Source organism: Microtus oregoni, unplaced genomic scaffold (genome assembly GCF_018167655.1).
Source record: "Microtus oregoni isolate MIOR12 unplaced genomic scaffold, Mior012 000047F_ref0000412, whole genome shotgun sequence".
Lineage (NCBI taxonomy): Eukaryota > Metazoa > Chordata > Mammalia > Rodentia > Cricetidae > Microtus > Microtus oregoni.
This window is the reverse complement of record NW_024543221.1, coordinates 2,563-244,041: the sequence shown is the minus strand read 5'-3', so window position 1 is coordinate 244,041 and position 241,479 is coordinate 2,563. Positions and strand designations below refer to the sequence as shown.

At 42.1% G+C, this 241,479-nt stretch overlaps 5 protein-coding genes and 1 non-coding gene across 8 annotated transcripts; 3 read left to right on the top strand and 3 right to left on the bottom strand.

The window, feature by feature from the left end:
- Window positions 1-45,649: 45,649 nt before the first annotated feature.
- On the bottom strand, window positions 45,650-151,847 carry Wdr64 (WD repeat domain 64). Its single transcript, XM_041635477.1, has 28 exons — window positions 151,703-151,847; window positions 142,280-142,410; window positions 132,958-133,060; window positions 131,260-131,363; window positions 127,432-127,461; window positions 125,554-125,664; window positions 122,873-123,087; window positions 120,449-120,583; window positions 111,052-111,131; window positions 100,967-101,106; window positions 93,765-93,891; window positions 90,656-90,804; window positions 90,151-90,274; window positions 86,587-86,762; window positions 83,758-83,937; window positions 81,042-81,172; window positions 77,255-77,356; window positions 76,049-76,118; window positions 75,174-75,210; window positions 68,077-68,213; window positions 65,918-66,023; window positions 63,756-63,814; window positions 62,566-62,675; window positions 56,704-56,892; window positions 52,964-53,069; window positions 51,002-51,082; window positions 49,261-49,374; window positions 45,650-46,077 (listed from the first exon to the last, which is right to left on the bottom strand). Exons 1-28 carry the CDS (start codon window positions 151,845-151,847, stop codon window positions 45,997-45,999), a joined length of 3,273 nt encoding a protein of 1,090 aa, XP_041491411.1. The 3' UTR covers window positions 45,650-45,996.
- Window positions 62,273-62,464, bottom strand: LOC121435961. The gene has a single exon (XR_005972638.1). It is a non-coding gene; the product is annotated as a U2 spliceosomal RNA (small nuclear RNA).
- Window positions 151,848-158,170: 6,323 nt separating the features above from the next.
- On the top strand, window positions 158,171-188,977 carry Opn3 (opsin 3). Of its 2 annotated transcripts, XM_041635280.1 has the most exons (4): window positions 158,171-158,670; window positions 183,977-184,296; window positions 185,848-186,099; window positions 188,266-188,977. In XM_041635280.1, exons 1-4 carry the CDS (start codon window positions 158,304-158,306, stop codon window positions 188,527-188,529), a joined length of 1,203 nt encoding a protein of 400 aa, XP_041491214.1. In that variant the 5' UTR covers window positions 158,171-158,303; the 3' UTR covers window positions 188,530-188,977. The 2 variants fall into 2 exon arrangements, with proteins under 2 accessions (XP_041491214.1, XP_041491215.1); XM_041635281.1 differs by lacking the exons at window positions 183,977-184,296; window positions 185,848-186,099; window positions 188,266-188,977 and adding an exon at window positions 162,123-162,309.
- Window positions 162,440-168,513, top strand: Chml (CHM like Rab escort protein). Its single transcript, XM_041635277.1, has one exon. It carries the CDS (start codon window positions 162,446-162,448, stop codon window positions 164,306-164,308), a length of 1,863 nt encoding a protein of 620 aa, XP_041491211.1. The 5' UTR covers window positions 162,440-162,445; the 3' UTR covers window positions 164,309-168,513.
- On the bottom strand, window positions 188,970-223,394 carry Kmo (kynurenine 3-monooxygenase). Of its 2 annotated transcripts, XM_041635278.1 has the most exons (15): window positions 223,281-223,394; window positions 218,760-218,829; window positions 218,364-218,461; window positions 217,165-217,254; window positions 212,485-212,533; window positions 206,389-206,476; window positions 204,563-204,728; window positions 201,480-201,551; window positions 200,813-200,934; window positions 197,595-197,742; window positions 196,015-196,072; window positions 193,860-193,942; window positions 193,147-193,248; window positions 193,000-193,059; window positions 188,970-191,610 (listed from the first exon to the last, which is right to left on the bottom strand). In XM_041635278.1, exons 1-15 carry the CDS (start codon window positions 223,332-223,334, stop codon window positions 191,431-191,433), a joined length of 1,440 nt encoding a protein of 479 aa, XP_041491212.1. In that variant the 5' UTR covers window positions 223,335-223,394; the 3' UTR covers window positions 188,970-191,430. The 2 variants fall into 2 exon arrangements, with proteins under 2 accessions (XP_041491212.1, XP_041491213.1); XM_041635279.1 differs by lacking the exon at window positions 206,389-206,476 and having other exon boundaries at window positions 204,563-204,684.
- A 1,335-nt stretch (window positions 223,395-224,729) lies between these two features.
- Window positions 224,730-239,646, top strand: Fh (fumarate hydratase; the record flags this gene model as incomplete). The annotated part of the gene is made up of 6 exons (XM_041635239.1): window positions 224,730-224,895; window positions 230,187-230,321; window positions 231,639-231,749; window positions 234,294-234,470; window positions 236,905-237,087; window positions 239,481-239,646. Coding segments are annotated over exons 1-6 (895 nt in total), but the record flags the coding sequence as incomplete, so codon positions are not given.
- Between the last annotated feature and the right edge of the window lie 1,833 nt (window positions 239,647-241,479).

Genomic DNA, 241,479 nt, shown 5'->3' with positions numbered 1-241,479 from the left:
CCTTCCTTTCTTTCTTTTTTGGTTTTTTGAGACAGGATTTCTCTGTAACTTTGAGACTGTGCAGGAACTCACTCTGTAGACCAGGCTGTCCTCAAACTCACAGAGATCCACTTGTCTGTGTCTCCCAAGTGCTGGGATTAAAGGTGTACATCACCACCACCCGGCTGTGAAAGTGTTTTATAGAAGCTATAGTCTCTACCCCAGGGATGATTTCTCGGTAGTTCTGATGATTTTTAGGAATCTCTATACAGCATTTCACTAGTGCGGTTTATAGATACTCCAGAGCAGCCATTGTTTAAGTGGTTGTATCATTGGAAATGCTACTGAAGTTGGGATCACAAAGATGGAATGGCAGAGAAGTCGGTATTTTTTTAAAAAAAAAAAACAACAACTTTATTTTATGTGCATTGCTGTGAAGGTGTCAGATCCCCTGGAACTGGAATCACAGGCTGTTGTGAGCTGTCATGTGGGTTCTGGGTATTGAACCCAGGTTCTCTGGAAGCACAGCCAGTGTTTTTAACTGCTGAGCCACCTCTCCAGCCCAACGGAGGTATTTCTATCTGTATTGTGCAAATCCAGAAATGCTTATATATGTTAGAGATCCTATACTGCCCTATAGTAATCGTGATGTAGAAAATCTAATCTTGTGCCTAACAGACATACCATGTGGACAATAATTTAGTCTCCAAAGGACAGAAATAGTTCAGTGTGCTTGGACTAGCTGTTGATGGTGTGTAAAGCAAAGGAAAACAACTAGCAAAGAACCCAGATAGCTAACAAACTCAGACTCGATTCTGGGCAAGAAATGAAAATGATGAGCCTTGGCAGTGGTCTGAGGTCTTCAAGGACACTGGGCCTCATAAAGACACAAATGAGCAGTACCATGCAGTAGAAGGTAAAGCAAGTGTTAAGGGAGGAGGGGAGAAGAATAAGGATGTGGGGCCGGGCTCCATGGGAGGTGCTTTTACTTGTTAAAACCTGATCATCAAAAGTCAGCAGAATTGAGATGAAAAATATTCATCTCCTTATCAGAGATTTTTGGGAGCCACTTTCATGAAACCATAGTTCTGTGGTTGTTTGTTTTTGTTTTGTTTTTATTCCTGAAAAATACATGGATCTGAGCAACAACAAACTATTATGACTTTGTAAAAATTTTGAAAGCTAAAGGAAACAAATGCTTTGTAAAAGAAACTCTGTTAATATGGGGAGCTGAATAATAATGAAACTGCTTTAAAAAAAAAAAAAGACCAGAAGAATGTTGTCAGATGTTCAGAGTTAAAAACAGCACGCCCTTCGAAAGTTATGGTCCCTTGTTTGCAAGGTTGATGGAGTCAAGTATGATGGTGCACTTGGTTGACATGGTTGCCCTGGAAACAACCAGCATTGTAAGGTAGGACAGCTCTCAGAAACATAGAGATTCTTGGACTAAGATCCACTCTACCCATCAGTCTACTCCCCACCTCATTTCCCAAACTATTTTTTGTTTGTTTTCAAGACAGGGTTTCTCTGTAGCTTTGGAGCCTGTCCTGGAACTAGCTCTTGTAGACCAGGCTGGTCTCGAACTCACAGAGATCCTCCTGCCTCTGCCTCCCAAGTGCTGGGATTAAAGGCATGCACCACCACCACTTGGTTTCTCCAAACTATTAATAAAATATTTTCCATGGACCTAGTTCTATAGGGTTTATCAGTAGCATGGTTTCTCAGAACTCTAATGCCACATTTGCAGAAGTTTAAGAAAGATTTTCTTTTAAGAGGTGTGAGTAGAACCTTTCCTAGTCAATCTCATTCCATCCTGGGTCCCCCTTCCTGCCAAAGCAGGTTCAGTGATTTTCATAGTACTTTGTTCCACTAGAAAGTGGAAACGGAATTTTGGTACCCTTTTTATCTCATAGTAGCTGACTGGTGCTTTGACTCTCTCACCCCTCTGGTCTCAGAGCATCTTAGGAAGGAAGATGATAAGCATTTTTTCGTTAATAATCCTTAGAGAGTATCTTGCTCACTGTTAAGAGCTCTGTGGTTAGCAGAATCTGGTTCTGGTTATAGGTAGGTAACCTTCAGAACTTCAGTTTCCAGATTAGTACAATGAGCACAGCAATGTTTTCTGCTCCACAGAATTGCAATGGGCATCAAGTCAGAGTCACTCTGTAACAATGCAGGTACCATAGATGACTGGGGCCTTCCAAGTATTAAATGCTTCATGCTCTGGTAACTGTCTTTCATTTCCCTTTAGGAAATTGCCCTTTGCCATGGGATCAAGTGGTGCTAGATCTCCCTGCCTCTTTCCCCAATCCTGTTTTCTAGGGTTAGACCCGCCAAGAGCCATATCATTTACAACCAGGAAGCATTTGCTTGGAAGCTCTTTCTAAAATAATTGGTACAGCCTTTATTATTCCTTTGGGGACAAGAAATAACTGAAATATTAAGATCTGAGATGTAGAGGCCAGCGAGATGGCTCAACAGGAAAGACACAAACGGAATTTGATCCCTGGAACCCACATGACAGAAGGAGAGAACTGACTCCTCCCAGTTATCCTCTGATACATATGACCTATGGCACATGTATGCACACACACACACACACTCTGAATGAATATATGCTGTATGGTAAATCTTCTGTACATTGTGAATATATATTGCTCTCATTGGTTGATAATAAAAGCTGCTTTGTCCTGTAGCAAGGCAAAATGTAGCTAGGTGGGAAAGCCAAACTGAATACAGGGAGAAAGAAGGGTGGAGTAGGGAGAAACCTGAGCCAGAAGCCCAAAAAGCAAGATGCTAGCAAACCAGTAATGCTACAGCCATGTGGCAATACATAGATGAATAAATGTAAGAGCTAGTTAGTAATAAGCATAAACTATAGAGCAAACATTCTGCAATTAATATTAAGCCTATGAGTAATTATTTAGAAATGATTGCAGGATGGGGTGGAACAGAGAAGCCTCTGTTTACAAATGCAATTTTTGTTGTGGTTTTGTTGAGACAGGGCCTCGATATGTAGCTCTGACTGTCCTGGAACTCACAAGAGTTAATTTTTAAAATCCTTAAAATAAGATTTAAGACATAGTATTGCTCACCTGTTGAACCTCCCTGCAAAACTAAATCCCCCAAGATTTCCTATGATGTCATCCATGTTCAGACTACCACAACACTTATGCACCTCTAACAAAAGAGAAATTTAACATAGAATGACAAGTTCCCTTTTGCTTTCAGATATGTGGGAAAAAGAGAAGTAAAAATGCATATTTTCGAATAGATAAAATATGATAACACATCATAAAAGAAAAAAGATGAATAAATCTGTATCAAATCTTAATGGCATTAATTGTTCTCATATCAACTTGTATCAATATTCTTGAGATAGTACTGAACTAAGGAAGTATATGAGTGTGTGTTTATTAGAACTGTGGTTGGCTTCAGCCATAGGCCTTCATTGTTTTATAATTCCAGAAGCTGGAAGCCCAACATCGAGATGTCAGGATGGTTGGATTTTCCTTGGGCTGTGATGAAAGGTCTGTCCAGGCCTTGCTCCTGGCTCACACAGGCAGGGGTTGAGGATGTCTCTTAGTTGGTAGAATATTTGCCAAGCTTGCAGAAAACCCTGGGGGGTCCAATACCCAGTATCACATAAAATGAGAACCATGGTGGTACAAACCTGTAATCTTAGCGCACCCACGAGTTGGAGACGTGTGTGTGTGTGTGTGTGTGTGTGTGTGTGTGTGTGTGTGTGTGTAGGGATTAGAAGTTCAAGGTCATTCTGGAGTACTTATTGAGCTTATTGAGTTGAGGCTGTCCTGGGTTGCATGAGTACCTGTCCTAAAATAAAATAAAGAATAATAGATGAAATCTACAGACATATAACTCTAAACATGCATATGTATTCACAAAAGAACAGGGGAAAAACTGGCCACAGCTGTCTTAGTGCAAATACTTATTAGATTTTAAATGGCAGGATTAAGGCATGTGTTTATCCTCTGCTTCTGAAAATAGAACTGCTGGCTGAGTAAGTCCCCTGGAGGCTGAAAGGCCAATAGCTGGACAGAAATTCATTATGGTGTCATTCTGAGAACAGCTGCCGCATACAGAATCTGGCACCCGCCGCCCTGCCTGATGATCAATGCGACTCCTTCGTGCCTAGGAGCCTCTCCATCTTACATTTCCCTTCACTTAGCATTCTGCTACTGGTTGTTTCAGTCACTCTGTTGATGTATTGATGTTTGTTTCGTGGTCCCAGGTTATGTTTCACTGAGTTTTCAATAGAAGTGTCCCTTCTGGTTATTTGGTGAATGAATGTCCTTCATCATCTTACCTCCTTGGAACTACTATTCTCATAGCGTATTGCAACTCACTCTTTTCCATTGCATTCAAAAGGGCTGTATCTATTTATTGCCTAGAATGGAGTCCAAAGCTCACAAGGAAAATGGATAGCATGCCCTCAACTTCGGAATGTGTGTGTAACATTGACGCACGAAGACGGATGAATCCCCCTGCGCTCTGGCAGAGCTGCGGCATCACTGAGTCGTTAGAGATGTGTCTGCTGCTCCGGATGCTGTCTCAGCCTGGACCACTGCATCGTTTTTAAGGATCTCACAAAGAGTGAAGAGTTGGACTGGTGCCGTGGTCTGGGTGAGGTTTGTTCCCCTGTGGACTTGCGTTGGTCTGCAACATAAGAAGAAGTAATAGAGCCTCTAAGAGGTGGAGCTGATTTCTCCTGCCTCTAAGGTCGTTAGGTCACCTGGGGTGCTGCTTAAGGAAGAGACTGATCTAGTTCTTGTAGTACACCCACTAGTTCCGGAAAGCGTTGTCACAAAAGAGAAAGACTGGCCCCTTCATGTTCTCTGGCCTCCTGAGGTCTCACCATGTAACCTGCTCCTTTTGAGTGTGTTTCCCCAGGGCTGCTATTGGCCATGATATAATGTGGCCAGTCCCTCCCTGAAGCTGACCGGATGATGGCATCATATTCTTGGACACCCTTAATAGTACATTAAATAAGGATCTGTTCTTTGCAAGTGGCCCCTCCTTAGATAACATTTTCTTTTCATGGATGGAAAATGGATAATGCATGTGGATGTAATCCCAGAGGGCCCGCTCCACTGATTTATCTTGACTTACTGGAGGGAGAACTTTGAAGGCCAGAGTTGGGAAGCATAGAAGCGTTATTAGTAATATCTCTAGTCTGGAGACAGCTCCTGTCTGTCTGTAGTAGAAATAAATAAATTGTAATGCATTCACCAATGTAATTCTATGTAGGAACATAAAAAATGTTATAGGTTCTCTAAATAATATGCGTATATTTTTAAACACAATTTGAAGTTTAAAAGGTCAATTGCTAAAGTCTAATCCCAGAAAGTTGAAGATGGGATTGTATCTACTGTCTTCCTAATTCTATAGCCATTGTAGCTGCTACCCACTGGACCTGAATATTCCTTCTCCTCTCCGGATACTCCCGTTTCCTAGGTAACCAGCTCCAATTTGTCATGGTAAAGAATACAGGCTTGTAGAGTGAGGCAGGTCCAGCTTGAGTCACATTTCACTCACCTCCAATAATAGCCTTAGCCCATAACAGCACCTATGTTGCTTGGCTTCAGTTTTTCTTCTTTAAAACAGGTAATAATAGTAAGAGCTATCTCTCAGATCTGTTTTGAGAATTCCACCAGGGACCATAAGTAAGTATGTTTCTAATAAAAGTTGATGCTCTCCTTTTCCTTCCCAAATCATATTCAAAAAAGAAACCCAGGGAAGAATCCAGTTAACCAATAACTTTGAAGAAGTTAGAGAGGGGGCCCTTTGTGCTTCTGCCTCTGCAGCGGCTACCCAAACGTGGTGTGAAGGCGTGGCGTGTAGAGCTGAAACACGCTGGCCTCAGTCCTTTGCGCTCCTAATGCGTCACCTGTAAAATGAGTGTTAAAATGCACCAACAGCAGAGGGCGCACACGAACACTGAATAAGTGAACTCTGTCTGACACATTTGAAGCAAAGTGATCCTGTGTGTTATCATTCAGGACGGTCACAGTCAGACTTATTACATGGAAAGTAGGGAGAGGTGGAGGTTGTATTTCAGTCCTTTGAAAGACAGCTTTGCCTTATGCCTATTACAACTTCCCAAAAATATATTTGGTGCCAATCACATTAAGTTTTCAGAACTGCCACTTGGTGTTAAGACATTGTATAGAAAAAAAAAAAAAGAAAGCTTTTAAAATCATGTTTTCACATTAAAAGGCAGGAACCAACTCTTGTTTCTTCTGAACCCTATATCCTACATTGTTTATATAATACTCATATAGATCATGTTTAGATTTATTTCCCTGAAAAACAGCCTTCCAAGTAGCTGCTATCTTAGCCAAATTTCCAGGCTCTGAAAATACCGTGAATGTTATATTTAATTTATTTGGAGACAGTGCAGAGACTAATGCAGACTTTCATCTTGACAGAATCACCCCAGGGACGAGGTTCTGCACATGTCTGTAAGGGATTGTCTAGATGAACTTGACTGGGCTGGGAAGATCCACCTAAATTATGGATGGCACTCCACTGGCTGGGATCGTAACAGAACAGACAGGGAAAAGTGAGCTGAACGCGTCATTCATTCTCTGCTTCGTGTCGTGGACATAACGCGTCAGCACGCTTGGTTTATACAGTGCTGGGGATCAAACCCAAGGTTTTATGCATGCCAGGCAATTATTCTAGCAACTTATCTACACCCCAACCCACTCATGACTATTTTTGAAGCAGGCTATTGACTAATTTAAATGTTCATTCATTCATTCATTCTGTCAACATGGTCAACAGACAGATAAGTAATATATAAAATATGTCAAATTGTTGTATGAATCATGGAGAAACATAACTCAGAGTGAAAGACTGGGCGGCTCTAGGTAGGAATAGGATCTTTCACTTTAAAATGGCATGGTCCAGCTAGAGACTGACTCACTAGGAAGGAACCCATTGACAAGGAAGGGCCGTAGAGAAGTAAAGGACATGGCACATGGACGTTGGATGGAAGAGCATCCTCAGAAGAAGGAACAGAATATGCAAAGGTCAAACAATGAAAGCACACCTGGGAGGTTCCCAGAATGGCAGAGACCAGCGTGGCTACAGTGATCAAGAGCTCCAGTAACACTGCTACCAGAAGTTACCAGAAGTCGGAGTCTGGGCTGCTGTTTCCCAATTCCGTTTATGGCCCCTTCTCCAAAGAACTGAAGACAAGCATTCATACAGAGTTGCAAAACCAAAATGATAGTCTTACTTGGAGCAAAGAGACAGCACAGATTAAAGAGAGATATGCTGTCAAGACTGGCAGCTGCGATGGCTCTCAAGGGCCTGAAGTTCTGGCTCCCTGCAGATTTCTATCTATAAACCACATCATCCTCATTTATTTGTAGTCTGTTTTCATGGTGTATACATTTCCATGCATATATGTATCTATTTGCAAATTCTTTTCTTCATTTGTTCTTTAAAACCCATACTTTCTTACTATTATGAGTTCTGTATTTTGCCTTATGGACAGGACAAGTTTTATCTATCTTTTATTTTTAAAAGCTTGTGCATCTACTTATTTGTGGATGTTGAAGGATGCTTGTGGAAGACCTCTCTCTACTGCCAACATTTGAGTCCCCAGGATCGAGCTCAGGTTGTCACCTTTGGCAGCAAGCACCCTTCCCTGGTTAGTGCCCTCATTAGTCCTTTTGTTGTTTGAGGACGGAAGCAGCTGTGCACATGTATGCCCTCAAAACAGTTTAGAATAGTAACTGTGGCTTCTCTGGAAGAAAACTTAAAAAGTTTAAATGTTATTGTTTTATGTTTGGGTGACTTTAGCTTACTTTGGAGAACTTTGATATCCTTGTAAAATTAAATCAACCTGTTTAGAATCATTTGCATATGTGACCATGGGTGCCTTTTATTGTCACTTAATCTCCCCCCCCCCAGCTGATTGGCTATGCCAGGTTAGACCAAGTTAGATACTTTGTTACTTTGCTTCTGTTGTTATTTTGTCTTTAAAATGTTTCCATTTCATTAATGCTGGTACAGGGGGATGTTATATTTTCAAGTGGACCTTCTACATAGAAACCTGTGGGAAAAGAGCAGTTCCTACAGTTTGCTTATCTGTAAAAGCTCTTTATATATTAAGGATGTTCACTGTTTATATGTCATAATTATGTTTTCCCAGTTTGTCATTTGACTTTTAATTTTGTCTTTTGTAATTTTTTTTTTTTGGTTTTTCGAGACAGGGTTTCTCTGTGGTTTTGGAGCCTGTCCTAGAACTAGCTCTTGTAGACCAGGCTGGTCTTGAACTCACAGAGATCTGCCTGCCTCTGCCTCCCAAGCGCTGGGATTAAAGGTGTGCGCCACCACCGCCCAGCATTCTTTTGTAATTTTTTACGTTTCTAAATTTACCTAAGGAGTCAATTCTGTTGATAATAATTTGTGCTTTCCTTCCTTTCATAAGTGATATTTTGCAAAATGTATTGTATTCTGTTTTGTTCTCTTCTGCCCTTGCAATTTGCTTTCCCAAAATACAGAATGGCAAACCTGTCAAAAAGAAATTGTGTTTCACTTTTGATCCACTAGGGGCCAATGCTCTTTTGTCAGACACTGCTATGGCATTCTAAAACTTCTATTTTTCTCTCCGAGGAGAGAGAAGGGTGGCTAAGGAAACCTGATTGAAAGCAGCAAATTTCCATTTAAGCTAGATTGTTAGGACTGACATGGAAGAGTCTGGACAAAACAGAAAAAAGCTACTTTTGAAGGCAAGGAGTGACATTAAAAAAAGAGTCAAAAGTGTTTTAAAATGAACAAAAATAAAGATACAAAATACAAATGAGATAGTTTGAAATTTTGTTAAAAATTACCTTCTAAGGAGAAACAACTAGAGAATAACAAAGTCCACACTAGGCTCTCGTGAATAAAAAGGACAGAAAAGCGGCAGCAGTAGCTTTTCTTCCTTTCCCCTTTTTCTCTGTCGGGACAGGGTTGGAGCTAGCCTGCTCCCACATCCTGTAGGATTCCTGCACAGGTCACCAAGTAGAAAACAATTCTCAAACCCAAAACAAGAGGGTGGCTTCAATTCAGTGAGCACCTGTAGCTAAGGATGCTCCCAAGGGACCAGGCTAGCCCCAAGCAGGCGATGAAAGGTGATTTCTCTCCGAATCCTATTAACATCCTCACATTCATATTTATAGCATGAAAGTAGACAAATCTGTGAGAGAAAGGAAAGCAAAAGGGAGGGAGAGAGGGAGACGGAGGGGAGTGAAGATGCTTGATCAGATCATTTAACTGACAAGGCTACAATTCTTTTATTCACGAAAACCAAAATATCACTTTTTTTAAAAAAAGTTCCTTACATATAGATAGCTTCTTATATTTAGGCCTGGTGTGGAGGGATCAAGTAGCCCACATGCAAACTGCTATAAAAAGCCAGTGCTGTGACTTCAAAGGTGCACATACCAGCTCGGGACTTTCCTGAATGTCCTTCTTAAGTAGGGCAAGTACGTCATATCAAATACGAAAGCTCATTCCATAAAAGGAATTTATTTTTACATCAATTAAAAGAAGTGTATGGGCTGGGGGGATGTAGCTCAGTTAAGCAGAGTTCCTTTTCCAGCATGCACGAGGTCCCAGGTTTAATCTCCAGCCTACCATAGAACAGAAGAGAAGCGTGTACCTATAAGCCTAGAACTCAGGAGAGGAGGCAGGGGGGCCAGGGGTTCAAGGTCATCAGGTGTTTTGGGAAGTCTCGGCTAGAGATCCTGTTTCCAAACAAACACATAAAGGATAAAATTTGTTGGCACATAAGCTAAAGTCTAGTTTAAAAATAGAATTTTTTTATTTAACATCTTATGACTTCACACATACAAATAACACATCTTGATCTTTCCCACTCCCCCAAGCACCCCCACTTTCTTCTCCTACCTCCCCATAAGGAATCATTTTGAAAACTAAAGTGCGTCTTGAACATGGTCAATTGTATGTCAATCAACTGCATAATCTCTACTGCGGTTTTGGTGTCGTACCACATGTCACTCAGCATGCGCAGAAGAAAGAATGCATGGAAAACACTAAGCCACATCATACATGATGTCACAAGACTCATTTGCTTCACTCTCAGATAAACTTATCTTTGTGAGTAATACGTGCACAAGGGAAAGATACAAGAAAATGATTTCCTTCCTTCTATAAAGCAGGCTGAGGCAGGGGGAATCACTGGGAACTTGAAGCAAGTCTGGGCTACTGAGCAAGTTCCAGCTGGCTTCAGTCTGGGTTGCTGAGACTCTCAGAAGGAGGGGAAGGTAGCACGAAGTCTTCCAGAGATGACGTATCTCCTCTCCTACTGGAAGGCAGTTGTCTTATTTTCAGTCACTGATGATTAAAAAAAAACCCAAACAATCAAACAAAACCAGCAATCAATTCTGTAAATGGATGTGTCTTATCTGGAATGTCATTTAGGGACAGATACCTAAAGAGGAATTGACAGACCAAGATGCTTTCTTAGTTAGGGTTTCTATTTCTGTAACGCAACATCATGACTGAAAGCAATTTGGGGAGGAAAGTGTTTACTTCACTTACGCTTCCAGTAAAATGCCCTACATGCTCGCCTACAGTCTGGTCTCATGGAGGCATTTTCTCAGTGGAGGTTCCCTGCTTTCAAGTGACTCTAACTTGTGTCAGACTGACACCAAGCAAGATGGCACAGGTATGGACATTTTAATATGCAGAGCATACTGCCCTTGTGTGGATGGTGACGATCTGTATTTCACTAAGGGAGTTCTTACTGTATTTCCTCCAGCAATGCCTTTGTTTAAAAGCAAATATTTGTTTTTTTCCAATCTGTTGGGTTAAAAATTTCTTATTGTGATTGTATTAATGGTAAAAGTTCAGCATCCTTTAGTCGTAAAGTCATTTGGAGACAGGTGAACAGGAAGAGACCCAGCTCTCCCTGTGAGTGCTTGGCTAGGTGTGAAGTATGGTTGGATAAAGTTGAGGTCTTTGCTGTACACACTCTTTATTGTATTCTTTTCCACTGTCCAGGCCAGCTGCTTTGATTATGCAATTGATTGACATTTGTCAGATTTGTCCCTTGGGTGCTGGTCTGTCCTTGGGCTGGAGCTGCTGACTGAGCAGTCTCTCCGTTAGCTACCAGCTAGACTGTCGTTATGACAGCAGGGCCACTTTGATACTGTGGATGCCTTGAAGATACTGTACACCAGCTGCAAGGAATACTGGCTCTCTTCCTCTTCCCAAATATTTTCCCTTCTGTTTTTATGAACTATTTAAAATTCACAGTATAGATAGAGAAGCAGGGGTGGGAAAGGAGGAGGGGGAAAGAGGTTGAGAATTTATTAGAAAAAAAGAAGTAAGATTTTGACAGCCAGCCAGGTTGTGGTGGTGCAAGCCTTTCTTTAATCCCAACACTCGGGAGGCAGAGGCAGGTGGATCTCTGTGAGTTTGAGGCCAGCCTGGTCTACAAGAGCTAGTTCAGGACAGGCTCCAAAGCTACAGAGATATCTGACTCGAAAAAACAAAACAAAACAAAAATTTAAGAGCTGGGTAGTGGTGGTACATGCCTTTAATCCCAGCACTTGGGAAGCAGGGGCAGGTGGATCTCTGAGAGTTCGAGCCTAGCCTCCTCTAGCCTGATCTACAGAGCGAGTTCCAGGACAGGCTCCAAAACTACACAGAGAAACCAAATAAATAAATAAATATTTATTTATTTTTTATTTATTATGTATACAATATTCTGTCTGTGTGTATGTCTGCAGGCCAGAAGAGGGCACCAGACCTCATTACAGATGGTTGTGAGCCACCATGTGGTTGCTGGGAATTGAACTCAGAACCTTTGGAAAAGCAGGCAATGCTCTTAACCACTGAGCCATCTCTCCAGCCCCATAAATAAATAAATAAATAAATAAATAATAAAAATAAAGATCTTGACAGCTAAATGCATAAAATAATACTCATATGATCATTAACGTTTAATCAACCTCTTGCATTTTGACATCTCTATTGACCTCTCAAACAAAAACCTTAAAATTGTGGCAAATGCAGTCAAGGCCTGCATGCACTCCCTAAGAATTTTGTAGCAGTGACTAACGTAGAGCCCCTCTCTGCCCTTTCCTGGGGCAGGGGGCTGCTGCTCATAGGCATGGTCACTCAGGCCTGTTTCTTATTTCTCACTAGTCAAAGATGAAAGAACTCTCGTGGACTCTTAGACAAGGGACGTGGGAGGTAGGAGGTCACTTCCGGACTCAGCTGAATCTAAGTTGGGGATGGGTTGGCTGCTGACATTATCAGGATGACCAGGGCTGCAGGTCTTTGTGTCTGATTCCCACTGAGAAGAGTCACCTTTTTTTACAGGCTCTGTGGGCTCTTTCTCTCCTCTCAGATGCCTACCCTCCTCAGCTGGCTTACTTGAAGCTGGCATTGTGCGCTGGCAGGCAGCCTGCTCCTCTCCTGACAAAAAGCATTTTGCATTCAATTCATAGCTTGCTTCTGAGTTTATTTTTATACTTAAAAAAGAAATTGGGTACCAAATACGTCCAAATACATTTCATGTGCATTCAAGCGTTTCTGTTAGTTAAGCCAATGACCTCTCCAGACCTTTAAATTCATTTTCACATAGGTATAGAGATGAAGAACAGGCAGGAAAAAAAATAGAATAACGATTCTTCGTTTCACAAATGGGCTCTCCTGGTAATGGCTCAGACTTGCCCTTGTCATTTTAACGAGCCGTGAAGACAATTCATGTAAAGGATTTCTCACTTTAGAGTGGTATGGATGCTATGGTGTATTTCATCCATCCTCACTGATGGAAGGTGGGCTTCTTTGCTAAAATTTATTGTACTGGGGCTGATGGTGGAGGAGTAGAGCACCATTTAGGTTCTGAGTTTAGTCTTTACCCTGCTTCCAGACACTACCTACTAAGCTCTCTGTAGTCCAGAGTTGGGAGTGAGAGCAGTAACATCGGTATCCAAGCTCCATCTAGAGTAAGGGTGTTTTCTAGCTAGAGTGGAAGCCATTGTGTGGCAGCTGGGGTCTGAGCAGAAGCCGGTGCGCGGCACCTGCTGTGATGAGGGTCATCGATTTGATGACCTTGGTGAGTGATGGCATTAAAGGCCACAGGAACAGCCAGGATTATAACTTCCAGTCGTCAACACTGGAGGATGCGACAGAATATGAACTGTATCCATTGTCATACTCCTACAACACTGGCACCCACAGAATCATTAGCAGCACTTTATAGACTTTGCCATTATCATGATGCCAGAACCTTCTACACTTGGTCCTGCGAAAATAGATTTGAGAGTGAGCTAGCTAAGAGCTACTCCTCTTTTACCTTTCTAGCCAATTCCTTCTGGAGTAAAGCGGGGAATAGGTTGAAGTAATTTCTGGTATGGAAAACCAGCCTAGTTCTGAGAAATTAATTTTGTACCTCTCAGGGAAGAAAAGGAACATAAAGAGCCACAGATTTATGAGCCTCTTCAAATCTTCTTATCCTTTTCTCTCCAACTCTTCTTTGTTAAAAGATTGCTTTATCATCATTACCATCATTGTTACTTTTTATCGTCATTACTGTGTTGTGTGTGTGAGTTTTTTTCCCCACATGTTTGTCTGTGTACCATGTGTGTTTGCCTGGTGTACCCTAAAGTCTGAAGAAAACATCTGATCCCTTGTGAATGGAGTTACAGATGGTGGTGAGTCACCATGTGAGTGCTGGGAATTGAACCCAGGTCCTCTATAAGAGCAGTCAGTGCTCTTAACCACTGAGCCAACTCCCCAGCCTACTTTCCCTAGGGTCACTTCCGAAACTACTATACCCATTTCATTCAAATTCATATTAAGGATTTCTAGAAACTGCTTAGACTAAGGCAAACTGTGGGGAAAATAAAAATTCATTAAGGAAACAAAACTTAACAGACTTAGCTTTATAATTCATTAGGAAATTGGGAATAATACGACCGAACAGAATTCTGAATACTTTTTTTTACAGGAAGTTATGCACTCCCAAGTGGTTTTTACTTTCTCATTCATATTTAATATGAAATTAATGCAATGAATAGTTTTCTGAGTATTGCATAATGCATATAATCTAGATTTTTGTTTTTTGTTTTTTTTAAATATTTATTTATTATGTATACAATATTCTGTCTGTGTGTATGCAGGCCAGAAGAGGGCACCAGACCCCATTACAGAAGGTTGTGAGCCACCATGTGGTTGCTGGGAATTGAACTCAGGACCTTTGGAAGAGCAGGCAATGCTCTTAACCTCTGAGCCATCTCTCCAGCCCTAATCTAGATTTTTGAAATACCAAAATATAGTATTTATTTTGTAATAGTATTTATTACAAAGGAAAACACCAGAAAATACTTAGTGTGATGGGTTTGAATGTACAATGTTCTAAGGAATAGGTACTTAAGATTTTGCTTCCAGAGTGGAAGTGTTAACAGGTAGAGCCTCAAGGGAGTTCTTTTGGTCACTGGAGAATAACCTTAAAGATGAATGTGAGAACCCAGTGTCTTTCTCTTTTCCTGCACAGCTATGCTGTGAGTGGTTGTCTTTCCAATCACCCCCCCCTCCCTGCCACCATGCTGTTCTACCTCAATCCATCTGTGGACTACAACCTTTCAAACTGTGGCTTGAGACAAGTTGACTACTTCAGGTCTTCAATATGGGGATCAATGATGAACACACCTGGTTATTATTTTATTTATTCTCTCATACATTACATTCTGTCTGCAGTTTCCTCTCCCTCCCCCACTCCACTTACCCTCTCCCCCTGATCCACTGTTCCTTCATTTCCCTTCAGAGAAGAGCAGGCCTCCCAGGGATATCATCCAAACACAGCATAATAAGACTAGGCACAAAGCCTCATATCAAGGCCTGACAAGGCAACCCGGAAGGAGGAAAAGGGTTCCAAAGGCAGGCAAAAGAGTCAGAGACACCCACACTTCCACTGTTAGGAGTCCCACAAGAGCACCAAGCTATACAACTATAATATACTGTAGAGGACCTAGCTCAGACCCATACAGGGTGCTTGATTGCTGCATCAGTCTCTGTGAGCCCCTTTGAACCCTTTGAACCAGGTTCTCCTGGTGTCCTTGCGTCCCCTGGCTCCTACAATCCTTCTTCCCCCTCTTCTGCACACACCAGATACTCTGAGAATAACAAGATATTCTGGAATGCCAGTACTGTAAAGTGTCTTTCAATCATCTGTTAGGTCAAGACAGGAAAGACTGGATAGACAAAACACCAGAGTGGGATTTAAACAGGCAGGTAGAATCAGCCTCAGGAAATGGGGCTGATAGGCTACACAGTGAGGATTTGGATTTGGAGCCTGAAGGCATCGGTTCCAGAAAATGAATCCTTCGTGGGTTTTAGGTGATCCCTTCTCTTCATCATTACAGCAGACAGATTAGCATTCCTCTGCCTCTACCACAGGCTTACAAGGAACACTGAATAAATCACTCTAATCAGAAGCTGTAACAGTCGGAGCTCAGGCTCCGAGGATAGCATTATCTTTCCCCAAAAACTATTAACACTGAAAAAATGAGCATGTAACGGCGTAAACGAATGCAGACAGATTGTAAAAATATATATACAGCTTTAATGGCGAAATAGACTTACAGAACCACCATTCCTGTGGAGACCAGGAAAGCAGAAGCAACGGCTGGGAGCATGCTCGCCAAATTTATAGGCAAACATTAGCCCGAGGCGAACACGCCCCCTTAGGGGCGGGACTTATCCCTACATCTCCCCTTTTTGTCTATATAAGACAGAACTAAACCAAATACAACTATATACAATAATAACAAATAATAAATATAACAAACAATATTGAGAACAAAAGTTTTGCTAAACATTCTATCTCAAGGAGTCTAAATAATGTAGAGAGTAACTACAATTATATAATCTTCAACTCCGTCAAAGATCTGAGAAGGAAATAAATATTACTTAACAAACAAGATATATCCAAAATGTGCAACAACTGACAGAGACAACTGACTACCTGGGCAATCACCCAAAGTCTCGTTTGCAATGTTGAGTCAACCAATTTTGGCTAAGGCCTAACATAACTGACATACCATTATTAAAGGCAAGGAACTTTTCAAAACTATCTTACCCTGTCTTGGTAGGATATGCCAGTCCTGTTTTATCTATTGATGCATGCTCTGTATCTCTGTCAGTGGTTGAGGTATGGGCATTTCTTTGCCCAAAGGCCAGTTCTGCCAAATAGAAAGGCTCCAGGTGGAGTGCCTTTGGTGCTCAACATTCTCTCGGGAATAGAGTGGTGTTGCCAGGAGCAATTGTGTCTCACTATCACGAAACTCTGAGTTAGATTACAGGCCATTTTCTACAGCTCTTTGAAGAGGTCGAAGATTATCTATCTATACTGAGTATAATCTCTATATATCTAGAGAACCTGATTAGTCTAATTATAAATGACAAACTTAGATGACTACTTATCTATATAATTCTCAGTATCTATCTAACTTAAAGACTAAGACAATAAACAACTGTGTAACAAATGAGGATAATGACCTCCAAATATAAACACTGTACAAATATACATTGCAATATGGTAAATATATATCAATACACAAACATTATATAAGTATCTTAATCAGAGGTAGCAATGTACACTGCAATATGGTAAATATATACAATATATATTTATCAATACAATATATGTCAATACATAAAAATGTTTTAAACAGAGATAGAAACATGCATGCATACAATAGTCAATATAATTTAACTTTGTATCAATATACAAGAATGGATACCAATATATTTGTCTAAAAGCAGTAACTCACAATTATAAATCTATTATCCCATCATTCCCTCTTTTTTTTTTCAAAATGATCCCTGAGCTTATAAAATTCCTCCCCCAACCTCCCAACCCCTAAATGATGTCCCTAAACCCAGGGGTAAACTTTACTGGGAGAGGGGACGTCGTCCTCTAGAATTACTTCCAGCTGTCATGGGGGCGACGTTCTTTCTGGGGGATCCTGTGAAAGTAAAATAATGGTTAAATTTCAAGATCAATGTCTTTTAAAATTGCAAATAGTCTCTGAGTATTTTGTGGAGGTCTGGCCAGAATGTTGTACAAGATGTGCACCATTTCAGCTAACCAAGTTGGGATCGTCTTGTGCAGCTGGTATCCAAAACAGGTCTTGTAGTAGCGCTATCAGTATCATGACGTCATATCAACCAGGTAGAGTTGTTGTTGTGGGGCCCCATCTTCTTCCTGGAAACTTCAAATGTCACTTCAGGAAAAACTCATTGTTCATTGAGAATAACTTAAACATTAATCATATAGACATATAGAGACATACATATATATCTATATTCAATGAAAGGCATGATAGATATATTCAATGAAAAGTATGATAGATATGAAGAAAAGCAAAGATGTTTTCTAAACTCATATTTCTTTCTGTCCCATGTCATGGCTCTTGATATGAGACAGAAACTCCAGAAACTCTGGGTTTTTCTCTTACTAACAGGCTTGGAATTGGAGAGGGACTGAGCCAGAGTCCAACTTCAAAACCAGCTCTACATATTTATAAAGAAATGTTTAATAAGACATATATATATATATATAAGTTAATACTTACAAAATGTGTCCATCCATCATTAATTAAATATTCAGGGTCCCTTAATTTCTTTGAAGATGAGTATTTTCCTGTGGAGATAAGAGCAAAACCCCTTCCCCAACGTAGCACATCTCCTGGCTTCCATTGTGAGGTCAGCACATCCTTGAAATAAACTGGTTGATTTAGTTCAGTAGACTTTTCCATTATCCAATGTCTTTCTGCAGCTGTTGTTCCCTTCTCATTAGCGTTGAGAAAATTCAAGGTTAACAAAGCATTATGTAACCTATTTCTGGGGGTGTTTTCACCCCTTTCTGTTTGTTCAACATATCTTTTATAGTTCGATTTGATCTTTCTATGACTGCTTGACCTGTAGGATTGTATGGTATACCTGTAACATACTTGATATTGTAATAATCAAAAAACCGTTTCATTTTCCTAGAAACATAAGCAGGACCATTATCGTCTTTGTGTGTGTAGGTATACCCATGATAGCCATGACTTCTAATAAATGAGTGATTACTGAATCAGCTTTTTCTGAACTTAAAGCATGGCTCCCTAGGGCTTCTCTGGAAAACAAATTGAGGAACACAGGATGTGTGTTATTAAAAATTTTTCCTCACAGACTTCTTAGGCCTTTTAAACTTTAAATGTCTTGGACCCTCTCTCATATGTAGAACATTCCAATGCAGGTCTCAATGCTGTATCCAAAGGACTTTATTTCCCATTAGTCTTAACAGGAGCTGTCTTAGCTTTAGAAGGAGAAATGAACTCCAAACTCCAAGTCCATTATTCATCCTTGAATATAGGTCCACAAGCAGACCAAATGGCCACTAAGGCATTGGAGGACCCACTGTTCTAAGGGTCTTCTACTCTTCAAAGCCTTTGAGGAGAGAGTGGCTTGGTTACTATAGAGACCAAGTGAACTGAATACAGATGAGGAAACCAGAACATCAATTGTCTTTTAACTTTTATTTTTTCAGATGTGTGTGTAAACCATCTGTGGTGGTTTAAATGAAAGTGGCCCCTATAGGCTCATAGGAGTGGCATTATTGGGAGGTGTGTTCTTGTTGGAGTAGGTATGGCTTTGATGGAGGAAGTGTGTCACTAAGGGCTGGGCTTTGAGGATTCAAGTGATCAAGCCAGGTCCATTGTTTCTCTTCCTGCTGATCTGGATGTGTAACTTTCAGCTACCTATCTAGCATCATGTCTGCCTGTGTGCCACCATGCACCCCACCATGATGATAATTGACTAAATCTCTGAACTGTAAGGCAGTCCCAATTAAATGTTTTCCTTTATAAGAGTTGCCATGGTCATGGTGTCTCTTTACAGCAATAGAAACCCTAACTAAGATACCATCTCACTAGGGCCCAAGTCACCTAATGTTTCTATGCAGCACAGGCTGGCCTGGAACCAGTGAGCCTCCTGCAATCTCAGCCTCAAATGCAGGACTAGCAGGCATGCACCATCCTAGCTGGCTTCATTTCAACTTTTCCCATTCACCTTAGTGACTGGTTTTGCATTTCTTCTGCTTAGATAAAGAAGTCATGATTTTTTTTCTTGGGATGATAGAGAAATGTAAATGAGAGTAAGAGTTTTTTTGGGAATATTCCTCTCTCCTGCTGAGTCCTGTTGACGGAGACTGCACTGTTTCCTAACCACTCAGACCCGAGTAATCACACAGAAACTATATTAATTGCAACACCATTTGACCTATGACTCAGGCATATTTCTAGCTAGCTCTGACATTTTACGTTTGTTGTAATAGGAAGTGGTCTGCATTCCCGGCACCCAGCTAGCTTATACCCCGAAATAACCACACAGAAATTGTATTAATTTTAACACTGCCTGACCCATTATATTTAGCCTCTTCTTGGCTAATTCTTACATATTCGTTTAACCCATCTCCATTAATGTGTATCGCCACTTGATTGTGGCTTACTGGCAGGAGTCTAACCAGTGTCTGTCTCAGAGAGGAGAGCCATGGCATCTGCCTGACTCTACTTCTTTCTCCCAGCATTCTGTTCTGTCTACTCCACCAATCTAAGCTGCTGTCCTATCAAAGGCCAAGACAGTCTCTTTATTTGACCAATGAAAGTAACACATAGACAGAAGACCCAGACTCTCTGTATATTTTTCATTTTTACATGGCTTTATTTTAAACTCTATTTCTCTTATTTTTTATTTTTAATTTTTGGCTTTTAAAGACAGGGGTTTTCTGTGTATCTTTGGCTGTCCTGGAATTCACTCTGTAGACCAGACTGCCCTTGAACTCACAGAGATCTGTTTGCCTCTGACTCTCCAGTGTTGGAACTAAAGGTGTGTGCCACCACACCCAACTACTCTCTTTTTTATTTTAGGACTTTATCCTTTTTCTTTTTCTCTCTCAAGTCTACATATATTTTTAAACACACTGTAAATTATTTGAAGGTTTTCTTCATATTTGAATCTATCTTTACTTTATATCTCTTTTTTTCTGACCACATGAGTCTTTAATTTGCTAACCAATATGACTAGGATTTAAGCCTGGCTTTGACATCTGGATCCATCCCATTCTTTAGCTTTCTGAGAGTCTAGCTTCATGGCAGAGATACTGGTCGGAGCCATGTTTATTGCCACAACTCTGTGGCATTTCAAGGTCCCTGACACCACTAAGAAGCATGATGCTGGCAATTCATAAACACCACTTAAATGTTTGATGGCAGGGCCTCTTAAAAGAGATGCAAAGTTTCACAGCTAAAACTGAATCAGGAAGCCTCTCTTAAATGAGATGTACTTGGCTTCCTGATTCAGCAGTAGCAGAAAAAAAACCTGCGGTTTTGATAAGCCAGCTTTCTGGGTCATGCTACCAGTGAAAACTCTCTTTATGGAGGTCTGGCTATAGAACATTTAAATGGGGTTTGTGAACAGAGTGCTACAACTTGCTTAATGGCAACATAGGACTGCTGTGTGCCTAAAAATGGGGCTGTGAGCATTGCTCTCAGAGGCAACAAACAGCTCTGACATGCTGGACTAGGTAGGGCAAGCAGGCAGTGCCATATTTCCCCTAGCAATGGTGCCACTTAAGTGCATAAGAAAGGCTTAGCATTTTAAGAAGCACTTCTGGTCAGAAAAGAATTACAGATATGCAATTAAGACAAATTCAGATGAAAAAGACCTCTAAATGAGACACAATGTGTTTTAAAAATGCTCATAGGCTTGGGAGAAAAATAAAAGGAGTATAGAGAATTATAAAAAGAAGTAAATGGTTTATAAAAAACAAAGTCTTTAAAGAAACAGAGTACAGACAGTCATAGATTAAAGGAATAAAGATAATAAAATAAAATAAATATTAAAAAGTAATAGAGTAAGAAAAGCCATGTAAAGATGGGATATACAAAGAGTCTGGATTATAAATACTATTACATTTTCTTTTAATTTTTTGACTGTTAAGGAGCTAAGTAACCAACATATATACTTTAAAGGTATCTTGTTTTCAAAATTTGGGCCCAAGGATATGTTGCTTTGGAAGAGACGTTCTTTTGTTTCCACAGAGGATGAGAACCTGTGGAATCCTTCCAGACTAATGTGGTTTGATGGACCAAGATCCCCTGAAAGGTTGCCTTGAACACCCCTCAAAAAATTACTTCACCCAATAAACAGCAGGAAGCAGTTTGGAGAGAACTATGTCCATATTCCCAAGTATTGTTTATAAATGTTTGTTTGCATTTAAAGGAGGATATGCTCTAAAGATTTGCATTGGTATGGATCTTGGTTTATTGATGCAAATTCAAGGTCAATTTTGTTATATATATATATATATATATATATATATATATATATATACATATTTGCTCTTGATTAAGGTATTGTATTTGTGCAGCTCATTTAAAATGTAATGTATAATTAAGAAATATAGGTGAATAAATAATCCTCCATAATAGTCAAACTTCTAGTAATGTTAGTTAGGTTTTCTAGATATATAGAGATATATTTCCGTTAGATAGGTATTCTTCAAATCTTTCAGAGACCTTCAGAATATGGCATTTAAAGTGTTTTAAGAATTTAGGACTTTTTATGACAGTGAAACACATCTCCCGGCAGCATCAATATACTTCAAGAGAAAGATGGGCATCGAAAAGGCTCCTCATGGAGTTTGTTAGCCATTTTGGCAAGAAACTTCTTTTGCCTGGACTGTTTGATGGTTATGTTGGGTGAACTGGACCTGCAGGATCCACAGAGAAATGACTGCTGAATTCGCCTAAAGGTGAGATGATCCTTCAGGTTCCTGCGTCATGAAAGAGTCAGCTAGACATTCTCCAGGACACAGAAGCAAATGACTGACAAACTGCCAATATAGGTGGAACTGTCTCTGAAATTTTCTGCTTCATGGAAAAGTTTGCTGGATACTATGAGCCTGTAGGCTGAAGATGGATCCCAATGGTACACAGAACAACTTCGGGTGACTGTCCAGGTAGTGAGATGTCTCTGTCAATTCTAGAGTTTTGGAAGTTGCTTACAATGCACTTCCTGTTGACTTAGGTAATATTATATCCTTCTGGAGTCTCTGATGGAGTTGAAAAATTTATAGTTATAGTTTTCCTTAGTTATGATAAAAGATAAAGCAGACATAAATACTGTAACTGTAATTCTTCCTTGATAACTGTTTTGTTATATGTAATTTTACTATGTTAAAGTTAAAACCTTTATTTTCATATAAACAGAAAAGGGGAGGTGATGTGGGATTCCACTCTGTATGTTGTGATTACCATTAATGAATAAAGAAATTGCTTTGGACCTATAGCAAGACAGAATTATCTAGGCAGGGAAAACTAAACTGAATGTTGGGAGGAAGAAGAAGTTAGAGAGAAGCCATGGAGTTGTCACCCTAGACAGACACGCCCAACCTTGCTGGTAGGCCATGAGCCTCATGGTAAAATATGAAATAATGGAAATGGCTTAAATTAAGATGTAAAAGCTGGCCAATAAGAAGTTAGAACTAATAGGCCAATCAGTGATTTAAATGATATGGTTTCTGTGTGATTATTTCAGGTCTGAATTGCCAGGCAGCCAGGAAACAAACTAACAGCCACTTTACAACAATTCTCATAAAACAAGAACATGGTGAAGAGAAGTTGGACAATATGAAAGAACATTTATATGCAAGTTTACATTGTCTGAATGTTTGTATTTTTCCTAAGATGCTCCATATGAACTATATAATTGTCACAGACCTCTGTGATGTAGGTGTTACTGTAATTGTTATGTTGTAAATGAATTCACTTGAGCACAAGACATAACCAACTTTCTCCAAACAAAGATTTGAACCTAGTGAGACAACTGCAGAGCCTGTAACCTTTGGCATGAAGTCCAGATTTAGTTAACGATGAAGTATGGGAGGGGAGTTTAAACAATTTCTTTAATGATTCAGTGCCACTTTGGGACAGAGGTGCATGGTGGCATCTTGTGTGATCTAGAGCCTGCCAGTCAGTCCCCTCCAGGAGAGTCTATGGAAGAATGAAGGCGGTTCTGGAACCTCAGATCTAAAACATATTTTGGACTAAATTTAACTGGGACAGAAGATGGCTCTGTCACGTGAATTATCTTGTAGACAGCATTGGATTGCCACAAGACACAGGTGAATTTGAGTTTTTTCTGTGATTTTAACTTTTGGCCCAGTTTTCCAAACAATGGTGTTTAGTAGTATTCCATATCATGGTGCTGCTACCTTCAGTGGGGGAATAAACATCCAAACAATGAAGCTCCAAGCATCCACCTCAGCATCCCTACCCTCATACATGTCAGCCATTTATAACTGTCCTCATTAGAAACGTCTTTTGTTCAAAAGATGGTCAAAATCTCTTAGATCTGTCCTTTTCCAAATCTCTGGTGTCTTTTATTCATCGGTGATTGAGTAAGTATTGTTTGTTCAAAGTAAGGAACAAAAATGCAGAAATTGAATTTCCTAGGTGAGCAATGTGTCCGAGTCATTCTCTGTGTGTATGAGCAATGCATAAACTCATCCAATGTGCCCTGACATCACAAGACTTTTTGAGGACCATTATGGACTTCCAGCTTAATTTTATTCATTGAGATATTTATTTAACACATGTGCCTCTGAGCTCTCTTCTTCTCTGATTTTTTTTATTTTTTTTTGGTAGGAAACATCTAAAAGCAGATATTCTTTTTTAAAATCAAATACATTCTTCAAAGATGCTGCCATAATAAAAATAGTAATACAGATGGCATACAGCTATAAAGTCTGTTTTAACTGAGACATAATCATCTACTATTTAATAATATAAAAATGGGGACTGGTAATAGAATCATGAACCCTCTTAGCTAGACTCTTTTGTCTCTACTTATCTGGGCATCTAAATCCTGCCGACTCTTATACATCTATTTTCTTTCTGCTTTGAATAGGGTGTGTATTTCCTGTAAAAATGGAGGATAGCTTTCACTCAGATTACCAAACACAATTTCCTTCTCTTTGAGGCCTGTGATGCCTGTCACTGACAAGAAGAGGTGTGCACGTGCCGGAATGGGAGCATCTCGGTGCAGTGTTACCTGCGCTAGCCTCCATTGCTGCTCTTCCAAAACTGCCACTCCTATCTGCTCCTGGCTCCTAGGTGATACATACCTAAAAAAGGAGCTTTTAGTTCCATGGAATCTCTATTTCTATGCAATATTGATTTGACTAAATTACTATCTCATTTCGTCATTTATCCAGTTCTTTATATGTCTATTAAAAGTTGTTCTCTCTAATAAACCCATAAATATGGACCATCCATGGATAGGTAAATAGCATTTTGGGATACACATAGTCTAAAAATATCTGAAGTATATAGTTAGAGAGATAGGAAGAAATTGCCAGATGTCCTCTACCGCAACCCAAAAGAACCAGTTTCTGGGCAGCTAGCAGGGCTCAGAGAAAAACTCTACAGTGTCGCAAAGCTAAGACTTTTACTACCTAAGAGATTTAGGAAAAATTTACTCTCACACTTATTTTGGTGGGTTTCTTCTTTATTCCGTTAATGTTGCTCTCATGGCGTGTCTTTGTTATGCGCTCAGCTTTATCTCTCATTCTATCTGTACCTTTACTCTTGATGTTTCCCTTCTAATTCCCTCATACATGATGCTATCCTTCTCTCGTGATGTTCCTCAAGTTTCTGCCAGCTCTCTTTGTTCTCCCAGCTTACAAAGACTCACACAATATTTCAGGCATTACATCTGAAAGTCACACACCATTTCCTGAGTAAAGGATAAGAAGCAATCATTCCAACAGCTCACAAAGCAGTAAATCCAGATAGCCTGTCACATAGCAAGAAGAAAGCACTTTCTGCCAGTTAACTCCCTAATTAGTGGACTAAAGCCTCAGCCGCAAAAGGAGAAGTCTTTGTTACCTGTAGAGGTAGCCTTATAAAGCTAACCTACTAAGGAGACTAAAAGAAATAAGGAAATTACGTGCTATATTCTATACTTCTAAGTGTATAGACATCTTAAACATTTTGTGGTTAGTGGATGTAGAGGCTAGACTTTCTCGGACTTGAGATTGTTTACAAAGAATGACATGTCCTCAGGGAGTGTAGCATCTAGTTAAGAGGCCCTTACACAGCACAACCTGCAAGGCAGGGTCTGGGACACAAGTGCAGATAACCTTACTTGACACTCTCCAAGGCAAATTGACATTAAAAACATTTTAAATCTTAAAATATTTTTGTCTTGCATGTAACCCTTGACCATAAGAAAATGAAGAATTGTAACTATTTATTAGAGCTATGAAGTTAGATTATATTTTGTAGCCCAAGCCAGTTAGAAAAATTTTCCCTGTGGAATCTGAATAAATCTCAATAAAACTGAGGCAAGACTTTGTACAGAAAGGTAATCACTGTCCTCTGGCATTGCAATTAACTTGCTTCATACTATTTACCTTGGCTCAACAAATCAGACAACTGGCTACATGTCCTTGTAAATACAATTGTATTTTTCTGTGAATAGTTTATCTTAAAACCCATTAGCATAGCACCTGGTCTGATCTAAAGCTACTTTGAAGTTTAATATCAGTTGATAGTGTATGGCTACCTTGGCAGCTGGGGAAAATACAGCTGTTTTCTTATGTTTTGTTCCAAGATAGTTCTTAATGGAAACTTATAACCTCTGACTTGATAGCATCTTTCTGTATTTATTTTATTCATCAAAACTCTATATAAGCTAACATTATTAATATCAATAGTCAATACATCTAAGAAGAAACCACTTTCTTGACAATCCACAGATAAAGATGCCCTGTAGATCAGGATAGTATTCATGAGATATATACACATTAGAATACAGACTGTGGAAATTCCCCATAGCCACCAGGTAAAGAATGGGATTTAGCACATGTGAAATTACAGACAGAAGCAAAAGATATTCTGGAATCTCTATTTCCTGCAGGCCTTGCAATAAATGAGCTTCCTCCATCAGAAATTATTTTCTGGTGGGTTGACACCTGGAATATTAATTGCCACTTTCTGTAATAATGGCCCCCAGCAATCCCTTCCCTTCCTTCCTTCCTTCCTTCCTTCCTTCCTTCCTTCCTTCCTTCCCTTATTCCTTTTCAGTGGAGATTAAACTCTGGACCTTGCATATTCTAGAAAGGTGTTCCACCACTGATTTATTCTTCAGCCTCTTTTATTTGAAATTCTTTTAGGTTAAAAGAGAGTTCGACTGTCTACAATATGCAAAATGAATGGAACCACATTGTACACATACAGAGTTTAGCCACATAAATAGGGATTCTTTGATTGATACCCAAGTGAGATTTGGCAGGAGTTACTTCCCCTTACTCAACTCCGAGCTACGAGTTATAAAACCTTCGCCTTGATTATGGTAACTGCATAGTGAAACCCAAAGGTGCTTGGAAGAACATTCTAGACCTGACATATTAGTTCAGCCCCAAGGCACCAAGTGTACTGAGCACACCTGCTGTGCCCTCCTCACCTGCCTTCATTCTTTTCCCAGCCTTGAACTGTATGATCATCCTCCCCAGCTGTTTGACTTGCTCGCCACTGACTGACTCTGGTAAGTGAAGGAGCTCCTAAAACTTTGGTAATTTCATTGCTAGATGGTATGTCTTTTAAAACTATTTCTTCATTATGCTTAGCAAGCAGGCATGTTTGTGGACATGTATGTGACGTGTGTATGCGGAGGTGAGAGGACCACTATGTGAAGCTAGTTCTTTCCTTCCACGTTCACAGGGCTTCCAGGGACTGACTCAGATCGTCAGGTTTGTGTCACAGGTGGCAAACGTTTTTATCTGTTAAACTGGTCTGCTAGCCCGAAAAATTAAACCTCCTGATGCCCTATTTCTTCAGACTATTACAGAGTTGTTTTCCTCAGTCATAAACAGAATTGAGTAAGATAGAGTCGAGTATACTTCTCACTATACTCAATTCGTCAGCAAACACTGCTGAACTCTTATCATGAGCAGGCATTGTATTCAACACAATGGGTGATCAAATAGGGAGAAAAATGTGATTTTCTCTTTTAAGGACATCTGTATGCTGACTCATTCAGAAACAGATCCTGTTGTGTGTGATGACCGGAGTCAATCCTAACTTAAATTTATCTACACCCCACGATCACCTCAGTATCTTTACAATAACAAGGATGCTCAGACTTCTTTCCATGAGCAGTAAAACCAGCCTTTAGGGGATTGAGCTTGGGAATCTACAGTGCAGTCTGAAAAACAGGCAACAAAACAAATGAACAAAATACCCCAATAAGACAGGGGACCTAATTATATGTGTCCTTCACTGAGTCAGAGGAATCCTGGTACAGCTTGCACCTCACATCGCTGCTCCCTGTGCTCATGGTCTGACTTTGATTCACGGCTCATTTCCTTTCCTTTTACAGCCCCTACACAATGCGTAGCACACAAGTAGATACTATATGATATTTGGTTTTGTGATTTCAGTTTCATGACTAGCATAACCAGCTTTTTTTTCTTTCAAATATGCCCCGGTCTCTTCCTCTTGGCGTCCATTCACAAATCCGATCATGAATCATTGCAGTGTGGCGAGCAGATAAAATGCACAAGGAAAGAGACAGATTCTCACTGGGGAAAAAGAACTGCGTCTGCATTTTCCCCTTTTCTCTGAGTTTTAACTTTACCAATTTATAAACTACAAATTCCTGGAAATTGTCTCACTGAAAATGGAGAAATGGACCTGAATTCTTTAAGTTTTCCAAAACCAGAGACTTATTACCAGGCAGAGGGTTATCACGGAAGCAGGCGAGAGAGACGCGGGAACTAAGAGGGCGCTCTGAGAGCAAAGTGTATGCCTTTGTAGTCTTTCAAGATGGAGCCACTGCTGGTGCATACACAGACCTTTCGGGAAGGTGAAACCGCTCTGTATGATACTGTAATGCTGGATCTAGAGAACATACAGTGTAAAGAGTTAACTGTACCGTCAACCATCGGGAGGTTAATCTCCCCAATCTTTTTGGTGAGATTTAGAATCACCATGGAAACAAAACTCCAGGCATGTCTGTGAGGGACTTTCTGGATTGGCTTAATGAGGTGGGAAAAACAAGCCAAAATGTTGCTGGCCCGCGTCGTATGAAGGGCTGAGGTCCTGGGCCTGAGTGAAAAGGCGGAAGAGGGCTGAGCAACAGTGTTCGTGCTCTCTGCTTCCTGTCTCACATTCAGCATGGCCAGCGGCTTACATCCTGCACTCACCCTTCCCCCTCCATGATGGGCTGTAGCCCCAGCCGTGAGCCTGAATAAACCCTCCCTTCCTTAAGCTCTTCCATCAGGGATTTTGTTACAGCAAGGAGTAATGGCTGTAATCACGGACAGCAATGGATGTAACAAGTAATAGTAGGTCACATATGTTCACCAGCTCTAACAAGTCCTCTCTAGTGATGGTGTGGATAGCAGGGAGACTGGTAATGTGGCAGAGCAGGGGGAATTCTGGGAAAAAAACCCTCTGCAGCTCTTCTGCTTAGTTTTACTGTGAATATAAAAGTACTAAAAATTCACACACTCACACATACCCACACACTCACACAACTCAATACACACACACACATATATATGTCTTGCATACATTTTTACACATATATACCCATGTATGCACACACATATATCACAAGAGGACTGTATTAACCTTACAAAAATACATGTAATATGAAATCCTGAAAAGCTGAACATTTGTGGGAGAATATAAAATAGGCTCATTTTTCTGAAATAGCTGTGAGCCATTTACAGGTTATATGTCTGAAATCCTAGACTCAGGGGGCTGAGAACTCATTAGGAGATCACGAGTTCCAGGCCAGCTTGGGCAACTTAACAAGAACCTGTCTTAAAAAAAAATAATAAAATTAAAACAGTTGCTGGGGGAAGAAAACAGAATTTAATCCAAATATTCTAGGTGTCAGAGGGACGGAGGAGCACGTTCTAGTTAAGTCTTATGGTATAACAAGATCAAAGTGGATTGGTTTCATGGAGAAAACACAGCCTTCAGACTCAAGGGAGCATGCTCTCTTTGTAAGAGATCCACGTGATGGGGAATCAGCCATCACTGTGTCTCTTCAGTAAGTGCATCACTAGGTCCTCCTTGCCCATTTGTTAGCATCCTTTAGTTTGAGCCCAAGAAAGCCAAAGACAATGAGTTACCCAAATATGGAAGTCCAAGTGTGTTATGTAAATTGCCAACTGTTCTGCTAAAGAATGAAATGAGACAATTCAAGTTATAATAGCAGCATTGTAGCCAGATGGAAGTTAGACAACAGCTTAGCTCTTAGTGAGTAGCCACACCATGCCGAGCTCAGCAACATGGGTAGCATCAGCAGAACATTTCATCACTTTTGAGGCATGGTAGGTAAACAGAGGAAGGACGCCCCGACTGCCCAGATGGGAGAATTCAGGACTGGGGCATTACATAACTTCTCTGATGTCATTACAAATTGAGTCATGACAAGATTTTCATTGTATATGTTCACTGAACATGGTGCTCTGTTATATAAGGACATTGTTATACAAGTATTTATACTTTATATTGTGTATATCTTCCATATTCTCCATTCCTACCCATTTTACCTCTGCCTCTACCCTGGTAGTCACCTTTGTCCCCTAGGTTTGCTTCAACCTTCATGCTACACACACACATACACACACACACACACACACACATGCACGCACACGCGCGCACACACACACACATACATCCTTATGTATCTGTATAGAATCTAAAAACCACACATGAGAGAAACATTTAATATTGATGTGCAAGTGATATATTGATGTGGAATCTTCGGAGTAAACACCCAGGAGTGGTAGGGATGGGCTGTAAAGTACACCCAATTCTAACTTTTTGAGTCCTTTGATTTCCACAGCGCATGCTGCACACTTCCCAGAAATTCAATTCCAATCCCTCTGATTGATTCACACCTTGCTCCATAAGTTTGTAAAGCCGTTACCTAGCAAATTCTTCCGAGGCCACTCTGCCCGTCACAGTGCTAGGTCTGAAAGACACTGCATGCGATCTAAGCAGAGTTTGACCTCTGACCCGGTTTACCTTGTGCAAAAGAAAAGCAGATGAGAAAACAACCACCCTGCAATTAGTATCCACTGGTGCGAGGCACTGTAAGAACAGGAGAGGAAGATGAGAGCCAAGGGCAGAGGTGACAGGCAAAGGGCGTCATTTAAAATGGGGGAGGGGGCACAGGCAGTAGTGATGCACGCCTTTAATCCCAGCACTTGGGAGGCAGAGGCAATTGGATCTCTGTGAGTTCAAGGCCAGCCTGGTCTACAAGAGCTAGTTCCAGGAAAGGCTCCAAAGCTACAGAGAAACCCTGTCTCAAAAAACCCTAAAAGGGGGGGGGGGGCTGAGATCTCCTATAAGCATATATTTGAGCAGATATCTGAAGGAAGTGGGGAAATTCCATGGGGGACATACTTGTCACATGTATTTACTAAAGTATATAGCTCTTTCTTTTGAGACTTTGCTTGTGTTGGAGGGTGTGTCGTGGCCTACATATTTTAGACTTCTTTTTTGTTTCATCTAAAAATTATCATCAGTGATTATTATCACATCAGTAATTATTATGAAGTGTTCTCAACTTGGTGGGAGTAAAACCTGCTAGACTGGAATAAATTTAATTATGTCCTCAAATGTGACAAGATATGGTAAAAAATATCCTGGCCACTGAGAGGAGGGTGGGTGGGTTTGGCTTCAAAACTGGAATGAACAGAATCACAGATGGGGTTTCAGGATGCTACAGAATAAAGATAGCCAGTATCATGGCTGATATTTGCTTCCTCCACTGGGTTTATTCTGATAATTCAATAAGAATGAATAAAGTATAAAATTGCCTTACTCTAAAAAATTTGTAATTTCTCTGTCTCTCTCTCTTTCTCTCATGGGTGTGTGCATGCACAGGTTGATGTTGGATGACTTTTTCTTTTGTTTTCCATTTTTGATGTTGAGACAGTGTCTCTCAGTGAACCCGGAGCTCTCAAATTTAGCAAGACTGGATGGCCACTAAGCCCCAGAGACTGTCCTGCCTTTGTCCCCTTACCTCTGGGGATTCAGGCTAGAAATGCTGCTCCTGACCTCTTATATGGGTACTGGGGCTCAAAAGCAGGCCCTCATGTTTGTGTGGCAGTCACTTTACCCAATGAGCTACTTTTCCAGACCACAGTTTAGTTTAGTTTAAAAATCAATAAAAGGCCCTCATCGTCTTCATTTTTCTCCATCTTCTGGTCTTCCAAAATCCCTTCAGAATGTCCATTAACGTCTGGCTCTAGGGCTTCCTAGCCCTGGGTTTCACATTCTTTCACAACCCTCCCACAAGGTGACTCGCGGATGATGACAGCAGCCACTCCACCTCTGATACTATTGTACACATCAAGGTTCTCCAGTAGAACAGACCGACAGAATCAACAGATGTTGAAAGTGATTTACCAGAGCAGCATGATGTGGGTAATCCAGCAATGGCTCCTTCACATTTAAGAGCTGAGACATGAGTGACTGCTCAGTCCTTGAGGATGGATGCCTCAGTGGCAGCAGAGTCACTGGCCTGTGGTCCATGTTGGGTAGCCCAAGAAGACAGTTTTCATTTGGCCAAAGGATGGCAGTCACAGAGGCAGCGACAGTGACAACAGTAGAAGCAGCAAATGCAGTCTGGAGGTGAAGACAAGCAGGCGCAGAGCCACAGTTCCCCCCACAAGGTCTCCTTAGAGCTGAGATGCCACTGGAAGGGGTAGCTTTCCGTATAGGAGGGTCTTCTCTGCCATCTAACCTTTCCAGGAAATACCCTCAAGACACACCCAGATGAACGCTTTTCAGTAGGTTACAGATCTGATCAAGCTGACGACCAGATCAGCCATCCCAGGTCCACTATAGAAACCTTGCTCTTCTTTACACTCATCATTCAGCACTGCTTAGCCACCGCCTTGGGGAGAGACCCGAGGAGACTGAAATGACCACGGACATCCCAGATGAAAGGGAATTCCATGCAGTTCACCCTTCAACTGCTTTAACAAATGAACAGAATCTTAAGGATTGAAAATACTAAATATCTTGAAAGTTTTAGAGATTGGAAGTCTAAAGTGAGTATTTTGGGACCAAAAGCAGAGTGGCAGCAGAGCCGGCTCTTTGCAGTGGTTTCAGGAAGTGTCTACTTCCAGGCTTTTCAAACTTCAGAGGCACACCACATCTGCACTGGAAGCATCTCCCTGCAGCCTCTGCTTCTGAGATCAGATCTCTTACTATTGACTTCGAAGTTCTTGTCTCTCTCTTATGTGAGCTGTTGTGATTAACTTGGGCTCACTAGATAATCTCCATACCCCAGAATCTTTAATTGCATCCAAGGAGTACCATATCATATAATATATTCATAGACTGTGGATTGGGGTATGGAAATATTTGGGAAAATAATTCTGTATATCCACCATAGTGCTATTTTGAAAGCAGATTGTAAGCTTCTCATCCCTTCAAGAGCTGTAGAGAAGATCCCATGACTGTAGCCAGGAGTCATTTACAAACTCTTGGTCTTTAAAATTCAACAGGACATGTAATGTTATATGGGATTTTGTTATATCTAGACAATGCTATACACAATTCTTTCTTCCACCCTTAATGAATACTCAAGTTTCCTCACTCCTCTTAAACCAACTATCAAAATCCATCACTACTTTCACTTGAGATTCTCATAAGATGATCATTCCGGGTGCTTTGTGACTCAACGGAAGATAAAAATGTCCTCTGGCCATCGGGGATGGAGTAGTATACCACTTTCCTAGCATGTGTGAGATTCTGGGCGCATTTCATGTCTATATTCTATATTCTCTCTATATAGAGATTAAAAGAGGGAGAGAGAAGGAGAAAAGGGAAGAGGAAGAAAAGGAGAAGGAGGAAGAGTAGGAGGAAAAGGAAAAGGAGGAAGATTTATCTCAAGTCTAAGGCAACCCCTACTCTATGAAATCTCACAAGTATCCCCTCCGTCCTCATTCAGTTTCTCACAGGTTCCTTCCTTCAGGTTCTTGCAGGTTCCCTCCTTCAGGTTCTCTTTCTGCCCTTTTCGTGATTTACTTCTCAAAGTCTTTCAACAAGTCCCAGCTCCTCCCATCCCAAAAGAACCCTCTAGCTCTTCTATACCTAATCCTCCTACTTTCACAACCAAAAAATATGCTATTTTTAACAGAGAAATATAGGCTGGGTGACTCAACACCATCAGAATCATGAAAGAGCTGAATGAAAACACATTACAGGTCCAAATGGCTTTTCATCATTTGACTTGATCTCATCACCAAATGGAGTATTATTGATTGTTTCTTCCTTGAAAATCTTTCTTGAAACTCATGGCTTCTGAAATGTGAGATTTTTCTCTAGATTCATGACCCATGTTTACGTTTTTTTTTTTAATTTTGCTACCATTATGAATTGTTTTTGTTTTTTTATTGAGAAAAGAAAAAAAAACAAATTTCCTCCTCCTCCCAGCCTCCCATTTCCCTCCCCCTCCTCCCACCCTTCTCCCCCTCCTCCCACCCTTCTCCCCCTCCCCCCACTCCTCTCCCCCTCCCTCTCCAGCCCAAAGAGCAGTCAGATTTCCCTGCCCTGTGGTAAGTCCTAGGTCCTCCCCCCTCCGTCCATTTCTAGGAAGGTGAACATCCAAAGTGGCTAGGCTCCCACAAAGCCAGCACATTACGTAGGTTCAAAACCCCGTGCCATTGTCCTTGGGTTCTCATCAGCCCTCATTGTTCGCCATGCTCAGAGAGTCCAGTTTTATCCCATGCTTTTTCAGTCACAGTTCAGCTGGCCTTGGTGAGCTCCCAATAGATCAGCTCCACTGTCTCAGTGGGTGGGTGCTCCCCTCCTGGTCCCGACTTCTTTGCTCATGTTCTCCCTCCTTCTGCTCCTCTTTGGGACCTTGGGAGCTCAGTCCAGTGCTCCAGTGTGGGTCTCTGTCTCTGTCTCCATCCATCACCAGATGAAGGTTCTATGATGATATGCAAGATATTCGTCAGTATTGCTATAGGATAGGGTCATTTCAGGTTCCCCATGTTTACGTTTTAATTCTAAGCATCTTTTCTTGTTTTTCTTTTAAAAAGGGTTTATTAGCCAGGCCATGGTGGCACATACCTTTAATCCCATCACACGGGAGGCAGAGGCAGGCGGATCTCTGTGAGTTCGAGGCCGGCCTGGTCTACAGAGTGAGTTCCAGGACAGGCTCCAAAACTACAGAGAATTACCATCTCAAAAGCCTAAATCAATAAATAGGTAGATAAATAAATAAATATTTTTTGTTTTATGTACATTGGTGATGGAGGAAGGTCATTGGTTAAATAAAAAGAAACTGCTTGTCCCTCATTGGTTAGAAGATAGGTGGGAGGAGTAAACAGAACAGAATGCTGGGAGGAAGAGGAAGTGAGCTCAGACTCCACAGCTCTCCTCTCGGGAGCAGACGCCTCAGAGAGACGCCATGCCCCGCTCCCGGGCAGACACACACGATGAAGCTCCGACCTAGAATCTTCCCGGTAAGACTGGTGCTCACAGATTATTAGAGATGGGTTGATCGGTATATCAGAATTAGCCAGTAAGGGCTAAAGCTAAAGGGCCAAGCAGTGTTTAAATGAATACAGTTTGTGTGTTGTTATTTCGGGTAAAGCTAGCCGTGCAGGTGGCCGGGGTGTTGGGGATGCAGCCCCGCCGCCCATATTTACTACACATTGGTGTTCTGCCTGCATGTATGTCTGTGTGAGGGTTTCAGATCCCTTGGAACTTCAGTTACAGAGAAGGAGAAGGAGGAATAGGAGAAGGAAGAGAAGGGAGGGGAGGCAGAGGAAGAGGAGAAGGAGGAGGAGGAGGAGGAATTGTCTTAGGAATAAGGCAAACCCTATGTGAGCTGCCATGTAGATATTGGGAACTGAACTTGGATCCTCTGAAAGAGGATCAACTACTAAGACATCTCTGCATTCCCAGTTCTAAGCATCTTTCTAAGCAAATCTTAGCCTTTAAATGCTGCCATTTTGGGGGCAATCCCGTGTCTCCTGCCATTACCTTCTGCATTGACCCTAACAGGTACTCATTGATATTAGTGTACCCAAGACTAGGCTTCTGACACTTCTCTCTGGCCCAGAACTCCACCAAAACATGGGAATCTGGAAGAGTATATTACCACCTAAAATAACTGGAATTCCATGGAGAACATGTTAAACAACATAAAGAAGGTTCTAGGGAAACAACACATTTCTGTGAAATCAAAGAGATGGACACTCCCACTGCTGGTGGAATCAGTCAGAAGTAAAGGGTTTTGGTTGTGGTTCTTTTTTTAAAAAATATTTATTTATTTATTATGTATAGAATATATGCCTGCAGTCCAGAAAAGGGCACCGGACCTCATTACAGAAGGTTATGAGCCACCATATGGTTGCTGGGAATTGAACTCAGGACCTTTGGAATAGCAGGCAATGCTCTTAACCACTGAGCCATCTCTCCAGCCCTGTGGTTCTTTTTTTAAATATTTACTTTAATTTTATTTGTGTGGGTGTTTGCATGCATGTATGTCTCTGTGTGAGTGCAGTGTCAATGGGGACCAAAAGAGGACTTTGGATCTTCTAGAGTTAGAGTTTAGATGGTTGAGAGCTGCCATGCTAGTGCTGGGAATCAAACCTGGGTCTTCTGGAAAAGCAGTGAATGCTCTTAATCACTGAGCCATCTCTCCATTCCCTTCATCTTTAAAATGAAGATTTTAAAAGGAGGTAGTGTAGTTGCTCAGGCTTTGAAGAAAGTAGAAATGTCTGATGGTCAGAAACATAGGGAAAAGAAAGTAAGGAAAAGGTTAAAGCCTGTCTGGGGTGGTGAATAGCCCAGGCTGCCTAGAATTTAACTTGTGTAAAGAGATAAAAGCGAACAGACTAGCACTAGATTTTCAGGATTGAATTTCTCAATCAGTTGTCAGTGAGTGCACAGCGAAGTATATGTGCTTTGGTGTTCCCGACATGAAAGCAGCGCCAGTGGATGATGGGATTTGGTGGTAACCTCCAGAGAGCTTCTGGGTTCTTGTGCCCCACAACAAAGAACTAAAGATACCTGGATAGAAGGAAGAAAGCAAGAGGCTTTGTTGAAGAAGCATCCATTTCCCTGGAAAGTGGAGTTTAGTAGCTCAAGTGGTAATAATGCTCAAAGGATCAAGACTTTTGTGACGTATATATGTAGGAACTCGGGGGGGGGGGTCATTTACATAGTGAAAACTTTCCCACGTATGTTCAGTCTCTGCTACATGTGGTACTACACACAACTTCATGTGCTGCACATGTTGTTTTAGATTTCCACACAGTTGTGTGGGTTTTAGAGTTATAAGGCACCATAAGTGACCCTCAGCCATCTAGGTCCCTCCACACCTGTACCAGTGTCTAGATTTAGTAGGCTGGTGGTAAGGCAGGAGGTGGGGCAAGAAGGGTTGTTAGCTGCCCAGCATGTAGAACAGGGACTAGTGTGGTGGCGACATTTGATTTAGAGGATTTGCTCAGAGTTCTAGCGAGATGCCCGAGCTGCAGCCATCTGATCAGAATTCCTAAATAGCACACCGATGTGCCTGTAGTGTTTCAAACATAGAGAAGCAAATGCTTGTTATACTTAATTTGTCTTTTTATATCTTAGGAAAAATGATTACACCACTAAATGTGTTATTTTTCAGAGAAGAACCTGTAATTAACAATGTGAACAGTCCTCTCATAGGTTAGCATTCAGAAACAAACATTAGGTTAAAGAAAAGTTTTTCTTTGAGGGTCTGGTTTGCCTTGCAGTCTGACTAGGCAGAGAGCAGGAAGAGCAGGAAGAGCAGGTTCCTGTTCTCAGCTTCCTGGGAGCTTCTGGGAACCATCATGACCCTGCCTCTCTACTGACGATGGGCCACACAGAAACAAGAGGTCCAGACAAAAACCAGCAATAAAGATAAGATGGTGATGGAAGCCATCCAGACCACACAGCCACTCACTACATAGTGTGAGACCCCAGGAAATGCCCAGGCAGGGCCAACTCACATTGCTATCTATAGCCCCACATTTGGGGCTACTTTTTGTTGTTGTTTTTCAGCTGTATTAGATATATGTAGAAAGAAGTATGATTTTTACAACATTGATTCTTCAAAACTACGAGCATTAAGTGTTCATTTACATTTGTATAAGGTTTCTTTTATTTTTCCCTAAAATGTTGATGTGTTTTTCCTCCCAGCTTTTATTATGGGAAAAAAGACTATTAAATGGTGTTGAAAGCAGAATGGCGAAAATCAAAAACACCAATGATAGCCTTTGTTGGAGAGGTTGTGGAGAAAGGGGTACACTCATCCATTGCTGGTGGGAATGCAAACTTGTGCAACCACTTTGGAAAGCAGTGTGGCGGTTTCTCAGGAAATTCGGGATCAACTTACCCCTGGACCCCGCAATACCACTCTTGGGAATATACCCAAGAGAGGCCTTATCATACAACAAAAGTATATGCTCTACTATGTTCATAGCAGCATTGTTTGTCATAGCCAGAACCTGGAAACAACCTAGATGCCCTTCAATGGAAGAATGGATGAAGAAAGTATGGAATATATACATATTAGAGTATTACTCAGCAGTAAGAAACAAGGACTTCTTGAATTTTGCATACAAATGGATGGAAATAGAAAACACTATCCTGAGTGAGGTAAGCCAGACACAAAAAGAGGAACATGGGATGTACTCACTCATATTTGGTTTCTAGCCATAAACCAAGGACATTGAGCCTATAATTAGTTATCCTAGAGAAGCTAAATAAGGAGAACCCAAAGAAAAACATATAGGCATCCTCCTGAATATTAACCTTCAGCAAGCGATGAAAGGAGACAGAGACAGAGACCCACATTGGAGCACAGGACTGAATTCTCAAGGTCCAAATCAGGAGCAGAGGGAGAGAGAGCACGAGCAAGGAACTCAGGACCATGAGGGGTGCACCCACACACTGAGACAATGGGGATGTTCTACTGGGAACTCACCAAGACCAGCTGGCCTGGGTCTGGAAAAGCCTGGGATAAAACCAGACTCTCTGAACATAACGGACAATGAGGACTACTGAGAACTCAAGAACAATGGCACTGGGTTTCTGATCCTACTGCACGTACTGGCTTTGTGGGAGCCTAGGCAGTTTGGATGCTCAACTTACTAGACCTGGATGGAGGTGGGGGGTTCCTTGGACTTCCCACAGGACAGGGAACCCTGATTGCTTTTCGGGCTGAGGGGGGGGACTTAATTAGGGGAGGGGGAGGGAAATGGGAGGCGGTGGCTGGGAAGAGACAGAAATCTTTAATAAATAAATAAATTTAATAAAAAAAAAGAAAAAAAAGAGAAAAAAAATAAAAAAAAATAAATGGTGTTGAAAGTATTTTATAATGAATATCTACATACCTACCACCTAGAGTCTACAATTATGATGCTACCAGACTTGATCTGTCATATATATCATCCATTCTACCCATCTGTTGATCTTAACTTTTTAAATTGAATTTCAAAGTAGGTCTGAAGAAACCAGTAATCATACTGACATGCATAACATTATCTGGAATATTTTAATGGATACAGAAATATCAACTTTGAGATATACACATACTTATATAGTCCAAATTCTTCTACAATAAACAATATCCTAGTCATTCCAGAAAGTTATTTAATATCCCCTTTCAATCAGTCTGTCAGGCAAGGGATATAGAACAGTGCTAGAAATGCTTGCCTCGCTTTCCTGATACCGTGGGTTAAATCCTTACAACTAGAAAAAAAACCCACACAATTAATATGTAATAAATGCCCTCTCTTCCAGAGGTCATTCTATTTATTTTTATATCAATTTGATATATATAAATAAAAATACAATGTATGTTGTAGGTAGAAACATGGAGATTGTACTTTTATGAAAAGATCAATGGGAGAAATTGGTTGTCTACACACTAAACAGGGATCATTCTTTTCCTTTACCCTGAGTGACGAGCATGCTAATAGATGTCTTGTTACATGGCAGAGCGTGCACCCATTTCTATGTTGACCTTGGTGAGTCACATAAGGTTCAGTGACATTAAAAAGAACCTAGAATCTGTATTTCTTTCCTCATTTATGTTTTCTTCCTATCAACTTATTTGACAACTTGGCTGTTGTAAATAATATGATTTTTTAAATCATCTTCCTTAACAAGTGACTCTTTTGGATTATTACTGTACTATATAGAGTACATGCGCAGTAGTCAGCTGAGGGAGGTTGAGGACCTTCTACAAGTGAGTGCATCACTCCAGCCCATGACTGCACATGCTGCCATACCTCACCTTCATCTGTGAGTTCTTGTCTTCCTCTGCATATAGTCTTCTGACTCCACAAAGTCCACTTCAAGTTCTCCACTAAGTTAATCTGAAACTCAATCTTGATCTAACTAGGTGCCTGGATGTTTGTTAAACCTGCATCAAGATCTTGATTTGACCAGGTCTGTTCATATATTCACTGTTGCTGTTTCTGGAGCATATCAACCATCACACAGGAGTAGGGTTTTCATCAGAATAAAGGAGAACACGTTAGATCTGTGCTTAGATCTATCTGTCTGTCTGTCTGTCTGTCTGTCTATCTAATCTATCTTTCATTCTTTCGTTCTTTCTTTCTTCTCTCTCCCTCATCTATCTATATATCTATTTTTCTTTCTTCCTTACTTCCTTTCTTTTCTTTCTTTCTTTTTCTTTCTTTCTCTCTCTCCCTCATCTATCTATCATCTTATTTTGTGACTTTTTAAATTACATGTTCAGAGGTTATAACACAGGTTTAAAGATTAAGCAAAATTTAAAAGTGAAAATGCTTAATATGTGACCCGCTTCACTTGTTTTTCTTATCTTAAAGGACTTCCTTTTGTAAATTGTAAATTTTTTAGAGTGTTGGTTACAAGTTGTTATAGATAATGGTCTTCTCTGTTCTAGTCACCCTGCTTCTACTTCCTGCCTGGCTACTGGCCAATCAGTATTTTATTAAAACAATACAATATAAGTGACAGGGTACAAGACCATTGTCCCACAGCAACCATGGCCAAAACCAACTTAAGTAAGAAAGAGTTTATTTTGGCTTATGGTTCCTGTGGGCTAGAATCCATAATGGCAGGGTGGAGGTAGGGCATGGCAGCACATTTCAGCTTCACACAGGAAGCAGACAGAGAGAACAGGAAGTGGAGCAAGGCTGTAAACCCCCAAAGACTGTCCCCAGTAACTACTTCCTCTAGTAAAGCTCTACCTCCTAAAGACTCCATAGCCTTCCTGAAAACACCACCAAGGGGGGACCAAGAGTTCAAATACACAAGCCTAAGGAGAATACTTTTCATTCAAACCACCACAAGGTGCATTGCTTATTTAGATTTAGGGACCAGAAAAGAATACTAATATACTTAAACTCAAGTGCACAAGACTTGAGTCCCTAAATAAGCACAGCCTGTTTGTATTTGAGGAGTTGCCTTCAAGAAAACAATCCTTTCCAGATGCAGGCAATTTGGATCTAATCAGTTGTTAGTTTTTGTTGTTGTTGTTTCTATTTTGTTTTTGAGACAGGGTGTCACTGCGTAGCCCTAACTGCCCTGGAATTCAATAGATAGATCAGGCTGACCTTAAAACTAACAGAGATCAAGTGCTGGGATTAAAAGCATGTGCGACCATGTTAAAGATTTTCACTGAGGAGTTTGTCTTCCCATGTCCCCTTAATTTTTTTTTATTTTTTTTTAGTCTTTCTATCTGTCATGTTTCGGCACTATGAGCATGTGAAGGAAGCCATTGTTTTAATTAATGGTTAAAGATTTTTTCATGTTTTAAAAAAAATATAACAGGTTCATGCTGAATGTAGCCTTTTTCCCTCAATGCTTCTGTGACATGTGCTCTTGAGAGTGAGTTATTCACGTTAGCACAAACATTGATATATTATTTGCTTCTGTTAGAGCAAATTCTCCCACTGCATAGATTGATTGATCATTCTTTTGGTGATGAAGACTAGGCCACACTCTTGAGTCACCATAAATGAAATTATTGTGAAAATCCATTCTTCCCTTATTTTCTTCATGTGTGCTGTGATATTAACATATAATCTATTAATATACTAGTAAAATTATATTCATATGTGATATATTAACATAATCATCCTTTAGGTTAGTTTATATTTTATCTTGTCCTTTTATATTAAATAATTTGGTGCCATTGTCTAAACTATGTTCATTCCATTCAAATTTAGCCTCTGACAAGTTCTCAGAGCAGGAGCAGAAGCCAGCTAGAGCCTTTGCTGAGTTGTCACAGGCATGGCCTCTCACTCAGTTGCTAGTATTGTTACTCCCTGGAAGCCCTTGAGCTGGGCTTCTGTATTGGTGACTCATCTGTGACTGTGATAAAATATCATGATCAAGGTAACATAAGAAAGCGTTTATTTGGACTTATGGCTCCTGAAGGGTGAGAGTCCATCATGGTGGGAATGCATAGCAGCAAGTTGAAGGCAAGGAAACAGGAGGGGAAGCCAAAAGGTCATATGTCTAACCAGAAACTGAAACAGAGAGCATCCAGGAAGTGAGAGAGTCTATACTCTCAAAGACAGACCCCAGGGACAACTTCCTCCCACAAGACTCCACCCCCAAGAGGTTCTACAACCTCCTTAAATAGCACGAAAATATGGGGATCAATGTTCAAATATCTGAGCCAATGGGGAAATTCTTTCAAACCACCACATACATATCTCTTTTAATATTTTGTAGCTGGGATATGTTTTCTTTATGCATTCTGAAAACCAGTTTGAATATACGGTCTATTAAGAGTTACATAATTCTCAGTATATTTAGGTTTACATCTGTAATGTCACTGTTATAACTGAAAAGGGGGTGGCAGGATTGCAGAAGAAGCTAACTTGAGGTCACTCTTCATAAGCACTTTATTCGACCATGGGGCCCTTAATGGGGAGAATGGGTCTCTCTAGGTTGGAAGAGGAGTTTCATTAATCCATTAGGAGAGAGAACTTCCTTGCATGGTATGGTGGGGGGTACAGTGAAGTGTGCCAGCAGGGGACCAGAGGAAAGGGATTTCAAATGCCCAGAACAAAAAGGACATTCGCTAAGTTCCAGCAGGAGGCAGGCAAGCTTCATACCATGTGGTCTAACCTGGACTACTTGCCAAGAGGCACAGAGTCAAACATTTGATGGGTTTATAAACCCATAGCTTAAAGGAGGAGGGACTGGGCTTCTCTCTGGACCCACATCCCAGTCTGAGTGTTCTGGCTGTTCTTTGTTTTAAAGGATAGGTTGCAGGTGTGTGGCCTGATTTCAGGGTAGGGGTGTGGGGAGAGCCAGCTAAAATAGTCTGAGATCTAGCAGCCAGTGTGCTTTTTCTATTTATCTAATCCTTTCATGCTTCTTTTCATCTCTCAGTTTTTAGAGCAAGTAATTTCTATAGTTCTCAATTCCCTCTTGGGCATGTCCACGGTCATGTGTTGTTGCTGTTCTTCTAGTGGTTTCCACAGAGATTATCCCATACACTACTGACACGCCAGAGTTGAAATGATTATTGGTAATCTTACCTTCTTCCAGGAAATTTAAGAGCCTTAAAAATTATGATCCCTCTACCTTTCTATTTTTAATCTACGCGCGCGCGCGCGTGTGTGTGTGTATGTTTTGAGTTTATTACATATGTCTGTGCTGCCTATGAATGCCAGTAAAGGGTGTCAGATGCCACGGGAACTGGAGTGACAGGTGACCCCACATGTGTCCTGGGAACCAAATGTGGGTCCTCTGCAAGAGCAGTATGTGCTCTTAACCACAAAGCTGCCTCTCTAGCCCCAGACCCTTACTCTATGATTTGTTTTAACTGCTGCTGCTGCTACTACAATCCATTGGTATCCTGTGTGTTAGTGACAGGTTTTGCACTGTGGTACTCTTCACCTTTTCCCTTCTCCGAGTGCCCATCTATCTTCCTCTGCTTAAAGCATTCTCTTCAGTATTCTCTTTAGCTTGTGTCTATTCCTGTTGAGTCTCTCAATTTTTATTTGTCAGAACCTTATTTGACATTTGGCTGTCCTTCCTAAAAGATATTTTCTCGTGATTGGTAATACTAGGTTGGCATTTGTTTTATGTCAGGAGTCTTTTGTTTCCAGCCTTCCCTTCTTTGGCTCTCTGCAGACACTGGCTGATATCTGTCTACCTGCATACTGTACAAGGATGCCGTGTCCTTCAGTCTTACTTGATTGCATCTAAAATTTGTTTAGCATTTTTCTATGAAGTATATAAAATTGCATTGCTTTCCACTAGTATTTATCTCTCAAAACCCTAACAGTTTCCTGAATTCTGGGGCTGTTACATGTGATAATAGAGACATAATAATGAAATAGCAGCACTGTTTGGCTTGGGAACAGGAAGCTGACACATTCCCTTCAGAAAAATGCAGTTTAGTAGGGGAAAGGGCCTTGAAGTCATCACTAGGCCTTCATATGAGTTAGATGTATGGAGATACAAACATGACAGAGCTCTAGAGGGAAGTAGAGGCTTCCTTTCAGTGCCTGGAGAGGAGTCTCATTAAGGGTGAGAAAGGGTTTTACTAGCTTTCTTTCTAATTAAACTGTTCTATTTACTTATTAAGTATATTTTGTTCATATTTTTGTCATTGTTGCTTTATCCCCCACCCCATAATTCTCTACAGAGCGAGAACTCAGAATTTAAAAAGAGACTATTTTTTTTTCTATTATTTGCTTTAACCAAGTGGTGGAGCGATGCTTTGGGAAAAGTAGACTAACAGTTGTTACCATGGCAACACTTTTATTACACAGAGCTCAAAATCATTGCCTGAAGAAGTTCAGGTTAGATAATTCTCACGTTTTAATTCTGATACTTTTTTCGTGCTTTATGTTTAAAATCGGATTCATTATCACTCAGATTTTGATGCTTTCATATTTTTTTAAACATGTACCTCCACTGACTAACATTCTGTTAGCTGCTAAGATAATCTGAAGGGCAGCTGTCTTCAAAAACGCCTCTTTCTTTATGTTGGGTAAAACATTATACCACAAGCTGAGCATGCCCAGAGGCATTTGGCCACCACTTTAATTTAACCCTTCAAGCATGTGGCTCCATGACCTTGAGCCCCAAATTATGTTTGTTATTTTTCCTTGGGTTTTTTTTTTTTTAACCGTAAAGTGAGCACGTTCAGGAATATAATGTTTTTTTTTGCAGTTTGTCCAGGCACGGGACATCCCTAGTAAATATGTATAGGCCACCTAAATAACATACCCATTATCCTTTAGTTTGATGAGGCCCTTGCTTCCCCTTGCCTGGTCCCACTCTAAATCTTTCCCACTCCTTTATGTGTTGGCGGCATTTGTTTTGGTTTCATTATTACCAAGAGGAGAGAGAGAGCCCATGGCACTTGGTCTGCTGACAGAAGACACAGCCCTCACCTCAAAGGGAAAAAGAGTTTATTCCAGAGTCAAATATAAGTGACCATGGCTGAGGAACACAATCAGGCCTCTTCAAATACCATGTTCCAACAAGGCAGCAATTTCATGAACTTTTATAGTAACAAAGCAAAGAAAGCCATAAACTTAACCCTCTTTTCAAATATATTGGTAAGTACACATGCTGAGTGGAAATGGCTCTCATAGGCTCAAATATTTCCACGCTTTGCCCTAGCTGGTGGAATTTCTGGAAGGATTAGGAGGTGTGGTCTCGGAGTATATGTGTCCTTGTTGGAGGAGGTATGTCAACAGGAGTGGGCTTTGAGGTTTCAAAAGCCCCTACCAGCCCCAGTGTCTCTGCCTGCTGCCTGTGGATCAGGATATAAAGCTCTCAGCTACTGCTCCACTGCCATGCCTTCCTGTTTCCGGCCATGATGACAATAGACTGACCCTCTGCAGCTGCAAACTGGACCTCAGTGAAATGCCTCCTTTTGTAAGAGCTGCCTTGGTCATGGTTTCTCTTCACAGCAATAGAACAGTAACTAAGACAGCACATCAGGAAGGCAGGTAACAGTTTTAGGCCTTAGGTGCTATCTGACAGCATTTTTAGCTGTTTGATTGGCACATTTCAAAGGATTTACCAATGGTCACAGCAGACATTGAGTCATACATGGGGGTGGTGGTCAATAAATAGCTACTAAGGGAACTAGAGATGTCCCCAAGATAATTTGGCTCTGGTCTTAACTCTTCAGCCCCTCCATGTCACTGACATTCTCATTAATTAATCAGCTTTTGTGGTCACAGCTTCATTCCGGGAATTCTCAGGTGACATTACCTCGATGAAGCAGACAGCCAAAGGCTGGGTAGGGATATTTTTCTTTTTGAATAATAATTTTCCTAGAAGATCTGAAAGCTGAAGCAGAGTAACCTTAAATTCAAGATCTTCTAGATCAGCCTAGTGAAACCTTATCTTCAAACAGCCTTTGATGTAGCTGACTTGCCTAGCTTGCCAGGCCCCTAGGTGCAACTTCAAATAAACAAAGAAACAACAATAATGATCCTCTTTGTATGCACACAGCAGGACACACATGTAATTTTCCTCTTACTGCACACATTCTAATTCTGGTTATGGATTGGGGTGAACAACAAGCAGAGGTGAAAACTAAGCATCACTAAGCATTTGGGGGCTGCTCATGCTACCAATGTCATTTGTGTCCTTGTGCCATCTTGTTGACAATGACAAGAGATACTGCCCATTCATTAGGTGTTTTTCCATGCGTAAAGAGAAGTTGTCAAACTGGCTGCTGCCTGTTGCTTGCTTGTTGTCAGGGCTAAGGTCAGCGGAAGCCCTTGAGTGATCTCAATTACTAGGATGACCTGAAGTAGAGGGATGTGTAACCATCTTGTGGTGTCTCATCTGGAAGTACAGAGGGAAGATGTTGTCCAGACTCTGTGGCCTCCTGTACAACAGCCAGTTCCGAGGCTCCTCTTTACTTGGGCATGGTTGGGAAGAAGGACGAAGCCAGATTGATTTGTGGAACCAAGTTTCTTTTCAGGCTTTTCCTCCGTGACTGTGGAATAAATGGCACATTCATTAGTAAAAAGAACATGATAGACAAGCTTCTCAACTTCTCCCATTAAAGCGTTTTCATCCTCTTTTCTAAGCAGTGAAGTGATTTCAATAGTCCTGTGCATCTCTGGACAGAAGAGTGTTGATGAAAGGTGAGACCCTCAAACGGTTCTGGATGTAGCACAATTAATAAAAATCCAGAGACAGATATTGGGGCTCAACCTGAAGACTAGACAAGCAAAACTGCCAGCTACGGGCTCTTACTTCGACCTCAGTCTGAAAATGGTGATCCTGCCTCCAAGAATCCTCAGAATGAGACCGAGCCTGAAACCTGTCTTCTTCCAGCTTATATTTCTCCCTAGTGCTTTGGGTACCATCTGGAAGAGCTTTGGAGCTGCCTAATGGGGTGCTTCTCCATTCTAGAAACCAGTACACTAACTGGAAAAGGTTGATAGGAGGATCTACCACAAGTGTGAGTCCAGCCCAGAACAAAATAAGTTCCAGGCTAGCCAGTGCTACATGACCCCAAAAGCACTCCTTGGGACAGAGATGGCTCAGCCGCTGACAGCACTTTCTGTATAGACCTGATAACTTGAGTTCTATCCCTGACCTCACTGTACAAGGTGGGAAATGACTCCTAAAAACTGTCCTCGGACCTCCACACATATGCCGTGACATGGATATGCATGCATGCAAAAATAAAAAATTAAAACCCATAGATAGATACATATAGACAGACATTTTGTCAGCAACATTTGACTGCTGTATAAGAGACACTAGATGAACACCATATGTTTCTGAGATATTTCTGGGATTTGGTTACAAAATTTTGTAACATAAAAAAGGAAGAGGAGACATGTGAGGTAAAGAAAAGAAACAGAAAGCTAAGAGGCCCAGCCTATCTTCAAGGGTCCTTTATGTCTGGGCATCAGTAGGTCGTGTTTCTACTCCTCTCTCTCCCTGAGACAAGATAGGAGGCCTCAGGTCCCTTCGTGACCTGCACACTCCAGCACAGGGAGTGTCCTCATGCTTCAGGTGTCCTCTCTACCAACTTCTTTACTTCCTGAGCCCACTACTCAGCACACTCTCCCCCATTCTCAGTGTCAGTCTGGTGGCACAAATAATAAAATCCGAAAGACAGATATTGGGGGTTGAGCTGAAAGATCAGAGAAGCAACGCAGTCAACCACTAGCAAGCTCTTACCTCTACAAAATCATCAGACTGAAAAGAGAGCCAGTTCCTGTCACATCCTGTCTTATATTCCTCTCTAGTGCTGGTATTATAGGCATGCGCCGCCAGCACCCAGCCTCTAAGGCTAAGCAGTGTGGTTGCTGGGATTAAAGGCCTGTGCCACCGCTGCCCAGCTTCAGACTTGACATTCTTATGCTTTCTCCATATTTGAACTTTCTTGATGACTTTTTTTTTTTTGAGTCAGTCTCCCTACATAGCCCTGACATCCCTATAACCCACCCTCCAGACCAGGCTGGCCTCAAACTCACAGAGATCTGTCTGCCTCTGCCTGAGTGCTGGGATTAAAGTTGAGTGCCACCATAGCTGGCCCCTTGTTGGATTTTTGTAGCACTTAGGGATTGAACTCAGGGCCAGTTAACTACCACTGAGTTACCAACCCATGACCTTCTAGCCACGACTAAGTTTTAATTTCATTATGCTGGTTCTTAAGACCTATGTTCTAGTAAGAAGCGGGCCCTTTGTTCCGTCCTGCCTGGCTAGTTTACACCCGAAATAATCACACAGAAACTCTATTAATTATATTACTGCTTGGCCCATTAATTCTAGCCTCTTATTGGCTAACTCTCACATCTCGATTTAACCCATTTCTAATAATCTGTATGTCACCACGAGGTTGTGGCTTACCCAGGAAGATTTAGCATGTCTGACCTGGCATCTCCAGGGTGGCTCTCCCTCTCTGACTCTCTTTCTTCCTCCCAGAATTCAGTTCTGTCTTCACTGCCTACCTAAGTTCTGCCCTATCAGGCCAAGCAATTTCTTTATTAATCAATCAATGAAAGCAACACACAGACAGAAGGACCTCCTACACCACTATGTGGCCATCTTCTTTTCTAAGCTTTGGATTTGATTAGAAAATAAACTTGTATTTAATATCAGGTTAGATAAAAAATGTGAATAAAAATATGGGGCACTAAATATATGAATTGTAGAACCAAACACAAATATATCTATATATATATATATATATACTATACCTTTTACTTTTGGATTACTTGTAACATGCTGTTTCATCCATTCCTTAAAACTAAAAGCAATTTTTTTTATAGAAAATGCCAATAGCTCTTTCTCGCATAATTGACAGCATGGCTGATTAGTGGGTCACATCCGTAGTCCCATGCAGTGCAAAAGCTAACAAAATTATGAAGACATTTTCCATCTTGATTTAATAAAATAGCTTTTAAAAGTGGTTAGGGTTGTTGTCACAGAGTCCATCATCAGTTAGCAATGGGCAAGAAAAGCCACACACTGGGCTACATCTTTCTCTTACCGCTGGACCCATACTGATGACTACATAGATGAGTGTAGGTTAAGTCAGGTCCATGGAAGCTTCTAGTGCTATTAGACTAAACTCTGATCAAGGAAATCTGAAGGGAAAGATCTTGGGCTTATCATTTAATTAGCAAGTGGTCTTTGGTATCACCTGACCAAATGCAAGATGCAGCTAACATTTTCTTTTAATTTAATTGTCAAAATTAAGAAAATCCTTTATAAGAACACGTCATGCTGTTTTTAAAAATTGCATGTTATTTCCTGTTAACACATGGGGACAACCGCTGCTGATACCAGGGCTCCCACAGCCCGCAAAGGTGCAGTAAGACTCCAAAGTGAGGACAGTTACACTGCACAACCACGTTATATCCAGTCGCTTCCAAAGTCACTCAAAGAACATGTTTGGTGACGCACCGGGGTAGGCTGGTTTGTTCAGGCCCACAGGTTGCATTTGGTTTCCCTCTCACTTCCTACCCAACAAACACATGACTTTAATCTTCACTGAACGGAACACATCCACATCTGGAATCTCCACGAAAATAAGTGCTGAAATACTTTTAGGCTCAGGATGTTTTGGGGGACAGAGAAGCAATTAAAAAGAAAATCTGTACGTGTGCGAGGTGCGTGTGGAATTATAGTGCTCTGTGGGGTGCACGTAACTTACTTTGTCGTGCTGAACATGCGCGCCCTTCTTCTTCCCGTGGACGCCCTCTACCGAGTCTCTCTGTGCTTCAGAGCCAATGAGTGGAAGGTATCTTAGACTCGTGGGGCTCGGCACCTGTAAACCACGGCCCAAGTTAAGTACACTTAGGGTGTTTCCTTCCAAAATGTAAACCTGAGGTAGGGGTGCCACACGAGAGGTCCATAGTTCAAGCACACGCCCCCTTTCAGACACCCATTGTTCTTTCTCCTGCTGTTTGTTTTTTCTAATTTTTTTTTTTTTAATAAAAAATACTTGCTTGTGTTTGGGTCTTCTGCCTGTGTACCACGCATGTTCTGGGTGTCTTCAGTGGATGAGATAGGGTGTTGGATCCCCTGAAACTGGGGCTATAGGAAGTTGTGAGCTGCCATGAGGATGCTTGGAATTGAATCCAGGCCTCTGAGCAGCAAATATTCTTAACCACTGAGCCATTTTTCCAGTCCCTTACTTTTGAATTTTTGAGGCAGATTTATGTATTTCAGGCTGACCTTGAACTCTACATCTTTCTGCCTCTGCCATTCTGGTTCTGGGAATATAGGTGTGCATTAACTTATTGTTATTTCAGTGTGTGTGAGTGTGTGTGTGTGTGCATACACACACCCGCGCCCCCCCCCATACACACACACACACATACACACACTCCTGCTAATGGAGGCCAGCTCTACTTTATTGACTGATGCAGGGTTATTGGAGCGTGCCAGTTTGGGCTGGCCAAGCTAGCCAGTTTGTCTCACAGAATCCCCGCCCCCCCCACCTCAACCTCCTAAGCACTGGGAATGCAGGTGAACTGCCTCGACTTCTCGACTTTTCTGTGAGTTCTGAAGATCTGAACTCTGGTCCTCGTGCTTGTATGACAAGTGTTTTATTTACGGAAAGCTCTCCCCAGCTCCCCACCTTATGTTTTGAGGACCAGTCTCTTACTGAAGCTCGAGCTTACTAATTACACTGGAACAGGTGGTGAAGAACCCCAGGGATTCTTCTGTCTCTGCCTCCCCAGCATGGGCATTACAGATGCACCCTACTGTGTTCAGTTTTGTGTGTGTGGGTGCTGGGGATCCAAACCCAAGTCCTTATACTTGTGTGTCAAGCCCTTTAATGACTGAACTGTCTCCCCAGTCAATTGTTGATCACCGTCAGCATCATTGATTTTGTGATCTACTCCAATGACCATGTCTTTAGAAAGATAGGGAATGCTGAAGCTCTATGTTGACATTATGTTGACACATTTGGTATGTGGTTTATTATTTCTTGGTTTCATTCACTAGTTACTTAACACTGGTTATCTGGGGGTGGAGACTTGGACAAGAGGTTTGACGACTGTTGAGCAGATAGTAGTATAGGCATGGTGATGGAGTACCCAGTGACACTCAAGCATTGCTGGACTAAAGGAACAGTATAGGGAGAATGTGAAGGAAGCAGGGCCCAAAAGTCTAGCATAGACATGTCATAGAAGGTTTGCATGCTACTCTAAGGCATTTGGATTTTAACCTGATGGTATGAACCACTGGGTCAAAACTCAAAGTCACTCTTATGTACAATGGCAGTGGTGAGCAATTCAAGCTACTGACAGACATAACCCAAGACTTGCCTAGGACGGGGTCCAGTGTGTTTACGGAAACATCTGTGGGCTGATTGTATCAGCAATGAGAAATCAGATTTTTGTATTACCCTGTTACCACCCTAGTTTGAGAAATTTCTGACTTACCCTGTATATAGGCAGAGAACCAAAAACAATCCCCGCCTCTCTGTTTTCTGTCATGAAACCTTCCAAAGCATATCGGCGAATCTACAAAAGAACACAATGATTTACTGGAAAGGGCACGTTCTATCCACCAAAAACCGGACTCACTCACTAATGCAAGATCTTAGGCAAGTTCTCTGTTGAAGATAAACTTAGGGAAAGGGGCTACTCCAAAGCAAACTTGCCTATCATGGTATCATTGGTACTGTAGAGCACATATCAAAAGGAAATTATCAGAAAGCTGTCTAGTATCAGAGACTCCAAGTGAATCACATCTCAACTCAATTGGTGTTGAAGCTTTTTCATTCACTGGACAAGTGAGGTGGGAAGATAGGGAGGCAAGAGCAGAAATTTGCCATATTTGAGTGTTTCAAGGACTCCGAAAAGTCTAAGGATTTTAACAGATTTATTTAATGTTTCAGTTATCAGCTTACCTTTGGTGTACTTCCTATGTGTGCGTGTGGATTTTTGAGACAAGTCTCTCTTTGTAGCCTATAGGCCAACACAGAATTCACTATATAGACCAGGCTAGCCTTCTATCCCAGCATTTTTATGCCCATCTTTTGAGTTAAAATGTACATAAGAGGGCTATTTTCAACCATGCCTGATAATACCACGTTGATTTTCAGTGACTTTCTACCAGTTCATATGACTGCCACCAGATTAGTGCTTCTGGTGTCCTCAGATTCTTTATTTAAACCCTGAGAAATCTAAAGTGGAATCCCACAGTGCTATTGATGAGCATTTACTGTGTACTAAAGAGGTTAGGTGTCTTATTGGCATGCACTTTTTCTTTAGTGAAATAGCCAAGCTTTGAAAGCAGTTTTTAGACTCATTTTTTCTTATTTATTTTTCGGAGGTTTTTTTCCCCCTCCCATAGTCCAGATACCCACCTTTGTTCATTTACGAGTTTTCTGAAGACAGGGTGGGTTCGGACAGATGAAGACACATTCTGGCTGTGTCAAAGGCACCCCAGATAAAGTGCATTTCAGGAACAGGAAGCTCAGGAAGATGGTGAATGTATTTGGTAGACAGAGACGCAGTAGTGGACTAGAGATTAATTCGGGCAGGTGTGCTTGCTTTATTTGTGGGCAAGCCAGAGGGAATACATTTTAACTAATGACTGATCAATTCCAGACTTTTGGCCCCACACTAATCCATCCTCTAGCATGGTTAAATAATAACAGCTCACTTTTCTTAGGCTGTAAATAAAATGTGCCCGTGAACACAGAAGGAGCCCCAATGATGATGTCTACCCCCTATTTCCTACCCTCAACCTGGGAGTACTATATACTGACTTTCCACTTGAGGGGAGAGATTCTCCCGACTTACCTGGGTGCCACCAGATGATCACCTGATTCTTCCAAGTACAGAACCTTTCCCACTGAGTGAGGCTTCTACCCCCACCATGTGCTCAGACAGAGCCTGCCTTTCTGACTTTGATGAAAAAGGGAGGGTACACAAACTAAGGAATATGGGTTCCTCACCCACCTCAATCCCTTAAAACAAACAGCTCTGGCTACACTTCGCTTTCAATCCCATGAGAGACTCATTTCAGGATTAAAAAAAATATATACACAAATTCTTATCTAGGCAGATAGGCCTTGAGCTCCACAGGTGTCTGAGGATAGCCTTGAACTTTTGACCCTCCTTCCTCTACCTCCGAAGAGCTGCTGGAATTGTAGGCAAGCAGCCTTGCATCCTGCTCTCATTTTAGTTTTTTTTTTTTATTTTGACCTATAAATCTGTAAAATAATTACTTTGCATTGTTTATGCCAAAAAAAATCCAAATATAAAAACAAAAAACTTGTGGCAGTTTGCAAGAGTAACAACAGAAAGCTAACATGCTATAATAAGGGGAATATTTGAATTCAAAAATTCAAAAATAATTTCAAAAACAAAGGTAAGTTTTGTCATTTTAGCTACCTTCGGAGAAGAAAGAGACTTGAAAAATTTAAAATCGTGTTGCACTTCAAAGGGCTTGGGAGGTGCGCGTTTGAAAAGCAAAGACAATGAGCTCATTTTTTTCCATCTGCATACAAAAATACAAAAACAGAGTCAGGCACAAAGCTGCAACTTGCATCCCCTGCCAAGTGAGCAAATATCCATCGTGTGACTGCATCCTTCCCTTCGGCTCCCCACACTGCTGACTTCCATGGCACCGGTCCCAATAACACTGACACTCCACCTAATTCTTATTCCATTTTGCTTCCTAGATCTCCCTCTAGGGAAACTACAGCAATTTCTACTCTGCCAGAATTGTCCATGGAATGGAAATCATCAGTTGTCACTTGCAGGGAGCCCTACATAGTAGGGATGGGATAAAGTCTTCTAAATTCCAGGCTTGACTTTTGAGTAACCTTGGGAAGCTTCCTCTGCAGTAAAACTTATTTACATATGTATTTAGAAACTCATAGCTAAGCATTAAAAACACTTTTAAGAAAATAGTCACTGATATGACTTGAAATGGGATCATTCTAGGCAGAGGGATGAGTCAGTGGGCAAAGACACCAAGTCTGATGATTTGAGTTCGATTCTCAGGATGCACAGGGTGGAAGGAGAGACCATCTATTGTCTGTTGTCCTCTGACCTTCACAGACTTGCTGTGCCATACACTTTTTGTTCCTCCTCAAACAAAGAACTATAATGTAACTGAGTCATTCTGTAGAGCAAGACAATTTGCTATACAGAGCAAATTTATTTCTTCATAAGACAGTGTAAACACTTATCATACATTTTAATTATCCAAGACATGACAATCCTTTGATGCTTTGGTGTCTATCACTTACATTTGTGCCCTGTGCTTGTAATAGTCACTAGTAGTTCTTCAGAACTATTTTTTGAGTGCCTTTTGGGGGCTGCCACTGAGCTAAGAACAGGGGTTACAAAGATGCGTAAACAAGACCGTAGTCCTTAAAGGATTCATGAGTAAAGAAGCCTCACATTCACAAAGAGGCTCCTGTTGCCATGACTTCCATGCTAAGGCAGACTGTGCCCTGGAAGCTTGAGCCAAAACAAATGCTTCCTTAAGTTACCTTGGCCAGGTATTCGGTCACAGCCGGAAGTGGAGTGACTAACACAAGATACATGGATATTCAAGTCTGGAAAGTTATCCAAAAGGTAGCGCTAATCATCTCTCATTGCTGAACCTGGCCTCATTCTGATGGGCTTGGTTCAACAAGTCTATTTCTTACATGTTAACTAGGCTTCTTTCCATTGCTCTTTACTGGCCAGCCAAGGGAAGCCTCGAACCTTCAGGTGGTGCTTTTCAGTCACCTGGAGACCTTGATTCTTGCCAACTTGGTTGTGTATTTTTGAGTCCTGTAGATTTTGTTCTTAGCTTCAATTCTTATTTCCAACATTTTTGGCATTCCTCGCATTAAACAATGGCATCTAGTCTTCCCAGTTTTGGCTCACTTAGGGTTCTCCAAAAAGACCTTCTTTTTGACGACCCCTCAGAGGCTTCCTGCTTGGGAATCATTCTTGTTGGCTCTCCAATTTCTGAATTACAGGATTATCACTAGCCCTAGGCGGGTCTGTTTTTGCTGATGTTAGTTTTTGTTTTCTTTTTAAACTGGACATTTAGGCATCTATCATATAAGCTTGGCTCAGATGAGCAGCAGCCTCTTCTGCTATGACAAAGCCAGTCAAAAAGCAAGAGGTGACATTTGTGAACCGCTGTCTTCCTCACATTCCGTCCTCCACCGCAGAACCATTTCCCTCCTCCCCACCTTTAAGCATCCCCATCCTCCACACAAAAACACACCCATGGAACGCTTACAATTGTTTGCTTTATTTGAAAAGCAACCTATGTTTATTGTATGTTTGATGACTGTTACCAAGCCTCCTTTTCCTCCTTCCTCAGCTTCTAATAAGCTCTACTACATAGCTTTTTATTTCTGTAGTTCTTCTGAAACAGGGTCTCATTATGTATCTCTGGTTAGTCTGAAACTGTACAAAGCCCAAGCTGGCCTTGAACTTTCACTGAACCTCTCGGGCTCTGCTGGGAATACAGACACAAGCTATCAAGCCCAGTCTCTACTATGTACCCAGGTTGATTAAAGGTTCCAAGCATAAACTAATGTTAACCAAAATGAAAACAATTCCTATCATTGTAAATATATATATATATATATATATATATATATATATATATATATATATGTTTTTTTCGAGACAGGGTTTCTCTGTGGTTTTGGAGCCTGTCCTGGAACTAGCTCTTGTAGACCAGGCTGGTCTCGAACTCACAGAGATCCACCTGCCTCTGCCTCCCGAGTGCTGGGATTAAAGGCGTGCGCCACCACCACCCGGCCATTGTAAATATATATTATATGTGTGGCACAAATACATGTGCCAAAATATTGTATTGTAACATATAAAAAATGTAATTGTTAAATATAGAAGGAAAGGTAACTTTCCCTGGAGATTTCTTAACTTTTGTCTTGTGATCTTTCTCCCATCACTCCACTGAAATTTTCCTTCCAGAGTCAACAAGGACCTTGTCGTGTCAAGTCAATGCTTCCTACTCTGTTGAGTGGCTTTGTTCCCATATACTAGAAAAGATCTGCCATGTTCATGATTTCCCTTTCATTACTTATTTGTGGTTTTTTCTTTTTATATGTTAGTTATTCTCTTTCAAGATTTTCCACATGAATCTCTTCCTTGGCCTTCTCTTTGTTTATTTCTTAGTTTTCTATTTTTCTGATTTAAGATGTGGTACCTGAATGCCTTATCCACAGTGAAATTATTACCCTGATAACTGACTTCAGAACCTTGTCTACAGCTGTGGACTGTTCAGCATAGTTGGGCCAACTAACGTAAGTGCTTCTGAGATGCACTCCCTGGATGCACCACAAGCACTGTAGACTGAACCCCTGTCCCCAGCCAAACCCATCAGGTTTTCCTTTGTGCCATGTTTCCTACTGGGACTCCTGTTCCAGTGAGCTTGAATTTCTCAGTTTGGCTCAGAGACTTGGCAATGTGACCTCTGTAGATTTCTTTTTCTTTTTAAAACAGATTTTAGTTTTATATTTATATCTGTGTGAGTATGTGCACTTGTGTGCCGGTGTCTTTGGAGGTGAGGAGAAGCAGCTGAGTCCCCCAGAGCTGGAGTTACAGATGGTTATAAAGCCACCTGATTGGGTGCTGAGAACTGTCCTGTGACCCTCTGCAAGGACAGTCAGTGCTCTTAGCCACAGAGCCACTTCTTCAGTCCACTTATTGTGTTTTTATCTTGTTTGCTTTTGACCCAGAGTTTTGCTAGGTAGCCCATGATAGCCTCGGCAGTCCTGAGATTGCAGGTCTGAGCAGAAGGGGATCTGGTTCCCTTAGGCTTTTGTAGTTTTATCTTCTGTATCTTTCCCACATCCCCTCTGCCCCCAGGCTCCATGGTTAGGACTATATCATATCACAGTCTTGAGTTATTTGGTACCTCTTCTGACACAAATGCCTTTTTGTTCTTTGGTCTCGCCCACTGGTTACTAAGAATTAGTGTTCTCGGGACTACTGCACTGAATTACAGTTGTTTATTTACTTACTACTCCCTTCCATGGGGCATCAAAATTATTGAAGAGCGGTGACTTTGAATTCCCTATTCTACTGAAGTGTTACCACGTAGTTATAATTTAACTCTCGTCTGTTCATTTAAAGAAAAAAAATGTTCTCACCTCTCACGGTCAAATATCAGAGGATATTCATATTTCTGCTTCTTCTCTGTGAACTTGCTTTCTTCTTTTATCTCTACGGGATATTCATTAACATCACAAGGCAAAATGAAATCACTGCTTTGGGTTAGATCAAACATTCTCCGTTGTCCGAAATAGCCACAGTAATGGCCGCTGGTGGAATGCCAGAGCCTGAAGGAGAGTCAAGGGAGGGAGGGAAGTCATGGGGAGGTCAGAGGAAGTGAGTTTGAGCACAGGTCATAGGTCACGTGGACTGCATTGGTCTACCAAGGATTTTAAAGTTCATTCTGGACACTTCCCCCTCAATGCTGTGGAGCTAATGATTACACAAACCTTTATTTTGAGCTCAATACTTGGAGAACACCAGATAAGCATTCTCTCACTGGACTACACCCCTAGCCCTTAATGTAAACATTTTGATCAGTCAGAACTCTAACCTGTAACTTTTTTGGCATTAGCCAGTTTGAACTTGTGCGAGTACTCTTCATTGATAGAAGCTAAAAAACAAGGAAGACATTTCTCTCTGAACAACCCCACCAACATAAGCTGATCAGAACCCACCCTCAGTGCCTACGAGCTAAAGTAGGTCTTACGGTGGGTTATGTTTCATCTGTCTACTTAGGAATCATCACCAACACAGAACTCGTGCCAAGAGAGATCTGGGGATGCTTCTGGTAATACTGACTTCTTCCCATGTTCCAACTACAATTCCTACTCTCCAATGTCCCCAGCTGAGTATTGAGGAAGGATGATAAAGGAAGTCCTTCGTTACCCGTTTGTGTTAGTTCCTTATCCTAAGATGCCACTCCAATTTGCCCAGTGGACTTAAACTAATATAGAATACCATTAGCAGGAACATGTGCTCTGTATCCTACAGAGAGCTGCTTTGTGCCTATTTATTTTAGTTTCGGTTTTCTTTCTCTCTTTCTTTCTTTTTCTTTGGGGGGGGGGGGGACATTTCTCATCGGGTAGCCTAGTTTAGCCATCCAGAGATTTATAGGAAGTCCTGGCTAGCCGAGTTAAACAGGGCTACACAATGAGGCAATGCTCTTCTTGGGTTAGCCTCTCGGGTTCTGGGATTACAGATGTCTCTTTATGTCTTGGTTTCAACTCTAACCACGGGTTTGTGGCAATGACTGAGAAGGAACATAACCTAAAGGGACTGACAGTAAATTCTACACCATTCAGATAGTAGGCTCACTCAAAGTAGCTAGCGAGGGAAGGCAGACGCAGAGGTAGTCAGCGGCAATGCCTCATACTTGTTACCATCTGAGGATTTAGTATGAGCATCGTCCATACCTCCCATATTTTAATTGAGAGCATTACTGACGTAGCTTGGCCTTCCCAGAGCTGTTACCAATAAGGAAATAGAGCCATCAAGAGCATTTATAACAAGCTGTTTAAGCAAAAAGAAGGCTAGGAGGCTAGATGAATTCTGCTCCAGGCCCATACGAAAGCAATTTGACTTCCTGCTTCACAGTGTTTCCTGTTGCTCATGGCTCTTTCCAAGTGAATAACCCCACCTGACATCCTGGGCCTTAGATATGGACCTGAGTCATCAGGAGGCCTCCAATTTCCTGCCCTATGCCCCAGACTTAAGTCTCAGTCATGTTTTTTTCCTCCATTGAAAAGTCATAATCTTTTCATAAACAAGATTTAAAATGTGAGAGTACCTGCCTCTTGAGAATGTGGCAGCATCTAGTAGCCAAAGGATGTGGCTTAGTTACAAAGGCAGCAGCGCTTTGAGACCGCTATTAATAGAGACGCGCTCTATGAACTGAGTGTCTGGGGAGTGTTCCACTTAAAGGAATCATAAAAATAATTTCTCCAGGCCAAGGACGACTGGCTTGAGCAGTGCATTATTCTAAACGTCCGTGTCCCCACAAAGTCATGTTGATCCCTATTTCCTAACAGGATGGCATGAGATGGAGCCTTTAGGGAATGCTTTGGTCATGAGGAGTCCACCTACATAAATAGAATTAGTGCCTGCCCTATTCTGCCTTTTCTTTCTATAGCTGACTGCATGATGTATTGAGACGGAGAAGTTCAAAACTGTTGGTCACGTAGGGTGATGTCCTCCATGCTAGAAGGGGCCCTCTCCAGAGTTCCAAAGCTCTCCAGAGCATCACAGGACAAGAAACATTATCCTTTCTCATGCCTTTGGTCCTTCACATTTTTTATATTTACTGATTTATTGTATGTGTATACAGGGGCTTGTGTGGAGGTTAGAGAACAAGTCGTGGGAGTTGGTTTCCTCTCTAACATGTAGGTTTCCAAGTTCATCAAGCTTAGCAACAAATGCCTTTCCCCTCTGATCCATTTTTCCAGCCTTTATTTTATTATTTATTTATTTTTTATGAGGCACAGTCTCATAGCATCAGCGCCTTGCCATCAGACTCACTTAACCTTGGTTATGTCTTAGGAATCTTAACCTCTAAATATCACAGTCAAATTAAGTTTCTACCCTCTTAATGCCTCACATCGGCGATTCAATTTTAACAGGGGTTTTAGAGGGAACAGTTAAATTAGAGCAGTGCCCGTAGCAAAAGAAGGCTGGTGGATCTGTTTCAACCCTTTTTGCTGTGTTATAGTTTAGATGTAGAATGTCTCCAAGGGATAATGTGCTGGACGCTTGGTCTCCAGCTGGTGGTGCTGGAGAGTTGACTGCTATCATGTAGGTGCTGACTGCATCAGTGGGGTTTAGTTGGACTGGTCACTACAACATTACATTGAAAGTCATCTCATAGCCCTTGCTGTGTGTGCCTCCCAGCTTCTATGAAGTGAACAGCTTTCCTCCACCAGGCCCCTATATCAGGAGGCTCTGTCTCACTGCAGCCTTAATAGCTATGCCACTCAGGACTGAAGTCCCTGAAGCTCTGAGCCCACATCACACATCCCTTGTGGGCCCCTGATGGGAGTCAGAGGGAAAAGACACTTGTCGCTCAAGTCTGATGACATGAGTCTGATCTTCTGAACCCACAGAAAAGTGGACGGAGAGAACTGATTCCATGAAGTTGTCCTCTACCCTCCCCACATGGGCACCATGGCACATGTGTGTGTGTGCACCCCATCACTCGCACACATGCATGCACACACACTAGCATAAAGCCTTCCGCCTTTAAATTAATTTAATCCAGTGCTTTGCAGTAGTGATGGAAAGCTGGTGGCCATACACCATGGTCAGAGGTAGGCAGGTGACATTTACAAAGCACAGAACAAGCGCTAACTGTTCAATTTGCTGGTATATGATCTTGGACATTCCAGTCTCTAGAACCATGAGTAATAAGTTTCTCTTGTTTGTAAACAACCCATTTTAAGGTGCTGTGTTACAGCAGTCTAAAGAGAATGGGAAAAGAGGGCAATGCTCATAGTAATAGAGGCTTTATATACCTGTGTGGTTGGTATATGTACGTGTGCATTCGCACCCATGTGTACACACAACTACATGTACTACAACCTTCATCAAACATTTCTGTTGATGGGTAAGTGAAACTGAAAACAAGCCCCAGTAATGTAGCACATGTTCTAGCAGGTCTTAATAATAAAAGCCTGGAGATAGATATTGGGGAAAATCAGAGATCAGAGAGACAAAGGAGCAAAACCGCAGCCACCTTTCCTCTCAACTTCCCAGCCAAAAAAAAAAAAAAATGAGTTCCTGTCTCCTCTTGCCTTATCACTTCCTCTTTCCTCCCAGACATATCACTTCCTGTCTGTCTGCACAGACTTCCAGACCTCTATGATTACCTAGAGGCTAGCTCCACCCTCTGATCTTCAGGCAAGCTTTATTTGTACAAACAATATATCACCAGGAGAAAAGACCAGAAAAATCAAGTTATTAATGGCATTTATAATATGCTTTTTACCTATTAATAAAAGTGTTCCTTATTCTAATAAAGAAATAGCTCTATCCATTTGCCTCTCCTACAGAATCATCTTGATCTTGAAATTTCTAAATATGGCATTTTCATATTATAGTTCTTATAGTGACTTCTATCTAGGACGGCATTAGGGTTCCTCTGGTGGAATATGGCAGGTCCCCTTCTTCACATTGATCCCTCATTTTCTCCTTTAGTTGAAGCTCATGTCTTCTTGATTTGACCTGTCACTTGGCTTTCACTCTTAAGCCAGTTGTTTTCGGTCTAAAACCCTCTAGTGGCCACTTTAAAGGTAAATATACAAAATCCCCAGCAATGCCTTGGTACTGCACAGTGTCCCAGCCAACTCTCCCTACCCCCAAGCTTAGAGAGTTAATCAGGATCTGTTCAACTTTAATTCAAGGCTTGATAAGAGTATAAAACATCTGTCTCTTTTCGTTTGTATTTTGACTGGTTTCTGATTCACTCAAAGTCTCCAGATCTTCTAATATTATCTAACTCCATTCTTTCAAGAGCATAATTCATTGCTACAATTTTAAAACACTTCATGTAGGCAGCAGTTTGTTTTCAGAAATGTCATGACATTTCCTTTCTTTTTCTTTATATATGTGTGTTTATTTTTAGTATTTTGTATTTTGGGTACATGTGCTTAGCATTGATTATAATTAATTAGTTAAGTTCAAGTAAGAAGGCTATGTAAAAAATCAATCACACTGAAATAACTAGGCTACGCCCTTCTCTCACTATTGGGTGACCTTTTCTTTGGGTGGGTCTCTCTTCCCCTTCTACTCTTATTTTTTCTGCCTCTTCTCCTTTCTTTCCTTTATTCTTCCCTTCCTCTTCTGCCCTCCTCACCTGTCCTCTCTTTGCCTCCTTTATTTATCCTCTTTTCTTTCCTTCTTCTCTTACCCCTTTCTTTTCTGCTTGTCTTTCCTTCCTTCCCTCCCTCTATCCTTTCTTCCTTCCTTTCTTCCTTCCCTCCACTTCTTCCTCCCTCCCTCCTTCTTTTCCTCCCTCCCTCCTTCCTTTCCTCCTTCCTTTCTTTATATCCTTCATTCCTTTTGTCCTCTCTCCTTTTATTTCCTTTCTCCTTCCTCTCCTGCTCACCTTTCTCCTCTAGTCCTTCATTCCTCTCCTGCCTTCCTCTCCCTCCCTTTCTCTTTCTGACAAAGTTTCCCAGTCTGGCTCAAAATTTCTGAGTCCAAGAGATCCTCCTGCCCCTTTATCCCCAAAAGGGCCAAACTACTGGTGTGCCCCACTCCATCTAGCTACACACTCTTTCCTATGACTGTCTTTTAAACTTTTGATAGCAAACCATCTTCTGTGGCTTTCCCCAGGTATGAGTCTAGTTCTCTGAACTTTCTATCCTGCTTCAGTCTCTGAAAGAACCCTACAAAACCCAATCCACTGCAAATATTTGTCATAACTTTTTAAAAGCAGTATTTCTTAATGAGTTTGTAAAACAACAAACATTGCAAAAAAAATGATTCTGAGACCTATGTCTCTGTCCTTTATTTTCGTAGAGGAGTATAGCAGAGCTCATTTCTCTGGATATAGAAAAAGAATCCAAGTCAGTGATGGTTTTCCCAAAGATTCTCTTTGTAACTTTTTTTGGTTTACTTATAAATTTATTCTAATAAGTGTACCCAAACTGTGCTTTTCCTGAAACCACATGAAGGGGGTGTACCATTTATGTAGATGCTGTGACACTAGGTCCACATACCAAATAGGTGGAGCAAACTCCAATCCCATTTTCCAGATTCCAAATTGATTTAATATATTGTCCTCAGAGGATAGAGAATGTATCAAATATTCAGCTGATAAGAATAGATACACATTTGATCTTAGCCAAAAGGTCAATAAGTGATCCAAAGCACTGCATCGTAACCAAACACACAAGCATTAGCATCAATCTTACTTCCCTCACACTACAACTCCGACTTCCCAGGATGGACCCGTCTGGGCTTACCTCACTGAGCCATCAATGGAGGCAGTAAGCACCAGCTGCTTGTCTTCTACATAGATCACTTGAATAATTTCTAAAGAATGGGCACGCCAGGATAGCAGCTGCTTGAATTTCTAGACAGCAACAAGAAGACACATCTCTTGGAATGAATCAAAACACAATCTTAAGCAAAATCATTTCTCATTGAATAGCTGTATTTATGAGTGGGTGGGATAGACGGTGATTGAGCCTCTGCTCTGATTACCTTTTCTCTTGCTTACGTAGGTACCAAAAGCATCCCAGTTTTGGAGAATTATGACTCTGCTAATACCCCTGCTGGATAAAGCAGCTCATATTTTTATTAATGTCTTTAGTGGATGGTTGAGAGACACAGGGAAGACCATTAGGAGCAAAGGAAAGAGATCCAGAAGGTAAAGGTGAAGACCATTAGGAGCGAGGGAAAGCAGATCCAAAAGGTGAAGCCCAAGGGACTTTTTTAATTTGCAAATTGTACCTGGAGAAAGCATTGACTACATTCTTCTTTGCATGGGGTTTGAGGGTAAGAGGCATTTGCTGTAAGTAACTGGCAGGAAGAATAGGCATAGCTTATTCTCCTTCAAAAGAAGTGAGAGGGTCAACTGATAGACCTGAAGAAGGCCAACCTTCTTTAACATTTGTCCTTAAGTTTGTAGTCTAAGGGGCTTCAGAAGACATTCCTACAGGATGTTCTGCAGTAATATACTCTGTATGCTTCTCTCTATTCATTGAAGGACACACCAAGTCATTTCCCCTGGGCCATCTACTCATGGTTATCTGTGTGACCAAAGTCCTGGAGCATGCACAAAGTCCTGTGCATCTCCTATTCCTTGAGACTTGAGTAGGGCTAAAAATAATTTCTTCTGAGATTCTTGGACTGCTGACTCAGTCTCCCATGTCTGTTCTTTAAAAGGCAGGCTAAAAGTCTGTACTCTCTTACTTTAAATTGTTTCAGAGATGTTCAAGAACATTTGGTCACCCAAGGGTTTTTTTCTCTGTTTTAAGACAGCACTCACCCAAGCAAAGGCTGGGGTCATGTAGCTTCACGTAGCTTAAATTACAGCAGAATATATACCTGGAGTATAGGGGGCACTTGCATTTCCATCATTTGTGTGTGTGCTTGAGGAAAATGTTGAAAAAAAAAACATGACTTGTTTGTGGAAAGCTAAGGTTCATACCTTTTCATCATGAGGTGGATCCAAGAAGGCACTAATACTGCAAAGGATAACATGTCCTTCTGTATAAAATTTAAACATTGTAGTCTTTAGTTAGATACTATATTCTTTAGTCAAACGCTCCCCGGAATGACAAGTCATTTTGATTCAGGGATTTAAATTAGTAGATACAATAGAATCTAAAAAGAAATTTGGGGTCTGGTGATATAGCTTAGTAGAAGACTTGCCTAGTCCGTAGAAATCCTGGGTTTGGTCCCTAGCATGGCATAAAACTGGGTGTGTTGGTATATCCATTGTAACCCTAGTTCTCAAGAGGTAGAGGCACAATGACCAGAAGTAGAAGGTTATCCTTGGTTATATAGAAAGTCTGAGGCTATCCTGGGCTACATGAAATCCTATCTCAAATAAGAAAAGTAAGAAGAATGAACAGCATTTCTAACTCAGATTGTTCCATAAAAGAAAAGGTAGAAATGCTTCCAAGCTCTTTTTAATAAGCCAAGATTACCTTGATACAAAACTAGATAAAAATCCAACACAAAAAAGAATTATAGACCAATTTCCTTGATTAATATAAATGAAAAATTCTTGAAAAAAACTTGTGAACTGAATTCAGGAACACAGCCATCATACCATTAATATGATCAAGTTGGCCTTATTTTAGGGGTGGACTGATGGTTCAATGGAAGTAAGTCAAGGAATAATATTGGACTGCATAAATGGACTCAGGGACAGAAATCATATTATTTTAATTGATACAGAAAAGACCTTTGAGAAAAATACAGCATCCCTTTAAGATAAAATCCCTGGAGAAACTTGGGATGGAGAACGTATCTCAACATAATAAAACCTAATACATATAAAAACCAATAGCCATCATGATATTAAATGAGGAAAAATTCAAAGCATTCCAACAAAGAAGACAAGAGTGACCACTTTAACCATTTCTATCCAATATAGTGCTTGAAGTCCTAGCTAGAGCAATAAGACAAGAGAAGAAAAATCAAAGGACTGTGAATAGCAAAACAAACCAATTCATTTCTATGTATAGATGGTATGATATTATACAAAAGAGATTCCTAAAATTCTATCAGAAACCTTCTAGAATTTCAGAAGAAGAAATTATCTGTAGGCTGGCCATGGTGACACACAATTTTATTCCCAGCACTCAGAAGGCAGAGGCAGGCTGATTTCTATGAATTCAAGGACATTCTAGGTCGACATAGACAGTTCCAAGACAACCAAAGCTACATAGAAAGATCCTGTCTTAAAAAACAAACAAAAATATACATTTACTTGGCCCAAACCCTTTGGGTGAGGGATAAAAACTTAGATCCTGCCCTGAGATAGAAGTATGCAGCCATCTGGCATTCGTTGATACACTGGGACATGCCAGCCATCAGTCTACAGCGGTATCTAATATCAAGATCCTTTCTCAGTCTCCTGGAGGTCCAGCAGTGTTTTAGCATCTAAGCTGAGTCCTGAGGGTATGCAATTCAGTAAGGTGAAGGACAAATTCATGGGCAATTTTACCTGTATTCAAAGGTTATCCATGCATGATGTGGGATTCCCCTCTGTATGCTATGAATACTATTGGTTTATAAAGCTTTCGACCAATGGCTTAACATAATATAGCTAGGCTGGAAAAGATATATAAAGAGAGTAAACAGAATCAGGAAGAAGCCATGTAGATACCTTCAGGAGACAGACACACCTAAACCTTGCCAGTAAGCCAGAGCCACATGATGATACACAGATGAATAGAAATGGGTTAATTTATGATGTAAGAGCTAGCGAATAAGAACCTAGAGCTAATAGGTCAAGCAGTGATTTAATTAATACAGTTTCTGTGTGATTATTTTGGGTCTGGGAAGCCAGCAATGAATGAGCAGCCTTCAACAACACATGCAAGGAAATACCTAGATAAGGACTCCTAATCCAGGCCCTGGAGGAACCGTAAGGAGGACACATGCCACAAACAAAAAAGGTTGGGTCAGAGCTGGCGGATAACCATGGCGCTTTGTGTTCTCAGATCTCAAACTCTCTCACTTTGAATATACCTCAGAGACTTTCATTTATCCTGTAAATGTCACATGTGTTTCTCGGAGCCATTTTTATACCACACAGGTTCTTAAGATGCAGATTAACCTGACAGAAGAAGGACTTACCCACATTCGCAGCCAGCAGTGTCCGGCAGCATGAGTCAGTGTACAGTGATGTCAGGGAAATGGCAGAGTGCTTTGTGAAGGGCAGTACGTCTTTCAGGAGCTTCCCCTGAACAAAGGACAAGGCAAACAATGCTTCTTCTATGATAATGCATTCTATAAGATCGCAATATTAAAGTGGAATTTCACTCTACCTGAGAAGTCTCAATTTTTATCCCTGCTACTTAACAGGATTTTCTATTCTTTACTGAAAATAACATGTTGCTATCAATGAGGACTTATTACTTTGAAATGAATAGTATGGATAACTCAATGTATGGATTAGCTGATTATTGAGTTCCTCTTTCCTTGGTGTTATCCATGGGTCTTTTCACAGGATTCCCCGTGTGGGATTTCAACTATATGGTCTCCCCTTACACAAGCATTCCCATCAGAGTCAAATGTAACTCCATGGTTACAAGGCATCTTTCAATAAGCATATATGTATGCCTACCAGGAAAACATAATTCTGACTATTGGAGCAATAATGGATTGCAAGAGATTCAAACCCAGATATAGTGCTTTTGATTGGTATAAGCTAGCCCTTGGAAGGACTTCCATATATGTTCTCTCACTGGAGACTGGGAACAGAATCTGAATCAGCAGCTGTTTTCTAAGACTTGACTTGGATATCATCTGTTCTGTTTCTCCTTTTTATTCATCGCAGAAAAAACGGCATTTTATTCCAAGATTATCTTGGAGGCAGTTTGTGTTTTCAAACCAGGGGTGCCACCAAAGCCAGAACCCGTTGGCACACTGGGACTGAGCTGGCAGACAGCCTTGCTGCTTTGTGTTCTCAGATCACGTGTGGGTCACACAACACTGTTGCTGTCTCCTGGGTTTTCCAGTAGAAGCCTTATCACTGCATTCATGCCTTCTGTGTCTCCAAGAGTTTCAGGGTCACAATGGGAAATCTATAGGTTCTCCTAGCGCCTCTTACTTTGAAGTCTTTTTTTAAAAATAAAATTATTAGTGTGCGTGAGTATGGGTGGGTATGTGCGTGCGTGTGCTGGGGTGCATGTGTGGAGGCCAGAGGACAACTTTGTGGAGCTGGTTCTCTCCTTCCACCCACACATGGGATTCTGGGATTGAACTTGGGGTTTGGAGCTTATGTGGCAACTTATTTTTTACCCTCTGAGCCATCTTGCTGGTCCCTAGTTTGTACTTTTAATTTGGCATACCCACCCTCCATCAAAATACACTTGAAACCTCCTGGTAAATTAAAACTTCTGTTTTCATAGTACAAAAAATGTAAGAACACTCAGAGTGATGCAATACCATCTTTCAATAATTTATATCATTAGTTTTGTATTAGGATTCAGCCAGTAAAGGGACTTGCTGCCTAGTCTGGCAACCTACATTTGATCCCTGGGACCTACATGGTGGAAAAAATGACTATCACAAGTTTCCTTCTGACTTTTCCATGACTGCTATGGCATGTATGCACCCACATGCACACACAGATATACATAAACACACGTGCGTGCACACACACAAAGATAAATAAAGATAACAAAAAGTATTTCATATACTATGTGTCAGTATTCTTATATTCTGTTTTATGGCATGAAAATATGAATGTGTAGGTGTCGCTCCTCAGGAACACCGTTCACCTTATTTTGGGACAAGCTCTCCCCGTGGCCTGTAGCTGGCCAGCTAGGCTAGGACGACCTGCCAGCAAGCCCCAGGATCTGTTGATCCATCCTCCCCAGCACCGGGATTATAGGAGTGCTCTACCACACTTAGATTTTTTATGTGGATTCCAGGGGTTGAACTCGGGTCTCCAGTACTTTATTGACTAAGCCATCTCCCTAGCCTCTTAGATCATTTCATATTATCATTGAGGACATTCATTTAAATATCCAATAAAATATTATCATGACATTACAGCTCAGCTCGAAAGCTTTGAAACTCTTCTCAGTTTTGATGATCTTATGCCTGAGTAGTAAAACTGGCCTGGTGTATAGCTTGGCAGTAGTCAGTGAGCGAGATGAAAAACCATCTGTTTGGCTAGAATAGAGGAATGTTTGAAGTGGATGCTAGGGGGAAGAGGGCTGCAACGCAAGCTACCCACTTTGTCATCCCATTCCTTCTGAGTGCCAGCCAAGACCAAACTTCATTACCTCCAGCGTCCACAGGCGGAGATGCCCATCCTCATGGGCAGTGACCAGGATGGGAGGCTGTGTCTCCACGGAGCTAGAGGGGGTGGGCTGTTTTCTGCTCCCCGGCTGCTGCTCTCCCACTGTGTCTGCTTGCTCACCTGGTAGAGAAACTTATGAGCTCTGCTGGTATTTCTAATCCTTGGGGTTTCAAGTTTTATGGAAGACCAAAGAAGAGACGGGTGGGAAAAGAGAAATATGGAATTTTCTCAAATTTTTTTTTCTTTAACTTAAGAGAATTCACAGGGAAGAAAATAGAAAGGCAATTGTAGAATGGAATCCTGGATGACTGGAAAAATATAAAAGACTTATTTGGGTGCCTAATGTAAAAAAAAAAAAAAACTCTAGAAAATTCTGCACGTGGTGGCTAAACCTTATAAAAGTTTTGAAACATCTAGAATATCTTATAAAACTAGCATAAATTTTAGCAAAATGCATTGGACACTAAGAAGTTCAGTAATATTTTATATTTTAAAAACCTAGAGTTAGCAGCTGGTCGGTAGTGGTTGCGCGCCTTTAATCCCAGCACTCGGGAGGCAGAGGCCACTCTGTGAGTTCGAGACCAGCCTGGTCTACAAGAGCTAGTTCCAGGACAGGAACCAAAAGCTACGGAGAAACCCTGTCTTGAAAAATCAAAAAAAAAAAAAAACCCACTTAGAATTAGCATAAAAGGCAACATTTGTTTTTGTTCATGTTGAGAATGTTTCTGGACATGCCGTCCTTTTAAAATTAGCATATATTGGATCTTTCGGCGCCAGGAGACCCAGCATTGGGGTGAGTTTCTGGCCCACGGCGCCAGCCTGGGACGGGGAGCTCGGGGGTTTCTTGGCCCCCTGTCCTGCTTGGGCTCTCTGCAGGGCCTCTACTCCCCGGGTGCTGCCTCTTTCTTCCTGGCCCACCCAGCTTCCGTCCAGAGCCCTCCCCACTTCGGCCCCACTGCCCTCTTTTGGCGCGTGGCATCGCCCAGCCCAGCCTATCTGGGCGCTGGGTCCGAGTACTCGGGGCTCCCGGGCGGGCAGCAGTTCCTTTGTTTCTGTGGCCTGCCTGCACCAAGCGGGGTAGGTGCTTTGTTTGCGAGCTGCACAACCAGCACGGAGGCCTGATCTCTCGTTGCCAGAGAGCCAACATTGGGGAGAGACAGCGTTTGGTAGGCAAGGAGACCTGATCCCATAAAAGAAGATCCATAGGGAGCATTTGGAAGAAGAGATGGGCCGACGTCAAGGCAAGAATTCGCCCAACAAGCTGAAAAGCAACATGAAGCCACCAGAAACAAGCGACCTCACAAAGGGAGGACAAGAACCCCTTAATCAAGAGGAAGGAGAAGAGATTGACTTCATGAAAGTGATTGACACCCTTAAACAGCATGTAAAAAATGCCCTTATAGAAATGGATGAGAAATATAACAGAAAGTTTGAAGAATTGAATAAATCAGAGAATGATACCCTAGAAAACCAAGGAAAAACAATCAAACAGATAATGGAAACAGTTCAAGACCTGAAAACTGAAATGGAGGCAAAGAAGAAAACACAAACAGAGGGCCGGCTGGACATGGAAAATCTAGGTAAACGAATAGAGACTACAGAAACAAGCATAACCAGCAGAATACAAGAGATAGAAGAAAGACTCTCGGATTCTGAAGATACCATAGAGAAAATAAACACACTGATCAAAGAAAACAGCAAGTCCAACAAACTCTCATCACAAAACATTCAGGAAATATGGGACACAATAAAAAGACCAAACCTAAGAATAATAGGAGTAGAAGAAGGAGAAGAAGGGCAGCTCAATGGTCCAGAAAATATATTTAATAAAATTATAGAAAAAAACTTTCCCAACCTAAAGAAAGATATTCCTATGAAGGTGCAAGAAGCATACAGAACACCGAATAGGCTGGATCAAAAAAAAACATCCCCTCGCCATATAATTATCAAAACACAAAGCATACAGAATAAGGAAAGAATATTAAGAGCTGCAAAGGAAAAAGGCCAAATTACTTATAAAGGTAAACCTATCAGACTTATACCTGACTTCTCCATGGAAACCATGAAAGCCAGAAGGTCCTGGATAGATGTACTGCAGAAACTGAGAGACCATGGGTGCAAGCCCAGATTACTATACCCAGCCAAGCTTTCCTTCACTATAAATGGAGAAAATAAAATTTTCCAGGATAAAAACAAATTTAAATAATACGCAGCCACAAATCCAGCCTTACAGAAAGTAATTGAAGGAAAATCACTAACCAAGGAGTCCAACAATGACCACAATAACTCAGACATCTAGAGACCCTTCACCAACACAAAACAAAGAAGGGAAACACACAAACTCTACGACTAAAAAAAAATGACCGGAGTTAACAACCACTGGTCATTAATATCACTTAATGTCAATGGACTCAACTCACCTATTAAAAGGCACAGGCTAAGAGATTGGATAAGAAAACAGGATCCAACATTCTGCTGTTTACAAGAAACACACCTCAACCACAAAGACAGGCACCTACTCAGAGTAAAGGGCTGGGAAAAGGCCTATCAAGCAAATGGACCTAAGAAACAGGCAGGTGTGGCCATACTAATCTCTAACAAAGCTGACTTCAAACTTAAATCAATCAGAAGAGATGGAGAGGGGCATTTTATACTCATAACAGGAACAGTTCATCAGGATGAAGTCTCAATCCTGAACATCTATGCCCCTAATATAAAAGCACCCACGTACATAAAAGAAACATTGCTAAAATTCAAGGCAGCCATCAAACCGCACACACTAATAGTAGGAGACTTCAACACTCCTCTCTCACCAATGGACAGGTCAATCAGACAGAAACCTAACAGAGAAATAAGAGAATTAATGGAGGTAATGAATCAAATGGACTTAACAGACATCTATAGAACATTCCATCCAAATAGGAAAGAATATACCTTCTTCTCTGCAGCTCATGGAACCTTCTCGAAAATCGACCACATAGTCGGTAACAAAGCAAACATCCACAGTTACAAAAAAAAATATTAGTAACCACCTGTGTCTTATCAGATCACCATGGATTAAAGTTAGAATTCAACAATAATGCTACCCCCAGAAAGCATACAAAGTCATGGAAACTGAACAGTCAACTATTGAACCATACCTGGATTAAGGAAGAAATAAAGAAAGAAATTAACGTCTTCCTGGAATTCAATGAAAATAAAGAAACAACATACTCAAACTTATGGGACACTATGAAAGCAGTCCTAAGAGGAAAGTTCATAGCACTAAGTGCCCACTTAAAGAAAACAGAGAAAGCTCACATTGGAGACTTAACAGCCCACCTGAAAGCTCTAGAAAAAAAAGAAGCAGACTCACCTAGGAGGAGTAGACGACTGGAAATAATCAAACTGAGGGCTGAAATCAACAAAATAGAAACACAGAAAACAATACAAAAAATCAATGAAACAAAAAGCTGGTTCCTGGAGAAAATCAACAAGATTGACAAACCACTATCCAAGCTAATCAAACGGCAGAGAGAGAATTTGCAAATTAATAAGATCAGAAATGGAAAGGGGGACATAACCACAGACACAGAGGAAATCCAGAGAATCATTAGATCTTACTACAAAAGCCTATATGCCACAAAATTGGAAAATGTAAAGGAAATGGATACTTTTTTAGATAAATATCATATACCAAAGTTAAATCAGGACCTGGTGAACAATCTAAATAGACCTGTTAGTCGCGAAGAATTAGAAGAGGTTATCAAAAACCTCCCTACCAAAAAAAGCCCAGGACCAGATGGTTTCAATGCGGAATTCTACCAGATCTTCCAAGAAGATCTAATACCTATACTCCTTACTGTATTCCACAATATAGAAACAGAAGGGTCATTACCAAACTCCTTTTATGAAGCCACAATTACTCTGATACCAAAACCACTCAAAGACTCAACCAGGAAAGAGAACTACAGGCCAATCTCACTCATGAATATCGACGCAAAAATCCTCAACAAAATACTGGCAAATCGAATCCAAGAACACATCCGAAAAATTATCCATTATGATCAAGTAGGCTTCATTCCTGAGATGCAGGGCTGGTTCAACATACGAAAATCTATCAATGTAATCCAGCATATAAATAAACTGAAAGAAAAAAAACATATGATCATTTCATTAGATGCTGAAACAGCATTTGACAAAATTCAACATCCATTTATGTTAAAAGTCTTGGAGAGATTAGGGATACAAGGGTCATACCTAAATATAATAAAAGCTATATACAGCAAGTCGACAGCTAACATCAAATTAAACGGAGAGAAACTCAAAGCCATCCCACTTAACTCAGGAACACGACAAGGCTGTCCACTCTCGCCATACCTCTTCAATATAGTGCTTGAAGTTCTAGCAATAGCAATAAGACAACATAATGGAATCAAGGGGATTCGAATTGGAAAGGAAGAAGTTAAACTTTCGTTATTTGCAGATGATATGATAGTGTACATAAGCGACCCCAAAAACTCCACCAAAGAACTTTTACAGCTGATAAACACCTTTAGTAATGTGGCAGGATACAAGATCAACTCCAAAAAATCAGTCGCCCTCTTATACACAAAGGATATGGAAGCAGAGAGGGAAATCAGAGAAGCTTCACCATTCACAATAGCCAAAAACAGCATAAAATATCTTGGGGTAAATCTAACCAAGGAAGTGAAAGATCTATTTAACAAGAACTTTAAGGCATTGAAGAAAGAAATTGAAGAGGATACCAAAAAATGGATGGACCTCCCTTGCTCTTGGATTGGGAGGATCAACATAGTAAAAATGGCAATTCTACCAAAGGCAATTTATAGATTCAATGCAATCCCCATCAAGATCCCATCAAAATTCTTCACAGATCTGGAGAGGACAATAATCAACTTTATATGGAAAAACAAAAAACCCAGGATAGCCAAAACAATCCTATACAATAAAGGATCTTCTGGAGGCATTACCATCCCTGACTTCAAACTCTATTACAGAGCTACAGTAATGAAAACAGTGTGGTACTGGCATAAAAACAGAGAAGTCGACCAATGGAATCGTATAGAAGACCCGGATTTTATCCCACAAACCTATGAACACCTCATTTTTGATAAAGGAGCTAAAAGTATACAATGGAAGAAAGAAAGCATCTTCAACAAATGGTGCTGGCCCAACTGGGTGTCATCCTGTAGAAGAATGAAAATAGACCCTTATCTATCACCGTGCACAAAACTCAAGTCCAAATGGATTAAAGACCTCAATATCAGCCCGAACACACTGAACCTGATAGAAGAGAAAGTGGGAAGTATCCTACAGGAGATGGGCACAGGAGATCGCTTCCTATGTATAACCCCAGAAGCACAGACATTAAGGGCAACATTGAATAAATGGGACCTACTTAAACTGAGAAGCTTCTGTAAAGCAAAGGACATAGTCACTAAGACACAAAGGCAACCTACTGACTGGGAGAAGATCTTCACCAACCCCACAACAGACAAAGGTCTGATCTCCAAAATATATAGAGAACTCAAGAAACTAGACTTTAAAATGCTAATTAACCCAATTAAAAAATGGGGCACTGAACTGAACAGAGAATTCTCAGCAGAGGAAGTTCAAATGGCCAAAAGACACTTAAAGTCGTGCTCAACTTCCTTAGCAATCAGGGAAATGCAAATCAAAACAACTTTGAGATATCATCTTACACCTGTCAGAATGGCTAAAGTCAAAAACACCAAGGATAACCTTTGCTGGAGAGGCTGTGGAGGAACGGGTACCCTCATCCATTGCTGGTGGGAATGCAATCTTGTGCAACCACTGTGGAAGTCAGTGTTTCGGTTTCTCAGGAAATTCGGGATCAACTTACCCCTGGACCCAGCAATACCACTCCTGGGAATATACCCAAGAGATGCTATTTCATATGACAAAAGCATTTGTTCAACTATGTTCATAGCAGTATTATTTGTAATAGCCAGAACCTGGAAACAACCTAGATGCCCTTCAATGGAAGAATGGATGAAGAAAGTATGGAATATATACACGCTAGAGTACTACGCTGCGGTAAAAAACAATGACTTCTCGAATTTTGCATGCAAATGGATGGAAATAGAAAACACTATCCTGAGTGAGGTGTCCCAGACCCAAAAAGATGAACATGGGATGGACTCACTCATAATTGGTTTCTAGCCATAAATAAGGGCCACGGAGTCTACAATAGGTGAACCTAAAGAAGCTAAGTAAGAAGGTGAACCCAAGGAAAAACATATAGTTATCCTCTTGGCTAAGGGAAGTAGACCAAATTGCTGGGGAGAAAATTAGGATCTTGGGGGTGGGGTGGGATGGGGGTAAGGGGAGATGGGGAGAGAAAAGGTAGAAGGGAAGGAGGGGGGACTTGGGGAATCAGGAGAATTGGGATAAAGGAAAGGTGGATAGGGGAGCACGTAACCACAATTCTCAGTTAAGGGAGCCACTAAAAAAGAAATAAAATAAGAAAAATTAGCATATATTAAGTATTGATAATAACAGGTCTTATGAAAATCTCACCTATATGTAGCATATGTATTAGTCATATTTACTCTGTATTACTCCTTCTCATCCCCTCTCACTCCCTTTGAGCCCCTTAAAATCCATCATTTTAATATTCTTCCTATTAGACCAACCTTTGGGGGTCACACATCAGATATCCTTCCTGCCTGTCAGATATTTACCTTGCGGTTCATAACAGTAGCAAATTTACAGTCATGAAGTAGCAACAAAATAATTTTATGGTTGGGGTCACCACACCATCAGGAACTGTATTAAAGGGTTACAGTGTTAGGAAGGTTGAGAACCACAGTGTTAAGACTATCTAGACCCCAATACTTCAATACTCTGTAACTTCAATACTCAGTTACAGAGAGGGCACATCAGGAATATTCTATCACACAAAGTTGCTGTTGCAGAGGAGCTAGTCTGAACTGTAACTCCGTGGAAGAGCACTGGCCCAGCTTGTGTGAGGTCCCGGGCATGATCCCCAGTGTCACAAAGCAAAACACAGACAGAATCAGCTGCTTAGTTCTAAAGGACAGAGCTGATACTGACCTTTGACCTCGGCGTCATGGATACTTTGTTTGCTTCCCTGAATGGAGAAGAGAGAGAAAACGTTTCTGTGACATTGTAAGCGGATGGGCCCTACTAGAGGGGCAGCTTCTGCAGAGTTGAGTTGACATTTCTAAGTACTAATGTTAAAAGCCATTTTACAATTATTTCTTTGAAATAAGGTATTGTAGAGGTTTTCATAGTCATAAGTAGAAGAGCTATAAAACAACGGTATTTCCTGATTGGTGGCTTGCACTCATGACTGGTTAAACCCACAGCGCATGCCCAATTCTTGGTGCGTACTGTCTTTAATTCTACTGACAACCACACAGGTGTCTTTATTCCCCCAATCTTACCCATAAGGGAGCAGAAACTCAGCTTTAGTGACAAGGCTAGAAGTCAGGCAGTGTACAGAGGACTCAGTACATTTAGGCATGACTCTGCTTGATTTTTCTATCTATCTATGTTGTTTTCTTTCTACCACACTAGCGCTTTCAAAATAACTTTTGCATGAAAATTTGACTTAATAAATTCTGATTAGAGAAGCACTCTGCAAAAATATGTAAAATTACAACTGAGAGGACAGAAGGCCACTGCATAATATTATGGGCTGTGATCTACTTATACCATATGTGAAATATGATAGCAGAGAAGAGAAGCTCAAAATACTGGGTTATTTTACAAGCTTAAAAACAATAGGTGTAACTTATTGATTCGCTTGTTTATCATTGATCATGAATCAGTTGTTCACATATGTGAAGACCTTGAAAAGTAAAGAGAAAACAAAGATTTTGCCTGTACACACAGATGTACTCCAAGAACCACTAGTTCTGAACCACTGCTTCTAACAGGAAGATGCTTCTCGGCCGTGAGCTTACCTTGCTGCTCTGTGGACCCTTGCTTGAGTCACATTGGGTTGACGAGCAGATGGAATCCTGACTTGATCTCCTGCACAGGGATGGAGGAGACACAGGATAGAACATTCAGAAAACCCACAGAACTTGGAGTGCCCTCTGTTCCACTTTCAGGGGGTTATTTCCTTCTCATACCTGGAAATATCACACTCATGCATGAGGCCAGTCATACCTTACATCCAGTACAAAAAAATGCTCCCTAGTGTGGTGTTACAGGAGAATGCTGGGGACCTCAGCATTGTCTCCCCAGGCCTGGCTTGTCTCTAGATTGAGCCACTGAGGGTCAGAAACTGAAGTGCAGGCATGGGTGGCAGCAGGTGGAGACACACCTGGCTAACTTCTTGCACTATGCTTCTGTTTTTGTTTTGTTTTGTTTCTTCTGGCTTGATCCTGTCTCTTCTACGTTTTGTGGCCATGGACTGAAAAGTAGCTTATGTACAAAGGACAGGCCCTGATAATATTCTCCAAAGACTTTTGATGTAATTTTAAGACAATATATAGGGAAGGTGCTAGACCCCTACTCACCACCAAGTGAACCCTAACGATAGCACAGAAACCTTCAATTTTCCTCTAGAAATTTGTTTAACACTGTTGCTTATAAGGACAGACTCCTAAAGCAAATATAAGTACAAAATAGAAAAGAAGCGTATTAGTAATTTACCAAACAATGCTCTGCCCTTGATGGAGTGGTTGGAGATTACCCAGTTATACTGAATAGCATATGAAATCTGCAATGCTTTTCAGTTTGCTCCCTCCAAGACCTAAATTTTTTGCACACCTGTGGTGACTGTGTTAGGTTTTGCTAAAAGTCAGATCCAATGAGCATTTCCCATGTCTGTTTCTGTTGTAAAGGGACATCAGAGGGCGACATGGTAAGGGTTTACACAGTGCAGTGACATGGTAAGTGTCTACATAGTGAGGCTAACCGGGTAAGGGTCTACATAGTGAGACACATGTACTGAGGGTCCCCACAGTCAGGTTGACATGGTAAGGGTCTACCCCACCAACATGTCAGACCCCTAAATACTGTGACAGTGAGGAAAGTTGAAACAAAAGGGTCATGTTCCTTCAGCTGACCCTTCCTTAATGCTGGGATATGGGCATCTCATGTCACCTACCTGGGTTCCAGATAGCACTACGGGACCACGGGACCATGAGGGTCTGAGTTACCTTACACAGTCAGGAGGTCGGAAGAGGAACATTATGTCATTAATCCGGAATCGTTTGGGATCCAACTCAGGGTCAGTAGAGAAGCAGTCCTCGGGCCGGTATCTGAAAACAAGCATGGCCTTGCCTAGTCAATGGCAGGAACCGTGAAACTCCTCACACTGTCCTAAATCCCATGCAGATCTAGTGACTTAGAATGTTAACATTTTGTGCTGGGTGGTGGTGGCAGCATACACCTTAAATCCCAGCTCTTGAGAGGCAGAGACAGGTGGATCTCTATGAGTTTAAGGCTAACCTGGTCTACAGGACAGCCTGAGTTCCAGGACAGCCTGGGCTACACAGGGAAAACCCATCTCAAAAAACAAACAAAAACTGTTATCATTGCACAGAAAGTAAAAGCCTGGGAGTGGGCTTAGTCCAGAATTGCCTCTTTATTAAGGCTTTGTAGAATCACATGATTATCAGATGAGCTACAAGTCTTTAATCCAATTAACTGGACAGATTTTCTATCTATAGGTCAGAGTGTTGCAGCCTATAGATGGACCATTTGGACATATTGTACAGTTTAAACAGCAGAATTCTACTCTGACCATATAAAAGTCTAGATTTTGGTGCAATGTGGTACCTAACCACAGGATCATAAAACTGAGTGGACAAGAGCAAATAATCCAGAGATTACCCTGCTCCCACCGCTCTTGTTTTTCAGGGACCCAGATCCAATGGGACTTTCCAGGTAGTGTCTTGGGAATAGAACAATAGTCTTTTACTACCCACACTCCACTCTAGGATGTATCTCTTAACTATCACTTTACATCCCTTAGGGCAAACTGATATCTTAGCAACATGCCCCTTTCATTTAAGAAAATTACATCTGCCTATTTGAGGTGATGAATGACTGCTAAAATTTGGATCTGAAACATCCTGCAAAGACCCATATTTTAAAGGCTTGCTCCCCAGATCAGTGCCCTTGGAAGGTGTTGAGCTTTTAAGGGATGGGGTGTAGTGAGAAGTTTTCTAGTCCTTTGGAAAGCAGTTCCTTGAGAGACCAGGCACCCTCTCTTTCTTTTTTACTCTCTCACTATGAGATGCTGTATCACTCATTCCTATTCTGATCTGATCTGATCTGATCTCACAGGCCCAAAGCAATGGGGTCAATTGTTCACTTGAACCTCTGAAACCATGAGTCAAAACAAACCTTTGCCTTTATTGTCTTAGATATTTGTTACAATAGCAGAAAAGGAGATTAACACAATGGTGCAGAAGTCTTGTATGGATCGGACCAAGATCAAAAAGGAAGTTTATGAATTTGATTTCTTTTTTAGCTCAATACTTTTAGGTATATTTGGTCATCAATCAATAATGAAAGACAATTTTAATTAGCAAGAAACATTATTAAGTTTGAACCCCCAAATCATGGTGTTCTTGAAAGGGAAGGGCTTTTTCTCTTTGGTGAAGAAGTCAGACAAAATGAGGTATATATTAATAAATGGCTGGTTGGAGGGATGGCTCAATGGTTAAGAGCACTGACTGTTCTTGTGGTGGATCTGGGTTTAGCTGCTAGCACACACATGGCAACTCACAACTGACTGTACCTCCAGTTCTAGGGGCCCTGACACTTGTCTCCTGGCCTCTGTAGGCACTAGATATACATACAGACAAAACACTGATCCATATAAAATTACTTAATAAATAATATAGTGGAAATGGCCTCTACCATAAATATAAAAATAATGTTCACTTTTGTAACTGGTAAAGCTGGGAATATATTACCTTACACAGTTCTGAAATAAACTGTGTCTTCCTTTTCCAAAAGACTCCAATTTTTTTTTAAAAAAAGGTTCTATGTGTATGTGTGTATGTAGATGTCCAGTGGCCAAAGAACAACCTCTGTGTTGCTTCCCTGGTACAGGACGCACTGTTAGTGCAACAGTATCTTTCATTGGCCTAGAACTTGTCAAGTAGGCTTCGATGGCTGGTAGCTAGCAAGCCCCAGGGATCCTCCTGTCCCTACTTCACCAGTGCTGGAGTTATGAGATGTGTCACGACCATCACCTGGCTTTTACACCCTTAGGTTCAGGAATCAAACTCAGGTCTTTGTGCTAGCAATGCAAGCACTTTCCTCACTGAACTATCTCCCAGGACCCTACTTTTTTTTCAAGACAGGGTTTCTCTATAGCTTTGGAGCCTGTACTAGAACTAGCTCTTGTAGACCAGACTGGCCTCGAACTCACAGAGATCCTCCTGCCTCTGTCTCCTGAATTCTGGGATTAAAGGCGTGAACCACCACTGCCCTGCTGACCCTACTGTTTTAAAATAGTCATCTGCCTATAGAAAAGGGACATGATGTAAAACCTACCACTGTTGTGTTCTTTTATTGAGTACTTGCTTTGCATGTATGCCTTGGGAAAATGCCTGGTTCTTAAGCAAGAAGAACTGCTACTTTGAAACTGGAAATAGTTCAGGACAGCTGGCCCCTTGTTTTATGGTGGCATCAGCACAGATGTTTTTCATCTATCTTCTTCTCAAGAGTGAGTCAGATACAAACTGACACCTTCAATGTGAGCACTGTTCATAAGAATGTGAGGAACTGTACAGTGTGTGTCGACATACGTATCAGATGACAAGTATACAATAATGAAAAAAACCCAAGGACAAGTACTGAATGTTAGGATGGGGCCAACTTTTGGTGAAAAGGGGTACGGTTCAGGTACATCAGTAGTGGATAATGCCCTCTAACTAGTGGTGATTTTTTATGCGTTTTCCTCTTTCCCCTTTTCATTTTCCATTGTTTCCATTCTACACCCCTCTTCTCCAAGCTAAACTTGATCTTATTTTTGTTTATTAAGATTATTGACCATTTTGTTTCTGAAAATAAGTCCCGTGATTAAAGGGTGCCCATACGAGGTCCCAGTACACACCTTTTAAGTACACAAGTGGAGACAGCCTGTTACAGTTCAGCCATACAGATGATACGTTATGCTAGTTCCTTTCAACCAATGTCAGGAACACTCAGAGGTGGTTAATTGGGGAGAGTAAACATGCCAGTCGTGGTCCATAGCATCTCAACAGAACTGGTTGAGAACCAGGATGCACTTGTGACATTGGCCCTTGCTACAATCATCATGTAATAAATTGGATATGCTGATGTGAAGGAGAAGGGAAAGCCCTCTAGCTTGCCTGGCACCATTTGTCTTTCATAGGTGAGTAAACACTGGGGCACTAGGAATAGAGAGGGAGGAGAAGCTTGAGGGAGGGGCAGGTCATGAATTGTGAAGCTTGACATGAATGGCAAATGATCAGATGAGATATGCCAGTAGATGATTGGATATGTGTACTAAAGCTTGTGGCTAATGGTGTGTCAAGTTATTACACATTTTAAATATTTGTTGGGGATAGAGAGAGGGCTCCATGGTTAAGAGTATTGGCTGCTCTTTTGGAAGACCCAGGTTTGATTGCTAGTATCGACAGGATGATTCAACCATTTCAGGGGATTCAATGTCCTCTTCTGGCTCCAGGCATCCATATACATAAAATAAAATTTTCAAAATTAAAAGCATTTATTGAAGTCATAAATTTAAACATGGAAATATCATATATTTATGCAAAGGAGACAGCTTTTGGGTATACAAATGTTTAAGGTGTTTTTTGTGTAATTATGGAACTTAGACACTCAGAACACAGTATATTTATGAACATAACCTCCAGGAAAGTCCTTCCTTGAAGGCATTACTTGCTATTTAGACTCTTATGCAGTAAAACTCCTATTATTTAGGGCAAAGTCAACACTTACATTTCTTTGACAGTAGCTGTTACAAAATTCCATAAGATAATCATGCCATTTAAGGTTCCACAAGCTATCAAATTGTATCCCTCTACTTGAAACAAATCAATGCAGTTCACCTCAACGTCAACGGCAGGATTCTGAAGAAAAAGGACACAGATGCAGACTGGTGGGAATGCGAAGTCAGCCTAATTCCAATGTTATACAGGCACACTATAATTGTAATCAACTGGAAGCAGCGTAGTAGTATGTTCAAAGTCATTGAGCATGAATTTACTACCCCCCCCCATTGCCTTTAGTATTAGAAAAGTTAGCTTAGATAATTCATTGGAACAACAAAAGCATTCTTCCCTTCTCTTCTGGCCCCCTTTCATTTAGCCTTACTCTGCTTTACCAACCATTAAAGTATTTCTAGTTCTTTTTGTATTCCCTTCAGTCTTCTTGGGGGAAAAAGCACAGTTCACATTAGCTGTCTCCACTAACACGCCCGTCTTTCACTCCACAAGCCCATCTTTGCGGAAGTCTTTTCTACGTATTGCCAGTTAGTTATGTTCTTCTTTGCAGGTATCTTACCTCGAATATTTTCTGAGCATCTTAGGTTCTTGGAATAGAGAATCAAATATGATGTCTGTGGTCTGAAATATGTATGAGAATTTAAAGTACCTAGATGAAGTGTAAATTACCAAGCAATCTCAAAATGCCATGGTGAGGACATGAAAGGCTATCCATCTAGTCATGTCTCCAGCCCCACTTCTGCTGTACTTTCCTGATTTATCATCTAAAGTGATCGCTTTTCAATTCTTTGTCACCTGTGCAGTTGCTTGACTGGTGACGTGGTTCCAACTCACTGTGCACTCATCTTTCTGCTATTATTGGCTATGCACAATGTTTCATACAGCATATACATATGCCCAAACCTGTTTCAAATGACAGAGTTGGAAGAGATAGGCTAGACTCCCTCTCCAAAATATGGAGAATTGTGTGTATTAATTTCAAAGCCCTTTAATCTAATAATAAAATCTTTTATTGAAACTACCAATGCAGTCCAAGTTCAGTCAGTGCTATGCTGACATTTGCTTCAATATGAGAGAAACAATATCCAATATCTTTTCTATATTAAAATGATCCAATAGACAGTTTTCAAATTCTTTAAGACAAGCCTTGGAATCTTCTTGTGAGTTACATCACAGTTATTTCACTAGTGATAAGCGAGAGCCTGAAGGCTTCCTTTGATTGGTTCTTCTACAGTCTGCAGTCTTCTTATAGGCTTTGGTATCTGACCATTGGTTCCTGAGAAAGCTGAGATGTTGAGGCACTTCAAGCTCATATTAGAAATAAAGTTAGTGAAGAGACATTTAAAACAATCAAAGGCTTAAATATTTTTAAGAACAAACAAACATATAAATTGACATCTTCCTTATTTCCCTATCCTTGGTCTCAACCAAAGACCCTGGCTATTCATCATGTATGTACATGCAAGCATGTCACAGAACTAACTTTCTGAAGAGACTGTCTATCAAGTTGTGTATTTCAATATCTACAGATACTCATAAGATATTTTGAATGGTCTCTGCGCTCTAGCAGTTATGTATGTTTTAGTGGTTACACACAAACATCCTGAGACAGTTCTGTGTAAGCAAAGGGATATGGGGCTGATATGTATCATGATATAGTCATATCTCAAAAAGTAGCGATATGAGGGCAACAACACACATATAGAATGGGAGCCACTGTTGTAAACGTGGAAAATAGATTTATCCTGGAAAGAATCAGGTAGGTGTTCACATGACAGGTGCCTGGGGTGATGGTGATAATCTACGTATTGACAGAGATTGGGGTTGTGCAAGGTTCCGAGTGGGCAGGGGAGGGGCTCACAAGCCCTCACCCCTAATTAAGGATTAATGGACAAGAAGTCATTGTTTTTTTACTGCTGAGTAGTACTCTAATATGTATATATTCCATACTTTCTTCACCCATTCTTCCATTGAAGGGCATCTCGGTTGTTTCCAGGTTCTGGCTATTACAAACAATGCTGCTATGAACATAGTTGAGCATATACTTTTGTTGTATGATAGGGCATATCTTGGGTATATTCCCAAGAGTGGTATTGCTGGGTCCAGGGGTAGGTTGATCCCGAATTTCCTGAGAAACCGCCACACTGCTTTCCAAAGTGGTTGCACAAGTTTGCATTCCCACCAGCAATGGATGAGTGTTCCCCTTTCTCCACAACCTCTCCAGCAAAGGCTATCATTGGTGTTTTTTATTTTAGCCATTCTGGATGGAGGTGGGTGGTCCTTGGACTTCCCACAGGGCAGGGAACCCTGATTGTTCTTTGGGCTGAAGAGGGAGGGGGACTTGATCTGGGGAGGGGGAGGGAAATGAGAGACGGTGGGGGGAGGGGGCAGAAATCTTTTTTAAATAAAAAAAAGGATTAATGGACAGTTGATGGCTTCTTGGAGAAGGAGGAGAAACAATTTTCTTTAAAGGCATAGCTCTTGGTAGGTAAACCATGCTTCCGCTGATGGCCCCATACCCAGAAGTATATGAACATCACAAATTGGGAGTCTATGGATTATTAAATTTAAAAAAAAGACACAAAGTTAGGGCATATAGAGGTAGCGGTGGATCCCAGAGGAGTTAAGAAGAGGAGCAGGGATGAATATGATCAAAATACATCGTATGGAACTTTCAGCGAAAATATTTTTTAAAAAGAATCAGAACATACATTACTAGTTTGTTGAGAGAAGCTTTTCTGGACGATTAACTCAACATCTGGGAAAGGAATGGCCATCGCCCTTTCTTTAGCTGACACCTTCAGATGTACAATATGACTTCCATACTGTAGGTAAGGCATGGCATCAGGCAGCTCCCATATCACCACGAGGAAGAGGTCATCCTCTTTTCCCTGGAGCCGAAGAAATTTAGTAAGTGAAAAAGAAAATTCACTGTATCATTTCCGTTGAGCTGTTCTTAAATAAAGCAAACGCAGAAGGGTACCCAGTCATCCTGCATCATCAGCTCTCAAGCTCTGGCTTCTCACTCACAATATCATTTTCTTCGCGTCTCAGTCCTTATAGTAACCAGAAATCTGCTATCTGTCATGGAAGTTTTATTATCTCTACATGCACATGCTTTAATCCATCTCGGCACCTGCTGGTTAGCTGGATGTCAGATTGACACAAGCTAGACACCATTTAGAAGAGTGAACTTCATTGAGAAAATGTCCCCACCAGACTGGCCTGGGGACACACTTGCAGGGAATTTTCTTTACTGATGATTGATGTGGGAAAAACCCAAGCAACTGTGAGTGGTGCCACCCCTGGGCTGCTGCTCCCAGAAGAAACTGTGCTGAGCAAGCAGTCAGCAGAGTCTGCCTGTGGCCATTGCAGTTCATGCTTTGTGCTCCTGCCCTGACTTGCTTCAACAACAGACAACAGGCTGTTAAGATACAATGACTCCTTCCATCCACAAGTTCATTTTTTTTTTAAATTTTTTGCTTGTGTTTTAACAAGGCAATAGAAAGCCTTACTAAGGCAATATGATATTGCCTTTCTACCTTTATTCATTCATTTTCTTTCTACTTCATATGTATGTTGTGTTTATATGTGTGCTTGCATGTTTGCTCTGTATATGTGTGTATGAACACATGGAATCTCTCAATCAAATCCGCACATGAATGTGAGATTGAGATAGGAGGGATGTACCTTACAGTTTTATTTGCTTTTGTATTATGATCATTTATTCTGTATGGTTTTTTCATAATCATCATTGTTAGTGATATTGCTAAGTTTTTACTTCAGTATGGGCATAATAACCCAAAATTTTAAGGCTGGTCCTTTTGCTAAAAGAACAGGGACCCTTCTAAAATGAAAAGTGGCTATGGTGGGGCAGAGATGAGTGCTGGGGAGTGAAGCCAGTGATTTGTACCTCTAGTTCTTGTGTGATCTAAGTCTGGGGGATAGATTCGTGTTTTCATTGACTTTTTCTTCAACTGGTGGATGGATAAAAGCTCTTGCATTATTTAAAGCCTTTGGATTCTGGTTCTGAGGCTTCTATTTTTCTTTTCTCTGTTTCTCTGTCTCTCTCTCTCTCTCTCTCTCTCTCTCTCTCTCTCTCTCTCTTTCTCCAAGCTTAGTTTAATGTTCTGCGCCGAAGACCAGAATAACCAATGTGTAAGTGTCTAGGGCAGAAACCAAAACATTTTCGATATGTGATGGTCTCATGTATCCCTGTCTGATCTTGAACTCACTATGCAGCCAAGGATGATCTTGAACTTCACTTCCACTTCCCAAATGTAAGAACTGCATGTGTGTACCAGCATGCCCAGCTTATGTGGTGCTAGATATCAAACCTAGGGCTTCGTGCATGCTTAAGGCGAGGACTCTACCAACCCAGTCGCATCCCAAGTACAGAATCATGACTCATTTTGCAGCCTTTCAAGTATAGTGAGCATAGCTTGATTACAGCAACTTCCAGAAGGCAAGTGACATTGTGTTTTACGTGGACTGCCAAGGCACTCTTCCTCCAGTCACATTTTGGGCTAAGCAGAGAATAAGGGAAGAATCTCTCAACTGGGGAAGATGTCCCCTCCTCACTCTCAGCTAAAAGGATTAGCCATCCCAGTTGATGTTTGTACTTTATCTGCAAGCCTCTTCAAGACTTATTTTCTGATCTTAGCTTCCAGAGGAGAGCAACAAAGGCAATGTTAGTCCTTGAGTTCTAGCTGTGGGTGAGGGCCACACAGCCAAGATAAATGATGTTGGCTTCTTTTTAAATTTGAAGAAGGCATTAGTATTCCTAGGTGGTAATAGATTCACAGAAAAATAAATTATCCTATCTCAAACCTCCCCTGAACAGCCCTGAGCAGATTGCACCATTAACCTTAAAATAATAACTTTGTAAGTCATTTTGGTGAGGAATGGAAAAAGTGACTCGAGCATCTTTGAATGCTTGATGGGCCACAAGGGACAGAATCTGCTGGGGAGCCTTCTTGAGGAGTCAAGAATTATTGCCGAGGTAGGGTGTGAGCAATGTTAGCAGTGGTAGAGAGATGCGTGTCAGCTCAACCTTTCTGACACCCATTTTAGGGGATCCCTAATGATGCCGAAGCAGAAATGTGACGGGTGGGATGCTGGGCCTGGGGAGCTGTGATTTTTCAATTTGCTTGGACTTGAGCAAAGCTGGTTACTAGCATCACTGGAAAGTTAGCTGATAAGCATAACCCTCAACTAACTGGAGAGAGGGGAGTTGAATGGGACTGGAGATGTAGCTCAGTTTGTAGATTACTTGACTAATATGCTTAAAGCCATAGACTCAATTCCCAGGATCACATAGACAGAGCAAGGGGGCACGATGAGTGTGGTGGTGTCTGCACTTGGGAAATGGAGATAGGAGAATCAAGAGTTTAATATCAGGCTGGGCTACATGAAACCATAAAGAGAGAGAGAGAGAGAGAGAGAGAGAGAGAGAGAGAGAGAGAGGTAGAGAAACGATCACCACTGGAGTTCCCCCAAGAAGACTGTCTGCAGAACAAGCATGGAAGTAGGATTCAAACCTGGATCATCTTGATAGTTCCGTTGCGCTCCAAGGCGAGGACAAGGTGCTGGTGCTTCACCTGGGCCTTGAGGAAAAACAGGCGCAGCAGCGCGTGTTCCTCCTCTGCCCAGTCTTTCCCTTCCGGCAGCATTTTCATCTCCTGCCCACTGCCAAAGTCCCAGATCTTAGCTGTTCCTGAGGGCATGGAGGAAAGGCTTTGTGGGTAAGATGGTGTACAGACAACCTGGCTCTTAACTCAGGGGGCACTGATCCTGTTGAAATGCATGCTGTATTTATTTCCTACTAAGACTGACTGCTGAGTCTCCCCAGTCTTTCCTTGCATGGTTTGTCACAGGCTGATTAAAGTGAGCAGAACAGGAATGGATGTCTGCATTGGTTTGGATGAGTGTTCCCCAAAGCTTTGAGTGTTGAAGGTTTGGTTTTCATCTTGGCACTATTAATGGAACCTTCAGAAGGTGGGAATGAGGTCCCAGGCTCATCTATGGAGTCTCTTAATCTTTATGCTTGAAAACTTATGTCCAGAGACCCACACGGGAGCACCGGACAGAAATCTCAAGCTCCAAATCAGGAGCAGAAGGAGACGGAGCACGAGCAAGGAACTCAGGACCACAAGGGGTGCACCCACACACTAAGACAATGGGGATGTTCTATTGGGATCTCACCAAGGCCAGCTGGCCTAGGTCTGAAAAAGCATGGGATAAATCCGGACTAGCTGAACATAACGGACAATGAGGAATACTGAGAATTCAAGAACAATTGCAGTGGGTTTTTGATCCTACTGCACGTACTGGCTTTGTGGGAGCCTAGGCAGTTTGAATGCTCACCTTACGAGACCTGGATAGAGGTGGGCAGTCCTTGGGCTTCCCACAGGTCAGGGAACCCTGATTGCTCTTCAAGCAGATGAGGGAGGGGGACTTGATCGGGGGAGGGGGAGGGAAATGGGAAGCGGTTGTGGGGACGAGGCAGAAATCCTTAATAAATAAATAAATTTAAAAAATAAAAATAAATAAATAAAAAAAAAGAAGTGTGTAGGGCAGGAGGTGAGTTTATTGGTAGAGGGGTTTGTGTCAGCCTCTGACTTCCTGGCTTTATTGAGGAATTGATGCACTTTCCACAAACACCTAAATTCTGAGTCTAAACACTAGATCTAAATAGAAGTGTATAGTTCCTGTGTTCTGCACGCTCTGTGTGTGCTATGGGAACTAGGCAGAAGATTTGAAAACGCAAAGGCACACAGATGGAGGAAGACACAGGGACACGGGTCATCCTTGATACAAGAATGCCAAAAACACAAACTTTATTGTGCTCAGGGGCAGCTTATATAGGGCTCTGGCCCTGCCCCAGCTCTCGGGATCTTTCAGCTGCAGACCCATTAGAATCCACTACCCCACCATCAGGGTCTCGTGCAGCCTGCAGCTGCTCGGAGCAGAGGAAAACAAGTTGTTTACAAGAAATTCAGGGTCTGGTGGACTGCAGTCCCTAACACTGAAGAACTAATTTTGAAAATACCGCCCCCCCTTTGCTTTTCCTTTTATGTGTGAGGGTTCATCTATGTCTATGTTTGTGCGCCATGTTCTTGCCTGGTGCCAGCAGAAGCCAGAAGAGGGCATCAGATGCCCTGGAACTGGAGCCACCCTGTGGTACTGGGAGCCAAACCTGGACCTTCTGTCTGCAAGGGCAGCCATGCTCTTTACTGCCCAACCATCTCTCTAACTCCACAATGAAATGTTTTAAACATGTATATGTGTTTATATATTTATACTTGTAAGCTCATATGCCTTCCTTATAGTCTTTATTTACATTATTACTCTGTCATTTTCTAAGTATATGTACTTATATGCTTTTAAGTTTGCCCCTTTTGCCTACATAGTCTTTATTACTTTATTTATACAAATCTTTAATCTTATATGCATTTATGCTTAAAATAAAAGCATTTAAATTTAAAAAAAAAACTTATGTCCATTCATTCTATCAGCTAGCTTGTGAGGAAGCATTTATTTTACAAATCTACCTGAGAATAAATACATTCTGGACAGTGAATGGTCCCATACACTGTCTAATCTAGAGCAAGTAGATATTTTGTAGGAATCCAGAAGAAGATGAGGTAGGATGGTGGAGGGGCAGAGTTTAGCTTTCTACTCAGTCTCTGCTTCTCCCCTAAGTCCAACATCTCTCCATGACTGTCTTCAGCACTAACACTGTTGGGCATGCAATGATTTGACTGTTTGCCCCTCTGCCAGGCTGCCTCCATCATTTATTTGCTCATTACCAATATCAGACATTAATTATACCCATGATGCCCGGCAGTGACAAGAACTACCTAGTATACCTTGCACAGTGGCAAGAACTACATGAAGGCAGGAGAGTCAGCCCTGCCCCTTTGCTGCTTACTACATACACGGTGAGATAGCCTGGGCAGTGCTGGAGAGCTCGCTCTGGTGTTAAGGATGAAGGAGAGCTGGTGGGCTGACCAACCAAGCAACCACCCAGACCCAGAATCAGGGCTATAAGTTGGCCCATACAATCATCCACCCCATTTATGATCTGTGGGAGCACAGAAGGGGATCGTCCTGCAGACCCAAAGTTACAGGGTCTCCATGACATAGGACAACAGGATACCCCAAAGTAGCCCCAGTGAGGGTCCAGTATTGAAGATGCAGCAAAAAAAAAAAAAAAACCCAAAAAACCAGAGACCTCAAGCCAGACCAGTGACTCAATGCAATGAAGACTTGTAATTAACAATACATGAACTAAAATTATATGGATGTCACGAGTGCCTGTGGCATGGTGAGGTTGCTTTCCTCTGCATCGCTCCATAGGAAAGAACACTGTCCCTCTGCATTGTATGCCAATGCATTCCCTCACCTTGATGCTGCACTTATGATTGCATTCCTGCTGTGTTTTCTGCTGTTCACATTTTCAAATATCCGACTTTCACATCGGGTGCCCACTCGTTCCATCAACTGGTTCATGAGGAAGCATTTACTTATCAAGTGTGCCCCAGAATAGATTCTGCATAGTGCACGCAGCTGGTCACTCTGTCTACTCTAAGGCAAGCGGATCTTTTGTGGATGCTCAGAACAAGGTGCAGTGGAAAGATGAGGCAGTGTGCAGCTCTCTAGTTCCTACAAGTGCTCCACAGAGGAAAAACTATGAAACACAACCACGCCTAAGCCCCAAAGTCCCTCAAGTTCGATGTGCCTTCCTAGAGCCTAGGCATAGAAGTGCATCCAGTAGAGAACTCTATTTTTTTCAGTTAGTTCACAGAGTAGTGGGTTTCATCATGGTGTTTCCATACACGTGGATCATTATGTGAAAGGCTTTGGTACACAGTTGCAGCAGCCACGTGAACAGAATGTAACTTACGAGTTTGTTGATTACGTCCATACCCAGACATTAGTGGCCGTGAAACAGACTTGATTTTCACCCAGGCCGTGCTATCTCTCTGGAATGTCTGTATGTCAGCCTAATTCACACTGAGCCTTAAACCCCCTAAACTTAGGAATTCCTGCACAAATTCTCAGGATACCCGGAGATGTCATATTCTGAACACTAGGCTCACCATTATATGCTCCTGTGGCAAAAATAAATCCACTTTCATCAATAGCCGCACAGGTTAGTTCAATATTGAAGCCATGAGGGTCTAGAATTTGGTATATTTGGAGGCCCGTCTCAAGTTCCCATACCTATAGAAGAATAAAACATCAGTAAAACCCAGGTGTTCCATACATCTGCCCTTCATTTCTGAGCAGAGTTTTTACCACTGTCAAAGTTTTCAAATTAGTTCTCTGCACACCTTCCCCAGCACCCTGCCCACACATATACCCTTTCCAAACACACTAATATATAAATAAAATATGGTTAAATTTTCTGTTTTTAACCAAACATGTGGCTTGAACTGGCTTGAAACACTTCTTTATCATGTATTCCTGATATAGCTTAAAGAACTTCAATATATTGTCCCAGTCTATTATACCGCTACATATAAAACCCTATGTTTTACCTATTGGAAGACAGCATTTCACTTGCTCAGCTTTTTTCTGCCTAGGAGGTCCTTACATACTCACCTTGATTACAGACTCTGAGCAGATAGTGAGCACTTGATGGAAGTATTTGTTGTACAGCATGACATTGATTTCTCGTTCGTGAGTGTGAGGAACCTGCTTTGTGTCCTGTATCATCCTGGTCAACGGATACATGTCTATAACGCTCGATCCTGGAAAGGAAGGAAAGAAGGAGGACATCACAATGCTGGGTGTGTTTGATAGTGCATCCTTGTATTCCACGCTTTGGAGACTGAAACAGGAAGACCATGGGTCCCAGGCCAACCTCATCTGCATAGTGACATAGTGACATTCTTAAAAGTGAAATGAAGTAAAGAATGAAAAATTTTGCAAACGCATCTCATCCCTAAATTGTCATTATCAGAAATCTGGAATTTCACAGAGGATATGACCCAACCAGCTAGGTTTGGAGCCAGCCGGTCAGTGAGATTAGAGTATAAATGATCAGTGCCTTAGCATTTACTAGGTGAGACTATTGTGGCCTTCTCCAGAGCATCTCTGGCAAACACAGCAAATAAGATGCAGCCAGGGGAAAGCATTCATTGGAGATAAATGGAGATTATCTTTCAAACACAGGTCATTCTGAACCCTGTTTTTCTAGTCTGCTCTCTGTTCCTGACTGTGTGCGTCTCCAAAGTGTGCACGTTGGTGATGCTGTCTACCAGCCGTCTGCTGAATAGAGGTTTGTTCTGGTGATTGAAATGAGTCAGAGAGTTCTTCAAGCCAACAGATGATAACACGTGCTGTGAACACGGTCTGATTAAATATAATGAATGAGAATGATTGCAGGCCAGTGATCGCAACATCAATAGTAAAATTAATTTCCAAATCACGTAGTTAGCTTGGCCAGGGCACTGACTGGGAAGCAGGATTCTTGCATTTTCCTATGCGTATGACTTAAATCTCAAAATCAGGATCTTGTGTGCTTTAGTTTGTGCAATGTCTAGAAATACTGATAAAAATTATCAAACCACTCTGTAGTTCATTTTAATTTATTTATTTAGTTTTTTCAAGTCAGGGTTTCTCTGTGTAGCCCTGGTTGTCCTGGAACTTACCCTGTAGGCCAGGCTGGCCTCAAACTCAAAGATCCGCCTGCCTCTGCTTCTTAGAGACATGTGCCACCACTGCACAGCACATTCTGGAGTTCAAACAAAAGCAGACGTTCTGAGAATAGGAAGCTTCTTCTTACTTTATTGATGTGGCTATCAATTTGTCACCAAGGATGCAGCGGTGACTTTCTTACATCATTCCAGAAAAACTCTCCAAGTCTTAGCAGCAGTTACCAAGGTGTTTAGATTTTGTGACGCAGCCTGTTCATATGTACAGGACTGAGATAGCTCATCAGGTAATGTTACTCAATTCAAGCACCCCTGCCAGGAAACGTGAGAGATGGAAGGCCATTGGGCTCTCAAAGGCACACTTGGAGCATCTCCGTAAACCCTAAACACGATACCAACAGTTTACATGGCTGGGTCTGCCTATGAAGAGCTGATGCTTTCCCTCCCTTTTGGCTAGTTATCATACAGCAAAGTAAATAATGCCAGGGAAAGAACGAATGCAGATGCAGGAGTCAGAAGTTCTGAGATCGAGTCTCGGCTATGACCTGTCCGAGGTTTGGCTTGTGCATTTGGGAAACTTCAGTGAAGGATTCCAGCCTCAAAGGGTGACTGCGCAGAGGAAACAGAGTAAAAAGACAACACATAGCTGTGGTCATCATCACCGGCGTATTGATGACGGCACTGACAGTCACAACGTGTTCACCAAGCACTGAGTGCAGAGTTGCTGCCCACATGGCTCAGAAAACTACTCTACTTGATGTCTCAGGAATCTAAGCACAAATTAATACACTTGACACAATCCTGATGTCAGCTGAGAGCTGCGCTTTTTAATTATTGTTTGATTTTATGTGCATTCGCGCTTTGCCTACATGTATGCTTGTGTGAGGACATGATAGCTGCACTTTTAATGATCAGGCAGTACACAGAGCTCAGTAGTTTGTAAACAGGAGCACCACCAAAAAGTATATAAAAGTGGAAACAATTCTTGGCTTTTCTATTCTCCATCTTCTTTGTCTTGGTATTTTAGCCCTTCTTTACGCTGATGATAATTGGGATGAAAATGCTGAGCCCAATAATCGAGCAGGCAAGTTCTGTGTGAAGAGGTGACATCTGTGAATAGCCATTAATGCATTCATTTCAGATGGGGACACACAGAGAAGAAGCATTCACAGCCGAAACTAAGTTCTCTTTTACAGGGTGGAAAAATTATTTATTGAGCATGAAGTGATAGTTCTCTTCTAACCCAGGACAAATAAACAACACCAAATTAAAAATAATTATGTTCCCCAACAGAGACAGCACCAATCACTTCCCTGCCTTAATTAATCCCTCAGGAATTCAGAGCAGGTGGTCAGTGGTAATATGCTTCGGAAAGGCAATTCTGGCTCAGTGCTCCAGAGGGTAGAGCTGCTATTAATATAGCCAGTTTTCTTCTAAAGGCTGAAGGCTGTGCATGTGAACAGTAGCCATGCTAAATGCCTAACAAAGTTCTTGAAAACCCTTAAAACAATGTGGCAACCAATGCGTTGTATTTAGGACCCATCTTCCTGGCGCCTCTCTCTCTCTCTCTCTCTCTCTCTCTCTCTCTCTCTCTCTCTCTCTCCTGTTCTTTATCTGGAAGCAAAGGCAGCTGAGGTCTGTGCCCACCCTACAGAGTGACCAGCTCCTTACCAGAACTGTTTTGTCTCAGAAAACAAGTTCATGCTGGCATGTACCAGGGTCACCACCCTAGGAAAGTACCAATTTATTGCATTCGAGAGGCAGACCGGAGCCCAGACAAAGCAACAGTGGTCCAGCTCTTTTCGCTTCACTTAGGCCATGTCCCCCTAGGCTCATCAACCTAGACAACTGACCTGGTATTTTCATAAAAGGGAGGTTGCATAGTTCATCAACTAACTTAGGATAAGAAACTGAAATAAATATTTATACTATCACTAACCATGGTTAGTCATTTCTTTTTCTCTGTGTGCATTTTCATAGGAAGTGTGGAAAAGCTATCCTTTTTAGAACGTAAAAGATATGAGATGAATTTGCTATACGTCAAATAGACATACCTGTAATGAGCATGCCATGGTTGGCGTCATACACCATGGAGTAAATCTGCATGTCTCCTGGCCCTCCTTGGCTATCGTGGAAGACTTGCAATACTGATAGGGTCTGGATATCCCACACTCGGAAGACCTGGGGAACAAGCAGAATTCACCCGTTTAAACACCATTGTTCTCACATGGGGCAGTTAAGTCTTTAAATGAATTGTGCTTTTATAAACTTGCAATGAAATGCGTTTGGATTGTGAGCTCACAGGTGCTCTGTTTCAGCTTGGCTCTTGGTTCCAACCTTGCTTATCCCCATGGAATACCCAGTTGAAAGCGTTGCTTAGAGCTTTATCTTTCGTCACTGGGTTCCCCTGTACTATTCACAAGGCCCAGGAAACAGAACTAATCTAGGCGTCTGTTAAGAGATAAATGAGTAAAGAAAATCTGCTACATATACATAATAGAATTTTGTACGGCCATCAAGAAAAATGAAGTTATGACAGTCACAAGAAAATAGATGCAACTGGAATTCACGTGACGTGAAATAAGCCAGACTCAGAAAGAAAGAAAAAACGACTTCATATCTTCTCTTCTATGGAAACTGGACTTTAAATTGAGAGTGTGTATCTATATGTGTATATTCAAGTCATCAAATGAGAAAGGAAATCATGGGGGAGCAGGAAGAAATGCTCATGGAATTTGGAGTCAGAGAAAGTAACAGAAGGGAAGGTTGTCTGGAGATAAGGAACCAGCTATGGGGACAGAAAGGAAGAAGTAAATGAGAAGAAAACACAATGGCACTGACGCATAAAGAGGCCATTTCTTAGGTATCTGTAATATGGTGGCGCTGTTGAGAGATAAGAGTGGCAATACCGAATCAGTCCTACGAGTGCTTGTTGTTTTCTGTCAACAGCTCCAAGAAGGGACGGGCAGTGTCTGAGGGAAGGTGTTGGTGTCAAAGCTTGAGAGAGCCCACCTAGAGCCAGTCAGCCCTGGGGAGACTTAGGAAGAAAACAAGGACAATCTGTTTCAGAAAGAGGCTGAGATGGTATAAGGGACAAGCATAGAAGATTCTCACTTTCATTATACCGATCTTGGGGTAACAGAATGGGATATTTACAAGTCGCAATTAAATCTTGCCTACGGACATGTAAACATAAATTACAAAATAAATTCAGAGTCTCATAGCAGTAAGAGTTAAAATGCTCGGTTGTTTTTTTTTTTTTTTCAAACAAATTGGGAGTGTGAGAATTAAATAAAAGGATTATTTTAACCTTGGGAAAAAGACTGAATTATGAGGCTGATTAACTTTGAGAAAAGGGTTGGGGGAGGAGCCCAAAACACCACAGAGAAAGGTAAAGGAAAGGTTTCGTCCAAAGCCCTCTGTAAGGAACAATGAATAAGTAAAGATAAAGGGAAGCATGTTCCGATTCATCAATGACTTTTGGTTTTTCTTCCGGCAAGCCTCATGTCAGTTGCTGTTAGCCAAAGGCTTTAATATCTCCCCCCTTTGCCCTTTGATGAGTGTTTGTCATAGAATTAGCAGAGTAGATTATCTGTGTTTTAGGAGTTGGTATCAGATTCACAGGAAAGAGAACGTCCTAGTCTGAAAAGGTGCGGTGCTAACAAGAGGTGTGAACATACAGTGACAGGAACTGGCAGAGGCGCTTCACTCAAGTGTGACTACCAAGAGAAGCGCTCTCAGTATCACTGCTGCTGGCTACAGAGAGGAGACGGGTCATTCCATTGCACTATAAGTACTCAATGGAAGCACCAGCATCGAGACACAGCGAAAACAGCATCACTAGAGTCTATCTATAGAAACAGAGTCATTCAAATGAAGTGAGCAATTTAGGAACAGATTAGTCTATCATACACTAAGGGAGTCTGGGATTTGACTTGCCTTTCTAAACTTTGCCTAATGGCCACAAGAAGTTAATTATTGAATCAAACTGGGTTGACCCAATAGATGGCATGATTTTACATTGCAAGAAACCTGGACTTGTGTGAGGTGATGAAACCCCTTTGAGAGCCATCACCTTGGAGAGATGGTACATTTGAGGATGGAGCATGCGTGACTGGAGTACAAAGGATTATGTTCAACTGCACAACAAATAGATGGAAGGTGTTTGACCTTGTCTCTATAGGGAATTCAATGCAAAATGTGCTTATTTGGTTGCTGCCAGTCAATTGATATGCAAAAAAGTTAGCAATGTGGAACAAGACTTGATAATTTTATTGTATTGTTCTCACATTTATCCCCTCTGTGTGATAACTGGCAAGTAAAAAAAAATGAGGTAAAGACATCAGCACACACATTATTTAAATATTAAACACTCATGGGAGGGGCTCATGAATCCTCACCCCTAGTCAAGAATCTGACAGTTGATGGCTTCTAGGAGAGGGAGAGATGGGTAGGTCAACCATGCTCCTGTGGATGGTCCTACATCTAGAAGTATATGGTCAGCGCAGACTGGATTCATTAGGTTATTAAGAAAGAGAGAGAGAGACAGACAGACAGACAGACAGAGAAAAACAGAGAGAGATGAGAGAAGGTAAGTTGGTAGGGAGGAGGTGGCAGAGGATCCCAGAGGAGATGGAAGAAATTTGAGATGAATATGATCACAACACATTGTACGTGTCGTACACAATAGTACTTTTGCTTTAATACCTTGAGCTAAGTGAGCCTGTTGTACTTACCCCATTTGGCTCCTTTCAAGCTGCTTCTTTGTGATACCCACCAAGCACCACGTAAACACGCCTGTAAGTTTAAACCTCTGCCCTTCTGCCTCCCTCGAGGTCCCACTTATTTGCCAAAGTTTTATTAGTTTGCTTGCTTAAACTCATTTTCCCGGTTTCCACCATTTTTATTGCATTTCGGCCTTTTGCTTTGTGAGAAGAGGGAAGCTGTCTGAGAGAGAAGCATGACGGAGACTGGCTACATGCCGCCACAAGGCGATAGTGTGACCTCTGCCAGTTATTGCCTAAAACTCATTTTCCCTCTCGTGAACAATTTACAGTCATCATGTGTATGTGTTCTGGGGATTCAAACTCAGTACTGTTTATAATATTCTTAGACCCACTGCTTACACTCACGCACACACACACACACACACACACACACATGATGGAGGAAGGTCATTGGCTAATAAAGGAACTGCCCTGGCCCATTTTATTGGTTAGGACATAGGTAGGTGGAGTAAACAGATCAAAATGCTGGGAGGAAGAGGAAGTGAGGTCAGAGACTCCACATCTCTCCTCTCAGGAGCAGACGCCTGAGAGAGACGCCATGCTCCTGGCTCCTGGGCAGACGTACGCTAAGAAGCTCCGACCCAGGATGGACATAGGCTAGAATCTTCCCGGTAAGCGCACCTAGGGGCACAACACAGATGATTAGAAATGGGCTAAATTAATATGTGAGAATTAGCCTAGAAGAGGTTAGATAGAAATGGGCCAAGCGTTGTTTAAAAGAATACAGTGTCCGTGTAATTATTTCGGGGCATAAGCTAGCCGGGCAGGCGGCTGGGGTGTTGGGGACGCAGCCCCGCCGCCGCCCTTATTACTTTATATGGCGCCCACGTGGACAACTGCTTCCACATAAAGCCTGAGACAGCTTGGGAAGTAATTCTAGAACAAAATGAAAGCATTGTGCCTGGTTTCTTGGTAGCAGGAATTTCTTGGTTCTACTCTGCTTGTTCGAGGCAAGCAAGCGCCTCATCTAAGAGAGGCTTCCTGACTCAGCTTTTGCTGCAAAGCCTGCAGCTCATTAAGAGGTCCTGCCACGAAACACTTAAACGGTGTTGACGAAAAGCTAAACGCATGCTTTTCGGTTTTCAGCCGTAGCAGGAACAAAGCTGCGCCGTTTAAAAATGCCGGCTTTCTGGGCTGTCCTGCCAGGATGAACTCTGACTCATTTAGGCAGGCGGTTTGTGCGGTTTGCAAGCACAGGCTGCTGAAGCTCGCTTGCTGGCTACAGCCAGTACCTCAGCCATGAGGCTGGAAAGCTAAGGAATGGGCTGGATCCAGCCGGCAAAGCCACGCCTTTAATCCTACCGATATTGCTTGGTAAATTAAAGACTCATGTGGTCAGAAAAAGAGAGATATACAGTAAAGAGAGATTCAAAGACAAAGAAAATTTTTAAATGGTTTAAAGTGTGTTAAAAATATATGCAGACTAAAAGTTGAAGTTCTTAAAGTAAAAAACAAATAAAGGAAGAGAGTTGTTGTGTGTGGTAGCACACGCCTTTAATCCCAGTGCCTAGAAGGCAGAGACAAACAGATCTCTGTGAGTTCAAGGTATAGTAGTGTACACCTTTAATCCTGAATGCCTGGGAGGCAGAGACAGGTGGATCTCTGAGAGTTCAAAGACAGCCTGGTCTACAGAGTTACTTCAGGTCAAAGATACAGAGAACCTGTCTCAAAAAGCAAAGAGTTAAAAGTAAAAATAAACAAAATAGAGGTTAAAACAAAGCTGTAGAAAGATGGAAAATACACAGAGAATTTTGATACTGTATGCTATTATGCTCTCTTTGAATTGTTTGAATGCTGAGGAAAAAGCAAAATCTACTAAAAGATATTTGTTTATAAATGCTGCTGAACTAATCCAACATAGATATTTTGAAAATGCCTTGACTTTGAAATTTGGATCTAAGGACATGATACTTTGGAAAGGAGTTTCTTATTTTGTTTTCACAGAGGATGAGACCCTGTTCATTTCTTCTATTCCAATTTGGTATGATGGACCACGCCCTCCTGAAGGGTTGCAGTGAACATCTTCAGAAAATTTACTTCGCTCAACTGCCAACTGAGATGAAACTAGCACACAGGTTATACCATGAAAGACCTAATTAACGACGCCCCCATTCAGCAGGAAGCAGTTTGGAGAGAAAAACTGCGCCCATATTCCCAAATATGGTTTATAAACGTTCTTTTACATTTAAAGGGGGATATGATATAGGTATGGATAATTTGCATTAGTATAGATTTTACTTTATTGATAGAGATTTAAGGTCAATTTTGTTATATGTATATGTATTTCTGATTTTGATTAAGGTATTGTGATTGTGTAGTTCATTATTAAAATGTAATGTATAATTAGGAAATATAGGTTGTTGATGGATAATCATAAATAATAGTAAAGCTTGTAGTCATGTTAGTTAGATTTTCTAGATATATAGAGATATATTTTAGATAGACATTCTTCATGTCTTTCAAAGATTACAGAATAGGACATTTAATGTTTTAATAACTTAGGACTTTTCATGACAATGAGACACTCTGCTCCTGGCAGCACCAATCTACTTCAAGAGGAAGATGGGCATCAAAGAGGCACCTTATGGAGTTTGATAGCCATTTGGGCAAGAAACTGCTCTTGCCTGGACTATTGCATAAACTGGACACAGAGAACCCACAGAGAGAGGACTACTGAACTTGCCTAAGGTGAGATGATCTTTCGGGGTTCCTGATTCATGAAAGAGACTGCGAGACATTCTGCAGGACACAACAGATAGTGACGGAACTGACTTTGAATTTTCCTGCTTTATGGAAATGTCTGCTGGATACCATGGGCCTGAAGGCTGAAGATGGATGCCCCAATGGTACAAAAGAACTTTGGGTGACTGTCCAGGCAGCGAGATGTCTTTGTCATTTCTAGAGTTTGAAGTTTCTTAGTTCTTGTTTACTTAGGTAATATTATATCTTTCTGGAATCTTTGATGGAGTTAAGAATAGTTAGTTACAGTTATAGTTTTCCTTAGTTATGATAAAGATTATTGTAACTTTTACTTGATAACTGTTTTGTTATATATAATTTTGCTATGTTAAAGTTAAAGCCTTTTTTTTTTTGTTTAAACCGAAAAAGGGGAAATGATGGAGGAAGGTCATTGGCTAATAAAGGAACTGCCCTGGCCCATTTTATTGGTTAGGACATAGGTAGGTGGAGTAAACAGATCAAAATGCTGGGAGGAAGAGGAAGTGAGGTCAGAGACTCCACATCTCTCCTCTCAGGAGCAGACGCCTGAGAGAGACGCCATGCTCCTGGCTCCTGGGCAGACGCACGCTAAGAAGCTCCGACCCAGGATGGACATAGGCTAGAATCTTCCCAGTAAGCGCACCTAGGGGCGCAACACAGATGATTAGAAATGGGCTAAATTAATATGTGAGAATTAGCCTAGAAGAGGTTAGATAGAAATGGGCCAAGCGTTGTTTAAAAGAATACAGTGTCCGTGTAATTATTTCGGGGCATAAGCTAGCCGGGCAGGCGGCTGGGGTGTTGGGGACGCAGCCCCGCCGCCGCCCTTATTACTTCACACACACACACACCTCATCAAGGAAGCTGCTTCTTGCAGCAAATGGAAACTACTACAGAAATTCTCAACTGGCCAAAGTACAGACAACAACAGATCATGGGTGTTCATCACCAACCAACACAGCTACAATGCAACTCATACTTGAGACCCAAGGGATATTGTAGAAGAGGGAGGCAGAAAGCTTGTGAGAGCCAGAACACTCAAGCCTCTCCTGCCAGATCGTGTCTTTTTATAAATGACAGGGAGCTGCACTCACGGAATCTCAACAGCATGGTCACTTACACAAGACTTGTACAGAGACGATACCAGGTGACAAGCCGGTTTGGATGGAGAAAATCACCCAAGGTCGCGCCCCTAGATGGAGAGCCAAAGCCTGGTAATGGCTGCTGAGCAAGGGAAACAAACCTCCAGGGATGAGTGCTGGCAGGTCATCCCATCCCACGTGATCACTCCTAACCACGCACACTCACGTGGAAGCAACACTAAATGGACTCAGCAGGTTGTTTACATACATATGTAAATACACATAGCAAAATAAAGGAGAGGGAGTGGGGATCAATGGGAGGAGCTGCGGGGGAGAAGAGGGACTGAAGTCATGGAAATGTGATGCTCATCTGTGGGATCCTCAGAAGAAAATTATAACTGCTATCACAACTAACCACATTAATTGAACTTATTCTTCTTGAAACTTTTTAATAGGCTGTATTTAATCAAACAAATACATTTTTTCAAATATATTGCAAATATTCAAGACTCTCATTTCTAACATTTATAACTTATATTTTTCTTTGGGAATTACTTTAGCTATACATACACACGTGTGTATGTGTGTGTGCATACATGCTAGGCCTCCCTGTAGTTGACTTTAAGAACAAACAGCTTCCTTTTGGTTCTGCGATTTTCTTCTTGTTACCTTTGCGGAGGAAAGGCTGATGACGTGTTGTTCTTTCTCATTGTTTACGATCTCTGTGATGCTGAACATGTGCCCCACCAGCTTCCCAACTGGCTTTGTGCTGATATTGGGGTGCCACAAGCGGAGGACCTTATCATCTCCTAGAAAGAATGACAGTGACAGAGGCCTCGTATTCTCAAGTGCTCAGAAGTTAAAAGGTGTCCTTATTTTATTCCTGTTACTGTGAAAAAAAAAATAACTTAAGGGAGATAGGCTTTAGTTTAGCTCACGATTTTGGGTAACAGTCCATCAGAGCAGGAGCGTAAAGGCAGCAGGAATTTAAAGCAAGTACCCACAGCACACCCACCATCAACCACCAAGAGCAGAGAGAAATGAATGCATGCCTGCTCATTGCTCATCTAGTGGTCTCTACTCCTCTACCTTAGGAATGATGTCGCTCACTTTCAGGTTGGGTTTTCCCACATCAATGAATGCAACCAAAGATAATCCTCATCAGCAAGCCCACAGGTCAATGAAAATTAGGCAGTCTCTGACTGAGTCCTTTTTTCCTGGTGATTCTAGGCTGTGGCAAGTTGACATTTAAAATCCACCATCACCAAAAGCATCTCTCATTCATTCAGTGAGATCCTGGTCTCCTGTCTAAGGAACCAAAGCCCACAGCTCCCCAGAGGCATTCCTTCTGCGGCTGACTTGAAGACATTAGCCTTGTTTTAGATCTGTCTGTGATCAACGTATCTTCACATACAAATGTGAATTCCCATAAATATTTCATGACTACTTTCCTTGATTCAATACTTCCTACTCTGTCACGCATTAATACATTATTTATATTCCATTTACTCCCAAAACATATTTCAGGCAGCTGGTCTTTTGTTTCTACAGTCTAAATTATGCAAACATTATAATAATAAAAGAAATCAAGGGAAGAGGCAAACTGCTCATAATCTCCAGCATGAGCAAATCATCTGCCTTTTATTTTCCCATTTTCCTTTTCCTGCACAACCACAAGCACAAGACATTTAAATGTAATTACTATCATAGCACACATTTTGTCTTTTAATTGTTAAAATCATCCGAGTACACAGGAAAATAAGGAAATAGTATAGAAGAGTGACATAAATAAGTAAAAGCCCTCTCCCAGCCTGCTACCTTATCCCCCAATTTTTACTTTTATGTAATATGGGAAATCATTGTTAACACTTTTTGCAGTTTATTTAGTAGTGTGTGTGTGTGTGTGTCAAAGAGAGAGAGAGAGAGAGAGAGAGAGAGAGAGAGAGAGAGAGAGAGGAAGAACACCTGAGATCAATTGTCAAGTTTAGGTGTCTTCTGCAAGTGTGCTCCATCTTGGTTTTTGAGACTGGGTCTCTGAGCATGGAGAGCACTGACGGACACTGGAACTGCATGCATTTCTAGTGTGTGTTGAGACATTTCCACACTTGTAGGTAATAGTACGATCAGGATAATATCTTTTATCCCAGAAATGTGCTTCTCTATGTTGAAAACTTTTTAAAATCCTGTCTACCAGATATGTTGAAATATTCAATTAATTGCTTCAACCATAGTTATCCCCCTATGCTGCAGAATGTTGGAAGGAATTCCTCCTTCCCAACTGTGTGTCTCTCACCATCCACTATCTCTTCACATCCCGCTCTCCTTGACACCCTGCTCAGGCTCTGGGAACTGCTACTTTACTCTCTTTTTTAAGATCAACTTTGTAGTTTTCACACAGAAAGAGAACCTGTAGTATTTGTCTTTCTGTGTTTGCCTTATCTCGTCAGCATGATGTCCTCAAGTTTGTCCATGTTGCTAGAAATGATGGAATGCCATTCATTTCCATAGTTAAATAACTTTCCATTGATAGTTCATAACTTCTTAACCACCATCCATGACCTTTCGTCTCAGATTCTGGATTTTCTTCTTTCGATCTTATTCAGCAGTGCTGTAAGGAACAATCATCTGAGTGTTCACGTTTGCTTCTTAGATCAGTTGCCAACAGTAAGTTTCCAAAAGTAGAAACATGGCGTTAAATCATGTTTATGACTTTAAGGCACACTGCCCACTTGCTTCCCCAAAGGCTTACATCACACCCCAAGGCCACTTGCTTTATCAGTCTGACCATCACGCGGATGCTGTGATTTAAAGTGTCAACCTCTGTAACGCAAGGGTGCTGAGGGACAAATTCAGGACCCCTTGCTTGTGCAGCAAGCACTCTTACATGGAGCCATCCCCCCAACCTCTTGTTCCCACTTTCTTATATATTATTTCAAACACGTATCTAAGTCCTTAAACTGAATAATTTAATACTTTAAATCATTTAATCCTGAGGAGTTAATTTCTTATAATATAAGGATGGTGGATCATACAATTTCTCAACTATTATCTTGAAATTCTGTAACACTTTTATGATTCGGCTTCCAGGATGATATCTATTGAGTTATTTGTGAAATCGAAAATCCAATATCTTTAAAAAAAATCTATATTTTAAAAATCTTTACACAATTTGCTCTTTTTAAAACATAAGTAAAACAGAGTTATGCAACTTTTCAAATAATAAAGGCTGCCTATAACAAAGAAATTCCAAAATACATATGACACAAACAATGAACATATCTTTCTTTTCAGCCTCGTTAAATCTTGGCTCTTGTAGCTCATTCACTGAAAGTTAGTACCTGACCATTTCTCACTATGAGTAGTCTGGGGAAGATGGTCTAGTTGAGCTGCCCAGGAAGAGAAGATCTGCATGTGAAGCTAGCCATTCCCTGCATGTGTGTACACGTGTGCGTGTGACTTTTAAGTATATGCTTGTATGGTTTTTTTTTTTTTTGGTTTTTCGAGACAGGGTTTCTCTGTGGTTTTGGAGCCTGTCCTGGAACTAGCTCTTATAGACCAGGCTGGTCTCCAACTCACAGAGATCCACCTGCCTCTGCCTCCCAAGTGCTGGGATTAAAGGCGTGCGCCATCACCGCCCAGCTATGCTTGTATGTTTTAACAGCATGGGTGCCCACATGCCTCTTGGTACTTGAGGAAGTCAGAAGGGAACCTTTGGAAACCACGCTCTCCCTTTCTACCTTCTGGTCAGGTTCTCATAGCCAAGGGACAGTTATTTATAAACTCTACCTTTAACTCATCTGTTTTTGCTTAGTCACTAGCATGCATTTGGCCACCCACAAGACTGACTTGCCTTGTATGCTAGAAACTTTTGTGAGTAGACATATATCTATGTTGAAGGAGCCAGTTAGGTAAGGGTATAGTTGGGTGACTTGGAAGCTCGATATTCACAGGTTAGCCAAAGGTGATAGATTTAGATGCTCCAATAATGCTGTTTATTTTGTTGAGCCCCAAGGAAGAGGATTACAGTATTTTCTCTTCCCTTTTCATTGTCTCCCAATCCATTTTTCAAGGATATACTTCCACAATTTAAAAAAAAACCAACAAACTGAGTGCTATGTCAATGTACTATGCCAATCCATAGTCATTATTATTCATTTATAATAAATAACCTACTAGGCTCTTCTTAGAGCAAAATTCCCTTTCAGTTTACAGCAGTTTCCTATCAGGCAACACACAGTAAGAGCTCAGCAAGTAGTTACTGAGCTGTTCCCATTGGCTGCTATGAGTAGCTGCACCTCAGAGGTTTACGTGTTAAATGCCAAGGGATAGGGATGGGGAGAACATGCATCTAACCCAAAATGGAACCTTGGCTGATTGTTTGTGTAGTCCTTTTGTGAAGGTCAATTATATATATATATATATATATATATATATATATATATATATATATCATTTGGGGACTCAGATCTTGCAGTAGCATGAGAAGAAAGCTGAAAAAGTCAAGTGACTCTTATTTGCTGGGGACCAAATTGGGCCCTCTCAAAACCCATAGTGAAGCTATGAGCATCAATGTGGGGTACTTAGAGAGATAATTAGCTTTAAATAAGGTCACAATGATGGGGTCCTTATAAGAAAAGGAACCATGCAGCTTGCTTCTCATCTCCCTGGCACATGAGGAGGCCACCTACACAGCACGAAGAAGACCCTTATTAAGAGGTGACCACATTTGGTTGATGCTTGGATCTTTGACCTGAAGCCTCCAGAATTATAAGATAATAACATTTTGTAGCCTAAGCTATATAATGTATGGTATTTTGTTATGATAGCTCAATCTTATTAAAGCAGCAACACACTATTTGAAGGGAGATAACCAGGAAATTCTTGAATTTAAAATAGTGAGAGCAAGAATCAAACTTTCCTGAGAAATTACTACCCACATGGAAATTTGATAGACATTAAGGATATAAAACTTCTAGATATTATTCCCTGATATCTACTTAAAACTATAAATTTTGTATTTATTTGTTTTGTGTGCACATGTGTGTATGTGGGGTGGAAGTATGTGTGTGTCACAGTACATATATTGAGGTCAGAAGACAACGTTTAAGAATTGATTCTTGCCTTCCATTATGTGGGTCCCAGGGCTTGAACTGAGGTTTGGCAGACTTGGAGCCATCTGACCCAAGGTCTACAAGGAGGAGGAGGAAGAGGAAAAAAAGAAGAAGAAGGAAAAGGAGGAGGAGGAGGAGAGGAAGAGGAAGAGGAAGAGGAAGAGAGGAGAAGGAGGAAGAGGAGGAGGAGGAGGAGGAGGAGGAAGTAGTCATATGTTTTTGAACTCTGGATTCCTCTACACTGCTTCTCCTAATCTCCATTCCTCGTCCCTGATGAAGTTCCCAGTTCTTTTCCCATGTTCTCTAGGCATCAGCCTTCTGCAGCACTAACCCTATAACTATAGTTGACTGTCTGTTGTTTACACAATAAACCTTGGATCAGTCATTTGTGGTGATACTTGACAGATAACAAGTACATGATTATTGCTTGCTAAGTTATTACCGTGTTTTAATTTGAAATCTCGTATGCTTACTAGATGTCACTCGATATGTTTACTAGATATATTATTAGCTCTATAACCGAGTATCTTTCTCTACTCGTGCAATTTACTCATACTATAATTTTCTTGTGAGAATAAATGAGCTCATACATATCTAACTGAACAGATCCTTATTGTTCGCTGGACGTTACCACCACTAGTATGATTATTCTAAGCCCCTGCTTTGCATAATGTATTCTACAAAATGTTTAGGGAGATTGGGAGAAGCGTCTACACACACATGAAGTATGGTCCCTGATTTGAAGTGTTTATAACCTAATACAGCCATAAGGCAAGCATGAAATATTTAGAGTGAAAGGATTTATAGGCAAGTTCAAATATGAATAATCAAATCATTCTGTTCAATATGATGTGTTATTTATACCATTTATATTATAAATTATAGTTCTAAGAAGTTGATTCACCGTTGTGTTTTATATTTAACTCATTCTCTCTCTTTCCCTTTTTCTGGGGCAGGGTTTAAACAAAGCTACTCATCAAAGACGCGCTTTTCTTTCTTTCAGCAGACTCATCACCGCTGTGCGTCACCCAGTCCCAGGGCCACTTTTGATTAAATAAGCTGGCTCAGATCACAGAGGGAAGGGTCGGGGAGCATCCTGATGCTCAGGATCACAGCGGCCCAGAAGAGAGAAAACAAGACTGAGGGCAAGCATAGTTGATTCAACCTCAGCTCCACCGGCTGACTAGCTGCTCAGCTTGTGGCTAATGGCTTTCTTTGTTTCCTCATGTGTAAAATAATGAACTTCAAGATTCAGTTCAGCTCTATTTTATGGTTGTGAGCTCTGAGAAGGCAAGGTTACTTTAGTGAGAGAAGAGAGCAAGCTTACATCTTTATAGCAAGGAGGAAACTTTCAGGGATTCAGTCCCATGTTTCAAAGCAATAATTCCAATAATTCATTCTTGGAATTTCTCCCTCTTTACCTTTCATCAGCAGGAGCCAAGAGGTGTGATATTACTAGACACATTCAGAAATCTGTCCCTCTGGCCCACAAGTACTGATAACATTGGCTGTGGCATCCCCAAAGAGGGTGATACTACTGCCAGGTGAGTTGGGGGCTCTCCATGGAAGAAAGTCTGGGGATTGTGTATTGCATGAAGAAGAGTACATCAGAGGACCATTGCCTGAGTCACCAGCAGCACAGGCTGTACAAGGAGCAAGGCTCTTGGCTGAGTCACCAGTCAATAAGAGTATTGCCGCGGGGCAATGTTTTCAGTGACTGACTTGTCGGTAGTTCCTGAGAATTTGCACTTTTTACCAATAGAGTCTATTAACTACAACAGTTCCAGCAATTATGCATGGTGAAAAGTATTAGTTGCTCTCTGATCACACTGCAACACATTCGATTGTTTTCAGGACAGCCTCTTGACCAGGAGTTTGCCTGTGTGCACTGTGGAGAAAACAGTCTTCCTTGTCTACCTCCAGAGAAGGTTCTACTGCTTCTGTAGACACCATAGAGTCCTTGTACAGTGTGTGATGCCACCAGAATGGGCAGACAGGCCACAGGATACCGAGCTCTTGAGATATACAATGCCTCACTCATAGTCTTGCGCTTCCCTCACCAGCATCATTTGTTGACTCACATACGCGTTGTAGCGGAGCTGTCTAGAATTGTCTCACTCCAGTTATTAAACTTTGAATTCTCAAGGGTTAGGATGACAGCCTGATGGATCGGTCCCTAGCTCCTCATCCTTAACAGTTGCAGAATGGTATTTGCTGAATATAACGTGGCAAAAAATGTATACAGCACTCAGAGACCTGGGCTTTGATGCTTGGATCATTCCAAATGAGGTGCTTAATTCTTGAAATAATAAATGATGATAATATTGGGTTAAGAAAATTGTGGTAGTCAGCAAATGATGCTCAGAAAATTTAAGGGTTTTGTTTTGTTGTTATCATTGTTGTTGTTTGTTTTTGGAAGTTGCAAGTCATAAGTTCTTTTTTGTTATTGTTTGTTTGCTTGCTTTGGCTTTTTAAGACAGGGTTTCTCTGTGTAGCCCTGGCTCTCATGGAATTCACTCTGTAGACCAGGCTCGCCTCTGTCTCTGGAGTGCTGGGATTAAAGGTGTTCACCACCCCCACCTGTAAAAGTACCCAGTCATGCCGGGCGATGGTGGCGCACGCCTTTAATCCCAGCACTCGGGAGGCAGAGGCAGGTGGATCTCTGTGAGTTCGAGACCAGCCTGGTCTACAGAGCTAGTTCCAGGACAGGCTCCAAAGCCACAGAGAAACCCTGTCTTGAAAAACCAAAAAAAAAAAAAAAAAAAAAAAAAAAAAAAAAAAAAAAAAGTACCCAGTCATGGTGGGTATTTGTTTGTTTGTTTCCTGAAGAACTCCTGTTGTGACCAAGCTCATCAAGTGTCCTGGTCCACTCAACCCAGGCAGCTGTGCTGAGCAGAACAGTTCTTGCCCGTCTGTAGTCAGCAGCGGCACACACAGTTTAGAGGCTCATGGATGAGTCACTAATCAACGAGGGTATTGTCCCCACGAGAGGATGTTTGCAGTTATGGAGAATTTCCATTTTCTAGTCTCCACATCTGTAGGAATTCATTAAGTCATGCATGCTGGAAAGCACTAGCTAGCTGCTAGTCAGTCACGCTGCTCTACTTTTGCTAACCTCCATGGCAACTCTTATAAAGGAAAGCATTTAATTGGGGTTGGCTTACAGTTCAGAGGTTTAGTCCATTATCAGCATGGCAGAAAGCATGGCAGTATGTGGGCAGACATGGTGCTGGAGGAGGAACTGAGAGTTCTACATCCTGATTCACAGGCAGCAGGAGAGTGACCCTGGGTCTGGCTTGAGCATCTGACACCTGAAAACCTGCCCCCAGTGGCCACTTCCTGCAACAAGGCTGTACCTACTCCAACAAGGCCACACCTCCTAATTTGCATTCAAACCACCCGCAAAGTGTATAGATGTTTACACTCAGTGGTAGAAGTGCCTCAAGACTTTCATCTCAACAAAGTCACTACCAAAGTGATTTTACTTATGTATTGGAATGGATTGGGCTAACATTTATTTTTAAATATATTTTACTTTATTGGACTTCCCGCAGGGCAGGGAATCTGGACTGCTCTTCATTCTCAAGAGGGAGGGGGAATGGAGTGGGGGGGAAGGAGGAGAGGGGGAGGGGGCAATGTGTGGGAGGAGAGGAAGGGAAATGGGAAATGGGGAGGAGGCGGAAATTTCTTTTTCAACAACTAAAAAAAATAAACAAAAAAAAGTTTTTGAGTGTGTATGTATGTGGGCACATGTATCATAGGACACATGTGGAGGTCAGACGACCACCTGTGGAAGCCTGTTCTCTTCTGCCATCATTTGGGTCTGGGATTGAACTCAGGTGGTCAGGTTTGGCACAGCGTCCCCTTATCCACCGAATCATCTCACTGGCTCCCAGAACTAGCATTTATCAAGAACCTATTAGTTCTAGGTATGCATTCATTGTCTTAATCAATTCTAACCGTTACCATATGAAATGCACACCTTTTCTTATTGGTATTATTAGTAGCAAGAAGCTATTAAGTGCTGTCCCATGGGATACTCTGCTAAGTGCCTTATTTGAATTACTTTTGAGACAGGGTCTATTTTAGCATAGGATATCCTAAAACCCCTGCTTATCCAGTCTATGACCCCTAAATGCTGGGATTATTGGTGTGTATTACCACTCCTAACCCTTGAACTAATGTAAATATTATAATTAATCCTATAAGCAAGTAGTATCACTACTCCACTCAAAGGTGAGATTGAAACTTGGGGAAAGTAACACAGCCTGCTGGTGGATTTACACTCAGCCTGATTCCACAGCTCAGACTCAAAGGTATCACAGTAGAGCCAAGGAGCCTGCATCCCTAACGACAGTGATATCCTCCAACTTTCCATATTGTCATCCTTCCTTTGCTCTTGGCAAAGGGCTGTTCCCATCTTCTACCCTACTACCCACTGAAAGTTTGCATTCTCCAAGGTTCTGATCTTGGCCTTTGCTGTCATTGCTGGTTATGGGTTTCTGATCTTTCTGATCAGAGGCACCTTTTGGGGATTTGAACAATTTTAAGCTATCTCTCCCAGATAATATATAGGTGTCATTCTGCCTACAGAATCCCCAGGACTCCTTTCAAATTGGGGAACTCATAGTTTCACACAGAAAAAAAAAATGCATTCCAGAAGGGTTAAAACTGTAAAGGCAAACTATGAAGCAATATTAAAGCAGAGGAAAGTTAGTTTAATATATTCTTTGGTTAAGTAAGACCTTTTTAAAATTTGGGATTATACTATAATTATATCACTTATATCTTTATTTTCCTTCCCGAGACCTTTTCACATACCTTCTTTTGCTCTCTTTCAAATTCATATTATCTTTTTTGTTAATTGTTGTTATATGCATATATATATATATATATATATATATATATATTCCTAAATATAACCTTCTCAGTCTAAGTAATGTTACTTATATGTATTCGGGGGGGCTGACCATTTGATATTGGGGAACCAGTTGCTATGTTCTTCTCTAGAGAAGACTATTTCTCCCACTCCTAGCATTCCCTAGTTGCCCTGTAGTTCTTTGGGCAGGATGGAGGCCTTGTGGGCTTTCTCCTCTCCACCCCGGCATGTCATTATTGTCCTTCAGTTCATGGTTAGGCAGTCCTATTGGTGAGACTTTATGGGTTAGCTTCTGACATTACACATCTCACAGCACAGGTCCTGGTCCTCTGGCTCTTACAGTCTTTCTACCCCCACTTCCTCAGTGTTCCCTGAGTTTAGGTGTAGGGATGTTTTCTATCTACTGGGACTGGACTCCACGACTCTGCCTTTTGACTTGGTAGGTTTCTGAAATGGTCGCCACCTTTTGCAAAGAGAATTTCCTTGATAAGGGTGAGGACTCCTCTTATCTGTGGGTATGAAGACAAATGTATAGGATGCAGTTTAGAGATGTTGTTTTAGAAAAATGGTGGTTGTAGGTTCTCCTCCAAGATCTGTGACCGCACTAGCCCTGAAGGAAGGCTTGTTAGTGTGCTGTCATGCCCAGAAGCTGCAATATATGGAATAGACAACATTCAAATTGTTCTAGAAAGTTATTGCTGGTCATAAAACACAGAGAGCTCTGTGAGACCCGGAATTACCCGTGACGGAAACAGTCCTCTTACCTCCAGTGACAATCACATTTGCCTTAACGCAGTAGCAGAATGTGTTGGCTCCTCTTGGCATGGCAAATTCTCTGACAGGCCTGGAAAACAAAATTAGATGGGAAATGTTAATTGCAACTTATAAATAAATTATGTTTAATGGGCTCATTCTAAATTGCTTACAAATCTATTTGTCCAGAGTAACTGTGATATGTAATGACAGACTACTCACCGAGCCGCACAATCTCTAGGTTCCCTGTTTTAGCTTGGGTATTTCCCAAAGGCCCATGGGATAAAGACTTAGCCCTAAGTTACAAGGAATTGAAAGGTAATACCTGGAGGTCGGGATGCCTAAATCCTCTTCCTTGCGCTGCTTCTTGACGGCCATTAGGTGAGTGAACAGGTTCCTCCACCGTGTACCTCCCCGCCACAGACTCCTGCCACCATGGTATGGTATAGCAAGTCCAAAAGTAACAGGACCAAACCCTCATGGACTGAAACTTCCAAAAGTGCAAGCCATAATAGCCCATTTTTCTTTTATATTGATCCCAGGTACTTGTAACAGCAATGGAAAACAGACTAAATATTTTAAAATGTAAAAATCATTCTTAGTTTGCTGCTGCTATGAATGCTGCTGGCCCACTAGATTTGGCCCTTGGGCAATTTATTTTCTGATTCATGCTTGAGATCTGGGAACATGAAGCCCGAAGCAGTACAGGACTATGACGGTATTCAATTTTAACTTTTAAAGATGTTTTTTTATTTTAGTACCTTAGTTCTTAGGTTAACAGGAGAAAGGAGGAGAAGTCTATCGAGCACTCAGAGTTCCAAGAATCAAACCAAGTACTTCACAACAGTTAATCAAAATGACTTTACGCCTGTAAATACCTTCATTGCCATTCATGGAGGGGGAAACTGAGGCTAAGTTGTACCAACAGTCATGGGATGAGGACCGGGACAGAAACCGGAACCATCCCATTCAGTAGCGAGCTTATGGAACAATACTGTCATCTTTCCTCTGTAAGACTCTGCCTCTCAAGTGAGCAACTAAGAAAAGGTAATGTTCAGTGGTTGCTTGCTCACCTGTTGAAACTGCCAGGCTGTGCAGGAGTTAGAGGCTCAGCGTATATGCTACACGAGGACAGCATGCTATGTGGCAATTAATTGCAGACTGCCATCAGCTTCCTGGAACATAGCTCAGTTCCTGAAAGCTCTGCACAAAATTTTAAGCACTATGCTAATCATTTCTGAAATTAAAATTTTTTGAGAGTTTCCTTTCCTGCCCTTTTGGGAGATGTGCTGACTCCTATTTTTAACAGCTGACCAATTATGTATTTGTCTGGCTGCAGTGTCATCTGAAGCCTCATCATAGGAAATTGCAGAAATAGGAGCATGTTGCACTCCAACTGTGCGCTTGTTGTGCTCTTGTGATGGCTCCCCCATGGCCATGGCAGCCCAGGAAAACATGCTCACAAGCATCACTTGAGAAACCTCTTCAGCATCTAGATTTAGAAAGACAGAGAGAGAGAGAGAGAGAGAGAGAGAGAGAGAGAGAGAGAGAGAGAGAGGAGCAAGCAGCTCAGAGGTTTCTGGAGCACCTGATGGACCAAGGAGCCTTGTTTGCTGAGATTGTCTGAATATTTTTATCTCCCTGCTTCCTGACTCTAGCTGTAATCAGCAGACAATTAACCATCACCTACAAAATTCCAAGAGAGACAGTAAATGCTAGGAAGTTCAGGATCCATCTGGAAGACAAACTCCTGACTATTGTGAAACAAACGCTCTTTGCAGCCAACACTGCGGTGCACCAGTTGCTTGGAGGGTGTAACTTTGCAGCTGGTCTGTTTAAGACATTTAAAGACCAGGTCTGAGGGATACTATCTGCTGCCGCCAAATAATCTAGTGAAAATGGTAATATATTTCTACTAAGATTAATCTTATATTTCTGAAAAGAGAAATAAGAAAAAGAGAAAAGATTGACTTCTTCCTTTCCTATTTGAATCTTCTTGATCTCCTTTTGTTGTCTTATTGCTGTTGCCAAAGCTTTCAAGAACTATGTTGAAGACATATGGAGAGAGTGGACAGCCTTGTCTTGTTCCTGATTTTAGTGGAATCATTTTGAGTTTCTCTCCATTGAATTTGACGTTGGCTGTTGGCTTGCTGTATATTGCTTTTATTATATTTAGGTAATTTCCTTGTATCCCTGACCTCTCCAGGACCTTTATCAGGAGGGGTGTTGGATTTTGTCAAATGCTTTTTCAGCAACTAATTAAATGATCATATTTTTTCTTCCAGATTATTTATATGATGGATTACATTGATAAATTTTCGTATGTTGAACCAGCCCTGCATCTCTGGGATGAAACCAATTTGATCATGGTGGATGACAGCAACTGATGGAAACAGAGGCAGAGATCCATATCAGAGCACTGGACTGAGCTCCCAAAGTTCAGTTGAAGAGTGGGAGGAGTGAGAATATGAGCAAAGAGGTCAAGACCATGATGGGGACATTCACTGAAACAGTCTACCTGAGCTAATGGGAGCTCACCAACTCCAGTCGGACAGGAAAGGAACCAGCATAGGACCAAACTAGTCCCTCTGAATGTGGGTAACAGTTGTATGGCTGAGGCAGACTGAGGGGCCACTGACAATGAGACCACGATTTATTCCTACTACTTGTACTGACTTTTTGAAACCCATTGTCTTTGGAGAAATACTTTGTTCAGCCTACATATAGGAGGACCTTGGTCCTTCCTCAGAGAAATATGCCTTATACTCTCTGAGGAGTGGATGGGGGGGTTGGGGAGGAAGGTGGAAGGAATGCGAGGAGAGGAGGGGATGGGAACTGGGATTGGTATATAAAATGAAAAAAGACAGTTTTGAAAAAAAGCCAAAAAACAACAATAAAAAAAAAACTCTATCTAAATCTTTGCAAAAGTCAGTCCCCCAATCATAGATATCTGCTTAAACAATTATCTCCTAAGAACAGTCTCTCCTGATCACCCTGTAAAAACATTGCCTCCCATTACCCTCCACCCCAATGCTACTTCATTTCTGTCACTTAGTTAACATTGTTTGGCCGTCTGCCTTTCCCACAAGAGCATGAGCTCCAAGAGTTAGTCTTTTTAAAATATTTCTTTTATTTTTGAGATTGATATTTCTTTTTTGTGAGGCAGGGTTTCTCTGTAGCTTTGGATCTTGTCCTGGAACTCTCTCTGTAGACTAGGCTGGCCTCGAACTCATAGAGAGTTCCTGTTTCTGCCTCCTGAGTGCTAGGATTAAAGGTGTGCACTACCATCGGCTAGCCTGAGATTATAATATAATTAGATTGTTTCTTCTTTTCCTTTTCTTTCTCCAAAGCTTCTGTGTATAGGCCTCCTTTCTTTCAAATTCATGGTCTCTTTTTACACTAATTGTCATTACATATATCTATGTATGTGCATAAATATTTCTCAATACAACTTGTTACAGTCTGTATAATGTTATTTGTCTGCGTGTTTTGGGGGCTCACCATTTGGTATTGGATAACCAATTGGTGTGCTTGTCCCCAGGGATTACTATGTTTCCTACTCTCAGCATCCCTTAGTTGCTTCTAGCTCTTTGTGTAGGGTCGAGGTCTCATGGGCTTTCTCCCATCAGCCTTTAGGTTAAATTAAAGAGCTGTTGGGTACTGCCCACAGTGTGTGAGCTACTATTGCACTCTTAGGGCTATAGTGCCATGCTGGCCATTGCTGTGATTCACCGGTGGGTTAGCTGGGTAAGAATGTTAACTGCCCTCCTTTAGAAGTTTGCATAGCACCATGAAAGCTAGTCCTCAGAGAGGAGGCGTTCAGGTAGGTAGGTTTTAGTTTAGGGACATCTGGGCCCTGTTTCTGAAGTAAAAGCATCGTGTCTTTAGCAGCAGGGACTCACCTTCTGCCTGTGAGGTAACCAAGGGCAACAGCAGGGAATACCCAGCAATGTTTTTTGTATACTACTACATTAGTGCTTGCAATTGGGCTTGGTCTATAATCGACATACAGTAAATGTTAAGGATTTAGAAAATAAAACCGATCTCTCCCATTTATTTCTTTTCTTCTGTAGGTTATCAGTTCTGAAAAATTATGGGAAAAAGCTTTTGTCTCTCTTTATCTCCCTCCACTGGTTAAAATCAAATCCTTATAATTTAAAAAAATTTTTCATACTTTCTCAGTTGATCTTCCATTTCCTACTTACTTTTTTCTAATCCATGCTCTAATTTGAGGAAACAGATGAGTATCTGGAGAGGCTGGAGCGGAGGCTTGGGGCTCTGCTGAGAAAAGGGGCTGGGATTTGGTTGAGAGATACCGTGGGCAGTGAGGGGTGTGTGCCAAGTCCACTGATGAGATGTGCTCTCATGTGTCTAACCTCATAGGCAGTGCAGAAAGGCAGTTAGGGAGATGCTCGGTGAAATGTGATATAACAGAGTAACAGAGTTCAGTGGGGTTGCTTGGTGGTTCTAGTGAGTTTAAAGCCTTCAATAACAAGGAACAGAGGTTTGAGACACTGATGCTGGAGTTTCTGAAGAGCTAAGTCTAAGCGGAGGGTGAGGGCCTGCCAATGTTGTTGCAGCTAAGTGTCCTGGTTAGCTTGACACATCAACTTGCCACAACCTAGAATCAATTGAGTAATTATTATTAATCAGATTTGCCCGAGGGCATGTCTGGCGGAGATTGGTTTGAGTGTTTTGAAGGAGGACTTAAGCCCACTGCAGACAGCACCATCTTGCAGGCTGGGCTCTGAACTCTGTGAGAATACAGAAAGTTTGCCACTGCAGCAGAAACAGAACTAGAACATGAAGTTTTTTATTTCTACTTTATCACGTTATCATTGACAATAGGGAACAACCCTAAATAAGACAACATCTTCCTTAAGAAGGAAGAGCTAGGTTATCTCATCACTCAGAATCCAGATGCAATGTGTTTGTTTTGGCTGCTGTAACTTTTCTTGTTGATAAAAATCTGGGTTCATCTATTCTTCTTTCATTGTAGCGCATGCTGGAAGAGATCTTTACCTCTCTGGGCTTTGCAGAAAGCTAGCACTTATCATTTCCACTTCTGAACTTTTCTGTGTATTCATAAACCATATCATTGTCCTTAACACACTGCTTGACATAGATGGTTATCTACCTATGTGCTGGTGTGCCCATGTGCTGGTAAATGTTTACATCTGGCACCAAAGTTGGGACAGAGCCATTGCTGACTGGTGTCTGCAGTACTCTGCAAAAATATCTTATTCCCATCATAGCTAATTCCACACCAGCAATGATAGCCTTGCACATTAGTTGGTAAAAGATACAGAACTATATTGTATGGTATTTATACTTTCTGGAGATGAAAAAAATCAAGAAGTTAATTGTAGATTATAGTAAACTAAATGGGAGGCAATAAGTTGGGCTTGGGATTTGTCTTACTTTTGTTTTTAATATCATTGGATTGTGAATTTGCATCATTTAACTTTTAGCCATGGCAGTGTTTGACAAAGGCTTGCCAAACTCCTGAACACTCAGTTGATGAGGGCTAGTTCTACAGAATATTCCTGATTTCATGTCCAGAGATGATTTCACTTAGATTTAAAGCACTTAGGTCATGAGTGAAACATGTTGGCTAGATACTTGTTGAATGACAGTTATGTTTTAGATTACAAAGTGCCCTACAGGATCACAGTGTGCCTCTGGGTGCCACCTCACTTGTTGTAATGACCTCAAAGAGGCCTGGGATTATCAGCAGTGGTAATATTGTGGCTCCAAATTTGCTCTCTTTGGAAATGAAAGCTAGATGAGAGAAAGTACGTCTTCCACAGGACCACAAGGGTCTGTTATGATTCCATGTGTGTAGAAAATGGAAGAAACCTCGAATGAGTGAAATTCTGAATAAATGTGTATCTTGACATAGGTGTGGCGTGTCAAGGATTCCAGGACCAATTGGCCCATGGGAAATGAGCAAAATCATTACTCATTGGTCCAGAATTAAAAGAAAATGGCAAAGTTTCTCTTGGGAGTCCATGTATGAGTGTTTATGGACTGATCCATGAGTACAAAGACTAGCAATGGCAGCTTCCTCCTCCTGGCTGTTTATAACCTAAGACTGCTCATCTACAGAGACCTCCTCTACCCAAACTAGCTAACCCCTCTTCATGTGCTGTAAACTGAAAAATGTGCTAGGGATCCAGGTTGTGGTGGTTCTATTAGAGAACCCTACCTGGTCCCCACTTCACATGTGGCTGTATGCTGCTCCTGTCTTCATTCCCTCATCATCCCTAGCCAGGGTTCCAGGACCCAAATCCTGTGGGTGGAAGCACATATGTTTCACAATGCACAGCCATGGTTGTTCTCCATGGCTATGGCCATGTTATGAATTTACAGCATAGGATAAAATCAAATTGGATGCACAGTTGAATCTATTTCTTAATTAGTTTGTGTTTGAGAAATGTACTTCTGCAAAATGCCAGCATGCACTCATTAGCAATTAATTGTGTTACAGAAACTAAATAAAACTCTATAATTAATCACATCATATAAATGACATTTATGGAAATTGATTCAGTGTCAGGGAATAAAATTATTTTTAATATGCAGCGAAGATTTTAAATTAAATCTCTCAGTGTGATAATATTATAGACCAAAATAAGCATTTTTAGCTTCTAAGTAAAAAATACAAAATGTGGGTCTTTCATGAAGCCTACAATTATTTTTCTTTTTTACAGAAAATGTAAGGTCATCAGTCATCTGAGAGATATGATAGACTCTTCTATTAAGTTTCTGTCTATTTTTATTTCTCCACTAAAAATTAGCTTGGAGATTGCTTTTGTTTATGTTTTGATTTCTGACTGGCCTTTTTCACCTATTATATGTTTTTTAATTTTATTTACTTATATTTATTAATATATATATATAAAGTACATATATTAAAATGTGTTTCCTGTAAGCAATATATATTTGATTTTTTTAATCATCAGATAACCTCTATCTCCTAGCTGTGGCATTTACTATTGACATTTGAAGTGACTGTTGATACTAGATTTGCGTCTACTATGTTTATTATTTTCTACTCATTGCCCTTGTAGTTTGTTTCTGTTTTTGTCTTCCACTCTTTTTCTACCTTTCTGCTGGTTTGTTTTCACTGAACATCTCTTTTTATGCTTTCAATCTTTGTTTACTTTAATTTCTATATTTATGAATGTCTGCACGTCTATGTCTGGCTCATTTCTCATCACTAAGGTACATGACTGCTGTTTTGTTTCTTTGAATATCAACAATTTCCTTCTAGTCCCGTCCTTTCTCTTCTTCTTCCTAAGGTTGCCCTGCAGTTTGTGACATACATAGTACACAAATTCACAGTAGTATAAGTAATTTATAATAACAAAACAATACTAATTTTCTCTATAATCCCTTATTGCTTTCTTTTTACTTATGTACAAGAGTATATATGTGTACACATGATCAGCGATGTTGTTGACATTGTAACAGATGCCAATTGATTAGATCACTTAAATTAAGGAAATGAAGTCTTTTTAACCTTTTTTTCTTCATAATTTTCTTCTTATGAATACACCATCTCCCACACAAATCTTCCCTTGCTTTGAAAAGCTTCTCCTTGTATTCCCGGCAAGCAGGCCGACGCACAACAAATTTCTTTTCTTTTGTTTGTCTGAGGAAGTTTTAATTCTTTATTTTTATTAATTTATTTACTTTAGATAGGGTCTCATGTATCCCAGATTGACCTGAAAGAGGCTGGTGGGCAAGCATCACTTTGAGCTCCTGTCAAAAGTGCTGGTGTTCTTTGTACTTCAAGAGTAATTTTAAAAATAACGTGCACAGAATCCCAAGCTTGTTCTTTGTCTTTGGGTGATTTGCTTTTTTCTTCTCAGTACTAAATATCTTATGTTAAGCTCTTGCTTGCATGATTTCTGGGAAAGTGTGAGTGTGCTCTTCTTCCTTATAAGTTATTAGGAAACAGTTAACTCGATAGAATATTAGGTAGATATTTTTATTAGGCACCCCTAACAAAAGCCTTTTCCAACTACAAAATGAAGAAAGGAAGGAGGGAAGGCAGAAAGGGAGGAAGGGAGGAAGGAAAAAGAGAAAGAAACAAAGTGTCCCACAGGCCCCCAGATGGGGGGGCATTTTCTTAATTGAGGTTTCCTCTTCCCACATGATTCTAACTTGTGTCAAGTTTACACGAAACTAGCGAGTATAAAACTTATTCAAAACTTATTAAACAACATATTGTTATACAGGTGTATCATAAATTATATACCTGTGAAAGTTATATGATATGTTCACCTAGTAACAGCCCCTCTCTATCTGGTTACCTGTTGGGGAGTCTGCCTAACTCCCAGTCTGTGGGACTTTTTTTTTTATTCTAGTTATTGATGCAGCAAGTGGTCCTGTGGGTGTATAAGAAAGCAGGTTGAGCGAGCTCTGTGGAACAAACCAGTAAACGGTATTCCTCCATGGCCTCTGCATCAGTATCTGTCCCCAGGTTCCTATCACAACTTCCCTGGATGATGGACTGCAAGCTCTAAGATGCAATAACACCTCCCCACTGCAGCTTGGTTTTGGTCATGATGTTTTATCACAGCAATAGAAGCCTGACTAAGACAAGATACTCCACGTTAGAAATTTCCCACGTGCCCATTTGCGATTCCTGCTCCTGCCATCAACCCTAGGCAAACAGTGAAGCTACATTTTTTTCTCTATAAATCTGTCCTTTGAGGTGTGTCAAATAAATGGAATTGCACAACATACAGAATTTTTTGCTAAGCCTCTGTCCCTTAGAATGTTTTTGAAGTTTATCTGCCATTACAAGTATCTTGAAGTTTTAAAAAATTCAAATGCTATAACTAGTTATTAGAAAATATTTAACCAGATTGAAAATGAGTCAAATATTACTCAAACTCACAGTTCTATGAGAACACCAGTTGGTGTGCTTATGATAGATAAAATATGATTGGCTACATACAGATTATAAGCATAGTTTGCTGGCTACCTAAGACAATTCTGAAGTGTAAACTTTTACCAATAAAATAATATTTAAAGTATAGATACAGGTCTATCGACTTATTACAATACATTAGACCAATAAACGATTCTTTGGAGTGCTGGGAATAGAAGCCAGGGTCTCACTAATGCTAGGCATGTGCTCCAGCTGGGCTGTGTCCCAAGTCCCCACTAAGCAACAGTTGGGTTTGCCTCCTGTGAAGAGCATGTATCATATTTGCATGTATAGGACCGACTTTTGCTTTACCCCAAAGTCTAATAGCCCTGCCACCCCAAGGGGACAGCTAACTTCTGATATTTCTGAAAACTACTCTGAACATTATAAGGTTGCGGTGGGCCTATCATTTTAAGACTGCTGAGGGTCCCGGAATGCTCACGTAGATACACGGTTGTACTTACAAATTGTCCTCAAGTCTCTTCAAGGATTCCAAAACCAATGAATGAACACTGTCTAAGGAGCAGGATCCGAAGCAATTGAGAGCTGGAATGTATCTGATTTTCATAACCCAGTCATTATGCAACTTCCTCTTGACACTGGGAATGAAAGGGGGGTTGTTACGTTAGACACATCTTTTCTTCTGTTTAGCATCTCACTTGGTTTGGCTCAGGCTGTAACTGTGAACTCTTCTAAGTCTACAGGTGCGCTGGAGCCCTCGGCATCACACCATGTTCAGCTGTTCCGCTGGTCTTCTTCTAGCATATTTAAAGTGTAAAAAAAAAATAACTTTACAAGGCTCTTGTTAAATCTTGAGCTATGACTTCAGAATCAAAGGTGTGACTCAATTTGATTAGATTTAGAATCGCTTAGGAAACAAACCTCTAGATGCGATGTGAAAAGAAGTTTAGTTGAGGAAGGAGGAACCACCCTGAATGTGGGTGACATCGTTCCATGGGCTGACATCCAGGCATAAAAGCATGAACATCAGCATCCGTGACCCTGACAGCAGATGTGTGACAAGCTTATGGTCCTGCCACCATGCGTGCCTCATTATCATGGGCTGCACCCCTTCTAAACCCAGGGGCAGAATACATCCACCATGCATGCCTCATCATGACGGGCTGCACCCCTTCTAAACCCAGAAGCAGAATACATCCACCATGCATGCCTCATCATGACGGGCTGTACCCATTCTAAACCCAGGGGCAGAATAAACCCTGCCTTCCCTAACTTAATCTCTCAGATATTTTGTCACAATGACAAAAAAGGAAACTAATCAGAAAAGGACAATTTAGGAGGATCTCAGTGTAATTTTGGCCATCTTATTCTTACTTTAATGAAAAAATTCTGAGCATCCACATGGATTTAGCATAATGGGCATCATGTGGCTTCTATTTGAACAGACACATTTGAGACTCCAGAGCGTTGTGCAGCATGGAAGGGAATACTCTAGAGGAGAGGCATTTCCCCCACCCCCCCGTCCTAGATTTTGTTTAATTGTGAACTCTTGATATTGGTGAGTTCTCTGATTTGTACAGTGTTCCATATGTCAGTGTTTTCTGGCCATGTCCTTACTAACTCAAAATGAACAAATCCTGCGGATGTCAACTTCAGTATAACTTTTATGATGGTTACAAAATTTAACTATCCTTCCTGGCTTATAATTCATCCCACCCCGCCCCATTCTCATTTCTGACATACCCATCTAATGAGTGGAGGAACTGACCATGGACCAAGGACCTTTCGGGCAAGTGGCCCACCTCTTAGTGGGGAAAAGGTTCTATTATCTGTGCCTGTCATGAATGAAATAAGGAACCCATAGTGTTCAGGGCAGCACACCACACAGGGACAGATATAAAACAGATAAACACAGCCCTGATAGAGGGGGCATGAAATGGAGCGGTCTTCCTGACTGTGTTATTAGAGTTCCAGCAATATGGCTAATCTCAATTCAATGCAGCAACAATCATACTGAGGAAAGGTCATGAATAGATGATTCATGAGTGTACATAAGTACTAAAATAATAATAAGTGTGTATGTCTATGTGTCAGTGCATGTGGGTGCAGGTGCCAACTGAGGCCAGAAGGAGTCAGGTCCTCTGGAGCTGAAATTAGAGGCATTTGTGAGCTGCTCAGCACGGGCACCTTGGTCATGGTCCTCTGCAAGAGCAGTACATGCTCCTAACTATTGAGCCATCTCTTCAGCCCAGGAGGATGTTTTTAATTGAATGCTGAGCTCAATGAAGGAATACTAACTCCTTGTCTCTCATATTTGCAACAAATATTTATTGCAGTATATTTCAGTTTTTAAATTTACTCTTTTGAAGTCTTGGAAACTTAATTTGGCAGACAGTCAAAGCTATCAAAATATTTTTTTTAAAAAAAACTGTATCTATTGCTTTTATGTATAGAAAGTTTCTTATTCAGTTGCCAGGAAGTAATCATAAATACACAAAAACATACATTTTGCTGTTTCTTCATAATGTCACTTTTTAGTTTATCTCAGTCTATCAGATACCTATAGATTTTAATAGCCAACAACACTTGAATTTCAGTTACTAATTATGCTTTCCTCATTTTCTTGGAAGTTTCTTGAGATGAGAAGTATGTCTTCTTTCATTTTTAAATGTACTGAAATAGTCTTGCTATGTAGCCCATGCTAACCTGGAGTTCAATATATAGTCTAGGCTAGTCTCAAACTCATGATTCCTCTGCCTCTGCTTCCATACTGGGTCTATAGGTATGACCCTCCAAGCCTAGATTAGGGGGCTTTAACTCTGAAAAGTACTGTGGGTCTTGCATCTCGTTTCACTCAATGCCTATAGAACTGAACGATGTTCACAATTGTTAGAGCAAAGGGAGGATTATTCACGTGATGTCCTTACCTTTTAAAGTTCTTGGAGTCTAGGACCTGGGTCTGTAATTTCTTCTTTGTTTTTGCCTGCTTTAATCCAATGTCATCGCTGTTTACAGTGAACCTGTTCACAAACCCCCCGTCATCTCCCAGGAGGATGTCATCTCTGCAGAGCTGGTCAGGGAGGGGCACCACGCACACGCACAGCAGGCAGTGGTCCATGGGCTTGATGACAAAATAGTGCTCCTGGAAGCACAGGAGTGTTGTTGTGAAGTGAGATACACTCTAACTGCTGCACACGGTTGGGGTTTTAGCTCAGGAGCAAGTAGCAGAGCACCTGTTTAGTGTGCAGGTGGTGCAGAGGTCCAACCCCAGCATCTTACAGACACACAAACAGAGACACACATACAGACACAGACACACACAGAGACACAGATGCACAAACAGAGACACACATACAGACACACAGAGAGACACAGACACACAACCAGAGACACACATACAGAGAGACACAGACACACAAACAGAGACACACATACAGACACAGACACACACAGAGACACAGATGCACAAACAGAGACACACATACAGACACAGACACACAGAGACACACAGACACACATACAGAGACACACATACAGACACATGCACTCATATATGTGTGTGCATCCACGCACACACCCACAGGTTGGCGGAGAAATTTCTGTGTTGTTTCTCATTTTAGATCCTACAGTGATAGAGGAACTTGGAAAATGTAGGCAAAAATTTACCAAATAGAAGTTAAAGCTGTGAACCCAGAAAAGAAGTAGAGCTACTCTCTCGGCCTGGGTGAGTTTGGGATCTCAGGAATTGCAACTATGAATGCCTTCTCTTGACTGTTTGGAAATACTGAGCTGGCCTCAAACTCCCCATGTATTCTAGAGTGATCGTAACACACGCACACACACACACACACACACACACACACACACACACACACACACGCCTGCTTCTTCCTTCAAAGTGCTGGGATCTATGTTGCTGCCTACCATGCCTGGTTTATGGAATGCTGGAGGCTGAAGCCAGGTTCAAGCCCCAACCATGCTTGGTAAGCTCTTGAATTTTGTACAGAATTATCAGGAGAAAAGTACTCTACCATCCACGACTATCTATAACTATCCAACAAGTATTTGCAAGCCGATTCTGTATTATTAAGTGGGTTCACTAAGCTAGGCAGTTATTCTTGCTTTTAGAGAACTTACTGTCCTAAGATAGAAAAATGGTAGATGAAAATTTTTGCTATTTTTTCCATTTTTTTTAGAATGGGTGAGCATTGATATATTTAGAGGCTCCCCGAGCCACCAACTAATGTGTAGTGAGCACTAACTAAGCACAAACATTGTTCCAGGAATGGCTGGACAAGATGAGCACAACAAAGCTTCCCACCCTGTGGAAGCTACCCTGCAAGAAGGGAGGACAGAGGGTGAGATGGAGCCCATATTAGGCCAGTACTGTTTATGTCCCATGGGCAGAGGTGGTAGTGTGTGTGTGTGTGGGGGGGGGGTGACCTTTGATCTGGGACTTAAACTGCTGGAAAGAGAAAGAGGAAATAGAGGGGAAGGAGCTCCAGAGTAGAAGATCAATGTAAAAGAGGGCAGAGAGGGGAACAACTGCAAGGCCTTGTCTCACCAAGACAGGAGATGGAGGTGTCAGATACAAGGGTGTTCAGAGACGGAGAGAAGGAGGGAGAGGAGGGGAAGGAAAGAGAGAAGAGGAAGCAAGACTACAGCAGGAGGGAGGGAGGAAGCCCGAGGAGAATAGGGAAAGGGCTGAATACTGTGAAGAACACAAGGACAAGCTGGCAAGGCCGAGACAAAGGCCAGCAGGAACCACAGATGGCTCAGCGGAGCCTGCAGGTTCTCGTCTGTGATGGTGTCCTGAGTGTTGTGTTCTCCCCAGCAGCGCTGAGCCACTGTGTGCAGCACAAAGAGCTGCAATGCTTTTCCAAGGTTACAGCTGGAAGCCAGCAGGGGGCAAAGATGGCCTTGGTGTCCAGCTGTCCCACGTAGGGTGCAGGCAGGAAGGAGTGAATCAGGAGGGACTAGAGATAAAGAAGAGGCTTCCTTGAGTTAAAAATCAAGTGTGCAAACAGGAGAACCTGAATAAAAAACAACACAAAGTCCAGGACCCGGGGTTAGCCTTCTGAGAAAAGGTTTCTGAGTCAGCTCCAATCCTATAAGACTTTATACAGTATGCTCTTCCTAAGGATGCTGGGCTGGGGGGAAAGGCTTTGCCCTTGATAACAAGCATAATCAGAAAGATAATGCTTGGTTGTGTAGAGGGATATAAAAGAGCAAATGAGTTTGCTGTGGTAGCAGGAGGATGCCTGGAGCCACGAGGACCAGTAAAGAGCAGAGAATAAGGGGTGTGGGGAGACTACCACCCAATGTCAGAAAATAACAAGAAACTAAAATCCAACAGCAACAGCAGAAACTAAAAGAATTACCTTTTCCCTCTCAAAACTGAAACCAAAATGAGAGCCTAATGAAGCTCTAAAAGAAAACTGCATTCCCCTTTCATGACCTGGTGCTGATGCTGAACTCCATCTTAAGTGGTTACTTAGTAACTTCCCTCCGGTTCCAACAGTTACTCATTACACAGTGGCTGGGCTCACATCCTTACAGGGGTTCAACACGCAGCCTCTTGTTTCCATCACTTCTCTCTGCACAGTACCTGGCTGCTCCCTTGAGCTTTATAATCCCAGACGATAATGGTCCTCTCTGTAGTGGCAACGATTCGCTTTAGCTGGCCCAGGTAATCACAGCCCGTGATCCAGGAGGTATCCTGATAGAAGAGCACACAGTTGGAGGAGATAGGGCTAAGGATGATGCCCCAGTGGTAGAGCACTTGCCTAGCATGCACCAGGCCCTAGGTTCAGTCTCCAGTACCGCAAGACAGAGGGGATGGGGAAATCACAGCAGTTTTCCTTCTACTTCAAGGTATTGGAAGGCAGGAAGAAAGTTACTGACATTAGAAATCCCATGTGGTACCAGAGCCTACAGGGCATCTCCTTGGAGTGGCATAAGGAAAGGAAAAAGGTCGCTCCATTCTGCCTTGCTTCTCAGTACCAGTAGCTGGAGACTGCTTCAGCTAATGTGGGAATTGCTCTTTGGAAGAGTGGGATGGCTGGACAAGCAGCTGGCTTTTGCAGCATTCACGTCCATGAGGCCATCTATTTCCATGGGCAGCTAGAAGCAGGGCTCTGATTAAACAAGTGCTCCAGCCTTGCTGCCTGCTAACGCTTTCATCTAGAAAAGCCCTTAGTGATCAGACATCCATCTGATCTAAAGCTGAGGCTCATCGCCTCTCTTGAGTCTCAGCTCAAGTCTGGAAGCTTTAACAGCATCAATGGAAACAGCAGCTTGGGTTTCCTGGAGTATCGGAAACGTGTGTGCACGTGAATCTTCCGTAAATCCACCTGGAACCCAATGGATTTGTTCCATTACAGAAACAGAGGCTGCGAAGTTTAACAAGAACCGGGGCTCCTAGACCAGGTACTGTGTTGTCTCTTGGTAGTTTAGTAAATTCACTGGATGCATGCAAACAGGGATAAAAAAAAAAAACCCAAACCTCCAGCATCCCTGCATCTCTCATAAATCGTCAGGGTAGGGGTGTGGGTGGACCAGAAAACCAGCAACCACAGCTTTCTATCTGCTGCCAAGTAACAAACTGCACATCCTAGTGACATGCAATCGGCTCCCAAGTAACTGCACATCCTAGTGAATGCAGTCTGCTGCCAAGTAACTGCACATCCTAGTGACATGCAGTCTGCTGCCAAGTAACTGCACATCCTAGTGACATGCAATACGAATCACAAAATTGTACTCCAGTTTTTATGGCATTTTTCAAGCTGAAAACATTCTCAAATTATTTCCATGTTGTTCTCATAACTTGAGGCATCAATTTTTCTTAAAAAAACAATATTTAATTAAAACTCAGAAGCTTTTAATTAAAATTCCAAGAAGTAACTAGTTTCCCAGCAATTCTCTGCGGATAACTTAACTCCAGGAAGTAACACCTGGGTCTTAGCTATTGTTCAAGGCTTAGTTTTGATCCTAGTCAGTAAATATAAAATTCACTATCTTTAAGTATCATTTTTAAAAAGTTTTACAAACGTTTGTGTAGGGTGTGTGTTTGCGTGTGAGTTCAGTAAAGCATATGTCAGGATGCTCATGAGGAGGATACAGGACAACCTCAGGTATCAGTCCTTTTCTTCTTTCTTGTTGGAGAGACAGGGTCTGTTGTTCGGTGCTGCATATAGCAGCCTTGCTAACCTGCAAATGTTCTGCATCTCTTCTGTTGCCACCTCCCATCTTATCCTCATGTAAGCACAGGATAACAGATACACACTTTGGTGTCCAGCTTTATTTACATGGGTTCTGGGGCTTCATACTTACAGAGTGATCACTTTACCCCCTGAGCAGTCTCACCAACCCTTCATATGCAAAGACTACTCAAGCATGCATGTTTTGAGGTTTTTGAGTAATCTGTGGAAGAGTCATCACCACAGCACTAACTTTGACTTATTTCAAAATTTTTTAATGTACTTACTGTAACAGTGGTGCTGGTCTGAACTCTCATCTGTGAGTAAAGATGAAACCGAGTTAGCACTTCAGTAAGAAAGCTATAGCAACACACAGTCTCCCTGACTTTCTCCCACTTGACATCTCACCCACTGCGAGAATTTCCTCCCCACTTCATCCTCAGAGTAGCCTAACTGTGAAGTAATACAACTTGGTTTGCAGGGATCAAGATTTCCACCTCTATGACTGGTGCTTAGCCACAGTGTCCCCTTGATATTATTATTATTATTTTCCTTCCACAAGCAAATACCTAATTTTTAGCTAATCAGAACAATATTTGTTATAAAAAGTTAGAAATGCAAAATACAGCAAGGACAAGAGTGGCCCAAAGAGTGCTAAATAGAGCAATAGGGACAAATGGACCATGTAGAAAAATACAGCACATTTTATTTGAGAGACTTCTCTTCAAGTTACTTGACATCTTTGATACATTCTGTCTAGTGGCCCTCCACATAAGCATCTATGAATGGTGCCCTGGGCACTGGGCTATGCTATGCATCATATATATGTCCAGTGCAGAGAACTAGTAGGTAGCCGTGTCTCACACCCTGGATACACGATGACTACCTCCAGGATGAAGGCAAGCAGCTGAGGTATCCCAGGGATGCAGATTCTTTGGCATCATTCAAAAGGTTTGGAAATGGCTTTCCTGAAGGAATGTGTTATATGAACAAAAAAAGTAGGGCAGGGAGAGTTCTGGGATTGTCTTTCATGGAAGCCACAGACCATCTTTCACCAGAAGAGTGCCAAGATGCCTTCCACTCAGGGTCTTATTTCTGGATGGGAAGGCATTTAATTGCAGGCTAGAGTGCTGTGGTTTCATTCTGACTCACGATTGAAGCATGGTGGTTTTATTTTCTGTGGCGGTTAGCATCCTCAACTTGAAGAATCTCCTAGGAGATGGGCAAACTGAGGGGGATGATTTAGATTAAGGTTTGCCTCCTCTGAAAATGTCTATGAGGGATTGTCTCGATTGACTAATTGATGTATGAAGACCCATATCAATCACTCCCTGGACCAGATGGGCGGCACCACTCCCTGGGCGGGGCCACTCCCTGGGCGGGGCCACTTCCTGGGCAGGCATCCTTGATGACAGAAGATTGCAAAAGCAAGTTGCACACAGCAGCATTTATTGTTCTCTTCTGACACCTGACAGTTAGCAGCTGCTTCAAGCTCCTGCTGCCTTGACCTGAGCATGGTGATGAGCCATGCTTCAATCGTGAGTCAGAAGAAACCCTTCCTTTCTTCAGTGGCTTTGGTCAGATATTTAATTTCAGTGGGAACAACTTAATTAAAGTTATCTTCTTTCTTCATCACCTTTTGCAGGAATTCTAGTTATTAATGATATTTCCACTCTGTTATCGCCAAGAAAATCCTTAACATGACTCTTTATTCCTCTAGGTAATGTTTAAATTACATGTTTATCAATTAAAAGATATTTGGAATTATTAATGACTGCTTTTAAAATTTGGTCACTGTGACTTCTACAGGGATTCATAGGATTTCCTCCCATAATGAATCATCTGTGGTTAAGGAACGTAACATGAAAAATAGTATTTGTTTCGAGTGTATCAAATCTTAACCTGATTTTAAAGCAATCTTTTCTATCCAATCCCATTGTGTGTGTGTGGGGGGGGGGGAGATCAAGAATGTGTACGTATGGTACATGCAAGTGTGTACAAGTGTGTGTGGATGCTTGTACATGTGTGTGCACCCACGAGGACAAAGGAAGACAGATGTTCTTCTCTATCACCATAAAACCTTACTGCTTTAAAACAGGGTCTTTCTCTCTCTCTCTGAACCCTGAAGCTCCCACATTCAGTTATGCTGGCTGCCCAGTAAGCTTCCAGGATCCACTTGTCTCTAAGACCCCCACCCAGTATTGTGGCTAGATATGTGAGCATGCTATTTTTTAAATTCTACCTATCTATCTATCTATCTATCTATCTATCTATCTATCTATCTACCTATCTATCTATCTATCTATCTATCTATCTATCTATCTAGTTAGTTTTTCAAGACAGTGTTTCTCTGTGTAGCTTTGTAACCTGTCCTAGCATTTGCTCTATAGACTAGGCTGGCCTCGAACTCACTGAGATCTGCCCGCCTCTGCTTCCCAAATGTTGGAATTAAAGGCATGCGCTACCAACACCCAGCTCATGCATGCTACTTGTATCTGCGTACTTGAAATTCAGTCTCAGGTGATCATGCCTCTCTGATGAGTGCCACACCCTTGCCGTCTCCAGTTACCTCTTTCCTTCCTTTCTTCCTTCTTTTCTTTCCTCCTTTACTCCTTTCCTTCTGTTTTAGGAGCTTGTTACATTATTCTATAAGAAGCCAAGGTAGCTTTCTGTGTGTGTGTGCGTTTCCATGTGCTCAACTATAAACTTCTCTGTAGCATTGCTTGTTTTGTTTGGGTGTCTGTGAAGCATCTCAGAGGAACAAACCTCACTTTCTCATAATCAAGGACTACTTTACAATGCCAATCATTTTCCTCCTCACTGTGTTTTATAGATCCCAACTTAGCCCGATTGTTTGAAGAAATAAAGGTCCATACTGAAGAGGGAACGAATGTTCTTAGGTAGAAAGGAAAAGATGGAGAAGGGTTTTGTATAAAAAGAGGCCAGTTATCTGAGATTTTTGTTGTTGTTGTTTTTGGTTTTGGTTTTTCTTTTTGAGACAGGGTTTCTCTGTAGCTTGGGAGCCTGTCCTGGAACTAGCTCTTGTAGATCAGGCTGGCCTTGAACTCACAGAGATCCACCTGCCTCTGCCTCCCGAGTGCTGGGATTAAAGGTGTGCACCACCACTGCCTGGCAGAACTATTATTATTATTATTATTATTAATCTCCAGAATCTGCTGGGTACTCACAGTGAAGCTAGCACAGTAGATATATTCATGCATTTAACCAGCACAATGATGTGGGGAGGAAAAGTCTGTTGTTCTGGATGAGATCTGGGGCTGGAGACATTAAATACCACACCCAGCACACCCAGCTATGTCTGTAGAAGGCTGGACAGCAGCCGCCATATACACACCCAAAACCACAGACTCTATCCACACACCCAAAGCCACAAACTGACCACACATACGAAGCCCAGTACCCAAATGGCCCTTCCCAAACAATCTCATTGCCCTAGCTATGATCTTCTGGAAAACTGCCCAAGTTGAGTGTTACTGAAGGACTAAAATTGATATTGGAAATGATGATTATTTCAAATACAGTTTTCTTGTATAAAAAACGCTCATCATTGTCTTCAGTTAGAAATAAACTTTGAATCTTTACTCTATATTTAAGAGCAAGAGTGCATCTCTTGTTTTCTCACTGAAGAATATGGGACATGCTGCCATGCATTCTTTAGGAATATTCATGTCTCTGCTTTATAATCAAATTTCATCTTCATATTGTCTGTTCTTCTTGCTGTAAAGACACGAGGCCCATGAAGTCCCTTATTCAACATCACAGAAATCCAGGGACACCTGAGGCATTTCTTCTACTCCAAATCCACAGCCCTCCCAGCATCTTCTATTACCCAGCTGGCATGTGCTCAGGGTTTTATCCGGGAAATTATCCAGATTGACCCTTACACAGTGTACACCATGTGATTCACTACGACCCTTTTGAGAAACAAGACCATACGCAGCTATCAAACCTCAGCAATCACCTCAGGGCTCAGTGATCCCCGTAGTCTATTTTTTAAATAATACTGAAATGCTGTTGTGTTTTCTGAAGCATTTGGATAGTGCATAGATAAGATGCAGGAAGGAAAAAGGGAAGGGGAAAAGCTTTCAAATTACCTGACTGTTAAAGACGGTTATCAATCCTTTCTGAGATGCTGTTATCAACAAGTCCAGCTGTGGGACCTTCACAATGCATTTAATCACATCTCGTCTTCTACTACCTGTCAAAAGCATGTGATTAATGTCAAATTCCAGAGGTCCTTAAATTCATTCGTTATTGGTCTAAAACAAGAAAAAGAAAGTAAAAGAAGGCAGCCAGCATCTTACAAGAAGCCCCGAGTTACTTAAAACATAGAATGAGGCCATAAAAACCCTGCGACTACTGCTTGATTTTCTATTATCCTTAGAGATGTAATATAAATATAGAACATTTCAACTAAATATGGTGCATGAACTTCCAAACTACTTGCAGCTCCACATCCCGACATCCACCCACACCCTTCAGAGCACGCACACACACACACAGACACACACTCTCATCACTATGGGCACATTTCACAGAGAGTGGGTTTTCTAACCACCATGTGCAATCATTCTCCCTTGAGGCTTTCCGCGTGTCTTAGCCATCTCTTCTTTGAAGTGTCACCATCGCGGTCTACACAGACTAAAGTCCTAACACCATCTCAGGCTTTCCATTTGAAAAGAAGCAAACCACTTTGATGCTATTTTAAGACTTCTAAAAACATCTTGTGCGTTCAGGAAAACAACACGAGATACTTTGGTGCTACCCTGCCCACCCACAGTCCGAAGGACAAAGCTGTATGCATAATACTTTTCAGGGTGAGTTAGCTTTTGTTTCTTTGGATTTTAGTTTGGCATGTAGCCCAGGTTGGTGCTGAACTCATGGCTTTCCTCTTGTCCCCGAGAGCTGCAATTACAGGTGTGCGCCACCATGGTCTGTTTGTGGTGATGGAATTTTTATCATTGTAAACACTTAAAGAAGGGACATGAGCAGTCTATACTCCAGTTAGCAGGAGTTCATAAGAGAAAATAACAGATGAGGTTGGGGAAGTGTGTCCCTTTCTTCACTGCAGGATCCCCAGCATTCAGACCCATACCATAGATACCATCCCAACTGAGCTGCATCCCCACATTGCACATTGCGATGCATTTGTTAAAGGAACACCAGATGCAGCCTAGAGCGCTCCCTTCAATCTCAGAAAGTGGAATATAATGCTGCTGAGAGAGAGAAAGTGCCTCTAGGCTTTATCTTGCCTCCTGACACTCTCCCACCCTGGGCAAACAAACAGGGAGGAAAACCCAAAGTGCAGCGGGATGGAAGTGCCCAAGTCCTAGGGTCAAATTTTAAAACAACAACAACAACAAATGACATCTGGAAACTGGAGAGGTCTTAAGATGTCCCTAGCTAGCTCAAACTTGCTTTCAAAGAAACTACAGAACACTCAAGGATAGCAAGTTGGGAGGAACTCTTCAAGAATATTGCAAAGTCACGCGATTCCACCTGGTGAGCCTGGAACACGTGCTAATATAGAGACTTCCTTGGAGACCTGAGCCTCTTTACAGGTTGACTTCTTTCCACCCTCACCTTCGCTAGTGTCTTTCAGAGTGAGGGTGACCTTCCAGTTTCAACAGCAGATAGTGTCTCTGGAAACTGAACCCAAACTGCTACTTCTGAGGAACTGAGTGAGTGCGTGAAATGAAAGGCGATTCTTCGGAAAGGGTATGTTCCTAGAGCTCAGTTGTGAAAAAAATAGTAAAATTCACACTGACTTCGAAAGAGAATGTACAAGTCACCTGCAATCACAATTCGCTGTTTTCTAGACACAAGGAAAACCAAATTTTCTTCATCCAACTGCGAAGTCAGAGAATCTTCCTCAGTGGAGAAATAGCCAAAGATCTAAAATCCCAAACAAAGGAAACATGAGCAGTTGCTCAGAACTGGCTGTCACGTGACAACAGATTCTGCGTCGGCTGAATTCAAAGTCTAACTGAGATAAAAACGCACCCGGTTTTCTGATGTCAGAGACGGCAGTGCCCTGGAAATAAGGGACACTCTGACATTCAACACACTTTTCACTGAGGAGGAGTGATTTCCAGAGAGGCACTGACATCTTTTCTGTGGAGCAACCACGCACCAAATTGGTGCCCTGGTCAGAACAAATGATCAATTACCATCTTGACCTTGTTTGAAAATGAAGGCAGTCTTCACGGGACAGGGCCTCAACTATGCACATTCGCCATGAATGACTGTTCCTAACCATCATCTATCCATCTTCTGGGGTCAGGTTTTTCATCCTGGCAGAGGGAAGCTTCAGAATATAAAATATTTCAGTCTTTTTTTCTTTGATTAGCTGCCCACTTTTCAGGTGTTGAGCGAAAATTGGCTACCTTGCTATGATATTCTCAGTATAAAAATTGATCTTTTTGAACAAATTATCAAATTGTGAAATTTTCAAAATCAGAGGCATTTGGAAAACATCAGCAGCTGTGAGCCAGGCACAGTGACACAAACCTGTAACTTCGGGTATTGAGAGGTTGAGGTGTTTGAGACCAGGTTGAAGCCAGCCTTGCCTGGACAACACAGGAAAAGTCTATCTCAAAACCACCAGCAACAAAATAATACCTACTAATTTAGTAATGAGCAGAAATGAATGTGTTTTTTTTACCTATTAATGAGAGGTTTAAAAGAAACAGGGAATTTTGACCATCCTGTACATGTCATTGTGAGTCTTCCCCTATCACTCTATTTTCTGACACAGGGTCTCTTCCTGGGGCCGGAGAGCTCTGGGGACCCACCTGCTTCTGCCTGGCCAGCACTGGGGTTACAGCATGCTGTGCCGCTGTGCTTACTTTGTGTTCATGCTGGAGACACTGAGGTCAAGCTTTCACGCTTGGGCAGAAAGCACTTTTCCCATTGAGCCATCTCCCCAGCCCAACCTCCTTCCTCCTGTTTTACTTTATTTCTAATGCTACCAAAATGAATGGCCACAAACCTGACTTTAAGGAAAGTCTCTTTAGTAAGCCATGGTTCCACAGATTTGAGTCTGAAATGGGTTTCTGCAGACTCCATGATATAGATAGTAGACGTATGTACTTACTGGAGTCTTTGGGAAGAATCAGCTGTCAATTGTTCAGGTTGTTGGCATTATCTAGGATAATCTCTCCAAATTAGGCATCTTAAACTCATCAGCAAATTCCCTTCACAGTCACCTAGAATGGTGACTGACTGTACAAGTGGGGACCAGGACTATTGGGAAGGAGGGCACTTTTATATGGCCCTCATCTTTTTTTTTTTTTTTTTTTTTTTTTGGTTTTTCGAGACAGGGTTTCTCTGTGGTTTTGGAGCCTGTCCTGGAACTAGCTCTTGTAGACCAGGCTGGTCTCGAACTCACAGAGATCCGCCTGCCTCTGCCTCCCGAGTGCTGGGATTAAAGGCGTGCGCCACCACCGCCGGGCTATATGCCCTCATCTTTTTTTAAAAAAAATATTTATTTATTTATTATATATACAATATTCTGTGTGTGTGTGTCCGCAGGCCAGAAGAGGGCACTAAATCTCATTACAGATGGTTGTGAGCCACCACGTGGTTGCTGGGAATTGAACTCATGACCTTTGGAAGAGCAGGCAATGCTCTTAACCACTGAGCCATCTCTCCAGCCCCTATATGCCCTCATCTTATGAGCACTCATCAGCACAATGAATAAATTTTTGGCAGCCCATGAAACCTAAGATGGTTGTGTGCAGTGATAATGTTCAGGTCGCAAAGTGAAACAACACTGGGGACCATGATTCCTCAGTCCCTGTTAAAACAGCTCCAGTGTTTCTTGGGATAGGGACATTTCACAGGGCACTACTTATTTTAAACCAGGTCCTATGTGTACAGTAACCTCCAATGGTTTACACGCAGCCATTCACCCTGACCCTTTGTTCCTGCAGAATCATTGTGGAGCTGGCGACAGGGTGTCTGATCAATGAGAAGAGGTGCGTGAGGAAGTGTGGGAGCAAGGCACCCCTGCAAGGCAGAATCACACACTTCGGGACTTGGAAATCAGTTTCAGTCTTCATTCTACTGTCAGCTGGTCACATGATCTCAAGCCACTGTTTGTTCTCTGTGCCTGAGGTTTGCCCATCTAGAAAATGATCATCAGGAATAGTTCCCCTTAAACGAGGATGTGGGTGATTCTATTTCTTAGTAATTAGGAAGAGTATAATGTGCTTCCATTATACCAAGTGCCAGACAGGAACTCAGTTGATGTCAGTGTGTGAGGGATGGGATGCTAGGTTTCCAGGAACAGTATAGGAAATAGAACTCAGGTTCCTTTGTGTCCTAGCCAGCTAAAAAGTCATTCACTAAATACCATTGTTGTCTGAGCGTTCAGTCATGCACTTTGTCATAAGTATCCTTTATAGCCATGTGGATGTACACACTACATCGACTCCCCCATAATTACCGATTTTGACAAGATATGAAAATAGAAATGTGACCAGTTGAAAAGCGGGAGGGGCTTAGGGAAAGTGGGAGGAGACAAGAGACAGTAAAGGGAGGTTGAATATGATCCAAATACAAATATGTGCAGTGTCATAATGAAACCCACCATCCTGTTATTAATATGTGTTAATAAAATTTTAAAACAGGAGATTGATTTTGTTACTTTTGCTTATCACAAACACTTTATCACATTGCTTAACAACTTCTCAAGGAAACCAAGTGCATCGAATCATTGAAAATTATTCAGGAAAATTTTTAGATAAAACAGGTAAGCTTCAGAAGAGGTGGCAAATCTCATTTTGAAAGGTTATGTTTCACGGAGAAAATCTTATGATCAAAGAGAAACATCTCTTGTCATCTTATGATAAACAGTAGCCTCAAGAATCTCTAGTTTCTTTTTTGAAAATTGCAAATCTCCAGCTAGAAACTGTAACATGATTTGAGCACATTGCCGGCCTGAGTACTTTATGCCTATCAAGTATATTATCACAAACAGCATTAATGTTCTTTTAACAATGCAACTTCCAGAGATTCCCATGCTTTCAGCAATTCCAAAAAATTTTTGATTACTTAAGGAGCATATGTTCAGTGTAGAACATATGGGGAAAATGAAGAGCAGGTAGAGCAAATAAAAACTTGTGTCAGCTTATTTTTAATCTACTCTAGAACATTCTTTTAACATTTTGAGGTTAACAAATATAATCTTAACTTTATAATAATTCTCTTTAAATTTACTTTGGAGGGCATGATTGGCATCCCATGTGGTGTGTGTATTGTGACTCAGGTCTGAATTCGCTCACAGTGTGCTCCTAAAAATCTCATTATATGCTCCTCTCTTGGTTTCCTTTCCTGTTGCTGTGATAAAACATTCCGACATAGCAATGGAAGAGAGAAGGGGCTTGTTCTGTCTAACGTCTCCAGCAGTGTGGAGTCTATAATGGTGAGGAAGACCTGGCAGGAAGCAGGGTTGGCGTGGCGGTAAGAGCAGGAAGCCAGCTGGTCACCTTGCATCCAAACTTAGAAGGGCAGCGACTAAACAAGAAGCTGGGCTAGGCTAAAAACCACAAGACTCCCCACCCCTTCAGTGACTCCCTTCCTCCCAGAAGTCCACAAGCATCCAAACAGTCCCACCATGTGGGGATCAAGTGTTCAAACACCCGAGCCTACGGAAGGCATTTCATATATAAACTACAAAAGCTGCCTGCTAGCAACACAGCCTTCTCACTGATTGGCTTTGTAAGTGTAAGGCAATCACGGCATTCAAATTTCTTTACACCCAGTTTTTCTCATTTTATATTGCAGGATCAGACCTAGATTATGTTTTCATTAGCTCTAAGATTTCACTAGCCTAATAATGTAAAATTCTCTAAGTACCCTTGCATCGAAACCTCAGAAAAGGAAATTGCAATTTTTTTGTGGCATTGCTGTGATGAAAAGATTTATATTTTGGAATCAGATTTGTGCACTTTTGCCTGATTTTTGAAGAATGAATCCAACTCGTGTGGCCTGATCAATGACTATTAATTCATAAGACACTTTATAAAAACCAGGCAATCGATATTGAAATGAAGTGAGTCTTCATCAGTTAATATTGACTTTCCATTTTACAGACGACAGACCTGAAGCCCAGAAAGATTGGGTTGCAGGACTCGAAATAGCAACACCCTTCTCATACGGTTGGCGAGAAAATGGTCGTGCAATGAAGGCGGAGCAGCCTGCACAGACTCCCTGAGCCTCAGCCGTCTTCCGCATGTGCTGATCACGACCTGGTTTGTAGGAGCCCGAAAGATGGGAAACGATAATGGCATCTGAAATTGGTAGATAGAGACCAATTTCTATGTGGCTTTGGATAAGTCAGTTACCATTCTGGGTTTCTCGGTTCTCAGCCTCACTTTAGCAATAACGTGGTTTTCTACAATAAAAAGAAAAGATTTTATGGATGTAAGAGGATTATGTAAGACTAGAAGGAGCAGATGCCAGAGAACGAGACTCAAATTCCTCCTCTCCACAACTGAAAAAAATGCAGATTTACTTTACAATCATATTCCATTACGTTTAAAGATTTCCAGTTTCTCTGTGGCTCCCTGCACACACCTCTACCACCGAGCACCGTCTCAGCATTCGGCACATACGGAACATCACAGTCCTGGGTCCCTTCACAGTATGTGATTTGAAGCTCGCATTACTAAGACAGCAGTTTAGGCTGGTAAAATTGTAAAACAAATGCTTAATGCTAATATATAAAAAAGGATGCCCTTGAAATTTAATAAATCTGTTGATAGTCTTTAGGTACATAGTTCCAGAGACCTAGGGAGGTGAGAGTGGATATGGGGGGAACTGGGGGAAGGGTAAATATGGTCAAACTACATTGCATACAATTTTCAAAGAATTAATAAAAATATTATAATATATAAAAAAGGCGCTACCCCAAAACACAAATTAAAAACCTGACTTTGATAGCCAGGAATAGTTCATTCTGTTCTTAATTTGAAATTTTCTGTGATGTACAATAGAAATATAATATAAGCCATATATAATGTTAAATCTTATGGTATCTACATAAAACATAGAACAAAAATAAATCAACTTTACTAGTGTATTTTATTTAACTCAGCATGTTGAAAACGTAACTTCAACATATAATCACTACTAAAAGTCATTGTGAAATGCTTTGCATTTTTTCATACAATGCTTTTGAAATCCATATGTATTTTATACATACAGTACAGCTCGACTCAGACAAATCACGCTTCCAACGTTTGACAGCCCTGTGTGGCAAAGGTCTAGAGCATCTAAGGAACCACACCCTGGATGCTATCTTCCCTGTCAGAGCTTTTGTGCAGTTTTATTATACAGTACACTCACTGAGGATGAGCCCAGTGTTTCCCATTCTTCTTCTGGATGTCCTGATGTAGGTGCATGGTTGCATCTGAACCATTCAGGAAGAGATTATATGCACACCTCGGCCCACCTGTGCTCAGTGGACTTGGTCTCCTATCCTTGGTAATATAGAAAAGGTGCTTTGAGATTTCATTCAATGCACCCTGAGTCCAGTTCACTCTAATTTTAGCAAAGTCAACAATAATGCATAGTGGGCTAGAAAAACACAGGGCATCACTGCACAAAATTCAGTTAACCAAGCTGGAAATCTTTACCAAAAAACTATACCTAGAATTCCAAGACATCTTGGAAACTTGGCCCCAAGCACAGGATGAAAATGTCAACAGTGGGCCCCTGCTATGTCATTTAAAAAAAAAGGGGGAGTTAGAGAGGGGAGGAGAGAGAGGAGAAGGAGTGGAGAGGGGAACTTGACAAACAGAATTCTTCACCTTTGATACTTGAGTCTTATGGTGTGCTTATACTCCTTCCCACTTCTATTTTCTGGTAGATAACGTATTCTCTTACACTCGCTAGGCATATCCTTGGCTGTATGCAACCAAGGATAGCTACGAATGCGGCTATACCCCAAATTGTAAACTCACTTCTAATATAAGAATTTTTGTCATTTTTATAACTCCATTGTATGGTAAGATTTACGGATGACAGTGTTGTCTCTAAATGTCAAAAGGTTGGACATGTCTGAACTGTCTCAGTTGGAAGTATGATGTTCAAGTACGTTCTGGAGACAGAAACTCGGTCCTAGTGCTTGCCCAGTGGGCTCTTAACTCACTGAGCCGCCGTCCTGTTACCCCTTATATTTCTATTGGACAGCACAGCATGTCAACATAGAAAAAGAACAAATTGATCCTGACCATCAAGGACAGGTTTTTACCTGCAAACAACAGAAAGAACAAGAGACCTTTTGTTGTTGAGCAACAGTTGAGCAAAGAACTAAGTTAAAATTATGTTTCAGTTCTTAAAAAAGAAAATGAAAATTGAACATACTTTGGGAATTTACCAAGTGGCAGAATCTTTGCTTTAGTATGTAGCTAGCCAAGCTTTGTAGGTATTCATGAGCAGTCTGTGGGAAAGGTTCCCAATTTGCACAAGGTCTTTTGTGAATTTTATTGTCAAAGCTTTTATGAGATTTGTTACTCGGTTATTAAGGATAGATACAAACCTTCTCATTAGTGTTTTGAATGTCTTAATGTAGCTGTCCGGTTTTGCCTAAGCCTTCAATGTAGGGTTGTGTATCTGAACCCGGGCTCAACCTCTATTAGAAAGCCAGGAGTATTTACAAGAATGAAAAAAAAAAAAAGAAGAGACACTGAATCTTAGTTACTGGAGTGTTGGGGTCTTGTTTCTTTTTTTATGCAGAAAGGGTATAAACCCTGTCAACAACGTGGCACTTAGACTCATTCTTTCCCAGAGGGTCTCCAATGAGACCACAGCCTAGCTAACCGCTGACTGTGGCTTTACAAGACTTCGAATGACAATTTCCCAGGACCATTTCCCAGACTCAGTGTCAATGGAAACTATGATATAATGTACGCTTTCTTAAGTTACTAAATGTTCAGTCATTTGTTCTAGGCACACAAGGGGGAAAAAAGAAAGAAAACTAAAAAACAGGCTCCTTTATCAGTTAATTCCCCTTACTTTTTACTGTTTCGTAATTCTTTTAAAAGTAGGGGCAGTTGCTGGATTTTTATCAATTGTCTTCCTTATTTTTATTTTACTTAAGTCTTAAAGATCTGGAGGCAGCAATCTTCTGAAAAGGGCCAGGGAGTAAACAGTGAGCTTCACAGACCACTGGCTGGCTGTCAAGGCTGTTCATCCCTGCTAGTGTGTCTCAGAACACCTGTAGAGTGTGTGCAGATGACTGGACCTTGCTGTGCCCAATGAACTGGTTATAAAATCTGCTTGTGTCCACCTGTGGCCCTGGGTTTTAGTTTGCTGTCCTCTGCTAAGATTATAGCATTGGTTTTCCCCTCAAATCATTAAAAGAAATCTGTGGCTTTTCTAATACTGAACCATCCCCATTTTTAGTGTACTCCTGGAAATCACTTTTAAATGTTATTTAAAACTTTAGCATTTCTGTTCATAAATAATATTTGCCTCTTGTTTTCTTTGTTCAACTCTGTTATTTTAGCTTCATAAAATGGTCTGGATAGCTATTTAATTTTTAGCATATTAGTAAGATATTCATAGGAATAATATTCTCTTAAGGGTTATAGCAGCTTTTTGTTTTTAAGTTTTTTTTCAAAGGTAATTAGTAATTTTTGCTTTGACTGGTTTTGGGATTTGGGCTGTCTTGTATTATGAGTTTCAAATTTTTATTTCAATGGGTTATTAATCTTTTTTAAAACAAAACATATAGTCAATTTTGTGGTGGTCTATATGTAGTTAAACATAAGACGGACCTTCCATAACTCTGGCATGCATCGAAATTCCATCTACACATGTCTGTCTGATTGCTGCAAGCTGCCTGGTCAGGAAAGGAGATAGTCTACAGAGATACTGTGCTCCGCCCTTCAGCTATCAGACTATTGAAACAATTGGGTGTGAAGGAAGAAATTTCCCAGGAATCCTATTCTGGGGAATGGGAAAAGCTGGATCCCTGGTGCCGTCCAGAGATACTTGTCTCCCAGGAGGAGATGTCACAACTGTAACAATTGTTGGACACCACAGGACGGACTGGGCCTTGGACAATGACCAGTCTGTGATCTATTGGACCATACCTTGACCAGAACCGGTTCATCATACGTCCCTCTTACCTTCCATATAGACTTGAACTTCATATCAGTACCCCCAAACTCGGACTTGGGGGGTCACTGGACCCCTTTATTCCTCTTTTCAAAGTGGCCACTGTGAATAAACCTCCTTTCTTTGTTTTTCATGCTCAATTGTCTCTTTAATTGACATGTTGGGGATGGGCTGCCGACCATAGCTTCTTAGGGCTGCTAGAAGCCAGGTTTGGATGCCAACAACTGGCAATATTGTTAATATGGGACAGTCAGATACTTGAAACCATCATATTTTCTCTCATCTATGATTTCTACTCATTTCTGAGAGTGAGCCAGAAGTTTTGGTTCCTTGCGTGTTTGTAATTTTTGTGTCACTATTTTGCAAATCGGAAAACCTTTCAAGAACCGACAGAAAAGATCAACTAAACTAACCTCATCCCTTTGGTCGATGACTTACACACACTGAAAATGCACGCTTCCAACTGACAGTACTGAAAAGAACTGTTTCATTGTCAAGTGCAGCAACAGTACTTAAAGTCTTGATTGATGTCAAATGGCACTGACAGTTCAAGCTCCTAGATTCATGTAAAAGTTGCAGAAGCTACTCGCTGATACCAAGCATGGTAGTGCAAGCCTTTAATCTCAGCACTTGGGAGGCAGAGGCAGGAAACCGTGAGTTCAAGGCCAGCCTAGTCTATATAGTGACCACTAAATCAGCTGGAGCTACATAGTGAGACCCTGTCTAAAACAACGAGAAAAAAAGTAGTCTTGGATACTACAGTTAAATAGCTGCCTGTTTTCCCCACTTTCTTGTGGGTTATAGCTAAGTTTTGTATTTTTGGTTGTGAGCCTAGCCTTTGATGGCTGAGCCATCTCTTCAGCCCATAGCTAAGTCTTAAAATGGCTGTAGATACAGTAATTTTCTGTGTATACGCTGTAGGCTTAGCTTTGGTGGGAGTAACACTGTTTTAATCGCTTGCGGTGTCGAATGATGTGCAAGTACCTCACACCAGTCAAAAGTCGCGTCAGGGTTGTTGCAGATTTTCCTGTAAAAACATTTCACATCTTGATTCTTCACTTCAGGGCCGAAGATCTGCTGCACTGTGGCGTAAAACTTGTCGTAGTCGATTGCTTCTGCAGTGGGGAAGGCAGAGGGGACATTTCCGTCACATTCCGAGGTCAGACTGTCACAATTCATGCACACTTCCACCCTGGGCTCTCAACCTCAGCTTAAAAGCCAACTGTAAGGCTAACTTAAAGAGCTTGTCTTTGGGGGAAATAACTAGACCTTGGCTGGAATGTTATTGAGTCAAAATAGATTTTTTTTTTATTTGGGTGTTCAGGATTCTGTTCCGTTTCAGCTATTTTAAAAGTCCTGTGCATGAATACCAACATAGGAAGATCTCTTTTTCCTGCTGTGAGCGCATTTACCAGTTGGAATTGATTTAGAATTTATCTTAGATTTGTACACAGAGCAATCATTGGTTATCTGACACTATGTAAATACACACAATCAGACAGACACACATGTGTGCATGCACACACACATACACATACACCATTACTTGAATCTTGAATTTTGCCCAGCTTATTTATACATTTGAGTGGGATTACTAAATCTTAAGTCAAGAAAAAGTTAAATAAAAGGTTTCCTCATACTGTATAAACAAAATCCTATTACTTTTTTAACTAACAAAAATATGCTAACAACTAAGTAATATTCTAGTTTAATTATGTGTCAGCACTTAGCTAGACATTGGATATAAAATGGAAAATTATATAGACAACATTTAGTGACATTTCCAGAACAACAACAAAAAAAGAGAGACCTGCTTTGAACACTCTATAAGACTCATTAGAACTTCAGTTATTGTAGAGAGTTGGAATGCTACAAGGCCCAAAGCCAAATTAACTTGGGCTTTAGCCCCCTAAATAGCCATTTATGGCCCAGGTCTGCTTGCAGTCGCTTTGTTCTCATTAGTAAATCCTTTTTCAAAGTATGAACAGAGCCTCTACTGATGCCAAAGTTGAAAACATCAGCAGGTGACCTCTGAAGGCCACAGCAGAGGCTGACCACTTTGTGGTAACCACCTACCTGATGTTCACACCGGTATATCTGAAAGATAGGTTTGCTTATCACACTCTTGCTCCTTAACTATAAACCTTCATGAAACTCTTACGTGGAAACATGGTATTTGGAATAACCCATTTTTTTCTCCACAGGTCATTTGACTTTAGAGTAAACAATTTCTTATTCCCTTTAATATGAGAGATTACCCTAGAGATGCAGGGATGGCTCAGCATATGTAAAATAATAGATGCAGTAAATCATATAAATGTACTTAAAGACAAAAGTGGCGTGATCCTCTCAATAGATGCTTAGAAAGCCTTTGAAAAGCCAGCATGCCTTCACGGTAACAGCCTTGGAGGGAACATACTTCAACATAAAATGCTGTATGTGACAAACCTACAGCCAACATTGTCGTAACTGGAGAAAAAGTTGAATCAATCCCACTAAAATTAGGAATGAGAGAGGGCTGTCTACTGTCCCCACTCTTTTTCAATATAGTGAGCACGAGCTCGAGAAATAAAAGCAAGAGAGAGAAATTAGGGGGATATAAATAGGAACACAGGTGGTTAAATTGTGCTTATTTGCAAGTGATATGATATTATACATAAGAGATCCCAAAGCTTTCACTAGAAAGCACTCTTTAAAGTGGCAGAATACAAAATCAACTTACAAAAATCAGTAAAAAAAATCTTCCTATAAGCCAATAGTGAACACGCTCAGAAAGAGATCACAGAAACGCTCCCAGCTGCAAAAGCCTCCAGAACTCTCTAGGAGTGAATTTATTAGATTTTCAGCCTTCAAAGAAAGTGACTGAAGAAGACACTGGAAGTTGAGAAGACCTCCCAGGCTCATGGTTTGATAGACTTAATGATCATCCTACCAAAATCAGTGTACAGATCCAATACAATCCCAATAAAAATCAGTGTAGTGTACAGATCCAATACAATCCCAATAAAAATCAGTGTAGTGTACAGATCCAATACAATCCCAATAAAAATCACAACAGCATTCTACACCGAAATAGAATCCTTAAATTCATATGGAGGTGCCAAAGACCTGGACAGACAGAGCAATTCTGAAGTGTACGGCATGAATTTTCACACCAGAGTTCAAGCTATATTACAGGGCTATGGTAACACAAAGAGCATAGTACTGGCATCAATATAGGTATGTAGATTAATGGAAGAAAATAAAAAGATCCAAGCATGAGTACATGCAACTGCAACTCTCTGATACTTTACAAAAATGTCAAAAATAGATGTTGGGAGAAGCATCTTCATAGAGCTGGACTGGGGAAAGTGGATGTCCTCAAGTAGAAGAATGTAGGTAGACCCACATGCATCACCTTGCACAAAACTAACTTCAAGTGGATCAAATACCTAGACATGAAGCCAGAAACACTAAAACTGCTAGAAGAAAACATCAGCACTACCCTACGGGGTTCAGGTGCATGAAGGTGTTTTATGAATAAAACTCCATTTGCTCAGGAAGAACGGCCAACAATAACACATGGAACCCTCATAAAATCAAAACTCATCTGTACAGCAAGGGAACAGTGGAGTGAAGAAGAAGTCTACAGAATGGGACAGAATTTTGTCAGTTATACATCTGACAGAGAATTAATATCCAAAATATACAAAGACTTCAAGTAAACAAATGGCCCAATAGAGAAATGGCCTATAGATATGCACAGACAATTTTTAAAAAGAAAATAAAAACTACTAAGAAATTTTTTAGAGCTGTTCAACATCCATAGCAGTCTCAGAAATGAAAATGTAAAACTGCTTTGACATTTCAGCTCACTGCAGTCAGAACAGCTAAGATCAAGAAAACAACTAACAACAAAGGCTGGTGAAGACCTGGGCAAAGGGGAACCTCATTCACTGTTGATGGGACTGCAAACCGGTGAAGCCACTATGGAAATCCATGTGGGGAAGTCCAAATGAATAAATAAAAGGCATCCACTCTAAGACCCAACTATACCACTCCTCAGCATATACACAAAGGATTCAACGTGTATTCCAGAGTTACTTGCTCAGCCATGTTGGCTGCCTCTCTATTACCCATAGCTAGGAAATACAACCAAAATGTCTTACAGCTGACCAGAGGATAAAGTAGGTGTGGTACACATGTGTGCACTTGTGTGCGCAATGGAATTCTATTCAGCTGTAAAAGTCAATGAAATAGTGAAATTTGTAGGTAAATGGATGCTGTTGGAAAATATCCTGAATGAAGTGACTCAATCCGGGAATACAAATGCTTCATGTTCTCTCTTATGTGTGGATTCCAGTTCCAAATTTGAGCATACAACCCAAAGTATCCAAAGAAGCCAGTAGAGTAGGAAGGAACCTCTGTAGACGGGGGAGAAGCAGCTCTTGAAATGGGACAGTAGGAAACTGAAAGACGGCTTTAAAATTGGGAGGGGCAGGGGAATAGAGAAGGAGAGAAAATAACACTAAAGATGTTTGAAAGCTCTACCAGACAACACTATCTTATAAACTTATTTAATCATATATGTGTGTGAACTTTTTATTTATTTAAAGGAGTGATAATACTCATTTAAATACCCTCAACAGCCATGCACTATTTATCAAAACCCTGGTGCCTGGTATGGAAAACCTCCTGCGCTGTTTGTCTGAAGAATACTAGTGTCTCCCAAAACATTAAAAAAAAAAAAAAAACTACTGCTGAAGACACCACACTCTTTGGACACAGGACTTGGGAGAACTGAGCTGAAACTGACCTGGAAGCCTTCTCTGGCTCTCACAGTAGCAGAAGGCGTTACATCAGCTGTCAAGGGAGAGGAGCAACCAGTAGTTCAACTCAGCGGTAGAGCCTGTGCACCACCACGGTGACTGGACCAGCAAGATAGCCTTGATGGGACCTCAACAGTGAAACAACTACCTTGGGGGTGACCAACACATTCAACACACACACACACGCACACACGTCCAGTTGGCAATGTTCAAAATATTATTGTCACAGCCAAGGATGAGTGTGGGACCAGCAACTAGTGGGTGGAGGCCAAGGATGCTAACAAACACATCACAAAGTGCAGGGCTTCCCCATGGGCCTCGTACACAAGAATTATTTAGTCCAGAAGTCAATAACATCATGGTTGAGAAGCCTTGATGTAAAAGTGACATTCGGTTCCTGGGTTCAAAACTCAGCAAGTGTTGATTCATCTACCCAATTTGGAACAACTAGGGAGAAAGTATTAGTCCTGCGGAAAATAAAAACATCCAAATGTTTAAGTAGTTATTTTATCAGTTTTAAGAAATTATTTATATATTTTACATCCCAGCCAGAATTTGCCCTCCCTCCGCTTTTCCAAGGCCCTTCTCCCACCCCCTCTCTGTTTCCACCCCATAATCTCCTCTTCATTTCTGTTTAGGAAAGGGCAGGTTTCCTATGAGTATCGACAAAACATGGCATAGCAAGCTGTATTAAGGCTAGGCAAGGTGACTCAGTGTGAGGAGTAGGGCCCCACAAGCCTAGTAAAAGAGTCACAAGTAAAAGTCAGAGACAGTCCCTGTTCCTGCTGTTAGGAGTCCCACAAGAGGACCAAGCTGCACAACTGTAACATACATGCAGAGTGCCTAGGTCAGTACCAGGCAAGCTTCCTGGTGGTTGATTCAGTCTCTGTGAGCCCCTATGAATCTGGACAGGTTAATTGCCTGAGATTTCGTGTGGTGTCTTTGATCCTTCTGGCTCCTATGATCTTTTCTATCCCTCTTCTGGAAGATTCCCTGAACTCTGCCTAATGTCTGGCTGTGGGTCTGCTTCTGTTTCCATCCGCTGCCGGGTGAAGCCTCTCTGACAACACTTGGGTTAGGCAACAAAAGACTCTTAAATGGCCAAGAAACACTTAAGGGGCTGTTCGGCACCAGGAAAATGCAAATCAAAATGACTCTGAGATTCCATCTTCCACCTCTCAGAATGGCTAAAATCAAAAGTACAAGAAACAGCTGGAGAGGATGTGGGGCAAGGGGAACACTCATTGCTGGTAGGAAAGAAAACTTGCACAGCCACTTGGAAGTCAGTGTGGCAGTTTTTCAGAAAACTGGGAATCAACCTACCACAAGACCCAGCAATACCACTCTTGGGCATATCCCCCAAAGATGCTCAATCATAGACAAGTTCACTTGCTCAACTATGTTCATAGCAGCTTTATCTGTAATAGCCAGAACCTGGAAACAGCCTAGATGTCCCTCAACCAGAGAAGGGGTAAAGATAATGTGGTACATTACACAATGGAGCATTACTCAGCTGTTAAAAACAAGGACACCAGGAAATTTGAAGGCAAGTGGATGAAACTAGAAAAAAAAAGCATCCTAAGTGAAGTAACCCAGACTGAGAAAGACAAACATGGTATGTATTCACTCATAAGTAGATATTAGCTGTAAAATAAAAGGCAACTATGCTACCATCCACAGACCCAGAGAGAATAGGTAACAAGGAAGGTTGATGGGAAGATGCCTGGGTCCTCCTGGAAAGGGGAAACAGAAGAAATTTTGTGAGTGGACTGTGGACTGAGGGCGGGTGGGGATGGGAACATGAGCGATCAGGCTGGGGGGAAAAGGTGGGGAGAGCATTGAAAGAAACTACTGGAAAGTAGGGGCATCTAGGGGTCAGGTAAAAACCTGGCACAAGGGAATCTCCCAGGAATCTACAAGGATAATTCCAACTCAAATCCCAGCAGTAAGTAGATACCTAGACTGAACTGGCCATCTCCTCTTGTAAGCACATTAAAAATACATGTACCATGTTAAATGCACTTGAATGGGGGAGGCACATAGGTGGGACTTGGTCATGGGTGATCTGAGCTCTATTAGGTCATTGGAGAGATCTCAGAGTAATGTAACCAGGGCAAATCTCCCTTGTCTACTTAGCCTCCCTTGGAGGCAGACACCTCTCCACTGCAACCTTCTTAGCTCTGTTCCCACTGTAAGGAATTAACCCTCATCTTCCAGTGTCTATTAATAAATACAAACCTATTTGGATAGTATTAGCATCTTGGTGTAAGTTAAGAGTTCCACCTTTTCAATCTCCTCAACCCTTAGACCTTGTCCCTCAGACACAGAAGACCATTTGTCTAGGAGATTAGTTTCTATCTGATTGTAAGAACTCCACAGGAAGAAACTTTGCACTACAGAGCTGGGGTTGTAAGCTTTTGGATGGAAACAAGGCTAACATGTTTGTTTAAAGCGTGTTTAAGGGGCACCTCCTGACACCAGGCTCTGAGCTGGCCTTACCTTTGCAAAACCTTCCAAACATTTACAGGCCAATGGTCAAGGAGTGAGTACATATCAATGTCAGCAGGCTAAATAAAGCAGGCAGATTCCTAGAGACAGCAATAAATGCAGTCAGAATGCTGAGATAGCTTTGTGTGGGGAACTCTGGGAGTGTGTGCAAAAGAGCTAACATTCCATTTCCTTGAAAAATTGAAGGCAAAAGGGAGTGGAGAGCTGTTCAAATAGGGAGGATGGCATATATAATACTAGTCACTGAAAGCACAGTAAAAGAGACAATTGGATAACTGTTGATGTACATCACAGCTCTTATACCAAAGGGAATCAAAGCTTATTTTGAGCCAGGTACGAGTGACCATAGCTTGGGAACAGATTCAGGTTGACCTGAATAGAGTGTTCCAATGTGGAAGTGGGTAGCTTTCGTAGTCACAGAAATATCAAAGGAGGCATAGCTCTGCTGCAGGCTCAGATGCTATCTGCGGACATTCTTAGCTTTGGGTTTGGTGGCAGTCGGTGCTCTGCTAATATGATCCAAAGGTTTTGTGTCATAGATGAAAGGATGCTAATTCAGAGGTGGGTGGCCATGAACTTCTAATTCGTCAACCAGCCTTGTGGAATTTTTTTTTTTAAATACAGATTTGCCCTTTTTTGAGAAGTTCAGTTCAGAGATGAGAATGTCTCTCACTTGCTACAGTTTCAGTTCACAAAGTAAATAAATGAACAATTTTTTAAAACCATGACACATGCAGAAATGCCGAAAATGATCCAACAGGATTGATGGTGCGGGAAGCTGACACAGGAAAGGTAGGTTGAGGCAAGACTAGTTAATGGCTCTGTACACCAAGGCAACATGTGTGGATTTTACAGAGGGGTTAGTAACCCAGGAATATTACAGGCCCATGTGTTTTTATTTTGAAAGGAAAAGGCTCTCTGTATAAAAATACAGGAAGGGCTAACTCCTTGGCAGGAGGTCTTACAGTAGGTGTACTAACCTGAGAGAGCTATCACAACACAAAGATACTAAGATGCAAGGCTTAGGAGATGAGGCAGCCAGCATTCGTACCACAAGACTTGGGCCAGAAGGCTAGGCTTATTCAGGAAAGAGAAAAGCAGAAGGAGAAATGTACAAAATCAGAAGAGACTGGCAGGGAGACACACAGCAGAAGGACACACAACGCAGAGGCAGAGACTTGGGTCAATGCAGTGGGATGGTCACGTTTGCTGCAAAAAATGGGAAACAAAGCCAGACACGGTAGCGAACACCTGGAATTCCAACACTGAGTTCCTTCCGGGCTAGCCTGGGCTACACTGCAAAAGCCTGTCTTAAAGAAAGAAGAGGAAAAAAAAAAGAAACTCTGAATTTAGCAGCCATATTAGGTACTGGATATATTTTCAGCAAGACTGGAGTAGATGAAAAAAGAGGTAAAGACACTGGGCGAAATTTAGCAGAAAAACAAAGAAGAGTCGCGGAGTGATAGCTTAAGGGAAGAGACAGCCAAGGACACGATGCCAGGCTTTATTTTTAGAATCAAAGGACAAAGTCAGTGGAAAGGGAGATTTTTGAGATTGTTGCAGCAAACTGATAGTGCCGCAGAGGAGGGAGGATGGGTGCTGCTTTGGGAAGGACGAGCTAGAGGGAAAGAGGAGTGAGTGAATTCCAGGCTTTCTACCTGACTTTCTCCTGTGATCGGAAACTTGGCTGAGAGGAGCAGAAATCCCATCAAGGCTTCAGAAACACAGTGAGAGTTTGGAGAATCGATTACAGGAGGAGGAAAAACAAGCTGACTTGGGGGAAACAAAAGCTTTGTTGAGCAGTTTAGAGGGTCCAGCCAAGATCAGAGATCTGGAGAACATCCCGAAACATCTGAGCCCTCCAGATATTTAAAAGACTTGGGCAGGGACTCCTCTCTGCCTCCCAAACAAAGCAGACTCGGCGACTATGTCATCTGTTCATATTGTCATGCACAGCAAATGAACTTGTGCTTATTCAACTGCCCTGCAGATTAGAAAATACTGTTCTAGCAATACCTGTTTGAGTCTGAGCATTTAGTTTGAAAGTTTCACTTATATAGGACTGTACAGCCCAGCACTTACAAGCTGCCTAGGTTGTAGCTGGTATGTGGAATCTTCTCGTTTTATGAAAACATCTAGACTTTATTCTGTTGGATTTATTTCTCTGCTATGTAGCTGTATCTTCATATCTGTCTTAACACTCCTGAACTACACACTCCACTGCTCCCCTTGGCTACGGCACACTTTCAACTTCACTCTTCTTCTCAAACTCCTGAAAGACACTCCATCCTCCATATTCCTTTTCTGTCAGCACATTCCAATCATTCCTGCCTACAGAGTCGCCCAGGTGGGGAGATAGGAAACTTTTTCTATTTCTAGAAGAGTTCTTTTGGTTTCACGATGCTCCCAGGTAAAGAGGTGGGAGGGTGGCTACCTTGGTTTAGACATATATCCCCCAAAGACTCATCTGCACTAAAAGTTTGGCCAGCCTATGTTAACAGTTTTGGGTAGTGAAGGGACCTTTGGAAGGCAGGGCCAGTGGGAGGGGGTTAAGGTTATTGGGCACACGCCTTTGAAGGAGCTATTGTGACCATGGCCTCTTCCTATCTTTTCCAGATGCTGGAAGGTGAACAGCTTGCATCACGTGGGCCCATCATGATGTATTCTTACCATAGGCCCCACAATAGTGGCCACCCGACCATGTATGGGAAGCTCCAAAATACCTTTTTCTTCTTGAGTTGATAATTTAGGGCATTTTATTACAGTGCTAGGAAGCCGGGTAAGACAGACACAGAGGGCATCCTACGTGGTCACTGTGCTATACAGAGTTTCAGGTCAGCCAATGACTGATTGTAGTGTCTGCAGAAGAACTCAATAACGTCATTTAGTCCACTTCTCCATATTACAGATAGATAGAAAAGGCTTCCTCATGTCCAGCTAGGTATGTGACAGACAGAGAAAGAACTCAGGTCCTCTGCCCCCATTCAGTGTCTTAGCTTTTAAACTAGACTGCCTCTCTCTGATGACCTAAAGCACCTCCCAGTTCTAATCAGCGGCTCCAGCTGGACCTCCCTATAGTCACCCATCTCACCTTCCTTTGGGATAAACACGCCTGCTCTTTCTTCCTTTTTTTGGGCTGTTGTCTGTTCAACCAATTTATCGAACTCAACCAAGGATGCTTTGAAGTTGTTAATCTGCAGTGTGAGGTTGAACTCCTTGTCATCTGTGGTATCCATCTGGACAGACGGAATCTCTTCCTTCGGCAAGGAAAGAAGGCTGCGACTTTGCCCACGTGTGAAAGCTTCTAGTTCTTAGAGCGCCTCTCGACTGTCTCAACGTGTGCCCTAGGCCTCATTCCTTTGGTTTTAACTTCCCAGCCCAAGGGAATAAGGAGGAAGAGTTGTCCCTAGGATATCAGCAGAAGGAAAGCTGAGGCCTGATGCATTTCAGAGACAGAGGCAGCATTAGTGAGGGGCTCTGACCTCATAATGTGGGCATTGCCCTTCATGTGGGTCTCATCATATCACAGTGTCTCTGTAAGCCCCACAGCAAACTGAAATCCACCTCCTGCAGGGTGTGCATTTGTTCATTGAGAAGATGCATGGGTAAAGATGAATGACTTTCCTCGGAGTGAATGTCTCCTCTCACTGCCAACCTCCTGTCTCCCCCATGGTACTAGGGACAGTAAAGTTGGCATTTGTTCCCACAACTCTCCTGGATATGGAAAGTCCAGCTTGTGAGAGTGAAAATGTATTTCATCACCTGTCTAATTTGGCACAAATAAAGATACTTTTAGAAGCTGTGGAAAATAAAAGTGTTTCTTTTCTCTTTATTCATTTACCTTGAATTAAAATACTGAAAGGAATCATGGATAAGGAAGGGGTTCTTGTGGGGGAGAGTTTTTCAAGAGGAGTCCACTGAAGGAAAAGAGGCCTTTCTGGTTGTCCTTTCCTTTGAGGCTAACATCTAATCTCACCAAGTCCAACTTACTTCTGACTCAAGTTTTACAGTCTCCAACTTTGTGTGTGTGCACGTGCACACGTTTGCTGCTGAGGATGCATGTGCACAAGGAGGCTTGAGGATGATACTGAAAATTTTCCTTAATCACTCTCCACTGCAGTAGAATATTAAGATGTGTTACATTTGTTTAGGCTATAGGACGTTTGCTTAATGATGCAAAAATGTGTTGGCATTCTTTTATGTTGCATTTGTTTAGCTCTGTGAAGCGTGTCGCTTTGCCTGTCTAAAACACCTGATTGGGTCTAATAAACAGCTGGTAGGCTAATAACATGGTAGGAGAGGGGATAGGATAAGCTGGCAGGCAGAGAGAATAAATAGAGGGAGAAAAAAAAGAAAAGAATTGAGGGAATGAGAAAAGGAATGAGGAAAAAAGGGGTCAGCCACCCAGTCAGACTCAGAATAAGAAAGAAAGAAAGAAAGAAAGAAAGAAAGAAAGAGAAAGAAAGAAAGACAGACAGAAAGAAAGACAGAAATAGAGAAAGGTAAAACCCCAGAGGCAAAAGGGATTCAGGATAATTTAAGAAAAGCTGGCGAGAAACAAGCCAAGCTAAGGCTGGGCATTGATAAGAAAGGATAAGCTTCTGTGTGATTTCTTTGGGAACTGGGTGGTGGGCCCCTCAAAGAACAAAGAGCCGAAGAGTAAAAAACAATACTCCACCGCACTTTTTGCCATAGGTTCTCCCCCGGAACCTGGAGCTGTACTGGCTGTATTAGCCATGAAGCCCTAAGGATTCCTGACTCTGCACGCCCAGCATCAGTATTGCAGGTGTCTACCAGGTCCTGTCTTTCCATGTGGGTGTTGCTGGGGCTCTCCATCCAGGTCTTCATGCGTGTGCATCAAAGACTGCATCAACTGAGATAGCTCTCCAGCTTCTTATAAACGTTCCTTCTGTCTGCTCATCACCACCAGGGAACTTAGGGAAGTTCAGGTGGGACAGAGGAGGTCTCTGTTTCTTGGTAGACTACCTTTTAAATCATCTCATGAAATTCTGAGTTCAGGATTGAGGAAAGTGACATCGGGGGGCCCTTCTGTTTTGAGTACTAGGTGTCTATCCTTGGTATCCATCTCTGACTATGAGCTATTAGGGGAGTAACTCTCTGTAAACATGTTACATAGAGACTTTTCTCACTGTCTTCTGTCTTCTTTTTCTTCTTTAAAGCTCCCAAAATACTATTTGGCAACATGCAAGGATCTATCTTTCCTACATTCTTATTCATGGATTTCTGACATTCATCTGCCCATTGATTTGGTGAGTATTTATAGAACACTTACTTTATGCTAGGGGTGTTTTAGGCAGTAATGATACCGTAGTGAGCAAAATAGTGTCCTGAACTTACAAACAGAGAAAACAAGCCCATATGAAGTATGCCAGAAAGTGGTACATGCTCCGAAGACAGAATAAATGTGTGCGGTGGAGCCCACGGAAGAGAAATTATGCTAACAAAAAGATATTTGGCGGAATCCTGCAGGGGAGGTAGCAAGCCCTGGGGTTAAACGGCAAGAGAGAGTGCCAGCGAACCTTAGGAAGAATGTCCTGACGTTAGTAAGTGCTTGACATCCCCAAGAAACAACACAGACTCCAGCAATAAATTGGTGTGAAGGAAGAGAAAGAGCCACAGGGTGGTGGCCAGATCTAGTAAGATCACAGAGATTTTATAAAGACTTGAACTTTTCCTCTGAGAGACATGGAAAGGTCGTGAGCAGAACACTGACATGTTCTGACTTGTACATGAAAAGTATTCTTCCAGGAACTTTGTGAAAAATAAGCCGAGAAAGGGAAAGTGGGAGAAGTGGACAGACCAGTGAGTGGCAGGTTTTAATAATCCAAGCAAGAGATGGCAGAAGTTCACGAGGTGTGTGGATTATATTTAGGTTTCCTACAATCAAACTAAAATATTACAAATCTTCCAATATTACAAATCTTCCAAAATGGTTGGAAATCAGAATGCTGCCAAGATTACTGGGGATATCAAGAAATTGTTGGCCGGGCGATGGTGGCGCACGCCTTTAATCCCAGCACTCGGGAGGCAGAGGTAGGCGGATCTCTGTGAGTTCGAGACCAGCCTGGTCTACAGAGCTAGTTCCAGGACAGGCTCCAAAGCCACAGAGAAACCCTGTTTCGAAAAACCAAAAAAAAAAAAAAAAAAAAAAGAAATTGTTGGTGGGAGTAATTAAGAGTAGATACCTCTCTTCAACATCAAGCAGCTCACAACTGCCTGTATTCCAGCTCCAGGGGATCCAAAGCCACCTTCTGTCTTCCATTAGTACCTGCACACACATGAACATACACAAACAATGAACATATGTACACATATATGAATTTAAAAAATAAATATTTTAAACTATTGTACATTATATTAGATGCTAAATTTTCTGTTGCATTGGTCTTAGTCTATTCCTGCTGCTACACTAAAATATGTCACACTGAGTAATTTACAAACATCAATGTTTCATTTGTTATTGTTCTGACAGTTGGGAGCAACGTAAGGCTCCAGCAGAGTCAGTAGCTGGTAACTGCCCATTCCTCATATGGGGTCTTTTCTGTGCATTCTTACATAGTGGGAGGATGCTTGTTAAGATAAAACACCATGACCAGGAGCAACTTGGGAAGAAAAGGGTTTAATTCATCTAATTCACCACAGTTCATCACTGAAGGAAGTCAAGGCAGGAACTCAGTACAGGAACCTGGAGGCAGGAACTGACACAGAATCCATGGAGGAACACTGCTTATTGGCTCGTTCTTTGTGTTTTGCTCAGCCTACTCTCTTATATAACCCAGGACTGGCCCCTTCCACATCCATCCCTAATAATAACAATGAAAATGCCCCACAGGCTTTCCTGCAGGCCAGTCTAGTGGAAGTATTTTTCTCAATGGGCGTTCTTTGTTCCCAGAAGCCTCTAGCTTGTGTCAAGTAGAAAACAACAAAACCAAAACCAAAACAACTAACAAGGACAAGGGCAGAGTAGCAGCAGCTTGATTTATATCTCGGTCACCAGGGCCAAATCAGCTCCAGGAATAAGTCAATGAAGAACTCTCCTGAGGAAGAATGAGTGTTGGCATCTGATATGGGAGTTGTGTGCTGTGATTACCATTAATGAATAAAGAAACTGCTTTGGACCTATAGCAAGGCAGAACTTAGGTAGGCAGGGAAAGCAAGGCTGAATGGTGGGAGAAAGAAGGGTGGAGTTAGGGAGAAGCCATGGAGCTGCCACTGGAGACAGCTGCTGAGAACTTTACCTGGTAAGCCACAGCCATGTGCTGATACACAGATTAATAGAAAAGGGTTAAATTAAAATGTAAGAGTTAGTCAATAAGAAGCTAGAGCTAATGGGCCAAGCAGTGTTTTAATTAAGAAAGTTTCAGTGTGGTTGTTGGTTCTGGGCAGCCAGGATGAACAAGTGGCCTCTTCCTATAGGCATCTATGCCTGTGCCAAGGCTTGAATCCTTCACAGTGCACAGCTCTGATTGATCAGGCACTTCTAGGCTTGGTTGGATCACTTTGGAGATGTTCTACTTGGAAATACTGTGTGATTGATTTTGGGACCCATGTCCAAAATTCCATAAGCTCCTATAATAGTGCCACCAGATAGGGACTAGGTATTAAAGCACACAATACTACAGGAAATTTTCATAAGGCAGATAAATTAGGAAAGAGAAAAGATACACACTTGATTTAGACAGCTCTGCATGCACAGGACATATGTGCCAAGGTGGGCTTGAGTGGGGCAAGTAGACTCCCACCTTATACATATGTCATGTTCATATAGTTCAATGTAGAGCTGACTAAATAAGGGCATTTTTCTTCTCTCTTTCCTGATTTCATCTATGGCATCTGACATTTTATATATAAACCAATTTGATTATTATTGTCTTCTCTTCCAACACAACTAGAAAGTGAGCTTTATGAGAAAAAGACTTTTTGTCAATGAATGGATGCTTTAGGGGAAACAAATCAGGAGTCTTTCCTTCCTTCCTTCAACTAGCAATGAAATCTTACTGTAGATGATGAAAACCTCCCCATGATGAAAACACAGCAGATAAAATGAATGCCTTAAACGGTCCTATAAATCTACAATATGACATTAAAAACGTTTTGCAGGGCAGATGAGTTGAAAGGTTTCGTCATAGATGCTGACACCAGGTTAGAAGCCTTAAAGATAAGGTCAAGATTCCGAGGGCAGAGCAAGCTGTCTCTTGGCTAGTGTTTACTGCAGTAGGGTATGGAGCCGTCTATCTGCGTAGCTCATTCTTGGGGATTTGGAGCTGCACTGAAACTAACAGTGGGAGGGGCGAACACTCGTGAACATCAATTTAGCTTTCACGAACCAGTCATTAGTGCCCATGACAGCTCAGAACATCTTCCTCCTGTGGGGAGTTAGACGGGACTGCAGCCCTAAAGAAGTGTATTGCGTTCACAATCTATATTTGACTTGTACTATATTTTCATTGCTGCTGGGGAAAGGTCCAGTGGAAAATGTGTGCTGTTCTAAATATATCCTTTCTATACCTGCTAGATTTAGACTGAAGCCTCGGGGGTGCTGCTCAAGAGGTCACCTCCAGTGAAGTGCTTTAGCTGGCCTGGCTTGTGGATCAGGATAGCCCTACAGCAGAGCAAAACAGGAAGGGCTTGACTAGGGAGGTGCTATTTCCTTCCTTATCCTAGAGCTCTGAGGGTGGCAGGTGTCCCACCTCTTGTGATCTCAGCATATTGCTATAAACCCTGGAACAGATCTTCCAGTTCTAGAGTAGTTAAGTCTCAGCCTGCTGGGTTTTTGTTTTTCGTCTTTTCCTTCCTTCCTTCCTTTTCTATTTTTAATCTCAGCTTCCTTGTTTGTAAGATTATTTGACTAGCGCCCTACCTTGCTCATTTCAACGCTTAGTTCTTTACTTCTCTTTTTATTGGGTGTATGAGGTAGGGTGGTTGTTATTATAGCTTCTCAGGAAAAAGGGAAGCTTAACTGGGAGTATTTTATTCAGCACACTCAACAGAGTTAAGCGCAGGCGTTCATAAATATTTATGAATGAATGTGTGCAAGGGTGAATGACTGAACGGGTGAATGAATATGATGCTTTCGAGCCAACTGAGGGGAAATGGGCTGTGAGGACCCGCTGAGGGTAATTTACCTCCATAAAGGAATTTACTTCCCTTTCTTCTGAATCCTCTCCTCCGGCGCTGGGCGGGGACGCGCGTGGGAGGTGGGAAGGGAAAGGGGCGGACCTCCAGGACATCAGGGCGGGGCCACAACCAAGGGGGCGGAGTCAGAGGGGGCCAAAGGTGGGATCCACTGTGCGGGCTATCAGGGCGTTCGGAAGGGAGGGGCCAGGCGCACGCGGCACAGACGAGCATCAGGAGGCGGGCTCAAGAAGGTCGCCTTGTGGGTGGGGCCCCAAGCAGTGAGGGCGTGGCTTCTAGGGCGGCCCAGTGGGTGGGACCGCAAATGCTCTCTGGTTGGGCTCAGGCCTCACGCGGGAGGGCGGAGCTTCACGCGGTGGGGGCGGGGCGCTATCCCCGGAGGGCGGGGCCTCGGGTGCGCGCGGACTGGGCGGGCCCGGCGCGGCACCGGGGCACGATGGCCCGAGCGGGCGGCTGAGCGCGAGCGCCACATCGTTCGCCGCCGCGGGCCGCCGGCTCACCGAGCCCTCGCCAGCATAGCGCGCCGGCGTCGGGCCATGTACTCGGGGAACCGCAGCGGCGGCCAGGGATATTGGGAGGACGGGGCGGGCGCCGAGGACGCAGCGCCTGCGGGCACACGAAGCCCGGCGCCGCTCTTCAGCCCCACGGCGTACGAGCGCCTGGCGCTGCTGCTTGGCGGCCTCGCGCTGCTGGGCGTCGGCGGCAACCTGCTGGTGCTGCTGCTCTACTCCAAGTTTCCGCGGCTGCGCACGCCCACCCACCTCTTCCTGGTCAACCTCAGCCTGGGCGACCTGCTGGGGTCCCTGTTCGGCGTCACCTTCACCTTCGCGTCGTGCCTGCGGAACGGCTGGGTGTGGGACGCTGTGGGCTGCGCGTGGGACGGGTTTAGCGGCAGCCTCTTCGGTGAGTTGCCCGGGACGCGTCCTCCTCGCCTCCCAACTTTCCCTGGGTACAGCAGCTCTGGGCTTGCGTCCTCCCTTGGATCCTCCCTTCTAGCCAGTCATCACCCCTAACTCCCGGCCTCTCTCATCCCCCGGGATCTTCCCTTTCAGCCGATCTTCTTCTCCCAACTCCCCGTTTCCCTCCTCCTCTGGGTCCTTCCAGCCAGTCGTTATCCCCAACTCCCAATGCAGATGCAGCAGTTCTGAAAGTCTCCCTGCCGCTGGCCAGCTTGTATCTTCTCATCTCTATTCTGTTTTCACTGGTCTGCACAAGGGGGGAGAGAAATGAGGGCCTGTAGAGTCAAGAGACACAAGAAAAAAGTCAACCCCTGAAAAGTGGAGAAGGGACAAGGAGAGCTTTAATCACGTATTTAGTATTCGTTTCTCAGAGTGACACGTAGAAGCCTAAATAACTGTGTATTTCCCCCACCCTTCCATTTGCTAGCAATTATAAATCGTTTAGTGCTTCCTAGGGAGTGAGACTGTATGACATTTTTAATTGTATTTCCTCTACATAAGTTCTGTCACACCCGAGGTTACAAATGGCTCAGAAGTCCAACTCATTGGTGTGACTAATTAATTATCTGGGCAGCCAGTACGTTTAATTAAAGTAGAACTTGTTGATCTCTTGAAGATTTATATTGAAAATTGACAGGTTGGCGCTTGACTAACTCAGTATTTTAAGCTTGGGAAATACTGGTGTGTGTGTGTGTGTGTGTGTGTGTGTGTGTGTGATGTGGGGTGTGGACTGTGTGTATGTGTGTGTTCTAAGAATTTTGTTTGTACAGAGATTTAAAATAGAATTGGGTATTTCTTAAGTCTTAAAATCCCCCTTTTCAAATCTTAAAACACACTGGTAATTGACTACTGTCTTTATCTTGGCAGATCTTAGAGAAAAACATCTATGTAACATCATGGATATTTTTATTTGCCAGCTTATGTGTGACAAACATAATCCTAAGTGTTATTGTCATGATTCCTTTTTTTAAAATTTTAAAGCAAAGAAAATTTGGAAGTTACAGTTTTATTTATTTATTTCACTGATTGATAATTCCGATACTTTCTCTAGTCTCTTCCCCTAATAAACATTAAGGATTTCCATTTTAAAAAATACTAAAACTTGAGGAGGGACTGTGAGAGCACATCAGTGATAATGTAGGTTGACTGTTTGGTTATTCTCTGTGTTAACTAAAAACGTTGGTCAGGAGGGTCTTTCAGGTGGATTAGTCTTTAAGAAGGTGACGTGTGTCAGTCAGGCCTGGCTCTCAGAGGCCCTGGGATAGGCGACAGGTGTTTATTCACGGACATGACAGTTCTTTCTTCTGTGAAATATGTTTCTGTGCTGTGGTGTCCAGCTGGCAGTATGAAAACAAGAATGGGTTCAGTTTTTTAGTGTGGTTTTCAGCATCCACCCTGTTCCCCTGCCATGCTCTGCCAACCTCCTCTTCCTGTATCCTTCCTTCTCCTTTCTCCCTGCTCCACCGGGAGCTGTCACCATCAGAAGAAATTTTTTAAGACTTCTAGAAGCATCCACCCTGGTGCTTTACCCAGGGCATTTATCAGTGCTTTGAATCATGGCTTCTGTTCCCACCCTGAAACCTGAGGTAGATGGTCTAGGGTTAGAGGACTGGGAATCAGTTACCTCCTGGAGAAGAGTGAGGTTACGGCAGAACTCACAGTGTTCTTAGCAAAGATGGTTTCTTCTCCCGGAGCATGCTTCTTGATGGAGACAGGGAAGATGCTTCCCTTTCTATCCCTAAGCCAGGACTAGTCAATCCTGAGTACTAAAGGAGAGGAAGTTTTTCAAGGCTCGAAGTAGCTAGCTGCTTGCTGCAGAGCTTTGGTGAGGCTGCACCGCTGGTCTGTTGGGCCCCTGTGGCTACTTCATCGTCTGTGCTTTCCCAAGTCATTCACTCTCCCAGACTGCCAGTTTCCCCATCTTTGTGATCCACTATTGAGCTGACTGTGGTTAAGGTCATCTATCCTATTTACTTTGTATTTTTTGAAGACCCCTTTGACATCTGTAGTTCAGAAAGTACTTACTTAGTGCCTATAACCCGCTTCACCCCACCCCCGCCAGCCTCAGCTTTGTTCCCTTCTATGCCTAGAGGAAGTAAATGCTTATACTTTGGATGTCCTCATAGGTTCTGTCTCCCTCTTTATACCCTACTAGAAGAAGAGAGAGTAATTCACATGTTCTTGCATATATGCACAAGTAGACCAGGCAGTGGCTTTATCCTGGGCTCTGGTCCTGGCTTCTCAAAGAAGGCTAAATATAAGTAGAATTCCTGATAATCTTGGTCAGAGGTTACTACCAGCTGGGCTTGTTGGGATCGCTGTATCAGTTAAACTAACATGTCAGACCAGCAACCTTGTAAAGTTCGTGTCAATTCCAGTAGAGTGGCTTGTTTTATGAATATCAGAATTACTAGTCTCTTCCGTGTACCTGCATCTAGATGCCAGCAGATGTAACAGTAGTGAAAAGTAGAGAGGCCCAGGAACACTTACTGCTACTGTGCATGATGAGCCAGGAAAAGGCTGGCAATGAGGTGTGAAAGTGTGTTAGCCTGCAGACGTCCAGGTGAGTATATCCAAGGGACAGGCTCCAGCACACCCAGCACCACACGGATATAACCAGCATGTGATGGAAGGGTTTAGGGGAGTCCTTTTCCATTGCTTCTTTAGAAACAAGAACCTGTTTAGAAAGAGATTCATGGTTGCAGAGACAGACTGGCAAAATGTAAATGTTTCCTTATTTAGATGTTATAAATAGATATTATTTATGTTAAAATGTTTTAATATAGGAAACTTTTTAACTTATACATGGACTTTAGTATAGAAAATGTTACAAGGCTATTTCCTCTCATTCTGTTCTTTCATGTACTTGCATATATTAAATGTCAGTTATTGAATTAATTCTCTTGTAATATCTAGATGTCTCAAGTATCTGCTGCAAGATCCTTAGGGTGGTTAAGGTTGTAAAATCTTCTATACAGCTGACTGGGATTACCTACAGACTTTCCTGACACTGGCAATATTCCCCATTATTTTGACATTATCACTCAGCCTAGTATGTTTCCATAAACACTGTAAAGCCACATTTTTTTTTAGTCTAAGCTTTCAATGTTGTCCAAATATTTTATTAACCATAAGGTAATTGTATAATATTATTAATTTTTTATTTTTTCTGGGCTATTGTGTCTGTTTCACTACTTTGGGGGAAGATGTACAAAGTATCTTCTGTTCATTTTCAAGAGCTTAGGAGACCTGTGGGAGGGCATTTAATGACTTCTTTGGGTAGAGGTTTGTATCCACGTTAACAAGTCAGGCTCCAGTGGATTGAAATTGCTGTTGCATGAAATTGCTTTTCTATTATTTACAATTGTGTTCTTTTCTTGAATTTTCTTCTTTCAGAGAAGAGTTCCAGCCACAAATGCATATGTGATGCATGGTAACCTTTACCGCTAAGGGGAAGTGCAGACACGAAAAGGATACATCCATTTGAGTGTTCTCAGATAGGATTTCATGCCTTTCTCGTGTTTTCCATGCTCCTGACTTTCTTTTCTTAAATGTTTAAATTGTAACTGTTAAACAGCTTAGGACTTGCAAGTTCAGTGTTTCTGAATGAAGATCACAAGTAGAGATTTTATTACAGAATAAATACCTCAGAGGAGTCCTCGGCCTAGATCCGTACTGAGTTCCTTCATCAGCTGTGACCTGAAGCTTCAGCTCCTAAGATGGCAGACAAGCTTCCCACAGAGTTTGATGTGATTATAGTAGGGACAGGTTTGCCCGAGTCCATCCTGGCAGCTGCATGTTCGAGAAGCGGACAGAGAGTTCTGCATGTTGACTCAAGAAGTTACTACGGAGGGAACTGGGCGAGTTTCAGCTTTACAGGTTTGCTGTCCTGGCTGGAGGACTGTCAACAGAGCCATGACAGCGAGGAAGACACCACCGCCTCGTGGCGAGACCTGATCCATGACACCGAAGAAGCCGTCGCCCTTTGCAGGAAGGATGGAACCATTCAGCACACAGAAGTCTTCTGTTATGTCAGCCAGGATGTTGGGGACAGCACTCAAAAGACAGATGCTCTGCAGAGAAGTCCTTTTTCAGAGGCATCTGCTACCCTGGCTGATTCTCTGGATTCTGCAGGCTTGTCCAAAGAAAGGCACTCTGCGTACTTTTCAAGCCACGAAGCGCCTTCTGAACATCCAGAGAGAAGTGATAGAGAGCCTTCATCATTTCCAGTTGCTGCAGAGAACTCACTGGAGAAAGAAAAGGACCGTGAAGACGAAAGTGGTACCCAGACAGTTTCAGATGGAGATAAAGATGAAGACATACTTCATGTAGAAGACAACACTGAACAACCAAAGAGAAGCAGGATTACATACCCTCAAATGATTAAGGAGAGCCGGAGATTTAATATTGACTTGGTATCAAAGCTGCTGTATTCTCAAGGATCATTGATTGATCTTCTAATCAAATCAAATGTTAGTCGTTATGCAGAATTTAAGAACGTCACTAGAATCCTTGCATTTCGGGAAGGGAAAGTGGAACAGGTGCCTTGCTCCAGAGCAGATGTCTTCAATAGTAAAGGGCTCACTATGGTTGAAAAGAGGATGCTAATGAAATTCCTCACATTCTGTCTAGACTATGAACAACATTCTGACGAATACCAAGATTTCAAAGAATGTTCATTTTCTGAGTACCTAAAAACTAAACAGTTAACGCCCAGCCTCCAGCATTTCATACTGCACTCAATTGCGATGACATCAGAGTCTTCCTGCACTACATTAGATGGCCTTAAAGCAACCAAAACCTTCCTTCAGTGTCTTGGACGGTTTGGCAACACTCCCTTTATATTCCCTTTATATGGCCAAGGAGAAATTCCCCAGTGTTTCTGCAGGATGTGTGCCGTGTTTGGTGGAATCTATTGTCTTCGCCATAAAGTCCAATGCCTTGTAGTTGATAAAGACTCCGGAAGATGTAACGGAATCATAGACCACTTTGGTCAGAGAATAAGTGCCAGCTATTTCATTGTGGAAGACAGTTACCTTTCTAAGGAAGCGTGTTCAAATGTGCAGTATCAGCAGATCTCGAGGGCCGTGCTCATCACAGACCGGTCCATCCTGGAGACAGATTCAGACCAGCAGGTTTCCATTCTGACAGTGCCTCCGCTGGAGCCAGGAACCAGTTCCGTTAGGGTCATGGAGTTATGCCCGTCAACCATGACGTGCATGAAGGACAGCTATCTGGTCCACCTGACTTGTGTCTCTTCAAAAACAGCCAGGGAAGACTTGGAACCCGTGGTGAAGCAGTTATTCATCCCTTTTACAGAAGCAGAAGACCAGGAAGAACTCAGAAAACCGAGACTCTTGTGGGCTCTTTATTTTAACATGAGAGATTCCTCAGGGGTGAGCCGAAGCTCGTACCGTGGCTTGCCTCCCAATGTGTACATCTGCTCTGGGCCTGACTGTGGACTGGGGAATGAGCATGCCGTCAAGCAGGCGGAAGCACTGTTCCAGGAGATCTTTCCCAGTGAAGAGTTCTGCCCCCCTCCACCAAATCCAGAAGACATTATCTTTGAGGGTGAGAGTTAGCAACCAGACAATCCTGGAGTCAGTATTTCGCTTACTGCCAAGCTCGATACCCCAGAGACAACAAGAACTTGCAAAGCCCATGCCACCTTCGAAATTAAAGCAGACTGGAAGTATTTTCATCCTGACCTCAAAATAGCGTCATTTGAAAGACAGCTGCCATTTGTGATAAGTGCTGTTGACATGTCTTCAATACTAAGACACCGGGTACCTAATAGCTCTGCTAATCTGTCAGTAACTAACTGATTTGTGGTGACTCAGCCTTTTTGGTTCTGAACTGGCTCCAGGAATCCAGAATCTTCGAGTGTAGTTAGCTTTCTTTTATTTTTGGGTTCCGCAGTGGCAACTTTGTTTATCTTACTAGGTAATATCGCGCTTGCTACTGTGTTCAGGTTTTATCATTGTCTACACAAAACTAATGTCCAAGGACTATTGTAGTTACTGCTGCAACTACTAGTGTTGCTACCACCTCAGATGCGTAGAGGAGCATGTAAGTCCTAACCATGTGAGCTCTTTGTGTATCGTGTAAACACATGGAGCTGGTAGTAGGAGTAGCAGCTGGTACAAGTGCTCATTTGATAAAACACAACTGTCTGTTAGAAGCGTGGCCATGGTCCTGTGTCTTGGGATTGATATTTACATGTGATTTTACCTTCTTGACCTTTGTGACTAAGGAGGCAGTGAGCCTGCCGTGCCCTGCTACTTTGCAGAAAGAGTGCCTCTTAGGAGTCAAAGAAGCTCATATATAAGAGCAATCAGGGCTTGGTGGCTTATTCATGCAATGCTGTCATGTAGGAAGTTGAGGCAAGAGGACTCCTGTAAAGTCCAGTCCAGTCTGGGCTATGGTGTTGAGTCTCATTTCAAAACAAAACCAAACCCCCTACCTATCCCAAAAAAGAAGTATATTACAGAAAAATTAAAGGGACCGGATTTATTCAGAAAATTTCTATAGCGCTGACACTAACACTTAAGAGAACGTCTTAACAGTTAACTGAGGCTAGCATCAATTAATAAGTTACGCTAGGAAAAGGTTCTTCAGGATAGGTGTTGAGAATATTCCAGAAAGGATTTCCCAAGAAGGAATAGTGGCGCATCTTAACGTGGGTTTATAGATGCCTATAAAGTTAGAGGTTTCCCCATCCAGGTTTCTCGGGGTGAAGCATGACTCCTGGTTGGCTGTACTGCTTTATAAACTTGGTAACTGACACAACGTCTCTTTTACTACAGTCTGTTACCCTGAGAACAGGAGGGATGCTTTCCCTCCAGAACCAGCTGCTGCACCCCAGCAGGGAAAGCCCTCTGCTGTGAGAAGAGGCAGTACTAGTGAGTAGACTAGTGTGGTCTGGTATACTCTTGCTGCCCGTTAGTGAGGAAAGCGAGCCAAGACGTTTAAGTGAATGACAGGGCACTGAGAGGAGGAAGCCATCCGTTGGTCTTGGTGTTGGTTTTTTAATATAATAAATCCATAATATTGTGTAGATCTTAAGGATTAAATCCAGCAGAACAAATGAAATAACCTGAGCTATCCTAAAAGTAGCAATTAAGAGAAAAACAAGTCTAAGATAGATAAAATGGAGGTGAGAGTAATTCAAACCCACTTCATAAGGTTTGTCAGCACCACAGTCTGTTCAGAAGACATTAAAAGAAGGGGGCAGAGTTGTAAAAGATAAACAGACACTAGAAAAGACAGAGCTGAATGTAATAGAAGTTAGGATTAGAATAGGCCAAAGCGGGGGGTGGGGGGAAGGGGGGACACAAGGTTGTTTTTGTTTTTTGTTTCCTAAACTAAAAAAGTGAATGTATTACTTTAAATGAGCACAGAGCAATAAGTGGAAGTGAGGCAAATGAGCAAAAGGTATTTAAGAAATATAAGGGATATTACTTAACTTTCTAACAAGTTAGAATGGGCTTATTGGAAGTTCTCAGGTGTTTAGGAATCATAAATGCTGCCTTTCATCAATTACATTTTGACTCAATTAGGGCTCCACACTAAAAGTCAGACAAAATCTCCCATTCTAGCTAGGGAAAAGCTGTAGAGTAAAATGTTGCCCGAAGAGGTAACAACCGACAGAAACAATTACTTGCAGTGACTGAGAATGAGCCAGCTGTGTCCAGTATAGTAGCTGTGCATCAGCATGCACAGAGCCCATGATGCTACCTGCACTAACTAGACAATTTCATTTGCTTTAACTATGTTTACTAATGATTTTGTGGGCATTTCATAGCATGATAAGCAACTACTTAAAACTTAACTTGAATTTCTATTGGGAAAACATGTGTGAACCATTTCTTAAGTAGAAATGGACAGCCTTGGTATTACTTTTTATCTGTATGTGGCTGAAAAAAAATGTCAGTGGGATAAAAATACAAAGTAAAGTTATAGAAAGAAACCAGAGCAAACATACTCTTTTTCCATGGCTTTATAATTCTCTAAACCTGTGTGACCATATAAATATCTATGACCAGAAGAGAAGTTCACAAGTTGCAGGGTACATAGTTTTTTGAAATCTCATATCTAGATTCCAACAGTGATGGGATTTTAAAACGTATTGATACTGGTATATACGAGTGTCTTTAAAAAGTTTGTAGCTATATTAGAGTAATTTAAGAAAGATAAAAGCTTTAATGAAGGAGCTAAATTTAATATATGAGTGTGCTTCTATGAGAGATGTCTTGGCTTGAAGGAAATGCTATAAACACAGGGAGACCACAGGTCATTTATTACTCATTTGATCTCAAAACAATTACTTTTGGCTTTCATTTACCATCTATGGAATAGAAATAATATTTAACAAAATTACTGTGAATATTAAGTTGGATAATGCATAAGAACCCTTATCCAAAATAATTCCAGCATGTGGCATTTGTATGTAACTGATAGTTATTACAGTATCATTGGTGATGTCAACCTTATGCTTCATGTAATTTGAGAGAACTGTGATAAATTATGCAAGAAAGTAAGCGAGGAAACACATCTTCAATTTTAGAGGGAAAAAATACAGGGCTTTGCCCTCTAAGTCCTTAAGGCATGATATACCTACCACCCATCTAAATGTTCTGTGGTGCTGAGTTCAAGGAAGTTAAGACTGATCAGCTACCAGGAAAGAAGTATTTACAAGCTGCTCACAGGAAGACTGGGTCAGTATGGAGATAGGTTTCAGGGCCTCTTTTCATCCCACGCTGCCATTTATTTGTTAATCATATATTGACCATAAAAGTAATAAGAATACAATTTTTACCCCAGTAATAATGCCAAGGAATGTTCTGGCAAGTGAACATTGACAAAGTAGATCAACTAAAATTAAAAGGAAAAGCTAGATACAAAATAAGGAGAGAAGGTGGACTTAAAAAGCTGTTTCTATTGCATGGGTGTTTTATTTATTTGTTATTTACCTTATTTTTTGAGACATGGTTCTTTATGTAGCCCTGGCTGTCCTGGAACTTGCCCTGTAGACCAGTCTAGCCTCGAATTCCCAAGTGCTGGGATTAAAGGCATGTACCACCACTGTCCAACTTGTTTTTTATTTTATTTTATTTTTTTTTTAAGTGGGTGCAAATTCTTTAGGCTTTCTGCTCTTCTTGTGTACTCACTTTATACTCTAAAGTGATAGGTTGCAAAGAGTAATAAGAAAGTAAAAATAAATTCTTTGATCCTCAAATTAATGTGCATTAAAATAGATATGAAAGAAACTTTGCCTGCGTCCCTACTAGTAAGTGGATTTTTCATTCTGCATGAGTCTTCATGCAGTAGCACCAAGTATTTGTGGTCATTTGGAAGAACTATTTAAGAGATTAACCAGTCTTCCATAACTGATTTTTGACATAACTTTGAGTAGCACATTCCCAGGAAAATACTCTCAGAATGAACAAATAAATAAATAAAGCTACTTCTAAAAATATGTTTTAGAAATTTCATTTATACTTTTTAAAAAACTTCTAAGAAATGGATAAATTTTGGTGTGTTGTTGATGCCATAGTGACCTTACAGAAAGTTAAATGGTACATGTAAGACTGTATGGAAAGAGTTTGAGACTCAAAAAGATGTTAGTTTGCAACAGAAATTATTGCGTGCTGATTGCATTTGTATAAAAATTTGGATCTCTATACTGGAAGAAATCAGAAGGCATGTAATTGCAGGTTAATACTTAATCTCCTTACAATATTTCTGTAAAATATTGATGTGTACAATAACAATAAAAGATTAATTGGTGAAATGGCTTGCTTGATTGATGAAATGATACTGTTTCTTAAAAACATATAAATTCTCCTTTAAGCTAAATACATTTCTAACTGTTAAAGTTGGTAATCTCCAAAAATGTGTGGCCGAAAGTTTTTGCAATATTTCTTAAGAAGAAACTCCTGATGAAGATGGACTTTAATCTTTCGTGTCTTTTCTCAGTTGTCTGACATTTAAAACTAAGTAGAGAAATAGTAGGTTCATTCCAGTTCGTCAGTGTGAAGATCTTTCATGGCCCAGCGTGATGGTGCATGCCTGTAATCCTAAAACTTGGGAGACTGAGGTAGGAGAATTGCTGTAAGTTTGAGTCCAACCTGAACTATATAACCTGGGCTATGTAGATATCCTGTCTCAAGAGACAGAGAGAATGAGAATTACTAATCCAAACCTAAAGTCATCCATTACCGTGGAGATTAAGTCTGAGAGCCACGGTGATGAGGTCAGTTCACAGGTATCCACTGAGCAGTTGCTGGGCGTCCTTAGCCAAGGACACACTTAGGGACTATGGACTCAGGCCAATACTTTCTTCAGTCACCTTGAGTTATCCGAAGCCATATAACTGGCAAGCATCAGCCAAACACCTAATGTGATTATGAGTTGGCATCAGTCAATTTAGGGGATAAAAATATGTCTACCCAAGAAGCCTGCTGGAATGCTTGCCCTAAGGTAAGGTGTTCTTCCTTCTAACAAGCATTTATGACATTTTCTACTCACCACCCTCACCTCAGTCTTAAAACTAAAACAACCCTCTGACTTGTGATACACGGCATTTTTTTCCAATTTTATTTCGGAAACTTTTTAGAGCAACAGTTTGTAAAAACTGGGTCAGTCAACAGTTGCAGGAATCCTTTCCATCTAACATTCTCAGCGTTGTGTCTTGCCTGGGGAAGAGGAAGTACAAGAAACGGAACCCAAAGCACAAGGCCCTGAGTGTCGAGGGACCAAAGGACAGAAGTGGAGTGTGAAGCATTCTGGGTACCAAAAATAGTGCCCTGTTGAGGCTCAGACCTAGTTGTCTTGGTGGCGGATCTGGTTGAAGTCCTGTTCCATTGGCTTTGTCTTAATTTGCACTTATGTATTTATTTGGGATGGGGGCTGCTGCAGTACACTTGTGGAGGTCAGAGGGCAGCTTGTCTGCCCCTCCTTCCAGTACCAAGTTTCCAGAAATTGAAATGAGGTCATTGGGCTTGTGAAAGGCAGGCCCCTTATCCACGGAACCATCTCAGCGGTCTTTCTTTTAACCTTTATTATTACTGTTTTTGTTTTTGAGACAAGATTTCATAGAACCAGGCCGTCTTTGAACTTGCTGAGTATGATCTTGGATTTCAAAGGACGAACTCTGATCCTCCTGTCTCTGTTGTGATTGCAGGTGTGTGGTGGCACACGCCTGATTTGTGGGTGCTGGAAACTAAACCCAGGGTGTCGTGCATGCCAGGCAAGCTATCAAGGTCTTTACATATATTATTCTTGCTGTTGTCCTGTGATTTTAGCTTTTGCTGTTGCTAGACATATATTTAATCCTTTTTACACTCCTTAAAACTACTTCAGAGGCATACCCACAAGAGGAAGGACGGTGGAGAGTGTGACTGACGAGGTGTCAAGAATGTAGGCACTCATAGTTCAGTCAGTCAGAAGGACATGGCGTCTTCAAGTACTTTATAGTTCACAGGAAATAACTTGGAGACATCCACACAGAAGGCTTCATACTTGGTTTTGGCTTTTCGAGGCAGAGTCTTCTAGCCTGAGCTCACCTTGAACTTACTGTGTAACTAAGAATGATCCTGAACTTGTGACCCTCCACCTTCCAAGTTCTGAGATTATAGGTGTGCACCACCATGTCCCACGTCACTGAATGCCATATAGCTAAAGCCCTCTATCTTTTGAAACGTACTTGTTCTTTTATTCATCTCAAATATACTAATATGTTAACATAGTTAAAGTGTTCTTTGTCAGTTAGCATTTTTGTTTGTAAGCTCATCGTTAAACCTTTTGAATAACTCTCAGACCTTATACATCATAAAGAAAAAGTATCCCAGAATGTCTTGCTGAAGATCCGGGAGGTAACCAGTAATTATGAATTTTCCTATTTTAGGGTTAGCCTAGAGTGAACCAATAAGACCATTTTTAAGACAGTACAAATTTTAATTTTAAGATGTTCCATTAATACTTTTATTAATTTCCTACCATTAGAGCAGTGATTCTCAAACCAAGACATCCACCCTGCAGGAGGCAATGGGGGATGTCAGGAGTCTTTGATGTCAAAATGGGAAAGGGGAAGCTTCCAGCATGTAATGTGTAGTGAGGCCGAGGTAGGGGCACTATCCTCATACAGTGGCAAGGTGGCCCCCTCACAGGTGGTTTGCCCAGCACAGACATCACTGCTGCCAAGACCGAGGAGCCCAGAACAGGTGGATATCTGAAGGGATCTCATTTGTCTGTGTCCCAACATCTGCCTGTTGTCCTCAGGATTTCTAACTAGGTCACTTGTCCTCTGTACCATGTCATTATCAGCAGGAATCCTAGTACTTTTTACTGGACCGCTTCATATATATCCCCTGTACCCACCCATCTCCCTTACATTATGAACCAACAGTGACTTCCTTCTGGAGATTTCGGATCATGCAAAAAACTTCAGAGAATCAGTTAATCCTCCACACCCACCTCTAATCTTCTGATATGAATTTAGAAGTTCCATAGGTTTAAAAAAAATATTTCCAAGAAATAGAATAGTTACAAGACAATTAGAATAAGGATTTTTTTCATATGCTTCAGAAAAATAACTGCCCCCTGACTAATATAAAATAGCATATTTTAAATTGCTCTTGAAAGGGTGTTGTGTGAAAGTTCTTATTACATGCATCTGACAGGATCCTGTGAATTTTAGAGGAGCCATCAGTAAATTAAATACATTGCCCACAATGGGGCTGCAGTTGCTTTGACAGTGGTTACCAGGTTTTGAGACAGTGCTGCAGATTGGCAGTTAATAGAAGGAGTTAACTGCAGGAGACATCTAATTGTGATGGAGTGTGTATTCTTAACACAGAGAAAACCCTTGAGACTGTACCACAGCTGGATGCAGAGGTTCCAAGACAACCAACATGCACTGACTGGTTATCCTGGGTTAAATTTTAAGAGTATGGATGACAACAAACACTTACTGTATCCCAGGTACTCCTGTAAGTTCTTCTTATCTTTTGTTTAATCGTCATTAACATCCCAGGGTAGGTGCTTCGATTGGCCTCCTTTTGCAGAGGAAGACAGACACTTTGAAGGCAGGGAATTTGAGGAACATCACACAGCTGGTAAGTGGTAGGGGGCAGGAGTGTGCTCCAAACTCTGCCCATCTGATACTGTAACTCACGTGCTATGGCTGCGAGATGCTCTACCTCCAGAGAGGGGTCAGATCCAGTTCAGGGACACCAGGAACTGTTCTCATCTCCTCCCCATATTTTTTTTTTTTTAAGAAGCCCTGTGACGGTAAGCACTGATGTTTCCACGTGGTGATAAGACAGACTTAACTCCCAGCATCATGGAAAGGTAAGCAGCGCAGTTCTCGGTCTATTGGGGCTGACACAGTCACACAGTTAGCTACTATATTATATCAGGCTATAACGACGACTGGAAAAATAGGCATAGGTCAGTGAATGCACCATGAAGTTTCTTGTAGGGAGATCTGGGAAGGTCTCACAAATAAGAAGGCATTTGGTCTGGACCTGAAGGATGAAAAGGATTTCCATGGGACGATACAAGGGAAAGCATTCGCTGCCAGAAGCAGGGTAGAAACGAAGTCCTTGTTTGACTTGACATGAGCTCCTATCCTCCCATTAGTTCCTAAGTTAAGATTCCTAAGTAGATTTTTCCCTCCATAGGCTTGTTGAAAGCTCAAGGATTGGCAAGGATGGCCAGTACCTTTATAACTTTCCCAGAGTAGGTTCTTACTGAACGCAGCCTGCAATAGGAAAGGAGACGCACTGTCCTGATGGGACTATTTCAGAGCCAGGGTACAGGGTTCATATTCATTTTCTGTTGGGCACTTACAACTTTCTGATGGAGACTGCATCACTTTGGACTTCCAGTTATGTATCTCAATCCGCTTACTTTTTCCTGATCAGAGGAAGAAACATGGCACACAAATAGTACGGGAGAGAACTATAGAAGCCAAGGGGAATTTCAGTAAGAGCCTGGTCCAGTGTGGCCTCTGCAGAGGTTCAGTAAACAAATGCTTTAGTGTTGGATATGTCTGTTCACAAGACTACACTGATAGACCCAGCCGGAAAGGTAGGTGTGAAACTGACAGGAAGATCTTTAGAAATCACCAGGCACCTCTCTGGCATCGAGAATCAGTAGACATCCAGAGATCATTGAGTGGATAGAGGCAGGTTGCGTACTGTGCCATATAAAGAAGGAATAACATGAATATCTGATATGTTGCCGGGGATTTTTATTTCTGGTGGCTGTTTTGGTAAAGTGTATTGAAACTTTCACATACTGTACAGTTGCTCATGTAACATTACTAGCAGTTTATCTTAAAGCATTGTTGATATATGTAAAACATATAGCTAGATGGATTGTAACATCCCTTCCCAACATATTAGTCTTACATACTATTGGTCAGGTGGTATTATAAGTGCTTTGTGAGTACTAATGAATTCAATTTTCAATCCAGTTCTATGGGATTTCTAGATAGCATTATTTCCTCTGTTTTATTAATAGTTACTGAAATAAAAGTTCCAGACAGCTAACTCATTCAAGATCACACAGAATGTAGAGGATGCAGAACTCAATCGGTGTTAAATTGTCTGTCCCTGCTCCACTGTCAGGTGAGGGATAAACTGCAGGAGATCCAACGGTCCACAACATGAACTCAAAGAGAAAACAATATAGAAACATACCACTGACAAACCACTCAGGATCCACACTCGGCAAACCCTCCGTTCCAGAAGCGCATCTCACCTTAGCTTATATCTCTGCCAAAGTTGCCGCAAGAAGGGTGGTTAGTCCCCACAGCTCACTTCTTTATGGGCTTTGTATTTCCAGATCTTGTCCAATACTGACCTCCTCCTCACTGTGCCCTCTGCAGCCTCCCCTCATAAACAGTATCCAACACCTTTGGGCCTTGCCAACCCCTACCACGCTTTAACCCATGCTTCCCAAGGACCCTGACTCCCGCCTCCCTCCACTGTTTTTCCTGCTGTCCCACATACCCAAAGACTGGGTGCTAGAGGCCGTGACACTGAGCATCAGTGCCGCTTTCCAAGACATTGCTCGTGCTAAAACTCTGTTACACTCCCCGCTGTGAGGCTACGAAACTGAACCCACTAGCACACAGATGGGCAAGAAGCACAGAGAATGACTGTGTCCCTCATTCATAGACGTTCGCTTTCTTTCTGGATCGTTCCCCGCAACTGGCAATCACCATCCTCAACAGTCTTTTAAATTATACCCACTTGAGCCCATCTTCCAGATAGATGGGCAGGCAGATAAATGATAGGGGTGTGTGTGTGTGTGTGTGTGTGTGTGTGTGTGTGTTCTCTCTACTGAAAATACACTTAAGATTTTCAAGGTTCAGAATAATTCTTAGGATGAAAAACCTCTCCAACACCATCAAAATCTGGAGGCAACCAAAATAATATGACTCAGTGGGAAAAGAAAACGGTTGATGACCTGCCATGCATGTGAAAGGCCCTTGCACAGCCATCCCATAGAAGGCTAGACTCCTAAGATATGTCTCCAGCGAGGGTGCTGCTCAGACAGGAGGACGGAGTGGTACCATTGACCTGCCAGAGCAGGTGAGAACCGTGATGGAAACAGTTGAGTGTGGAGACGGTTGGGGACAGATGGCACAGTCAAAGGTGGTCTGCAGTTGTGACACAGGGTGATACAGAAAGACTCTGTATCGTTGTCTGTCTGCCTAATGAGTGGGCCTTTGGTAGAACTCCCATGAGATCACACTAAGGGAGATTAGAAATTTATCCAAACCAACCTGCATCCTTTGGTCTGAGAGTCAGAATGAGGAACCTTTTAGACTAAATTCGTGTTTTCATGGGCTGAGTGTTGGAGTCAGCATTTGAGACCGCCTCCTGGGAGACACACACTAGCTCTACGAAGGGCTGGGGGTGGAAACGCTGTTCTGGTGAAGGAAAGCCCACTGCTCCAAGGACGTAAAAGGAAAGATAAATCGTCCCTTGGCGGGGAGCAAGAGGAGCTTATAAGCAAGAGTGGTTCTGGAGCCAGCCTTGCTCTGACCCCTGCTAGCTTTGCTTTGTGCCCTTGGACAAAACAATTATAAAGTTCCCTCCTTAGCTGCCAGTTTTTCTGTTTGTCTTCTTTCCTTTGCTGTTGAAGATTCACTATGACCAAAACGTTGGAGGAAATGATCTTCTTGCCTACCCCAAATCCCCACCGAGTCACCAAGATGGATTTCACATTAAACTTCCTACACAGTCACCTGACCAATGAATGCTGTAAGCACAGACGCTTTGTCCCTGTGTCTTATTTCCCGGTCTATATATCAATATCCCATAGGGTTTTTATCTTCTCTCTCCATTCGCATTTATGATCCTGGGTAGCTTACATTTTCTAGTCAATTAATTACAAACAGACACACACATCTTCATCTCTTCATTCTTAGAAAAATGGCCTGGTCCCTCGGGCTAGCTGGGTAGTCTCTAGTTGAGTCACAGCAAGATAATAGAAAGTCACTTTAAATAGTGTTGCTACCATCTGCTGTACAACCTGGCTCTCTTGAGAGTTTTGTAAACTATAAAGTGATTGAATGGAAATATAATTAGGTATTCTCAATTCCCTTATGCTTTCTACTTCTTTCTGTGGTGCTAGGCAAGCACCCCACCACTGAGCCATAGGCCTGAAGGTCTCCCTAATATTTTTAATTTGCTTGTTTGATCATCTCAGATTTTGCTCCCTTGGTACCAAATTAGTAATCTAGCATGCTTGAATATATTTGGAAACTAGATGTGTTGCACCCAGAAGGTTCCACAATTCATTCATAAGGTTTGTTTTCATGGATTTCAAGAGACCTTCAGCTTGCCTCTTGAGCACAGCAACTTTCTGTGGACAAATCTTTCTAGGAAAACAATCTAAAAAAGGCCCCGGGTCAGCAGCTAAATGACCTGGGTTTTCAATCAAGCAAGATCCTGTGACTTCAGACTCTACATGCATTCTGCATATTCTTCACTTAGAGTCGGGCACCCTCTGGGAAGCAGGAACAAAGCAGAGCGGCTTCTAATAGGGATCTTTCCCTCAGCTCCAGTTGCCCAGACTAGCAATTACCTGGAAAGAAGGAGGAAGGAACTAAAGGACTGTCAACTCAGGGTCTAGGTAAATCGTCTAAAGTTCGGGCTTCTGTCCAAGTGGAGCTACAGAAGGACAAAGAGCTAAGTGGCAACCAGAAGGGTCAGAGAGCAGTGAGAGCTGCTATCAGAAGACCTAAATAGTGGGATGAGGTCGTGGAAAGAGAAACTGGTGTGTCTTCCAAGCTACCACCACAGGGAGCCCGGGGTATCCACACCCCTTGTTTCACCAGCTGTATCAACAACCACTTACCCTTCCTTCCTTTAAAAGATTACCATACTTAGTGGACAAAACCACAGGCAGCACTAGTGAGGGGCAGCGAGACCAAGAACAGAAACAGCAGCAGATGTCTGAACTGTGGGAAGGGAACCATGGACCCTGAGCCCCCGATGGGCATGAGCACTGCCTGGCTGAGCGGCTGTCTTCTAGGGAGATGGCTTCCACTGGCAGCTGCCACGTTTTAAGTCACCACAGGCACGGAGTGGCTCTATTTCTACTGGGCAGTGAACAGTAGATCTGTTTAAGTTGCTTATTTGAAATAGGTTTTTTTAAATAAAATTTTTTATTTGGATGCATTTTTATGTGCATATGTGCATGCACACCGTGATGGTTGTGCCTGATGCTCTCAGAGGTCAGAAGACAATGTCTGAGCCCCCGGAACAGGAGTTATAGATTGCTACCCAGAATGATTTGTGATTTAGAAGAAATGGTTGACAGTGGGATTTGAGAAAGGGTGGAAAATGGACATGAAAGAGGAACTCATACACTAGGACTTTTCTTTTTATTTATTTATTTTTTTAATATTTATTTATTTATTTATTTATTATGTATACAATGTTCTGTCTGTGTGTATGTCTGCAGGCCAGAAGAGGGCACCAGACCTCATTACAGATGGTTGTGAGCCACCATGTGGTTGCTGGGAATCGAACTCAGGACCTTTGGAAGAGCAGGCAATGCTCTTAACCACTGAGCCATCTCTCCAGCCCCCCAGGACTTTTCTTTTTTAACCTAAAAGGTAGACCAAAAGCAGCCGTCATTTGGGTGTTTGGGGAACTGCCTTTCCTGCTTCAATGGAAACTGATTGTTTCAGCAGCTTAGAAAATGCTGAGCTTACAAAAGGACCTTCTGATATCAAAGGTAAACACGGTGATGGAACATAGGTAGTCAGCAGTGAGCAGATGAAATCTCCTTCCTGAACAGTGTGCTTCACTTGCAGACAAATGACGATTCCCAACTTGCACTGTGGAAACAAGTGCTCTGTGGGGTTTGAAAACAGACTCTGTTGCTTATTAGGGTCTGAAGCTAGCCAGTAAGATACTTGTCAGATTGCTACAGTTTTCTTATTTATAAACAGCAATGGTAACAGTACTTTCTACGTGTGTTATCCATTGAGAGGCTTAAATGAAACATACCAGCAACTGCTGGGAACCATCCCTGACACACTGTAAGTATCCACTTCTCTGTGTTAGTAGGTTGGAATCAATACCTTAAGTTGGTGGAGGAGTGAGGAAGCTTCTGCCACAAATAGACTCTATAAACAAAGTGTCAAAGAACAGCCGCCTTGCTTAATCTAGCAAATGCATGTTTTCAAACATATTTAATGTACCTCTATTTCTTAATGAGCAAATAGGAGTGATTGTTAGAAAAGGGCCCGGGATCTCACTGAAATGATCACAAGACTTAAAGTGTGTTTGCCAGGTAAAGAGTTTTACTTCTTTGGCAGGCTGCTTCGTCAGGCAGGGAAGCACATCCAGCAGAAGCCCCACTGGATTTTTAATCCAACTGTAAAGAGGTCCTGTGTGTCATTCTGAGTGATCCCCACCTCAAACTGGCTAATTTAAAGCCACACACTTGCTAGGCAGAAGGCAGTTTTGGTGCTCTGAGTGCAGCCTTGATGTCCAGAGAAGTGCTGACCCTGGCGGAATTTTTAAATTCTGCTGTGGTCGGGGTTTTGTCCTACTTAACCCGTTGATATAAAAAGTACCGCGTTTTGTTTACATTTCCCATAGAAGTAACAGAGTTGCCTCTTTAGGAAGCAAACTTAGTTTCTAATCGCCTCCTTTCCAGTGCTGTATGCAGATAAGCAGAGAGCTCAGCCTCACCTCTTCCGGGATATGATTAGGACCCCGCCCCCACCTCCTGTAGTTAAAATGCCCCAAGAACAGTCTCCTAGCTCTCTTCCCACCTCATCAAGGTGTTTCTCCTACTACTTTCATTGAAGTTGCTTCGAGTGATGGGCGCTGGCGGCCATAGGAACTCTTCTAACAGATACAGACATCTGGCCCACGAGCTTGGCAGCACCAAGCAGTTCTGTTTGGTACAAAATTGCTTATCCAGCCTACATCTAGAAATACGCTACTCGATGTGGCCATCTAGTGGCCAAAGTAGGAAATAGCTTGGTTCTTGTGGTTCTTGTGGTTCTTGGTTCTCAGCATGCATCAAAGCTTAAAAGCATTCTTCATTTCTGTGCTTTCTGCTCACTCTACACCAATCTGAAGCAAATTTATCCTGAGCATACAAAAACAGTTTATCCATTATCATTTTACCAAGCTCATTCATGTTCTATATGAAGCTGAACTTACACACACACACACACACACACTCACTGAGACACCTTTTTTTTTTTTTTTTACCAGATATGTGAATTTTCATGGGGTCAGATGGGTAATTCTGAAAATAAGATGGAATTTAATGTAGTACTGTAGCCTCAAACATATTCCTTTATTATAGAATTTATCATATCCTTTTGTAATTATTTCTGTTTATAATTTTTATCTTATTGCCTAGCACAGGACCTAGCATGCTGTGTGTATATTGTATGTTTGTTGGTGAATGCTGTAAATGAATGCGTAATCAAGCTATATGTCAAAGAATTCTTTAACTCACGCTCATGCAGAGAATTAGCATTTGAATTCCTCTTTTACAGTGTAGGTTTGTATATTTTTAATTTTTTGCGTGCATGGGGTGTGTGTGTGTGTTCTTATGCATGAGTATGGGTACACGCATATCAGAGGACAAGCCCAGGTGCAGGTCCTTGCCTTCAGCCTTTGAGACGGTGTCTTGTTCACCATTTCCCATGCCAACCTAGCTGGCCCACGAGCTTCCAGGGAGTCTCTTGTCCACACCTCCCATTTCACTATAGAAGGACTGTCTTTGCAGATTGTGTTACTGAACCCACTTTTCTGTGAGTTGTAGGGATCAGAACTCATGTCCCGACACTTGTGCAGCCATCGCTTTACCCACAGTTCCATCTCCCCAGCTTTGCTTTGTGTTCACATTCCCATCAGCTCACAAACTCCTCACACTCAACTGTTCAAAACGTGCTTCTCTTATAGCCCATCCCAGTATTTCCCAGGCTGAGGAAGCCCCGCTCCCTTGCCCTCCTAGGTCCAGACTCAGCTGATTAGCGCCTACCTCGCTCCTGCAGTTGTTTGCACAGCTGTGTCCTGCACGCTAAGAGATTGTCGTCAGCATTTGTCAAAGCTGCCAGCTCCAGCGGCTGGCAGTGTAGGCATGGTGTGCGCATCTCCACTGAGAGTTGACTTGGTAGAGTCCCAGGGTCCTCAGACCCTTCCAGCTGCTCCACTGTTCTTCTTTTCAAGTATCTGGTTCTCCATTTTCTGTCCCCTCTGCGTTCTTCTCTGGTGATCTGCCAGTCCCTCAGACACTGCTTTCCTCTGTCACCCCTTCTCCCTCTTTACAAAGGCCTGCTCCATCCCCTTCTCAATTAAAAGTCAATCTGACTGTGGAGTGTGGCCATTGAGGAAGGAGGGGGCTTCCAGGATTATGGCACAAGGTAGTTTAAAGTGTAGATGGAAATACAAAAGAAATGAATACCATTTCAAATTACTATTGAAGGCCGGTCAGACAACTCAGCAGGTAAAAGCACTTGCTACGAAGCCTCATTTACCAGAGTTCAACACACCAACCCACACATAGGCATCAGATGGGGATTTTCCCCTAAAATCAGAGGACATACCTAAAACCCGTCCATGGTCAGACAGACAGCAATTTGAGCAGGCCAGTGTCAAGTAATGGGGAACTCCGCTGGACTGAAGAACTAATGAAGGAATTCTCTGCCTGTCCATCTGCTGGTATTCCAATAACAGGTCAGTGTGGCCCTACAGGACCATGGCCTCTTTCCAGGGTCTAGGTGAGTGTGCTGCACTCGTCCCTGGTCTGGTATGTTGTATAAATCGTCAGAGGTTTTCTGATGGTTTACTAAACCCAGGTGCTCACGTTCCCTTCTTTGGGAGGTTTGCAGGTGGTGCTGTCTTACTGTCTGGGCTGTTACATATCAGTCTGTTTGTCGTGGTGAGTGCTGGGCAGGAGGTGGTGAATGGCAGGTGGTATCTTAATGTAAATAGGCACAGCCATTTTGCTTCTGTTTGCACTCATAAAGGAGCCAAAAGCTGTTTTGTAAAATGGGCAGCAGGGGGCTTTCATACATAACTTTGCTGGTACAATACAGGTTTCCTTAAAGGGATTAATTATCCCAGTTTATACACATACATGATTGTGTTCGGGTTATTTTTCTCCCTTACCCTCTCTTGGCCTTCCTCACTCATACTGGACTCCATCCTCCTCCTCAGAACCTACCCCCCTTCCAGATAGTGCCCATGAGAGAAAACACATGATATTAAGGAGAAAATGATAGTTTTGAGGTCCGAATTGGGTTCTCAAAACAGCCTGCACTGCTGGCAGTACCGGTTTACTCTTCCGAGCCACAGGTGTCTTTTTCCAATAGCCACACACTAGGTAGCACGGCTGTCACAAAGCGTGATGATAGCCGATGCCTTCTCTGCTAGCGGCCACTTCTTTTACATGCCATGCTCTTCTTTAAACATGTACTACATGAAATAACGAGAATCAACACCAGATGACCCGCTGAAAGGGCTGGTAAGCAGAGACAAGACAGCCCATCCACCCTTCCCTGTCCTCCTGAGGAATGCTCTAGGAATTAAATAGAATGCAACATTTGATGTGGGATTCCCTTCTGTATGATGTGAATATGTTTTATTACCCTTGGTTAATAAAGAAGCTGCTTTGAGTCTATGGCAGCAGCGAATAGAGCAAAGCAGGAATTCCAAGCAGAGACAGAGGAGAAAAGAAGGCAGAGTCAGGGAGATGCCATGTAGCCGCTGAAGAAGACAGACACTGGATGGAAACTTACCAGTAGGCCACAGCCATGTGGCGATACACAAATCAATAAGAATGGGTTAATTTAAGATGTAAGAGTTGCTTAATAAAAATTCTAAGCTATTAGCCAAGCAGTGTTGTACTTAATATAGTTTCAGTGTTATTATTTCGGGTCTGGGCAGTCAGAAAATGAACGAGCAGCCCCTGTCAACAAAAATGTTATCTCTCTGAGACAGAATGTATGTATTCAGGTGTGTGCACGTATGTGTAGGTCAGAGGTCAGCATTCACTGTCCACTCTGCTTTCTACCATGTTTTGCGAGATGGGGTCGCTTACTGGCCTGAAGTTCACTAAGGGGGCTATGCAGGGTAGATTGCAAGCTCCAGGAATTCATAATCCACGCTTGTCTCTATGTGCCACCATGCCTAGCTTTTGTTTGTTTGTTTGTCTATCTTTTTGTTTTTAGAGATTGGGTTTCTCTGTTGCTTCAGAGCCTGTCCTGGAACTAGCTCCTGTAGACCAGGGTGGCCTTAAACCTTAAGGATCCACCTGCCTCTGCCTCCCAAGTTCTGGAATTAAAGGCCTGTGCCACCACTGCCTGGCTATGCCTAGCTTTTTATGTAGGTCCTGGGAATCAAACTCAGGGTCTCATGCTTACATGGGAAACACTCTGCTAACTGAATCCTTCTTCCCGGTCTACAGTAAATATTTTTTGCTCAGAACCCACAGGCGTGGTGGAGAGACTGCTAATATGTCACCAGGGGGCTGTAGTTTAGGTCATTTCGATCCGGTCACCCTGAAAGACCTGTCAGATTACAGCCACTGTTCATTTATCCACATGTTTTGTCCAGGAGGATCCGAGCCAGGCAGGGCTTGCTCCCGTCGTACCCACCCTGAGTTGGCATTAGCCTGGAAAGGTACTGGATGCTGGGGACTGAAACACCTGAAACTTACTGTGCTTGCTAACACACAGCATGCTGAAACCAACAGCAAAACTGTACTGACACTGGAAAGTCTTTTACCTAAACAGGCTAAAAAGGAAATCTACCAACTTCCAAATCCCCGGCTTATCACCAAGGTGGCGGTTCCACACTGCCGTTCTGTTCTGTCATCCTGGCAGCACGGCTGTGTCCCACCTTCTGTCCTCGCCCTCTCCTGGGCTTGAGTTATTCCCGACTTCTTCTTTCATTGCACTTCACTGGTTTGCTTTTTGTTTTGTTTTGTTTTGTTTTGGTTTTTTTTTTGTTTTTTTTTAAATTTATTTATTTATTAAGGATTTCTGCCTCCTCCCCGCAACCGCTTCCCATTTCCCTCCCCCTCCCCCGATCAAGTCCCCCTCCCTCATCTGCTCGAAGAGCAATCAGGGTTCCCTGACCTGTGGGAAGCCCAAGGACTGCCCACCTCTATCCAGACTGGTTTGCTTTTTGAACGTTTTCTCAGACTTGCAAGCAGACTTTCAATTCTGCAAGGCACTGCAATCCAGGGGACTTCATGCCTGCTCTAGCACCGTGATTGACATGTAGCTAGGCAGTAGCTGGTTGCTAACGGAATGGATGAGTTACACATGAAGACGATTGTCTGCCTGTGCCCACTTCCTATGCCAGCGTGTTGCTTTATCCCTGAACACGCGTTTATTTCTCTCTATGTGTTGAGATTTACAGTTCACAACAGTGAAACTCTTTGTACCAAATTTTCTTGCCTATGGAGAACGAAATAATATGCAACATGAGTTAACGACAAATTCAAGGCCATGATTTAGTATTTGAAGTTAATTATAAAATTAAATGCCATTATATTTAATAATAATATTTGTAAACTCAATGAAGTCAACTGTATTTTAAACATCAACTTACTATGTGTTAACTAGGCTTCTAGATGTCTTTCTTAAAGACTAATTAAAGGGTATATCATTTGTGATGTGAAATTTTAATAGACTAAAATTACATTTCTGAGACAGCACATCTAATTTACGCTCAGAATTCCTTAGTGTAATTTGAATTGAGGTACACCACTTGCTTTTGGTCACTGCTCTCTAGGGTCTTTTGGTCAGGAAATAGTAAACCCTCAGTTATCTGTTCAGAAATTCTTACTGACGCCATGTGTATTAGACACTGAGAATAATGCTGCTCCTTCCCCCTGCCACATACAAAGCTCAGGGTTCAAATGAATGTTAACTGCGCGGCCCGAGTCCGAGGCAGGTGTCGTGTCTCTTCATCTCACACTTTTCTAACAACAGAATCACAAAGTTTTATAATGTGAAGAGATCTTCAGTTTTATGAAAACAAAAATCCAGGGCCTAGAGAGACTGTCTGAATTTTGGAAGCTAAGCAGCAAGGTAGTGAGAGGGCTGGGACCGGTCCCCAAAACTCTTAACAAGTCCCCCCTCCACCTTCTGGCTGCTTCCTCGAAGACCTGTCGTGTTTTCCTTCTGAGAGCTGCTTTGTGGAACCTGGGGCTAGCCCATCACCTCGGGCCGCGAGCTCTTCTCCAGGTCTGCTCATAGGCTGCGCCGGTTACTGTAACAAAACCCTTGGCAAAACATTTTAAAGGAAAGAAGGGCTTATTTGGGCTGGTGGCTTTGGGGGGTTTTTCAATGTCTTGGTGTGGAAGGTGTGGTGAAAAACAGCAGCTCCTATCCTGGCGGGTCCTCCAGTCACGTGACACAGCAGAGAGGTGGGGTGAATGCTGGGGCCACCTGCTTTTTTTCTACCCTTTCTCTTTGGCAGAACTTTGTGCTGAAGCTACATCCTTGGGTGCAGGGCTGACTTTAGGGCTTTGATCTTTGTCCTACAATCCACATTTTGTTTTGATTCTACCTTTCCAGTTGATTTTCCTGGGGAGCCTGGTTTGCCATCCCTCTAAATCTCTTGCTGTTTCTCAAGCTTCCTATTGGCCCCAGGTTCTCTGTATAGTGTTTCTGGTGGAATGTGTCATTTTCCTGTGATGTCTCCCTGTTCACCTTACTTCTCTTTCTCTTCTTGCAGGGTTTGTCTCCATTACCACCCTCACTGTGCTGGCCTATGAACGTTATATCCGTGTGGTACATTCCAGAGTGATCAACTTCTCCTGGGCCTGGAGGGCCATTACCTATATCTGGCTCTACTCCTTGGCATGGGCAGGAGCACCTCTCCTGGGCTGGAACAGATACATCCTGGACGTACATGGACTGGGCTGTACAGTGGATTGGAAATCCAAGGACGCCAACGACTCCTCCTTCGTGCTCTTCTTGTTTCTTGGCTGCCTGGTGGTACCCATGGGCATCATAGGCCATTGCTATGGTCACATTCTGTATTCCGTTCGAATGGTGAGTTGAAGGCTGCAGATGTCCCTTTCCAAACCATCCCCACATCCATCATTTGATGTGAAAAGAACCAAACTCTCCCTATATGATGAGTTATTTACCCAGGGTTGAAAGACTCAACGGGACTTAACGTTTGGTAGAACTTTGCACTGTGAATCATTCCCCAAGCAGGTCACTGAGGGATGACATTGGCTTTCCGTACACCAGCCTCTATAACCAAAAGCAACAAGCAAAAGGCAAACAGACAATACCAACCCCCAAACTTACATTTTGCAGCACTCTCAAAAGTTAAGAATTCTGAGGGGGAAAGGTTATAATTTCCATAATTATATTCATTTTAAGATCACATGAACCCACTTGTCAGAGACTAGTAGAGCTGGAAAGGACTGGAACACGTACCAAGCCGGTTCATGTGGGGACCAGGCAGAAAGAGGCTGCAATGACCGACACAGGAGGCACAGCTGCACATCACCTTTAATTTCAGCTGTGTGAAATTTCCTAACTGCTGTGTGTCAGGGAAAGACATGGGAGTGGATGCAAGGGACAGACTGAAAACAGGGAAAGTGGTTAAAAATGAGCTTTGCCGTCAGCCTATGTCATTACCTTAGCAGAGCACCTCATGCAAGTAACTTGCCTGCATCACGAGTTGCAGGCTTCTCTCTTTAGCATGTCTGGCATGGCGTAAGTCCGTTATCTGGTTGGAGAATTTATGAATCAGTGCTTTGGGCAAAACAGTTTCCTCAGTCATGAAGAGATTGTTTCCATTTGACCACAAGCCTTTTAGGCTGTGTTTTAGGGATTTGAAGCTCTAGATAAAAATAATGTATCTTAGCCTTATTAAGTAAGTTAAAAACCATTAAAGGGAGCTTGTGAGATGGTTCAGTCAGTAAAGCAATTGCTGTTTAAGTATGAGGGATTGCTTTTGAATCTGTAGAATCTATGCAAACCCAGGTACAGTGACGTGATATTTATCTGTGACAGCAGCGGTTCTATAGCAGGATAAGAGGCAGAGACAGGAGAGTCTCTAGAAACAGGCCAGAGAAACCCAGTCTCATCTCAGACAAGGTGGAAGGTGGGAAGCTACACCGGATGTTGTCTTCTGAGCTCCACACATGTGCTGTGGGTGTGTGTGCCCATCCTGCTTCTTCTCCCCCTGCTTCCCCCTTTTTCACCCCCCCCCCCAAATGTCCTCAGAAGCTATTTAGATCAAACACGGTAGGTTTTAGTTGAAGGAACTGAAGCCCAGAAGAGAGAAAGGCTAGGTCAAGCTATAGGTCAGAAGTCAGTCCGTCTCCTGTCTCTTTCCATGAAGGCAGGACACACAGGGTGACTGCTTATCTGCTTAAAAAGAAAAGTCCAAGCCGGGCGGTGGTGGCGCATGCCTTTAATCCCAGCACTCGGGAGGCAGAGGTAGGCGGATCTCTGTGAGTTCGAGACCAGCCTGGTCTACAAGAGCTAGTTCCAGGACAGGCTCCAAAACCACAGAGAAACCCTGTCTCGAAAAAAATCAAAAAAAAAAAAATGAAAAGTCCATCCTTTCTTCACTCCCTACAGCTACGCTGTGTCGAAGATCTCCAGACAATCCAAGTGATCAAGATCTTAAGATATGAAAAGAAAGTGGCCAAAATGAGCTTTTTGATGGCCTTCGTCTTTCTCACCTGCTGGATGCCTTATATCGTGACCCGCTTCTTGGTGGTTAATGGCTACGGACACCTGGTCACCCCAACCGTGTCTATTGTTGCTTATCTCTTTGCTAAATCGAGCACTGTGTACAATCCAGTTATCTATATCTTCATGATCAGAAAGGTAAGCTCTGGAATTGACTTGCTTTCACCCCGGGGAACAAATAGAAATAGGTTTCATGGGCTGGAGAGATGGCTCGGTGGTTAAGAGTACTGGCTGCTTTTCCAGAGGATCTGGGTTCAATTTCCAGCACCCACATGGCAGCTCACAACTATCTGTAACTCTGGGCCCAAGGAATCTGAAACTCTCACACCAATGTACCTAAAATAAAATTAAGTGTTTCAAAAAGGAAATAGATTTTATGTGGTATGACAACTTAGAACAGTATCAAGGATAAAATAAATCTAAAGAAACAAAATCCCAACTTAAGAATTTTGTATTAGTGTGCTGGGGAGATGGCTCAGAGGTTAAGGGTGCCTGTTCCTCTTCTAGTGGACTAGATTTTGAGTCCCATGTCAGGTGGTTCACAGTTGCTGTAATTTTGGCTCCAGGAAATCCAATGCCCTCTTCTGGCCTCTGCAGGTATCAACACACATGTGTTCACACACACACACACACACACACACACACACACACACCATATACATACATAAACAATAAAATAAAGAGTCTTTTAAGAAAGAAATAAAAAAAATCAAAGATTTAAGAAGAAAGGTAGAATATTCCCAAAGGAAAAAAGCAGTTATAAAATCTACCAATATATGTATAGTAATTGTTAAGCAATACTTCTTAATAGTTAGTTTACAAGAAAATAGTTTGTACATACTACTAATAAACGTTATCACTCAAATAATAATTAAAGGTCCTGATGATTCTGACTCCCATTAGTCCACTTTACACAGTAATCCTGAGCAACACAACAGACTGTCAGAAGCAAGTGGGAGTCCTTCTTCCCATAAGGAGCTGAATGTGAGGAAGCATTCTAGCCGACAGACTTCGCTCAACACCAACAGCAATGTATCTCGAGCACTGAACTTGACTTGTAAAATGGTGATTTGCTGAGTACATCATCGATTTTTGTTTTAAAATATTAATGTAAGCTAAATGTGCCCTGCATATAGTTGGTGGGGACACTATAGAACCTAGAAATCAATGTATCTCTTTATTGGTGTTTTCTGACCTGCGAAAGCCCTGCATTAAACAAAAAGGCTAACATGTTGACTTGGCATATGGATATTCTGTACAAAGGCTAACATGTTGACTTGGCATACGGATATTCTGTACAAAGGCTAACATGTTGACTTGGCATACGGATATTCTGTACAAAGGCTAACATGTTGACTTGGCATGAGGATGCTCTGTTGGCTGCAGTTGACTTAATGCTTAGCAAACATCTCAGCCTTTTAGCCCAGTGACAAAGAAGCAATATCTGTTATGAGGCCAGAGACTGTAGATGGCGCAATACCTCATGACAGGTTGTTTTCTGTGCAGTCAGTAAATGTCCCCTGTACTTTGTGGTACTCGTCTGTTTGACCTTGGTCACTCAGGCTCTTGTAGAAGTGGAAGAGCATGGAGGAAACCCGAGAGGGTCTCAGAAACATGGAAGAAGCCCTTGCGCTGTGTCTTCAGATCTCAGCCCCAGGGCTGCTCACTGAGTACTTAACCGCTGAATTCCTTAAATCTGAAGGTCAAGCTGCCCTCAGAGAAGGTTCATATACATTGGAACCATGGATACCACAAAGGATTAGAGTATTCTTTTTTTTTTTTTATCTAGTGAACAAGAATTGTAGTACATTAAAGACCAAACGTCAATGGGGGACTTTGGTAGAGCTGAGCATTACTGGGTGACTTCATCCCATGCCATCTAATGAGAAAGGGGGTGGGGCTCTGGAAATGACAAGTCAGAGGACCTGAGTTCAGTCTCCAACACATACAAACAAAGCCAGCTGTGGTGGTGTCTGTAATCCAGCACTGAGAAGATGGACGTATGTGGGCCACTGTGGGCTCGCTGGCTAGCCAGCCTAGCCTAAGAGGCAAGCCTCAGGCCCCTACCTCAAAAGACAAGATGTATGTCACCTGAGATTGGCTTTAGCATCCATGTGCATAGGTGTATACATGTGTACACACACATACACACACACACACACACACACAGAGAGAGAGAGAGAGAGAGAGAGAGAGAGAGAAAGTCTCAGCTAGTTGTCTTCAATTTTACTCCAGATTAAGGATCACTTAACTGATTAAGGATTCATTTAATAATTGGCTTTATTGCTCCACTTTTCTCTGCAGTTTCGGAGGTCCCTTCTACAGCTCTTGTGCTTCCGACTGCTGAGATGCCAGCGGCCTGCTAAAAACCTGCCAGCAGCTGAGAGCGAGATGCAGATCAGGCCCATCGTGATGTCACAGAAAGACGGGGACAGGCCAAAGAAGAAAGTGACCTTTAACTCCTCTTCCATCATCTTTATCATCACCAGTGATGACTCCCTGTCTGTCGATGACAGCGACAGAACCAATGCGTCCAAGGCCGATGTCATCCAAGTTCGTCCTTTGTAAGAATGGGAGATGGAGTCCTGTATCCATTGCCACACATCTATACTAAGGACTGCCCTGGAGTCCTCACTTGGCACAGTAACAGCACAACCTTGTGGCCTGGCAGGAAATCCGAACTGACTACATGTTGTCTGTCTTGAAGAACTGACTGAACAAGACACATTATTTTTCATTCAATGGGTGCTTCACAACATGAGAAACTCCTGGTGGCACAAGATGAGCATCTGGCACCATCGTCTCCTATGCCAGGATTTAACATTCGAATGACCATATTTGCCAAAGCACATGATACATTTTGTTTCTCCGATATATTTCACTGTGTAAATAAATACTGTCTCATCGACATGCGTGCAATGGCTGGGACATCGGAACTATGTTACGGTGTTGGGTCCTATTCTGTGTCATGCTGTATGTTTGCCCAATTCAATTGATTAAGGAGGTAATAAATCAATCCCTACTTTTATCTGAAAACCTAAGGCTCTTGTCATGTGTGTTGTATGACTGTCAGGGCATCAGGTTAAAGAAGCAAGTTCCAGAAGACACTTTAAGAAGCTTTGTAGAAAAGCAGAGAGACTTCATGCTGGTCATGCGGATGGTTAATGATACCACAGTGGAGAACATGCATGGGAAAAGGAGTGTTAAAGATCTTTTGATACCTCCATGTATCCTTTTCAGAAATTAGTTTGGCAAATTCTCCTTTCCTTTGGATAATTTCCTAATATTTTATCAAAAGTCCTGCACCTACAGAGGAGTTCCCAGTAAACAAAGTTACATTCAGAGAGGGCTGAAAATAAATGTTTTAGTGTCCTAATACCATGCAGTATTATTTAAGTTTTAGCACATTTATTTATTATTGCACTCATATCGTATTGTGCATATGGAAATCAGAAGACAGCTTGTGGGGAAACATTCCTCTTCTGCCACCAGGTGAGCCTCGGGGATCGAACTCAGGTCATCAGGCTTGGCAGCAAGCACCTTCTCTCACTGAGCCACCTCTCCAGCTTCATATAATGTGGTTTTAAATTCTCATCGCTTATCAGTAGACTCCTGGATCACTAATGGGCCATGTTAGTGAAGAGGGCATCTTCGCATGCATCATTGCCCATACCCGGAGGAGAACAGAATATACTACCCCAAATGTGCTCCATTTCGCAGGGTTACCTTGAGCGGGAAGTCACTGAGAAGAAATGACAGAAGAAAAGTGTCCCCACCCACCACTTGCCAAAGTGGCCTTAGGATTGCTACTCCAGGGCTTCCCGTCCTTTGCCCTTGTCTTTTTATGGCTCTGTAACTTTACTTCTTGTTGAAGATGACGTAAACCAGGGCTTTCTATATCAGCTTACGTTATTTTTAAATGTACTAGATGTTTATTTTAGCTCATTCCCCACAACATTATGTATCACATAGATTCCCCCCTTTTAAATATTTTTTAAACTTAAAATAAAATTACATCCTTTTTTGCCCTTCACTTTCTTCCCTCCGATTCCTCCCATGCACCCCGTTGGTACTAATAGAAATCATGGCCTCTAAAGGTTTTTAATCATGGGGGTTAGTCTATACATGGTTATGTACCCATGGGCACAGGAGCCCAGGGAAGCCAGAGGCGTTGGACCTCCTGGAGCTGGAGTAATGGGCAGGTGCAAGCTGCCTGACATGGGAGCTAGGACCTGGTGCTCTCTGCAAGAGTGGTGCGCACACTTGACAGCTGAGCAATCTCTGCGGCCCCTAAGCCAGCTCATTTTCTGAGTGTCTCCCACGTGCATATGAAATATACATGTTTCTAAACTGTAGTTTGTTTCCTATTGTCAGTCTGCCTGTTATAGTAGCCACAGCCAACAAACTTAAATAAAAGGAACAATGATACTGTTTGTTTATTTTTGCAATGCTAGGGAATCTAACCCAGGGCTCTGGACACGCTAAGTAAGCACTCTACCACTGACCTACATCCCTTTTCCACGGAAACAATTTTTTTTTCTTTCCTTACACACCAAACCTAAATTAATAAGGCTCAAGGACATCTTTGAGACTATGAAAAATGCCAAATTGCTTCATCTTTATCACCCCAGTATTTCCTACATCACTGGTATTATAGCTTTCAAAATTAATAATATTTGAAAAGAATTTTCAAGTGTACCAGTCAGCCTACTGAAAGAAAAAACAGCGTCTCCATATCGCGCTTCCAAGATGAAGTTAACGCTCACAGTGTGACATTCAAGGCACCGCTTCTGTGTCTGAAATGGAATGAACTGTGTCTCCATGGGTCTGTAAGACAGCCTTCCCATCTCCTCTTCACTCTTAGATATATTTCAGTTACTAATAACAACCCTTTCTTATTCTTCACTTAGGATGGCATTAATAGCCCTTTCTTATCTTTAAAAGGTAATAATTCTGCTATCTGAAGACTGGGGAATAGAACAGATCCATCCGGGAACTCTTTGAAACACCCTGCCTCTCGTTCACACCCCCGGTTTTAGCAAGTGCCTTGTTCCTGGGGTTAGGCAGGCCCCATCTACCGCTACAAAGAGGAAGCAGCACACTAGGCAAGCTGTGGTTTTCAGTTCTAAGTATTGTGGCTCCTATAATGTCCTGTATAGAAAAAAAGAAAGAAAAAAAAAGGAAAAAAAAAACCTGTTTTTGAGAAGTGAAAGAGGCCTCGGTTCTTACATTTTTAAATTTAAATGGACCCAGCCCAAGCATGCAAAGTGATGGAAACACTACAAAAAACCAGCAGCAGCATTTCCCTTTGCTCGGCAGACACAAACATTCTACAGGAAACTTAATTACATGCTGACAATTATTTTCCAGTAGTGAATTAAATGTGCCAAAGTAAACATGCTTCTTGTCCTTAATTTTGGAGAAAGAACAAATACTTGCTCCTCGGAACCTTGACGCTCTGGGTTTGTCCTAGTGACTCCATGGAACTTGCTGGAAGATGCCTGCGCTTCTATTCCAGTAGTCAGTGGTTCCAGTCCATGCCGGCCTTCTCAAGAATTCCAGAGGTCTCGGGGACAGGTGGTGCACAAGTAGGTAGGCACTTCCAATGGCTATCAGGGATCCAAGGACGAAGAGTCCTTTGTTTATCACCTGCAAGGATGGCAAAAATCCAAAACTATTCATCTGGAGGTTGTATCTGGAGATAAACTTCTTTCCTACATCACAGACAAGAGTGCTGTTCTCTTCCTCTATTACAGACAAGTGCACAGGTGTCTTCCCTCATCACAGACAAGAGTGCAGTTCTCTGTTGCTTTTAACTTGAAGCAGCAACTTGATTGATTGACCTCTCTTCTGCCCCTGCCCTGATTCCCGCACACTCTGCCTGCTTGGCTCTTTCTCCTTGGCATGTTTGTCTGTCTGAGGCCAGGGACACTATTTTATTTGGTGTATATGTATGTGTGCTGTACAAATGTAGGAGCTGCACTTGCCAGTGTGCACACACATAGAGGACAGAGATCACTGTCAGGTGGCTTTCTCTTTCTCTCTACTATTTATTGTTTTGAGACAGTCTTTCACTAGCCTCAAAACTCACTGTTTTGAGGAGCAAGTCCCTGGAATCTACCCTATCCCACCCCTAGAACAGGGTTACACATGTGTACTGTGTCCAACTCTTTTTTTATTTTTTATTATTTATTTATTTATTAAATATTTCTGTCTCTTCCCCGCCACCGCCTCCCATATCCTTCCTCCTCCCCCAGTCAACTCCCCCACTCTCATCAGCCCGAACTCTTATGTGGATGATGGGGGTCTCATCACAGGCTCTCATGACTATGCAGGAAGTACTTTACCCACAGAGCAATCTTCCCAGCCCCTATTTTATTCAGTTATATAGAGGTAGAGCTTACAGGTAGATCTTGACTCTTTCTGGCCCATTCTCTATACGACAAAGCTATTGACCTAAAGTGTTTAAGTCTTTTTAGGTCTCTCAGCCCTGCATAAGCCAATCTTCTTATTTCAGTGGATGCTGAAGTCTCCACTTACCTCCCCAACTTTCATCTGATCATTTTTACACCCTGGACCTCCTGGCTAGTGTATCTTCATCCTTCATTTCCTAGCCTACACCCATATTCTCCTTGCAGTAGCCCCTGAAGTGTTCTCCACCATATCTGTCCACATTTCCTATGAGTTCCTGAGCCACCTGTAGGGTAGACACTACATCTTGTTCATTGAAGTGTCTACCTCAGTATATATGCGTCCAATAAAGCCATCGACAGATGGAGTTAGAAAATTTTCAAAGCGGTCTGGAATCTGAATTGCATTTAATGGCACCCCTGGGTCAGCTTCTCCAAATGATCGCATCACTGCGTCCCACCAGAAAGGGCTTTATGAGCCAGTGATGCAATTCTGTCTAGTTTTACAAGTTAAACTCACAAAGATGCCACATAATGCCGAAGTCCAGAACGGATCTCAGTGTGGATGCAAAGTAAAAAGCCGAGAAATAGCAACACATCAAGTTTTCAGTAGTCAAATTCTTCTGACCTTTTTCTGCCACTGCCAGCGCAGCACAGCCTCGTGGTATCTTATTCTGGTGAAGGCAACCTGCAGGGGAATTTAAAGAGCCTCTGCTGTATTCTTTAGGAGCTAAACAGAGGGAGAACAGGGGGGAATCTTTAATACATTCCTTACCATGGTATAGAGAGGTATAAAGGTCGATGGCATGATAGCATGGAGAAATCTATTTAGGAGCCTCTGGAACAGGAACCACCTGGAGTTGACATGTGCTCGCATCTGCAATGACAGGCGTCTTAAAGAGAGAACCTTAGGTGAAGCCCCTCAATTCCTGCACAATGATCTGCTGCTCGTCTTCCCTCACAGTTGTCGCCAGAACGGATGCTAACACAAGAGTTAAATAAAACCCCATTTCCGCAATCGTCACTCCCAAGCGCTCCCAAGAAAGCTTAGGAGTACAAGACATGGCCTTGAAAACATACAAAACCTAGTTACTCAGAAGACAACTGCAATATATGTATTTAAAAAATCTGTTTCAGCAAAACATTTATTGAACCAGAATTTTGAATGACCTGTAAGCTCAAAGGCTTGATTCATTTCTGTTGCCCCCTACTGAACTGGCAACATTGTTTATGGCAACAAGGATTACTTACAGCTGCCTCTGCCCTGGTTGATTTTATTTCTAAGGACAAATGTTGTGTTAAAGTCAACTGACTTTTACCATGTTAGTGTGCCTGTGTGTATGTGCGTGTGTGTGTGTATATATGTGTGCTTTGGTCCACACATATTTTCATGCAGCATGTAGGAGACAGGGTTGGAGCCAAGGAAGATAAAAAGACTGCGAGTCTGTTTGTGGACTGTGGTGTGTAATGGAGCCAAACTTTTCTCACCTCTATATAATTGTACATAGACAGGTCTGAAATTGCGTGGTCATCTGGAATCCTAAATCTTGAGAATTCAGGAAGGCACAAACCTAGAAACCAAGATTAAATAAAACATATATGTGTTTAAAATAATATACAGAAAATATGCTGGAGAGAGGGCTCAGTGGTTAAGAGCACTGACTGCTCTAACAGAGGACCTGAGCTCAGTTCCCAGCACCCACCTTGGTGGTTCACAACAACCTGTTGCCATGTCTTAGAAGATCTAATGCCATATTCTAGCCTCTGAAGGCACCTGCACATACATGCCACACACTCACACACAGACATACACACACAGACACATAAATACATCTTTTTTAAAAAGCAAAATAAAATCTTTTAAAAAATGCTGATCTCCTGCTAAGTCAAACTAAACAGTGTTTCTCCTAGCAACATTCTAATCTTGTAAAACTATTGATAACCACAACAATCTACAGTTATTGAGCAATGTCCACTGAACACTGACATCTTGTGGTCAAAGAAAGGTTACGATAAAACTAATAATAAAATATTGGTTGCTTAAATCATCATTTCCCTTATTCCACAAACAAAAATAATTTTGTGATGTTAATTTATATTGAGAACTTACTGGATTTAGAATTACCACAGAAACACATCTCTAGATTCATGTCTATAGGGAAGATGACAGAGAGGTAGGACTGATGAGGAAAGACACACCCTTAATGTGGGCAACATTATCCAAAGGGCTGCTGTCCCAAGTGAACAAAAAGGAGAAAGTGGACCAAGCACCAGCAATTCTCTTTGCTTCCTGACAGCAGGTGCAATGTGACACACACTTCTGCCCCATGCCTTCCCAGTGCCATGAACCATGACCCTCGAACTATAAACCAAGGCAAACCTTTTTCTCTTCAAGTGGCTTCTCTGGTTACAGCAACAAGTAACTGTATGTGTTCACATGACAACTTTAAACGATGCTCAATCCTTCCCTTTTACTATATATTTTTTGTGTGTTTCTTTGAGAGCTTAGGTGTTTCTGAGGCAAAGGCTGTAGGCAAAGGTGGGTACCCGAGGTGGAAGGGAGACAAGAACGGTACACACAACACCCTGATTTGCTGCTCTGAACTCTTATCTGTGAGTGGGTCACTGCTACTGGGAAGTGGTCAGACCTTGCAGGCATGAGGCCTACCTAGAGGTCCCTGAGTCACTGGAGGTATGCCCTTGGAAGGGACTGTGGATTGATTCTAGTTCTCCCTGTCTTTCTCTGTCACTTCCAGAACAGGAGGTGAGTGCCTTTTTCTCTGCTGTGTCTCCCCACCATGTTTCCTATTCACAAACCAAGGGCGAGGGGGTCAACTGATCACAGGCTGGAACTTCTGAAACTGGGAGCCACTGTTGTAGAATGTTATTTTAACTAAGCAAAGATGAGTTACATTTGTTTATGCTGCAGAATATGACTTTAACTGTGTAAAGATGTGTTACATTTGTTTCTGCTGCATTTGTTTAACGATGTAAGGACGTGTGTTTAATTATGTAAGGATGTGTTGCATCTGTTTCACCTTGCCTGCCTAAGGCACCTGATTGGTCTAATGAAGAACTGAATGGTCAATAGCTAGGCAGAGAAAATAAATAGGAGAAGAAATCTAGGCTCAGGAAAAAAGAAGAAGGAAAAATGAGAGAAGAAGGAGGAGAGAACAAGGGACATACCTGGGGTAAGAAGCCAGGCAGCAGTCAGCCAGACACAGAGAAGCAGTGGAAGTAAGCTACACAGAAGTAAGAAAGATAATAAGCTCTGAAACAAAAGGTAGATAAAGAGAAACATGTTAATTTAAGTTAAAAGAGGTAGCCAGAAATGTGCCAAAGCTAGGCTGAGCATTCATAACTAATAATAAGTCTCTGTGTCATGATTTGGCAGCTGGTTGGTGGCCCAGAAGAAAAAGTCTGCTACAGGCCCCAGCAAACCTTTTCTAAGTTGACTATTCCAGGTATTGTTGTGGTAATGGAAAGCACTTTCCTCCATGAGTCCTAGGCTCCTCTGTCTGGGTGTTCACTCTGTGGGATAGGCAGTGACTGTGGCAGAGATACTATTAGAGCGTCAGTGTCATAAACAGGCCTAGAGCTGGTCATCTGGGCTTGTCTATGTCCCCCTGAGAAATATACTTACTAAGATCATTATTGAATTTGTCCATTAACTCATCAAATACCAAACAGTCTTCAAAGCCCTGAAACAAGAAAAATGGGTAAAAATAAGGCATAAATAATGAAATACTTCATAGTAATTATAAAGAGAACTAGTACTGGTGGGGACAGTGCACAGAGAGCTTCTCATCTGATACCTGATCATGATGCAAAGACCAGCAGCTGGATCCTCATGCTGTCTTTGCCTCACTGATCTCATTATAATGAGTATAATGATTTGAAAATGAACAACAAAAATTTTTTAAAGACATCTGTGATTTTGGTGGATCTCAATGCCTCTTTAAGAGTAACAATTACATGTCTTTACCATGAGTTAGTTGTAAACTATTTGAGTCTCTAAGATTCATGTTCAGAACGATTGAATGAGCTGAGCATATAATTCAATGGTTGACTTTAGGTTCAGTTCCCATTACTGCTAAAAAAATATTAATGATAAGATCAAATTAATTTAGTTTCTATAACTCAAATTTAAAACAAATTCTGAACATGAAGAACTTGCAAAATTTGTAAGGTCATACTAAATGCAATGAAGAATAAGAACCCTGAGTAGTGAATTTCCATTATCTACAAATCCAAACTACAGTTTCAGAGACAATGTAAAAATATGTAAAACAGACTTTGCACATCAACTACAGTGATTGCATTTGAAATAGTGAGTGTACTTTTCAATGAGTGTCTGCAAATTCTTTATGGTATAGGAACTTTGACATAAGGGATGATGTATAAGGAAGGCCAAGACAACAGTTATAAATTCTTACCTACAATAATTTGTTTTTCCTCAGTACGTGTTGGGGTAGACACTAGTAAAACTTTAGTGTTAGAGATGAAACGTGGGTGCCAAGTAAGTTCTGCAGAACACATTGTGGAGTGAATCCCGGAGGTAAGGGCTGAACTACTTGCAGAACTCCCGCGTTTATCCACAGGACTGTAAGTGATATTTACTTATGTTCTTATGAAACTAAGTGCTTGCAGTTGCTTTGTAGGAAAGTCACAAGCTGCTTTTACTTGAAACAAAGTTCTATCATCAAAGCAATATATGACTAGTGATTGCTAAACTGCTATCACATTATATATATATATATTATTAATGTCTTGCATGTATGTATATATATATATATATTAATAACATTAATAAGATTCTTGATATTAACATTTAATATCGGAGTGCTATAGTTTAAAATTTTCTTTCTAACCACAATACTAAAATTTCCATGAAAGTAGTAGTATCAACATTTAACCAGTTTGGGGTTTTAAGACCTGCCAGTCATGTTAGCTGTCTCCACATTAGGCTGTAGACACAGCTCTCAAGAAAACAGGCCGCCATACCATATGTTATGCTTTTCTCCGGAATGGGTTATTATATCAGACAATCTGGGCCCTTGATGGAGTTGACATTAGTCTGACTGGGCAACTGGGCTGATGAGGGAAACGGCTGTGTTCTTGGGACTGTGTGGGGATGGTTTAGATGGGGTTTCTATTTAGGATTTAGTATTTGAGACTGATGTTGGGATGATCCAGGAACTTTCCTACAGGAAAAGAACTCACCGCATTCATTCCTTGCCCGAAAAATGGAACAATGGCGTGAGCTGCGTCCCCCATCAGCACACAGTGTGACTTCAGGTGGAAGGGAGAACACTTCACTGATATCATGGGCTGGGCAGGCAACAGGAAGAAGTCTCTCAGGAGGGCTTGTCTGCGGAAGAAAGCAATCAGAATATGAACAGGATACTTGGGGTTAATCACTGCTAAGTTCTTTTACATATTGGCTTCGTTGCCTTGGTATTTTGATGAAAAAAATGACAATGACAACAGTAAAACAGCAAATGGGGGGTTGTAGTTCAGTAGAAGATTGCTTGTCTAACATGTTTAAGGTCCTGGGTTCAATTCCCAGAACCAGGGCAAAAAAGAGAAGGGAAATAAATTCTGCTATTCCAGGGCTAAGGAGACGGCTAATTTGTTAAATGATGGCCGTGCAAGCATAAGAACCTCAATTCAGAGCCTTAATTCCACGTAAGGTCAAGTACGGCAGCACTCATGTGAAACACAGGGTGTGCCTGGAGTGTATGTCTATAATCCCAGCACTAGTGGGAAATAGAGAAAGAAGGACCTCGGGGACTGGCAATCATTCTGCTGCCAGAATTGTGGAATTTATTCCCTGTGCTACAATCGATATTTTCTTATGTTCCTACAAACCAAGATGTTTGCCCATGCTTTGTAGAAAAGATGCACAAGCTACTTTTATTTGGACTATATTTCAGTCACCAAAACAATATTTGACTAGTGAGTGGCTCAATCACCTATCCATCACACCCCAGGTATTCATTCGCCTCTCTGGCAAGCCAGTCTAGCCAATCAACAAGCTTCAGGTTCAGTGAGAGACCCTGTCTCTAAAAATATGGTGGAGAGTGACTGAGAAAGACACCCATTATCAGCCTCTGGTCTCCAGAAACATGCATATGTGTGTGGGTATACGTGCATTTGGACTGCCCCCCACGTGTACATACAAACATGTACACTTAAACCATAACATGTATACACACATAATTACACTGTTCTCATTACCACTGTGTGTGGTAAGGCTAAACACATACAAAAGGATAAGTCTGGGAGCATTTGCATAATTGGAAATATGTCTATCATATATGTCATAAAAGCATTATTATGTACATGGACCACAGTGTTTTAATGTATTGTTGTATTTTAGGCTATTTTCAAATACAATCGTGTATTTTAGACTCCTGTGTAAATACTGAACAAATGCTGCAGTGTATTTTACTAGATCACAGCAAATGAGATTAATGTGAATCCTTATTTTATCTTAGGAAATCAATAACCACAATCAAAATCATGTCTGGGGAGGTTGGAATAAGTTGGCCAATGGGTTCGTGATTTTAGTTGAACTGAAGTAAACTCATCATCTGTTGTTGACCGTGAAGATTAGGGTAGCCACAAAGAAAAAGCCTGATATTTGTAAAGCGTCAAGAGAGGTTTTCTAGAAAGTATAAATACAAAAATACGGAATGTCCTCAGTAATCTAACGTCTGAGGGCAGCAAGATGGCTCAGCAGGCGAAGTGCGTGCTCCCAAGACTGAGGACTTGAGTTCAGTCCCCAAAGTGACAGAAAGCAAGGAACTGACTCCCTCACATTGTCCTTTGACCTTGGCGTGCACACTGCATGCCACAGCGCCCTCCTTTCGACAAATAAAATAGTACATAAATGTAATTTAGAAAACTTTAAAAGAATATTAAATACGGCTAAGGATGTAAGAAGCAGCCACGGAACAATTTTAAATGACACAGGAGCTCAATTTGGTGTGCAGACAGGTTCTCATCAAGGGTAGAGAGCTGTAGGTCTCTGTAGACCAGGAACCTGGGGCAGCTGGCGCTTGTCAAGCCCTACTGGGCTGGGGCTGCACTTCACATTTTGCATAGGTGGCTGTGGGTTTTATAATTCAGCTCTCAGAAAGGCACCTTGATAATCATCTCCAAGGTGCATGTTGGGAAGTTAGAGGCAGACTGGGTTGAAATCTTGCTGTGGACCAGGCCTGGAGGCACATGGCTGTGTTTTCTGCACCAAAGGCCTAGGCATAAGGATTATGGGTTCCAAATCAGCAACGGTTGCAACAGGGAGGCCGTGTCTGGGAAACAAAAAACACCTGCTTCTTTTTGGCCTGATTGTGCCCCATGTTCCGTGTGTGAAATCTGAATCCTCAGCACCACGGCAGTTGCAGCCAGGAACAGGAGGTGATTCACTCATGAGCATGGAGTCCGGATCCAATCAGATTCGTGCCTTACAAAATAAACCCTAGGGAGATCCATGTCCCTTCGGTCACAGGAGTTCTCACAAGCAGAAGGCCTTTTCCGTGAGCCAGGAACCAGCTCTCACCAGACCCAAATCTGCTGGGGCCTTGATCCTGAACACGTCGACTTCCAGAGCTGGGAGAAAAGCTTTCTGTCACGTCTAAGTCACCCAGTGTATGACAGTTTTGTTGTGGTAGGCCTCGACAGGTCACACTGTTTCCATAGCAAGTGTTCTATCTCCCTGGAGAGGACACTGGAGTGAAAAGTGAGCTAGGTGTTGGGTCTATGTGTTCGCGTGTGTGTGTATGTGTGTTTGTGTATGTGTGTGTGTGCGTATGTGTGTATGTGTGGTATTTGGGGGCAAGCAGAGTCCTTAAATGAGAACACACAGCAAAGTCCACATGGAGGGGGATGCTGACATGGGCCAGTGAGCAGCCAATCACAAACCAGCTAGCTAGTTAATTCACTCAGCCTTGGTGGGGCAGAACTTAGTCCCTGTGGGCCCTATGCTGAGCAATGTATAGGATAATCTTATTTAATCTACAGCAACCTGCCCAAAGTAGGTAATATCATTCAGCAGCATTTCACCACAAGGAGCCCGGAGCATAGGAAAACACACGGCTAGGAAGGGACAGGCCTGGGACAGGTATCTGTTATGTCACATAGTTGTGTATCAAAAAAAAAAAAAAAGTCACCACCAGCCTTGTGGCAGGCACACCAAGCCCGAGGAATCCAAGAAAAGCCTAGGGACACTGGCGCTTGTGTTCCTGGGATAAACTGGACAGGATTTTCTCAGAATCTCCACTCATAACAAAGAGCCCACTTAGACTTTTGCTTTAATGCTGGCTTCCAGAGGCTGCATTTTAAAAACAATTTTTAAAAAAAAGTTGAGGTAGTTTTGTTTGAATTTGGAATAACTCAAACCAAAGACAGGAAAAACACAATTTCCCATGGAGACTTACTCTCCCATCAGAGGGATGGCATCTGGAAAGTTCTTCTGGAAGAAGTTCAGCACATCGTAATTTGTTGGAAGGTTTTCAAATTCTTCGAAGGGCATGAACAAGGTACATGTGAAAGATTTGTCCTGTGAGGGAGAGGGACAGTTGAGAGAGAAGACCGTGACGCTGGCACTCAGGGCCCTCGTGGGGACTAAGGATCTCCTGCAGGAGACTATCCAAGCCAGCTTTGTCCCCTTTCCCCTGGAGGAAAGCTCTGCCATGTCTCAGGGACTCCTTGCTTCCTGAGTCACCAGGAAAACTGCTACCATGCAAACCATCCATGTTCACCAAGCAAATATTGCAGTCCTTGGATTGTTTACATATCGTTTCATGTGATTTTTTTCCTCCTCTTTTGCTTCCTCTTCAGATAGTGTTGATCCTATGATAGACAGCAAGAGGAAGGAAACGACTACCACAGAACACAGCAAGCTGGATAGATAAGGAAAAAACTCTGGAGACGAACGAAAGAACGAATACACATACACTAATGTCCCGCAGACCTTAAAGACTGGAATTCTAGAATAAAACATGGCGAGCTCAACTAGGTTACATAAATGCCCAACACAAAAGTAAGTCATAAAAATATTAATTATTAAGATGCATAAAAAGCAGATAAGAATTTGTACGTTACCATATTTGGAAGGGCAATCATCATAAAGGCATTTCTAGGCCAAATATGAAGACAATTAGGTTCCATAGCATACTGTAACAAAGAACACAGGCTCGATTAGCAAGCAGCTCATCTCTACCGTGACTGCATTGCTTCCACAGTCACCTAGACCATGCCCACGCATAGGGCGCATTGCACGCGTGTTACTGCATGAAGTACACACTGTCTTAGATAAAAGTTTGGGTTCTATCTTTATACGTTCAAACTTAAGCAAGTTTCTTTAACTATTTATTTCAAGATTTGAGACCATACTGTAATAAGATATTCTTTCTCTTTCACCCTTTCTACACACAGAAACATGCATGTCGATATACATATGTATGTACATAAAGTATATGCACATGAAACATTTATGTGGGTAGATGTTTATGTGTGTGCGATTATGTGCAATAGTTTTACATTTTATAGATGGGACAGGAAAGCCTTGAGTTCAAGTCTTCAGAACAAAACTGAAGGAACAGCAGTCTCCCAGATACCCTTGTAGCAGCCAAGTCATCGTGTCTTACAGAGGTTGTGTCTGCCTGGCTTTGCTGTTCTTCTGCTCTTTGTTGTTGTTGTTGCTTTTGCCCCAGAACCCTAAACAAAGTCTAAACCATAGACACTGAAATGAGTCAAGCACCTAACTGTTTAATTTCAAAGATTACACAGGGACTAGAGTGGACAAGAAAGTACAGCTCCATGGAAAGCCAAGTCACTTCTCCTTAATAAAGAGGGAGGAAGGAAAATATAGGAAATACTGGGTTGATGTGTAAACGGCTAAAAGGGGGCCTTGTATAGAAGATCAGAGCACAGAGGAACTAAGCGGGGAACAGCAGGACTTTGGTACAGCTTCACAGGCTGAGCAAGGTGGAGGAGGTAGAGAGGCCCCTAGCCCTTGGAGCGAATGCCCTGCTTGTCCCTCCTGCCAGCTTTTGTATTTTTCTCCTACTCTCTCATCTCTGCAGAACTCTAAAAGGTAAGACAAGGAGGAAAACAACAAGAGAAGCTAACTTGGTTTCTTAACACAGTATCAAAGGTCAGAGTTTGATTAAAATAGCGAGGAAGCCAACATTTAGGTTCTGGCTTCCTCACTGACACAAAGAACGGCTTGTATACCATGGCAAATACAGTATGCTACCAAGAATACACGGAAGTTCATAAATAGTCCTCGGGTCTAGAAAACAACCTTTAAATCCCAGCTTCTCATTTGAAGTCCCTCAAAACATAAATCCTGTTAGTATTCTGATTGTTCCCAAACAGCTCTGAGGGAACCTTGGGGTGTGAAAGGAGAGAAGGAAAGACTGGAGGGGCTGGAGGCTGGAGAGTGCTGTGAACTGGTCTTTCGGGACACGGCGTGGAGATTGCACCCAAACACTCGCAGCATCTGTGGCTGTTGGCACAAGTTCTACACCAAATCAGGCCATCTTAAATTTCCACCTAGATAAAGGAGATTTTCGGGCTTGGTGCTTTCCTGAAGAGCCTCAGGCAATTGGTAAAAATAGAGGAGGGAAATTCTTTCTTCTTTGAGGGTGTGGTCACTGGTAAGTTTCCCACGTTCCAATGGATGATTCCCTATCCATGCAAGTATGAACAGCACTAACTGGGCTTAGTGTATGAAAAAGAATAAAAGGAGGAGGAGGAAGAAGCGATGAAGTCAGGAGGGGGATCTGTTGAGAGAAGAGAGGGAGTTATGTCATTGTGTACATGCATAAAATTCTCAAAGAATAAAATAAAATATGGGCTTTAAGGTAAAGCTAAGTTTGCAAACCTTGAAGAATGAGAGGAATGGAGATGTTTTTATAGTAATACTCAAAGGCCTTGCATCTAGTCTCTCTTCCCACTCCACACTTGGGAGATGGGCCACAAGTTACACAGTAAAAAAGAAAGAGAAGAGAGAATTGAAAGGGGCAAAAAAAAAAAATCGAGGGCATAAACTAGGCTGATTTTACACAATGATCTTATATTTTCTTGAGTTTTGATTCCTAGATTTTACTCAGATACAGAAAATCGCACATATACATGGCAAGAAAACAAGAGTAAAACTGTGTAAGGGCCAAAGGGCGAGGAAGAACGAAGGGCAGAGGCTGCAGGGAAGAATATGCTGAGTGCACAATACATGTCCATAACCTTTAGTATATAAACAAATGCTTTTAGAAGAGAAAAATTTTAAAAATGCCTAGAATTGTTTAGGGCTTCTTAAAATGCCCCTGTATTTGGGTCATATTTGTCTCAAGATAACTGCTTGAAAAAATGAGACCTTGAAGAAAAGACTATTAATTATTACTAATAATTACAGTGGCTGAAACGTAAGGAGGTAAGTGACTATATCACAGCTACTTTATTGTGCACTGTTCTGCCTACATTAGGGCTGGCTTGTCAACAGACCCATCTCACCCTGGAATCCAGAGTTATCGGGTCTCCAAAGGTAAGGTCAGGATCCTCATATAACAGGTACGGGGAAATCAGTGGAATGATTTGACGACAATGAGGAAGAAATGGAAAGACAATGAGATGTTAAAATTATCTATTTGATCCGGGCAGTGGTGGTGCATGCCTTTAATGCCAGCACTTGGGAGGCAGAGGCAGGCAGATCAATCTCTTTGAATTCAAGGCTAGCTTGGTCTGCAGAGTGAGTGCCAGAACAAGTTCCAAAGCTACACAGAGAAACCCTGTCTCGAAAAACCAAAAAAAAAAAAAAAAAAAAAACAAAACTTTAGAATGGGTGTTTTGGATGCAAATAAAGCATTCGATGTTATCTGCTTCAAATAAGTTAATGTTCTTATATTGCCTCTGTTAGTATTTCCTTTTCCATAATAAGTTTCTATGTTTGATTGTGACAGACTCAAATAATTTTGCTTTATTTTTAAACATAAAATTTTATATTAAAATAATTTCATGCAAAAATTTCCATAGCACTTATCTGCTTCTGGCATAGCATAGTAATGGAAAAGGGGAATGAGAAAAATATAATTTAAATCTCCTTTCAGAAATACATTATTAATCTACTCCACTAGCTCTCTTAGATGCTCCTATGGGAGACGGCTATGGGAAGGGAGAAGACCTACCTCCCCATTCTTAGGCGGAATTGTCAGCTCCATGTACCCATGCGGGATGTATTGCTGACTGTAGTCAAAGCGAGGCTTCTTCATGAGGTGGGCTCTGACCATTGAATAGGCTCCGTCGCATCCTACAATGAGGTCATAAGTGACATCTCTGGGAACTTGGTCAGGTCTGAAAAACAGAACGAACCATTCCCCCCAGCCAACAAAAACATCTAGTGAAAACGGTAATGTATTTCGACTTGGGTGTTAAAAGCAAACCCTAGCAGTAACTCAAAACACCCACTTTTAAACATCTAACTTAGAGCCTGGTTTTATCTAGCTTGAATCAACAGATTCAAAATTAAGATGAAAATGCTTTTGAGAATGAGAATAATGTATCACTACTCTGATACTAAAAACAGATAGATGTGCTTGCTCCAGAAGTGTGACAGAGTCGAAGAAAACCGAGAAGACAGGAAAGCAGTTCCGAAGTGTAAGGGTAAACACATCTGTAGGTGTGAGCGGACTCAGGAGTATCTGCAGGCATGTGACCACGGTTTGTGGGAGAAAACACGCTCGGTCTGAGGAAAGGATACCAGATAACAAGCTTAAGAACAGAGCACCCTCGTCCCTTGTTGACCTCCAGGGTTGGATCCAGAATATCCAAACCTGCAAATGCTCAAGTTTCTTGTGTCTAACAGCACAGTATTTGCATATGTCCTGCACAAACCCTCCCAGATGCTTCAACTGCTCTCTAGAAATGCTGTGTGAGAGGTTGTATCACTGGGGAGCCCAGGCAAGAGTCAAAGTCTCGGCGTGGTCAGCACAGAGGACTTCTTTTATTTTTACATTTTCTTGGCAGTGCAATGTCTGTTTCGCACACTTTTGATCTGAGGTTGGTTGTACGCGTGGTTGGAACATCCTCAGATACGGAAGGTTAACTGTGCAATGCACAGAGGGCAAAGGGAGAGGGAAGAAGAATTTTGGATATAAAGATGGAAGTTTAAATTCCTGATTCTGGCAAAAGGCAGAAAAAGATTTCTTCCATTAGAAGGATGATGATTGCAGTGACAGCTTCAGGAAGCCGACTTTTCAATCTGGAGTGGAAGAGGGGACACACAGGAGGCAATGGCATGAGCCCACCTTGGCAGGGACAAGAGTTGGACACCATCGTATCACAGAAGAAGAAAGAGACCATAGGAAGACAGACATGGTGAATGAAAACGTACAGATTTAATGGGAGAAAATGGGAGAAGAACTCACCATAAGGGACTGATCGTGTCAAAACAGTCCCAGGGAAGATAGAAATATTGTGTGTGGGGGGCGACGATAGAGATGAGAAAGGCTTCTAGAATCTGAGCGAATGCAATTGTGCCTGGGTTGGTGCATCATTGATCAGGACCTCACTGAGAATGAGGACAGAGGCCTGGGCACACATGCTAATGCTAGAAACGTGAATTTGCAAATGATTGTGTAACCCGTGACTGAGTGTGGTATTCTGAGGGTAGGGACATAGAGCTGGCTAAGGACAGGCAGAGAAGTCACACCATGCAAGAGGACACGAGACACAAAGCAGGGGAGGGCCACCTATTTCCTAGGAAGAGAGAGTCTGAACCGAAAATGATCACCCGAATATGGTTAACTGATTATGGTCACCCAAGCATGGAACTTAAGAATTCGCACTTCTGGGTACTTAGAAAACATCGGGGAACTGTTCTCAAACCAAAGACCCTGGCTGCGAAGACTGTAATCATTTAACTCTTTCGAAAGAGCCAAAGAACAAAGTTTGCTGGTAGAGCTCACCACTCCCGCCCTTGCCCTCTGAAGTCAAAAGCCTGACCGGTGATTACCCAAGCACGGTGACCACCCCTTCCTCGGGATGGCATTTCGACAGCTTGTGGCCAAAGTGCACCTTCGCATTGGGGTATGATTCCACCGCTGAGGGAAGAAACAAGGGAAACAGAACTGAGTTTCAGCTGTGCTTTACCCGATCAAACCGAAAGGCTGATCATTTACTGCGAACAATAGAGAGAGATACTGCTTGGTTAATTAACTGTTCTGTTTATTTGTGACAAGGTCTTATTGTATAATACAATCTTGATCTCATGTGTATCCTAAGCTAGTCTCCTGTTTACAATCCCTCTGCTTCTTCTATTTGATTGCTGGGCTTCCATGTGCGTACCTATCATGCCAGAATATCTCTCTCTCTCTCTCTCTCTCTCTCTCTCTCTTTCTCTGTCTCTCGGTTTTTAGAGACAGGGTTTCTCTTTGTAGCCCTTGCTGTACTGGAGATTTGCAAACCAGGCTGTTCTCAAACCCAGAGATCCTCCTGCTTCTGCCTCCTAAGTGCTGGGATTACAGGCGTTCACCATGACACCTGGCTATTTTCTTTTTAAAGTCAAGCCAGACATAGTGTGTGGCTTTATTTTTTTTATTTAATAATAATAATAATAATAATAATAATAATAATAATAATTTTGTTTTGTTTGAGACAGGGTTTCTCTGGGTAGCTCTGGCTGTCCTGATACTCTGTAGACCAGGCTGACCTTGAACTCAGAGAACTGCCTGCCTCTGCCTCCCAAGTGCTAAAAAATTAGTGTGTGCCACCACCACCCAGAAAGATACTTATTCTTAATATGGTTTGTGGATAGTCTAGTGTAACTTTTAACAATAAAGACAAATGAGAAACAGCTGTTGTCACTTTAAGAGTTTTCTACTCATAACATTGCGCCAACTCCAGCATCCCTGAGACTGTTTGTGCCCTTGGAAAGAAACAATTGTCACAAACTTCAAAGCTGCCTTTAAAGCTCCATCTGTGACCGGAAATAGCCAGCCGTTAACAAAATGCTTCTCGTTATGCATGCCTGTCTCCTTCTCCTCTGGGCTTTTGATTCACGGGTACTTCCAGTGCTGGGACACTTGGATACCAAGCGATTGAAAAACCAGTTGAGCTTGGTGATGGTGGTCCAAACCTATAACCATGTTACAGCTGAGGTAGGAGGACTATGAGTTCAAGGCCAGCTTGAGTTATGTAGTAAGATTGTGTCTCAAGAAACAAAAAGGAATTAAAAAGAAATAAGAAACTGAACCATCTTCCTCTATCCACCATTGCCAAATAATCTAGTGAAAATGGTTGTAGTAATAAGAGCGGTGGGGCTGCATCCTCAGCACCCCGGCCGCCCGCACGGCTAGCTTTACCAGAAATAATTACACGGACACTGTATTCTTTTAAACACTGCTTGGCCCTTTAGCTCTAGCCCTTACTGGCTAATTCTGATATCCCGATCAACCCATCTCTAATAATCTGTGAGCACCGGTCTTACCGGGAAGATTCTAGCCTACGTCCATCCTGGGTCGGAGCTTCATCGCGTGTGTCTGCCCGGGAGCGGGGCATGGCGTCTCTCTTGAGGCGTCTACTCCCGAGAGGAGAGCTGTAGATTCTGAGCTCACTTCCTCTTCCTCCCAGCATTCTGTTCTGTTTACTCCACCCACCTATGTTCTAAGCTATGAGCCCAAGCAGTTTGTTTATTACTTAACCAATGAAATCAACAGATTGATATATGACACTCCCACATCAAATGGTAATATATTTCTACTAAGATTAATATTATATTTCTAAAAAGAGAAATAAGAAAAAGAGAAAAGATTGACTTCTTCCTTTCCTATTTGAATCTCCTTGATCTCCTTTTTTTGTCTTATTGCTGTTGCCAAAGCTTTCAAGAACTATGTTGAAGACATATGGAGAGAGTGGACAGCTTTGTCTTGTTCCTGATTTTAGTGGAATCATTTTGAGTTTCTCTCCATTGAATTTGACGTTGGCTGTTGGCTTGCTGTATATTGCTTTTATTATATTTAGGTAATTTCCTTCTATCCATGACCTCTCCAGGATCTTTATCTGGAGGGGTGTTAGATTTTGTCAAATGCTTTTTCAGCAACTAATTAAATGAACATGTTTTTTTTCTTTCAGTTTATTTATATGATGGATTACATTGATAAATTTTTGTATGTTGAACCAGACCTGCATCTCTAAGATGAAACCAATTTATCATGGTGGATGACAGCAACTGATGGAAACAGAGGCAGAGATCCACATTGGAGCACTGGATTGAGCTCCCAAAGTCCAGTTGAAGAGTGGGAGGAATGAAAATATGAGCAAAGAGGTCAAGACCATGATGGGTTCATCCACTGAAACAGTCTACCTGAGCTAATGGGAGCTCACCAAATCCGGCCGGACTGGGAAGGAACAAGCATAGGACCAAACTAGTCCCTCTGAATGTGGTTGACAGTTGCATGGCTGGGGCAGACTGCGGGGCCACTGGCAGTGGCACCAGGATTTATCCCTACTGCATGTACTGGCTTTTTGGGAACCTATTCTCTTAGGATGGATACCTTGCTCAGCCTAGATATAGTAGGAAGGACCTTGGACCTTCCACAAAGCAATGTGTCCTACCCTCTCTGAGGATTAGAGGGGTGGGGTGGGAGGGTGTGTTGAGGGAATGGAAGGAGGGGAAGAAGTGGGAACTTGGATTGATATTTTTTTAAAAATCTAATATTTTTTTTTAAAAAAAGAAAAATAGAAAGGATAATTTGTCACATAACTGCAGAAATCGGAGTTTATCTGATACAGTTAGGATATCTTTTTTTAAAAAAAGTAAATTTTGTTATACTGGGTTCCAATAAAGTCATGTTCATATGATTAAAATATTACATATGTGGCTTGGTATTTGTGTCCCCATACTAGACAGTGCCACCTTTGGAGGTTCACAGAGCAGAACAGTACATAAAGATCTTGAAGATTCTTTTTAGGAAAAGACTTTTAAAAGTGTCTTGATACAGAAATTACTGAATGTCCCAGCCACAGCTATTTTGTTTTCCTTACTGTTAACACAGAATGGATGAAAAAAACCATGAGTTCACCTGAGAACGGGGTTCACTTACAATGTTTTCAGAAGGGAGGTAATTAAATTAGAGAAAAATAAGTACTTATATTGCAAAGAAACAAACTTTATATGCCAAACAATGCTTGGGTCTCTCTCTATGGGAGGGGGTGAAGAGAGAGAGAAATGCATCCCTTTACTGATTTGGAGCCTGTGAAGCACATCCTCAAAGTAAAACAGTATGGAAATATCGTAACCAAGACTGTTATACAAATATATTACAAACATTAATTATTATTTATAATTATATTAATTGTATTAATATATTAATTATAATATATTATGTGTATATTACATATACTTACATATATCATGTATGTGGTATTTATGTATATATTTATATATTTATCAGCTCTTTAGTATTAGTTGATGTTTCATATATAATAAGGAGGAAATTAAGTCATTAAAAATCAGAGACTTTGGGATCAACAGACTCAAGCTCAAATCTAGATTCTACCACAGTGGGACCTAAGATCTCTCAGCTTTCATTTGGCCATTTGTGAAGCTGAGCTCAACTTAATTCCCGCCTCACATAGTTGTGGAAATCGGTGCGTGTGAAGCACTTGCTGTAGTGTCTGTTGCTTCAGTGACAACTCGATCTCATCTTTATCTTAGTAAATTCAGAGGATGTTAAACAGGTCTGTGACACTGCTATGCTAAAATCTGCTTGGTGTTTACCGTCTTCCTAAAGACAAACAGAGGAGGTGTGGTACCCTGGCCCCACTTCACCCGCCTTCCGGCTGAAAGACAGTTCCAAATATAACTGGAGATAAAACTGACTCTATGGAACATTTAACTTTCTAAAAAGTTGGGGACTTCTAGGCTATATCAAGAAGGGTTGGTTAAAGAGGCAACAGAACAAGAGGGAAACCACGCTTTGAGCTGAGAGCCGAGGCTAGTGACATCATGGGTCTTGGAGGAGAACCTACAGCCTCCACTTTGCTAACCCATCATAGGCCCTCTACTTTCTAAACACTTGTCCTTATACCCACAGATTAGGTGCAGCCCTCACCCCTCGGATAAAGAGCTTTACAGAAAACCACAACTACCGGGTGGTGGTGGCGCACGCCTTTAATCCCAGCACTTAGGAGGCAGAGGCAGGAGGATCTCTGTGAGTTCGAGGCCAGCCTGGGCTACAAGAGCTAGTTCCAGGACAGTCTCCAAAGCTTCAGAGAAACCCTGACTCAAAAAAAAAAAAAAAAAAAACAACAACAACAAAAAAAAAAGGAAACCACAACCAATGGAAATGCAGCATTGTGGAGTCATTCCTAAGAATACATCTACAAAACACGCTTGCACCTAATGTTCAGGGGTCACGGTGGAAGGGGCAGGGAGACTGTAAGAGCCAGAGGAGCAGAGAGTTTGCTGTGAGATTGTGTCTTCTAGGAATGCCAGAACTTTCACCCATAAAGTCTCACCAACACGGCTGCCTAAATAGGAGCTGAGCAAGGACAACAAACCGGATGGGGGAAAGTCCACAGGGCCCAACCCTATACCTAGAGCTATAGGCACGGAATGCTGAGAGCGGGAGAAATCAATCCTTTCCCAGGCTTGTTGGTTTGAATAGGACTGGTCTCCACAGACTCGTGTGTTTGAATGCTTGACCCATAGGGAGTGGCATTTTTAGGAGGAGTGGCCTTTTGGAGGAAGTGTGCCACTGTGGAGAGGGGCTTTGAGGTCCATGCCCACGCTACACCCAGTGTGGGATACACAGTTGTTTCTGTTGCCTGTGGATCAAGATGTAGACCTCTTGAGCTACTTCTCCAGCACCGTGTCTGCCTGTGTGCTACCCACCATGGTGATTACGGACTAAGCATTTGAACTGTAAGCCCCAATGAAATGTTTTCCTTTATAAAAACTGCCACGGTCATGGTGTCTCTTCACAGCGATATAAATCCTAAGACACCAGGGAGGAACATGCCAATTGATTATCCAACACCAAATGGTCAGCCCTAAAATATACATACAAATAACAATATACAGACTGAAAAGGTTATATTGAGGAATGAAAAAAAGGTCACGTATTTGAAAGAGAGGAAGGAGGGGTATATGGAAGGTTTTGAAGTGAGGAAAGGGAGGGGGAAATGATGTAATTATATGATCTCAAAAGTAAAAGAAGTTCTTAAAATAAAAAAAAGGAGAGAGAGTAGGAATGTTTGTGGGGTATGCTCTGTGGTAGCGAATCTGTTCATATAATCACTGAACTGGCATAATCTATTGTTAAATTTAATGAGGTCTGAAAGGAGACCAGAGAACAGTTATCAGAGGTGTGAACGGTTATCAGAGGTGTGAACGATTACCAGAGGTGTGAACGATTATCAGAGGTGTGAAAGATTACCAGAGGTGTGAAAGATTACCAGAGGTGTGAAAGATTACCAGAGGTGTGAATGGTTATCAGAGGTGTGAACGGTTACCAGAGGTGTGAAAGATTACCAGAGGTGTGAAAGATTACCAGGGGGGTTAAAAATTACCAGGGGTGTGGAAGGTTACCAGGTATGTTGTGCAATGGTTAACTAAATTTGCAGATTTACTTGAAAGCCCAGCAGTTTATGGGTAGTTCTGTCTAGGTACTCAGAGTACAAACTTGAGAGCTAGATTTTGCATTTTCCTCCTTTCCAGTCCCTTCTATACATCTGATTTCCTACAACATAAATCTGACCCTCGCCCCTCTCCCGCCTCTTCACCACACTGTTGTTACCCAGCCTTGCCTGGTGCCTTCCTTAGGCACACCTGGACCGAGGCTGCAGCTTCCTTTCAGCCTTCACAGATATGCACATCTAACAGGGCACTTGGCAAGCTGTCTGCTTATGTCTGTTGACCCACTGGAAGGTGAGTTCTTGACCAGACAGTGTGTGGTAGAATTCCAAGGTCTAAGGAGTGAATTATTTTCACTTGGATACTTGATGAGATGAAAAGAGACACTGTGGCAGTTTTACTATTACACAATCTTATTCTTTAGAGCAGCAACCAAACCCTAGTAAGCTGAGTGAACAAAAGCATTAGGCTTACCAGTCAGTAGATCCTTGTTTAACTTCTCTCTGCTTATGGAAAGGATATACTGTAAAAAAAACAAAGTAGACATTGTTTCTGGAGAATGGGAAAATGTAACTCTAAGTTATTCAGAAAAAAGAAATAGTCACTATTTAGCAGGAGGTTGCAAACTGTTTTAGAACCATTTAGCTAAATGGTATGATAATAATAATAATTGTTAGACAATGATAATAATGTTAACCAAATATGCTAAATATAATATCCAAATTTTTAGCTTAGGCTTTCTGAAAATTTGATACTATAAAAATCAAAACCTTCTCACAGAGAAAATATTAGTTCCATTAATTTAATTTTAACTTTGTGAATTTCTTATTTCCATCAGAGCTCTCTAAATATGGCTGTTACATTGCTTCTCTACTGATAACATCAGAGCAAATGCACTGCCACCCCCCACAAAAAATAAAAACCTACCTCCAAGGCCTTAATTTTAGAAAAAGCTGTGTGCGAAGGTAACAAGGGGTGACCGTTGTCAGAGGACAGCCTTTCACTATGACGCATGTTGTTTATTTCAGACCGTGTGTTAAAATGTAGCAGCTTATATAATGCAATGCACACATGGTGTCCAGGGACCATAATACTTTAAGCATCAATTCAAATGTTTTATTTTAGTTTAGTTTAAAAACAGAAAGAAAAAAGTACAAGTAAAATAAAAACTGATCCAGAATTATAAATCTTAGGTTGCTTGGACTCATTGTCACACGAGTAAAGTCACAAAAAGTTAATTTTAAGTATTAGTTACTTTATAGCAAACATGCCTACCAGGGAGCATGAAAGTCACAACACCGTCTTATGATTTAGAGTGACTTCATTAAGTATTTAAAGTATAACGTTTTTCCAAATCATGGGAGACCACACAGTTTTTAGCATGGAAATTCTTACAGCTCTTCTCGTTCTGCAGTAGAAATTTCACCTTAGCAGTCAAATCTAAATTTGGTATAAAAACAACTCCGCCGTATTACAGTGACGGTGGCTGAAGAGGTGCTTGTTTCATGTCATGGCAGGGCAAGACAAAGCAGTGGTTCCTCCATCTTGTATTAGTGCTGAGGCCCGTTTCTACAGTTAACTAGAATCTGATCTCTTTGTTGGAGAATCCCTTGGAAAATTGGCCAACTCTATTTAGGAAGCAAAGGTCAGGATGTCCTAACTAATTTACCTTACCCTTTGCTTACACGGCTTGTTTGTGTGGAACCTCCCTCCAGCTAACCACTTAGTGGCTGTAAAAAGTGCTTGCTTCGGACTGTTAACTCTGTGAAGCCCCCACCCCCACTCCCACAGATGCTGAGCAAGATTCCTGGACAAGGCCTCTGCCCTTAAACAAAACAAAACAAAAAACAAGTTCTGGTCGAACGGCCAGGGGCTGTGGTTCAAGGGTACAGTACTTGCTCAACTTGCCCAAAGTCCTGGCCTCCACACCCAGCACAGCAAGGGTGCTAGGGAATGCTCCAATTACAAATATTCCTTTAAATTAATGTGGTGAAAATGGTCTTTGCATGTTGGTTACAGGGCTTGTGTGCTGTTGGAACCAGCAGACTTAATAGTCCACTGGGGCCCCCTGGACTTCTCTATGGTTTACTTCCGCTGGATAGCATTTCCTCATAAGCAAGAGTCAGTGCCGTTCCTGCTGCAGGGCCTGCCCCCTACACCTGTTCTAAAAGGCTGATCCCTCCAGGAACTAATAAGACTAAAGGAGTCTAAAGATAGAAAGCACAAGGATAAAGGCCACGTTAGACAATTTATTTGGAGATAGGCAACACAATAATTTAATGCAGACCATTCCAGATACAACGAGGGAAAGCAGTCACTTTCTCTGTCCTCCACGCCTTCAAAGGAAAACACTTCCCACTAAGAGAGCAAAGTATCTGAACTTTGAATATAGACACTTAGGAGTTTGCTGGAAACTTTGACCACCTCTGTATAATTGCACAGTATCCTGACAGTTCCCAGGGCAGTCTTGGAGGGAGAGCGGACTGTCTGAACAGCCAGGAGGTATCTATACATAGTGGGGGGAAAGGGCCAAGAGACACACAACTCGAGGAGGAAGGGCTATGGAGGATTTGGGAAAGCGGTTTTGCACATCTGGATATCTAAACTGTGTTTCTTATGCTTCGTCCATGGCCCAGAGCTCTTCAGTGGATCCATTCTCTCTCCCTCTCTCCTTTTCCCTCCCCTACTCTCCCTTCTCTCCTTGTCTTCTCCCCCCCCCCGTGTGGTGTGTGTGTGTGTGTGTGTGTGTGTGTGTGTGTAATATACACGTGTGATGGTATGGTATGGAGGCCAGGGGAGGGCGTCAGCTGTCCTGTTCTCTCTCTCTCTCTCTCTCTCTCTCTCTCTCTCTCTTTCTCTCTCTGTGTGTGGGGTGTGTGTGTGTGTGTGTGTGTGTGTGTGTGTGTGTGCTTTCTCTCTGCCTTCTTCCTCTGGGACAGGGTCTCTCACTGAACCCAGAGCTATGCTGGCAGCCAGCAAGACCTGGCGATCCTCCTGTCTCTGCATCCCACAGCACTGCTAATAGAGAGATTCCAGGTGTGCCTATGCCTGGCTTGTTATGTGGGTGCCGGGTCATTGATTGAATTGTATTTATGTGCATGTATGTGTTCATATGAGTAAATATAGGCACCATGGAGTTCAGAAGAGGCTGCCGGATTCCCTGAAGCTGGAGTTACAAGCGGGTGTGAGCTCCCCAGTGTGGGTGCTGGGAACTGAACTCAGGTCCTCTAGAACAGTAACAAGTGCTCATAACTGCTGAGCCATTCTCCAGATTGAATGCTGGGGATCTGAACACAGGGCCTCGTGGCTACACAACAAGTACTGAGTCCTCTTCCCAGCTCCAATACAAGCTGATTTTAGAAGTTTTATGAGTGGAGACTGGGTGTGGATCTTGGTGGTAGCCAGCTAATGCTGCGTGAGAGGGATCCGGGCACCAAGAGGCTGCGGAGGTCAAAAGAAGGTGGACTCCCTGAAGATGTGAAGAAATCTTGGGGTCACAAGGATGCCTGCCCTTCCTCGGGCAGAGCAGCTGTATGGTTCAAAGCAACTCAATATAGCTCTTAAAGGGCAAAGTAGACTTTGTGTTGGACTAAAACACAAAGATGTCAGTGCACTCATGCAGAAACTGAAGAAGAGGGTGGCTGTAAACTTAGCATCCACCCAGTTCATAAGAATTGAAAAATAGCAGTGGTGGTGGGAGAGGGACCACTTCCTTCCTATTGTAGCGAAGGCTCCAAAATTGGAACTCCCCCACACACCTGCTCCCTCTTGGGGGGTCAGTCCCCACCATAACAGCTGAAGAAAGCATCATGGCCGCTAGTTCAGTCACTGTCTCCACCTAGTTTCTCTGGTATTTCAGCTCTACCTTCTTCTGTCCATGGATATGTGATTGGCCAAAGGCTCTGGAGTGAACTTGGTTGGACAGCTCAGCCTCCTTAGGATGTTCCATGGTAATCCAAAAGAACACGTACCACGGAGACAGAGAGCAATGGGGTGGCAGGCAGTGCTGCCCAGGCTTCCCCGTCACAGCCCTGAGAAGAAAAATGGTACACCTTCTTGGTGCATCTCATGTAAGTCTGCAGGCTGTTCCTCTTCTACAGAGCGTGGTAGCTGGGTTCAAGTTCAATAGCTCTCAAGATGACGCTATGCAAGAGTGAACTAATAGGCCCTCTCCATCAAACTTCTGAATTACACTTTGCATTTCAGATCGAAGTCTTCAAAATGATGTCTTGTCCAGCTTTCCTCCATTCTATTAGATTGTTTTCCAATTGATTTAAAATTTCTACCAAGTTTTTCAAATTCTACTTGCTCTGTAGCCTGTTTGTAAGCTACAGCTTCCCCCTTTCTCCAAGCCGCTCTTCTGTTTCCGGTCCATACCACACAGTGACGCTTCTGTCATTCTGGTCTACCGATGTCTCTTCCCCGTGAACCAGATGACTGCCCTGGTCCTTCAGAAGAATGTGAACCTTACTTGGACTCTGCGCTTTATAAGGCATGACTCCATAAAAATAAAGCAGTCTGGGAATTACCCTCGTGTTGATGGATATTTGGGACCTTTAGTCACTCTCCAAGAAATAAACTCAAAGGGTATAATTAGATGTAAATACATTTTTTCTCCCAGCTATTGAATGTTGGTATGTAAAAGACAAGAAAAACACAGGGTCAGGATAATGGATTTGCTTTCAAATACAACATCTGGCCTCTGTTGTTTGAGGAATTATGAAATACCGAAAGCGCTTCTGGCTCATTCTGTACATTCTATTATAAGCAAATCCAGGGCAAGAGGGTCATTTGGGGGAAGGCAACTGGAGCGCAGTACTGTCCTTGTACATGATACAACAACAAATAACATGGTAATTTTCTCTAATTGAAAAGGAGGCAGAGGGCACCCCACACAGCTGGGCAGCAGGAGCCACATGCAGAACAAGAAGTGGCCTCATTATGAGATCAATAGGAGGTCAATGGGCATTATTGAGAGAACCCTGGTTAGGGCATCTATGAACTAGCTATCTAACTAGTACATGTGTTCCTGGCATCTAGACTGAGGCTGGAGATATCTGAGTTAAAGGAGGGGCTAACGAGCAAGGGGCACGCTGCAGGCACTGGACTCGGTTAGAACTGATAAGTAGTCCACTGCCTCCAGTGGAAACCTACCTGAGAACTGTTCCCATAGGGAATTGCAGACTTCTTTCCTGAGAGAGAGTGAATCATTCTCGCTCTCATGGGCACTCCTTTGGAAACGACCTGAGAAGAGCCAGAAATAACCATTTCCATGGCTGTGACAGACCACCACGAGAATTAAACAGATGTGATTTTTAAGGTTAAATCTTTAAAGGGACCCAGGAAGCCTGATGTGGTTGAGCAGTCACTCAGTGAATACTTTGCTCCTGAGTATGTTAGTGTTTTTTTTTTTAATTTGGAAAAATAACGAATGTTTATCTGGTTTAAATCAGATATCACAGACTGGGGAGTGGTTAGGAGTTAGAGGTACTGAGGTGGGGGCTAAGTGCTTTTCTTCTGACCATGGGAAGGGTCATCGTGAGGAGAAAATGCAATCCTCCGTGGTTTCTGTTGTATTTCCTTGGCCGTGACTCCGTGGTGGAGGCAAAGTCACATATGGTACCAAGCAGGCCTACCCCCCGTTCCTTCTGTCTTTTCTCAAGGATGGACTCTAACCTCTAAGATGAAGCGAACCTTTCCCTCTCCTAATTTTCTTTGATCAGTGTTTCATCATAGCACCTGAAAGGAACCTAGAGCATCTCTACCCATCCAACCAGAGCTCCACCTTTCCTGTAAGATCCCGGTGTGAGACACGATACCAGATGGGATCGAGCTGTCACGTCTGTGACTTTGCACCCCCAGTCCTCAAGTCTACAGACCCATCCTGTGTTAAGGGTCCACTGGCCTGTCAAATCTGGAATTTCCCAAGCCTTTGCTGAATGAATTTTCATATGCAGGTCATTGGTATCAAGTGACATTTCATATCAGGATAAAAATCAATGCCAAGGGATTGTTGAAAACCATTGCTATAGCAATGACTTAGTGAGCAAAAGAACTTGCTATGCAGGCATGAGGACCTGCGTGTGGATCCCAGTGACAAAACTCAATGGTCAGTGAAAAACCATGTTTTCCAAGAGCCCAAGAGGGTAAGGTAGAGAATGGCAGAGAGGGCAGAGGGCACTTAATACGTTCCTTTGGCATTTGTGGGCCCTAGTGTGGGCATGTTCACCCAACACATATGTGAATACATAGGTCTATGGCACACACACTCACACATACACACACAGGATACATAAGTGCACACACACACACACACTTTTTTTTAAAGGACAAGAACTGCATCAACAATGTACCTGGTCTTCCAGACCTATGGCCTTCAAGGCCTGCCGTCCTCTATAAGAAAGGGCCAAGTTAATGCTTCTTCCACGTGTTGACTTAGCCACTCGAATATCTAAAAACAGGAAACAGACTCTGTGTTGCACACTTCCTCAAATGTGGGGAAGGATCGAGAAATCCCGGCATTTGAGCAATTGTTCAGTTCAGAGTCATATTTAAATAAGACTCGTTGACTCATCTAAAGAAAATACCAGGTGTAAATTAGTAGTCAATTAAATTTAGATCACCGATGTTTTAAAAGTGTTCTAATAATTTTTATATCTTAAATTTCTTTTATTACAACTTCTTTCAGAAAACACAAAGACATAGATCAAACAGTGGGAAACTTCCCCCATTTTCCATTGCCCACTTACCTTCCCTAGCTTCATACACATCAACTTGAAAATTCCTCTTTGCAAGAAAGCACGCGTTCAGCGCTCCAACCTAGAAATCAAAGCCATCCTTTTCATGTCTTCATCTGGTGCTGTACATACATGGACATTTTGTTGGAAAACGCACTATTGTGTATGGATGGATATATGAGATCATTCATTATATTGACTTAGTTGTAAAAGGACCAGAGGTAAAATCTGTGAAATAATCTAGGCTGATCATGCATTTCTATAATCCAGCCGAGGCTGGAGGTTCTTGAGTTCGAGACCTGCATGCCCAACTTAGGACCAGTCTGCCTCAGTGTCAACGGGTGACTGGGAATACTACCTTGGCCTAGCATGTGCAGAGTTCTAAATTCATTCCCCAATGATGTAAAAGAAAAGAACAAAATAATCACATTAGTTCAAGATTAAGTGGTATAGTTGAAGACGTAGGTTTGGCTTTTTTTTTTTTCTGCAAATGAGTGGACACATGTTAGAATACTTGATCACAGAAAGGAAGGTGGAGGAAGGAAGAAACTGGGCACAGTGAGCCAGACCCTGAAAGGGCAGGCCTCCCATAGGGGCATGGACATTGGCGAACTGATTCTGCCTCTGTTTTAAAGCTCAGCACCAAGAGCCTACAGCAGTAAGTGGGGGTGGAAGTGGGGATGAAGTGTGAGGAGTAAATTCTGGCACGGAAGCAAGGCTGGGTTCTGTGAAGTACTTCAGAAACCCACCAAAGACTATTAGAGAGATACAGACAGCGGCCGCGCGAGGTAAAACTTCTTTGATGAAACCAGAGCCTCAAAAAAAAGGAGGAAGATTCACAGAAATATCAAAAGTGTCCCCTGGTCCCTGAACAAAGGAAGATATACTCCCACAGCCTATCAAAGTCTATCCCACCTGTGGTAAGATAGCTCAGGGATGGAAAGATAGAGAGAAATCTCAGCGCCTAAAGATGGGCAGGGACCTGCATGGTGACACAGAGGAGCCTGGTTAAACTAACTGGGTCACAAAGCCAAAGTCAAGAATCTGGGAGACAGGTCTGGGGGAGGGAGTTGGGTGCGAGAGTAGCAAGGGTGGGAAGGAGCGAGAAAGTGGTAAGCATTTTATGCCATGAAACTGTCAAAGAACTAAATAAAAGAAAAACTACAAAAGAAAGTACAATGTGGTATATGTACACAATGAAAGTTTATTTAGTTGTAAAGAAAAATGAAATTATAACATTACAGGAGAACAGATAGAGCTGGGGATCATTTTGTGATTTTGTTGCGTGGAGTACACCAGATTGTAAAGACAGACAGCTTGTTTCCGCTCAGACATAAAAGACAGATTTAAATATGTGTGGAGGGGGCATGAAGGTAAAACAGGAACTGCGATGGGAGGAAGAGGTCAAAAGGAGGGAGGAGCCAGCAGAATTAGTGGGATGCATATGTATGCCATAAAAACAGAAGGGGAGCTCTCTGTGGGGAAAAGGGGGACCAGCAAGAGGCAAGGAGGAAGGTCAGGGAGGGAACCCTGTAAAGGATGAGCAGAAACAAAGTATAAAGAAATAGAGATCATGAAAATGTAACCAAAGAAATTCATTTCTTCGCAAAAAATATTTTAAACTATCAGTAAAAAAAAAAAAAAACAAATGGAGACTTGTTTTAGTCTTATTAAAATAGAAGCACCAAGGAGGGCTAACAACAAGTTCTCTACATATACATATCAGTAGCATCTGCAGAAAGGATAGACTTGACCCAAACAACACACTATAAAGACCTTGACCCAAGATTGCACGAGTTTTGCTGAGTTCTGTGCACCAGGGATGTTTCTTTCAGAAGTGAAAGTTCCAAGTGCCCTGATTTTGGCAGTAGAAAGGACCAGGTGGAGAATAATGTAGAGATGTCTGTATGAGGAGTGAAAAAAAAAAAAAGGCAGAAGAGTTGAGTTCAACACTGAGGATTTGGTTTTAACCCAAGAGGAAGAAACTGAGGGAAGTAGAAACAGAAGAAACCGAAGAGAGTAGGGTTGCCTGAGCTGCTGGCTGGCGGCAGACACTCCTGTGCCTCTGGGCTGTGCACACTCACTAGGCTTACTCCACATTGGCTGTGGTGTAGAAAGATCTCCGGGTCACTGAGTAACTCCTAACCCTTGAAACCAATTTAGTTAGCATCAATAACATTCTGAGTTTGGAAAGAGACAAAGTCAGCCATGACAGCGGAGTAGCTCGAGGGCATGTGCAGGAAGCGATTTCACGGTGGAAGAAGAGCTCTAGTGTTATTTGGGGAGAAATCCACAGAAAACGGGCACACTTTAACGTCTTCTACAATCATATGTGTGTTTGTTCCCTCCCCACTTGGATTTCTGAGGTGCTTAAAGAGCCATCCTTGCTGCTACCCTTGGGTAATTCACGAATATAGCAGTTTTCTAACTGGTCTTGCTCCTCCTAATTTCCCTAAATGTTCTGCATAAAAAGTCCAGGGATGTCTGTTTACTTGTGATAAAGCTCAGACTTGCCTGGAACTTTGCATCCTTCCTCAGCCTCCCAGTGCTGAGTACCAACATGCATTACCATGCCCAGCATGAAAGATCTTCCAAATCATAGTTTATCTTCTTCCTAAAATCTCCCCAAGGCTTTCAAGCGCTATGCAACTTTGAGTTAAACACAGCCTTCTTCCCTGATCCTCTAAGATGCTGCAGGTGCTGTCCATGTCAGTTTTGCATCTCATGGAGGTGTCTGGTCCTATCTTGTCTGAGGGCTGTTCTTGACCTTACTACAAGACCCTCTGCAAGCATTGCCCTGCTTGCACAATTCTTGAAGCTCCTGGCTGTCTTGTGTACTTTTTTATTGCCTTTCTCCTCCCTAGCATGCTGACTCCCTAATCCATATCTTAATATCTTAAGACCATGGGCAGGGATACAAACGTTCTCATTTTGTTCAACAATTTGACCGGAAAGAGTTAGAGCGAGGCCTGGCCCAAAGCCTGGCTGACAATCACAGAATGTGGTGATCTTCCTTAATGTTTGGTTTACTTGCCTTTGTTGAGACACAGGATCTTACTGTGTGTCCCACATAGGCTTCCGTCTCTACTCCCCTGCCTCAGTCCATCAACGCCTAGGATGTGGGCAACCCAACCTGCTCATTTCTAGGCATTTAAAAATGTAGAATCAGATATATTAAAGGACTTGTCATAGCTGTTTTTTGCAGAAGAATAATGTGTGTGTGTGTGTGTGTGTGTGTGTGTGTGTGTGTGTGTGTGTGACATTTTCCTTAGCCACTCATTTTCTGGTGGGTAGCTAGGCTGACTCTGTAGCCTAGCTGCTGGGAGTATTGTAGCAGTACACAGAGGCATGCTGGCTTCTCTACAGAGAGATGACTTGATTATTTTAGGTATAAGCTGGGAAGTAGTGTAGCTGGATTGTAGAGAGGTTCTATTTTTAAGGAGCCGCTGTGTGATAGCTTCATTAATTGGAATATTTTTATTCTATCAGAGTTCTACTGAGAGGAAAAATAAATAGCTTTCTTTTCTTTTTTGAGAATGAGCTAACTTTGATTGTACAAGTACGGCACACATTCACACTCCTTCCTCCCCTTGAGGGCAAAATATCAACATCTCACATCTTGCTAGGTCTGAGTGACAGCCCTGTGGCCTCACCTGCTGGGCTAAGAAGTAAGGGGTTTACTCGCTGTCCTTTCACATTGGAACTGCCAAGTAATATGGGTGAGCAAATGTGTTATTTCTCATTTATCTGGATAGCTAGTGAGTATCTGAAAGGTTTTAAAAACTAGTCATTTCCTATGCCTTGACCCTTTCCTTCTCATCGGAGAGTACTTAGTTATTTTATTAACCTGAGTGGGCCAAAATGTTTTTATTAAATGGCCTCAGACACATAGCCATGCCTGGGAGCAAAATCAAGTTCATTTTTTTTTTTAAGGAACTACTAAACCAAAATAACAAAAGAAAACAGACACCCTCATACTTAGTGGATATAAAATATCTTTCCCAGAAAGAACAATTGAAAACAAATGCTGTTATCAGATTAATTGCCGAGAGGGCTCTCAGCTGATGAAGAGACTATGGTACTCATATACAATGGAGTAGAATTTAGCCATAGAGAAGAAAGAAAATCCTGTTGTTTTAAAACAAGAATATATATTAGGCCATTTTGATAAAAAAGGGTGGATTTGGAGGACATCAGGATAAAATGAAATAATATAAATATATAAAGACAAGTACTGAATATTCTCTATCACTTATGGAGTCACACACAAACAGAGGAGGGGGGAAGAAAGCCTAAAAATGTAAGAGACTAGGAAGGAGATCTGAGGGAAGTTAGAGGGTAGAAGGGCAGATAGACATAGTGTGCATACATGGCAATATCAGCAATTATCATGTTAATAATTGTAATAAAAAGCAATGTCATAATCAGAATAGGTTAGAATCAATAACCTATACATGGTAAACAGTCATTAGTGGGATAATAATATTAATAAAAAAAACATCCAAAGAGCAATACACGCCTGGACGGTCTTACCAAACCACCGCCGATAACAGCCACTCTTGGTCCTCCAGCATCAGATGAGGCCATAGTTACCTGAACACCTCTGTCCAGGTTGGAACTCTCTGTCCTACATGCTGCTGTTCTGTGATCTTTTTATTGCCAGAGGTCCAGAGCCTTTGCGAGCCAGCCAGCAGCAGGGTTAGGACAAAGCTCACTTCCTTCAATAGTGTTTAACTCGCTAGAAGCCCAAAGTCCAATCAGCTCTGCCCTCAGAGACAAGCCATTGCGACAACCAAAATTTGAAAAACCTCAGTCATGTACAAGACTCTCTCTCTCTCTCTTTTTTTTTAAATAGCAGTCTTGGAGTTTTTCTTCTTCTTTTTCTACTGCATGTGTTAGTTTCGTTTTCATTCGAAATATGGTTATGAATGAAACCTGTCTGAGGTTTCCAAGCATCTTCCACTTCTCAGAGAGCGTGAGATGACCGGGATTCATACTTATTATCCTCGATGCTGGGACAAACCAAGCAACTGGCCTGAAAGGTCCTTGTGGGCTGGTGGTCGTAAGCCATCTCTGCTGGCAAGCACGTTCGACCGTCTTCGTTTCCTGAGCAGGAACTGTGGATGTGGACCCCACTGACCACATGTTCTCTTTGTTGTTGTGGTTTTAGCACTGGATTTTAGAATCTAGTCTGTGTCTTGCCACGGACAAGATGGTGAGCTCACTGCATCTCTAGGCTCGTGTCTGTTCTCAGGGCATCTGATCACTCTTTTGACTATTGAGATGTATAGTTCTTGGTTGCAGGGGGTGCTATTCATGAGTTGTGTTTCTTTTCTGGGATGTATTGTGGTATGAAGTAAAATGAAAGCGTAAATGAAGATTTCTTTCTTTTCAATTTCTGGTCAGAATGCAAAGAATTCAGAGGGTCATTTCCTTGGGTAGGGACTGGAAGGAAACACCAGTCGATAGCGCCCCCTCTGGGTGAGTATGTTAGAAGCACTAGAAAACAGCACTTACTATCTATAACACATGATATGAAGTTAAAGAAATAGCAACCTTAAGCGGTGGGACAACGAATAACCACTCCCTTGTCTAAAGTTCGCCGCACTTTCTAAAACTTCTAGGAAGGCGGGATTTGAAAGAAAGAGATCCACATCATGGGTGGTTGCACGATAAATAATAACTTGGTATTACATTCTTTCTAAGCTACTTCTCGGACCCAGTGCCACCGGCGTCCCCAGCTAGAAAAGCCGCCTCCTAGCAGCCACACAGAAAGCACCGCTAAAGACGGGCGCTCCCGCCGCATCTCTTTCCCATCATTCCTTCCTCACTAGTTTCCCATAAACCTGAGGACTTCAACCAGTCCAGGGAAGTCAACCCACCTCCTCTGCTGTTATTGGCCAGCCATTTCTAGTCCCGTCCCAGAAACTGAGCCTCGGCGTTTGATTGGATATGAGTAGCCGGTCGCTGACGTCAGCAAGGGGCGTGGCTCAGACTCAGCTTGCCACCCACGTACCGGAGCACCATGTACCGCGCACTCCGACTCCTTGCACGATCGCGTTGCCTCCTGCGGGCCCCGTCCGCCGGTGCTGCCATCTCCGGGGAAGCAGGCACCCTCCTGCGGTGTGCCCCGAACGTCGCCCGAATGGTGAGCGAGCATCTCGGGCTGGGCCTCTCCGGGGTGACCTTCAGGTCAGCGTGGCTCGGGTGTCCCCGTGGGCCGGGCCTGGGCTCAGTGCCCGCACGCTCACTTAACCTTCCGCCCCGGGCGCCGCCTCCAGCCCGGTGGGTGTGGGGCTGCGGGCACCGTGGAGGGACGCGCTGCTCTCGGGCAGGATGGGCGTCCGGGCAGACCTGCCCCAAGCCTGAGTTTGCAGAGGCCTGAGGCCCTGGGCCCATTTGGGACCCTGCGTGCAAGGGGGAGGATGCTGGGTTGCTGGGGACGGATTAGGATGCAGGAGGCGGGAAGTGCGGGGCGGGAGGAGGGCACAGGGAAAGGGGCAGCCCCCGTCTTGCCTTAGGTAGCAGTCCCTCGCTGGCCGGACACAGGCAGAGTGCTCCCCTAGGCTAGGGACCCCCACAACTCTGGGTTCTTGCAAGGTCCTCTCTCCTTTCAGACACTCAAGGTGGATGAAGCCGGTGTGTCTTCTGAACGGCTTATCTTCTTAACGAATTTGACTATTTAGCTTGTGAGATTGCACGTGCGTTCTCTTCAAAACTTTCGTAAAACTCTGAAATCCATAAATACGAACATATGAACGAACATAAAACCTCGGAAGCAGGCCTGTGAGATTGGGTAGGGCTAAACTAGCCGAATCAGCGTTTTGTCAGAAAGAGAGCAAAGCAAGTTAAGAGCCAAGTCCAAAGTGTGACGTGCTTCATTAAGTTGCGTTTACAGTCCTTTAGAAAGTGTTACATATGAACGTGTATTGTTCGGAAAAGCCTGAGAAGTGAATAGTGAGGAAGACACTCTGGGGTTCCGGGTGCTCTCAGCAGTGTGAGGTGATTTCAAATCCTACTGCGGCTTCCGGGCAGGTTGTCTTTGTGCCTGTTTCCATATGGAAAATTGAGATAATTACAGAGGCTCAGGAAGATTGAACTTGGGAAAACTCTATGTGGTGTTGTGCTCCTTAAATACACCTCTAGTGTACTTGAAAGGGCCAAGATTTTTATTGGGACTTCAAGAAACTTGAATGACAGCATTGTACGGAAAGCAACAAAGCCTGGGGCTTGGGGAGATGGCTCCAGTAAAGAACACAAGACAGGAGTTTGACTCTGAGTATCTGTGTCAGGTGGCTCATACCCGCATGTAACAATAGCTCCAGCGGATGTGCAACACACACTTATGGCCTTGACATATGCATGTGCACACACATAGACACGCTTGCACATTCACGTGTGTACACACAATAACATAAATCACGAACAGAAACTGCAAAGTCCAGGCTGTTTAGAGTTCCTGGAATTTTACTCTGGTGGGTTTTTTGACTTGTTTTGTTTTTTGTTTTTGTTTGTTTGTTTTCAAGACAGGGTTTCTCTGTAGCTTTGGAGCCTGTCCTGGAACTCGCTCTTGTAGACCAGGCTGGTCTCAAAACACACAGATCTACCTGCCTCTGCCTCCCAAGTGCTGGGATTAAAGGTGTGAGCCACCCCCGCCCAGCTCTATCTGCCTCTCCTTCCCAAATGCTGGGATTAAAGGTGTGCGCCACCACCGCCCGGCTTGCTCTGGTGGCTTTTATGCATTTAAAAATCTTTTAAGGGGGGGCTGGAGAGATGGCTCAGTGGTTAAGAGCATTTCCTGCTCTTCCAAAGGTCCTGAGTTCAATTCCCAGCAACCACATGGTGGCTCTTTACAGACCATCTGTAAAGAGGTCTGGCGCCCTCTTCTGGCCTTCAGGCATACAGACAGAATATTGTATACATAATAAATAAACAAACAAACAAATAAATACTTTAAAAAAAAAACCCTGTCTCGAAAAATCTTTTAAGGGAAGGTGTCTCTCTCTCTCTCTCTCTCTCTCCCCCTTCCCCCTTCCTCCCTCCCTCCTTTCTTTTCTTTCTTTCTTTCTTAAATTTTGGTTAGGGGAACAGGAAAGTGGAAAATACTGTGGCAGATGTAAAAATGTGGCACTCCCTTGCTCTTAGGGTTGTAATGTCAGAAAATAGAATAGAGTTTACTTTTCCCATAGTTCAAGGACATTTTTTGACCTTTAACCTCTTGTTATTTCCAACAAATCTGTTGATTTTGTTAAAAGTTGTTCTCTAATGTTGAGAAATTCACATAACTCTGGAAGCCCTGAATTAGCTGTTATTGAAAAGAGCACCCCAAAGTTCACCTAGTGTTGAGAAATTCACATACCCTGGAATCTCTGAATTGCCTGTTACTGAAAAGAACACCCTAAAGTTCACCTAGTGTTGAGAAATTCACATAACCCTGGAGGCTCTGAGGTGCGTCACGCGGAGGTGGAGAGATGACACATTGCTGGCCTCCTTTCTGTTGGGTCCTTGTAAAGAAGACAGTCCATGTGTGCTTAGAAGTTAGAGGCTGTTGGCAAAGATTAGATAAGCAGGGGGCTGCAGAAATGACTTGGGGTCAGAGTTCTTGCTGTGCAGCTTCAGAAGCTGGGATTCACATTTCATGATATATTTCACATATAGCATGATAGGGCAGGTGGCAGCAGGTGCTTGAAGTAACTGGTCACACTGGGTATGCAGTCAGCAAGCAGAGAGAGGTGGGGGGAATGCTGGCACTCAGCTGCCTTTATCCCTTTTAAAAAGACTTTATATTTTATTTTTTAAATTAAAATGTAACTGCACAATTTTCCACTTCCCTTTCCTCTCTCCCAATTTCTCCCATGTACCAGCCCCCTTGTTCCATCTTAAAGTCATGGCCTCTTTTTCTGTAGTGGTGTGTGTGTGTGTGCCTTAGTTACTTTTCTGTTGTGATAAAACACCATGGCGAGAGCAGCTTACAGAAGAAAGGGTATAATTTGGAAGCAGAAAGAGCAAACTTAAAAGTTCCCCGGTGACACACTTCCTCCATCAAGGCCACACCTCCTGAACCTCCCCCCACAAGGCCATCATCTGGGGACCAAACATTCAAATGCCCAAGAATGAGAATATGGGGGGCATCTTATTCCAACCACCATAATCTGTAAACGCCTAAACACACAAATACAAGCATCACAGTGTAGTGTTGCTTATGTGTGTTTGATTTCAGGGCTGAGCACTGGGTGTTGAATGCCCACTCCAGTGCACAGCATGGTGCCACCCACACAGTAGTGCTGCACCCTGCTGAGATAGGTCCCTCCCATCTCAGTTGCCCCAGTCTAGACGATCCTCCCAGGCAGGCCCAAAGGCTTGTCCTACTGGAGATAGATCCTAACTGTCACACCTGAGGATAAGGGTAGGAAGTAGCTTTTGGAAGAGTTTGTTATGTGTTAAGATGCTGCAGTGTTTGCTTTTGTTATACATACATTGGGTATGTTCTTAAAGGCCAAGACAGGATGTTCTGAAGTGTCTGCTGAGACAGTTCACATTTTAGCACTGTAATTTTAAAATGTGGGTATCAGAATCCTAGGCTGTGCCTCCATCTCTTCCTCTCTCCATTTGTGGTGCTGCTGCTTGGACCTGTGGTTTCCTGCATGCTAGGCAAGTGCTCAGCTATTAAGTTTCCCCTCTAAAGAATTAAATTCAATTTGAATTAATTTTCTATTTTGAGATTTAAGGCTAAAGAACATGAATCTGTAAACAGGCAGAGCTTTTCTTTTGTCCTGACTGCCCGGTCCCAAATAATCACACAAAAACTTATATTAATTACAAAATATTTAGCCTATGGCTCAAAATTATTATTAACTATTGTTTACTATTTAAATTAACTATTTCTGTTAATCTATATTTTGCCACATAGCTTATACCTTTACCTGTCCTCTAGCATTTTTGCTTCCCAGGTGGCTGGCTCGTCTTTGCCTCCACTCTGTTTGTGTGACTCTTTCTAGTCTTAGAAGAAAACCACGAATTAACTTTTCCTTGTCAGTTGACTGTATGCTAAAGCAGTTACTTAAGGATTAAAAAAAAAAACCAAAACATCTAATTATCTTTAGTTATAATCAAGGAGCATTTGTGTGTGTGTATGTGTGTGTGCGTGCCTGCATGCATGTATGCACACTTTCTTGTGCACAGATCAGGCACCGTCCATTGCGCTCCACCATGTCTCTTAAGCAAAGGTGTCTTGGGCTGAAGGGTTGGTTCAGCCTTTAAAGGCTAAGTTAACAACCAAAAATTCAAAAAGGGTATCTCACTGAACCTGTATTTGTGTTAGACTGGCGGTCCAGTGGGCTTCAAGGGTGTCTGTCATCTGTTGTCCCTGGGCTGATCTGACAGGCACGTCTGCCACTCCAGGCTTTTATGTGGATGTGGGCATCTGGGTTCATGTCCTTTCACTTACCCATGCCCTCAGCCCTACATATGCATGTATTAAAGTTCTCAGTGTCACCCTGAAGTCTCTGCGATGAATACTTTGTGTAAATGTAAGGTTTTTATTGTTTGTAGATTTTATAGGTTTATAAAATATTTCTGGGGGGGAATGATTTAATTATATTTTAACTAAAACAACCTCCCCCCGATAAAGGTAGAGATCTCTTAATATTTCAGTAATATTCTGCTAAGATTATTCAGGTATTAAAAATTTATCATTTACTGTTCAATAGTGCATAAGTTTTATATTAAAATTTCAGTATAAATTATTTGTTAAGCAGTTGCAATTTTTTTATTAGTTTAAGTTGATGCATTTGACAGAATCCCAGCTTCTCCACAAACAGGGGCCTTGGGTCCCTGCTCTTACTCTGTGTGACTCTTTACCTTCACAATGTGGGCTCCTAAGTCATAGGAGACGTGCAGGTTCCCTAGCTTTCCTCAGATTCTGAAAGGCTGGCTTGTTAAATGAAGGTGACGACACAGATGTTAAGAAGTGGTTGTCTGCCTGTTGGATCAGGCCATTCCATTTCTGTTGTCACTACTGTCTCAGGCATAGTGACTGTTACGCCAATTTTAAATTTACCTTTGCTTAAGTAAATTTAAAAATCTCAAAGTGTTCTTATACTTTTCAAGTTTCCAGTAAAATAAACTAAATGAGGTCTGAATTGGTCAAATCTTGACTAGTAATAGGCATACTTTTTTTTTTTGTATTTTGAAGACTTTGTGTGCTAGCAATATGTTAGTTATATAAATTTTCCTTAATACCTGAATTTATAAATGTGGGTGTCAAAATATTTTTAAGGAAAACTGAATAGTGAGGAAAAGAGTAGCAAGATGGAATTTTATGTTTCGAGATACTTAATACAATTTTTTTCTCCTCACAACTGATCAGATTTTGTTTGCTTTGATCCTGGATTTTTTTTTTTTTTTCAAGCTAAACTAATGCCTTATCCTTGTCTTTAGGCAAGCCAAAATTCCTTCCGTATAGAGTATGACACCTTTGGTGAACTGAAGGTCCCAACTGATAAGTATTATGGTGCCCAGACTGTGAGATCTACAATGAACTTTAAGATTGGAGGTGCAACAGAACGGATGCCGGTAAGAAGCTTTGTGGAGATGTTGACTTAGAACTAGACTATAGTCACATGATTCATTATTTTGTAATATTTTATAAATTTAAAGTGTAAAATTATGAGAAAACTAGTTTTCTACATAGTAGTAAGTTCTCATTCATTAATATCCAAGAGCCTATGAAAGTTGTAGAACACTATTACTTTCCTGAGGCGTTAAATACTTTGGATTTTTAGCTGTTATCACTAAATGATTTGCTGACGGGCTGTGTTAGGGTTCTCTGAAGGAATAGAAGGGATGTGTGTATATGTGTGAGATTTATTAGACTGCCTTTCAGGCTATGCTCCAGGTAGTCCCAGATAGCGCCGATGGAAAGGCCAAGGATCTGATAGTTTTTCGTTCACAGCTCTGGACGTCTCAGCAGTCTTAGTCTGCTGCTGGGTCCCAGGGCGTTTCTGAAAAGCCACTAGACTTCAGTCTGTGCTGGACAGCTGGAGTAGTCGGTGCTAGTAACCAGTGAAGGGACATCTCAGCATCAGGGCAGACGAGCTTGCCAGAAAACAAGAGAGCCAGAGCAGACAGGTGAAAAGCAAAGCTTCCTTCCTCCATGTCGTTTTACATGGTCTGCCCCTAGAAGGTGTGGTGCAGATTTCAGGGTAGGTCTTCTGACCTCAGGTCATCCACCAAGAAAATCCTCCACAGTATGCCCGCTTCTTAGGCTTGAGGTGATTCCAGATGTCATCAAGTTAACAACCAAGGTGGACAATTTAAAGTTTTATTTATTTATTTATTTATTTTTGACGGGTAGGGGCGCATCAGTATTTCAGTTGGTAAGTGTTTTTATTTCAGTTCTTAAATTTTCTTTCTTTTCCTCACTGTGTAGCCCAGACTGGCCTAAAATCCATGATTTTCCCTCCTGGCCTTTCCTATGTTAATATTCCAGGCACACACCAGCCATGCCCAGTCCTTTTGTGATTGTTTAGAATGATGACGCAGCATCTGTTGGAGGAAATGAGTGAATGCTAGTGATCTTAATACATACTATGTAAAATAAACACATCCTTTACAATACACATCCATGAAGCGCTGTTATTATTGGCATTATCTTTATATGAACATTTCTGAGTGTATGTGTGTTTTGGTTATAGGTGTGTTTGTTTGTATGTGTCTGTACACAAGCCTCTAGATTTTGTTCTGTTGGCTCATTACACTTAGGTAATTTCCTCTGTTTTTTAAACTTTTGAGGGTCACAGTTTTGATACTATTTTTGCGGCTGCATAAAATAACAAATTTTCATGGTTATCTAAAATTGAAAATTTAAGGTATTTTTATGATTTCTTTTAGATCCCAGTCATTAAAGCTTTTGGCATCCTGAAGCGAGCTGCTGCTGAAGTGAACCAGGATTATGGTCTCGATCCAAAGATTGCTAGTGCAATAATGAAGGCAGCAGATGAGGTAGGAGGCGCTGACTGTGTTTACACAATGTCATCAAAGTCTCGGGGTCTCTGAAATCCTGGGTTAATGAATTTCAGGCTAGGGTGGCAGCATTATGCAGTGAAGATTTAATACAGTGCTGAAAACATTTTGCAGTGACATCTCTGGGCATTTTTATATCTTACTAAGTCTCTTTGTTGACTTATATAGTTTTAAGGGAAAAAAATTAAGGTTCTGAGGAGATGGCTCAGTGGTTAAGAACACTGACTGCTCTTCCAGAGGACCCAGGTTCAATTCCCAGCATCCACATGACAGCTCACAACCATCTGTAATTCCAGTTTCAGGGGATCCAATACCCTCACACAGACATACATGCAGGCAAAACACCAGTGCACATAAGATACCAATACATAAATGGTAAAAATTATAAGGATGATTTGAACTTCAGGTTTTTATTTTATGAATAAATGATTCCTTTTTAAGCTAATTGATCATTTGGTTGTACCTGTCAAGAATGTAATCTCCTTAAGCCCTGCCTTGAAGTGTTCAGAGGCGAGTTGAAACATTGAGTTTACAGTGTTGCTTTACAGTGTTTATGATGAAGGAAAGGAAGACTTTGTTACAGCAGCTATGCATGCAATGTAGCTACCTTGGTTACATCATTAGTAATAGAAATTAGTTCTTAAAGAGTGGCATAGAATGAGCCTAAACTTTGACAGAGGAACATTCTTTAAACATCTTAGAATGTTAATTTTGATGAGAAAAAGGAAATTGATAGAAAATGTGTGTTTTCCTATACTTTCCACCTCCACCCCACCTTGGGTAATATAATGTTGTAACAGGAGCGGAGGGCTACTTTCCCCGGCCGCCCACACAGCTAGCTTTACCCGAAATAATTACACAGAAACTGTATTCTTTTAAACACCGCTTGGCCCATTATATCTAGCCTTTTCTCGGCTAACTCTCGCACCTGGACTAACCCATTTCTTATAATCTGTGTAGCCCAAGAGCTGGCTTACCGGGAATGATTTTAACCTGCATGTGCCTGGAGTGGGAGAATCATGGCGACTCACTGACTCAGCTTCTTTCTCCCAGCATTCTGTTCTGTTTACTCCTCCCACCTATGTTTTAACCTATGAGGGCCAGCCAAGCAGTTTCTTTATTTTTTAACCAATGACCTTCCTCCATCAGTATAATCCACAGATGCTCAAGTTCCTTTTGTTAGATATGTGGTCCTCCACTGCAGCAGGTGGCCTCACAGGTGGTCCTCCACTGCAGCAGGTGGCCTCACAGGTGGTCCTCCACTGCAGCAGGTGGCCTCACAGGTGGTCCTCCACTGCAGCAGAGAGCCTCACAGGTGGTCCTCCACTGCAGCAGAGAGCCTCACAGGTGGTCCTCCACTGCAGCAGAGAGCCTCACAGGTGGTCCTCCACTGCAGCAGAGAGCCTCACAGGTGGTCCTCCACTGCAGCAGGCAGCCTCACAGATGGTCCTCCACTGCAGCAGGCAGCCTCACAGGTGGTCCTCCACTGCAGCAGAGAGCCTCACAGGTGGTCCTCCACTGCAGCAGGCAGCCTCACAGATGGTCCTCCACTGCAGCAGGCAGCCTCACAGGTGGTCCTCCACTGCAGCAGGCAGCCTCACAGGTGGTCCTCCACTGCAGCAGGCAGCCTCACAGGTGGTCCTTCACTGCAGCAGTCGGCCTCACAGGTGGTCCTCCACTGCAGCAGAGAGCCTCACAGGTGGTCCTCCACTGCAGCAGGCAGCCTCACAGGTGGTCCTCCACTGCAGCAGGTGGCCTCACAGGTGGTCCTCCACTGCAGCAGGAGGCCTCGCAGGTGGTCCTCCACTGCAGCAGGCGGCCTCACAGGTGGTCCTCCACTGCAGCAGGCGGCCTCACAGGTGGTCCTCCACTGCAGCAGGCGGCCTCACAGGTGGTCCTCCACTGCAGCAGTCGGCCTCACAGGTGGTCCTCCACTGCAGCAGAGAGCCTCACAGGTGGTCCTCCACTGCAGCAGAGAGCCTCACAGGTGGTCCTCCATTGCAGCAGGTGGCCTCACAGGTGGTCCTCCACTGCAGCAGGTGGCCTCACAGGTGGTCCTCCACTGCAGCAGGCGGCCTCACAGGTGGTCCTCCACTGCAGCAGGCGGCCTCACAGGTGGTCCTCCACTGCAGCAGGCGGCCTCACAGGTGGTCCTCCACTGCAGCAGGCAGCCTCACAGGTGGTCCTCCACTGCAGCAGGCAGCCCAGGGAACAAGCTAATAGCTTTCATTCAGTTTGTGTCTGAAGCCAATGAGTTGTCATCATTCAGAATATATAAAGTTTGGTGTTTCAAAGTAGCTGTAATTAGAATAAGTGATGCAGCAGATATTTAAGATTGTGCCACGGCTGCCTTAAACTGTCTTGAAATCATTAGCAAGCCACTTAGTATATGAAACTACTGACTTCTTTAAAATAGTTCTATAAGCAGAGCTTTCCTTCATAATGGTTCTTTTAAATAGCTTAATTAATACCCAGTATTCCTTATTTTAAGAAGACTCACTGTTAATGCTTTCTTCCCTGCAGGTAGCTGAAGGTAAACTGAATGACCACTTTCCTCTGGTGGTGTGGCAGACTGGATCAGGAACCCAGACAAACATGAATGTAAATGAAGTCATTAGCAACAGAGCAATTGAAATGTTAGGAGGTGAACTTGGCAGCAAGAAGCCTGTGCACCCCAACGATCATGTTAATAAGAGCCAGGTGGGTGCATGTCCTCTGTTCCTTCAGGACAGATGGACAAGCGCATGGGAGATGTGTATGTGAGATGTGCTTGTAAGGCTAGCATGTACTTTTTTGACAAGGAGAGTCGTCCAGCTTGTGTTCTTTACTAGAGAAGACTTTTAAGTTCGCTTCTTCCAGCATAAAACAATAATCGTTAGGACATCTAGGTTTAGTGTATGTATACATTTTGTTGTTTCATTTATTTAGAACAGGTTTTTTTTTTTGTTGTTGTTGTTTGTTTATTGGTTTCTTTGTGTAACAGTTCTGGCTGTCCTGGAACTCACTGTGTAGACTAGGCTGGCCCCGAGCTCTACTGGAACTAAGAAGTTGCTCTGGGCACAGTACTCTTAAACAGACTTCTTTCTGGGTTTCCCCAGTTTTCTGCCGAGTTTTCACTATGAAGTTCAGGGTTCTCCAAGGGAGGTCAGGTTGTGGAGATGTATTCTGTAAGAGTAGCGGTGCCTTCACTTGGTGTGTAGCCAGAGGCTGTGAGTTCTTAGGGGGACTGTCCCAGAAGCGAGGGACCCTTCACACTGCGACCTGTCAAGTACTCGACCGCAGCCTGACTTGCTACTGTGATGTCACACTTTAGCACTGGTTACATCATGTTTGTTTCCATGTCGCCTTTGTCCCTGTTTGCCCCCATTCCTGGCATTATACTGGAGTGTCGGCTTAGAGGAGAGGTGGAGGAGATCTGTGGATATGTCTTAGATTCCCTGGGAAGTCATCAGAGAGACCTTGAGACTGTGGAAATAATCTCCTCTTTGTCAGTGCATCTTACCCAGGGACTTACATCTGTGTTAGTGTGTTGTTTTGTTTCATGGTGTTTTTCTAGTTGTCTGTGGTGCTGGGGAGGGAATCCAAGGCCTCAGCAATGTTCTGCCACTAAGCCCACTGCTAGGTGGCCTAATAATGATTTTTAGTTTTCCTTCTTTTTATATTTATTAATGGGAATTTTTCTGTAAGGTTTTGTTCTTCCGTTTTTCATTTATTCAGTCGTGTTTAGCACGAAATTCACAGTGGCTTGCTATTCCTTTGTTTATAACCCTATATTTTGTTATTTATATAAATTATTAAGATTGCCTGAGTTTGGGGGTCCCTGTTCATTTGGCTTTTGGGTCCTAAAGGCTTGCTACTGTCTTTTTCTCTGAACCCACACCCTTATGTGTAGCCATGGTAAGATATCTAAGCACACTGTAAGATGTCCAAGCCTATTATCATATATTTTCCCTGCTCCAGCCCATGGAAACAGTTGTTATTTTGTTTTTGCTTTTTTAAGAAGCTGGGACCTGGGTGGTAGGTCTAAATGTGTTCTTAAGTGTCAAAGGCAAACTCTAGCCAGGCGGTGACGGTGTGTTTCTTTAATCCCAGCACCATTGAGATAGAGGCAGACAGATCTCTTGTTTGAGTCCAGTCTGTTTTACAGAGCGAGCTCTAAGACAGCCAGGGCTACTCAGAGAAACCTTGTCTTGAAAAACCAAAATAGCCAGGCGGTGATGGTGCATGCTTTTAATCCCAGCACTCAGAAGGCTGAGTCAGGTGGATCTCTGTGAGTTTGAGGCCAGCTGGTCTACAGAATTAGTTCCAGGACAGCTAGGGCTGCACAGAGAAACCCCTTTCAAACCCACTCCCTCCAAAATAAAGCTTTTATATAGTTCGTTTTAAAGGTGCTTTTAAAACGCAGTATTACTTTTAAGCGTGGTTTTATTAAGTTTAATTTGTAGTCTGAAGTCTGCTTCAGAATGGTGTAATAGGATGAAGCGGCGGGTGAGCGCACATTGCTGGATTTCTGGCTAGATGAGGTGGCAGGTGCATAAGTGGTCGCTGGACTGTTCTCTGAGCTTTCTAAGTGCTTCGATGGTTGCCATAAGAAGCAATTGAAATATGTGAATAGTAAATGAGTGTTTTTAAAACGCAGCATACCTTAAAAATACAAGGACAGCTGTGTGTTGTGTGCTGTGTGCACACCTGCTTGTCAGTTTTACAATTTCTAAATATTTTCCAGGTCACATTATCTCCTTGTCAGCTTGGCTTTCTGCCTCACAGAATATTTTTCAAGTTTACTAAGTAAATGTTTTATAAAAGAATGGCTGCATTCTAGAATACATTCTAGGACCTTCAAATGCTTGTTAACTCCTATGTCTACTGTGCTTTATTAGGGAGCACTTGTATAGTGGACTTAGCATGCTTAGTTATAGTAAATATTATGTCCAGTACACTTGTATGTGGGTCAGTCCTGAGTATGTTCCTTATAGGGAGCCTGGTTGCTTTTCATTTCATCAGCTGACCTATTAGTTGCCTCGTGAACACTATTGTGTATGCTGGGTTTTGAATAGTCACCTGGTTGGTTTTGAGGTCCTCTTTCCTTACCTCCAAGTTAACATCTCCTGTTTCTTTGGAAACTTCTCCACAGAGCTCGAATGACACCTTTCCCACAGCAATGCACATAGCCGCTGCGGTGGAAGTTCACGAGGTCCTGCTACCAGGACTGCAGAAGCTGCATGATGCGCTCAGTGCGAAATCCAAAGAGTTTGCGCAGGTCATCAAAATTGGGCGGACTCACACGCAGGACGCTGTCCCCCTCACTCTTGGGCAGGTACAGGAGTTTGATTCATTTGTTCAGTTTATGGGTTGATACAAACTGTCAGTGTTTTCCCTCAAAATTACCTTTAAAGGCCAAGTTTATCACAACAAAGGTCAGTGATTGATTTTCTGAATTAACCATTTGACAACTTTTAATAGTGCCCACATGAGATCAGACCATGGTGGCAGTGAACTGGACTCAGCTCGACTGCTGGGTTCAAGTTTTGCTTTGCTGTAGACCAGTTATACAACTGTAGGGAAGTCATTTAGCTTCTCTGAGCCTCAGTTTCCGGGGTTCTAAAGAGAATGCATGGCTGAGAGGCTGGAGTGGTTGATTGAGAGTGTTTAGAACATCTCAGGTGCATAGCCATCATCGTCATCTTCATCACTCTTTCGTCACGATCGCGTCATCTGTCCACCCTAAATCAAGAGGTTATTTAACTAAAGCAGATTTTTTTTAAAGTAATTAAGAAAGGCTGATCTTACCCTTGACAATTATTTTCACTACATTGGAAGAGAGATTACTGTTCGGGACAGTAGAAGTTATTTTTCTGTTTCTGCATCAGCAGCTGAAGGGAGATCTAATAATGTCCATTGCAAAGAAACAAAAAGAAACTCATGCAACAGTTTTGTCTCAACTCACACTCCAGTTTGAGAGGTAGAGTCTGTAGTTTATGTATCAAGAGATAGCCATCCATTGCCAAATATCAACTGATAGTTACCGAGTAATAGTTTGATAAAAATTGTGTGAGGGTGGGAACTTGATTGCTGCTCATTTGGACGGATTCTTGGTTGCTCTATGGCAAATAATAAATAAAATATTATTTAGCACAATTTTTATAGAAGGAATGAGGAACGTTTCTAAGGCTTAGCTAAAGATAAATGAAGAGATGAAATTGAACCAACTAGATTAAATTACCTCTTGGTATTTTCTTTATATCATGATCTTAATTCTATGTGTAATTTCTAAGGAGGAGCGATATGTGCATTTCAGTCTGTTTCCCTGGCTTCTAATTTTACTTTTCTTTTGGTATGTTTTATGTTGAAAACTGCTGTGCTGAAAATCAGTTTGAGCCACAGCTTAGTCTCTTGAGTGACATCATCACACTATTTATTATGACAGCAATTTTCTTTTTCTTTTTTTAATTTATGAGAAACATGTATATTGTTTTGATTGGAATTGTCTTGAGTTTTTACAATTTTCAAAATCCATTCTCTGATATGTGTCTGTCACTTTGAGATGGGGGAGATGCAGAGATGGGAAGAGAACAAGAAAAAGTGTTTCATGAATTAGGTCCACCTTTGGAAATGTTTTTATTAGAGAGTTATGAAACGCTGTCTTAATTAGGTTTCTATTGCTGTGACGAGACACCATGACCATGGCAACTCTTATAAAGGAAAACAGTTAGGTGGCTTACAGTTTCAGAAGTTTAGTTCATTACCAACATGGTGGGACATGGCGGCATGCAGGCAAACATGGTGCTGGAGCAGGAGCCGAGAGTGGAGAAGGAGCTCCATCTTGATCCTGCAGGCAGCAGGAAGTGGTCTGAGACACTGAGCATGGCGTGAGCATATATGAGACCTCAAAGCCTGCCTCCACAGTGACGCACTTCCTCCAATAAGGCCACACCTACTCTAGAACCACATCTCCTAGTAGTGCCACTCCCTGTGAGCTTGCGTGGGCCAATTACATTCAAACTACCACAAACCTTAATAAAGAGTATTTAGGTTTTCAGTAATTTTAGTTCGGAGAAAAGATTTAGGTTTTAGTTTATCTGAATATCTTGGTTTATACAGATACGCTCCATTATAAAATACAAAGGGCATAAGGCTTTGTCTTTGCGTAGTTATTAATGGTTCACAATATTCAAAACACGATAGACTGATTATTGGTTTAAAGTGTTGTAACGTGGGAAGCCTTGTGACACTGTTGGCAGAATTACAGTGAAGCTGTGAACCTGCCCACTGTGGCGCCTCACGATGCTGAATTGCTTCACTCTTGGGCCCCTGTGAAGGAGCCCTTGGGTTCCCTCTTAGGACTTCAAGCTGGAGCTGTATAGAAAATATTTCCATTCTCTTTTTTCTTTGAAGAATATTTGGTATTGGGTGGGTAGCAGTAGAGCCGCAGTTTAATGTAGTGGAACTGTTCTTTTTTAAGGGTTTATTTCATGGGCTGTTTTCTTGACTGTTAAAACATTAAGTTATAAACAAACTAAATTGCATGTTTTTAATTGCAATGTTCTGCCTTGTGGATTTGTATCCCTTCCTCCTTTCTCTTACTTCATCATGTGAATGAATTAACACTGAGTAGCATATAATTTAATATTCTGAAGTTCCTGTTTAACACCATTAGAGTAAGTGAACGCTGTTAGGAAGTTTGCTCTTACTGTGATTTTTCTTTGTCAGGAATTCAGTGGTTATGTTCAACAAGTCCAGTATGCGATAGCAAGAATAAAAGCCGCCATGCCAAGAATCTATGAACTCGCTGCTGGAGGCACTGCTGTCGGCACGGGTTTAAACACCAGGATTGGCTTCGCAGAAAAGGTGGCTGCAAAAGTGGCTGCGCTCACAGGTGGGACCACATGCATTGCCACTCGTGGTCTTTGTGCCAGCTTATGCGTCGTCTAGATGTTTCCAGGCTGAAGTCTTCTGAAATTCAGGAGTAACATGTTCCCATTAAACGTGTTAGAGGCTTCCATGTCAGAGTATACGTTATGTGACAGCTGTGTTTGCTGTCTGGTGGTGGGCAGATCTTTCCCTTCCCAGCTGTTTTAGGTACGGTTTTCAAAGAAAGTAGAAACAGTTGACTGTTGAGAAACTTATAAGATGATAACTGATGTAAGCTTAATAATTTTATGTCACACTGTTATTTCTTTGCCTTAACATCTTTAAGTGCTGTCTTCCCACTAGTACGTACTATAATCTGAATAATAACCACTGTTACTATTGTTATTAGAACCAACTTGTCATGTCCAGAAAGCAGATAAAGATGCAGATGTTACCAGAAGGGTAGGGTAGTAATAGCTATATAATACATATGACAGGCTCATAGGTGAAGTTTTTAAATGCTCATTTATTTTTCATTTTACTTATTTATTGATTGATTGTTTTGTTTTGGGACAGGGTTTCTCTGTGTAACAGTCCTGGAACTTGCTTTGTAGATTAGTCTGGCCTCAAACACTCAGAGATTCGTCTGCCTTTGCTTCCTAAGTGCCGAGATTAAAGATTAAAGCCCTATGAATTTTTTTTTTTTTTTTTTTTTTTTTTTTTTTTTTTTTTTAGCTTTTTGAGACAGGATTTCTCTTTGTAGCTTTGGCTGTCCTGGAACTTACTCTGTAGATCACTAGATCACGTTGGCCCAGGCTGCCCTTGAACACATAGAGATCCACCTGCCTCTGCCTCTCGAATACTGGGATTAAAGGCGTGTACTACCACTGTCTGGCTAGGCATGTAAATTTTTTTTTTTAAATTTATTTATTTATTAAAGATTTCTGTCTCTTCCCAGCCACCGCCTCCCATTTCCCTCCCCCTCCCCTAATTAAGTCCCCCCCCCCCCTCAGCCTGAAAAGCAATCAGGGTTCCCTGTCCTGTGGGAAGTCCAAGGAACCCCCCACCTCCATCCAGGTCTAGTAAGTTGAGCATCCAAACTGCCTAGGCTCCCACAAAGCCAGTACGTGCAGTAGGATCAGAAACCCAGTGCCATTGTTCTTGAGTTCTCAGTAGTCCTCATTGTCCATTATGTTCAGAGAGTCCGGTTTTATCCCAGGCTTTTCCAGACCCAGGCCAGCTGGTCTTGGTGAGTTCCCAGTAGAACATCCCCATTGTCTCAGTGTGTGGGTGCACCCCTCATGGTCCTGAGTTCCTTGCTCGTGCTCTCTCTCCCTCTGCTCCTGATTTGGACCTTGAGAATTCAGTCCTGTGCTCCAATGTGGGTCTCTGTCTCTGTCTCCTTTCATTGCTTGCTGAAGGTTAATATTCAGGAGGATGCCTATATGTTTTTCTTTGGGTTCTCCTTATTTAGCTTCTCTAGGATCACTAATTATAGGCTCAATGTCCTTGGTTTATGGCTAGAAACCAAATATGAGTGAGTACATCCCATGTTTCTCTTTTTGTGTCTGGCTTACCTCACTCAGGATAGTGTTTTCTATTTCCATCCATTTGTATGCAAAATTCAAGAAGTCCTTGTTTCTTACTGCTGAGTAATACTCTAATATGTATATATTCCATACTTTCTTCATCCATTCTTCCATTGAAGGGCATCTAGGTTGTTTCCACGTTCTGGCTATGACAAACAATGCTGCTATGAACATAGTAGAGCATATACTTTTGTTGTATGATAAGGCCTCTCTTGGGTATATTCCCAAGAGTGGTATTGCGGGGTCCAGGGGTAAGTTGATCCCGAATT

What these genes read in the sequence shown, in the direction of transcription:
- Wdr64 (XM_041635477.1), bottom strand. Translation starts at nt 151,847, where the DNA reads ATGGATACCACAGATGACAAGGAGTTCAACCTCACACTGCAGATTAAC. An exon ending in TAACCGTCTTTAACAGTCAG is followed by an intron (nt 127,462 to 131,259) that starts GTAATTTGAAAG and finishes CTTTACTCACAG; the next exon opens with ATGAGAGTTCAGACCAGCAC. An exon ending in GCTCAGAGTCTGTAATCAAG is followed by an intron (nt 90,275 to 90,655) that starts GTGAGTATGTAA and finishes ATTCTTCTATAG; the next exon opens with GTATGGGAACTTGAGACGGG.
- Opn3 (XM_041635280.1), top strand. Translation starts at nt 158,304, where the DNA reads ATGTACTCGGGGAACCGCAGCGGCGGCCAGGGATATTGGGAGGACGGG. An exon ending in GTTTAGCGGCAGCCTCTTCG is followed by an intron (nt 158,671 to 183,976) that starts GTGAGTTGCCCG and finishes CTCTTCTTGCAG; the next exon opens with GGTTTGTCTCCATTACCACC. An exon ending in ATATCTTCATGATCAGAAAG is followed by an intron (nt 186,100 to 188,265) that starts GTAAGCTCTGGA and finishes TTTTCTCTGCAG; the next exon opens with TTTCGGAGGTCCCTTCTACA.
- Chml (XM_041635277.1), top strand. Translation starts at nt 162,446, where the DNA reads ATGGCAGACAAGCTTCCCACAGAGTTTGATGTGATTATAGTAGGGACA.
- Kmo (XM_041635278.1), bottom strand. Translation starts at nt 223,334, where the DNA reads ATGGCCTCATCTGATGCTGGAGGACCAAGAGTGGCTGTTATCGGCGGT. An exon ending in CAAATTCAATAATGATCTTA is followed by an intron (nt 193,943 to 196,014) that starts GTAAGTATATTT and finishes CTTGGTTTCTAG; the next exon opens with GTTTGTGCCTTCCTGAATTC. An exon ending in GCTGGCAGTGGCAGAAAAAG is followed by an intron (nt 191,611 to 192,999) that starts GTCAGAAGAATT and finishes CCATCCTTGCAG; the next exon opens with GTGATAAACAAAGGACTCTT.